General features: G+C 35.6%; 8 protein-coding genes and 1 long non-coding RNA gene across 16 annotated transcripts in view; 3 read left to right on the top strand and 6 right to left on the bottom strand.

Annotated features, from left to right (window-relative positions):
- LOC120772222 (glycogenin-1) overlaps positions 1-20,678 on the top strand; it is a 37,332-nt gene extending 16,654 nt beyond the window's left edge. The window contains exons 2-7 of one of the 5 annotated variants that reach the window (XM_040100703.1): positions 1,068-1,378; positions 1,460-1,749; positions 1,825-2,005; positions 8,511-9,380; positions 13,288-13,501; positions 19,007-20,678. In XM_040100703.1, coding sequence (XP_039956637.1) covers positions 1,068-1,378; positions 1,460-1,749; positions 1,825-2,005; positions 8,511-9,380; positions 13,288-13,501; positions 19,007-20,193 — 3,053 coding nt within the window. In that variant the 3' untranslated portion in view covers positions 20,194-20,678. Of the gene's footprint in view, positions 1-1,067; positions 1,379-1,459; positions 1,750-1,824; positions 2,006-2,289; positions 2,338-8,510; positions 9,381-13,287; positions 13,502-14,905; positions 16,384-18,946 lie in introns of those variants that run through there. The other 4 variants (XM_040100702.1, XM_040100704.1, XM_040100706.1 and 1 more) reach the window with 4 other exon arrangements.
- LOC120772223 overlaps positions 1-22,728 on the top strand; it is a 39,362-nt gene extending 16,634 nt beyond the window's left edge. The window contains exons 2-3 of the mRNA XM_040100707.1: positions 20,746-21,969; positions 22,033-22,728. Of these exons, the coding sequence (XP_039956641.1) occupies positions 20,746-21,969; positions 22,033-22,100 (1,292 nt within the window). The 3' untranslated portion in view covers positions 22,101-22,728. The remainder of the gene's footprint in view (positions 1-20,745; positions 21,970-22,032) is intronic.
- Positions 22,729-27,714: 4,986 nt separating this feature from the next.
- LOC120770982 (UDP-glycosyltransferase UGT5-like) lies at positions 27,715-34,749 on the bottom strand. Its single transcript, XM_040098724.1, has 6 exons — positions 34,581-34,749; positions 31,369-31,530; positions 31,177-31,273; positions 28,731-29,192; positions 28,462-28,665; positions 27,715-28,397 (listed from the first exon to the last, which is right to left on the bottom strand). The coding sequence occupies exons 1-6, from the start codon at positions 34,581-34,583 to the stop codon at positions 27,715-27,717; spliced, it is 1,611 nt and encodes a 536-aa protein (XP_039954658.1). The 5' UTR covers positions 34,584-34,749.
- A 3,295-nt stretch (positions 34,750-38,044) lies between these two features.
- LOC120770984 (UDP-glycosyltransferase UGT5-like) lies at positions 38,045-40,120 on the bottom strand. Its single transcript, XM_040098726.1, has 5 exons — positions 39,968-40,120; positions 39,710-39,806; positions 39,132-39,593; positions 38,536-39,014; positions 38,045-38,468 (listed from the first exon to the last, which is right to left on the bottom strand). Exons 1-5 carry the CDS (start codon positions 40,088-40,090, stop codon positions 38,076-38,078), a joined length of 1,554 nt encoding a protein of 517 aa, XP_039954660.1. The 5' UTR covers positions 40,091-40,120; the 3' UTR covers positions 38,045-38,075.
- A 5,220-nt stretch (positions 40,121-45,340) lies between these two features.
- Positions 45,341-52,068, bottom strand: LOC120770983 (UDP-glucosyltransferase 2-like). The gene is made up of 6 exons (XM_040098725.1): positions 52,036-52,068; positions 47,323-47,487; positions 47,070-47,166; positions 46,487-46,948; positions 45,879-46,357; positions 45,341-45,811 (listed from the first exon to the last, which is right to left on the bottom strand). The coding sequence occupies exons 1-6, from the start codon at positions 52,036-52,038 to the stop codon at positions 45,419-45,421; spliced, it is 1,599 nt and encodes a 532-aa protein (XP_039954659.1). The 5' UTR covers positions 52,039-52,068; the 3' UTR covers positions 45,341-45,418.
- A 2,903-nt stretch (positions 52,069-54,971) lies between these two features.
- LOC120771684 (UDP-glucosyltransferase 2-like) lies at positions 54,972-61,820 on the bottom strand. Its single transcript, XM_040099815.1, has 6 exons — positions 61,651-61,820; positions 56,843-57,004; positions 56,645-56,741; positions 56,110-56,568; positions 55,568-56,046; positions 54,972-55,501 (listed from the first exon to the last, which is right to left on the bottom strand). The coding sequence occupies exons 1-6, from the start codon at positions 61,651-61,653 to the stop codon at positions 55,109-55,111; spliced, it is 1,593 nt and encodes a 530-aa protein (XP_039955749.1). The 5' UTR covers positions 61,654-61,820; the 3' UTR covers positions 54,972-55,108.
- Positions 61,821-71,901: 10,081 nt separating this feature from the next.
- LOC120771034 (apoptosis-stimulating of p53 protein 1) lies at positions 71,902-195,851 on the bottom strand. Of its 2 annotated transcripts, none has more exons than XM_040098823.1 (8): positions 195,515-195,851; positions 158,083-158,144; positions 84,793-85,060; positions 77,358-77,578; positions 74,852-77,289; positions 74,563-74,780; positions 74,267-74,469; positions 71,902-72,160 (listed from the first exon to the last, which is right to left on the bottom strand). In XM_040098823.1, the coding sequence occupies exons 2-8, from the start codon at positions 158,113-158,115 to the stop codon at positions 72,116-72,118; spliced, it is 3,426 nt and encodes a 1,141-aa protein (XP_039954757.1). In that variant the 5' UTR covers positions 158,116-158,144; positions 195,515-195,851; the 3' UTR covers positions 71,902-72,115. The 2 variants fall into 2 exon arrangements, with proteins under 2 accessions (XP_039954757.1, XP_039954756.1); XM_040098822.1 differs by lacking the exons at positions 158,083-158,144; positions 195,515-195,851 and adding exons at positions 90,006-91,130; positions 146,158-146,746.
- A 202-nt stretch (positions 195,852-196,053) lies between these two features.
- On the bottom strand, positions 196,054-211,138 carry LOC120771035. The gene is made up of 3 exons (XR_005704948.1): positions 211,024-211,138; positions 198,363-198,675; positions 196,054-196,092 (listed from the first exon to the last, which is right to left on the bottom strand). It is a non-coding gene; the product is annotated as an uncharacterized LOC120771035 (long non-coding RNA).
- Positions 211,139-236,534: 25,396 nt separating this feature from the next.
- LOC120771560 (GTP-binding protein RAD) overlaps positions 236,535-264,019 on the top strand; it is a 159,965-nt gene continuing 132,480 nt past the window's right edge. For all 3 annotated transcript variants that reach the window (XM_040099623.1, XM_040099624.1, XM_040099622.1), the window contains exon 1: positions 236,535-237,217. The gene's annotated coding sequence lies outside the window, so the exon portion shown is untranslated. The remainder of the gene's footprint in view (positions 237,218-264,019) is intronic.

The following is a 264,019-nucleotide window of genomic DNA, read 5'->3' as shown; positions in this document are numbered from 1 at the left end:
GGCAAATTTAAATCATTCTCAATCAAACTATTTAATGCAAATGTATATTCTCAAAAAATGTGTCAGTGTTTAATGAAATTAATTTAAAATTCTCTGTCAAAAAAGTGATCTTTGTCAAATGGGCTCCTCAAGTGATTCAGTGTCTGAAACAAAACAGCCCTTCAGTCAGCCAAAATAACTCTTTTTTGGAAATTAAAATTATTTTTCTTTAAAAAATATTTTGTGGTCCATATATTTCTATAATATGAACTATCATAAATTGTTTTTGTGAAAGCAATATTTAAATAATTTTTTTATATATCTATATGTCTGCAATATATAATATGATATAATGTTTTATGGAAGAAATTAAAATGTATAATTTCACCACATTTTGTTAAGATAACAGAGAAATATTTATACGCTATATTTTAGTCGATACCGTTATTAAAAATACTGTACTGCTTTGCTTCAAAATATAACAAAAAAAAATTTAAAAATAAAATTTTTCAAAACATTTGACAAAACACTAGAAATGCATTTAATGCCAATATACGAGCAACTAATGGCGTTACGCCCACATGCTGAGCATATTTCACATAATAACATTAAAGAAAATTAAAATGCTAACAAAAAAGAAGAATTGTATTTTGAAATTAAAAATAAATCTAATAAATTGCGCTTGAAGCACGCAGCTGTCGCTTATGCTGTGTCCAACTGCTGCCGCCGCCGCCAACGCCACGCTGACCGCTACCACTACTACCACACTAGCAGCCACATACCAAAGCCCAACGCCGTCGCCAACCGCCAGCGGAAATGAACCGTCAAAAGAAAAAAATAATAATTTTTGTACATATGTATTTTCATATTATGCGCTCATAATTTCTTTTATGAGCCAAGAAATGGCTAGAAATTAAAACTCACTGAAGCTTGAAAGAACTATGAACATTTTGTTGATATTTTATTTGAAGAATTTTTATTAATTTAATTTTCTTATATTTTTCTGCCTAAAAACATAACTTTATAATGCGAATTTAGTCTAATATTTTTATTCTTGTTTTTTCTTTCAACTTTTCTGTTCGCTTTAGAATTTGCGTGGGTGACGCTAACAACGAATGACACGTACTCGCTGGGCGCTTTGGTGTTGGCGCACTCGCTACGCCGCACCGGCACCGCCCATCAGCTGGCCGTCTTGGTGACGCCTGCCGTGTCGGCGGCCATGCGCCAGCGCCTACAAGGTGTCTACAATGTCGTGCAGGAGGTGAATGTTTTGGACTCACAGGATGCCGCCAATTTGGCACTGCTCGCACGCCCCGAACTCGGTGTCACATTCACAAAACTGCACTGCTGGCGTCTCGTGCAATTCGAGAAGTGCGTCTTCCTCGATGCCGACACACTGGTGCGTATGAGCGCGCGATCACGCAGACGTCGTGTGATTTTCTATTAATTTCGTCTTTTTTCCTTTGTCTCCTTGCATTAGGTGCTGCAAAATAGCGATGAGCTGTTCGAGCGCGAGGAACTGTCGGCCGCACCCGATGTCAGCTGGCCCGACTGCTTCAACTCCGGTGTGTTCGTCTATCGTCCCAGCTTGGAGACGTTCGCCAAAATCACACAGTTCGCCATAGAGCATGGCAGCTTCGATGGCGGCGATCAGGGTTTGCTCAACTTGTACTTCGGCGATTGGGCGCAAAGCGACATTAAGAAGCATTTGCCATTTATCTACAATGTGGCCGCATTCGCTTCGTACTGCTACTTGCCCGCATTCAAACAGTGGGTGGCGTGTTCTTTTGCTAATGATTTTTTCAAGCATTTTTGATATTCACACATTTCGTTTTCGCTTTGTAGGTTCAGAGATAAGATTAAGATTTTGCATTTTGCGGGCAAATTGAAGCCATGGCTTATACAGTTCAATTCCGAGAACCGCACAGCACTGACGCCCACAGAGTATGCGCACGCCGCCGACTTGATACAGCTCTGGTGGAACATCTTCTGCGACAATGTGCACCAGCAGTTGACCGATGATATGGTGAGTGTTTTTCAAACAAAAAAATTGAAAAAAATACGTATTTTACAATTTTTATACATTATTTCCTCTTTATTTTTTAATTTTGAAATTATTTTTATTTATTTTTAACATTTTTTAAATTTATTTTTGCTAAACGCAAGCATAATTTCAATTGTTCTTGCTAGTTATCTACCGTTTTATTACACTAATTACTTAATAATATTAATTTCTTGAATTTTCGTGTTCGAATTTGTTCGATGAAACTAAATTGTTGCAAAATGCCTTTTTCCAAATTCCTTTACAAGTCTGCGCAAGGATTTAGTAGTGAATGTGAAGCTGTGGTGGTAAGATATGTAAGTCGAAGCGCTCTCTTAAACTACAACAATTATAACCTGCCCACATACATGCCTATTTAGTAAACTGTAGCAATTTCACAGTTCCGCTATGTTAACTGAATGTTGTACAGCATCAATATATATACATATACTTGCATACATATATATATGTATAAACACCTTTAAATACTCTAGAAAGCAAAGGTAGCGGGTATGCATTTTTTGTTGTAAATAATTGATTTCGAAGTCACCACTCATAAGCGTGTGTAAATATTTATATTTAGTGCGATGATAGATGTCTTTTAATACATATACATATACATATATGAAAAGTATGAAAAAATAGAGTTCTTAAATTTTTTTTATTGAAAAAAAATTCAGAAAATACATATTCAATTTAAAATTAAAAGTTTTGTTAATTTTCACTCTGATTTTCCTTAAAAACTGTATAACATACATATATTTTTTCTTTTTCTTTCTTTCAAATTCTGTCCTAACCTTACAATTTGTTCAGGAAACGTACATTAAACGTGGCGTTGGTTAATAACAGGGTTTAGGTTACTTTATTTGTGACGAGTTTTATAAAAATTTTGATTTTTTCTTACAGTTTTTTTCAAAGCAAGTTAGGTTGAAATAAGGTACTGATATGAATTATTTATGGTAAAGCTCAACACTGACTGGGAGACTTTCCATCGAAGAACGAAAACGGATTCCTCCATATTTTTAAACTATGGAGCATCAAAACATATATAAAGCTTTCAAAAAATACAATAGTATAATTCGATTTTTTTTCAAAATCCAGATCGATTTTTCGAACATTGACAACTTATTATTTCGAAAATTAATTTTTTTTGCTCTGAACTGAGGAACATAGGTAACACACAGTTTTTAAATGATATAATTTCATAAAGGTTCCTAATTGCTTCACTTCCAATATTCGATAAATGAAAAAATCGAGTTTCGAAAAATGTAAATTTCCAACTTTCTTTTCCAAATTTCAGTTAAACTAAATAAGGTTTTAAAAAATAGTAATAATGTAAATTCAAAAGAAAAAATGTCCGCTTGTTATACATCAATTTTTCGAAAAATTAAATATTCGAATATCGAAAAATTCAAATTTCGAACTTTTTTTCTCTCTTTTAGGTATTTAACTTAGAATGGTTTCAAATTGTAATAATAACATAAGTCAAAAAAAGGTTCCCGATTGTTCTAAATCCATTTTTCGAGAAATGAAATAATCGAGTTTCGAACTTTCTTTTCAAAATTTCTGGTACTAAACTAAATATGGTTTCAAATAATAATAATAGTATAAGTCCAAAAACAAGGTTTCTGATTGTACTAAAACATTTTTTTGAGAAATGAAAAAATCGAATATCGAAAAATTCAAATTTTGGTTTTAAATTATAATAATAATATAAATCGAAAAAAATGGTTGCATGGTAGAATATGCAGTATAGTAAATTTCGAATTACTCGAACTTTGTATATATTCGTAACTAGGGAACCTTAAATATTAAACAGTTGACATGAGAAATAAAACCATTTGGAGAATTTGTATAAATAGAAATTTTAAGCAGTAGACAATGAAAAAAATAAAAAAAATCTATTCCAAATTTTCGAACATTAAAAAAAAACGAAATTCGAAAAATCTAATAATTTTAATTATAAAACCTTATAAGTGCAAAAAAGTTTCTGACCACACTATATACAAATTTCGAGTAATGAAAATATCGAATTTCGAAAATACGAACATCACGCGCGTTTTTTTGATTGAGTTGTATAGATTTTAGATGGTGCAAATGCAAAAAAAGAAATAAAAAATTCTTTAGCATAATTTCGAAAACTCGAATTCATCAAAATCATTTGGGGAGTTTAAGCAAATAGAAATTTTAAACGGTAAACATTGAAACAATTAAAAAAATTCTATTTCGAATTTTCGAACAATTAGAATTTTTTAAATTCGAAAATGAGAAAAATTCGAATTAAGAGGTAAAAAGGAAATGCAAAGTGTAAAAAAATTTAAAATATTAATTAAATTATCACAATATTTAGGTACAAAGCAGAATTAAATATTTCGAACAAGCTTAAAGCTTTCAAAATCTTAATTAAAGCTAGATAGATAAGTACTTCTTTTCCCAAAAATTACACAGTTTTCAAACAATTAAAAAATTTCTAAAATGCTAGGCTGATATTTCTGTAAAGATACTTTCAATTAAACCATTTTACAAAACAGATTGGTGAGAAACATTGAAAGAACTAAAGGCTACCTCAAAAATTGAGTTTGAAAAGTCTATCGACGGTTAAAAGAAGCGCTGTCATATTTTGAAGGCGACAACATTAAGTAGACGAATGAATAATTGTTTTTTGTTTCAGTAAACAAAAATTCCCTTCACTTTCCAACACAACGCGTATGCAACTAATTAAGCTTAGCAAATAAATAGACGATAATCAACGCAAACATTTCAAAAACGCATTGCGTTTAAATAGCTTTCAACACTTAACGCATCGGCAAATATTTGTGTTTTCGTTGTAAGCGTGTCGTTCTAAAAATACACACATTTGCACACTTACACACACATGCACACACAATGAGGTCAAAAGCTTTGTGTACTTCGGCAATTAAAATATTTGTTTATTTACAGTTTTTGCTTATTTCGAAGTTTTTTCTTTCATCTGCAAACCATCTAGCGGTTGTCAATATTGTTTGGCAAATATTGTGAACTCATTTCTTATGTCTTCAAGCCGTATTTATTAGCACAACCCCCACTAGTTTGGCTATTTTTGGCAACCACTGTACAAACTGCCGCTGTTTGATAGATTAATGGATAAATAGTGCGGACTTTTGTGGCCAAAGTGTTTTGCTTAAATATCTGATTTCGAAATTTCAATAATAATTTTTTGCCACAAGCATGTCACTAGTTAGGTAAATAAGCCAAAATAGTGCTAAAATATGTAATGAAGAAACATTTTTGTATAATTTTTTTGAAATTCTTTTTTCCTTTTTTAATCCATTTTGCGCTAAGTTGTTGCTGCTTAGAGCATCTATAAGAAAAATACATATTTCGCGTTCAATTCGCTTATGAATATATAAACATATAAACACATACATATATGGACATATGTATATATACAAACATATACATATACATACATATAACTAATTTGGCGCATCTGCAGTTGACTTTTCGTTGCCAACAGCCTGAAATGAAGTCATGGCCGCCACACCCAAATCACTTTCCACGCATAATTGGCGCAATCGCCTCAGTTTCATTTCAAAATTTTCGATGAAATCTGCGCAAATTTTCTCACATACATATGTATATGCGTGCGTTTATGCTTAATTCATTGTTGTTCTGAAGTGTGATTAGCGCAGCAGCAAATTGGCATTTGGCCAGCGAGAGCGGCATAAACAAATTGTTCATAGTTTATTTATACAATGACAGCGAAAATAGATTAAGGATCTTTACTGTGTATAAATTTATTGCGTTTTGAAAAGAGATTTTAAATAAAATTTTGTTATTCTAAATATAATATTCAATTAAGCAAACTTGGATTATAAATAAAAAAATGTTTCGTTCATGAAAATTTTCAATTTAAGATAATACTCAATAAAACTAAATAGTTCTTCAGTGTAAAGAATATTGAATGCACTTATTTTTTAACCGGGATTCAATGCTCTCCCTTATTATTTCATCCAGCATTCATATTCTAGTCCCTTTTGAAGTAAACTTTTTTAATTTTTATACCTCGAAAAAAACGTGTTGGAACTTGTCTTGGTAAAAAGAATCTGATATTCTAATATTTTTGTCGTTTAAAAATAGTTTGAATATTTTTCATGCAAAATACGTCTTTTAGACCCCAAACATACTACAACATTCATTGAAGCTCAAGCCTTTATTTAAAATAATGCATTCCTGAAACTTCCCACATTAAAAAATTTACCGGGTGAATGGTTCTATTATAATATTTTTTTTTCTGCGAATTAAATATGGTTCAACATTGGTTATTACTTTTATCTTTTTATCATTACCTAACTTCACGAGAACTATTGGAATGACATAGCCTCTATTGACCTCTATTGAGATTAGATGAAGCTTCATGGAACCTACTAATTAAATTAAGCGCTGATAACATCAATAATACAAAATTTAATTAAAATATAATTTCAGAAGTAATTGTTGAAAAATTTACTTTTTCTGTAAAAATAATCCCATGTGTATATTGTGCTTTGGTCTCTTGTTTCAGTTTCAGGCATATTTTCATATTTTCACGCCTCCTTGTGGGAGCTATATAAAACATTAATCTTCAACAGCCTGAGTTATGAAATGAGCGACCAATGACTACCCATCATCTTTTAAGTAATTCGAAATGTATTTCACCATCGAGACTTGGAATCACGCTAGTTACGCATTCTATAGTATACAGAATAATCAGATTAACGCCGTGAACGGCTATCCCAAGTTTATTATGTTAAATGACTTGCAGCTTTGGTTTCCATATATGGAAATTCCCAAATATATAAAAGAAATGTCATATTTATAATAAATTGAAGCCGTAGGTATATTTTTGGAGTTACATAGGTTTGTATTTAAAGATGAGAACGCAGTGAGAGCTTATCTAGCTCGTCTCAACTTTGTATTCCGCCAAGAGTGATATGATTTCTTAAAAAAAAAAAAAACAACACACTAATTGTTAAGGAAATTCAAATATTTTTTATTAATATCAATTACAATCGATACAATTACATTCTGAATAACATCATTCAAATGGCCTCCACGATTTCTTTCGTAGTAACTAGTTCGATGAACCCGATTTTCGAGTATTATTCATATATATGTACATATCTCCATTTACAACGGTGTTACCAGCTTCTTTTCGATAAAAGTACAGACCAATGATTCCACTAGACTAAAAGCCATAACAAGTTTAAGTAAATTTAAGTAAAAATATTGGCCTTTCATGGATAATCATTTGGATTAAATTGGGTCTGATCGGAGACGATGATTTTCTTAAAAAAATCGTTATTTTCATGTTGTTCTAAGGCAAAATCAGCTAGCGTTGTTTATGGGGGCGCAATGGCTTCAGTTCTTGTGTGAGAATAATTTTCAAAGTATTCAAGCGCAAATTCTTTCACAAAATCCAGAGGGTTGTGATTTGAGATTTTGTCTCATTTCTTGAGAACATCTTGGAATCGACAAATTGCGGTAACAACAATTGCCTAAATGGCAGCATTAGTTTCATTACTTCGAATAGTTCTTTGTCTTATTGTCACTTGAATATTAAGTAAAGAAAATATGCGATCGGAATTTTGAACAATTCGACGAATAGCGAGCACAAGGTGACGATTATTACGACCATAAAATGGCTGAAGCGCACGCAAAGTTGAGAACGATTAATTTGATAATAGAATTGGTTAAATTTAAACTTTGTGCTTGCATATATTTTTCCATGATGAAATTGTAAACATTGCTGAATACAAATTCAAATTCTAGATCAAAAGTTATTAAAAATTACCGAAACGACACTTAGAAATCATATCATCCCTATTGGAAAACCCGATACCTGAAAAACATATGCCTTTTGTCGAAGTCTGACCTTTGACAGGCAGGTCAACATTACACAGAGTACTATTATCTTTTGTAAAATGTTAAAGCCAGATAATAACTCCACCTTCGTTTGAAACAAAAAAATACTATTATCGATCAAAGACCTTATACAAGTAAAACAGCTTCGAATTCAGTTTTTATTTACTCCTTAGCGCCAGTTCTTCAAATCGAAATAATTTATAGAAAACTTTAAGCATTTGAAGCATTTCTGCATGCTGTTACTAGTTCTAATAGCTATATATAACTACCGTTATGCATATATGATTTCTTATTTTACACCTATTATTACTAACAACTGCTAAAAGTTATATATTTTTATATTTCTCTAATACTTAACATGCCAAATGAAATAATAAAACCCAACTAAATTTTACAAAAAACCAAAATTCAAAAACAAAAATCATAATTTGTATTCGAAACGCATTTATGCCTTAACTCATATGAATGTGCTATCTCCAAATTATGCTAAAAACATACCAAAAACACTATTGGCCTGCTTTGTGATTGAAACGTAACGAAAACCGCTACAAAACCCGACAACAAATCGCTAAATTGTACGAAACGAACAAATGTGCTTGGCACGCAGTGTGGCGCCATTGTTCATTATTACTATCACTATCGACCCGAACCACCAGCACAACAACAACACGATCATTACTATCATCATTACGAACATGAGCAACACCATCATCATCAACAGCAGCAACACGAACATTCACCGTCGCCGAATTATTACGAGTTCGAAGAAATTAAAGAGTTTCGCGATCCTTGGGAAGATTACTATGAGAATTTAGCCAGAGAGCGTAGCAAGAGCATTAAAGCGAGTGAACAGCACCACGAACAACATTATGAAACCGAACAACACCACCACGAACAGCAACAGCACGAACAACATTATGCGCAAGAAGAACAACATCACGAACAGCATCAGCACGAAGAACATCACCAACACGAATGGCAACAGCCAGCCGCAGAGCCAACACACGAGTGGCAAAACAGAGAGCAAGAACAATCAAGACAAGCGCATAGTGAGGCTAATTATGAGCGAGAACAAGCTGCCGCTGTTGAAACCGCACAATCACAGCAGCAACAACAAGAGTACCATGAACAAAAAGACAAGCCAATAGAACAATATCAGGCACCTGCAACCCATGAAACCCATGGAACGCATGTTAGTCCTGTTAGCCATGAATCCCATGAGCAAAGTACAAAACCTTCAACAAGCAAAAGTGTTGAAGACACTACCACTGAGCAACGAGTTTATGAAGCCGAAATTCATAAAGAGAGCACTGCCCAAAAACAACGAGACTCCTCATCTGTAACGCAAAAATCACAAAGTACAGATGGGACAAAGAAAAAAACCGTTAGCACTAGGTCTAGTACAGATAAGCAAGCATTCCGTAGTGAAGATGTGAATGAAAGTGAAAACAAAAACAAAACTAATGAAAATAATGAGGTAAAGTGACATGCCACGATCATATGACACACTCATGACATAATCAAGTGCTAAATAGTTGAAATCCATTTATCTAGTATTATTTATAAAGCACTCCATACGAATTCGGGTATAGAAATGTATATTATTATGGGCCTAGTTGGTGTGGCATAGAGGCATATTTAGTAAAAAAAAATTATATGAAGTGAAATTGTCTGTAAATATTTGGGAGTTGCCAGATTTGTTGAAACTATCAGCTTTATATCATATATACTAGTTGTATTTGATGGTATTGCTAGCGCATGTCATTATTTTTGGCCAAGGCGGGCTTTTGTTATACTATTCGTGGTGCATATGCCATGTTTTCAATAAAATTTTTGTGGTCTTACGTTAAAACTTTGTTGGAAATTATAAAATTCACTGCCTTTTCAGCCACTGCTCATTACTTCATTAAATTTTCATTTGTAAACTTTAATACTTTTTCAATCATTTTGTCAATTGACTCGCCGTGTCAAAAGTCATGTCATGCTGTCGCTAGTTTTGTCAGCCATCTTGTGTCAAAGTAAAATTATATTAGCCATTCCATCGTTTCAAGTAAAGTATTTTCATGTCATTATGATCGTGTAAGTCATTACATTTATCATTTCTAATTTCATTAGTTTGCTTAGTTAGGCATGTAAAACGCTGTCATTTGTATTGTCAACAGTCATGTCATGAGTTATGCTAGTTGTCATGTCATGAGTTAAACTAGTTGTCATGTCATAAGTCTCATTGATAGTTTTGCTAAAAGTCACATTATGAGTCATGCCATCAAATCATGGTTCTAGTGTTGTATTAAGTCCCATGTGTCATCTGTCATATGTCATGAGTCACGTCAATTGTTTCGTCACTAGTAATAGCCCTATAATATTTAATTTTGAAATGTAGAATTGTCAAGTCAGCTGTCATTATAATATTTAATATGAATTGTAGAATTGTCAAGTCAATTGTCATTATACTACATAACTCATATATCGTCATATTTATATCTATTCATACCGTCTTTCGTCACAATTTTGCTGTCAGTTCGTGTGCTTGTCATTTTACTCATTCATTTGTTTATGTTTTCTAATAAAATATTCATTCATTCACCATCAACGCACACGAATTGCTTACTGCGATATCTTAATCATCTATAGTTTAGTGCCATACGAGTATATTTCAGGAATACATTAACAACAAAAAAATTGGCAAAAATTAAAATTAATAGGGAAAAGACCTATATTTGGTGTAAGGAAAAGGACCTCAAATATTCTTTTTTAAGTAATTTACTACACCATATTTAAAGGTTCGGTTCCCGGCCATTCCCATTTTATTGATTTTTATAACTATATTGGGGTTCTCAGAGATAAATTAGCTGTTAAGAGTGAGCAAATACTCTCTTTCTTATCAGGAATAAAATGTGAAAATAATGGCTAAATAGTGTTTAAGTTCTGACCTCTGTGAACAACAAATTTTATTTTCAATGACATATTCGTTTTATCTAACAAATTGTCTTTTGACTTGGGTCCAAGCATTTCTAGGTATCTCTTTTTCAAGATTCTTTCTTATCTCGTCAGTAATTTTTGGTTAATTTCTGGTTAACTTGTGATTAACTTTGGAAAGGCCTATCTTAAAATTGGAGTTTATTATATAATATTAGTTTATTTATAACAGAAAAGGCTTATTGATCTTAAAATATTTGTATACATATATGCATAAAATGCTCCGTGAAATAAAACTTTAGTCTTCATTATTGAGAGATGATCTCAAAGTTTCAGTTATTTTTAATTTATAGCAGAAAAATGTACATTTAGTAAAGGGTTCTTTGAAAATGTGTTGTTTAAGCTTTAAGCTTTCACGGTACTTATGTCTTAAATATTTTGATATGGTTACTTCTCGACATAGTTCTTCAAGTATATATGGATGTTATACTTCTAAAAATAAGTTAGGGTCAATGGCTGACTATCTTTTGGTCTACACTCATAATTTGCAGCAATAAGAACGACCGCCTCATTACATTTTTTCATACACTGCAAAATATCATAAGCATAATTTCATAAAAAAAAATCGAAATAATCTTTTGTAAAACAGAAATCATCTCATTGGAAAACTGAGTACAGTTGCGTGTAAACTCATCGCCATTTTTCTGTAAAAAATATTCATATAAAAAATATTCATATATCTCAAGTATCACTAAAGCCATATGAACTTGCACTACTTGACACGAACTGAAATTATTCTCAAAATAATCGCGCACTTTGGTAACCCTAGTAATCTTCCCGAAGGTGAATGAACGAATATTTTGGCGTTTGGTTGCTGCTTCATACTAACAAATGTAAAGTCTGGTTTAACAAAATTTCTATATTGAACATTTTTTATATATATACACATATTATGTAAATATATCACTTATATATAACATTTTAAGTCCAAAATTAAATGTTTTCTGTTATATAATAACAACTAATACAGCTTAAGTATCTGCTTTGGTATGCACAATGTTTTATGTTTTTACACATACACACACATATACATATATATTATGGTATTATTATCAAATATGGGTTTGGTTGAAAAATATTTGCTGACAAGGAAAATAACAAAATTTTTCAAAAAATATAATATAAAAAAAAAAGATTTAAAAAAATTTTCTAAACAAAATTTTGGTACAATTATTATAAAAAAGGCCAAATAACATATTTTTCGAAAAATATAGTAATTAAAAAAAAAAATTCAGAAAAGTTTTTCAAAAAAATTTTAAAATTGTTATAAAAAATTACAAAATTTGGAAAGCAATTTTAAAGTTGGGTTATTGAATGTTAAATTAAATGTGTATAGTTTCGCATATAATTTTAGTTCTAAGCTTTAAAGCTTTAAGTTGAATTTTAAAGGTATGCTTATTTTATAATCATGGGTGTACTCACTTAATTGAAAACAATTTTAAAGTTAATATTTTGAGTCAAATTCGGCTTTTTTCTACTCCAAAATATTTTTTTAAAGGGATTTTTACAATAAATAAAAGAAAATTAAAAAAAATATTAAAAATTATAAAAAAAATTGGAAAAAATTATTAAAAAAAAAATAAAAAAATTTTTGAAAAAAAATATTTTACAATCCATTGAAATAAAAATTTAATTATTACTATTTTTTAATACAAGGTCTTTTACAAAAATAAAAAAAAAATTAAAAAAAGTTTAGAAAAAAAATTAAAAAAAAAGTATTATACAATCTAATGAAATAAAGTTTAATTATCATAATTTTTTTTAATCTAATTTAATAAACTTTAATTATTACTAAATTGTAAAGTCATTATTAAGTATTGAGACACTATAAAGTTATGTTGAGTAAACCATTTGAGTGCCAAGACCTTTAAACAATGAAAAGCTTTACCTAACTTCATTAAAATAAAGGTCGTCTTCGATTAACCGTTCTTTAATTTTTTTAAGTCCGATCTATTTTCAAATACTTTTTTATATAAAAGCCACAACGAAGTCACTCAGTTGATATATTTCTCACAGAATTGGAATACCCTTTATAGCTTCCTACTTTTGCTGATTTACTCCAATTGCTTGTTCGATTCACCACTCGCTTAGACCTTGGTATCTTAAGTTGTTAGAGATTTTTTCATAGTTTCTTGAACTATTTGTGAATTCGTAAAATATGTATTAAAATCTGTAAATATTTTTAATAAGTTCTATCACTACAAGTTTAGACTTTAAAAAGAAATTATCAGACATTCCAATCCGCAAATATTTTTTGACCAATTTAAACACCAAAAATCTGTATATAAACACATTTCATGTAATTTCTATGTGGCTTACCATAAAAATTAATATTTTCAATGAAAACTTTCTAACTAAAAACATTTTTTCTTTACTCTCTTCCATTCCCGCACCCACCTACATAGGCTGGTTTGGCTGGCGCTTTGTCTCAGCTGCGTCTCGGCGAGCAACGCACACCCGAACAGGAGGCCTACGAACAGCTGATGCGTCGTCAATGCTGGGAGGCTGGACAAATCGATTACACGGGCCGAGATGCTTTCGATAATATTTGGAAGAAAATCACGCAAACCTTGGAATCGAAGCCCGGCGCCACGCCGCCACAGGAGGAGGATAAGTCTGGTACTTCATAAAAAAAAAAATGTTTTAATAAAAAGAAAACAAAAACTTCTTAACAAATATGAAGTGAAACATTTTCAAGCACATGAAAGAAAAGGGACGTCCTTCACAGTTATACCTACATAAATACTAAAAAAATATATATACAGCTATAAATAATGAAAAAATAATACAAAATTGCACAAAAAAAGTAGAAAATACTGCAACAAACATTTTACATTTACAATAAAGCGAAAAATGTTTGCTACAAACAACGCACAATGAACAAACTTTTTATATTACGCACACGAAAATACACACATACACAGGCACATATGCATATACACAAGTAGCCACAGTATGCGACAATAAAATAGGCACAAGTTGAAGGCACATTATTTGACTGACATTGGTCGACAATTTTTTTCTTCGAAATTTTTCTCGATTTTGAGTTAAAATTTTTTGCTCGATTTTGAGTCAAATTTTTTGCTCGATTTTGAGTCGAATTTTTGCTCGATTTTGAGTCGAAATTTTAGAATCGTGCCAAATGCCAAAAATTCTCACTTTTATTTTCGAAAACCGCAAATCACTTTTAGAAAATACTCATACTTGCCATATCACAGCACCCACTCCCATCATTGCAATTGTTAATTATCTACACTAATTTAATTAATTTTCGTTCAAACAATTCATTATTTAAGTAAGTCAGTTGCGCATTTCTTCTACAATTTGTTTCGAACATTTAGTTTTTGTAGTCATTTCGATAATATTTGTAAATTGTTGTTCACAAGAATCATAGTTTAAATTAAAAATTAAAAAAATTTTGAATATTTTGTAAGGCTCATTTTGTATTTAATAAACTTTTGCAAATTTCGTTCAATTTGTTTGTTTCGCATTCGTTGGATTTCGTGTGTGTTTAAGGCGTAAATATATTCCTCCCTTACTGACTTAAATATTAATAATGATAACCTGCATATCTTCAACTTACCCTCTTGTGTATTTTCAAATGGTAAATTATTAAAAACTTTTCGAAAAACAATAAATTAAAAAAATCATAAAAAAAGAAAAAAATAAATCAAAACCAAAAATAAATAAAAAATAAAAAAAAATTGAAAGCAGACAATTTTGCATTATTTCGAAGATGCAAAACACCGTTATATCAATAATAATATTTCATTAATAACAAATGTTATATATTTTTCGAATGAAACTTATTTGTACTACACAATAAAAAACAAAAATTATTGAACATAGTATTTGTATTTTTATTTCAATTTCCGTTCAATATTTTTAATGTTTTCCTTACAGCACTTTATATGTATGTATGGTATTTTATATATGTCTGTATGTATGTATGAATTAATGTTTGTATATTTATTAATTAATTTATTTATGTATTATTACTAATGAGTGAATTTTTATTTGCAGCCCATTCCGGTATTTTGTGGTTAATATCTGTATGATCTGGGTACAAAGAAAATTTTGTTGATAACCCTGTCTTCCTTTCGTATACTACATATAGTACTTCGTGCAACTCTGTGTTTTTTATTGACGAATTATTTGTGATTTGGAGCTCAAGAGTAGGAGTGATGACACGTATGTTTGGAGCTATCAAAAGTTTTACAATAAAATATTTAGGGGTTTCATATAGTCTCTTAAAGTTATAATGATCCGAAAACATAGAGTTGATATCAAAACTCATTTTTGTGTGTAATTCAACAAAAATTTTGATTTTACAAGTTCCCAAATTGCATGGGATAACTGTATAACTTCAAAGTATAAGCTTGATACCATCAGAGCGTTGTCCAATTTGTATATTTCAAACCAACAAAAACATAATGACAATGAAAAAATTAAGAGATTCTTATAATACCAATCTAACTTGGTCATGGTCTCCAAGCGAAAATTTGTTTTTCAAGTTTCAAAATGATGAAAAAGTTGTGTACTTGAAATGAAAACTTACAAAAAATATGAAAATAATTAATCCAACTACTAATAAAGTTCTCGACATGAGTATTTCAATGCCAGCTATCAAGTTTTTTAGTCTTACTACTGTAGGAAAAAATAGTAAGACTTTGTTCATAATTTTAAAATTCTTAATTTACTCATCTAATAATAAAGTAATCCCATTTCGCATCAATACACGGAAGAGCCTTCAATGCGCGTAGCGATTCACATTTAATGTCTTCAATTAACTCAATTCTTCAATTAACACAAAACGGTTTCCCCGGAGCGATTGTTGGAGTTTGCTGAATACCCAGAAGTCGCAGCTAGATCAAGCGAATACGATGGTAGCGGCACAATATTGTTTGGAAAGTGGGCGAAAAACTCACGAAGAATCAATGCAATATGCGACGGTTACCGTGGTGCAAAAAACAAGAGCTGTCCTCCCATAGTTCCGCCCTTTTTTGAAGAATATCTTCACGCAAACGACGCATGACACTCAAATAGTTCTACTTGTTGACAATTTGGCCGGTCGGAAGGTATTCAGAGTACACTACACCTCTATAATCGAAGAAAACTGTCAACATAACCTTGATTTTTGAACTGCTTTGACGCCGTTCTTTCGGTTTCGGCTCATCTTTGACGCGATATTTGGCCGATTCATGGTCTGTTTGCGGTTAAGCACAGATACAAGACTCATCTCCAGTAATAATACGTTTCATGACATCCTAGTAGGCGGATAGCATTGTTTCACGTGATGCTGTTTTTCGAAAAAATTTAGTGATTTTGGAACCAATCGAGCTTTCATTTTTCTTAAGCACAAATGATTTTTCAATATAGTTTTCACTGATCCTTCCGATATTCCAACGATGCCAGTAAGATCTCTGTCTATTAATCGTTGATTTTCAAGCACAGTTTCATTCATTTTGTTGACGTCTTGATCATCAGTTGATGTTGATGGTCATCCTTGATGTGGTTCGTCGTCAACGCGTTCTCGACCCTATTAAAAAGTATAAAATCGTCTGAACTGGGGCTGTAGGTCTCTGAGTCTTCTTCTCTAAGCTTGCATGATTTTTCTTGAAACAGAGAATATTTAATTGTCTGGTGTTTTATATAAAAAAATTGTAATTAAATTACACTGCATTTACTGTTTTTCTATTAAAAAGCACACTGATGAAAGATTTTTTATGAACAATAATAAGAATCGATAATTATCGACAACAGAAATTTTCAACCATTATGTAGTTATACTATAATGTTATGTTTATTTATAAAAATATTTCGAAAAATAAAATGAAAAACAGAACCTGATTTCGAAATCTGTTACGTTTCGAGTTCAAATTTTCGAACATCTTGGTGTACATAATGATTCACGATCTCCATAACACTTTCCCTAGAACAGGTGGTTTATACAATTATGAACAACCTCAAACTTGTAGTAAAGTTAGAATTCGTAATGCTTTCGGGTTTTACCATACTTTTAAATTCTTTATTTGTAACTCATCGAAATGAGTGACTTAATTACTTTTCATTTAGACTAGTCCAAATTGAACTATTTATAGCTACATAGTATAATGAACTTAATGAGTGTGTTTTTCTAACAAAGCCATACTAGATTATAGATGGATTAATACATATATTAAAAAATATCTAAACGTGTTTGTACGGCTATAGCGGTATTGAAAATAAAGCCATAATTAAAATCAAAATTAAAAGGGCAACATATTTCATTTTTTTTCGTACATCCAGGATGGCCGCTCATAAGCAGTAATCCGTCGAACGAAAAAGGTACTCATATAATCGCTTTCATAAATTTATACCGTTGAGAGTAGTATTTAAAAAAAATCGGTACTCAAAAATTCTAGAATATAATTATCATAAACATCAACTTATTGGAAATTTCCAACAAAAATTGATTTCGTAAAGCATCATATTCTCATTACAGATAAACAAACTTGACCATAACTTCGTAGAAATTCGCTTTTCTTTTATTTAAATACAAAATTAGAACCTCTTACAAAATTGCTGTTACAAACATTTTTGTTTCAAAAATTTAGCAAAACAGTATTGGAAACTAATGTTGATGTTTCTGAAGTTGTCACGGCAAAGTTAGTTGTTCCAAATAGTCCGATAACTCCACTGTCTTGTGGAATTTTCAAATATGTATATTTTTGAAGATCTGTTTTTACCTTCCCTGCAATATTTACGAAAGTTGCTTAGTCTCATTTAGCGCTGGACGCTGGATCGAAGTAATCCTTTTTTATAGATTTCCCAAGTTAAAAACTAATATTGATGTTGCTGAAGTGGTACGTAAGAATTTGTTGCTTCAAATAGTCCAATACCTCCACTGTTTTATGACATTTTCAACCAATTTAGTTTTCGAAAACTAAGTTTCAGATTTCTTGGCAATATTTACGTAAGTTTCTTTGTCTCATATAACGCTCGATCGAAGCAAACGTTTCTTATAGATTCTACAAGCCGTCTGAAAATATTTTTTCTTAGATTTTTTTCGCAATAAACATCTTGAAATAAAATATTCTTTTTCGGTTGAATAAGATCCTTTTATATAGAGGTGTTTTGTTGAGTTCAGCAGCAAAGAAAATTAGCTGGGCAACCGATATGATATAAAGCGAAATTCCTTCGCACGAAGTTCACCGTCAATTGTCGGTCTTCCAAAAAAGTTCAACTTTTCAGTAGAAGCGAGCTCTTTACCAACGCGTTAGTTTTTCAAGTGTGGAGGCAAAAAAAAATTGCTGGGGAGTATAGTGCAATAATGCAAAATAAACAAACTGATATTCTGCCGTTTCCAAAAGGCTCTACCTACCTTTTGGGGAAATTTTTTACGACCAGGTTGAGTTTTTTAAGTTTTCCTGCATCTCTGGTGTGTTATTAGTGGATCATATTAGGGTTGTAGTGGATATATTTTACGGCATTATTATGTAATACTGCCGCATACATCTTTAATAATTTGAAGAAGTAATTTTGAACAACTAAAATAGGAGAGTGACCCTGTGAAACCTTTCACAATAAGAGTTTGCAGATCTCTTGTTGTCTTAATTAGTGTTTTTTGTTGACCAATGTTCCATTATTTGTTATATATATGTATATTGGCCATAAGCTTGTAGAATCTACATTTTTTCTTGTTTTCTGTTTCATTGGCTCAAGTGGTTCCCTTTATGTTGCCCGATTGGTTAAAGTGTTATCTATATAATACTAACTTCTAATTTACAATTCTTAGTTCATCAAAAATGTGTTCATAAATTGGTTCTTACTTTGAGTTGTAGTTGAAAATTTTTAAAAATCTTCATTTTCGAAATTTGAAAAACTCGTTCTTCTTTGTTTTATCATCAATGATCATACCAACGCCATTCAGCAATCACTCCATCAATCATCGGTTCATCGGTAAAACGATCATCATTCGTCAAAAGAAATGCAACCAGAACAGAAAATATCTTTTGCAGCACTGAAAAAAATGGCACTTCTCAGTTTTAATACCGTTAGTTGTCATTTATTTCTTATTTGCAGCAGAACACCATTACATAGAAAATCCAATGCCTCCTAACGACTTTATCCCTTTACACATAGGTGGCATTGCGCCAGCGGTGGCTGCTGAAACGGAACGCTTAGAACGCATTAATCGCATGCTGCAAGAGAGCGCTGAGAAACTGGAAGAGCTGAAAGTGGAGGACGTGTTCACACGTCCGCTGCTGGCGGCGCCGACTAACACCGCTGCGACGCGCAGCCGATCGCCAGCGCGACAACAAAATACCAACACTAACAATAACAATACTAATCTTAAAATAAGTAATAATAATAACAACAACAACGATACTAATACACAACGAAGTCTGAAACGAACGGCCTCACCGAGACCGGCACAACAACAACACCTACAACAACAAAGACAAGTACAGACACAACAGCAGCTGCTACAGTTGCAAGAGCAACAGCAACAACAACAAGCCATACAACGACAACTACAACAACAACAAGAGTTGCAAAGACAATTGTTGCAACAACAGCAACAAGAGTTGAAAAGACAATTACAACAAGAAGAACATGAACGGGCGACACAAAGACAATTACAACAACAAGAACACGAACGGGCGATACAAAGGCAATTACAACAACAAGAACAGGAACGTGCGATACAAAGGCAATTGCAACAACAGCACCAAATAACAGTACAAAGACAAGTACAACAACAACAGCAGGTGACAGTACAAAAACAAGCACAACAGGTGACAGTGCAAAGACAAGTACAACAACAACAAGTGACGGTACAAAGTCAAGGACAACAACAACAGGTGACGGTACAGAGACAATTACAACAACAACAAGTAACCGTACAAAGACAAGCACAACAACAAGAGGTAACTGCACAAAGACACCTCCAACAACAACAGGTAACCATACAAAGGCACGCACAACAACAACAGGCTACAGCACTGAGAGAAGCGCCACAACCGGTGCCACTAAGTAGCAAAATACCACCACCATTGCTATCACCACCTATACAACAACAACCATTATTGCAGACGCAACAACTACTGTTACCACAACAACAACAAACGCTAGAACAACAACCACGTAAACAGACGCCATTGCAACCACAACAACAACAACCGACCACACAACAACCACAACGTCCGCCAAGGCAGAATCAGCATCATCAACAACAACAACAACTACCGCAGACATCACAACAAGCGCAGGCACAAGGCGCTGCCGCCAAGCAGCTTGCCAACAAATCCAACCGTAAATCCAAATAACAGTTACTGAAATTGGTGGCCCGCTACGGTTGCCTGTTGCCCACGTGCATTCTTGAGGAGCTCGCGGGCGCACGGCTACTGAACCCAGTACACGTATAAGTACAAAAGAAGACAGTTGAATCCACGAATTCGAAGTTGTTGTTGTAGTTGTAGTTGTTTTTCACAAAAGACCCAGGACATTGTACATACTTACTTATATACACACACAAACACATACAAGAATGTACACAAATTTTTATAAAGTAGAGAGCTTACTCTCAAAGTGATAACTCGTTTCAGGAGAGAGGGAAAGCTGCGCGCTGGCGTAGCGGTTAAGTGCTTTATTGAACGAAAATCAAGTTGAAGTTGTTAAAATTAGTTGCTTAAGATGCTTGAAACACTAAAAAAATATTAACCAAAACCAACAAACTAACACAAGAGCAAGCGATCCACCGAATATTACTTATTCACACACACACCTCTTTTCTTTATAAACAACAAAAAAAAACAATAAACGCACCACTCCACAAAACCAACGGCAACCCCACACCAACTCCGCACACACACATGCAGAACTCTTGACATCCGCTGACATCGAAGACGGTAAAGTCGAGGTTGACCCAGTCACCAAGGCTCGCACTGAATACAAAGTTATCGATGGCGGTTATGAGGTACGCACCATCACCCCCCAGCCGAATGGCACCTTGAAAACCTCCGTGCGCACTTTCTGGGATCCCAAGCCCGTCAGCGAAGAGGATGCAAAGCGTGAGGCGCAAAATAAGCTGGAGATCCGTAAGCGCTTCGGCAAGGAGGTACGCATCGACAAAAATACAACTATGCTGACACGCGAAATCGAAGGTGGTTACGAAGAAGTCTACACCACCATCAATGATGATGGCTCACGCAGCATGCGCACTAAGACTTTCTTCGATTCAGTGCCAGCTGAGTTGCCCGACGACTACAAGGTGCCTGCCGTCGACAAGAATAAGAAGAAGGCGGCTTTGGTGAAGAAATCTTCGGTGGACTCGACCGATTCAACTGAATCGCGTCGTATTGTACAACGTACCGACCAACAACAGGGTAACTTCAAGCAACACACCACTGTGGAGGAGTCACGTCGTTTCTCGCAGAGCACTGAGATCACCGAAAACAATCGTACTGTACGCAAGAACTCCGTACAAGAACAAAATATCAAACAAATTACCTCTTCGACTGGCAGTGCTGCTGATACTAAGGACAAGAAGAAGACCAAGAAGACCAAGTCTAACATACCACCACCACCACCAGATTTCATTGAGAATGATACCACCACTGTCAGCTCAAAGCGTGTGCCACATGGCGTTGAGTATACCTACTCTACTAAATTGGAATCGGGCAAAACTATCACCACTTCGAAGACGGTGTACGAAGAAGAAGAGGCCGAATTGACTGAAGAAGAGATACGCGCTTATAAAAAGACCTTAAAAGATGCTGAGAAGCACAAGAATGTTACGTCCACAAAGAAACTGCGATCTGAATCGGGTACCAAGAAGATTGTACCATCTGAGAATCCCGGTGATGTAACTACCGTTGAGACTATCAAGATTGAAGGTGGCACCGAATATCATTACACCACTGTCACCGCTGAGGGTATCGTCAAGAAGGCCGTCAAGACTGTTTACGATCCAGTGGCCAGCAATGGTGGCGAAGAGAGCGAGGAAGAGATCGTGGAGGAGTACGAAGAGGAGATCATTGAGCCCGGTGAGAAGAACGTGCGCACCATTGAGACCGTGAAGCAATTGCCAAAGAAGTTCGAAGGTTTGTAAAACATTTTTTTCTAGTGAGTCTCAACTGGTAAAATCTATCTATCTTTGTCCACAGAGGAGGTCACCGTTACCCATTCGAAGACCGAGAAAAAGGTAAAGAAGTCCATGATGATCAGCCACTAAACTGCTAAACGCTGTAGAGCTTCGCTGCAAGAGCGGATGAATGTGTGGAGCGCAAATTTGCTACATTATCAGTTTTAATAATACAGGGTGCCTAAACCATTTTTTTTATAAAAAGCAACAGCAACTCATTTTCAAATTACATAAAACACACATACAAACACACGCTCGCATTTCGACACCATACTCATGCACTTGTTTGCAACGGCACAATAATACAATTGCAATGCAAAAAAAAAAAAATAAAAAAAATAATAATTTTAAATGATGTTGAAAGGAAGTCAAAATCAGTTACATTTAAAATTAAGCAATTTTTCTAAAACAATTTTTGGTTTGATTCAAAATTATACGTTTCTCGCCTCACTTTTCCATTTCACATTTCAGAGTCCGGTTGTATCAATTGTTGCCGGTTTTATACCAATTTTCGTAAGCCTTGTTCTAAATTATTTCACTAGTTATCTCGTTCCTTAATCGAATTTGCTGAAAATGCACAAAATCATATATTTTGTACTGAATTAATAAAATATTATTGTAATTTTACTTTTACTTTTGTGAAACGCAGATAAATTCATTTGTATTAATAAAGAGTTATTGAATTTGAAGAAAAAGATAAAGAAATGTATAGAATATATCTTTTTTGACTTTGATATACAGGGTGAGTAGCATTAAGTGAGTGTATTGCATAAATAAAGTGGCACTCAGAGGCATGATGTCAGTTTACAGATGTCAATGCCTACCGGAAGAGAGCGCGCAATCTCGGTTATTTCAAAGAGATAAATATTTATTACTTAAGTTTCGGCGACTTTTATAAGTTTTAGTCATAGGGTAGAATAAGATAAATAGATGTGGATTGCATTGCGACCTTAAGTCTATTGTGCCTCATATTTTAAGTAAATAATATACATTAGATTATTACCCTTCATCAACAGATAACGTGGAGTTCAGAGAACGCAACAATAAGAAGAAGCAAAGTCACCTCAACAAGAGATAATTTACTTGAAATTAGTCGCCTGTAATAAGAAACATTCTACGATACTGAGCAATTTCTAGTTTCTACGAAATACCTCAGATTTTCGAAACCTCACAGAATTTAACTTAAATTCGGTCCCCAATATTATTCTCTCTTCTAAAGAAGATGTGGAAAGAGGCGAGGTGGACAGAGACACAGGGACAAGCTTATATGTATAAGCTTCACGGATTAGTCCAAACTAGATAATCAAGTGAAAGGTGCCGCCTTTCAGCAAAATAAGACACAAAATCCACTTTCATCAACTAAACTATTGTAGTGACTTCCAAACGGTGAAACGGAACCGTGAAAACCTTTTTGTTCTGAAAAGGCGTGTGCTCACAACGAGAAATATACTTACCTAATTATATACATATGTGTACAAATAGCCAAACAGCTTTAAAATCACTAAAACTCCACCAAACTCAGCTTTAGGCTACCTGACCGCTGTAGTGATTTTCAGACAGAAGTGGTTGCCATCATGGTGGCAGTAGACATACTGTTACGAAGTGCTCTCAGTGCGATCAATGCCAGCAAAGAAATGCGCGCTCTCATTAGAAATAGCATCAAACTACTACATCATCAAACTCATTTGGGTTCCCGGTCATAACGAAAGTACAAACAGTTATCCTGAGCAAATAAAGGTCTCAGAATCTGATGTTGAAGTTGAGTTAAAAAAATGATTGGACCACATTGCGTCACAAATGTAATTAATGAACGGAATGAGTCCTCTAATTACCTATTACCAACAGGAATATATGGCCTTAATGGCAATTCTGGTCAGAGCGAATATAAGCAGAAATTTGAAAATAATAATTTGGAAGACAATAATTTATTTGTCACGACATATGTCCCTGTACAACTGATAACAATATCGCAAAATGATAAAGAGCACAAACAATTTGGAAAAACTGTAGACCTTCGTCCACCCGCTATTACCGTCCTGTTGGAATTTAATTTCAAAAGGAATCAGTTTAATCAACCCTAAATGCATTAGATTTGCACTAGATCCTGCTAAGGAATTGACTTCAAAATATTCTTGGTATTAGCTTTTTTCGTCAGTATGTGGCGGAGTGGGAAACGAGAGAGGGAGGGAAGGCTTTGGCAAAAGTTTGATTTTAGATATACAGTGGAAGTATTTTTGGCCGCTGATTCCATAGAAGACCGACCACTGTGCGGCGTTTTAAGCTGTCCAAGTGAGATTCTTATTGGGATCGACCAAAACCTGTCCTAAAGTCCTTTAGAATCTCGCCAAAGATTGTGAAGGACTGCCTTGATCCTGCAAAGGGTTCCAGAACATGGTGATGTACCCGTCAACTGTGCAGCAGACGAACTAGCCAGGGCAGGAACTAATAGACTACGAAAAAGAGGATATTGATATGCCTCTGGCTACATATAAATATTTGATGAAGAATCTGACTCTCGGAGGAATTATTCTCTGACTTGACTTCACTTGACAGATTCAAGAAGAAAGCAAAGGTAGGATGAATGAACAAGAACTATAGTAGGGATGCTAACAGATCATTCTCGAATTGGCAGACATGACAACAGACTGGGAACACCATGTAATGACAAAAGTAGAAGCCTGACAGCTGGAAGAACAGGAGATATAGGGAAATAATCGCAATTATTGGTCGAGAGTTTCTTTCGGAGTTTGAGGAAATAAAACCCTTTGTACTGATGAATTTCATCAGAAGGAGGTGGTTAAGAGAGGATACAAAGAGTGACTAACTATTTTAGAATAGGTGCTACCTAAAGAGAGTAAATATAGCGCGCCTTGGAGATGGGTGAATTAGAAAAGGATCTGGGCATAGAAGAGATCATGGCTACTTCACTTGTCCTACAGGTGGTGGAGGTGGAGAAAGAACCCAGACAGCAGTCAAAAACAAAGAGCTGAAAAATCGCTTCTTCCGAGCATATTCCCAATTTAGAGAAGGGCAGCTTCGATGTGACTTTAGTCCAGAAACCATGTGGCAGCTGAAAAGTATATTTTCGCATATTGATTTTAATCTTTCCACAGATTATCTGACGGTTGTGGCTGTGAAGGGTGTCAAGGATGAGTCTCTACTTCTTGCATCCTGCTATATTCCACACGATTGCAAGGCGCCAACGCCAAGGAGAACTCCAAAGGCTGGCGGCTACATCCAGCAGACGGAAGTAGGCGTTGGTAGTGAGTGCTGATGATAATACCCATCATACGGTTTGGAACTGCTCCGACATTAATCAGTGAGATGAGCTATTCCTGGATATTTCTGGTGCGTTCAACAACGTCTCTATGGAGTCTATTCTGAATAGTGTAGCAACACTGAATCAGAAGTCTTTTGACATCTAAACGGTTAAGAACAGAATGGAACGATGCTAAAATGACCAAGGAAATCTGTAGAGGTACTCCTAGACTATTCGACAATTTTTCGGATTTTAATAGAACTTCAGGTTTACGCCACGACTGCGTCTTATGATGATAATTTTTCTCCAATTTTGCACCACTTTCTCAAGGAAAATGGACACATCTTATGAAATAACGTTCTCCAGGTCGATTTTAAAGTTGCCAGTCCCTTCCATTTACCAATATAAAATATTACCTGCACACAAATCTTATGGCCTACCGAGCCAATTTTTGCTAATTGTATTTGCCAAAGCTTGCAGAACAGAAATGTCAAATGCAAGTACTTACTTTGATAGCTCTTTTGACAGCTACGCCGCTAGCAAAATCTGTAACGATAAAAAAACTTAAAAAACACTTTATATTTTGAAAAAATTCAACGCTTTCGTTGTGTAAATTAAAAAACGAGTACATATGTATGCATGTGGTGTAAAAGTAAGTCAGAACTCGTGTTGTTATTTATGGAAGTGCACGGCGGAGTCAACACTGCATTGTGATTTACCTTTGACCCATTTCTGGTTTAATTCTCTTATTTTTTAAGCGCAATGGTAGTAAATTCTGAACTGCAACATATATGCACATACATACATATATGTAACATACGGTATATTCAGTTGAAATGAACCAACGTTTGTATGTATGTATGTGCATCACCGTAAACTGAATTTATTGCATTTTCCACGCCAATTTGCTTCGGAAACACTTTTGTGTCTTTGTGTTGCTAGTGTTGTAGCTGGTACTGTGAAGCAGTGCAAAAAAAGAGGTGCAAAACGAGTTGAAGGAGGATATGTGGATGAGTGGATTTTCAACCATATATACCTACATGCGTTCATTTGAGAAAATGGTAAAGTTTCTCATTGAAATTTGTTACCAATACTGCATGAAGTAGAGAAGAGGCAGTTTTTTCTTTTTATTCGGGGTGTTTTTACGTGGCGGGTTCCAAACCCAGCGCAAAACCCTAGGGAGGGACGTTTTGCCTTCTTACTTTAACTCAACTTCGGATTTTCTTTTGGCTACCCAGAGGATACTTGGTCTAAGACCGGAAGTCGTGAGCTGTGCTCAGATAACTTTCCTTACCTGCATGAATTTCTACACATGGCTTCAACCTCCAAAGGGGGGATCTCTGTCTGTCTGTTTTCTTCAGCAGCTGTTTTCTTCGTCGAGAAGATGCAATCACAATAGACAGTCGAACGATTTTCTACTAGACTTACACTTCTGTTCTCTAAGAGCAATCATTAATCGCTCGGTATAAGGGAACTGTGGGATGGCATTTCAAGCTCCTTACGTACGCTTGCAAACAAAAACATTGGTTTTTGAAAAAGCCAAAAGAACAGGTAGTACGATGAGGAGGGCCGTGGCGCATTGGAAAAAAAACTGACTGCCTATCTCACAACTTTACAATCGACTACAACACGTTTGGGATGGGAAAGATATGGAAAGCTGAAGATGGAATGAGTGAGCACGAAGAGCTTGACAAGCTGGCCGACAGGGGTAATGCTTGAAAATTCTACGAGAAGATGCGGCGACTACCAGAAGGTTTCAAGACCGGAGCATACTCTTATAAAACTCCCAGAGGTGATCTAGTGATTGATGCCAAGAGCTTGATTGACTGAAATTATGAAGCGAACACTTCTCCAGCCTACTGAATGGCAATGAAAGCTTAAAACCTGGTGAAGAAGATTGCGAAATAAGTACAATGACATAATATTTTTGAATATGAGGTTTTCTTTTTCGTAGAACTTCACATGCAGACGAAAAAAGAAGTCTGTAGAAAAGACCTTTCAAAATAATAGTTTTCATTAGTTTATTTGATTAACTTTGGCTGATCTTTGGTCGAAGTTCTAAGACACTAAATGATAGGAATATAATAAAATAATCCCTGAAAAAGTGAATTGAAAAAAATCACATTACAAATCTTCACTCAAAAGTCTATGAAGGTAACAATTTCCAATACCAATGGAGCTGAAGTAGTGAGAAAAAAGGTGAGTTTGCAGCAAATGTGGGACAGCCAAGAAGGAAACTTTGAGTTTATTCCACCTATTTACCATCCCGCCAATTCAAACAATAGGGTTCGACCAATATTTTGATCATTTAAAATCCATTAATACGGAAAATAACATAAGAGCAATAAAAATATAAGCGCAATAATAAAAGATTCAATGAGAAAAGAGTTTAATTCATTATTTTACCATGACTACAATAATATGTATATACATTTACGAGTAGATCTATTGCCTCTTCTGCTTCTTCACTTCCTTCTGCTTACTTCCCTTGCCAAGACGGCGTAAAATAAAGCGCACCAAACCCATTAATAACCATAGAGTTAGCACAATGCCAGCAAAAACAAAAGCAATGACGTCCAGTAAATAGAATTGATACCACTTCAAGTCGAGACCAGCAGCGCGCAGATGCTTAGCACCTTTGTGGCGTATCACATACTCGATCCAATAGACGGCGGTGTCACGCGCATTCAGCGGACGATCGTGGAAAATGCTCGAGATGCGTTTGATGTTGGCACGATAGCTGGGGTTTTCCAGCAACTCGGTGAGCGCATTCCTTAGTACGTCATGGGTGATGGATTGAAAGTGTAAACTGATGGCGTAACCGTAGAGTTCGGCCTTCTTCAAGTTCAAGTGCTGATCGCAGTAGAAGGGCATGCCGAGCATAGGCACCGCATGGTATACGCCCTCCTGTGTGCCCAGCAAACCGCCATGCGTGATGAATACGCGTACATTAGGGTGTGCCAGTATGTCACTTTGTGGCATCCACTTTTTCACCATGACATTCGGTGGCAAATTTGTGATGCTCTCATTTTCGAACTTCCACAGCACACGTTGCTTGATGCTGCGAAAAACGTCAAGGAAGATCTTCAAGTAAGCCGGCGGCATGTCCTTGCTCTCCACATTGCTGCCTGTTGCGGTGGAAATAAAGTTGCTTAACGACTATACATTGTTATTAAGGTGGGCGGTGCTTACCCAAACTGAAGTAGATGACGCCGTGTTCCGCCTCGTCCAAGAACTTTTGCATATCTGTCGGCAGTGCTTTGGGTGGATAAATGTGCATGCCACCTACGGGCACCATGCCGTCTATGGTGGGACGCGCGCTAGTCAAGGGTGCAAAACTGTTCAACAGCATGGCTGACAGATTCTTCTCCATCTCGGTTACTTTCGGGAAGCTAACTGTAAAGGAAGAGATTTCCATGTTTTTAAAACATTGAATTAATAAGCGACTCTCTTGCACTTACTTGGCAAATGTCCGAAATACTTCGCCACCAAGTCATCCATCAAGGGGAAATATACATACTCGCGATGTAGGTCCTCATAGAGTGAGTTGTAGGTGTTTTGTACACGCTCCCAGAAGCTCATGCGATCGGAGTAGGGCAGAAAACCATGTGGCACATAGGACCAGGGCGATACTATGCCAAACATTTGACTCATATGGTTCTCATAGCCCAATGTGCTACTACTCACTACCGGAATTTTATAAATATGACTGAGCGCCAGGAAGGCTTCTTGGTAGAACTGCTCGACCAGCAGCAAATCATAGACATTCTCAGTTTGCTTGGCATTGATGATGGCCTGTACTTTGGGCTGTTTGAGCGCGTGCTCGGTGGTGGCCACACCTAAAACTTGTAACATCTGTAGGAAACCCGCCATATCCATAGTGGTGAACTCGAAGATATTACGTGCGCCGGCATCTTCTTTGACTGAAATAAATGAGGTAATCATGAAGATTATTTTGAATTTAATAAACCGATAAAGAAGCATCTATAAATGTTATTACACTAGATCTATCTCTGTCTTTCTTAGTTGAGTAACTGAATAGAAGGGAATGAGAGAGTGGACGGATTGCCCATATTTGACCTAAATAGAGAGGTCGAGAGAGTTTTGGTATAATTTGCAATAATAATACATATATTCAAGGCTTTTACTTGCCCCAAACCGAGACGTCGAAAAATTTTGGGGCCATATTTTTTGATGGTATTACAAGTATGTTATTGCTGAACTGCAAAAAGCATAGTCACTTTATATAAGACTAATTTCCAGATTTCGAATGACATAAACCTTTGTGGGACAGTTTTTGATGCTGTTTTTGTAGTATTACTAAACTGGAAAGAACATATTCGTTTCATAGAAAGCATTTTTTCACAATTTCTTAGGCCACCAAACTTTTTGGGACATCTTGAACCTTTAGATATACATATATAATAGTTTTATCCGAATTTAATTTGAAATGTTTGTCCCAAAATATACGGCTGTTTTACTTTAAGTGGAAAGCAGGAATATTTTCCTTATAACTTAAATCCAAAGTATTTTTTGGGACAGATCCAAAACAGCTATTTTATGCCAGTAGCTTTAAGTTGTCTCTTCAAGTTATTTTTTAATTACATTTTCTAGTTCTTAGAAATCATATTTACAATTTGGGACAAATTTGGTGGGTTGAGAATTTTTGGGACAATTTAATTTCATTTGATTTCTATGGCAATACAATACTATAATGGAGAGATATTTTTACCGCGAAAGCATTTACACATTTTTGGGACAATTTGGGACAAAACTTAAACACGATGGTTACAACACTTTTTGATCTTCAAATCAAAATTATTTGGGCCACATTTGTTGATTGATAAAAGTAGATTATTGTTCAGTTTTTATTTTGGGACAACATATTTTCGAATAAGTTCTATGATACTATATTAATATAATGGACAAATTATATCGAAAGCATTCATAATGTTTTGGGACAAAAATTAAACTTTATGGTGACAACATCTTTGGATTTTCGAATTAAAATTATTTGGGCCACGTTTTTTGGACCACAAAAGTTTACTTTTGGTGAGCTAAAAATGTTTCCGGACAATATTTGTCGATCTTTAAGGCAATTAAAATTCTATCAGGAAGCGTAATATCAACAGCATCTAAATAGTTAACCTCAAATAATATTTAAAATTTAATCGGAGAGATAACAGAGGATCTCAACATCGCTATCGTCTCACTGAATTTTGCTCAATATGTTTTGTATGAGACGTGTCAGCACAAGATCCGTACAAGAAGAGCTAAATCCTTTGTAAAATCGATGTCGAGCAGAATAGTCCTAGTCATATTTGATGGCATATATTTACATAGCCAAATAAGGAAGTTTTGTATAGTACAGACTCTCTATTTGCAGTTCTGCTGTTTCGTGTTTTAAAAAGAAAAACTACTATTTTTGGACTCTTTCAGGGTTCCTTTATCAACTACTCTCGGACTATTTTTGTATACAAATGTGTTTTGTTTGTTAAAGCCTTATCTTTCTAAAAACGTGCGTTGCAAATATTTATTTATTTTTGCTAATCAGCTAAATATTTGAACGCTTGATTATGTTCAGGGCGTAAGTTAAGAGATAAGACACTGGCAATTATGCTAAAATAAAGAACCCCAACAGTGACGCTAGTGGTTCATATAATCATTACAGTTTTTCGGAAGCCTCAAATAAAAATAGAATGAATTAATTTAAACCAATTAAAACCTGGACAAAAAATGAAATTGTAGAAAATTTGTTAAATCTAAACCGAATCTTTGTTTGTATATGTATACTTGTATAACTGACTTTTACGAATTTAAATTTATTTTTTAATCAAATTAGAATTTTTTAGGACTATAAAATATAAATTTTTAAAAAATGTATTTCCGTAAATGCGTTTTACTCACCATCCTTCCAGAAATCATAGACGGGTTCTATGAGTATCTCTGTATAGTTGCTGCCCAAGTTGAGTGGCGCCAATGAAAAGGCTGTGATCAATGTGACCTGCGTCGTAGAGTCGGTTGGAAAAGATACAAGACATTGCAAATTCGGTTAGTGAAACTAATTTTCACAGTAATTTTTCGGGGAAGTCAACCTACCTGATGTCCATTCCTCACCAACTCTTTTATTATAGCTTTTTGCATCATGAAATGACTTTTGCCAGGAAACGAGTACACCGAGAGTATTCTAGCGCCATTTGAGGTGGGTGTGATAGCTGCCAGTATAGATAGTGACAATAGACCCAGAAATATTTTGTAATTCTAAAAAAAAAAAATTCAACAAAGTATATTATTGTTATATATACCGTATTATAGTATATGTGTTATAATCTTTGGTAATAGTATATTCATATTAATAGAAACAAGCTGGTTTGCAATGTTCTCTCAATAAATCCATTGTTCTCTCAATAAATGATTGAGGCGATGTGTGGGAAGTGGCGCCATCTTATTAAAACTAAATGTCGCCGAGATCACGAGCTTCTATTTCAGACATAAAATAGTTGGTTATCATGGCGTGATAACGATCGCCATTGACGTTTATGTTCTCAATGGCATCATTTTTTAAGTAGAAGAAGGGACCGAAGATTCCACCGGCTCATAAGCCATACAAAACAATTGTTTTTCCTGGATGAAATGGCAGCTTTTGAATCTCTTCAGATTGCTCTTCGTTTCAAATGCGGAAATTTTGCTTGTTTACATACCCATTGAAAACTTAGGTACTTCTTAGAACTTTTCAAGAGTCCATAGAGCGAAAAGGTGTCGCTTGGGAAGGTCTAGCGGCTTCAGTTCTTGCATTAGTTGTAAGATCTCACTTTCAATTTAAGTTGTTGAACAAAAATAATATGACAGCTTGACACTATTCTCGCGTGATTTGTCAAAAAAGGCTATTGAAAAAAGTATCTCTACTTTAATCACCCGTTATTACATTTGCATATGTAAATATATTATTAGCATATTCTGTCTGGCATCCATCACATTTATCACATACTACTTTCCTACATATAATTCTTCATGAATATCTCACATTAATTGGTTCTATAATTAATATTCGAGGAGATTATTTTATGTCATCGCTTAAAAGCACAAAAAACTTGTTTATCGACTGTTGTTTTTGTATATATATTAGGGTATTCGGTATTTCCCTAGTTAAAACGTTCTCTGCAGTTTTCAGGTGTGGTTGAAATTTTAAGGGTTTAATAGAATTATCCTCGGTTTTTGGCAAATCGTCCTATAGGAAAAAGTTGTATGACAAAGTTTTGGGTAATGAAATGAACTACAACTTTTGTAGATATAACATTTTCACATAACCTCACAAATTATGTGAAACATTCAAATAACCAAGTTTTAGGTTTTCGATTTTTATCATGTAAAAAGAAACACGGTATTTTGTAACAGAAACTTCAGGGAGCGTACGCAAACACAAAAAAAAAGATAATTCAATTTGATAAACAATGGACACCTTAATGCACATATTTATGTATATATTATCGCGTGCTATCTGAGTTTCCGTAAAGAAAATGAGCTGTCAGCTATTTTGTGAATACAAATTAAGAAGACATCACATGTAATTACAAAAAAAAAAAAACACTGAAACAAATAATGAATTAGTAGCGTATGAGCCCGCACATGCTGAGTATAAATATTCTGATTCTGCTGACATTAGCACCATTTTATTCAAATTATTGTTTATTACTTTATATAAGAAATTGCTTCGTAATAGTGTGCCCCCTGCACCACTTAGACAGCGTCAGCCCCTGCGGCGATTAAATAGGTTGTTATCAATTTTAGAGTTGTTGTAAACATATTAAGTAGTAGTATGTACGAGTAGTAGTGGAACAAGATATTTAAAGCTATTTTTAAACGTATGTATATGTGTTATAGCATTCACGAATTTGTTTTTATTTTTTTTTGCAAGTCATAGTCACGACTCTTCTTGTAGTTTTTCTTATTTTTGCTGAAACTGGATTTTGTACAATGTATCAAGTAGAAAATAAGGAAATTAGAATAAGAGTACCTTAAGCATAAATAAATATAAATAAAATTAGCTCTAAAATAATATTAAATTTAAATATTTATACTCTGTTTTGCCAAATATATATATAAATATATATGTATATATTCTTATATCAATGTGCTATAATTTGCCTCATTTAGGAAATTCTATTTTGTATATGTGAAAACACTTGCTTTTGCATTTTAATTAATTTTTGTTAAGCAAAACGTTGCTTTTTTTAAATTATATATGTATATCTAGAATGTGGCAACATCTCTTAAAAATATTTTCAATATTTATTTGACTCGCATAATCCGCTTTACGTTGGTATGTCTATGATAATGTTTAATTTATTTCACCGATTTTATTTAAAAAACAAAATAATTTTCAAAAAGGTGGCAACCTTGTTAAAAATAATTCTAAATTCTTAAATTTCTTCATTCTGATATAATTTTTGTAATATTTAATATTTTTCGCTAATTAATTTATTCAACATTTTTAAAAGGGTGGCAACTCTTTACAGAAAAAAAATTTTTTAAACCTTTTAGCCTTATAACACTTTATACGCTCAAACGGTTTGTAATCATAAATATTTATTAATTGAATAAAATGTTTCAAAAAGGTGGCAACCTTGTTAAATTTTTTTTCTAAACTTTTAAAGCTTTTTATGCTGTTAAAACTTTTGTAATATTTAATGTTTCTCTTTAATTTCATTTACTCAACACTTTTAAACAGGTGGCAACGCTTCACAATAAATAAAAATGTTTATAACCTGAAGAAATTTTCGTAACAAGTTTTTGCATGTTTCGCCGTTTTTAGTATGTTTATTACAATACTTAATTTTACCATTTCAAAAAATGCCAATAAATATTTAGAAAAGGTGGCAACTTTTTAAAATTATATTTTTAACTTTTAGCTTTTCTAAATCCCATTATTTTAAAATCCGTTTTAATATAAGCATTTATACTTTAACTTTTCCATCAGGTGGCAACCTCTGTGCTTATTTTGTTTAAAACCTTACGAATAAAACACTACAATCAAATAAAAATTATAATTTTTTCGTAAACATTTTGAAGCTGCTCTTTTTGCCATCAGTAGTAATATGGTTAAATTCACACTAGGAAAAATGTAAATATATTTTTTTATATTTTCTGAAGGCTGGTTTCAGTGTTTCCAATGAAAGTCTACAAATTAATTTTTATTAAATTTTGTAAATCGGTAAATTTAATATTTCATTCTTTAACACAGTTTTTTAATAAAATATATTTTGTTTTAATTAATGACTTGTCTTAAAACCTTTTCTTTTATTTTCAATTACCATATTCTTGCGTTTTCTTCTTTAAGACTTTAACAATTTTTTTATTTGCTTTAATAATAATTTGTTTCAACACTTTCTAAGTAACTTCTCACTGTCGAATTTAAGCGCCGGACGCCACACGGTTAACGATCTAGCTTCGCCGACGGACTCTCTCGCACTGGGCCACAAACCAAGTTCAAGCTGCGATCAATTTTAGTCTCTTCGTTTTATGCTGAGATTTCAATTCTTATATGTAATGCTATTCTCAATGTAACGCTTGGTGCTCGCAAATCTTCTCACCAAGTCAAAATCAAGTGCTTTAAAAATAACTAAATTACTTGTTCTGCACTTCGATTAAGTGTCCACTGTGCAAAGTGCGCCTGGTTGCATTGACTGACATGTCCATCAGATGAATACGGAAGAATTATTTAAATCTGAGATAAAAATTTGTATTTCGCTAAAATCTGTCTGTGTTCATCTGCTGTATCATTACGTCAATGACGTAAATATTGCAGAATGCTTGTGTTATGCTGGCAAATGGTGTTTTCGAATAAATCGTACGTTGCTCATACGTCGTGGCGCACGGAAATTGCCAGATATTAAGCATGAAGTAGCAAAGACTTTGATGTGTAATCTAACTCTCTAGGCATTCAGTAAGCCATTTTAAGATACAATAGCAGTAGTAAAGTATAGTAAATATCTGAGGCTGCATTTCGTTCCCTGGGTCTTTCATCAATGTTACCTTGGTTCAAAATAATTAGCGTCTAGTGCAGTGGTACCTTGGTTCAAAATAATTAGCGTCTAGTGGAAAAATTTGAATGCGCTGGCACAGTACAAAATGTTTCCGTGCGATCTCTGTCTCTCTTATTGGAGTGCTTGGGTAGAAGAGAATGAGAGACTGGACGGATTGCTCATACCTGACATAAATAAGACGTTGAGAGAGTTTAGACACAATCTTTTTTGATTGTGTTGTCATAATTTCAAAACGTTTGCAAAATTTCAAAACGATATCTTAAAAACTGAGAGACTAGTTCGTATATATACAGACGGACAGACCGACAGACGGACATGGATAAATCGACTCAGCTCAACATACTGATCATTATATATAATATGTTATAGGGTCTCCGACGCTTCCTTCTGGGTGTAACAAACATTGTGGCAAACTTAATATACCCTGTTCAGGGTATAAAAATACTTGAAACTAACAATAAATCCGAACCTACCTACAAATGTAGGCACGTGTCCGAAATGCCTGAATGAATATATATCTAAATATAAACTATTGCACATTAAGGTGTGCTTGAAATCTTCGAAATCTTTCAACTTGACATGAAAAATATGCGTAGGTAAAGTAGAATATATGTTTCTTCTTTTCAGTATACATTTTTGCAAAAATTTTATGCTGCCATATCTTAAAAACTAATTTTATATATTAAATTTTTGATTTTATAGAATCTATGGGATCGATTTCTGGTGGATTTTTATACTCTCGCAACCAGTTGCTACAGAGTATTACAGTTTTTTCACCTAACGGTTGTACCTATCAGCTGAAACTAAACGAGATAGATATAGAGTTATATACATATACAAATGATCAGGATTGAATCAAGTTGAATTCCTTGATACATTCAGTTTCCATTATACAAATCAAAAAGCAACTAATATAACGGGATAAGACTTTGCAAGAATAATGCCTTTAGAGTGCGCACCTTATGACCAAACATTTTTAAGTGCAATAAAAACTGTTCAAGCCCCTAGGTACAGAATATTTAGGCTCCGGTACCTACAGTTAACTTTTGATCGAAAATGTCGGTCAACGTATGATATACATATATGTATATATAACTGAAATTGAGGGTAATGGTATGTCTGTATGTCAAAAATGGGTTGAATCGGATCAATACTTCCCATAGCCCTTAATATAATTTCTTAATATAAAGATTTTCCAACTTCCAGGTGACTTTGTACCACATATATCGGCCAATAAGTGAGTTATCCCAATAAAAATAAGAGAAAATATTCGTAACAGTATATCGTTGTGAAATTTGAGCGAAAACTACATATATAACTAGTACCAGGATTTCCGAACATCCGGCTCACTTTACTCTATATGATTTGTTAGACATCTTAAGTATTTCCTTGCCTTTGATTGTGGCAAGTTGCAAGTGTATAACATGTTCGCTTGCACCCGAACTTAGCCCTTACTTGTTTTGAATTATATTTTTAAAGGATGTGGCAATAATTCTAAAAAATATGTTCAATATTTATTTCACTTGCTTAATCCTCTTTACGTTGGAATGACTTGGATGCGAGGGCGTCAGTTTTTTTTTTTTCATAAGTAATATAACTTTTTGTTTATTATTGTGTGAACCTAGTGTTTACAAAGATCTAAATATCAGCTTCCTTTTTTATATAATGTTAGCAAACAATTTGCGAAGGTTGTGAATACCCCTTCTCGAGTGCATCGTGCAACTTAAAAATATTTTGCATACTTGCAGGCAAATACTATTAAATTACCCTTCAGTTCTGGAGATGGTGATTGATCAAACGGTGAGTGCTTACCCAGCGGGTTACCATACTGTCCCTAGCGAACGCCAAACTAGCTATTAACCTGGCTACTTACTTGAGTGAAAGTAGATAAAATCGGTTGATAACACCTCTTACTCCCCAAATAACGGTACGGTTCAAAACTACTAAAGCGCAATAAATCAATAACTAAAGACGCCAGCGACGTTGAAATTTGCCTCCGAGATCGCTTAGGAAAGCTTTATGGGAGCCGGTGTGAAAATTGATCAGAGAGAGTGGCACCGCCCACTTTTTGGTGAAATCACATATGATTTCGACTAAGTTTCACATTCTTCTTATATCACCATGTCACAGTGCGAAAATAGGCAAAGTCGGACTACAACCACGCCTTCTCATATAATACAATTTTAAATTCCATTTGATTGTTTGATTTGTCAGTGTTCAAATCAGTTAGTAATTAATATAACGGGTTACAAATTTACAGAATTAATAGCATTAGAGTATGCCACCTTGCAGCCAAAAATTGCCCAAATCCAACCGAAACTGTTGAAGCCCTCAAATACCGAAAATGTGGACTACAGTAGCTGTAGCTGACATCTGACCGGAAATATCAGTCAGTGTTGTCAAATTTACGATCTTTCGGGTTACTTTGTACCGCATATATCGACCAATATTTGAGTAATCTCTATGAAAATGAGAGAGCGTGTTTGACTAATAACAGTGTATCTTTGTGCCTAAATCAAATAAAATTGAGCAAAAATTTGACATAACGCCAGAAAATTAAATTCAATATTTTATATGAAATTCTAATTTATTGACAAACAGTTATTCTAGCTCAACTTTATTTACAAAATTCTCTTAAGTGCTCTTTAAGTGAAATATACTTAATGCTAACAAAGCAATAAACAAAACAATTTTACACTCTATAAAAAGTCAATTATAAATAGTTACTAAAATTAAATACAAAACCTTACTAGACACACATTACTAAAGCAGTTTTTTCTTTTGTTGTTTACTACCAAGACCCCTTAGGGGACAACGCGCTGATAAAAATGCAATGCTCAGCAACAATAATGCCACAGCCAAACAGAGAGCAACCACGTCCAGCAAATAGAATTGATACCACTTCAAGTCCAAGCCGGCAGCGCGCAGATGCCGTGCGCCCTTGTGACGTACGACGTAATCGATCCAGTAGAGCGCAGTCTCACGTGCGCTCATTTTACGATCGTGGAAGATGTTTGATATCCTTCTAATGTTGTCACGATATGTGTTGTTGTGGAGCAATTGCTGCAGACCGGCCTGCAGAGACTCACGCGTGAGCGTGTGAAAGTCCAGTGTTACAGCGTAGCCGCCCAGCTCCGCCTTCTTCAAATTGAGGTGCTGCAGATGAGTCGAATATATATTTTTAAGTTCAGAAAAATTTATAAAATTATTATTTTTCAATTACCTGATCGAGGTAGAAGGGCATACCCAGCATAGGCACCGCGTAGTGCACACCCTCCTGTGTGCCCAGTAAGCCGCCATGCGTGATGAAGACACGCACATTAGGATGTGCCAGTATGTCACTCTGTGGCATCCACTTTTTCACCATAACATTCGGTGGCAAATTTGTGATGCTCTCATTCTCGAACTTCCACAGCACACGCTGTTGCAAGCTGCAGAAGACATCGAGGAAGAGACGCAATTTCTCAGCCGGCATATCCTTACTCTCCACTTGACTGCCCAAGCTGAAGTAGATGGCGCCATGCTCAGCTTCATCTAAAAAGCTCTGCAACTCAGCGGGTAGGGCTTTGGGTGGATAAATATGCATGCCACCCACATTGATCATATTGTCCATGGTTGGACTGGCAGTTGATAACGGTGTATAGTTGTTGATCAGTATGGCGCTGAGATTCTTATCCATGGCGGAGGCGCTGGGAAACTTAACTGAGAAAAACGTGGAGAGAATTAAAGATTTTTTTTTTATCAATCTTCGTTTATTGGTAGAAATAAGACATAATTCGACCATTCTACTTAACCCAACCTAACCAAACTTTTACTCACTTGGCAAATGTCCAAAGTACTTCGCGATCAACGCATCCACCATCGGGAAGTATTTAAACTCGCGACTGTAATCGGTATTCAATATGTGATAAGCATTCTGCAGACGCTGCCAGAAGCTCATGCGATCCGTGAGTGGCAGTGAGCCATGCGGCACATACGACCACGGCGTTACTACGCCAAACATTTGACTCATATAATGCTCCTTGGCGAAGGTGGCAGTGCTCACCACCGGCACATTGTAAATATGCGCCAAAGCGAGGAAGGCATCCTGATAGAACTGTGCGACCAGCAAGAGATCGTAGACATCGCGTGTTTGTTCGGCATTAATGATCGCTTGCACCTTCGGCTGTTTGAGTGCGTGTTCGGTGCTGCCCAAGCAAATCGCTTGCATCATATTCGTAAATTCCGTTATGTCATTTTTTGACATATCGAACATGGTGTTGCTACCCGTGTCAACGTTGCCTAAGTGATAAAAATTAAATTAAATTAAAGTAAATTAAATTAAATTAATTAAATTAAACTAAATTAAATTATATTAATTTAAATAAATAAATTTCATTGCTATCCACTGCACTCACCATCCTTTCGATAATCGTAAACCGGTTCGATGAGTATCTCTGTATAATTGCTGCCCAGACGTAGTGGCGCCAGCGTGTAAGCCGTTATCATGGTTACCTGTGAGCATACAGAAAAAGCGTATACTATATGAGCATACATACATACATATATAAAAATATATATGAAGAATTTTTTGCAAGGAAAAATAAATTAATTTTGCTTTATTTTATTTGTGTTTGAAAAAAGCAAGCGTTGATTGACTCCCGCCGTCAACCTACCTCATGGCCATGCTTCACCAACTCGCTTATCAGCACGCGATGCATCATAAAGTGACTTTTGCCCGGATATACATACACCGCTAGTATTTTGGCGGCATCAATTGCGGGCGCTAAGACAATCATTAGTGTTGTTAATATTACTAAGCTGTTGAGAACTTTGAGTTCCTGAAATAGTTAAAAAAAATTTATTTAATACCTTAGAATAGAATTGGACATGGTAGCATATTCGTTTTCTCTAAAAAATTCTATAATTTATTGAAGTATTGATACCGGTTGAAGTACGGTGAAGAGGAGAGTAGACTATAGATTACAGATCGCTGTGAAAATTTCAATTAACTTCGGTACCAAATTTGACCCGGCGTGTGTTAGACATGTTTTCGAGACCTAAAGTTTGCGTGGCGACTTTTACCAGGGAAAAACATTCAGACAATGTGTTTGCTTGATATATTGTATATTTCAATTTCTAAGGAATCGTTGTAAAGCTAACAGAAGTGTTTCGTATAGCTTACTTTATCACGAACATAAGTATCTGAGTGGCACAAAGCATTCAGTGAAGGTTGCGTAGTTATTAAAACTTGTCCCATGCGAGTCTACAATATCCACCTCAACTAATGGCGATAACTTCGAAAAAGTTAAGGAAACAGTGCTTGAAAATCATCGTTTTAGCATCAGAGACACATTTTGGATAATTTCATAAAAAGGATACTTGACAACGCAGCTGAGGCCCTACACAAATCAATACTAGCGACGAGACGTGGATTAATGAATATTTTCGAGCGATTTTTTACAGCTTTCGCCGTGTATTAACTCATCACAAATGCATAGATGAACTTAATTCTTGACGATGAAGCCTCTTCAAGTGCCAGTGTTTATCAATGGTATGGTGAATTCAAACGAGATCGTAGATCACTTCAAGATTCATTCCGTGAAGCTCGTCTAAAATCAGTTGTTGTTCTGGAAACTATTGATGTTGAATTTAACGTAAAGACCAGTCAACTGCATGTTTCAAGATCGACTCATCTTTCAACAAAAGTAGTCCGCGCGCGAAGCATTTACAAGCAAATGGTTGCCTGTTATTTTGGAACAATTGGATATATCGCAACCGTACCGCTAAAACAACAACGCAGAACAGTAAGTTCTGAGTGGTTGGCAGTTTTCTTTCAAAAAACCAGGAAAACCATTAGAATGGAGATATCTCAATCAGAATGGCAAACGGGTGTCAAGAATCGGTCAAACGCATGCAAAAGTATATAAACCTTAATGGAGAATATTTTGAAAAACAATAAAGTGATTTTTGATAATAAAAAATTGATTTTGTTCTCTCATCCCGAAACATAAGAGACAACCTGCGTAATATTCTTATTTTCCCAAAAATAATTTTTTTTTTGAAAATTTGAATAAAGGAGAGAATTTTATGAAGCCAGTTTTGGATTTGTTTTAAGCTAATTATCATCCAAAAATCTGTTAAATCCTCTTCATCTTTAATCCACTGGACACTGACATATAGTGAATATAAGTTGATATTTTAGTTTGGTAATGACGAAAGCAGTCCCAAAATTGAGGTCAAAGTCAGGTGGCCACTATTTTGGTACGCATCGTGGCAAATGAAAACAAGAACATTAGGAAAAATAATGTATCCTTAATCTTTATATACAACGTTGTTTGTCCGCGATGGACTCCTAAATTACTGAACCGATTTTAGTAAAATGTAGCACACTCTGTCCAGTTTGAACCAACTTAGAAGATAGGATAATAAAAACAACTCATAAATAAAAAATACAGTGAAAGCTCTATTAAATGTACGCCCTATTAAGTGGACACCTCTCCATTAACCCTGCAATTGGCCGTTCCCACAATTTGTTGACATTTATTAAGTACAATCTATTAAGCGGACAACTCTCTCTCTCCCTCTGTTAACTGGACAGAAAGGCTGGTAACCAGACATTAAGAAAGCAGCCTTAAATTCGTTAATTTTTCCAATGAAATTTATTTGCATGAACATATTCAAAATTGAACCTCAAGTATGTATGTACAATCTCTTGGATTCTTTTTCGTAAATAAAATTTTCACTCCATTAAATAGTTAATTATATGAATAATAGGAATTATAAAATATATACCACAGCAACGAGTGACCGGATCCACTAGTAATATATAAACATCAGAAACTAATCAGACTGCCTTAGTATATATAATCGGAAAGTTGTAATTTAAACTAGATTTCACGATGGTAAAATATTTATATGCATCGATATAGATATGTAAGAAAACCAGGTAAATCACGATCCCTATATTCGACGTATTGGAGCTATAAGTAGCCAGGAATCAAATGCATGCATTTCTGCCTCAAATCTCATTATAGGACACACTTCTTTAGTTAGATCTTTTTAATTGTATGACATGCTATTTATCTGGATTTTTATATAAAAAATGCTCTCACTTTTTAAAAGGATTTTTATTAAAGTGTGTAAAGCGACTAAACTGCTAAGTACTTGTTTGCAATATTTCAAAGCACAGTTATTTCATATAAACACTCATATAAATATATGCAAGATAATTAAATAAAATATTTTATTTTTTTATTATTATTACAGCAAATATTTTCACACAAATTACCATTTTTTATATACATATATACGCAATCCTTTTTAATAATTATTTATTTATTTAATTTTTTTTATTATTATTATTTTATTTTTTTTTTCAAATAATTCTTTATTTCATCACAAATTTTAAAATTATTTCATTTATTTTTTGAGAATTTCCGCAATTATCTACCGTAAAAATTTGCTGCCGAACACATTTAGTGTGGATTTTGTACTGAAATGCTAATATAAAGCTTTCCAATTTTTAAGCATTTTTAATGATTTTATTTCATTGATAACTACACACATAACTGCATTTATGCAACCGTCGTGCTATCAGCGCACTCTGTAATTCATCGAGATAACTCAAATATTGGCCGATAAAAAAAATCGCAAGTCTTTGTATTAGGTATATGGGGGCTCAGGGAAGTATTGACCCGATTCAACCCATTTTTGATACACAGAATTACTATTGTCAGGAAAGGATTCTCTCTGATTTTCTATTGTATATCCCATACATTGACCGATTTTTTCGATCCAAAGTCAACTAATGATACTGGGGTCCACATATTCGGTAGCTAGGGGCTTGAACAGTTTTTGTTGGACATATTTCAAAGACATTATTAATGCAAAATTGTATACCGTTACATTAATTACTTCTTCATTTGTGTACTGAAAAGTGAGCGAATAAAATGGAATAAAATTGTGCTACATGGGAAGTGGGCGTGGCGTAATTCGGCAAATAAAATTGGTACCACTTCAAGGCCAGCCGGCAGCGCGCAAATGACGCGCGCCCTTGTGATGTATTACGTAATCGAACCAGTAGAGCACAGTCTCATGTGGATCGAGTTGTCAAGTAAGGTCCAAAAAATAGTGATAAACTTTATGAGTCTGATAGAAATTATTTGGGAAGTCAATTGAGTGCCATAATTGAAGTAGTTTGGTAGATAAAGCACAGTTAGAACGCTTATTAGCAACAATTTGAAGTAGAAACAAAACTATAATCGAATTAATAACCGTTTATAAGTGTCTGGTATTAATTACCATAAATCAGATAAGAGTACTCAGTACACAAAAAAAGAACACTTAAAACCCAATATTGGTATATGCTTCTTGTTCCTAGATGCAATAAATGCAGTCTCTGAAATTGAACCAGTTGAGTACCAGTTAATGAAGGCGTTGCAGCTCCAGCGGAAATATAACTTTAAAATTGCAGCAACAACAAAAAAAATAGGCTTAAACAATTTTTGTAGAATAAGTTAAGAACAGCAATTAAACATTGAAAAACAAAGTAAATATTTTGTAGTCGAAAAAGTATTTTCGTATTTTGTCATTAGATGTCGTTCAAGTCGTATATCTCCAGTGCTGCCAAACACATTGTGTCATGCCATTTAGTGGTAGAAAGGTGAGATTACGAGCTTCATTTAACTAAAAAAAAAAAAAATAGATTCGTGGAAGTTGAAAAAAGTTACAGCTGTTCAAAAATGAGTGAAAATAATGAAAAAATTCGCTATATTTTGAAATTTTTGTATAAAAGAGGGAAGAATGCCATGGAAGCCACCAATGAAATTTGTGAAGTTTACGGAGACGGTAAAACGGTTTTGAACCATATTAAAAAGGCTGGTTACAAAAAAAAAACTCCATGCTTTGGTAACACATGAATTGCCTGTGAAAAATTTAATGGACCGAATTGACATCTGCGATTCTTTGCTGCAACGAAATGAAATCGAACCATTTCTGAAGCGAATGGTAACAGGAGACGAAAAGTGAATCAAATACGACAATAATGTGCAAAAAACGACAATAATGTGCGAAAAGAATCATGGTCCAAGCGTGGTGAAGCTCAACAAATGGTCGCAAAGCCAGGATCGACGCCTCGATTGGTTATGCTGAGTATTTGGTGGGATCGGCAAAGAGTCATCCACTATGAGCTGCTCCAGTCTGGACGAACGATTGATTCTACATTTTACTGTCAACAGCTGATGAGATTGAAGCAAGCAATCGACATAAAACGGCCGGAACTGATCAACAGAAAAGGCTTCGTCTTCCATCAGGACAAAGATAGACCACACACATTTTTGATGACTCGGCAAAAACTGGGAGAGCTTAGCTGGGAAGTTTTGATGCATCCACTATATAGCCCTGACCTTGCACCATCAAATCATTTGTTTGGGTCAATGAAGACTTCCCTTAATGGCGTAAAGTTGGTTTCAACAAAAGCTTGTGAAAATTACTTCTCGTAGTTGGAATAATGACTCTAGCGGAAAAATGGCAAAAGTTGCTGGACTAAAGTGGGACATATTTAGTTCATTATAAAAATAAAAAAAAATAAGTTAAAAAAATATGAAAAGACTTTTCCGACTACCAAAATACCCCAATTTCTGGTTTGGGTTATGGAAACATTTTCCCGAAGTTGCCACTGTCGGAAAAAAAGCACTTTTTGTATAACTTTTTTCACAGTTTCGAATTTTTTAAGAATAGCCAAAACTGAAATTTAGATATATGGATAGTTCGAGACATAGACAAGTCCAAATATAGACTTAAAATTTTAAAAATTTCAAGTTAGTTGGTACGGTAGCACCTCAGAAATCGTGGGAATCGCTATGAAAACCTCAGTTTCGAGAAAAACGCTTTTAAAGTTTAGCAAATTAGCCGAACACGTCTGGATGCCAGGAAAGCAAAACACTTATGTTCTCTGAAAATAATTTGAAGTTTTAAAAATCTTCTAGTTGATTCTTGTAATTAAGCTTCAAGTTTAATATACTTATTTCTGACAAAACTTATACTAAAACATTTTTACACTTTATAAAACTTATATTGTGAATATTTGCTGAAATTAAATACTAAACCTTACTAGGAACACATTACTAAAGCAGTTTTTGCTTTTGTTTTTTACTACCAAGACTCCTTAGGAACCAATGCACCAGCACAAATGCAATGCTCAGCAACAATAATGTGACAGCCAAACAGAGAGCAACCACGTCCAGCAAATAGAATTGATACCACTTCAAGTCCAAGCCGGCAGCGCGCAGATGCCGTGCGCCCTTGTGACGTATGACGTAATCGATCCAGTAGAGCGCAGTCTCACGTGCGCTCATTGGGCGATCGTGGAAGATGTTTGATATCCTTCTAATATTGTTACGATATGTGTTGTTGTGGAGCAATTGCTGCAGACCGGCCTGCAGAGACTCACGCGTGAGCGTGTGAAAGTCCAGTGTTACAGCGTAGCCGCCCAGTTCCGCCTTCTTCAAATTGAGGTGCTGCAGATGAGCCGAAGATATATTTTTAAGTTCAGAAAAATTTATAAAATTATTATTTTTCAATTACCTGATCGCAGTAGAAGGGCATGCCCAGCATAGGCACCGCGTAGTGCACACCCTCCTGTGTGCCCAGTAAGCCGCCATGCGTGATGAAGACACGCACATTAGGATGTGCCAGTATGTCACTCTGTGGCATCCACTTTTTCACCATAACATTCGGTGGCAAGTTTGTGATGCTCTCATTCTCGAACTTCCACAGCACACGCTGTTGCAAGCTGCAGAAGACATCGAGGAAGAGACGCAATTTCTCAGCCGGCATATCCTTACTCTCCACTTGACTGCCCAAGCTGAAGTAGATGGCGCCATGCTCAGCTTCGTCTAAAAAGCTCTGCAACTCAGCGGGTAGGGCTTTGGGTGGATAAATATGCATGCCGCCCACATTGATCATATTGTCCATAGTTGGACTGGCAGTTGATAACGGTGTATAGTTGTTGATCAGTATGGCGCTGAGATTCTTATCCATGGCGGAGGCGCTGGGGAATTTAACTGAGAAAAACGTGAGGAAAATCAGGAAATTGTTTTTTCTTTTTAATCAATCTTCGTTTATTGGTAGAATCAAGATATAATTCGACCATTCTACTTAACCTAACCTAACCTAACCAAACTTTTACTCACTTGGCAAATGTCCAAAATACTTCGCGATCAACGCATCCACCATCGGGAAGTATTTAAACTCGCGACTGTAGTCAGTATTCAGTATGTGGTAAGCATTCTGCAGACGCTGCCAGAAGCTCATGCGATCCGTGAGTGGCAGTGATCCATGCGGCACATACGACCACGGCGTTATTACACCGAACTTCTGACTCATATAATGCTCCTTGGCGAAGGTGGCAGTGCTCACCACCGGCACATTGTAAATATGCGCCAAAGCGAGGAAGGCGTCTTGATAGAACTGTTCGACCAGCAAGAGATCGTAGACATCGCGTGTTTGCTCGGCATTAATGATCGCTTGCACCTTCGGCTGTTTGAGCGCGTGTTCGGTGCTGCCCATACAAATCGCTTTCATCATATTCATAAAGTCCGTTATATCATTGTTTGACATATCGAATATTGTGTTGCTGCCGGTATCAACGTGGCCTAAGTGATAAAAATTTAATTAAATTAAATTAAATTAAATTAAGTTAAATTAATTAAATTAAACTAAATTAAATTATATTAATTTAACAAAATAAATTTCATTGCTATCCACTGCACTCACCATCCTTTCGATAATCGTAAACCGGTTCGATGAGTATCTCTGTATAATTGCTGCCCAGACGTAGCGGCGCCAGCGTGTAAGCCGTTATCATGGTTACCTGTGCGCATACAGAAAAAGCGTATACTATATGAGCATACATATGTACACATAGATATATACATATATGAAGTATTATTTTGCAACGAAAAGTAAATTTATTTTATTTTTGTGTGTGAAAAAAGTAAGCGATGATTGATTCTCGCCGTTAACCTACCTCATGGCCATGCTTCACCAACTCGCTTATCAGCACGCGATGCATCATAAAGTGACTTTTGCCCGGATATACATATACCGCTAGTATTTTGGCGGCTTCAATGGCGGGCGCTAAGACAATCATTAGTGTTGTTAGTATTACTAAGCTGTTGAGAACTTTGAGTTCCTGAAATAATTTACAAATTTTAATTAATACCGAGCAAACAGGTAACGAATTTTATAAACAACAAATAAGTAATATTCACGCATATTTACTATATACATTTCCTTTATATAAAAATGGTAAAAAAAAAATTTTGAAGATAAAGTGAAAGCAAGTTTAGTTCCAGTAGCTTCGAAGACAGTTTGATAACTCTGTGTTTGTTTTTTTTTATATCAAGCCTGTGGTGATTTGAAATAAAACACTGCAGTTTACAATAATAATTCTATGATATTTTGGTTTTTAAGCGAGTCCAAAGAGCTAAATGTCTTATTAGTAAGTTTACTACAATGAAAAAATATTAAGTAATATTAGTGAATTTACAATTGGGATTTTTTGACATTCCATTTCTAACTCCATCACAGAGTGTGATTCTTCAGAAAGAATCGATGGATCTGGCAAATGCATCAACTATGATACATACGCTGCTTGTAACGTTTCAAAATCAAAGACAATAAACTGAGAAACATTTTTGATCCATTTATTCAGACACGAAAAAAATGCGGAATTGAAAGTTGACGAAGAAAAAGAATCTCAGGCCGACAAACAAAGCGCTAGAATTTCTGCGTGAGAAGTTGCGTGAGTCTCAGTGAACATTCCACTGTTGTATACAATCGGCGAAGATTCGAAGGTGCACTTTTCTAGAGAAGTATTGGATGGATTTCAATTGAGTTTGCTGCTTCCAGAAGAAGTATGTACTTTGAAAACCGAAGAAATAGAAAATCTTATTGACTTGATAGATTCAAAGGCCTTTTGGATAATGACAACATGATGCGACGTTTAAAGCTCAAAGGTGAACTTGATCACTGACAGTGCCATTTGGAGCAGAACTAAAAGTCAAAAAACAACAAGTTACCGACTACTGCATTGGAAACATTGAAGAATAGCGTTGTAGACCTATACCACATAATTCATAGTTTCTTTCCCATATATGTATATGTGACGAAAGTGAAATTTGAACGTTCTTTTTCGACACTTTGTCGCATAAAACGTATCTGAAGACGAACATGCTTCGAGATCGATTCATCGGTCTGACGTTGCTGTGCACGCATCATGACATTGAAGTTACTGCAGAAGAAGTTCTCGAAATATTCTCAAAACTTGCCCCACATCGGTTTGTTTTGTGAAATTTTTCTATTCAATACATGAACTGATTACAGTATTATACATTGCAATAAAGTATGTCGCCCGCTTGTCTACGATTTATAATGTGTTTTTTTCTGTATAGCAGGATTCGATATTAGAAGCTCGATTTGAGATTTCTCCACCATAATATTAAACTGTATAAATACTACTATATTTAATATCTTCATGTTTCAAGTAAATTTTCATCTTGAGACCCATCATTCAATATTGCATAATATTCGACAGAATATATCACGTCCAGCACGCAGTGATGAACATATAGCAGCCGTAGCTGAGAGTATACACGAAAGTCGTGGAAAGTCGATTCGGTGCCTTTGGGGCAGATCGTAAATAGAAAGCGTACAAAATACACCTTTTGCAGGAACTGCAGCTGCCCGACGTTCCCAAGCGACATCACTTCGTTCTATGTGCTCTTGAAAAGTTCCAAGAAGATCCGACGCTTTCGAGCCAAATTTTGTTCAGCGATGAGACCCATTTCTGGCTCAATGGGTATGCAAATAAGTAAAATTGCCGCATTTGGGACGAAGAACAATCGGAAGAGTTTCAAGAGCTGTCATTTCATTCAGAAAAAACAATGGTTTGGTGTGGTTTGTTGGCCGGTGGAATCACCGGTCCATATTTCTTCAAAAATGATGCTGTTCTCATAACCATCAATGGAGGCCTTCATCGCTCCATGATAACCGACCATTTGATATCTGAAGACGGATGTGTGGTTTTACACTTATCGCAACAATCAATGGATTTAATGAGAAAACACTTTTGAGGGCAGATAGTTCCACGTAGTTGGTCGGTCGATTGACCACAAAGGTCGTTTAATATAACACCGTTAGACTTTTTTCGGTTGGGATGTGTGTTAAGCATAAAGTCTATGCCGACAATTCCGCTTCGATTCAGGCCTTGCAGTAAAATATCACGCATGTCATTCGGTATGTCAATTACCAGTCGAAATACTCAAACGACTCAAAGAAAATTGTAGTCAACGGATGGTTCATCTGAGACATGGCCGCGACCAACATTTGAAAGAGATCATTTTCAAAAAATAAATGCTAAAGAATATTCTTTCGAATGATGATAAAACTTCCCCATTAAATTTGAAGTTCCTGTGTTTTTTCTTGAAAAAAGTAGTGATCATCAAAATGGATCACCCTTTATTAATTATTTAAACTTTAGAAACTAAAAGTCTGTCCTGGTATTTATTAATAAATATGTACAAAAGTATTTTTGTTGAAAATTATTGAAACCGGTTTCGACAAACTAGCATTGCCATCGTCTAAGGTCAGTTGCTGTGACAAATGTTTCATAAATGCATTGTTGATAACCAAAGCTATAATTAAATCAAAATTTTTTATATTTTATGTGTGATTTTCATGTGTGTTGGTGCGCAATTATTGATTATTTCTTTGATTTTATAATGAGGCAAAGCTAATGTGCATCGTCTAGTCTAATCGTGCTGATTTACAAGCACATGTTGTAAGGTCCCCATAGAAATAGAGAGTGCGCATTAATAAAGCTTAAAATCACGAGTGTGTAGGTGTGTTTGTTTATTACGAAAATTGGCACATTAAATTAATCTTAAAGATTCAAGGGCAAAACCTTGACTATGTAACAATGGACCCAACGACAACGCAGTCGTGTGTGAGCGTGACGTCAATTTAATTTGTTTTATTTTAAAATTTGCGTAGAATTTTTTGCCTAGTATTAGAGTAGTGTATAGAACCATGCGGCTCAAGCCAAGCAGTTTTATGGGTATTGATGAGAGCGTCTTTCGCTCTCTCTTAAAACAAATACTTTTACTTTTCTCTCAAACTAATATCTTTGTTCGACGGTTGATCGCATATAAATGGTTTGTGCATTTATATTACCTGAACAATTTATAATCTTAAATGTTTTATGACGACCTGAATAGCCGAATAAGGTTAAATTGTTTGCTGTTAATTCCTTTTTATTCCTTATACAGCCGATGTACTAATAAGTTCTAAAAGATGCCATGATAATCGGTTCATATATTCGGAACGGAGGAAGATATGTAACTAGCCTTGAATGGGTAATGTGCATATTAAAGTGCTGAAACATAACATTGCTATACTTTTCAAAAATTATTGATGCTTTACCAAATCCACTGAGTTGCCTGGACAAGGCATTATTTGTTACCACTCGGGAGCACAAACGTCCTAAACATGGTCTAAGTACGGCCAACTGTGGTTTCGCGCTCCTGCAACGTTTTTTTCAACCGACCCACCACCCTTATGTTCAGAATGAATTAACTAAAATTACTTGGAAAAGCCCAACCCTTTGTTTATAAGGTTGGATCTTACATAGCAAGCATCTCTACATATAATGTTAAAAACCATCTAAGAATTTTTAAAAGCAGTGCAACAAATGTGGTTTTCCACCTAACCTGCTTGCAAATGTGGACACTAGGTATGAACATGAATCAAACTAGCTTTTTCGAATGAGTTTCACTGAATACAATTTTTAAAGATATCTATCTCCATTCCCGACAGTTGGATCTAAGTAACCCCAACGGACTGGATTTTTATCTACCAAAGACTGTCAACTTGGCACTATTCCTCGAAATCACTTCAAAAATATTTTATGCCGCTACAACAACAGCAAGAACAGGGATATCTAAGGCCAAACTACAGTTAAAACATCACATAACATGAAGGCTCGTTGAACGTAATCATCATGCTGTGGCCTTCTTATCCTTTCCTAAAATAATTAAAACTCTGTCTTCGAAACACAGCACTATAGAGCATGTATAATCAGTGCCAACCCAACAGGTCAGAATGTAAGATGTATCTTTGATGTAAGTCATACATTATTCTGCGATTCTGTCAGCTTGGTCACTTTCTACCAATGTCCGGCGACAAGAGGAGGTTAGGTGGCTTATGGCTTTTATAAGAACTAAGTGAGGGAAAAACGGAAAGTTGTAATTTAAACTAGATTTGATGATAGTAAAATGTTTACACTCGTCGATGTGGATATGTGAGAAAATCAGATGAATCACGACCCTTATATTCGGTATATTGGAACTAAAAGTAGTCAGAAATCAAATTCATGTATTTCTGCCTCAAATCTCATTATAGGACACACTTCTTTAGTCGATTCTTTTTAATTATCAGATGTGCTATTTGTCTCGATTTTTATTTCAAAAATGCTTTAACTTTAATTTTTAAAAAGATTTTTATGAAGGCGTGTTAAGCGCCTAAATTGCTAAATACTTGTTTGCAATAATTCTAAAGCACAGTTATTTCATATAAACACTCAAATATAAATAATATATGAAAGATAATAGATTTGAATATTTTATTTTTGTATTAATTATTTTTATTTAATTATTAATGCAAATATTTTCACATAAATTACCATTTTTTATAATAAACACAATTCGTTTTAATTATTATTGTTTTTAATTATATTTTAATTTTTTGTTTTTTACTTTTTTTTGTTAAATTTTTTTTTTTTAATAAAAATATATTTCTAGACAAATTTTAAAATAATTATTATTTTTTTATTTTTTTGTCAAATTTTTTTTTTATTTCATCACAAATTTTAAAAAATTTAAAATGTTTGCTCGTTTATTTTTTGAGAATTCGCGCTATCATCCACCGTAACAAATTGCTGCTGAACACATTTAGTGTGGATTTTGTACTGAAATGTCAATACAACGCTTGCCAATTTTTAAGATTTGAACTTCAACGATTTCAATTCATTGATATCTACACACATAACTGCAATTATATAGCCGAGTAAGCGAGTGCGACTACTATATTTTCCAACAAACAAACGAGTATTTACTTGCACTTGCTTAGAATGTGTTCTATGTTTTGGACGAGTGCATGCAGCGAGCGAGTCGTCTGTCGTGCTATCAGCGCGCCGAGCATATGTATGTGTATGTGATAGCACATATACACTTTTTGTGTAATTATGTTTGATTATACTTCTATTTACCGTTATTTATTTTTTTATTTGTTATTTTTACAAAAAATCAAGGTGAAGGTTGAGCATTTTGTCACAAAGCGATTTGTATGCCGAGTCGCTGAACTTATCTGGAGCTTAGTACCGGCTTTTTTAGAAATCACACGCTGATTTACTGATTTGTAAAATGTCACAACGGTCGTGTTTATAATAATGCACTTAATTAATTACCTAAACAAATATTAGAAGGTAACGTTGGAGACCCCATAAAAAATATATGCACAAATAACAAGTAAAGAAGGGCTAAGCTCGGGTGCAACCAAACTTTTTCGACTCTAGCAACTTGCAGGACTCAAAGCCAGGGAAACAATTTAAAGTTTAAAATGTGAACTAGAGTATCGGAATCCAAGAAATTTTACAAATTCGACTTATAACTCACATACTGAAACATATTCGGCAAAAGGTTTGTTGGTAAACCGAAAATCATTGTATATAGTAGAAGGAACCATGTGCCAAATCTTGGAAAAGACCTCTAAAATGAGGATCGTAACACACCACCACTTTGTCGATTTCAAAGCTGCCTCTGAGAGCATGAAAGGAAGCTGCCTTTATGCCGCGATGTCTGAATTTGGTATCTCCGCAAAACTAATACGGCTGTGTAAACTGACGTTGAGCAACACCAAAAGCTCCGTCAGGATCGGGAAGGATCTCTCCGAGCCGTTCGATACCAAACGAGGTTTCAGACAAGGTGACTCTCTTTCGTGTAACTTCTTCAATCAAATCCTGGAGAAAATAATTCGAGCTGAGGTCTCTGAGATGGAGAAGGCACAATCTTCTCTAAAATAGTACAACTCCTGACGTACACTGATGACATCGATATCATTGGCCATAACAACCGCATCGTTAGTTCTGGTTTCCCCAAGTTGGTCAAAGGAGCGAAGCAAATGGATCTGGTAGTGAACGAGGGCAAGACGAAATATCTTCTGTCATCAAACAAATAGTCATCGGAATCCAACGCAACTGAGTAGGCAACTGAGAAGTAAAGTTCTCTCTCGACGAACAAAGATCACACAAGATCATTGGCAACGGCGAATGCCGCAGACGATGAAACAATGAGTTGTACGAGTTATACGACGACATTGACATTGTTCAACTTACGAGATATGACAATTAAGTAATGAGACTGATTCCATAAAAACCGTATATTTGAAAATTATTCTACAACTCTGCCATCCCCTTCAAAGTAATCCCCTTGGGCAGCTATACAGCGATTTCAGTGCGTTTTCCATGCTTCTTAACATTTCTGGAACGCTTCGATTGGGCTGTCCACGAGTACCCTCGTCACGGCCGCCTGGATGTCCATACACGACTAAGAGCACTATCACCATACACTCTTACAATTTTATCGAACGTTTCCGAAGCTGTTTCGCCCAATCTGGCGCAAAATTTTATAGCGAAGCGTTGCTCTTGATTTCGTTTTTCCATTCTCGTGACGAGCACTACAAACACACGTCTACTCAACTTGACACAGCAGGCGAACTAAACAAGCTAGAGCGATGGTACTTATATCAATGGAGAGGAGAGGGATGCCGGAAAAAGGGAAAGGAAATTTCAAGGTCACAGGTTTACCACAAGCGCGGCAATAAAATCAGTCTCATTATTTAATTGTCAAACCTCGTATTAAGAGACAGTGGCTAGGTCATGCCGTCCGAATGGATGTAAATACTCCAGCTCAGAGAATATTCGACGCAGTACCATTCGGAGGAAGCAGATGAAAAAGAGGACCTCCACTTCGTTGGAAAGACCAGGCGGAGAAGAACCTGGCTTCGCTTGGAATCTCTTTCGCCACCTTACAAGGAGAAGAAACGATTGACACGCTGTTTTTAACTCGGTTATAACCTCGTAAGCGCTTTCTACGCCAATAAAGAAGAAGAAATTCTGGTTAATTGAACTTAACATCAAATCGAAAGCAATCGAAGTAAGAAGGGCGAAAGTAACATATACTAGAGAGTAGTGTTGCCCTGAGCGAACATAATTCTTCACCTATTGAGCTAAGCTAGCCGCTTCCAGGCGAGTTCTTTCTTGAGACACTCCGATTATTGACAGTAAATGTTCGAATTAAGAGTTCAGCCGCAGAGCCTCATAACAGCAATTCATAGTTGGTGATTCCTTGCCAATCTCACTAAGAACAGAGCAAAACTTTTTCGACTTTGCCTATAAATTAAATTCCAAAATAGTTTGGAGAAATGTATACAAGTTCGGACTTTAGATTTTGGTCCGTATTTGGAACGCTTCCGATTACGTAGATGCGATTATTATAGTCGCAAGCAATTACATAACAATTTTCTATAGGAATGATTCAAGTGAGTTAAAGTATTCATCAATTCAAAGAGATTTCCTAATATTTACTCTTTACAAATTTTAATTTAGCGCAAATTGAGCCTTACATACAAACATATTAAAGAACTAATCACACATAACCACATAATTTTTCAAAACAACAACAATTCATAGCATTATACTAATTCACTTTCTGCTTGATCTGTTCACCGCTGATTCGCCGCAAGATCCAGCGCACCAACAGAACAAGCACTCCAAGAGCAACAGCGACGGCGGCTACGACCAGAGCGATCACGTCCAGCAAATAGAATTGGTACCACTTCAAGTCCAAGCCGGCAGCGCGCAAATGACGCGCACCCTTATGGCGTATTACGTAATCGATCCAGTAGAGCGCAGTCTCACGTGGACCCATGGGACGATCGTGGAAAATGCTCGAGAAGCGTTTGATATTGTCGCGATATGTGTTGTTGTGCACCAATTGTTGGAGGCCATTCTTTAGCTGCTCACTGGTGAGTGTATGGAAGTCCAGCATGATGGCATAACCATTGTGCTCGGCTTTTTTCAAATTGAGGTGCTGCGGGAGAGAATGGAATAAACTGTTAATTTCTTTTTTTAGAACTTAGATTTTATTTTATCTTACTTGATCGCAGTAGAAGGGCATACCAAGTATGGGCACGGCATGGTAGACAGCTTCCTGTGAGCCAAAGAGACCGCCGTGCGAAATGAAAACACGCACATTAGGATGTGCCAAGATATCACTCTGCGGCAGCCATTTCTTCACCATAACATTCGAAGGTAAATCCGGAAGGCTATCGTTTTCAAATTTCCACAGCACACGCTGATTCAGCTGAGCGAATACGTTGAGGAACAAGCGTAACTTCTCCACAGGCATATCTTTGCTCTGTACTTGACTGCCCAAACTGAAGTAGATGGCGCCATGTTCGGCCTCATCCAGGAACTGCTGCAAATCGCTGGGCAATGCTTTTGGCGGATAGATATGCATGCCACCGACATTGATCATGTTGTCCGTCGTGGGTCCAGCTGACGCCAAAGGCGTATAGTTGTTGATCAATATGGCTGAGAGATTTCTATTCATTTCGGAGGTGCTGGGGAATTTTACTGTTAAGTAGAATAAAAGTTGGTAAGAATTGTAGCTTATTTCAAGGTTTATCCAACACTTACTTGGCAAGTGTCCGAAGTATTTCTGCACCAGTACGTCCATTTTCGGAAAATACCTAAACTCGCGGTCCAAGTCCGTGCGCAATGAGGTGTACGTGTTGTAGACGCGTTCGAAAAAGCTCATATGTTCCGTTAGCGGTAGATAGCCGTGGGGCACGTATGACCACGGTTGTATAATGCCAAACATTTCACTCATAAATGTTTGTTGTGCAAATGTGGCCACACTTATAACGGGTATATTGTAGACATGTGCCAAGGCCGAGAATGCATCCTGATAGAATTGTTCGACCAGCAGGAGATCATAGACACCCTGTGTTTCTTTGGCGTTGATGATCGCTTGTATTTTTGGCTGCTTGAGTGCATGCTCCGTCGTCGAGAGGCCGAGAAGTACAACCATATTCAGGAATATATCCAATTCATTGCGCATGTCATAGATCGTTTTGCCGCCGAATGTGTTGTGTACTGGAAGTCAAGTATTATTTTAGTGTTAGTTTTTGGTTGTTACTTTATATATTAAGGATGTGTGATTTTCACTTACTTTCCGTCCAAAAGTCATAAACCGGCTCTATGAGTATCTCCGTGTAATTGGCGCCCATTTTTTTTGGTTCCAGCGTGAGTGCCGTTATCATGGTGACCTGAGAAATCGATTTGAAAGATAAGTAACAGTTTTTCATTGAAATTTGATATAAAATATACATATATAGTTATATGGTATACCATATTTGTCTGTACATACCTCATGTCCGTGCTTCAATAGCTCGCTTATCAGCACACGGTGCATCATGTAGTGGCTCTTGCCCGGAAATGAGTAAACGGCGAGTATTTTGGCGCCATCGGTTGCCGGCGCTTGTGCCGCCAGCACTGCCAGTGCCAGTAGACCGCAGAGCACTTGTTTATGCTTAAAAAACATTTTAGATTATTATATCACACGAAACAATAAATTTTTTTTACTAATATATTCTAGCTCAATAATCGTTTCAAAACTCCTGCAAACACTTCGATTGTTTGTCACCAAGCAACTAACGAAATGTGATTTAAAACCCGACTTATATAATATGGGAGTGTCACTTTATACCTGCGCTCAGAGTTTGTTGAATCTAAATATCCTTTGCTGGAAGGTCAGCTACATAATCAGCAACAGAAACAGACATTATTACTTTTACGCACAAAATTTTTTTCGGAAAAAATAAATAATAAATGTCCTTAAGATTTATTTTACTAGGTATACAAATGAATGTACTGAATTGCGTAATAGCTCACGGCACATCTTGAAAATTGCGCGAGCTACCTGGCTTTGGTTTAGTTGTAAGGCAGGTAGCGACTTATGAATAGAACAGCCAGTGGGTAAGTTCATTGTGAGATAAGCGCTCAGCATAGGATGACATATTTCTCCATCGCGCATGTGTACATTGTTGTTGCTTTCTATTTAAAATTTATCTTGCTAGGAGAGAGGAGAGAAAAAATTTTGCAAAACATTTTTATATAAGTAAAAAAAAAAGATACCACTGGAGATTAAGTGAGATTAAGCTACATGGCTTGTGTGTGTATTTTTTTTTGAACAAACTGCCAGTCATTCTATTATGTTCTAGATTACATACTACTTAAGGGTATATGCATTAGGGTGGGTCAAAAAAAAATATAAAATTTTGCCCGTGACTATTAAATGCTTATACTTGGAGAGACTTTTTAGAGTTGTCTAAGAACCTATTTTTCAAAGTACCAAGTTATAAAACAGCTTTCGTTTTGTACACTAATTATGATTATTTCAAATATCCTTCCCATAAAAAAATACTCCGGTCTTATTTTCAGTACAGTGTTCAGAAAAATCTAGAACTCAGCGTCGCTTGATGGCAGATATCTATATCTCTGAGACAAGGCTTAATTTGTAGATCCACGAATAAAATAACTTGATGTATCTCGATCAAAGCATCACCTTTTGCTAATGTTTTTTTAGTATCAAAGAGTGCTTAGCGTTTTTTTAAAGACTCCGTTTTTACTAAACAAAATAAAAATGATCAACTAATGATCAACACGTCAATAAAATAAAAGAATTGGTGCTTGAGAATGGATGATTAACAGTAAGAGATTTTGCTGGCAAAGTTGGAATATAGGAATCAGTGAAAATCATTTTGAAAGACCCTTTTGGGTTAAGTAAAGTGAAATTAGTTCCAAAATCACTAAATTGTTTCAACAGCATCGCGTTAATGTGTGTAAAACAATGCTTTCCGACTACCAGGATGTGATAAAATATATTATTACGGGCTATGAATTTTGGATTTATTTATGCTTACGACACAAAAACAGACAATCCGTCGGCCGAATATCGTGGTAAAGGTGAGCCGAAGTCGATAAAACCACGTCAAATCTGGTCAAAATAGTAATGATTTTTCAGCTTCAGTTTTCTTCGATTATCGAGGTGTGGTGCACTCCGAATTTCTTCCGACCGGCCAAACTGGAATATGAGCCGACAACTCCTGGTTTTTGCACCACATTGATTCTTCGTTAGTATTCGCCTCAGCGAAACTCAAAAAAACACTCCGGGGAAACCGTTTTCAGGCAATTGAAGATATTAAACGTGTATCGTTACGCTCATTGAGGGCTATTCCGGAAATTGACGTTAGAAAATGTTTCGAGAATTAGAAAAGACGTTAGGGTTTTACTTTCAAGGGAACGACATAAATTTCGAAAACTAAATTAAAAATTTCAAAATTATGAGGAACGTCTTAAAATTTTTTTTGCTCATAGTGATACATATGTTTTTTTACATCGAAAACATACCACAAAAGTATTCTAGCGACAACTACAGTTTTTGTTAAATATGTGGATATGTATCTTTTATAACTCAGGGTAGTAATTTCTCGTCATTAATTTAATGGTGCTATTTAGACTATTTTAGATTTCCTTTGTGGGAATCGAAGTAAATTCTGAATTCTACATAAATGCTGTGCAATGCTATTAAGTTGGTCTAAACAGAAACCCAGACATATGTCAATTGTTATATCAATGATTTGGACCGAAACCAAAGGCTCCAGTAAGTGGGTGATGTTTTTGTTTGGCTCAATCCAAACGCATTACCACCTAGTCCAAACACACTGTTGAGTAACCAAACTTGTATTCGGCCAACAGACCCATGCTACATAGTACGAACTGACGCACATATGTAGGAGCATTTTCCTACAAAAGCCGGACAAAAGTGAAAATTACAAACTCCAGCGATGCTACTCAAAATTGATTTTTTTAGTACCTAAATAATCGTACTACAATAAACCGATTAAATTATTGCCCTTCAGTCCGCTATATTGCCACACAAGTAGTCGGAACCTAGATCAGTACGCACTTCCTTATTCGCGATACTCTCAATTGTTTTCGAAATTGCAAGTTATTTTTGTCTTGCGTGAAGTGAATTCTGGAAAATATATTTAATGGATTCTGGATAACATGGTATGTACATATTTAATATTAATAATATAAAGACTAATTGATTTAATGTATTATTTGGTTTTTTCGGGAAAACAATGAATCATCAAAAGCACTAAACGAATTTTTTGAATTTTTTAGAAATTAGTGTTTTTGTTATAGTATATAGTGTATATTCGCTTTACTAACCTACAAGGTTTCTACTTAACATATAAGCTTAAACATTTCCCCCCTATTATAGTATTTTTTTGTGAGTGAGAATCAAGGCGAGAGGTTCCATTAGTAAATTTCTTTAATGAAGACCCGCTATCAAGGGAAGTGGAGTGCAAGAATGCAAGCAAATTATTATTAGAGTTATAAAAATTACCTCGAAATCGATTTTTTCATACTTCGTTGAGTTATAGCTCTAGAAATAACGCACTATCAATCTCTCAAATCTATCCATCAATATTTCAAATATCTTTTGTGTTCAGCCTTCTAAGCTGCAGAGATCGCTCGAATAATATTTAATTAATTTATTTTTTCAAACTGTGTAACCTTAAAATAGGTAAAAATGTATCCTTAAATGCAGTAGTTTATTTTTCACTTCCAAAAATTACGTATTTTAGCATATCACACTAGAGGGCACCCCTACACACCTCTTAACAAATTTACTGGTCTTATCAGACTGCACTCGTAGTATTTGGTACGTTTGTTGAGTAGTTGCCATGCCAGTAGGTAGAAATGTTATGCGATTGAAGATTGATTAATATTTACTAAATACCCATTGATTTCTTTAATCTACATATTTACTTAGATATGGTGTAATGAGAAATTTATTTGTTCTGACACATTTAATAGGCCAGGCGCGTGGCTAATTTTTCATCGAGTGTCTAAGCTATTAAGAATAAATAATTTTTGCAAACAACTGATAAAGCGAATATTTATGTACTATATATTATTACATATATGTTACCATACACACAGACCTTCAGGCAAAATACAAAACTAGCTACGCAAATGTTTCGAAATCAACTAGTAATGGAAGCAGCCTGGAGCGAACAGCAAATTGCCATGCAAAAAATTTAAGTACACGCTTAGGTAGCAAATAACTTCAAGCACTTTAAATATTCCACAATTATACTGCCGTTATTAGCTGCAGTGAGATGTATTTGATAGCAAAGCCAAAGATCCAAAAGTACTGATAAATGGCATGAGTCTGCCAAAATTATTTGGGAAGTCAAGTGAACGCCATAACTGAAGTACTTTGGTAGACAAAGCGCAGTTAAAACCATTATTATTAGCAACAATTTGAAGTGCAAACAAAAAGATAACCAAAATAATAAATGTTTGCAAGTGCCTGGTATTAATAACCATAAATCAGATAAGAGTACCCAGTGCACCAAAATAAACACCTAAAACCCAATTTCGGTTTACGCATTTTTGAAGAGATATTATAAAAGGCTTCAGCGCTAATCACAAGGTCTTGCTGTTGCTTTGAGAGAATTTATCTTTTAATCACTCACAAAATATTATGTTTCGTATATCTTCAGTTTGTCGAAATGTTTAACCTTCATGCAGTAGACTATGTTACTTAGAGCAGATCACGCATTTCACGCATGCTTCGATGTGATTAGATGCGAGAAAGAGGCCGCTTAAAAAAAATGAGGTGCTGATTATAACGAAATCAGTTTTTTTAGCGTCTTAACTTTCTTTCATGTATTCGATATGAAGAAAGGTAATTAGGAAGCATAATAAATTTGTGCACGGTGATCTTTTAATTTTCAGTCGATGGATCTAATTTTGTAATGCTTGTTTTTTGTATCCCACAATTTTTCAGGCTTATTCACCAAGCGATTTTTTAACAAAAAATGCAGCAAAGAATTTTTTTTTTTTTCAAAAATAAAAAAAAATCTTAAAAAAATCATATATTTTTAAAGAAAACCATTATTACACTGCCATATTTTTTTAGTTAAAATTAAAATGACTTAATAACAGCATACACTCTTTGTACTGAAGGCGTCCTTAAAGCCACTTTTATTCTAAATCAGTTCAAAAACACTTTCTTGTCAACCACTGTAATTATTTTCCGTTAAAATTTTCTTTTCTTTCATTTCAAATCACACACTTTTTGCACACAGTGTTTACCATTTTAGCTTTCAAGTTCTAGTCTTCTAAATCCTTTGTCGCAATTATTTTCGTCTATTATTTGGTTCCGCTTCTGCTACTATTTATTCATCTACTATTTACTATTTCTTGGCACCGGGTATTGGTCAAGCACAAGGCCACCTATCGCTAACAGCGCACGCCTGTTACTAAAATGATAACGCTTCGTTTGTTGGCACTGAACTCATAAACGTCTAAATTAATTTGCAACATTGCAATTGATAAACTATTTTTTTTTGTTTTGAGTGGCGACGTATGTATATTCGAAGTGTCGTCTGCTAGTAAGTGACGCCACTTATCTCGCCAGAGGATTGCCAGATTGAGTTGAAGTCATAGGTTTGGATTTTCCGTAACTATTTGAAATGTGTTTCATCTTTATGATAAGTATAATATGCTGATCGTTCCAGTCTTTATTTAAATTAGAGTAAAAATATGCAAAAAGTTCTGTTTTCGCTTGAGAATAAAAAAATCCAATTTTTTTTTTTGAAGACGAAAATTTTTCCGAATTTGATTCGAATAGCGCTCAATTTCTAATGCATATTTATAAAGGGAAATCCATTACGAGGTTCAGTACTTTTTTTGGGAAAAAACACAGAAACTTCAAATCTAATGGGAAATGTTTATTAGCATTCGAAAGAACATTCTTTGGCATTTATTTTTCAAAAATTATCTCTTTCATATATTGGCCGCGGCTACGTCTTGAGTCCAATTTTGCTCCAAGACCTAAATAAAAGTATTATTGTCCACATAGACTTTAGACCTTATATATCCCCACAGGAAAAAGTCTAACGATGTGATATCACACGTTATTTGTGGCCAATGGACCGGCCCAAAATGTGAAATTATCTGCTTACCAAAATGTTCTCTCAATAAATCGACTGATTGATTGATGGGATGTGTGGGAAGTGGGGTCATTTTGTTGAAACCAAATGTGGCCGAGCTTCAATTTTAGGCGTCAGTTGAAAACGATCGCCACTGACGGCACACAAACCACACCAAACCATTGTTTTTTCTGGATGAAATGGCAGCTCTTGAATCTCTTCAGGTTTCAGGTTCAGAAATGGGCCTCATCGCTGAAAAAGATTTGCACAAACTGTTTTCGGTAAGCTTTCAATTTAAGATCTCGATGTAAAATGCGGCAAGTCGTTTCATACGTCAGTCGGAGTTGCTGAGAACGGCGTCGAATCGATTCTCCACGGTCTTCGTGTACACTCTCTGCTACCACTGCTTTTTTTCGTTACTCCGTACTGGACGTGGTATATTCGTTCGAATATTACCCAATAATGTTTGCTGGGTCTCAAGATGGGTGAAGCGTTCGAAAGACATGCTTTAAAAAACGTTAATTTCATAATAGCGTAAGTCTTTCCATAATGAAATACCAACAATACTGAACAAAAATAACAAGACAGCTGAAAATGAACAACAAAGGAAGCCTTGTGTGATCGTCGTCTAACTCTGCTTAAAGCATTACCCAATTTTATTAGTCTACCGGCTTCAATTACTTACTGTGTATGAAAACTGATCATTTTCAACTTCTGCGTTTTTCATAACAGTCATAACAGATGGTTTCACTTTACATTAGAACACAGTCGTGAGCTTCCAATGCTTTAAATAGTAATGCTAAAGAAGACATTGATTATAAAAATCATATATTTCTACAAATATATTTTATTTTTCGATACACACCTGTTTTAATGACAACGAGAATCATTAGTTATCTGATTTTAGTTTAAATAACATTATGCTCTGAGAACGACATTTGTTTTACTTATTCCAAATCATAAAGAACATACAAGTAGGAATAAATAATAGTTTATTTTTTTACTTGAATATCATTATTATTGTTGTTATCATAACTCAAAATTCTACCTTTCACTGTCGAAAACATTTAAATTGAAAGCTCAAGCCAAATTTCACAGTTTTTATTTAATAACCCGCCCAATGTCGATTTCATCGATTACCTTCCGGTAACTGGATGTCCAAGTTCTGACAGGCCAACTCGCGAAAACAACGGAAATCATCGAATTCAAGCTTAATATAAGCGCTGTTTCGATGGGTTAGAAGTTAAACACTGCACAAAAAACTGTTTGAAACCATTTAAGTAAGGCTGGATACAAAAAGCACCTTCAGATATGGGTGCCACACGAGTTAACGCAAGAAACTCTAATGGATCGTTTGTCCATCTGCTAATCTTTGCTGAAACGCAACAAAATCGAATCATTTCTGAAGCGAATTTAATGAAATGTGGATCACTTACGACAACGCCGGTCTTAGTTGGATCGCGGTGAGCGATGAAAACTGTGTCCAAACCACGACTGATGTTTAAGAAGGCTTCGCTATGTGTTTGGTGGGATTGGCAGGGAATTATTTACTATTAGCTGCTACTCTACGGCCAAACGCTTAACGCTTTGGACCTATACTGTCAACAAGTGGATCATATAAGTGAAAGAAATCGCCAAAAATGCAAAATTCTGGCTAATACGAGGTGAAATATTTTTCAATAGTATACCGTCAGGCCACAAAGATCGTATCACATCGCATACACCATATCGTGCTGATCTGTCAAAAAATCTTTTCCTTTCCTTGACGAATTGTTTTGCTGGTAAAAGAGGATTTTAAGTAGCTCGGATATCGGTGTAATACACATACACTCTTTCAAACTTCCATTTCAGTTTTTACCAAATTTTTCTGATATCATTTTATTACTTTATTTTTATTTACTGTTAGATTAGTGCCAAATAATATAAACAAGGTGAGAATTATGATTAAAAGAATGTAATTTATGGTAACTCTATTTTCTCTTACAATCACTCGTTACATGAAATCAACAATTACGTGAAAATATTGCGACACAATCGGAAAACTCTCACGTTCATGAAGATAATGCAATAAACTAAATCACGCACTAAAGAATTCGTTGCGAAAGACACTTCAACTAGCAAAACTATTTACAAAGCTAATCGCATAAGAACTATTGCAAGGTGCTCTGACAATGAAAAGCTTTGGCATCTCAGTGTTTTATAAATACTTTGTATTCTGTAGCAGATTACAACAACAACGGTGTCATTCTTTTATTTCTCAAATATATAACACATATAACAGTACTATATGTGAGATGAGCTGAGTATGTACAGATGTCTCAAAGGGCCTACATAGATTTTATGTTGTGAAATTGATTAAGTGGACCAGAGGAGAATTATCAGTTTGATTTATTATTAATTAATTTATTTATTTAGCATTTTTTGCTTATATGTTTTTGCAAGTCATTGTTATGAGCCTGTTAGACTGATTAGACAAAAACATAATTTGATTCGACATGTGACAACGCAATGACGCTCCGTTTTTTTTAATTTAGACGCGGATTTACGTTAATCGACATGTCAAACACCAGTGAAGCATAATTGACTTTGTAAATATATATTTTCAACTTATTCAGATTGCTTTAATCTTAGTTTTTAACATTTTAATCGGTCGGTGACTTTGGCACAACATGAAATTCGTCGCAGATTTCCTGGCCGTTTGACGCCTACTGGTGAAACACTGCGACGTTTAGCCGCTCGCCTCGAAGAGACTGGAACAACACGAGATGCTGCCAGGCGTGGCAGACCCCGAAGTAGCCGTTCTGCAGAGAATAGTGCTGCTGCTCGACGGTGTTTACAGCGAATTTTGGTAAAAGATTTGAAGATGTTTCCGTACAAAGTCCAGACGGTGCATCAGCCGTTAGCTGCTGAGCGCTACAGAGCAATGATAAACGAGTTCTTTTTGCCGCAACTTCATGTATTGGGATTGGAAAACATGTGGTTCCAACAGGACGGTGCAACGGCACACTCTGCAAATGCCACAACCGATATGCTGAAGGATGCATTTCTCGGGCATTGTGGGGCTTATTGAAGTCGCGGGTTTACGTCAACAAGCCTCAAACTCTTACAGCTCTTAAAGACAATATTCAAGAATGTGAGGACCTATCGCCGGAAGTTCTGTCCAAAGTGATGGAAAATGCCATAAAAAGGGCTCAAATGACAATCAACTGTGGCGGCGGCCATTTACATGATATCATATTCCCGACTTGATGTAAACAAGTTTAAAAGACCAAATAAAAATAATACACAACAAAATCAAAGTGATTTTTCGGAGGTCACTCTAAGACGATCTCTTATTAATAGGAGATATTTGATATTGCGCATTTGAACTGTGAATAATACAAAAAATGATTACCGGGCCCTGTAGCGTTAAGAAATAATTCTGACATAATATCTTCAATTTCTTGAGACGAAGATTTGCTGACCGAATATCATCAACAAATTGCTCGTCAATTTATGCCTAGATTATATACCTGAACACTGTGGTTTACGTTATCAAGAGTACACTAATTCAATTCTGTGCAGTTGGAAATCTTGCAGTCTTTATGTCTGTAAATTCTGTTGAAGGACTAAGCTCCATAAAATCGTTCAACTTCCAATTAAAGTGAAATAAAAGTCTCGTGATTCTAAAAGACAACCTATTTAAATGTCGTTTTTTATAGAAAATATTTGACAAATGGATATTCTTAATTCTTAACGCACGTCTATACCTTACAGTATCTGAAAAGACATACTGGTCCCTAATCGATTATTATTGACTAACCTCCATAACTTAAAATATATGGGCTTTTAAGAAAGCTGATAACGCCATATAAATAGTAAATTTTATTATAGGTTACATAACTGTTATGTGCTATTTTCCAAATATTTCATGAATCGAAAATATCAATGCAGTTAACCTTGATCTAAACTTGGAACATTAGACTACCGTTGATCAGGTTAGTAAAAGTTAAGTTCTTTGATTAGAATTCGATGTATTTTCTATTCTAAAATATCGCTAATTTAGTACTTTAGTGACCCGAAATATTTTCTAAAACAAAAAAAAAAAAAAACATACTATTGAATATACTCACGTATCGCCGGATTACCTCAGCGCCTAACACAGCGTTTTTTTTCGAATATTTGCGAGTTACGTGATTTTATTCAAATTCGTTCTGAGTTTTGTCGTTTTTGTTTTTTGTATTTCATTTACTATACTCTCGCAACAATGTTGCTGAGGAGAGTATTATAGTTTTGTACACATAACGGTTGTTTGTAAGTCCTGAAACTAAACGAGTCAGATATAGGGTTATATATACCAAAGTGATCAGGGTGATAAGTTGAGTTGAAATCCGGATGTCTGTCTGTCCGTCCGTCCGTCCGTCCGTGCAAGCTGTAACTTGAGTAAAAATTGAGATATCGTGATGAAACTTGGCACACGTATACAGCCAAGAATGGCTCCATAAGAAAGTTAAGTTCGAAGATGGGCAAAATCGGCCTGCTGTCACGCCCACAAAATGGCGGAAACCGAAAACCTATAAAGTGTCATAACTAAGCCATAAATAAAGATATTAAAGTAAAATTTGGCACAAAGGATCGCATTAGGTAGGGGCATATTTGGAGGTAATTTTTTTGGAAAAGTGGGCGTGGCCCCGCCCCCTACTAAGTTTTTTGTACCTATCTCGGAAACTACTATAGCTATGTCAACCAAACTCTATAAAGCCGTTTCCTTCAGGCATTTCCATATACAGTTCAAAAATGGAAGAAATCGGATAATAACCACGCCCACCTCCCATACAAAGGTTATGTCGAAAATCACTAAAAGTGCGTTAACCGACTAACAAAAACGCCAGAAACACTAAATTTTACGGAAGAAATGGCAGAAGGAAGCTGCACTCAGGCTTTTTTTTTAAATTGAAAATGGGCGTGTCGTCGCCCACTTATAGACCAAAAACCATATCTCAGGAACTACTAGACCGATTTCAATTCGGTATATAATATTTCCTTAACACCCTGATGACATGTACGAAATATGGGTGAAATCGGTTCACAACCACGCCTTCTGCCAATATAATGCTATTTTGAATCCCATCTGATGCCTTCTCTGTATAATATACTATACATTAAGAAATGAAAATACAATTCAATACTCAAAGTACACTAATTGATCTAATCTAATTAATTTTACAGCAAAATAAGAAATATGTAAATGACGGATAATGAAGTCTCGATTATCACTTTATCATGCGAGAGTATAAAATGTTCGGTGACACCCGAACTTAGCCCTTCCTTACTTGTTGTATTATATAGATTATATACTTGCGGGATGCTGAGATATAAGCTATTAGAAAAGCTTAAAGCATTAATTAGTCATGTTATTGTGGGATAAGGTTTATCATTAAAAAGTAGTTGTGTTTGTTTAGTGCACGCTTTTAGTCTTTGAAAGCGTCGCGCACTATATATCGATAGAAAAAGTTGAAGCCTCTGGATACAATTTCATCAGGTGTGTGAGTAAGCTAATGTGAGGGCACATACAGATATGTATATACAAATATTGCATAACAAATATTGCACAACAAATATTGCACAACAAATATTGCACAACAAAAGCTGCTGAGCAACATTGTTGAAAGGCAACAAATGCAACTGAGCAACATTGTTGATAAGCAACATTTCTTGCAGTAAAAGCAATTGAGTATTATTTATATAGTTTTCGAATGTGTACTTAACTCAATTAGTGTAAGTATAAATTATAAAAAAAAATCAAAAAAAGAAAAACAGAAAAGCAACAGCAAAAGAAGAAACTTCAAGCGCACACCTATTTTGCTACACAAAAAAAAAATTGATTTGTGGCAATTAAACCACTGTAACAATTATTTTAAAACTCGAAATTATTTTTAAATTATGAAAAAAAAAATACTTTTTTAATTTCTCAGTAGGTGTGCCTCTTACAGGTTACCCAGCAACCTAAATTTTCTACAACAACTGTGTGCTTTAACTTTTACCTCAGCTCTTTTTACTGCATTTTCTATAAATATTCGAACAGTTTTGTGTATTACGTGGGTATTCTAGTCTAGAAATTGAAAAAAAAATCGAATTCTCTTCTTAAATCGATATTTAGATACCCAAAAATATCACTAAATATATCTCAAAATTCACATTATTTCCAAAGTTATAGCTTTTTAGTTGTTGTTTTTGTAGTAGCAACAGTATTCTGCCGAATTGACAGTCCTTGAGCGTTTAGAAAATCTGGGTCCGTTAAAAGTTATAACCACTAGACCAGTATGAGTGTAGATTAAACGTGTTTTCCTCGCAACTATTTTTTCTCTCTGCAAAGAGACATAACTCAATGAAAAAAATTGTTTTTTTTCTAAGTTAATTTTGTGTACGCTTCCAATATAAACAAAATGATAAAAAAATAATAATGGAAAAATTTCAAACTTTTTTTTTAACAATTGACAGAAGATTGATCACCCAAGATGTTAAGAAATCATACTTACACTGCTTAATGCAGTCATTTCTGAAGACAGCTAAAAATCATGTACATATTTTAATAATACAAGTATCAAAACCAATACATATGCCAATACTAACAGCAGTACCAATACAAACACATATGCTAATATAAATACAAAGAGAAATGTGTCTTTATTTTAATTTCCGTTAATTCACCTGAATGTCGGACACTAAAGTTTCAAATCTTACTGCTTGAATCCCAATTGAACAGTGGCCAACTAGAACCATTGAAACATTACGATTTTCTTTGGGCAAGAAACACCTTACGATTGCATAGTTTCTGCAATTCTGCTCTGAGCAATCACTCAATACAGTCTAATAAGGAAGTAACTAATTGACAAAGATAAGGAGTCTAGACATCTCCTAACTATTATCGAGCGTATGCTCGACAAACTCAAGGTTAATAATCCTGTCCTCCCTTTAGAACGTGTTATCACTTACTGTCGTAGGTGAAAAACAACTTTACTTTAAACCTTGTTCAAATAATCTTTTAAAAAGTAGTTTACTAAAGGTCTGAGTCAGTTAATATCACGTTTTATCGAAATCGATTTCCATCTAAAGTTTCGTTGTGTTTGCGCACCAGTGATGCCTTCGTTTAAATAAGATCTGTATTTTTCCACGTTCAGTTTTGGTAAGAAGCGACATATGGTTAGAATTGAGGTTTCCAATATAGGTTTAGCCAACTCAATCGGCACACCACTATAAAAGATGGAGCATCCTTTACCTGGTGGTAAATATACTAGTAGATGAAAATTTTAAAAGCAGCAATTTCCCGCCTAAACGTAGGCAATAGTAACTGATAACACAGAAAATGGGTCTGGCAGTGAACGAGGGCAAGTATTCGACGCAGTACCCGCCGGGGGAAGCAGAGGAGAGGAAGACCTCCACTCCGTTGGAAGGACCAAGTGGTGAAGGACCTGGCTACGCTAGGAATATCCAATTGGCGCCATGTAGCGAAAAGGAGAAACGACTGGCGCGCTGTTGTTAACTCGGCTATAATCGCGTAAGCGGTGTCTACGCCAATTAAGAAGAAGAAGAAGAAGTAACTGATATTGAGGTTGCTTTAGTTTAAACGTAAAAATTCTAAGCCTTAACTGGCCGGCTGTCGAGCTACACATAGATCTAGTGGTGCTGGTCAGATGGAGGATCATTTTAATTAGAGCATTTGTCATACAAGACGTCAACACTTTGTTCGAACTTTAAGAGCGAATTGATATATAATTTTGATATTTCATCTAGTCTCTTGACGAATCGTGCTTAATTGGCTAAACCGATGACATTACAGCAGTAACTAAAGCACGAGACACAGAAGAAGTGTGAAGAAAGCTCAATCAGCTCATGATACGGACGCAATCATGGCTCGACTCATACAACCTTCAGTTCGCTATGAAAAAAACAGCGCTACAACTGGTAACAAATAAGCACATACTCCTGAAAATAAGCAAACAAGAAAAAGAGGATATTCCACACAAACAGCAATAAACTACCTAGACGTAAGACTGGACCCAGACTAACCTTCTTCAATTCTGGGTACAAACTCAGCACGACGCAGGAAAGGCAGCGAAAATCAACTCCCAATTTAGCAGACTAAAGACCAACATGGGAGTCTCCAGCCAAGGAAAGAGAAAACTCCTTATATCGTCGACAACCAGCGTCCTATTATATGCAGCTCAGATCTGGGCAGGCGTAATGGAAAAAATATATAGAAAAATACAATAACTACATGGCAACGAAGATGAGAGAATAAGATACGCGGCAGATGGACGGCTGGACTAATAAAATACCTAAACTTATGGACAAGCCGTAAATTCGAAGAAGTCGACTTTTACATAACTCAGCTGTTATTCGGTCACGGATAGTTTAAAAAGTACCTCCACAGAATGGGAAAAGTCGAAGAGCCGTCATGCATATGCGTTGTACGTTACAGAAAACGACGCTGAATCTACATTCTTTAAATGTGTGCGATGACAACGAGAACGCACCGCTGTAGAAGACCTGGTTGGCCCAATAAGCGCGGAAAAACACAGGAACTATTAAGAAATTCTCAGCAATTTTGCCACGTAGCGAAAAGCGAGACCTGCAAAACAAAAAATCTAACCTCTGGAACTGCAAAGCTTCTAGATTTCTGATACGATTTCTATATTAGCTTGGACAGAAGTTTAGGAGGTGTTTCAGCGTCTCTCTCATGCCTACTTCCCTGCACTTTCTGCATGGAAAAGCCGTGCTCTTGCCCGTCCGGTTCGCAAGTGATGCTAGTAGGTTGAGACCTGTCATTAGACCAACAGCCATGCTGCTGGTTTTCTTAGGTCTTTTGCACATGATCTTGGCGCTCCTTTCTGGAAATTTTTGGAAATCGCACGAAAATCATTTCTACGAAATTAAAAAGTTTGGAAGCGATATATAGTACATTACTGTTTCAAGTTTGCTGGTTTAAAATCGAGTAAATAAATAGTGCTTGTGTGTGCTTTTATTTATTACATGATGTTTTTATTGTAAGCTTTAACATTTTATTATTTATAAGTAGCTTATTGCATAGTATTAGTGAAATGTATATGAATTTGTTGTGTTTTACTAATTTTTTGCTTTTATTTTTAATTTTCTTATGTGCTTATGCATACATAGCATAGCATAATATGTACGATATATACAAATATATATATTATATGTATGTTCGTATGTAATCTATATACATATTTAGGACTTATGTAGAAAACCTTCGAAAACGCTTAAATATCAATGTTGCACATTCTATGGACACTTGCATGCGACAGCCAGGGAAACGCTGTCATAACATTAAATTAGAAACAGAACTTATGAAATTAATGCGTAAAATTAGCCAAAGTTAATATTAAATTTATAAAATAATAAGTAATCGTATTAAAAATAGTTTGTAAACTACTAACGACCGTTATGCGGCAGCGTGTGCATTATTTTGATTTGCATTCCACACCACAGGGCGCATGTGTGTTTGTAGTCTTCTTCTTCACATGATCTCCGTTATGTCTTGCCAACTATTACAAGTATTTGGAAATGTAGTGTTTTTGTATTAGACGACCCGATTTCTTTTTGCATATATAAAATCGTATTAACTGCTAATCGTTGAAGTTGGATGTCTGCGGTGGCACTCTGGGATAGAGCTGCAATTAAGAGAGAACAGAAAGCGGAAGGGAGTTTATTAGTATGTGGTATGTACTATATATATATGTATCTACTAGTTTTAGGCACGAAATTCTTTTCATAAAACTTTTTTATTATTATTATTAACATTTAATATTAACACTTGATAGAAAAGACTGTAGGAGCATGAGGGGAAAACTAACTGCTTACTGCCTGTTGGCGACTTAAGATGGGGCTGATGGATCGAGAAGTCTGCTGGAAATGCCTAGAGCAGGACACCAGGGAAACAATGGAGCATCTCCTGTGCACATGTTCTGCATTGGAAAGACCACGCTATAAGCATCTGGGGTTCCTACAGTGAGGTCACAGAGTCTCATAGATCTAGTGTGAAAATAATTGATTGGCATCACTGACGATCGATTTATAGTATCTCGAGTAAACGTACTGATTTAGCTAAAATAATGTATAATAACTCAACTTTAGTGTTGAGCAGTTTAATAGAAGAGCCGAAACCTATATCGTGCATTTCCTCTGACTCCGACTTCATCCTGTCGAAAAGATGAAGCACTTGCGCCTCATCCAGCATAGAAAGCTACCATGGAAGCCCAGCGTTGAGAAGAACGTAAGGAAGGCATTGGCCTTATGTTTTTGTGCTGGTGCTATTGGAAAGCGATGGGGTCTATCATCAAAAGTTGTACTTCGGCTTTACTAAATTGTAGTTAGCCCAACACTATTGCATGGTGTATAAGTCGGATGGAAAACGCTACAAAGCTAAAAGTTACACTTGCTAAGAAGCCTGAACATGACCAAAGAACGGCTCTCAACGACTCAGGTTTTCTGCGAAATACATCAAAAATATCCTGCCATTTTACACATGGCATCCGTAGACATTACAGTCAGGTGCATTGCTGCGAAGTGCGCTCCAAGGCACAGGGAAGCTGGGTATTATATGAAGAGTTCCGAATAAGAACACTCTGATACCTCTTTCAACTGCAGCCCTGACAACTTCAATTACTGCATTTTCTCTGCTCATATACGATGGGAGGAAAGAAGTCTGGCTGGAAACGAGGTGATATGAGCTTTTTCATGGATGGATCGAAGCTAGAAGAAAAGGTTGAAGAAGGAGTTTTCTGCAAGGAGCTCACCGTAAATCCCATCTTCACGATACTGAAACTTTGTAATATTTTTTCAGGAAGAAGTGAACAACATTGAAGTAACATTGAAGTTGAAGTGATAACATTGTTGTTGTTGGGGGTTTCAGGCAGAATTGACTATTTTTAAGAAAGAAGTAGATGAAGTCAGAGATACTCACTCCAAGAGCAAAGCGGCAATACCAGCGATGAACTCGCTAACTGTGCGCTCGAAGCTAGTTAAAGAGTGTATGTCCTCACTAGAAATAGCATCAAGCTACTTCTTGATCAGACTTGGTTGGAAGCTTTGATGGATTAAGAGTAAAAATCTTGCCGGACGGAAGAAGTCAAAGTTGTATGAAAGAATGTGAGGTGGAAACATCCAAGCTATTTCTCCTACGTTGTCCAGTTTTTGGAACACTGAGGTTGAAATATCACGGCAGCCTTAGCTTCGAGGAACCAGGAGTCTTAGCTCAAACTGACATTGGCGGTCTCGACACACTTTGCATAGGCTCAAGTACCTTTGTCGATTTATGAGAGTTTTATGATGAATTATATAGTAACTTTAGGTATCACAATGAACCTTCGCTGCAAGTGAGTTCCCTATTAGAACCGACCTCTTAATCTAACCTAGCCTACCCAATGTAAAGAAAAGAAGAAATAAAACAATCTTAAAAAAGTGACTGACTTTGAGAAACCTCTTTTTTTAAGGTTCAATATTCTAGATCTCAGGACTACAATAACTAAAACAGTTGCACTTTGGATCGCGCCTTTGACAGAAAAATTACGAAAAAGTCCCAACCAAACATCGAAATTTATGGCCAAAACTTTGAAACATGTGGTAAGTGAATTTACAATAGAAGCTTTTGCCACAAGAGTCTAACTTCGGATATATAGAAATGCTTTACAGCTCGTCTGACTCTCTACAAATCCGTAGGTCGCTATTAACTGTATTTTTAGGGGTTTTCTTATTTTGCAATAATGAATTTTACTCACCCCCAACAGATTTCTGGGCACATAACCCTCCTCATCGCTCGCATTCTTGGCCCACCACCATTCACTTTCGGCATCGTCGCCCTTACGCAGAATAATCAGACGATCGTTGACTTGAAATGTTAGTTCGTCGCTATTTTGAGCATCATACGAGAATACCGCATACACTTCGCCATTATGAAGTATACCGAGTTTCTCTTGAATACCTACGAGTGGGAGGAAGAGAGAAAGCGAGAGAATATATAAGTTAAATATAATATCTTACATATCGAGCACTCATCAGGCATTCCAGTACTTACTGTATAAATACTCAGAGCAGCCATCGAAACCCTCCTCATCTTCTTCGCATTTCTCCGCCGGTGTTTCATGATCCGACAGCGTCGAGGCGAATAGACAAGCGCCATTTTCGACCAAGAATTTCACCATAGATAAGTTGTTACAGCTGGCGGCGCAATGTAATGGCGTCCAGCCATCGGAATCTTGTGCGTTGACATCGCAGCCAAATTCAACGAGAAATCTGTGGAAGAAGAAAAAGAAAAAAAAAGTAAAAAACTAAGTTTCTACATCCTTCAGTCACTAGCTACTCACTTGACTATGTCGAAGTGACCCGCGCAGATGGCGTTGTGCAGTGCGGTGATGCCTTCATCATTGGCCGCGCTGGGATTCGCCACTTGCATTGCGGTCTTCTTCACCAGTTCCAGTTCACCCTCGAGACTCGCGTCCAGCAGTAAGGCGAGCGGATCGAAGCTCACACGACGCGCCAATTTTGGTTTGCCATTGCTGGTGGACGCAGATGATAGTGAAGAAGATGTTGGTGCGCTACCGGTGGATAAGGCGCGTCGCTTCAAACCATTTGCATCGGTGATAGATTCAATGCCGCTCACGCCCTCGCTGTGGTGCTCAATCTTATCCAGCTCGTCTAAGCTGGAGCTCGTCTGCGAATTGCTGTTTGGCGAATGCTGTGACTGTGTCGTTGGCGCACTGGTTGCTGGCGGCGGCACTTGTGGCAGCGAATACTGCGGCAGCTGTTCCGGCGACGAGGCGGCCGATGAAGTGATGCTGCCTGAGACAGTTGAGCGATTACCATTATTGTTGTTATTACTGTTATCTTGCGCATCTTTGCCGCGTTCGCCGCGTTGACTACCATCCGCGGGGTAGAGGAACGATGATGCGGCTGGCATATCCATTTTGCGCGCGGTTTGCAACGGTGGCTTGGGCACATTGCTGCTCAGCTTGAGGCGCGGTTGCTCGCACATGGGTTGCTTGCGTATTGTCAGCGGTTTCGCCTTGATCGGCAGATTATCATTTATATTGAGCGTTTGCAGGCCCTGCGTGGCTTGTTGCAATTCACTTGCCGCGGCTGTTGCTATTGACGCGGCGTGTACGGCGGGCTTTTTCAGCATTGATGTTGCTGGCGTTGTTGTAGCTTGCGCATTTGACGCAGCGCTTGCATTGTGTTCACTCGCGTGCTCTGTGGGCGACATTTTGCTTGGTTTTGGAGGCAGCGCCGGCCGATCTGGGTATGCGGCGTTTGCTGCTGCCGCCGCTGCACTTATTGTTGCAGTCGAGGTGGCTGCCACGACATTGGGCGCAACGCGATTCACCTTAGGACTAATGGGCACCATTTTCGGTATGGAGCTAGTCACCGATGTGGGCGCCACGCTGCTAATTGGCTTACGCGGCGGTATTGCCAGACCGCTGGCTGTATGCGCTTGCAGTGGTTTCGGCTTCGTATGCGCGCCTTCAGCACTTGCTGTGTTCGTTGTTGTTATAGACGTTGTTGCACTCGTGTGCGCCACAGCAGTGGCAAGCGACTTATTGGCAGCGCCCAGCGGCATGCTATGCACAGTCAACTGTTGCTGTTGCTGACTGTGTTTCTCGGTTAGTGCTTCGCTCGCCGCACCTTCGCATCTTCGTTCCAATTCGGTGCGCGCGTCCCTGGAGGCTGCAGTTGCGCTATTCAGTTTGCTAATCAAAACGGTCGCTGAGGTGGAGGAACTGATGCTTTTCGGTATTTTACTGCCGGTGGTTGTAATGGCAGTGGTGGTGGCGGCGCCATTTCCGCTTGTTGAAGCAATCGCTGCCGCTTCCGCAGCACGCGCGGCAGCTTCCGCCGCTTTGGCCGCCTCTGCTGCTTTCTGCAGATCCCGCTTCTTCGGACCCACCTCGGCGTAGATGTGCATCGATGTGTCCACCTCTACGGGTTTCGTTGGTTCCGCGGCCTTGGCGGCAGCCAAAGACGCTGTCAGTATTTTCTTCGCCAACTTTGATTCGTCGCTCTCGCCGCTGAAGAATGTTTGCGCGTTTGCGGCGTTTGTGCCATTGTGAGGCGCGCCGCCTTGTGGACTGTGCGTGGCGGCAGTTATGTTGTGCTTCATGTGTGTCAAATCCTGTATCAGCTGATTTTGCTGATTCGTATTGGCCGTTGCCGCGGCGTGCTTTAGTATATTACCCGCGCCCAAGTAGGCACCGCCAGCCGTCTTGTGCGGCGTGTGTATGTATGGCTCCACCGCGGCGACATTGCCGCGCGGTATGTTTCGATTCTGCTCGCGTGTGATGATATTCGGGAATTTCGAGGCGTTCTGCTGTTGCTGCGTTGTGGTCAACAGATTGTTCGCTTGCTTTTGCAGCAACTGCTGCTTGAGCGCTGCCACACCGCTTGGTTTGTGATGGTGCGCGCTCTGCTGCTGTTGGTTGTAGGCAACATTGGTGTGCGGTTTGCTGTATGTCTGCGTCGGCGATGGCTGTGACTGTTGCTGTGACGCGCTTTGTTGAAGCGGCTGATGTTTTTGTTGTTGCTGCTGTTGCTGGTGCTGCTGCTGTTGATGCAGCTCATGCGGTGGTATATGCAGTTGATTTTGATTTTGCGTGTTGTTTTGTATATTGGCGGCCTTCTTGCGTTGCAAGCGCGTCTGTAGCTCATAGATGCGCTGGTCAACGGAGCGAAGTTCAGCTTGTCGTTGTTGCAGCGCCTCGCGCTGTAGATGCAGGCGCGCATCCTGCTGCAGCGACAATTGATTGCGATACTGAAAGTGCATTAACATTTTAGTATTTTTGATATTTATTGTTTTATTAGTGCATGTCTTCTACTCACCACCAACTCTCGTCGCAGCTTTTCGAGTTCCCGTGATGCTTGTGGTGGCAGCGGTTGCGCGTTGCCATTATTATTGCCGTTTGATAGCAGGTTTATGGGGCAGCGTCGATCGCGTCGTAAATCTTCTAGCTGTCGTGTGAGCGCTTCCACTTTCGCCACCGCCAAACTAAGCTCTTTCTCCTTCTCGCTGAAGAGCGCACGAATTGAGTCCAGATCGTTGCCTGAAGTAGGAGAGAGTAGAGATTTTTTTATGTATTTTCATTATTTTAAATAAAAAGTGTAATTATTGTAAAAGATATTGCCACCCTATTCTGGCAGGAAAGTGGTGAGATTAGGGCCGAGTGGTTATGATTCAGAAATTTTCCGATCTTATGGAAAGAAAATTTGTTTGAAGAAATAAATTTTAAGTCTTTAACTAATTTTTCTCAGGTAGGAAAAAACCTAAAAATAGACACTCCATAAGTCTTCTTTTTAACATTTTGGTTAACTGTATTCCTTCATAAAATATTAAATTTTGGACTTTGCCTAGAAAATATATGTTATGGGATTGATTTAAAGACACTCTCCATATGAAGTTTAAGCGGGGATTATATCAAGTTGAGCAAATCTTCTTTGACTTCCAGAAGTGTATAACACTAGACGGCTTGTCGATCTCTAATATATCTAGAGTAGAAACTTCTAGCGAGACGGTATTATTTGAGCTTATTCTTCTTCTTCTTTAGCTGTACAAGTGCAGGTCGGTTTAGCATGAAAAAAAACAGCTTTGTCAGTTGCCTCTATTTTTTCTGAAGTCCCTCCGGTCGTACATTCCAAGTACAGACAAGTCCCCAGGAACTTGGCACTTCCTTTGGATGCGTAGGTGCATCCCGAATCCAAGGAGCTTTCATATCGTTGCATTTTTGTAACTGCATCCATGTAGTCATAGGGTTCGTGTAGTTTGTGATTCCCTCTTCTTCGATGTTGATTGCCCACGCAGACGGCTCCAAAAACCTTGTGGATACTAAATAGTTCTTTCGAATGCTGCAAGTCCTTTCACATCTTGGTTCGTCAAATGCCAAATACATAACTGCCAACTCTGACGTATTTCTTTATGTGTGTCCTCCAGATACTTTGTCTTGGCCTCGGTCACCACGAGACCAACTTCTTTCGTTTCTTCCACTAGGCTGCGCTGGCGGCTCTGTTGTTAAAGTATATGATGTCAATATCATCTGCGTAACCCTGTACGTTGTTGAAGTAGACAGTGCCACTAGGGAGATTTGAGATATTGAAGTTAAACAACAACATACAAGAGAACCGGCCGGTGCTTAAATATGTTGGACCAATATGGTCGCATGGGTGCAGTGAAATGCAGGAAGTTACAGACATTTCAAAACACTGGAGTCTGAAGTATTACGAGATGCCTCTTGATGTCATCGAACATCTGCACAGTGGGCCCGCTTGATCCCAGTTAAGGAGCATAATGAACTCCTCTCCAGGCAGTTCCTGCTGATGTGCTTTCGTAAAAATCATCCTTGCAGTCATCTGCTTGAAGCGGAACAGCATCGTAAGGGCATCAAGAGGTATTTCTTTAACTACATCGACGACATAAGACAATACGCCGGCCAGACTTCGGACGCAACTAATTTCAGACATGCACTGACTGTCATTCACAGTGGAGCCATAAATACTCCCTCTTACTGGATGGCATACTTGTAGTCAAACTACCACCGATTGTAGTCGAAGAGCTCGCGTTGTCTCGAGAAACGAGAGTGACTCTTGCGCAACTTCGTTCTGGATACTGTAGCAGGTTAAGCTCTTACTTATCCAGAATCGACCCCGACATACCAAACATATGTCCGGCATGCAACGAGTCCGCGCATTTTGCATGCCCAGCTAACCCTACTCATCTGACACTCCTCTCCCTATATTCAGTTCCCATCGAAACAACACGTTTCCTGCACCTGCCGTTGGATGACCCGATGAAAACTTATCTGAACTTTACCAGCCTAACGGAAACGGTTATCTACGTTACAACAATAATAACATTAACAAGATATTAAAGCTCAACCAAGTCAAAGCTAAAGCTAAATTTTCTATATTGGCTTTTAAGCTAACGACTCTTTAAAGTCTCATATAGATGGCAGATGGACAAACACCTTATTGCCACAATTCGACAATTGATAGGTATAAGAATTCTTCTACTGTTCGTTTAAAGCGTATAATTTCAAATCAATATCCCATAAATTGAGTGGTCTTGTACACTTGTAATCATCCTGTATTTATAAGTATGTTGGGTTAGGATAGTCTTATAGGCTAATGAGCCACGTGTAGACCAGTTTTGTCCCAGTTATAGCTCCATTATAAAGTGCATGAAGAGTAGTAAGGTTTAGGATGCCTGTGCTTAACGCGAAGTTCAACTCTGACTGACTTTGTGGCCTCATTAACAATATCTTTTCCAATATCTCATACCGTCAGCCCCCAATTGCTTAAAGCGTAGCCTTGCCAAAGTGGGACAAGTGCACAAGAGATGCTCCATTGTTTCCCTTGTGTCTTGCTGAACACATTTCCTGTAGTCTTTTCGTTCTGTTAGCTCCATTCATCAGGCGTGTGCCGCCAACAGACTGTGACCAGTGAGTATTCCAGGTATTTAAAAGTAATTTTGCAACAAGTTTTTAGTACCTTTTAATATTCATTTAAGACTTGTAAATAAACAGTCTAAAGTGTCAACCTTTCAATCAATTTTTTATCATAAATGGACTTTTAAAATATAACGGCTAAGCATTAAAAATTCAGCACTATTAAAATGATGCTACTCTCTTCCTCTCTTGTATGCAGATGAGTTAGTGAAACACTCAAACTTTTCGCAAAAGCACTTTGTTTCATAAAAGTGAGACTCACATACACATGCATGCATATTTATATATGTGTATATATATTTATATACATACATGAATATACTTCGAAATATACATATATACCTTTATATATAAGCATAGCCTTGCAATTAGAACTTAATGGGACGTATAATTTAATACTTTCAATTTCAACGCTTTCAAGTCACGAACCACAAAATCTAATCACTTTACACATATTCCGACAGCAACAACAATAGCAACAACAAAAGCAAAAATACATCACAACCGTCTAATTTACATGCGAAAACACGCAAATTTACATATGTGTGAGTGAACTGGCGCACTAGTGTCCACAGCTCGACCCAAGCGCTTACACTTTGTTGCCACACTTTTGATCTACACTTGTCGCTATTTGTGTGTGTGTATGTATGCGTGTACGAGCGTATTATTAATACTACAATATATTAGAAAAGTTTTAACCGTTATTCACTTTGAGCGCCGAACACTCGTCAACCGCCATTAACATTTTAATTAGTTAACAGCTTTAAAGGTATTACGAGCGGGGGGCTGGGGCTGGGACTGGCGCGAGGACGGATTCTGCCCAATTTGTGGCCGAGGCGGAACCCCATAATCCGCCAGCAACCCCATGCTGCTCTAGCATCCAGCTGGTTGAATGGCGCCCGTGCAGCTGCGATGTGGCGCGGCTATCATTGGCAGGATAAAGCTTTGCTTAAAATATGTACTCGCATACTCAAGCAAATGTCTTTCACTAATTTCGCTCAAAGTGAACAGACACACACACACGCGTATATAAGTACATTTTTTGCTAAGGCAAGCGCAGAGCTGACGCAAGCTGGTTAGCTGGCGAGCGGCGCAGCTGTGGAGCTGTGAATGTCGTGCCGGTTATAATCCGCTTAGCAGGGATTTCATGAACCTTAGGATCCCGTTGCTTACCGGTGATGAGGCGGCTGGCGAGGTTGATGAGGTTGACGTGTCCGCAGCAGCATGTCAGGACACATGCCACATGCTGCAGAGACTAAATACATTCTACATGTACTTGTGCTTGCAACACGGTCGACGTGGCATGATAAAATGTAAAATTTGACGAGTGGCGTGCTGTTAAGCTCTCAGTTCCGAGTTGAGAGTGTGATTGCGTGCGAGTGTAATAATAAGGCAGGCGCAAGACTAAAGTGGAAGCCTGAGTAGCTGCGCTTTTGCGTGTTTGTGTGTGTGTTCGGGAGGAAGCAGCGCGCGCCACTTACAAATCCAATTAGAGTCGCAGAACATGTTGTAAGTAGAACAATGCTTAAGAGTCAGCCAGTCTAATCCTGTGTAGCAAAAATAAAAGTAGTGCCAAGTAACCATGGGATGGGAAGGAAGAGCGAATGTTGATAGAAAGGTGCTTTGTATATACCGAGCACAAAGAAAGGCAGTTAGGAGGGCAAAGAACGGTGCGCGTGATAATTATGTAGAAAGAAATACAGGGTTTTTCAATGAGAGCGCTACCAAATTTTTTTTTTTTTTAAATACAACAAAAACGGTATTTCTGTGAAAGTACATTCGATGCCATTATATATGGAACTCGATTTCTTTTGCATGGCCACCACAAGTCCAGACCCTGAACCCAATTTCAGACGCTTTTCAAGCATAAATCGGCCGATACACTGCAGCATTTTCAGTTTGATATTCGTACGAAGTTCAACAACCGTCGCTGGCTTGTTGGCATAGACCATAGACTTGACGTAGTCCCACAGGAAACAGGCGGCCAATTGACTGGGCCATTTCGTGGGATAAAACGTTCAACGTTTTTCAATCAATCGAATTTGACTGTGTGGTTAATGGTGCCGTCCTGTTGAAACCACATATTGTCCAAGTCCATATCATCCAATTCGGGCCAAAACTATTCGGTTATCATTGAGCAGTAGAGATTCCAATTGAAAGTAAAGTGCCGGTCTTTATCATCACAGAAGAAGTAAGGCCCATTGACGCCACCGGCCCATAAACCGCACCAAACCCTAATTTTTTTATGCAATGGTGACTCATAGAGTACGTGTGGATCTTCAATTCACGAACATACGACGATTCTGGTGGTTAAGCGGCCTCAGTTCTTGCAACAATTTGATCTTGTAAGGATGTAGCCCAAGATCTTTTCGCAAAATTCACCACAACGACGTCGCAGAGATGCCCGACGATTGAGAACGACGTGTGAGAGACTGATTTGGGTCTTCCTAAATTGCTGGGCTTGCGTCAGCAATATTCTCGACAATGCGGGCAATTCTTTACCACACAGGCACGGGAACGTTTTGTACCGTGCCTGTGGATTTAAATTTTTCCATTAGACGCTCAATTGGAGATCTGAGCGGACGATTATGACGACCATAAATTGGACGTAACGCTCTTAAGGTTGAGGCCACTGACGCCGAATTTCGGTAGTAAATTTTAATAATTTCGACTCGTTGTTGGATCGTTTATCTTTCCATGATGAAATGGCTTAAGAAAAATGTTAAAGAAGCGGGGAAAATATGGCGTTGTTTGCTGTCCTTACAGGTATACTTTTGTAGCGTCTCTATTGAAAAACCCGTTATACGGTCAAGGAAAAGAGATCACATATTTTGACAATTAATTGACTAATTCTTAAAAATCTCCAGAGTAGGTGTGGTTACGCCCAACTTACGAGAGAAACAAAAAGTATCATCACTTATTTGCTTTATATGTCGGACTTAAGCCGTGGTTGTTGCAGTACAAGTGTTAGGTCTTTCCTTTCCAGGAGAGTGAATTCGATGTAACCAGATTTCTAATTGGCAAAAGGCCTTAGCAAGAGTTTTGAAATGGGTTGAATGGCTACAAAAATACCAAAAACAAATAGATGAAGTCTGTGTGCTCCCGATCCCAAGATATGCAACGGATATAATGAAAGCAACAACATTCTAAGCTTTAGTGGCAAAAAAGAATCCTAAAATAGTTTTGAGAAATGGTGCTGAGTTGAAATTTTTGGTCGGCTCCTCTCCAGAATCGTAGATCGAACTGTCTAAGGGTTTGGAAGACCTCCAGTGTTCATTCACATGATAATTCGTCTGAAAGCGCCACTACTGTTTTCATTGTAAACTGTGTCTTCGTAAATTTATTTGTTGCTGTTCTTCAGTAACTGAAATTTTTCGCATAAATCAAGTTTAGGAGTGTTATAGTAATAAGGTTTCATAGAGAAATATGCATCCAATTCAATAGAAGAGCTGCTATACAGGTCTTTGGCTCAAAGATGGTCAAGGAAAGCATAACCTCACCTCAGTTGTCATACTTTCTACAAACCTGGCGAAGATATTAGGCGCCTTGTAGATTTACGACGGACTTTGTAAGCCGTACTTAAAAGTTCTGGGCATTATAAGGGACAAGTGTCTCTAACAGTCCAGGTGGGATTTTTCGGAATTTTGGCAGGCCAGAAACAATCAAGCTTGGGTAGAATTCAACTTAAAGAAAGAAACGCCGCCATTTGGTCAATCTTTGAATTTTGCGGTTGTGGTTCAATGTGCGGAATATATTTTCCAGCAGGTCAGAATCACTTGCAGCAGTGGAGACCCTCCTTTTAGTGCCTTTGTAGCTCGGAAGCAAGTCGAAAAATATTTAAATTTTTTCTTCCGAAATTGTATGGCATATTCTCGATATTATCATTTATATGTGTATTAAAAATAAATCTTAAAAAAATTCTGAAAGTTTTAAAGTTCGTTTTTAGTACTCAAAAACATTCTTCTTTAGGCTGTCACACTAGGTTCGTCTCTTAAAGAGTTACAGTAAAATTTAGTTTAATAAAATTTCTGTTCAAGATATTAACCCTTGTTATATCAATGGGATGGAACACTTTAAACCTTGTTTGAGAGAATCTACAAAATTTAAAAGTTTTCGGTCTATTGAAGGTTCAGATGCTCTACAAAAATACACCTTCGAAAATATTAAAGAGTGTCGTCTGAAAGGCAAATTATTGCTCACTCACACAAAAATTCTGTCATAAATATGTTTTTCCTTTCGTAAAGCCATCCGTGGGTACAAAAGTAATCAAATTCAAAAGAATGAAATGGCCGGGTATAAAATTTTCATAACTTTGCAACATGCAAATTACGAAAATCTCACATTCCTTAGTATTTATATGAGCGCTCCATTTCACCAAAGCACTGCCAGGCAACAACTGACCAAAGCACTTTTGCGCGTCCAAATTGCCGAAAGCGCTTACACGGAGATTTTCGTGACGCTGCGACTGACATGACGACTCGTTGACGCTTTTAGCCGCTGGTGTTCACCGAAAATGGCTGACTGCTCGCGGCATATGGTTGCATGCCACACACAAGCACACAGTGCTTGTTGTTTGTTGTTGTTGTCGCACTCAACACATAAATGCCAGCCAAAGAGGCAGCGTAAAACAAAACAAGGCTACTTACAGCATGTAAATATGTTTATGACAGCGCAAAATAGCTGCCATTACACACACACGCGCGCACACACTGGCGTGCACTTACAACTGTAAATTCATATTTCATACACATAACATATTACACACACACACTACTATATAATGGCTGGCTCGACTTTTTCTTGCCTGCTTTAGTACTTACTCAGCGTAACATTGTAAGTCTTCTGTAAGTCCACTTGACCTCGCAGCGCTCTCAGTCGCCGCAATTTGGATTCCTGCGCCTCGACGCGCTCCCGCAAACGTCGCAGGCGCTCACCTTCGGCGCTGGCGACCGCATTCCGCACCTCCTGCGATTTGAGGAAACGCAAGCGCTGCTCCTTGGTGGCCAACAGCTGGTGTTGCGAGTCGATTTGCTGTTGTTGTCGCAATGCCATCGCCCGTAATTCGGCTGATGTCAGCCTGCCAGGCACCTACAACACCAAACCAACATACGCGCACAGGTGGTGTGTGTGAGTTTGTTAATTTCATCAGCAGCGTCGTTGGCGCGGCGGGTGGGGGCCGGTGGCGTTGACGAAGCGCGAATGCGTGAATTCAATTTGAATTTTATTGATGTTGATAGTGATAGTAATGGTGGTGTGGTCGGTGGTAAAGTCGGTGTTGCCGTTGACGTTGTTGTTGTTGACGTTGTTAAGCCCAGATTGGTGCATACACATACAAGTATATGAGAGTGTGTATGTGGAATGCCGAGATAGAGCCATCCATAAAGGCAGCGTTGATGCGTTTCAGGTGAAATGAAAAGAGAGAAGAGCAGAAAATAAATTTGATGAGTTTGCTGTGTGGTAAAATCAAGCACGGCTGGTCGTCTGCCATACAATAAGCTGAGCTGTAATAATAAGCATAAACAGTACGTTTGCTCGCAAGACTCGTAAGCTGCGAGTTAATCAATCACAAGCAATAAATCATAAAAGTAATAAACAGCGGCGTTGAAATTAAGGAAAGAGGCGCAATAAAAGCTTTCGGTGCGCACAAAATGCTGACATCTGGGACAGGTTAACTTAAGTGCAACTAAAATTATGCTTAATGTGACAATGGTACAGCGTGTGGACATAATAATGGAAACGTTAATCAAAATTTAAAAAAAAAATGTGTTTTTTTTTAAATCATAGCTCTGTAAAATAATATTAAAAATATACATTTAGTAATGTATGGTAGTGTCAACATGACAGGTTACGGGCAAAATATTGGAAACGTTAAAGGACTTAAATATGACAAATTTTTTGTTATGATGAAGAAAATATTTGGTTTCTTTATTATAATATAAAATTAAAACGATTTTAAAAATTTCCAAAATACAGGGTGCCGACAAAATACTAAAATCACTGAAAATATTTTTATAATATAAAAATTATGTTTTTTCGCATATTGGAATTAAATTTTTTTTTAACAAAAACAAAAACAAAAAAAAAACAACGAAATTTTAACTTCGGTTCGGTGGCACGGTTACATAAGATTGTATAGAAGAATTTGAATGTGATCAGTCAGTTTGTATGGCTTATATATGCTATAGACATCCTATCCTAAAAGTTTCCGATATGAAAAATTCCTTCAAAAATTGTAGCGATACCTCTGGCAAAAATCGATATAGATTTTTAAAGATATTTCGTCAAATAAAAAGTGGAATTTGAAAATTTCGAAAATACAGGGTGCCGACAAAATATTAAAAGCACTGAAAATATGTTAATATGAAAATTATGTTTTCTCGCATATTAGAGTTATATATTTTACATTATATATATCAACTCAGTTCGTCGTATATATATTTTATAAGGTGCCCGGCAAACTTAATATCCTTGCAAATTAATATGAATAAATTTTTTTCTATTCTGATTTGAAAAGATACTTAAAGAAAGAGGTTATATTTTTTTGACATTTTCTCTTACATATGAATAAGTAGTGCGAAATTCTGAAATACTCAAAGTATTGAAAAAATATGAAAAGTGAAAACACAACCACTCAAACCAATAATAAGAGTTCAATAACAATAATATTGGCCACTCATTACTGCCGTTGTTGTTATGGTTTGAAGTGCAGTTTGCAGTGAAATATTTACGTTTGCAGCACTTTTAAGTGCTTAAGTGGAGTTGCACAGAAATATTGCGCTCATACAGATACGAAATTTTAAGCTATTCGCTGAGGAGCTTATGAAGTGGCACTCCCACCTTAAATGAGAAATCCTGCTCAATTAAGTAATGAAAGGTGTTAGCCAAATGATAAATTAATTTTTCGGTTGAATGGAATGAGAGATTTATGAATGATCTTCCATTAACTTAAATCAATGAAATTACTCTGAAAGCATTTTTTCTCAAATATTGACTCTAAAGCGGAGAATAAAGATGCCTTTCAAACATTCTCTGATTTAAAATGGCTTATATGAAGTTTGGAAAATGTAGATACTTTCGGATTTTGATTACATATAATTGAAAAAATAAACAAAGCAAAAATATTTTGATTTAAACATTCTAACTTATGATGCTGAACTAATTATAACAAGAAACACAACTATGTAATAGATTTTATTAAAAAAAGTGCTTCAAGATAAATGTCAAGAAAATTTAATCAGCTGAAATACTTTAAAATAATAACTATTTGCATTAATTATAGATGAAAGCATTAAAATTTTCCTAGTTAATTAATTAATTTATTTTAAGAATTGCTATATTTTCATTGCTTTATGTCTATTTATCATTATAATATTCCAGAATTCCGTTGCGCGACTCAAACAGGAAAAAATAACCGACGTAAAGTCCTACAAAAAGTGTATCGCACTCACTATTCGGAAGTCCAACAGGAAACATTATGAATTAGATTACGTATATTATACGACGCAGATGTTATCCGACGAAAAAAGGAACGCCGAAGAAATGCGAAAGTGATCTCAAAGTGAGCGAAGATTTTCTAGAGGAGAGTGTTGTAGTGCATTGCAAAACACCCATACCATTGATGATGCGGAAAGCATTTTTTTCAACCTCCGCCGAAAATAAAAATATACCAGATTTTTTGTTTTGAAAAATTTAATTCTTTTAAAGATTAGTACATAGTTAAAAAATTGAAGAACTTAAAGCTTTCGATTTATTTTTGAGCTGATTAAATTAAAATCTTTGCTTACATATAATGTGGGCTTCATAAACTATCCCCTTATAACAACACATGTATTGTACACCGTGACGTATGAGTAATTTCATTTAATGCAAACAGAAATTCACGAACGAATATTAAAAGTGTATAATGATTGTTCACCTGCAATTAGGACAGTAGAAAGATGGGTTGCTGAATTTAAACGTGGTTGTACAAGCCTTGAAGACGATCCACGTGAAGAACGTCTAAAAAGCACATCAACACCAGAAATCATAGCCAAAATACATGATATGGTTTTGGAAGGTCGTTGATTGACTGAGAGAGATTTAGTAGAGGCTCTATATATCTCATTAGGCAGTGTGAGTCATATTTGAAGTGAAATTTTGGGTTTTAGAAAGCTGTGTGCACAATGGGTGCCGCAACAATGGAACAAAAACACATTCGAATGCGACTTTCTTTGCAACATTTGGAGCGTTTTAAGAAGAATAAAGTGGATTTTGTGCGTCGATTCAACGCTTTGGATGAGATTTGCGTCTATCACCATGATTCCGAATCAAAACAAGAGGCAAACAAGTGGTGTGAACCTGGTTGTTAGGCTTCGAAACGAGCTCGTGTCCGGAAATCGGCCAAGAAGGTTATGGCATCAGTTTTTTGGGATGCGAGAGGAATTATGTTTTTGGATTACTTGCAAACTGGTCAAACAATTAATTCTGAACATTATTGCAACCTTTTGGACTAGTTGAAGGAAAAAATTCGTTGAAAAAGACACGGTTTGAAGAAGAAAAAAATCCCTTTTCATCAGGACAATGCACCATGTCACAAGAGCACTCTGACAATGGCTAAAATCCATGAATTAAAGTTCGAATTGTTGGACCATCCACTGTATTCTCAAGATTTGGGCCCCAGCAACTTCTATTTGTTTCCAGAACTCAGAATATTTATGCGTGGCAAGCGTTTTTCATCAAATGAAGAGGTCATAACGGCTGTTAAAGCATATTTTGCAGACCTTCTGGATTCGACTTCAGGGATGGGATCCACAGATTGGAGGATCGTTGGCGCAAGTGTACTAATGTTCAGGGAGATTATACTGAATAATAAAGTGTATTTTGAATCATAAAATTGTGTCTTTCTTATCAAACGTCTAAACTTATTGAACAACCTGGTATTCTAAATAAATGCCTATCGATTTATAGGCAGGCATGGCTCAAATCTGATTTCTAATTATTCAAATAATTGTTGGGATATATAACTACGATTTGCTAATCATAGAATACGAAATTTAATATTTTTTAACAATAGATAGACAACAAATTTTTTAACAAATGACAGTCGAAATTTTAAAGAATCAAGAAACATATCAATAACTCAAATCTGAATCCGAAAAGTTAGAAGTTCTTATTCTTTCTAAGTATTATACATACACAAAAACCAATTATTAAACAACAAAAAATTTTAATTAATCTTTTCATATTAGGGAAAATATACCACAAAATAATTTTTTTTTGATTTTTATTTATATTCGTTCACAAATTTTATTCTCACTGAACATTGTAGAGCCGCATCTTTATAATTATTGGAAGCAATAATCCTGTTCAGTACAATTTATTATATATTTATTTATTTTTTCTTCTATTTAATGATTATTTTCAGTTTTAATGCCATCAGCCATATTCATAAATATTTCGCGTGACAACGGTACATTAATACAACACCGTTAAACTAATGCTGCCATTTATAAGTAATGATTACAGTTGATTTGCTTTTAACATACGAAGCGGCATTACGCCGATTCCGGCCATCAAATAAACTACAACAATAAAGTAGAATAAGGCGAGGGGATAAACGAAAGTGAATGCTAAAAAATCACTTGCACATGCATAATAAATAAGGATCAACCGAAGAATTGTGGCGAAGCAAAGCGAAAGCTTACAAACTACTTATGACTATTATCACTTTTCATTTGAGCCAAGCGACTGGCGGCGACAGCGCCGCAGACGGAAGTTGAGTGCGCGCAAAAGAAAAAAGGAAAAACACTTCACACACACATACATTTGTATGTATGAGTTACAACATTCACTTAATGGATACTTTTGTAGGAACTGAAACTTCAGCGCGGTTGCACTGCAAATTAGCTACGCGGTCAATGCTGACGCGCCCCGCGGAGTGACAAGGCCAACCACGCGCACTGACAGGGGCGCCAAGTCACGTTTCGCAGCTTGGAAGAGATATACATATATATAAATGTGTGCATGTATTTGCATGCACAACTTAGAGACTTACGTTCATTTTGGGTTCCGCTGTCACCACCACAGTGGGCGTCACACCCAGGCCGGTAATGGCGATGGCGTTGCGTGGCGGCTTCGGTGCGGGCATCATTGTCGGTGGCATTTTCGGCAAATTACCGGAGACGGGACGACACACGCAGGTTAGCATTGTTTTGAGCACTTGATGAGCGCTGCCACACCTACTTTGGATTGTGAATGTGCGTGTGTGGGGTTGCGGTAATGCGTTGCGGTTGCCGTTGACGCACACGCGGTACTCTAATGCCGGACGTTGCGGCTGCAAATGACTGACGCACGCATGCACGCGCTCACACACAGTCGTCGCACAGAGACACGGCGGACACGTTGCGGTCGTGGCGCGCACAGATATAACGTGAAATTATACGAAAGTGTTTTTGTTGTTAAAAGCACAACGGCGGTAGTGGTTACAGTGACGCGCACGCACCAGCGCGCATACGAAATCGAAAGCACAATACAAGCGCGCGTGATATTTTTGTAAACGTGTGTGTGTGTGAGTGTTTGAGCGAGCGTGCGCTTGTGTGTGTGCGCACACGTGCTGCTGATGTGCTTATAATGATGTGTCAGGCGCTGACCGCCACAAGCTGTGCGCCATTGCCTCCGCAGCAAGCTAGCTGCGCCGTGCTGTGCAATTTGTTACTGTTGTTGTTGTGCCGCTTAACAGTCACTTAACCAACTTGATGTACCCGCACTGCTTGAGATGTGGCAACACCTTTTTCACACCAACCGAATTTATTTTCGTTTTTTTTTATATTTTTTTATTCGACACTGCTGATTCTTCGTTTCGTTAGTTGTTATGCTTTTGCTGTTATTGTATTTTTTCTTGTATTTACGCTTTCGGCTAATGTTCTCGCACTCTGCACATGTACTATGTGCGCCTAATGGGCTTTTAGGCGCACACCTATTCACTTAATGCGCTGCTGCTGCCGCTGCTTGCCCTCTTCGCTTCGTTTCTCTAATAATTCTTATTTTTCTTGCGCACAATGAACACTTTTACAGTTAACTGCTGCCACTGCGCTTGACTTGCACTTCAATATAATTCACTCCGTTAACTGTTTTGTCGTCGCTCACTTGTCTGTCTGCTTTTGTCGCACTTGAAATTCCACTGAAGATATATGAAGCCATTTTCATGGTTATTTCTTTGACTATCAGTGTATGTGAGTGTTTGTAATTGTATTTAAGTGCACTTGTAGTTTTGTGTGTGTGCGTGTGTGTATGTTGTTTGCTGCTTTTTTGTAGGTAATTGTTTTGGTTACTTGCACTAGTCTATTGTTGCCTGTGGCAACTACCATGTATGCCCTGTGTACTTGTTGTGCCAGACACAACAGTTAAGCACAATGGCAGCCACAAAAACAACAACAACAACACTAGTAATAATCACTTTGATGTAAGAATTGAGTATGGCCGCCGAAACAACAATAATAGCAGCTCAGTATGGCAACAACAACAGTGCCAAACTATAATTGCAACAACAACAATAACCGAAAGTTATACCCAGTGAGCAAAATAAACTGCTTTTGAGGCAATATGAAAATTTTATAAAATTTATATTTAATTTTTTATTTTTATTTATCTTTATTTTTTTTTTTTTTTTATTTTTTTTTTTTTTTTTTTTTTTTTATTTTATTTTTTTTAATTTTTATTATTAATTTTTATTAATTTTTATTTTTTTATTTATTATTTGATTATACATACAAGTATTTTAGTGTTGATTAATACAATAACTATATTGAATTTTCTTTTCCATGTATAGTGTAAAGCATTTCAAACTTTATATATATATTCTATATAATTTTACAGAGAAATATAAAATATTTGTGCGAAAAAATCAACAATTTTGCTTGTTGGGTATACGAGCGGAAACGGTTATAAAAATACCAAACAAACTCACAAACCGACTTACACATATATTAGGGTGTACGTTATTATTGTATTGCTACCTTGAAGGAAACTTCGAAAACCCTGTAAAATATATATATCGTCACCTAAAATGCAAAGCCACGTATTATCAAAAGTCGGAATTGACCTTTTTATTGCTTACAATTCACTACATCATGTTACATTTATGTTAGATAAAGTTTTCAGCTTCCGCTGTCAGATATAACCAATATATAACCACTACATAACCATTATATAACCAATATATAACCATTACAGAACCATTATATAACCATTTTATAACCAAAACTAAAATTTTCTTTTGAGTGGTTTCTATTACAACGTTTTTTCTTTGCCTGTCAACTTATGAAAAATGATGTTAAGTTATGTTGCATTTTAGGTGACGATATGTATAAATGATCAGCATGACGAGCTGAGTCGATATAGACTGGACTCTCTGTGTATTAATCTTTTCGTCCGTCTGTATATATGCGAACTAGTCCTTTAGTTAAAGAGATATCGATCTGGAATTTAGTTTCCATTCTTTCCTCAACAAGTAGCTACTCTTTTGTCGCATGTCCGATATCGGGCATTTATTGCATATAGTTGCCATACAAACTGAACGATCGGAATCAAGTCTTTGTAAGGAAAACTTTTTTATTTTATGAGCTGTCTTTGCAAAATTCGGCATGAGTTATTGTCCAAGGCAATGGTACAATCTCGAGAGAAATTGTTCGGATCGAGTCACTTTAGGATATAGTTGCCATACAAACTGACCGACCAATGTAAGTTCTTTTGTATATGTGAGGGAATTTTAGCTTTTTTTGCAGACGTCTAGGAAAAATTTGGTCTAGAAATAGTAATGAATGGTAAATAAGATCTTTCCTTTCCACATTCTGCCTAGAATGTTTCTTTTCCCATCTATATCACATCAGGTTTCTTATATTTACGCTATATTTATTTAGCAAGTAAACTTGAAAAAGGCAATTCTAATAATAAATTTTTCATTCTAAAAAAATTTTGAGATAATTTTTTCTATAAAAACATTCCAGTAAAAGTTATAAGCAGTTAAAATTTAGCATTATATGCAGTACTGTACTCGTATTCATACAGTACACCATGTCGTATGAGCAACATATAATTTATAAGGCAGCTGTACGAATACTCACTACATTTGATGCATCATCCCTACTAACTCATTGAAATAGTATAATAATTTATTGAAAATAAAGAACATTTTTATGTTGGACCATTTTGTTTGGGACAAAAGCTGAAAGTTGATGAAGTATACCGGAAGAAAATAACTTGGTAAATTAACAAACACCCTCATACATAGGGTGTACATAGATATATACATATGTACGTTCATTTGCTCTCCCAGTAATTTAAGGACAAATTCTGCTAACAATGACTGCACAATTTTCGGCCCAATATATCCGCCCACTGTTCTGTTCTCACTCCACTATAAGTGAGGTTACCCCCAGCAGACGATACTAAGTGTCGAAGCAGCCGTCAAACATATGCTTGCGTGTAAGAGATTGCGAAAAATGTTTAGTAAATGTTGTTTTTTATATATATGCTGCTATATGTATCATGAACCATATAATCATATAAATGTATACGACCATTAAATAAAAAAAAACTAAATTTTATACACATATTTATGTATACGCCCTTAAATATTAAAGGTTTAAAAATTTTAAAAGCTTTTCGGCAAATATATGTATTCAAATGTTTGCAGAGAAGAAATACTTATTCAGGCATTGAGCTTACTTTAGTAAATGAACTCTAACTTAACTTCTAATAGCTCGTACATACAATTCCACTGAGTTAATACGATTAAACATCCATTCAGTTATGCCTTCTAATTGCGCTTATGAAAATTACATACTATACACATAAAATATATGAGTCGACCATTTTCATTAATATTCAAATACTAGGAATTACATTTTCTGAATTCAAATTGATTTTCCGCCTTAAGGCGATAATTATTGACTTAACTAATGAGAGTTTAATACTTTCACAGTAAACTTTGTGTTACATAATTATGGCAAATTGCAAATCAAATAAAATTATTTGTTTTGCTTGTTGTGGAGTATTGTAGTTATTTTCTTTTTGATATTGTGTACTCATAACACTTATTTTTAGTCTTAGAAATGAATGGTTTCTGTGTAATAAGTCATAGTTCTGCAGTAATCATTACTGGCCGAGAGGTTTAAAGTAAGCAATAACTATCCAAGTAAATGACAAGATAAATAGTTTTAGCACTATGTTACCGAAGTTTAAAGGGTGAGAGTAATTATATTCATTTACTCTCTATAAAATTATGAAAACATCCAACAATGTAATAAATGTATGCCGCCGAAAAAATATTACCTAAAAGCTTAGTCAATATGTTTATGATCTTACGGTAGATAAATCGTACGTGAACTATAATGTGCAGTCTTTTATGAAACCATAAAAATGGAACAACTGAATCCAATCTTGTAAGTTGATAAACCACCAGTGGCCTATCCATTTTTTCTCAAGCTGAAAGCATTTGCTCCCAAGTGTTTAAGTTTTGATTTCGCAAAGGCGGCGCAGATTTTTCCAACTCATCTTCTTTCATACAGTTTCTGCTATTTTTTAAAGTCACAACGTAGATGCCTATAGAGCAACGGCTTGTTAAAACCCCACGACTAGGGAGTGATTAACCTTATTGGGGATAAAGAGCTTACTGAATCTCTTACGATCGATCTTGGGCCACATCGAACTTGCGACAATGAACCAGCCTGGCATTGAGCGTCAGCTCTTGCAAAGCTCAACTATCCAGGTAGAATAAATGAAGAAAGTAGACCACCGACCCGTTCCTATTCTTGTGAGAGTTGGCTAAGTAGCCTTTCCTTTCCGTCCTGTCGTCAGCTTCACAGTTAATTGCGATTCCTCTGTGGCCTGGCACCCAAACTAGTCTTATCACAAGGAGACTAGATGTCATTGATGACGATGTTAGGCATTCTTTATCAAACCCTGAACGCAAGGTGACTGTGCTCAAGCCTATATCACCGTTCTGCTATAAGAGGGATTAGTCACTTTTCTGAAAGAGTCTGCAGTATGGCGCAGTAAATCTTCGGCTTAAAAAACACTACAAAAGTCAGTACATGGTGTTCCAATGACTTCCACGCATTTCCTTTAAAATAAGAAAATAAATATTTTATGAAAAGTACTGACACTGGCTTTACCTCTCACTTATGGCCATCGTGATTCTTACGACGCCCTAAATTTACTCTCGTCAATAGAAACCTAACTTTGTCGCCACTCACGTACTGTTATTTTCTGTTCATCTGCATAAGAAAGGTGAACTGAACCAAAATCTAACATTACTTTCTTTGAAGCTAGCATTTCACTTAGCTTAACACAAAACGGAAAAGCAAAGCAGAAATTATAAAGATTATGGAAAAATGTGAACTAGCCTTAATGGCTTTTACGTAGCCATCTTGAAGTTTTCCTTGCCATAACACAAATTACAAAGTTAGTTGGCATGAAATTGAATTAAAATTTTCTTTTATGATTAGCCCCATTACATTGTGCCAAATTATGCACATAAATTTTCTGCTGACTTGCATGCTTTAGAAGTCTGGAAAAAATCATATTTATGGTACCGTTATGTTTGTTATGCTTATAAGAAGCGAGTGCGCTGAAAGAATGCTGATGTTTGTGACCAACTTTACCTGCTGGCCAAAAGCCGACACACAGGCGCACGCTTTTAAGCTTGCAATCTATTTGTTAGTGGAAAACTGAGGGCGTTGCACACACACACGCTCATTGACGAAAGGCGAAAGGACACTTTGAGCGTCTAAATGGAAATCAAAAATGGCAGCAACTTCAGTTGGAAAAGCAAGACTTTGCGTGCAAATTGAAAGTCGGTAATGAACTATTGGAACACTAGCACAACAACACATACACACATATCTATGTATATACACATACGCATAGCCTCGACCAAATGTTGCTTGCCAAAGTGCCAACAAATGTCGGAAAAACCACACAACAATAGCAGCAATATAACAGTTGTTTACACGCATACACACATACACCCTTAAATACACACACATATACATACATCCATTCACACATACATTTATGTGAAGCCAGCGGCAATGACTTTAACATGCAGTCGACCGACACCACCAACACTTCCTGTCATTGATGTCAACCGGTGTTTTTACTTATTGTCCCTCAAACTGCTGCCAAGTAAGTAAATATGTGCGTGTGCGTGCGCTGTGTTGCGTGCATGCGGTTGCTCGGTTATTGTTCCGTTGTTGCTGCCTTCCTCCACCAGTTATTGTAGTGGAAAATGTGTTTTGTTGTTTTTACGATTATTATTATTATTATTGTCGACGTAGTGATTCATTATATTGCTTGTTGTTGTTGCTGGTGCCCTTTTTGTTGTTGTTGATTTTGTTATTGTTGCTGCTGCTGGTTTTTTTTGCTTCTCTCGTGCGGCGCAACAAGCTTTTTATTGATTTTACCCTTTAAATGTCGCTTGGGCCAAGTCCGTACTACCCACGCACGCCTAACAGCAACAACAACAACAATAATGACAAGAACAACAATGTAGTTAATATAGCAAAAAAGTGCTGTGTAAAATAAGCGAAACACGCAAAAAATTTTGGTATATGCCATGTCTATATACATATATTGACATACAACTATATGGAATATATATTTAGAGGCTTACAAATATCCTGTAGGACACCCAATGTAACATGTAAATAATTTCAACTCAAATTTAGTTCGATAAAAAAAAAATTTAGAAAATAATTTCAATTCAAATTTAGTTCGAAAAAATAAAAATTTTCGAAAATAATTTCAATACAAATTTATTTCGAAAAAATAAAGATTTTCGAAAATAATTTCAATTCAAATTTAGTTCGAAAAATAGAAATTTTCGAAAATTATTTTAATTCAAATTTAGTTCGCAAAATAAAAATTTTCGAAAATAGTTTCAAAAAATAAAAATTTTTGTGAATAATTTCAATTCTAGTTTAGTTCGAAAAAATAAAAATTTTCGAAAATAATTTCAATTAAAATTTAGTTCGAAAAAATAAAAATTTTCGAAAATAATTTCAATTTAAATTTAGTTCGAAAAAATAAAAATTTTCGAAAATAATTTCAATACAAATTTAGTTCGAAAAAATAAAGATTTTCGAAAATAATTTCAATTCAAATTTAGTTTGAAAAATTGAAATTTTCGAAAATTATTTTAATTCAAATTTAGTTCGCAAAATAAAAATTTTCGAAAATAGTTTCAAAAAATATAAATTTTCGTGAATAATTTCAATTCTAGTTTAGTTCGAAAAAACAAAAAATTTCGAAAATAATTTCAATTCAAATTAAGTTCGACAAAATAAAAAATTTCGTGAATCATTTCAATTCTAGTTCAGTTCGAAAAAATAAAAATTTTCGAAAATAATTTCAATTCAAATTTAGTTCGTTAAGCTCAGTGTATTTATTGGTCGGCAAGCTTGTCTTTAAAATATATACGCACACTGTCTACAGCATAATCTTAAGATATATTAGTGGGGAAAGCTATTTTACTCTCTCCAGGTTGGGTTTAGAAAATCATTTTTTTCTTTGAAAATGTTTAGCATAAAACACAAATCACCTTCGGAAGAAGTTTGAAAATTTGTACACAAAAACTGAGTGTTGCCGAAAAGGATAATTAATGATCACTGATAATCTCTACGTCAAGTAAGTAGTACGTTCCCACGACAGTGGGATCTACGTAACTGGAAAAGACTCGGATTTTTATTCGAGGAAAACTGGATAAAAGTGAAGAATTACATAGAAAACGTTTTACAGCAACAAAAATAGGACCTTCGTTCCGGCGTAATGATATGTAAGTCTCAAGACCAGAAATATGTAACAGCATCCATGTATTCGCATATACATACATACATATATTATATATGAGAATATTCTCCAAAAAGTTTAAGTTAACTCGACAGGTAGTTAGGAGATAAGAGTATGTTTGAAAAAAAATATTATCACGCCATTCTCGGATGTCTCTTTACTGAGTCAATGCTGCTAATGAACGAAAGAATGAGATTTTTGTAAAATTTTTCATTTTTTAAGCCATTCTGAAGTGGACATTTTTAAACAAAAACTATTTTTTGGGAAGACGCCATTTTGTCAGTACTCAAAATTTTAACTATCATTACCTGTAATAATAAACCTTTTTTGCTTTGTGGATTCAAGATAAATTTAATCAGAAAATTTTTCTTCATGGTCATATACTCTTTTTCGCAAGTGGAAGTCATATACTAAATCAAGAGATTGCCACATTTTTAAAATCAATAGCCGATTATTAAATTACAATTGAAATCTCTAAGTGAACATTATTTTTACTTTTTGATTACAGAAAATCACAGAAAACGTGATTTTTCTGACTTGCGAGTGGACATAAGCCCTTAGAACCATATAATTATCCCGATTATACCTTCAAACTTTACTCTTTCGACTTCATAAAAGAGATGACAAACTTTCTTTGATGATTTGTAAAAAAATTTATTTTTTTCTTGCCATTTTCCGTAATTATATCATCGGCAGCTGTTATGATTATATTAAGGTTAAAGTTTTTTTTCACGGCGCCGAAATGTAGGCAACACTTTTTATATTATTCTTCTCTTTTAGGTAAAACATAAATTTAGATTATAAAATGTAGTACTATAAATAATATTATATAAAGATAATAACAATTTGCAAGTAATGCGGATATTAGGATAGGAGTGAAAATAAATATATTCAAATAGAATCTTCAATAAACAAGTGATTTATCTACACGTGACGGTACGGAAGATTATAAGGAGATGATACATTTCTTTGGCCTTTTTATAGAAACTATATATCGTTTAAGCTACCGCATATCATATGAAAATTAACGCTTTTAACTTTGTTCTTCGTAATCTTTCGCGAAGATCAGTAAAATTATTGATTTTAAAGTCTGATATAGGCAAGGAACTAGAATCCAGAGATATTTTGTACTTCTCTGACAATGCAAGTATTTTATGAAAGAGTTTTTGAGTTGAAAATAGTAAAAAGAAGAAATTGGTTCTAATAGTTCTTAAGAATATTGTATTTTTCAACCTATGTTTTTTGTACACAGGAGATGCACTGATACACATATTGTTATCAGTAATCGAATTCACTAAAACATTGTAAAAAGTCTTCGACAGTCTTCGAGTCAGCTTAAGTGGCTTAATATAAAGCCATAAATAATTACGGCATACATTAATTGGAGAAGAATTTGAGCTAGTTGAAGAGGTCAACCGATTTTGACGTTAGAAAAAAGCAGTTACCAAAAATTGAACTATTGTTAGTGAGACACCCGAAAACAACACTATAAAAGATTACAACAACATAGCCACCAGAATCACAAAAAAATACTTCAACTCAAAGCTATATTTCTACTCACTAACAACAAAGTAATGTTTGCCAAAGCCTAGTGAATCTGAGCCACTGTCAGTTTCGAGTGAGACACCACGTACCCCCGGCGCAAGCCAACTTGCTTATTGTATTAACTTTGCGTATTGTTCTTAAAACGGTGTGAAGTGAGCTATGGCGGGAGCATATCTACTAGAAAAGTAAATGAGATTTACACCGCGACCTACGGTCTATTGTGCCTTACCTACTAGCAAATTTGGCTATAGAACCTCCTTGCTAATATGTACATCGTCGACTTTGCTTTCTTTCAAGCTGTAATGCTTGGATACTCAGCACAGTTTCATTTAACCTCTAAAATGTTAAATAAGTACGTTTGGCAAATGATTATTTGGGCTTACTGAAGGGGACGGAAAGGTAAGGTCACAAATTGCCTTGAACAAAATCTTTCGATTTATTTATAAGAACTCAGAAAATTTGTAACAAGTTTGCTGCACTAGTTTTTTGGAAATCGTGACCACCGACCGTGATAAAGATGTTACGAGAAAAACACGATGAAAGAATGAGGCCGCCTTTCTGGTTCATCTTCTACACTTTCATTGCGGTTATCTTGGAACTTTTGAAAAATCTTTTAGACACATCATAGTTGAAAACAATTTTTTCTGAAATTCCAAAACCCACAACCCCTTAAAACTAGCCGTGAACAAGAAAATGTTGCTCAGTCGGGAAATCCTACTTTGATTCTTTTTTGTATGTATTTTGAGTGAGAGAGGATGAGGCGAAGTGGCAAAATGTTCAGCACTTCCATGAATTATAAAAAAACTCTCGAAGGAAATCATACGACCATTTGAAGTATCTACCTTATCATAATTTTCGAGAGAAAGGCGAGAAAATTGTAGAAAAATCACATAGTTACAATTTGAAGTCCATTTTTTGTAAATATATACATATATCTACAGTATAAGCTCGCACCATTTGAAATTAACAAAAAGAAATTCAACTTCATTAAGAGATCTCCAGCGGTTTTCCCAAGAGGGCACAATTGCTTTCATGCGTGTGTGCACCCATACACACACACACACAAATACACAGTATTGAAGGGTCACACATCCGTTAAACTACAAGCGATGATATAATAGCTACGCAATTTATTTATTTGTGTGAATTTGCGAGCGAGCGTTTGAACGTATGCATGTGGGTGTGTGTGTGTGCGCCGGATATGTGTCGTCTGCGTATGCCGAAGCATATCAAGTTCAACGTTGATCCTTGGAGACTACTTTGTTTTCCATTATCATGAAAAGTTGCACGCTACAAGCACACATGCGCTCAATGCTAAATAGTGGCAAGGTGACAGGCGCACTCACATGTACGCGTGTGTGTGTGTGGGAAAACACTCATGCGTACTGATGGATGGCCTTTTGCTTGACTCGACTGCGTGCTGTGCTGTGCTGGGTGCGGGCGAAGGCAAGGCCGCTTGTAAAGTTGGACGCACGCAAGCTTTACGCATTTAACGCACGATAGCAACTCACAACTAGAACAACAACAACAGCAACAACAACTGCTGGAGCGTTAGTGTAGGCATGTCGGTGACACTTTTGCCTCGTTGCGCTGAACTCACACAGCGCAGGCGACACGCAGCGAGGCAAATGGCAAAATTATAAGTATATGTGCATGTGTTTGTATATACATAAGTATGTATGTATATTTAAGCAACTATGTTGCTATGCGCTGAATATAAATAGTTGTATGTTTGCGTTTTGGCTTCGCAAATTTGTGGGTGGGTGCTGCAAATGATGAAAATGAGGCATTAGCCGAGTAAAGTAACAGTTAAGTGGCTGAGGTGGTGTGGCAGCCAAGCAGAAGCATGCCACATATAACGGTTCGTTTGTTTGCTCTTACCAGAGGAGTCAGTCAGCGCGCAGTACTTGCCAAATGTACGACCAAAAGCAGTAGCAAGGAATGTAACAACAGCAATAACAATGAGCATAACAACTGATAATAACAACAACAATAAGGAAAAAAGTAAACGTTGGCATTGAAGCTATAATACCCTTTACACGTGCATTTCTTATAGCAAAAAAATGTACAAAAAATTTTTCTTTTGATTTTGATCGGTCAGTTTGTATGGCAGCTATATGCTAAAATTATTCGATCTGAATAATATGTTTAGAGATTGTAGCATTGGCTAGGACAATCATTTATGTCACATTTCATGAAGATATCTTGTCAAATAAAAGAGTTTTTCATATAAGGATGTAATTTTGATCGATCAGTTTGTATGGTAGCTATATGCTAGAGTAATGGGATCGCAACGATTTCTTCAGAGATTATACCGTTAACTTGGTAAACTATTCATGCAAAAATTTGTGAAGAAATCTCATCAAATATAAAAGTTTTCCATACAAGGGCTGAATTTTTATTGATCAGTTTGTATTGCAGCTATACCCTATTATAACTCGAACTGAACAATTTCTTTCGAGATTGAATAATTGCCTTGGAAAATGACTTGTGTTATGTTTTGTGAAGATATCTCAAAAAATAAAAAAGTTTTTCATACAAAGACTTGATTCTGATCGTTCAGTTTGTATGGCAGCTATATGCCATAGTGGTCCGATATCGGCGATTTCTACAAATGAGTAGCTTCTTGTGCAGAAAAGAACGTTTGCAAAATTTCGGATTGATATCTCAAAAAGTGTTGGGCTAAATCGCGTATATAAAGACAAACTGACAGGAAGGGCTAAATCTGCTCAGCTCGTCGCGCCATAAATTTTTCTGGGTGTTACGAGCTTCATTGCAAACCTAAAACACCTCGTTCAGGGTATAACAACAACACAAAAGCAAAAATCTTGCTTGCAAGACCATCTACAGTTACTTTGTTGTACGTTGTGAGTCATATTAAGCCATTTATTTATTTACTTTTCTGGTTGTTTGTTTGGATTTGAGTTTAGTTGCTTTGCGGGTTCGCACTACACGCCTGATTGGCCGTGACTGTTGGCCGCCCAGCTGGTTGAGTGACGTCTGCCGGTTGTCGGCTGCCGTCTCCCGGTCGGTCCGCTATCATTGCTACACTGCTGCTTGCTGTCGCTTCGCATTCGAGCAAATAGCTTCTCAGCTGCTGATGGCTCTTTGCTATTACACTGATTAGCTAAACTACGAGTAGCCCCTGTGCAAGCAAACAAACTAAAAAATAATAAGAGATAAGCAAACAGAATACACTTGGGTTTCTTTCCACTTTTTTTCCTTCTTTTTTTTTGTGATTTTTGTGAAACACTCAGCTGATCAAAATCAAATTGAAAAAGTTTGCAAATAACTTTGCCAGCGAATGAGTTGTTGTTGTTGTACACAAATAAACAACAAAATAAATGTTTAAAAACCCTTTAGTTATTGGATTCTTCTCAAATTAGGCGTGATTTAATTGGATTTTATGCTTAATACCGGGTGCTTTATCTGAATATGTTTATCAATATTCCAAACTTTGGTTGACATATGGAAGAATAAGTAGTATTTTGAGTTGTAATTTGAAATTTATGTTCAAAGGAAAATTTGTAAAGCTTCTTGGTGTTGCTAAGCAATTGATTCTGACTAAGCTAAGACTTTTTCGTCAGGAAATGTACACGTAAGCACCTACGGTTATAATAGTGAACTTAGGGGCAAAACAAGAAATTTCAACTAAATTAACTTCCCTCAACTAGCCAAAAGTAACTAGTGTACTAACTAGTTGAATTTGGATGGTATTTGTAATAGTGTATGTATTTTTTTAATGACAATTAGCTCTAGGTTTATATAAAAAGAAATATAAAAAGTATATTCGAAGTTGGCCATAGTGACATTGCTACCTAGTCAATTAAGGTACAGGCTTAACACCTGGGAGCTGAAAATATTTTTGACTAACCGTTGATATAATCCTTATAATGATTTATAGCTGCAAATGAATCTAGGGACCCTTTCCTTTTGATCCATAAACTCGAGTTTAATGGTCTTTAAAATATTGAGCAAGACAAATAATTAAATAAAATGTTGAAGAATCAGGAGTTTCTTCCACAAGCTGCAAGTGTTTCAACAATGTTTCTGGTGTTGACAACTTTTCAGCCGAAATATGCCTCCTATTCAAGACCAAACATAACCTAATTTCAGGTGATCAAGACCACAAACGCTTCAAACTCGAGTTTTTGAAGCAAGGTAAATTAAGATTAAGGATTTTTTTGTTAAGGATAACAAAAGAGTAATGTAAAAAAAATATATGTATCACAATTTCGAAAAGTCAATAGCAGTAATGAAGTATTTTTGTCGATAAACGAGACTAATGGCCTTGAAAACCATGATGGTCCTCCTGAAATAGGCACTCATTTTTACATAAACATTTTCTGTTAACGTCAAAGGTCTTGAGCTCCAAGATCGTCAATAAAAGTTGAATAGAAATATTCTGTATACAAAGCCACCAAAGAGATCGTTGAACCTCTTCAACTGATGAAAATATTAAAAAAGTGAATAGTATGGTGCTTGAAAGTCATCAGTCAAGTGTTAGAGAGATGAAAAAAGAGCTTGACATCTCTCGCGAGTCCGTTCGAATAATTCTGGTGAATATTTTGGATATGAAACGTGTTCTTGTTCAACACGTCCCGATAAAGCTGAAAGTTTTCAAAAGAGTACTGTAAACAGATCTCTTTGGACATGCTTGATTGTGCGAATTCCGATCCCACATTCATAGCGAGCATTACAACTGCCGATGAGACATGGGTTTATGAGTTTGACATGCAAGCAAGTTTACAATCGTCGAAATGGAGGGAAAAAACGAACCGAAAAAAAGCAAAGACGCTCAAAAAACAGGTTGATGCTCATTGTTTTTTTCGATATTCGTTGTTTGGTGCATCATTAATTTGTTTCGGAGAAACAAACGATCAAGAAAATGTTCTAATTAGCCGTATTGAGGCGTTTACGTGGAAACATCCGTCGAAAACGGTCGGAATTGTGGAAGAACAATCAAAGATTTTACAAGGCGATAATGCACCATCGCATCGACCCACGATTGTGACCGAATTTAAAGCCAAAAATGCATTCACCAGATTTGGCGCCGTGTGATTTTTTCTTGTTCCCCAAACTAAAATTGTCGCTATGTGTAATCCATTTTCAGTCGATCGAAGAGATAAAGCTAAATGTGATGAATCAGCTGAAGGCCACTTCAAAAAATGCTTTTAAAAGTGTTTTGAGAACTGAACTAAGCCAACAAGTGAATTACATCTGGTAAGGGATTACTTTGAAGGCGACAAAATAAATAATGTTTGATAAGTAAATATTTTGCGTTTTATTAACAATTTTTGAGTACCTTTCTGTCATAATGTAAATTATGTGATGAAGTAATAACCATTTTCTATCTCGATTTGAAGATATTTTTATATAATATAATGGAAATCATCGTATGGTAGTCGAAAAAGTCTTTTCGTACTTTGTCAAAAAAAACCAAATCTGGATAAAAGTTATCGACCAAAATGGTATATATTTGTTTATTTATGTACTATTATATATATAAAAAAACTTGAAATTTGAGTAGAAATACGAAAAGACTTTTTCGACTACACAATATAGCCATTATGCGCTCAACCGAATTTGATAAATTGTTGGCTTTTTGCTATCAAAACCTCTCTGGAACTGAATTTACTTATAGTTATATGAATTTTACTTTGTAATTTTAATTTTTTTTCGGCGCTCATTCAAAGTTAATATAAAACACAGCGGCATTTGAGATGTCAACGTTTGAGATATAGCTAAAGTACTATGACAACAGAATCCTTTAAAATGAAATTTCAAAAACTTTTTTATTGAAATTTTTAAATTTATACAATGCGTGTAAAATTATTAACCAAAAAGTGGTATCAGCGAAAAAGTTGGGAAGGTCAAACTTTGTGTCATAAAATTATTATAAAGAATTTTATTAGACAAAATTGTATTGAAAACCAAAAAAAAAATATTTTTTTAAATTTTAAAAATGTGTTTATTTTTATTTGAATATATTTTAATATTTTTTTATATTTTTGATTTTGATTTATTATCATTACGACTATGGTATCAGTTATGAAAGAAGTTAGTAGAAGAACAATATCAGCAATAAATTCTCCATCCTCTTTCGTTCTAAATTAAAATCAATAATTTCAATCATACTTAATGAATAATATATTTTGTTAAATGATATACTTTTTAAACACTTTGAACCACCCTTATGCAGCTGCACTGTTGTACTATATAATGAAGCAATAAAAATTGGCTCCCATCCATGGAGGTAACTATATCCTGCTACAGAAGCACATATGACCACTTCTTCAAAAACTTGTGTAGTGGCTAGTTGGAGCCAACACACATACAAATTTGGTACAAATGAGAGTAAATTGCACTGACACACATACATATGCACATAGAATGCTTGTGCGTGTTGCCAGATATAATATTTGCATTTGACTTGCAGCATTTGTGGCATTTGATATGTTAATTAATTTGCACTTTCACTGCTGCTGCACAACACACAGACACACACACAGCCATACAATATTAAAGCGCACATATATACCTTACATGTTCGTACATATGTATGTATACCCCACAAGCGATGAGTGTGCCGACCATAGTGCGCTTTATCATTGCAACACCAAGCGTTGCCAACGGGGGCCAACCAAAAATATTTGCACGAGCAAAACAAAAATTGACTAAAGTACAACAACAGCAACTACAATAAATATTAAAAGTTTTAGTTGTCGCATTGCATACACTTCGAGTGTATGTGTATGTGTGTTGAAGTCAAGTTGTGGCGCGTGTGGCACTGTCGCTGTTGAGGCAGGCAATGAAAAGTTGTTGTTGTTTCTCCTGATGTTGTTGTTATTTTTGTTGCCGCTGTTGCTGTTGATCAGCCGTTCAACTTTTGAAAAGTTCGTAAGCAAATACTGCGGCTTTCATGAGTTGCACACTCGACCGCTACCTACCGCTGTACCGTTATACTACCTCGGCAGCACATGTACACGCTCATACACATACACGAGCTTGTAATGTATGTATATAAGTTTGTTTGCTTGCCAGCCGGTGTTAGTTGCTGGCAATTGGATAAACACCACTGCCAGCTGCGTCTCTAATGTCGCTGCAACTTGGCAGCGTTCGCTGCTCACGCTTGAAATTGGAAATGGAAAAGTAATTTCCCATTTACATGCTAAATGGCAAGAAAATACAATAAAGTTGCTCCGGCAAAACTCTTTTGCTGCCGCAAATGTTGTTCTTGCTGTTTTGTTGTTGTTGCTTTTATTTTTGTTGTTACTTTTATTTTTGTTGTTGTTGTTACTCTCTTAGTTTTTGCTTTTGCTGCTATTCTTGTTGTTGGATTGTTGTTGTTTTTGTAGTTAATGTTGTTGTTGTTTTGGTTACTTATGTTTTTTTTGTTGTTGACATTACAGCCTTTATTGCTTTTCATTGCCAGTTGCTGTTGTTATGATTGCTTTGTTGTTGCTAGCGTCACAGCAACAGCAACAAACAATTGCAAGCTGGTGAGTGTTGTGTGTCGGCGTTGTTGAGCAGTAATGGAAAAAAAGCCGGAAGAAGCGTGCACGATTAGGTACAATATGTAAGTACAAATGCTGGTTTATGTGCAGCAGCGCCGCTGTTGCTCTAGGCCACAAATGCGGCGAAAGTATGGAAGCAGGCCAAGTGCAAAATAGAAGTGAAGTGAGCACACAGACACAACTACATAACAGTGGTATGTGTATAACTATGATGTATGGGATGTATGTATGTGTGTGTCTCATCTGCACTCAATGCGGCAGGCTGTAGCGAGTCCTTGCACTGTAGGCCGCATTCACCACAGTCACACCTACATAAATATATACACACACACGTGCAGTGGCGCATTTGCACTTTTCAACTTTTCTACTTTTCCACTCGTCGATTTTCCCACTCGTGCTGTTCTTACAAATTACAATGCGCAGAAGAAGCCAATAAAGCAATTCGTTTGCGTATTACTTTTCGCATAGCATGCACATGTGACCGTTATATTGCGGTTCAGTGGAGTGCAGGGTGTAGCTATTTCTCGCTAAAATACTCTCCAGGGCAGCTGCTCGCCGCTAATGAGTAATGAATATCAATGAATTGAACGCCTTACTTAAACTCAATGGCACACGCACACCAACTTAGGTATATTCATACATACACACATACACTCATGTATAAATGCAGCCCTATTTCTTATTATATAATCGCAATGTAATTGATTATTCGCCATTGGATTGGCAATCAAGTCAGCTTAGTGTGCGAAATTTAATTTATTTATGCTGATTTGAATGCTTTATCTGTCAATGCATTATTGTGCGATGCTAAATGCTGCGCTATGATTACAGTTAGAAGTGATTGGAGTATTTTGTTTATTTTTTGAATTATTTTTAAAGAAATTTTAATCTTCTCACCCTATTGCAAATAATGAGTTATGGCAAAGTGATCTGAATATTATGCACTTTAAGTGCAGAAATTTCGATTTTCCAAAAAACATATACAAACAAAAATAAATAAAAATTTAAAAATTAAAAAAAAAAATAACAACAAAATTATAACTGTAATTGGTTCGAAGCCATAATACAAACAAGAAAGTTTTTCATACAAGTACATCATTTCAGTCGCTCAGTTTGTATGGCAGCTATATGTTATAGTAGTCCGATCTCAGAAATTTCTTCAGTTATTAAAGCCTTGCTTTAGATAATAGTTCTCGACAAATTTTTTGAAGATATATTCTAAGAAAATAAAGCTTTTCATACAAGAACTTAATTTTGATCGTTCCGTTTGTGTGGCAGCTATATGATATAGTGGTCCGATCTGAATATTTTATTTTCAAATTGTAGCTATTTAGTGGGTAATAATCCATGCCAAATTTCATAAAGATATCTCGTCAAATAAAGAAGCTTTTCTTACAAGAACTTGTTTTCGATCGGTCAATTTGTACAGCAGCTATCTGCTTTGGTGGTTCGATCTGAACCGTTTCTTCGCAAATTATAGCGTTTTCTTTAGCAATAATCCCTGCCGGATTTCTTAAAGATATTTTGACGTATAAAAAGTCATACAAGGTCTGGACTTTTATCGTTCAGTTTGTTTGGATCTACAGGTATATTGGTTCGATTTCAGTCGTTCGGACAAATGATCAGCTTCTTGGTAAGAGAAAGCTTTATGAAAATTTTCAGGTCGATATTTTGAAAAAGGAGTGACGAGATAGCGTATGTATTGATGGACGGATGGTCATAGCAAAGTCGGATTAGTAAATCACGCTGATCATTTTTATTGGTAGTCTAAAAAGTCCTTTCGTATTTATAATCAAACTTTAACATATTTTTTTCTATATTTATAATGAACTTTACTGAAACAAATATTGTATGTATATATTAAAGGTTATCCGACATTGCTTTCTGGCAAGTTTACTATATCCTATTCATAGTATAAAAAACAACAACATGGACAACTTTTTTTATAAACAAAATATATCAACTTTTTTCACTTCCAACAATCACCAGTTCAAATTTCGAGTGAGTTCCTGCATTTAGTGTGTGTTCAACTGCTTTTTACTTATGAAGCAAGAAGTTGAATTGACATTTTTATTTAGAACAACAAAAAATATACATATTGCTTGCAATTTATGCTTCTAAATGCCATCAAATTTCGTCAGGAAATCATTGAAATGTTGCTTTGTGTGCTGCCCTCAAATTGTTGCAACAGTGCAGAGCGAGAGCAGAGTCTCTCAGATTGTGGATCGATTCAAATAAAAACTGTAAGCACTTTGCAGAAATTGAAAGGTTTTTTAGTGCGCACGAAAAAGTGGCTCGCCAACGAGACACAAACAAAAATCATAACTAAAAAACTTCTGTTGGGGAATGGGAATCTTGATGTACTATTAATTCAAAATTCAAGTATACGCTCCGTAGTACTAATAGTTTGTACTACAATTGACGCAAAACAAGAGATTCTCTGATGAAACTAAAAGTCTGTCACTTGATAAATACTAGATATGGCAAGTAGACATGCTTATATTGTCTCTAACCCTTATATGTAACAAAATTCGAGTTTTGGTTATAAAATGGTTATACATTGGTTATAAAATGATTATTCATTGGTTATAAAATGGTTATAAAATGGTTATATATTGGTTATATCTGATCGCGCAAGCTGAATGCTACATAAATGTAATATGTTATATGTAGTGATTCGTACGCAATAAAAAATTCAATTTCAATTTTTTTTATGATACGTTGTTTAGCATTTTAGGTGACGACATGTACTTTCATAATGGATCTTGTTAGGAAGTAAGCACATCGTTTTTCTTCGCAAATAAAGAAAAATGGACAAAAGAATCTGTGATCAAAAGGTCCGAAAGTAAAAGCTTTAAACATACAAAGAGATCCAACAGTGAATCAGAAACTCAATCAGGATTATTCTAGAGCATTGCAGACATAGATGATAGCTTCAAAATAAAGACTACAATTTGGCCTTTCGACTGAAATTTTTGGCATCACATATATACCGGGAAATCGATTAAATTTCTGGTGTTTAGCCAAGCAGAAATTAAAGCTATTCGCAGCGCCGATACTAAGTTCACTGCATTAGTTCCGGCAAGCAAGCAATCACTAGGCTTTCAGTGGAAATCAAGAAAAAAATAAAAATCGACTGAGTAGCCAGTCATGTTGGAATAGAAGGAAATGAAAATGTAGACGAGGTCGGCTAAGGTGCCTTTAGAAGTTGCTTGAAGCAATGTACTCTAGCATGACACCTCAGGTTCTTGAACAGTAGTAACACACTGCATACCACAGAAGTATTTTGGAGTATAGCTGATGGTAAAGAGAGGAAAATGTTTCTACTTTGAGGTAAAGGGAAATTAAGTTACATTGTGGAGGACAATATACCTCTAAGATCTCTTTTTCAGTAACTTGGGAAAGTGGAGGTGCAGACCATGCGTGAAACAAGATGACACCCTTGAACATTAACTATGCGTATGCCCAACCTTCAGTCGGGTGAAACAGGATATCTTTCATCGCTGACAATGTTCGAACAGGATAGTATTTAATTGGTTACCACTTGCGAACAATCCTAATGATTGAGTTAAAACCTCTTTCAATCAACCAATCGAAATCTATCGTATAAAAATATATAATTAATAGTACTAGATTAAATAAATTAACCTTGAAAACTACCGTCGACTCTGTGCAACCACTATGAACTTAGCGGGCAGGTCGTTCTTGTTCGACAGGCACCCAGTATTTGATATACTTTTGCAAATGCCAAATATTTGAAAGTTTTTTGTTACGCCTTCAATTTTTCATATTTTTTTTTTATTTTTTATAAAATACATATTCACAAAAAAAGGAACCTCAGCAGAATAAAAAAAGTCTCACGCAATCAACAAACAAAACGAAGGCATTTATTTATACAATGTGCGTACAATTCCCAATCAATTCCGCAAGTAAATAAGCGCAAGCAAATAAACAGCTGAAATGAATTTAAAAGTCAACACACACACAAGTATTCACACACATGCGAACATACATAAGTGAGTGCAAATTTGTGCAAGTGTTAAACACAGTTTGATGTGTGTGTGTGTGTGGCAGCTCCGGCAAAGCTGTTAGCAATTATTTATGCATTTAGCTTTTCTTGCCGTGAAGTACAAGGTTACACGAGAGCAATTACTCAAATTAAAATTTACAATGCTGTTAGTGTGCGCTCAAGCTCAGAGCAAGTGTGAGACACAATAAGTTACTTTTGACATATTGAGTATGGCAAATAAAACCGTGCTCAGCGCCTTTGTGCAGTCAAATTGACGCTTTTATCCTTTTTCCAACGTCGATGGAAGAAGCCAATTTGACTTATTGAGGCAACTTAAATACAGACACGCGCGAAAACAAGCACATACTATACTGTAAGTAGCGATGAAACCCAGTTGTTAGCTTTGAAGGTGTAATTTTTGGAGTTTGAGTGCATTACAAGTAATGCATAAGAAGTCAATGAGTGAAAAAGTCCAAAATTATTATTTAATAAATCAATTATAGTAATCAATTCATTATTATCTATGAGCAAACAGTGGAAATTACATTACGCATTACCGGTAATGCAAAAAGTAATTAAGTACAATTTCAATGAAAAGTTTTTAAATAAAATAGATTCTTATATGTACTTTGTACTAAACAAATTACAATAATCATTACAAGTAATGCAAAAAGCAGTTAAGTACAATTTAAATGAAAAGTCGTTTTGAACATTTTTTTTAAATAAAATTCGTTCTAATATGTACTTTCCGATAAACAAATTAAAATATTCATTACCAGTAATGCAAAAGGTAATCATGTACAATTTTACTGAGAAATTTATTTTTTTTATATAAACTAATTCTAATACGTATTTTAGTACTTTTTCATATAATAAGAAAGTATTACAATATGCATTACCAGTAATGCAAAAAATAATCAATTACAATCGTATTAAAAAATTCGTTTAAACATGTTTTTCAAGCAAAACTTATTTTAATCTGTACTTAAGTATTTGCTCTTGAAATAATAAAACATTACAATATACATTACCAGTAATGCATAAAGTAATCAATTAAAATTTCATTGAAATTTTTTTAACAAGATTTAATCTAATACGTACTTTACTATTTACTTTAATATTTTTTCAATAATAAGAACACATTACAATTTGCATTACCAGTAATGCAGAAAGTAATCATTTGCAATTTTAATGAAAAATTCACATTAAATATATTTTTTTAAACAAATTAATTTGCTATTTTTTACTTACTATAAGTATGCATTACAATTTGCATTACCAGTAATGCGAAAAGTAATCATTGCAATTTAAATGTAAAAGTGACCTTAAATTAATTTTTTTAAACAAAGTGCTTTATAGTAAATACTTTATCATTTTCATGTAATTAAAACACACTACAATACGCATTACCTGTAATGCAAAAAGTAATCAATTCCAAAATTGAATTTTTCGTTGTAGTACCATCAAAACTACATCTCTACTGCCGAAATTTATCTTGGGTGCAACTTATGTGCCACTTTACACGTAAATATATAAACATACATATGTACATATATTCATAAATATATGTGTGAAAATATGTAATATATAAGCATGAGTTCCACAACGCTTTCTTGCCATGCACAGGGCACGTTCAAGTGGAAGTTCTTACGATTGTTGTCAGCAAAGTGCTTGTTGCTGTTCAAGACATGTGTAGGAACACATCGCCATGCATACATACATAGAGTTACATATGTAAATAGAAGCACACGTTGAAGCTCAGTGCTTTCGGCGACAGTGACAGGTGCAGTCAGCAATGAAGCACAACACTAAAATTTCACGTGTGTGGCTGTAAGGTCACAGGGAGTAGAAAAGTAGCAAGAATAAAGCGCAAGTGACACAAGTATGCTTTTGACAACACACACACACACATCCATGCAAGCATGCCTACACACATACTCGTATATAAGCGAGCACTCGCAAACACCGGGCTTTGCAAGCGTACAAGCGTAGTCTTACCAAATGGATTTACGGCCTCTAAGCGAATTAATTTGAGTGCGTGATTTTCCTGCTTTACACACACGCTTGCACCGTGCTCATTGTGTTTGCGTTGCCGCTTGTGTGTGTGTGTGTGTTTGCTGTTCGCTGCTTGTATGAGTAATTGTATGGCTGTGACATGAAATGTTGATCAATTTTAATTTAAAATTTATTGCAATTGTAATTTGTCAGACACTTATGTTAACTTTGGCACCCGCAGATATGCATTTGTATGCGCATAACTGTAAATACAGACATACAGGTACGCACACGGACATAAGTTAGTTTACACGTGCACTAGCAGCCACTATATTGAAGCACATACAGGCACATAAAAGCGCATTTTCACACTTATACTCTCATAAAATACACACACACACATACATATATACACCAATACACTTCCACGCTTTAATCGAGCAACCGTAAACGTCCCGCGGGTGCTGTCAACTGCTAAATTTCGCAAAACTTTGCCTTTTTTCAACTCGTTTGTGCAAGTTCGCCTTCCTTTCTCCATACGTACATACATACATATATAGTTGTGCTTGTGTGTGTGTGAATTTTTTATATGGCTGTATGTATGCGTAATGCGTGCGGTTGAACACACTTAAAGCTTGTTACGATTGTTAAATGAAATCTAGAGTGTGGCGCAATGCCAAACGCAGCCGCACATCATTTCCCAGCGTGCAACCAAAACAAGCGAAAAGTTGGCAAAAGCAAATAATAAAAGCGTATATATATGTATATATACATAAGTAATATCGCAGTAAAAATTAAAAACCTCACTCATTATGCCACACCAACACTCTGCGGCACGTTTGTCGGCGCAACAGTCGAGTAGCGGCAATTTTCCGGCCTGTCAAAGTAGTGCAATCAAGCGCGCAGGCGACTGCTGCTGGCACACAGTGGGCGAGTATTACATAATATAATAGATATGCCAGCAAGTTTTTACAAGTTTGTGCACAAAAGTGTATACAAGGAAAGTGGGTGTTTGAAAAACTAATATGGACTTATGTACAAGGTCTGTCGTAAAAGAAACAGGACTGTTAAAAAAAACAAAAAAAAATAATATTTTCAAAGTTGTTTCCTTGTGCTTCGACACAGCGCTTAACCCGGTCAATTAGCATTTCAAATGAGTGTTTAAGGCCATTTTTCGGAATGCTCTTGAGAATATCGGTCGTCGCCCTTTGGATAGCTGAAATGTGTTGAAACCGGTGTCCTTTCATGGGCAAATGAAGCTTTCCAAATAGGTAAAAATCACAGAGTACCAGATCAGGTGAGTAGGGTGAGTGATCAATGGTTAATATGGAGTTTTTTGTCAAAAAATCAGTGACAAGCGTCGACCGATGACACGGCGCATTATCGTGCAACAGGCGCCAGAACCCTGTCTCACGGTATTGTGGTCGAGCACGACGAATGCGTGACAAAAGACGCTTCATAACACCAGGGTAAAACACAGCATTAATCGTTTGGCCAGGTGGGATGAACTCTCGGTGTGCAATACCCTCGGAATCGTGGAAACAAATCAGCATTGTCTTTATTTTTGACTTCTGAAGACGATCGACTTCTGATCGTCACAGAGGTCCTCACGACCTTCCTCTTAAACCACTCATGCACATTACTACGGGATAGTCACTGATCATCATTTGAAATGTTTCAGTAAACGTTTTCCCAAGTTTAAAACAAAATTTAATATTTGCTCTTTGCATTTTACGAACGACGACCAAAAGCTGCTGTCACTTTTTGATCGATAACATCGATTGTAATTATCCAATTGTCTTAAAATTTTTACGAAATGTCAAAAAGAGATCAAACTTTTTATTTCATATACCCACCAATAGGGGGCGCAGCCAGAAGCAGCTGTATTTAAAAAGTTCTGTTTCTTTTGCGACAGACCTTGTATGTCTAAAATTTTTCGTTTTAGAACATTAATTAATTTTTATGAAAAAATTAAATAGTTTAGTAGTTCTCAAATTTTAGCTAAAGCACTACTTGATATTTCAAAAACTGGAAATGAAATTTCAAGAATTTTTTTGGCCTCAGTTTAAAAAATTTCATATCAAAATTATTTTCTGTACAAATTCTTGCTGATTTTCTGAAACTGTTATATTATTATATAACAACATAATGTGAACTAAAACATTACAAACCTTTTAATTGGTTTTTTTTTTTTTGATGTTATATTTTCGTTTTATCCTTACTTTAAACAACTTTTTAGTGGAGTCAATTATTATGTTTTCCTATACAAACTGTTATATGAAATATGCTAAATGATCAATTAAGAAACTGTTAACATATATTGTGGCATGACATAATTTGTTTAATTAAGTCAATTAGCAATTTACCTAATTACATAATAATTGTCTCAATTAAGCGAATTTTCGAAATTCCTGCTAAAAAAGAACAGTTAAGAAAAATATATGTTAAAGAAGCCATATCAGACATTTTTTTTATTAATTGAGGCATATGCTAGTATATAAAATATATATTTATATAGTTATAAATTATCTGAGATGGTTTCTATGACACATAATAAAGCGGCTGATCGAAATTCCTGGTAATAGGGAATGTTGCTTAATTGACTTAATACACTTTACCTTTTCATACAGATGGATGCATACTATTATAAAAATTTGCTAATTGACTCGATTACAAAAACAATATCTGAAATGATTTCTATGATAAATATGTTTTTAATTGCATAAATTTTCTTGATTCATTTATGAGCCAATTGACTCAATTAAGCGGCTGTTTAAAATTCTTTGTATGAGACATTGTTTGTTAATTGAATTAATTATCACATTGAAATAATTATACATGATAGAAAATAAAATTTGCGAATTGACCCAATTAAAAAACAACAACTGAAATGATTACTATGATACATAAGTTTCCTAATTAAGTCAATTAGCTATTTATCCATTTACATACCATTTGACTCAATAGATTGACTAAATTGTACGGTTTTTGTAATGCTTAGTAAAATAAATACATAATTTTTGTTTAATTGAGTGAATTAGCAATTTTCATTTAATTGAAAAAATTAATATGCAAACTTTTTTAATTGAGTCCATTAAGAATTTCTGTATTTATATTTTAATTGACTCAATTAGATATTTGCCCGTGAACATATTAATTGACTAAACTAAGCGAATGTTCGAAACGTCCACATAATTTTTTAATTCACTCAATTAACAATTTGTGCATTTATAATTTAATTGACTCAATTAGATTATTGTTCGTGACCATATTAATTAACTAAATTAAGCCGATTTTTGAAACCCTTACTGTAGCGCATATTTATTTTAAATGAGTAAATTAGCAATTTAAACATTCATTGACTACATTAAGCGACTCTTTAAAAGAGTTACTGCGATATATTATTTTGTTAATTGAGACAATATGCCTTATAGTTTATATATTTGTTTATAAATTTGCTATTTGACCCTATAAGAAAAGTATGTCCTAAATGCTTACTGTGGAACTGATTGTTGACAATTTTAAAGGTTTTACTTAAGTTGTTACTTTTCAGTTAGTTTCACCAGATAATGGTTTTAGCGAACATATGCCAAATAAGTTAAATTTTACTGAGTTAAAATGAACTTACTTTTTGTGAATCATTATTTTGAAGAAAAACTGTTTAATGCTGTAATTTACATGGTATTTTTTATCATTAATGGTCATATTTTAAATCCATATCAGAACCAGTTAAATAAGAAATTATATATATTGTAGCTTACATAGTAAAATATGATTTATTATTCTACCATTGGGGAGTAAGAACACAATTTGTTACAGTCGTTGCCTTCATATTCAAAATTAAAGAATTGTAATTCGATATTACTACCCATAGCTAGGCGAACTGTTTTCAACTAATATTCTCGCTCAATAATTCAAAAGTTTCTCAGTTTTACTAGGTATTCTGTACTACCAATCTTTTAAAGATATTCTGTCAAATTCTTTATTCTCAAACTCAGTGGTTTGGTTTTCAGAATTAGATTAATTATAATCAGAATGTTCTAAGGTCGATAACTAGCATTAGAACACCATCTTTGGAAAGTTGCAATATTACAACTCAAGACTCACGATCGTTGACATTTTTTTGCGTTCATAAAAAAATGTAATATATATGTAACTGATATTCGGTGAATTTTCGTATTATTTTATATTTATTTGTAGATGGGTGGTAGATGGTATAATGCGTCTATAGAGCATAGTTTAACTTGTTAGTTAATATTTTGGTATATAGTATTATAAGTTAATATCGATATTGCCTTCCCTAATAAATAAGATCTGGTTTTTCACAGACCAGAAGAATCATAAATTAAACATCTTGAAATTGGCTAACTAATATTTCTATGATTTCTCAGAAGTTTTTAAACTTTTTGGAGTTCATGAACAATTTTTGAAAGGATGAGTGTTGATATAGGAAGAAATTGGCAACTTATTTGCCAACAAAATATTATTTTCTTATTTCCAACTAGAAATTATATCTCCCAAAGTAGTATTGAAATTTTGAATATATTTATTGTTATTTTATATTTCAAAAATTATCCAAGCTCAAGCACTACATATTAAACTCTATTGTCAGCTATTTAGATTGTGAATAGCATGACAATAGGCCCAAAAATACAGTTTACATGTAACGAAAAAATAAAAATAAGTAAAAATATATAAAATGTGCTACCCATACCCAAAAGTAATTTAATACCCTTCTTAGTGTTAGAACTAAATGGAACATTACGACAAGTAATTCCGATCAATTTATTTTTATTCACACTGCCTCTTTAACAAATGAAATGTGTGCGCTGGCGACCAAAGGTGGCGCACTGAGTGCGATAAAAGGCTTACACACGCGTAACTATTTAAGGCCGTCGCATGACCACATGGCCAACGAGTTCCCAAACCTACGAAGTATAATTTATTTTTGGCATACTTATTACCACAAGCTTTATTACGCATACACACACACATATACATAAAAATATGTGAGTTTAGTTAGTTTATTTGTTTTTGTTGTTGCCACATCCGGCATGCTCGAGTTGAGCAAAGTAGATTTTGCCACTTTATTGAACACGCAAAGATAAAAGTGCACTTGACACTTGGCAAATTTCCGCAAAAACGCGCACACACACGCGCACACACGCCAGAATGCTTAAATTACATTAACACGGGCTGGCATATATACACATTTGCACACTGGCACTTGCAAAACGCAGCGCACAATTCACAATCCTTTGTACGCCATGAATATTCACGCTGTGACACGGTGCGCCATGGCGTATACGCAACACTCAAGCGCTCGCCAGCCACGCCAAGCAAAATAATAGAAATTCAAAATCGAATTGTGGGCGGCAAAACGATGCTTGGTCATTTCGTATGCATTGCACAAACACATATATGTATATGTAAGTAAACACACATATACATATATACGCAATTGCACCTATATACTCATATCTAAGCTAGCACGTAGCAACCATAGATTGGTTATTTAGTCAGTAGTAGCGAGTGTGGGCGCAATTTATTTTCGATTTCTACAACTTTGCACGCTCTAGTTTTTTTCCTTGCCCATTCTTCTTCTTCTTTTTCTTTTGCGTCCATTGCAATTGTCGAACACATTTGATATGTTGTAGATATGCTGAAGATAGCAACAAATGGGAAATGGAATTTGTTAGACTCAATAAGTGGCCACGTTTCACTTGGCACAGGCGAAAAGCAGGTCGTTTGTTGTTGCTGTTGTTCTTGTAGCGCAAAGTGCATACACAGAGCACAGAGGGCAGAGTGCAAAATAGTTGCCAGCGCTTAGTGCAGGGCGCTGATAACGAAGCCACTGTCATTCTACCATTCTTCTATTTTGCCCCTTTCACTTTGTTCATTTGTTGTTGCAGCTGCTGGTATGTGGCATGTGGCATGTGGCATTGACAGTGCAAGAAAAGACCAAACCATGCAGAATTTTATTTTATCTTTTATATTTGAGTTCTATTCCACATTTTGTTTACTTTTCCATTACAATTGCAGCCACAGTCCGCTTTTCTTATTATCTTGCATGAACATTTTACAGCGCGCGCGCTTGTTAGTTGTTGGCGTTGTAGTAATCATATATTATTGACATTTGTCATGTGACTTTGTTGTATTAAGTTATGACATGAAATGTCAGGGACTTACAAAATGGTGAATGCCAGCGCCAACTCGCACACACAGACACAGCTGCATTTGAAGCGAAGAAAAGGATTATGCTTGTATGGGTGTGCCTGTGTGAATGTTGAGCGCTGCACGCTATGCTGATTTGCAGTGTTTATACAAACACACACACACACAACAGTGCTTTTCTAATGCCATGTCAGTGTTAGTATATATATATGTATATATATATATATATATACATACACAAATTTATATGTACAAGTATATATACTCCTGCCGTTAGCACTGCGTTCTTTGCTGCTTTCAATGTGTCCTTCAACTTTTATTTCTATTCGATTTTGTCCGCCTTAGTCTGCTTTTCATGCGGGAAGGTCATGAGAATGTGACAAGTGAGGCACGTAAGTGATTAGTGGTGAGATTTATGAAACACTAATTACTCAAAGCAACTGAAGAATGGTAAGCCTACTCTTTCAAAATACAGGCCAAGCAACAAGGACAACGAAGCTTTTGTTGTGAGTAGTAAATATTGAAAGTAGAGAGATGTTTTTGAGGTTAGTTGCGCACATATTTTATATAATAATGCACACCGATTTGAATATTCAATTCAGTTATGAATAATAATGACTCACATATATATAAGTGTACAAGAAATAAAATATTTTACACTTAATTTTAATGAGATTATGCAAGAAGAGTGTGAAATATAATTATTTCAGTGATAGATGGTGCAATCTTTTGAACTACCATTAAAAAAATATCTCGGCAAGGCATATTTAGTTTCAGTATATTCTTCAGCAATCGCCAGAAATGCGATACTGGACTATAACATGCAAATCGTGGAAGAACAGCAAGGGATAAATTTACTAGAATGGCAACAAGAGGCTACTTAGCAATAAGCGAAAATAGAGGTAATATTATAAATGTTCAAGTGCTAACTGCAGAAGTGGAGAAATTCGTAAAGATTTTAAACACCTTTTTCAACAAATCCTCAACTTTAATTGTTCGGAAGAAACAAAACTTCCCTCCTGCGTGGAACAACCAACTTAGGAGCATAAGAACTCAACTAAGAAAAGCCGCCAATGAAAGTTATGGGAACAAAAACACAAGCTTAGGCGAGTTATGACAGGATTTGTGCTTTTTAATAGAAAGTTGAAAAGAAACTTCCAAACTGAGCAAAATGCTGTCGAAGAAGACAGAAGGAAGTGCATGAATCTGCTCTGCTGGAGAAATCGCTTCTAATGAGCCCTGGTATTCAGCAAACCACGACAACGGATGTTCAACCAGAACAGCAGCAGAACAAGCAGCGAGTACAGTAGACGAATTTGATCTCATAAGATAAATTGATGAGGATTGCACCGCGGTCTCAAGTCTCATATTCAACAGGCAGAAAATTGAATATTTTATTACAGCTAATAGCCATTTAAAGCGGCGGTTCCAGATGCGAATACTGCCATAATGTTGTAGAAGCTAAAGAAACCTAGTTCTAAGGCTTGAAAGAATCTATAAGGTTTGCAACCAAAAAGATAGAAAATAATAATAAAAATAATAATAATAATAATAATAATAATAAGGCTTTTGCCATCAAAACATGAAAGAAGAACATACCATAATGCTAGAGACTTTGAACCCATAAGCCTCACCTCCATCATGTTGAAGAAACTTGAGAGGCTAATTATAATCCTTAGATCAAATATAGTGAATAACTTAGCGACTGCATAACATACATAGATATGGGGTTGATCAACAGAAACTGCACTATACGCGGTGGTTAATGTATTAGAGAAGTCAGCACACTTCAAACAATATTCAATGGCTGCCTTTCTCGACATCTAAGGATCGTTTTAACAAACAATAACGATCATTGAGTCTCTGGCATATGACACCATCGACGACTTGGTGTGAAAATAGATTTACTAAATGGTTATAAACAAAATTATTATACCATAGCAGCATACGGCTCAGCGACACGCACAAGTTATGTAAACATTGGGACTTCTCAAGGCGGTTTCCGCTTCTCTGGGTAGTAGCTACGAACAGTATATTTCTATCGAAAATCTTAATATATCTTTACCTTTCGGTCTACCAAACTCACCTGGCATCTTCCAAGCGAAAGTGCCAAGCATAGAGAAGGCCTGTGGGGTTTTATTGAACAACTATGGGAGGATTTCGCCAAAGATCAACAACAGGTTTATTGATAGCTGATCAAAGATCGCACGTGGACTACTATATGTAGTCCTTTGGAAAGGAGCCAGCTTAGTCAAAAAATGTGTTAAAAAAGTGAGCAGAATTTGTTTATAATTTTATATTCTTCTAAATGAATATTATTCCCTTCAAAGTAATCTCTGTCGATGAAACCGATCGGAATAAACTTTTCCTTTCATTGGGTTCAAGAGCTTCATCTATTCGCTTTCTGACTCCTCAGTTGTGACAGGACCTCCTGCAGACATATGCATTTTGAGTTTGTTGAATATACAGAAGGCGCACAAAGTCAAGTCAGGCGAATATTATAATTGAGGTTTGACATAACGCTTTAACGTGCTAAAGGAACCAAGTGTTGTTTGTGCATAATTCTGCCCGTTTCAGATGAATAGCTTGACGTAAGCGACGCATAACATGCAAATAATATTATTCGTTGATAGTTTAGCCCCGCGAAGGGAGTTCGTTGTGCAACACACCCAGATAATAACCTCACCTTACATTTTGTTTCAGTAGTAGTTATGTAGTATAAGTATACAATATATCATCAAACACGGTTTTTATAAATCATATATCATAGTCATTCTCCATAAATCAAAAAAAATGCTATGCCTTTAATTTCATTGTAAATTGAACTGTTTCATTTCGCGACACAGCGCTGACGTGCGTGAAAACCCCATAACCTTGACCTTGTCAATAATGACAACGTCACAGCGCGCCGCATATGCCTTCGTTACAAATCAAGTGTATCGAATGTGTGACGTTGAAATAAAAATTGTAGTAAACTATATGTAAATATAGTTATATAAATCACTCAAGCCATGCATTTTTAAAGATTTTCGCTGAAAGTGGATTGCAATGAAACGCGCTTACCAGCTCAGTTATCAATACAAGTACTATAAGCAGATAATTACGAAATTCATTCTTAAGTTCCAGCTGCTGCCGTGGATCGTAGGCCCGCGGTACTCACTCAATGCAAAAACCAGGATTTTGTAAACTAACAGACTGTATCAAATGACGCCAGCCCTCGATTGAAAAACAGTCGAATGCATTTCTTTCAGCTTTCTATGATAGCCAGTTTATATGTGGAGACAACGAAGAACTTGTAGTTGCCTGGACTTGTTAAAACATAACAGCAAGGCGCTTACTACAAAGTAGTAAAATCTATACCTGGTATGTAACTGGTACTTAACAGGTGATTTTATGTATATATGGCCATAACAGTTTCAAATATTGCAGAACTTTGATTTTTCAGCGAACTTTTGATAATTAAAGTTCAGCGCCCAAATGTATGCTATGCATTTTTTGCAAATATTTCATTGGCTTGGAAAATGTTGGTATATGGTTAGGTGTTAAAAAAAGAAAGTTTCGGGTAATGTAGTGCCACAATTTTTTTGGTGAAATTTTGATAAAATTACATTTCAGCGCCTAAATGTATGCTTTGATTTTTTCCAATATATCGTACTTCTACAAAAGCTTTGTATATGGTTAGAAGATAGGTATTAAAAAAAGTAGTACACAGCTATTTAGGGCAATCAGTGCTTCGACCATTATCAGCGCCTAAATGTAGGCTTTGATTTTTCCAATATTTCAAATTCTTAGGAATTTGTGGGTGCCACATAGTGTACACGACGTTTTGTATAATCGTTTTTCGATTAATAAAATTTTATGAGAATAATTAATGAAGAGTCCTATTTTCCACAAAAGTTTCATGGAAAAATTTATATATACATACAGAAAAAACAAGGAAATTATTAAATTTTGGAACTTACTTTCAATTAAATTTAGTAACAAATACAACAAATATTGCTTCTAATTATTTGGTTTTTTTTTTAGCTTGAAAACTTTTAAGTACAATAAATATTAATTATCACACTTTTTGGCAAGACAGAACATGAAGACAGCTCTGATAAAAGCTAACATTTCTCAAACTTTTCAAAAATCATATATCTTAAATTAAAACCCTGCCAAGCATCTTCAGCAATATCATTTATACCAGCGCTAAAACAACAGCACTCCATTCCCTACCGTAGCTTTATCCTTTGGCTTCATTACAACAGTCCTTAGTTGGTGTACCCTTCCATTATTTTCGCATTTTTTCGGTCTTAGTTACGACAATTTGCAAATGCTACAAAAGTTTTCATAAATTACATGTATTACTGCCAAACTTGGCCGAAAGTTAAACGAAGTAAGTTTCGAAATAAGTTCGAAATGCAACTCTGCCACAAAAGAGTTAAGCACAACACAAAGTTTTAAGCAAATTCAACGAATTTGGTATTTCAATATTTCAGAGATAATTTCTGTGGTGGATAATTAAATGTTGAGCGCAAAGTTACTGGAAATTCCATAGCACTTCAAAAGTAAAACAACAACAATAAAAGCGCATATCTACCTGCGATGGGCGGACAGCTATGTACTATGAGTGTGCCGGTTGTAGGGATAGGCAAGCTGGGACATATATTGTCAACAACAATGTTGCGTCTTTGTTTCTGAACACAATGCGGCAACTGTGTGTTGAATTTGGTGCAAAAATTATTGTTATGCGCGATTATTGCTGTTTAAGATGTGGAACGCTTTTGGTGATTTTAGCTCAAAAAATGGGAAAATTTTTTACGAAAAACTGAAGAAATAAAATTATAAAAAAAAATAAAAATTTTCACTTAAACACGTTTTTATATCGGTATCCTTTGAAATAAGTTCAAAAAATGAAAAGGAGAGCTATCAGGTACTTCAATAATCTGCGCTAGCGTATAGAATTAGTTCTAAATTTTTAGTAACTAAATCAAAAGGTTATATCACAATGTCTTTAATTGGTTTTGGGAGCTATGAGAAGCCAATTAGGATACAAAATGACAAACTTCATTTCGGTTTTTTCACTATTGTACTTCCCATCATTTCATTATGTCCTTAGCCTTACTCAGAAAATTTTGAAAATTTTAAATTTCTAAGTAAACTAATATATTTGTATTGAAAGTAGAATTTCTTTACACTTTTTTTTAGTAATTTTCTTGATAATGTGTTATAGAAACTCCTGTCTCCTTCTTTACAGATAGTGCACCCCTAAATGTAGGCAACAATATTTCTATATTTTTTTATCTGGTCCTCTCCTGAATGTAGGCAACATTTTTTCTATATTCTTTTTATCTGGTCCTCTCCTGAATGTAGGCAACAATTTTTGTTTATTTTTCATACAAATTTTATAACAGTTCCTGCATATAATTTTCATATCTAAAGCGCTCTCAAAAGTAGGCAAAAATGCCAGTTCATCATTTTCATATTTGATGCGCTCCTGAATGTAGGCAATAATTTTTTCTATTGTTTGTATAGTGTGAAAATTTCTTGTGCAACATTTTATGCACAAAATCTATATAATTTAATTTATTATTTCATATTTTAATTATCGCAGCCGTTAGATACGTTTTCTTCTGGTTATAAGCTGGTGGCAGTCAACATAAAAACAAAAAAATTCAAAGAAATTTCTTTAATAACATTAATTAACCATACTGAAGCGACATAAAACTCTTGCGGTTCCAAATTTATTGGACAACAACAACACGAAAACGAGAACAAAGAGAGATAACGAGAGAGAACCAGCTCATTCAGGCATCTGATATGGCTAAAGGCTTTATACATTTAAATATTTAAACACATTGACTCAGAAAAAAATAAAATATTTCTTTATACAATACACTTTCATATGCTTGACATTAAATTGTAGTATTTTTTCATATTTCAACCTTTAAACCAATCCAGAGTTTCCAACGTATATTGAAGGCAAACAAATATGAATGCAACAATAATGAATGCTTTCTTGTATTTTAATAATGTATTGCTACTGCAAAAGCAATTATTAATCCATTTCACAATTTAAGCCTCTACCCAAGCTCAAACATATTTCTTTAACACATGCCAGCGCCTATATGTATGCTAGGCATTTCGAATGACCATTCAATTGAACAGCCAAGCAAATCGTGCCAGCATTTCAATTAATATTTAAAAATAGCAGCAGCAATAACTGTAGAATTCGAAAAAAAATGCGCCGTTAACATGAAAAGTTTCCAGGAAAGAATGTGTTCAATGCTCGTTGCGCTCTGCTGATTATCGACAGCAGTCGGCACTAACACACGCAAAGCACTTAGCCATAAAGCATTTGTGATTTCAATTTAAATTCGGTTTTTTTGCAATTTTCCGGGAATACTATTTCTAATTTCCGGCGTGACGGCCTTGAAATTACCAAAACGATAACGGTGCTCAATCGGCTATGCAATTTTCGGGGAAAAAAACAACAAAAATAAATCCCGCTGCTTGCTGAATTACTTTTACCAACATTTTGAATGATTACATTTTCTCGCTCTTTTTCTCTTCCTATCTCTCTCGCTCTTGCTTTCCGTATGCTGTCGAATTTCACAGTTGCTAGGTGGGTGTCAGCAATTTATTGTGCTTTACGACTCTAAGCGCCTACTTAAACGCATCCGTACATACATATGTGCTGCTCCGCTTCTGCTTTAGTGTTTGCATGCTAAATCAAAAATCAGCAATTCGGCATGTAAGGTGTGTACATATATACCCACACATATGTTTTTGTAGACAAGTTGTTGTTTGTTTTGGTTTACAATCATATTTATTTGCGCCCGCTTTAGTCAAACAAAATAAGACCAGAAATAGCCCAATATTTGCTTAACTCAGAATCTTTGTTGTTTCTGCTTCACTTGCAAATTGCACTGTGTGTATTTCTGCGTATGTGTGTGTGTGCCTAGATATGTTTTTACTTAATCGCAAGCACATATTCATGCTTGTGCCTACATGTTTGTATGTATTTGCACTTAAAGTGTGTCTCTCTGTGGCTCTGTGTCTGTCTGGGCGATTTGCATTGGCATCGCCAGACAGGCGTGAACTTTTCTATTAACAATCCCAGTGGCATTGTGTGGCTCTGCTGCATTTGAAATATCAATTTCCGTAATGGAAAGTGTATTTTGCTGACTCACTGCTTCGCTCCTTTTGTGTGCAGCATTTTGTTTACGACGAAAAAACATGAAAGAAACCTAAAGCTAGCGAACTGAATTGTAGTTGGTGAGTCAAGGAAATGTTGCATGCAGTGCTTACTAATTTGTTGTGAATCTCAAATATATTTATTTCATAGAATTTTTCATCTACAAATAAAGTAAAATAAAATGTTGAAAAAAATCAATAAAAGCGTGTACAAATTCAGGTTTGGAGTGCGGTTCGACAATGGGCTTAGGTTTGAGATGAGTTTAAGCGAGTTTAAGTTGAGCTTAAGGTTCAGATCGTAGTTGAGCTTGGCACACTGGTTCAGATTTGGTATAAAAAAACAAGTTCAGAAAAATCCAGGCTCAAGTTTAAGCTTAGTTTCGGACTCAGTTTCACTGTAAGATTCAAGCTTAGACAGCGTTAAAGTTCAATTTCAGATTAAAGTTATATTTTAGGTATTTAAACTATTATTTCGGTAGACATTTCAGTTTACGGCTGGTTACAAATTCAAGTTCAAGCTCTGTTTTGTTTAAGTTTCAGGTTCATGTTCGCGTTAAGATGCAAGCTCAGACATAGATTTTGATTAAATTTTAGTTTAAAGCTTAAGCTCAAATTGAAATATAATTTCGGTACGGTTACCATTTAGTTTCATGACGGAGAAACTTAAGTTTGGTTTGAAGTTCAAGTTGCGGCTCAGAAATAGTTAAAATTCGTTTTATGGAAGAGTCAAGCCTCAAGTTCAGTTGGAAGTTCAGCATCAGTTTCTGGAACCTGTTTAGACTCAGTTACGCTTTGAGATTGAAACTCAGATGTTGGTTAAAATTCGATCTCAGCTTTCCAGTACAAACTCGGTTCATTTAAAAGCGCATATCAATTAGTTTATGGTTTGAGGTAGTATCAGGTTAAAGTGCTTGCTCTCAAATTCATATTCAAACGCAAATTCGGTTATGGTTTCAGATAGTACCGGGATAATTTAAATGCGAATATAAATTCGGGAATGGACTACTTAGGATAATGCGAATGCGGATATCAATTCGGTTATAGTTTCAGGTATTATCAGAATAAAGTCCAGGCTCAAGTTAATATTCAAGCACAAACTCGGTTACTGCTGAGAATTGAGACTCTTCTTCTTCTTCATTATTGGATAGTTGAGACTCAGATTCAGAAAAAGACAAGCTCAAGTTCAAATTCAAGTTTAGGTTTACGAACATATTTAGTTGAACTTCCTATGAAAGCATTAATTGGAATTCAATTGTATGTATACTTGAGAGCAGTATACTCCTCTTATAAGGGATATGGCTTTTTTGATACTTGTATAATGATTTTGTATAACTCTCAAACTTTAATCACACAAATGCCACTAAAGCAGCAACGAGCACAGCCTAGCTTTGTTTTCTAAGCAATGCCTTTCAAAAAAAAATTGTCTTAAAAAAATTTAGGATCCATTTACAAAAGGCCTGATTAGATCACTAATCTTAATGGCTTAATGCGAAATTCTACATTTTCTACTCAGGAAAGTTCCACGACTATTTAAGGAAATTTCTGGGTAAATAAAGTTTAAAATTACAGAACTCAGACGCACTGACAGGAAAATCTTATCGAAATTTTATATACGGGTGCCATTGGGAACCATTTCTGGAAACAAAAAAAAAATTGCAAAACTATGCTGTTAACAAATTTTAATTTTTTTTTAAGAAATTTAATTATTTTTTATATACCAGAGCAGCAAAATATTATCACCTTAAATGCCTAAATCTAAGATCTGTAGAAAATATGTATAATTCCTACACTATAAAAGCTTTATTTACAAGGTTTGCACCCAAATAATTTATAGTAGTCACAGTATTCATTAACTCACACTCTGTCTTAGAGTGCCGCCATGGCGTATGAGCAACCTCATGAAAAGGTTGTTTACACTTGAAGCATGAAGGAGAACAAGAACAAAGAAGCACAGAATAAGCATGAAGAAACACGAAGAAGCATGAAAAACAACCGAACGAATAAAAAGTATTTCCTAAATAAATTTCAACGCTTCCGCCAGCCGAATTTATCTTTTATATATTCCTTATGTCCACACACATTTTAACATCTTTCCACAGCGAAGGGATATTAAGTCGCCGAAAATGGCTAATTACAGACAGCTCGTTCAGCGCTGTATGTGTGTGTGCGTTGTGCGGATGTTATGTTAACTCAATAATGAAGTTGGCACATTAATTTTATTGTGTAATTAAATTTTACGTTGGTCAATTTCGGCATGCCATAAGCCAAAGGCGCCATATACCAGTAAGCGCACACAGCCAAACTTATATGCCGCAGCTGCATAAGCAAGCACACATATACAAATACATGCATGAGGATGGCCCATGAGGAGGATATTCCATTTTGGGCAATAAAGTAACGATAAATTAATAATTAAAAATTGTAAAATGCTTTAGAACGTTGCTGCCACCGACGCCTGGCCGGGCACTAGCGCAGGCATAGTCTCAATGAGTGAGTGTTTGTGTGTAAGTGTGAGTATGTGTATGCTAGTTAATAAAATGTAAAGTAGCAAAGGAAGTGGTAATTGTAGTTAAAATTTGAAAGCAAACTATGCTAGTGCGGTTGGCGCTTGGCTGAAGGATGTTCTCTCTATTCATTTGCTTGTTATACCTTGAACAGAGTAAATATATGGAGTTTGTCATGAAGTTTGCAAGACCTAGAAAGCAACGTAGGAGACGCTATAAAGTATACATACAAAAAAATATATACATATGTATATGAATAGCGTGCTGAGCTGAGCTGATTCAGTTATGACAGCCTGTTTGTATATACGCGAACTAGTCCTTTAGATTTTGAGATATCTATATGAAATTTTGCACACGTCCTTTAGTGTACGAAAAACTGCTTATTCTTCGAAACCATCGATATTGGATCACTATAGCATATGGCTGCCATACAAACTGATCAGTCAAAACCGAGTCCCTGTATGGGAAGTTTTTTTATTTCACAAGATATTTTTACGAAATTTGGTATGGATTATTTTCTAAGCGAAAAGTATAATCTCCGAACAAATTGTTCAAATTGGATGACTATAGCATATAGCTGTCATACAAACTGATCAGTCAAAATCGAGCCCTTGCAAGGGAAACTCTTTTTATTTTACAAGATATCTTCAAAAGATTTGGCGTGGTTTATTGTCCAAGACAACGATACAATCTCCGAACAAATTGTTCAGATCGGACCAATATAGCATATAGCTACCATACACACTGTCCGATCAAAACCGAGTCCTTGTGTGGGAAACTTTTTTATTTCACAAGATATTTTCAAAATATTTGACATAGAATATTGTCTATGACAGCGATTTAATTTTTGAAGAAATTACTCAAATCGAATAGCTATAGCATACAGCTGCCATACAAACGGATCCATCAAAATCCAGACCTTATAAGGAAAACTTTTTTATTTAACTAGCTATCTTCACCAAATTTGGTACAGATTATTTCAAAAACTAACGGTGCAATTTTCCAAAAAATTGTACAGAACGAACAACTATAACATACAGCTGCCATACAAATTGACCAATCAAAATCAAGTTCTTCTATGGAAGCTTTTCTATTTGTGGACGGTGTTACAGCTTCAGCGCAACCGAAGTTTAAGATTTTTCTAGTTGCAATTGTATGTTTAAGTGTATGTATTTTTATGTACTTATATACATGTAGGTATATATATTTGTATATGTATGTATATATTTAACATCATTGCATTCATTACCAGCGCTTTATGCCCATCATTCAGGCCAAAAGTGCTGCATTAAAGCCAACAAAGCCGCACTGAGCACTGAATGAGGCAGGCATAAGAAAAAGTACAAAAACAACAACAACAAAAAGAAGCAGAAGCAACAACGCGCAGAGTAGCTTGAGTTGAGCAAGCTAAGTTAACGACAGACAACCAATATATGAATAAAGTAAATGAAGTGTATAACACTTTCCTTATTGATGTGCATTGCATTTTCGTTTTCTGTGGAAATTGCAATGTAACTGCAACTAAATGATGATGAGCAGCAAATGAGATGAAAGGCATTGCGCAAAAAATGCCTGAATGAATGAACGAATGAATGAGTGATTGAGTGGGTAAGTGAGTTGAAGTGCATGTGGCAGAGAGCTGACTTTGTTGTTGTTGTAGTTTTGAAGTGAAGTTGGCTGCGGCTGCATAAATGAAAATTCCGCTATTTTTACGGCATTTAATAAGTGCACTGTTATAAAAAATACATATATGCAAATTTATATGTAATGATATACATATATATAAACAAATATATACAAAAATTTAAATATATATTTATGTGCGACACTTTTCTGCTCACTTCTTCAACTGCTTCTTACGCTTTTTGTGCATTTCCACTAGAGGAGAGCCAACGCAGCGCAAATTTACTATCATTTATTTAAGCAGAAAATCTGCACTAATCCCCCCTCCTTGCCAAGCAGGCAATTCAAGCATGCTTGCGGTGCTTTTTTTTGCATAACTGTTTTTGCTGTTTTTCCCGACTACTTCTTCTTCTTCCTGCTTCGCTTCTTTCTCCTCTTCTTCCTCCTCTTTCACCTCTTCTTGCTCATCATCTTCTGCTTGAATAGCTGCACAAGCTTGAAATGCATATTTTGTAATCGCAAAAAATGTCACATTGTTGTTTTTGTATTTGCATTCCTATTTATTTTTCCATTGCTTGCAAGTATACGTGTGTGTGTGTGTGTACGTTTGCGAAGACTTGAGCGCGTTTTTAATTTACTTCAAGTAAGCCATCTTCAATGAAATTAGTTTTGTAAGCTCCTTTCAAGCAACTTGTGTGGTCAATGGCGCTGTTCTTCTGTGCGCTGCTGCTGCTGCTTAGCAATCACTTAATTATGTCTATCATAGCGATGTATGTATTGCTGAGTAGTGGTAATTTCACAGAAATATTGATTCAATATTTTTCTATTTATCGCAATTGATTTGGTTAGTGCTTGGAATGAAGGAGTTGTTGTGCTGTCTTGTTGCTTCTACTTCGCCATTTTGATTGCAGAATTTTCTTCACTATTACTTGTACTCGATAGCTCTTCTACAAAATTTTTAAATTCATATATTGATTTCATTTTCTATTTAATTTTTATTATGCAAAAGTATAAAATTTCCCTCATAATGCATCCAAATTCATCTAAAATCCCAGAGGGGAAGAATCGCAGAATATAAAAATTGTATATTGAAAACACACTCATAGAAATCGAAATGAAATAAAAGCTAAGTAATTGAAGTAAAGGCTAATTAATGGCACATGGACCACACAGAGTAGTTGGTAAAATACAACAGTGCGTGCACATTCACACACATTTGTGTTATATCCGAGCATATTCAATAGCGGCTAACTGAACTATTGGTAAACATTCATTATAATGTTTTCCCAATGATTTCGAAATTTGTTTGACTTTTATGAGCTCCTACTAAAATTTATATAACCATGAAGGGTGTGCTTTTACAGTATTGGAATAAAATTGGGCGAACTTGAGCTCTTGGTTTTGATTCTGGCAAGTTGCAAGAGTTTAAAATATTTCGTTCTTCCAGAACTCAGCTTTTCTTTTCTTGTTTAATTTGTTTTTTGAAAATATTCTATATTATTTTTGGTTTTTTTTTTGTTGATTTTTGATGATTAATATCTCTAAAACGCTTAACTTAAGCGAAAAAGTATATATGTAGACCATTTTTGTAGACCTACAAGACTATGAGCGTTGCAAATCAAAATTATGTTTTTTCGTTGTGTTATAAAATTCAAAAGAAAAAAAAAACAAATTTGTCTTAAAAAAGCCTCTTTTCAACCGTTAATATCTTCGAAAGTTTACGAAAAATTTGTGGGACAGCATTTTATAGAGCATTTAATTTTCCATAAAATCTATGAATAACAATATTTTTTCAGGTAGTTGGAAGCGACATACAAGCCTTTCCATCATATAATAAGAAAATAATAGAAACTTGTTGAGCGCAAGACCTTTTCGTTACAATTAAGAGCTCATACTTAGAGCGCCATTCTTAGAGGTGTCTATCAACCAAATTTTTCAGAGTATTAAGCGAATAAAACATTATCTTCGTTTGATCCACTTTAGCTTACATGCATATACATATTCTCTATATGCCATAAGCTCCAGTTTTTGTGTCTATATTTCTGAGCATCTCAAAAGAAAGTGTTTTCACTTCTACCAAAGACCAAAGACTGTTCCAGAACTTAAAAGCTGGAGCTTTTCTTCTATATGAAAAATTAATAGTTTACTGTAAAAATAATACCTTAACGTAATATGGTATTATACTTTTGTGAGGTTAAAACTCTTAGCGGTCATTTAGTTCGACTCAAAATAAGTACTTTAATCGTAAGGCTTTTAAATTGAACTCGAAATTTTGAGCTCAGAATTGCTTGCGTTGTGATGAATCCTGTGAAGTAGATATTTGAGTACTTTGAGCGCTGACGAAAATAATGTCTAAAATCAGGGTGGAAGCCAATGTAAGGGTAGTTTTCATTTCAGCTGTTTACAGCCGCCCAGTTTTGAATATTATATTATATGTAGATATCACACGGAAAATTTCAGGAAACGCTGATAAAATAGGATTATATAGGGTTACCCTGCCTATAGAACTTTAAGAGCAAACTTTATGAAAATTTCCTTCACATTTTGATAGGTAATACCTTTAGAAATAACATACTAAAATTTTAAATCGATAGCCCAAAGTTATAGCCTTTGGCCGTGGGTGCTTTAGAAGCTACATATACAAAAACGTCATGACTTTATTCCATATTGTCCGACGTGTACAGAGTACATAGAAGATTCTAAACACGTACTTTATCATTGCCCTCGATTTTCAAGTAAAAGGAAAAAACTGAAAACCATACTATGAGGTAATCTTCTTATGTGCGAGTCCTCTGAAAAATGTTAAGCTGTTAGCGAAGCGGCAGCTCTAATTATGACAAGGACATTTACAAGAGAATATGTGTCAGTTAGTCCGTACAATAAAGGTGACTTAAATATCTATTTCCTCCCATGAAGTAATAGTTTATCCAGCAGTCCAATGGGGGAGACATGAGATGGGAGTAGGTTAAGTTTAGTGGATTAAAGTCCCACACTCAGGCTTTCGATGCTTCCTCCTTCTATAAAAACGCCGTGTGAAGTGTAGCCGCTGAACTCAATCAGCTCCATCAGTTTACCTTTTAACGCATTTTCTCAAAACTACATAGACTATTCCAGTTAGTATGAGATCTTCCAAGTCGGCATCCACTATAGGCAGACTTTTTTGCAAACTTCAACAATAAATTTGCGTAGTGAATGTCCTAGCCAGCCAAATCGTTTACGTTTGTTGGTTAGCTCTAAGTAGTAGTTGGGTAGTTAGATGACTGATTACTTGGAGGCAAATGATCTTAGCGCTATCAACTTTTTCGGCATGCTCTGTATATACATATGTACATATATAAATAGTTCTTCATACAATGACATAACCGTGTTCTTGTTTTTCTCCAAAAATCGCCTTTTTTAGTTTTCACAATAGATGCGCAACTTAAAAAAAGAATAAGAAGAGCTAAAATAAAATTAAATTATGAAAGCAACAAGGAACGGTGGGGAGTTTTACTGGGAGTTCTTCAGGAATATCTTAGTAATCTAGGCAAAGCTTTACTTGTTTTCTTTTGTAACTTTTCAACTAAACCTATAAATATAGAATCAAGAATTGTTGTCATCCTTAGAATCACATTTGGAAGAAGGAGTCATGTGTAAAAGATCACACAACTGAGAAAAGCTCTCTGGGAATGCCAGTAACGATTATATTACATAAAACTCAAGCAGTTCACGATTCCGGTCTTAGACCAAGTACCCTCTGGGTAGTCAAAAAATCTCCAATTGAAGGTGTCTACCTGATTTCTCACCTGAATCTGCATTTTCCATGAAAATTCTGTGTTAATTACATAATTTTCATTTAACATTTAGCAAAGCTAGAAAATAATGACGATCACATGCAGCTCTAAATACTTTTATAGGTAATTACGCACTTAAATGCTTTACTTATGTGTATGTTTATATATATGTATAAGTATATATACTCATATAATGTATATACATTTGACCCATACGCCTTTTTTACTAGTGGATTTTGTGATGTAATTCATTAATGCATTTGCTTGTCTCTTTACGGCTCTCAAGGTAATGCCCTTACAACAACCCATGCACACATGCATAAAAACAAGCATTAATGCACGAGGTGACACCCAAAAGTGTGAAGTACAAAGCTGATTACATGCATGCACATACATACATATATATATACAAATGCAAACATATTTTTCACTTCTATTTCCACGCCTGTCATAATATTGTCATTAAACATTTTCTGGCAGCAAACGCGAAAGGGTACACGGCAGCAACAACAAAAACAGCAATAAGCAGCCTAAGAGCTGAGAGCGCTTGATTACAAATCCCAAATTACGAATTAAAACAGTCAACAAGCTGCTGAAAGCGCACAAAAAGGTTTCAAAATAAAAAAGCACAAAAACAAGCTGAGAATTTGACCTTACATACAGTGTTGGGCATTAAAAAAATATAAAAAAAAAGTTTGCGAAATTGTGCTAGAACAGAAAAAACGGTAAAGAAGCGTTAGAAAAAACGTACAGAAGAATAAACAAGAAAAAAATTAAAAACAAAGAACGTTAACGTTAACTGCGGCTGCGGCTGCAGCGATGCTATAATACCTTGCACACAGAAAAAAACTTCCATGCAGGTGCTTGCTTTTGAGTGAACAGTTTGTATGGCTACAGTCATCCGATCTGAACAATATATTAGGAGACAGTGTAATTGCCTTGAATAATAATCTAAGCCAAATTTCGTGCAGATATATCGTCAAATAAAACAGCTTTTCATATAATAAATTGATTTTTCTCGATCAGTTTGTATGACAGCTATATGCTATAGTAGTCCGATCCAAGCAATTTTTTCGGAGATTATATAACTGTCATAGGCAACAATATATGCCAAATTGCATGCAGATATCTCATTAAATAGAAAAGTTCTTCATGTAAGGACTTGCTTTTGGCGGACCACTTTGTATGGCAGCTATATGCTATAGTCGTTCGACCTTAGCAATTTTTTCGGAGATTATATTATTGTCATAAGCAATCACACATGCCAAATTTCAGAAAGATAACTCGTTAAATAAAAGAGTTCTTCATACAAAGACTTGATATTGAGCCACCAAATGGTATGACAACTATATGTTATAGACGTTCGATCTAAACCAATTTTTGAAATATTGTAGCGTTACCTTAAGAAATTCTCTCTTTTAAATTTCGTGAAGATATCTTGTTAAATAAAAATGTTCTCCATACAAGGACTTGATTTTGATAGGTCAGTTTATATGACAGCTATATGTTATAAGCAACCGATATTGACGAAACTGGAAAATAGGAAGCCTTCTGCAGAAAAAAAGAAGTTGGTCAAATTTCGGTTCAATATCTCAAAAGCTGAAACCAGTTTGCGTAGTTTATAAGTCTCCGACACTTCCTTCTGGCGTTCTTAATTTCTGGGTATTATTAATTTCGATGTAAACTTAACAGAACACTGTTAAGGGCATAATGAAGCAACGCAGAGCAGCGAAAAAAATATAAAAAAAAAACAGTAAACAAGAAAAAAGTGCGCCGCTTCGTCTGCCCGCTGCAAGCGCTGTAAAGCTGCGAGGCAACCACGACATGACGACATAATTTACAAAAGTTTACAAAGAAATCCACTCAGAACGGCAAAAGTGGCGCTGTTTAGGTGAGTTACAAACTTGTATGCGTTGCTTTTTTGTTTTTGTTTTTAACAAATTTTTCCGCTATTACTCTTTTTATGAATTGTAACATATTTGCTGCGCTTTTTATTGCCACTTTTAATTTTTTCCGCGCTTCTTTCACTTTTAGCTGTTAACTGTTGTTTGTTGCGTATAGAATCACGCGCCAAATGACAACAACAAAACCGCTCACGCACGAAATACACAACACAGCACGATTGCGCACAAAAAACACGCACAAACAGTACAACAAAAACAACAACGTTAAAAAAAAATTACGAAAATCATCAAAAAACAATTACTCGTTTGTGAGCACCCTGTATGTGGCCATTTGTCGACTTAAAACAGCGTGAATGTTTATGAAAATCTGCTCTTTCGCAATGTTGCATCTTCATTAAAAATTTAAAAAGCGTAAATGCCTACAACGCGGCCGCTACCACGCCTCCCCGCCATCGCCACAGACGCTGCTGGCTGCTGGCCACGTCATAGCTCTATTTACCGTTAGTGGCTTGACACTGTGTGCAGCTGTGCAGCGCCGTCGCGGAATTGCCGGCATCGTTGTTGCCATTCATACTGGCAACGTCCGCCTCCGCATGCCGCCGCACGAGCGCATGTTGCATGCATTTAAATGAAGAAACAAAAACAAACAGAGAAAAAAAGAAATGCAAACCTTGTTGGCATCTAACCTCGCTCGCTTACCTGAACTGCTGAGAGTCAATGGAGAACAAACAAGCCATCACACACACACACATGCATACCTGAGTACCGTTTGAGGTTGCACAGCAGCCTCGTTGCATGTAACTGGAAAGCTATGCGCCTCAAAGCTCTTTAGCTTGAATCAGACTGAAAGGAAGTGCCTGTGAAGCACGTTGGTTTGGGCGCGGTGGAGGGGCGTACAAGCAAGCAAAGGCAATGCCATTCAACAGTCATCGAGCACACACAACAAGCCAACCATTCAGTCGGTCCGTTAGGCGGGGCAAGCGCGCGCGAAGCAAATGCCACCTCCGGAGGGTGGCGCGGGTGGCAGACAGGCTTGCTGTTACGTCGTTACCGAGGCAACCATCCGCGCAGGCCAACAGGCAAGCCGCGAATTTGTGAATTAGCGCTTATACTCTATAAGGCCGGCTGCAGGCGCGACTGTGGGTTCTCCATCCTCCCACCGAGTCGTGCCGCCTGTGCTCCAGTTGCTGTGGTCGTAGTGTGGCGCAATGACAGTCGCAGTGTCGGAGTAATCATAATCACCGCTATGTAAATATGTGCAGAGGCTTTTGCGTTGACTTTAGCTATGAGTCACTGTTGCTCCATCTATGCGCCGATAAGCACACGAATTTTAGTCAAGTATGCAAATGTGGCGGGGACCATGCAAAGGTTCGACTTTTGGGTGATTTTCTGTTGGCGGGTGTTACCAGTTAAACTCGGTGCGAAGTATATAACACTTTTAATATAAGGAAATTTATGAGTCATAGTCAAAGAGCTACAAATTTCTTAAGCTGTTAATAGTGGCAAGATTAAATCTTAAATCTCGTCTGATTTTTGGAATAAGATTCTGTCTAACATCGCTAGATAGCCACCAATGATACGGACCACTGTTGCTGTAGTATGTAACCAAGTCCTGTTTGGAGGAAAGCGCAAAAATTAACGTAAGCGACGTGACGTAACGTTAGGTACAGCAAATTGGATGTTTCCACAGAGTCAGACTGTAGGAAAAACGATTTGTTGGGAATGAAAAGAGCTGTTTAATATTATGCGGGAACGAAGACGCTATTCACTGGGAGAGAGTCAGAGAGGCGTTAGCTGGGCCTGCAAAGGAGTGGTTAGTGTCATGCGAAAACTCGTTGCACGCTGGACAAATATTTAATATATTGGAGTCAATTCTTGATGCAAAAGTCACTCTCGATTCTCACGTCAACTCGAGCTCGTCGTCTGAAATGGGTGGTGTTTTGACTCCAAGTACGCCATTTACTGAGAGGGAGTCGGTTAAGATGTTTATGGCTCCACTGTAAATGGTGGTCGGTTCATGTCTGAAGTTAGTTGCGTTCGAAATTTGGTCGGCGTATTGTCTTATGTGCTTGAGGAAGGACCCTGCTGCTCCTAGGAGGCGATTCAGCTTCAGGCAATCGATGACATATGCTCAAAAGTAAACGGTCTATCCGACCTTTCTCGCCTCCTTGCCTTTTACGGAACCTAACACTCTCGTTCACTAAATTCACATTCTGTAATAGCCCGAGGTGCTGCATAGTGATATGTCCGAGTCGCCTTAACTGCGGCACGCTGCAATCCAGCAACAATATTAAATGTGGATAATATATAAACAGCCAGGTGATTGCCTTATAAAAATAATGAATACAAAATTAAAAGAGTATTGTTAATATGAAAGAGTCTGGTTTGAAAAACCATTACATCCTCGAAAAGTTATCGTTTAGTGTGTTTTACAGGCAGAGCGAATCATTACATCAAGTTCTTGAAAAAATAAAGCCGGCAAAGATCTCGCAGTGAATGGAGAACGCTAGAGAACCACCATTTAGAACTTTTTGGTGCCTGAGTTTGTAGGATATGGATGTGCGCGACCTTTGGATTCCACAATTCTTGGTGGGATGAAGTCGTTTATCTAAGCAGGTAAGTCCGAGACGATTGACGTCTTGGAGGAAAATAGCAATATTTTTTTTCCTAAATATAATATTTTGTGAATAAAATAAAAAATGTCCATATATTTCGGGATGCCCGTATCGTAAAACTCGTTATCGATTATAAGCGGCATTTTAGTTTTAGGTGGACGAGACATAACTTATTTAGATTTACTGAAAAACTAAATAAAAATTATGAACAAAGTAAACAATGCAAAATCTGTATTGGTAATCGATAGGAAAGACTATAGGAACATGATGGGAATACAAACTGGTAACTGTCTGGTGGCGACAAACACCTGCAGGATGGGGCTCGTTCTCTCAGACTGTCAGAAGACTGCAGGAAATGTCTAATCAGGGCACCAGGGAAACAATAAAGTATCTTTTGTACACTTGTCCCGCTTTGGCAAGATTACGCTGTAAGCAACTGTGGTCTTCACGGTATGATACACTGGAGAAGGTATCGATAGTGAGGCCGCAGAGTCTGTTAAAATTCGCGTCAAGCGGAGGAATCCTAAAGAATGACTACACCGCTTGGACCTAGAAACTGAGCTCCATCTGTGTGCTATGACACACCCTGTATATTTCAAATAACGCTCGCTGAAATCCTTCAACTTTCAATTTAATTACCCAAGTTATTGTTGCCTGTTTAATAACTCAATTTTCATACATCATTAGACGAAATATTTCAATAAAAGACGAACTTTTTTCGCGCCGCTCTCGCGTTTTCATTTACAAATACACGAAGCCGAGCGACTTTGTCCAAAATAACTGTACTGACTGTGCGCGCGAGATATGCCCACACACAGTCGCCGACAAACTCCGCAATTATTCTGCCGCGTTACACACGCCGCGCCGGCACTCCCCTCCCCTCCCGTCCAGTCAGCGCCATCTTCAGCACGCTTAGCGTAAGCGCTGCGCCTGTTGTCTGCTAAATGTGTTTGTTGCTTTGACTTGTTTCGACTGAAATGTGAATGTTTTGACGGCAACATTGCCGAGGTTGTTGGAAGGGACGCGTCGCATAGAATCGCGTAATTGTATCTCACAAATTGCACTCATTAAACAGACACACACACAAATATATACACATATACACAGCAATTGAAGTTGTTTAGCCGGCGGAGTGGCAGATATTAATACAAAGCAACAGCAGTTGAAAGTCATAGAGAAGACCTAAATAGCAAAGCCAGACAGACATCAATAGAGCGCATGGCTTCGCATAGCAGCGCATAGCAACGCGGCGCCCAGCATAGTATAGCTTAGCATGGGAAGGCATAGCAGCGCATAGCCGGCATACAGTGTGACAAATAGGCATTCGTTTGGACTTACGACCATTTTGGCTTGATATCTTCTTCAGCTCCAGGAAATTTAGTACACATTCGGTATATGCAGGCATTCTCACGATTGCTGCAACACACGCCGCATCGCATGTCCGTTGCGCCAACCGACGTTTAATCGACATAATCACTGCAAGGCGCATCTTCTTCTAGCAGCGCCTCTTCTTCTAGCACTGCGCCTAGCACGGCACAGCGCAAATTTCGTTGCTGCCTCTTCGCCTGTAACTCTATTTTACTGTAATTTACTGTAGCGCACCCCCCGCACCTCTGGCGCACATTTCACCTCTGACTTCCTTTTGTCGCTTCGAAATTGCTCCGGCCATTAGCGCACACAGCTGCCCGGCCTCATCAGCGTTCCTAATGAACAGTGTGTGCTATTAGCTAACACACATATGTGGAATTTTATGAAATTTATTGGCGAGCGTTGCCACCTGTGTGTGCATTATCGAGCATGCAATATTGATTTCAATGTGGTGCACATAAGAAATCCGCTGATATTTCTGGTAATAAACAAAACGCAAATTGGAAAACAGTAACACGCACATAACGGCAATTAGACACACATACACACAGTCACCAATGCATATTCACACTCATACTGATGCAAATAACTTGAAGTGCTTTCATATCGCCGACGCAGCCATTTGCAATAAAGGCGACGCAGCAAAACACTTACGACACACACACCGCCCCTTCGGCACTTGCCGCCGCGTCTACGTACGCGTGCTTATGCAATGCTCATAAGCCTCTAAATGGCTTTCTTGATATTTCAATTGCTATCGGTGGCGTTGGTGTTGGTGTTGTTGTGGTGCTATCACATGCAATAAGGCAATTTGTGACAGATGTGACAGCTGCTTTGAATGTTTGCTGCTCGTTGGCAGTTGAAATCGTCAAGCAAAATTGCTGCAAGTGTTGTTGCAGTTATTACTTAGTCCATTTAAATTTATTTGTCTTGATTTGTTTTGCCCACAACGCAGAGTACTAACGTCGGTGTTGCTTAGCAAATGATATGCTTATGTTCACATTGCGCCTTAATTTCTGGGTTGGAGGGGGTAAACGTGGTCTCCATGGCGTGTAATTATGGTAGTTCAAGGCTGGAAGGCTAAGCTGTCGGTTTTTGATACTCTGCAGCATAGACGCCTCTAGTACTTTGTGCACCGTCGGTCGGATGGTAAGCCAGGTTTTGTGTTCGAAAAATTCGACAAGAAGGCAAAATTTTGCTAGACAATGAAACCGAGACATCTTTAGTAGCATGAGGCGCGAAAACCATGAGGAGGTGCCGCGAACTCAGTCAAAAAGAATTTTTAGTCGACTGAAGTATAGGTAAAAGTTAGTTGTTTCTTCTTCCTTACTGAATTTTGTTTTTTTTTTTTTTATTGGAATTTTCGTGAAAGATCAAAGCAACCCTGTTTGTAATGTGATAAATTTAGGCGCATGAATAAATATCTTTTTTCAACAAAAAACCAAAATTCAAAATTTGTTCTTCTATACTCTCCAACACTAAAAAAATGCGCTACTTAACGCACAAAAATAGTCAGAATTTCTCTGCGAGAAAAAAACTTAGCAAAAATGGCTTAAAACGCATAAAAACCAATTTGCGAAACGAACATACAAAGCAAGCGATAAGATCGACTCGATAAGTTATATCAACGTTTAAAAGGGTTACAGGGGCAACCTAAAGGATACAGTGATGCTGAGGGTATTATTAATTTTGGTTTATAATTTTTTGGTGGCTTGTCTGATGAGATAAACGGGCGAACAGTAAGGTATCCGTTACGCGTATGCTGTCACTTTAGTTATACTCTTAATACTGCGTTCTCAAAAATTGAAGTTCATGAAGAATGAATATACTTTTTGTATTCAGATTTGAAGGACTACATATTTAGATATCAAAACTAAACAAAATATATGTATTTACAAGTACTTTACTCAAATAGGAGGACTTAAATTTGAGAATCTTAAGTTTACGTGTGATCTCTCATTGACTTCCTCGCATTCGCCTGTCATATTTTAGGGCAGCAGAGTTGCCATCGCTTATAGAGTACTGATTTAATTAAGCTGAGTGAGTGCCGATCCAAAAAAGCGTTCAAAATTCTGTCCTTGAAGATACCACTATATTTTATGAACTATCTTTTAGAGTATTGGGCTTTCTGTACATAAATAAAGACTATCTCGTATATGTTTTGTAATAAGAACTTTTCACGCATTCCATATTTTTGAAGGTGGCTGTAAACTTCGTTTTTTAATGAGCTTACAGATGAAAGCCTAAAAAAATAGCACATGTTCAAGCAACCAACTGAAGAGAAGCACGATGTGATTCGAAGTCACTAAGCGAATTTAGTGCGTTATTGTCATAGAATAGTTGCCAGAAAATAGAAATTAAAAAAAAAATAGAAAATATAACTGAAAATAGCTCAATATCCATTGCCAGGCATTCTGAAAGCTCTCAATGATGCTTTGAGACTGTATTAAAATATCAATCGTTTCAGCGAGAAGATCAAAAACAAATTTCTTTAACTTTTGTGAGTCTAAATAATGTCGAAAACAAGTCTTAGTGTCCTTCGCTTTACGTAGATGATGCAAATTGTAAGGAGACAATTCGCCTATCATAGATCCTCTTACAGTTCTATACTTAAACTTTAAAGCTATTAACTTTCTCCACTGATTTTAATCTCTCACTTTTAGTTTCTAGTAGAAAAGAAGCCTCCGAAATATTAATCAAAATCTCATTTTCTTAAAAAAAAAAATTGTTACTAGAAAGCGGATCTCATGAATTGATAAAACCAAGCATAGTCAGCATAACAAGATAAGATTGTATGGAAAACTTTTTTATTTGACAAGCTACATTGGGACAAAAATTAAAAGAACCCGAAAATTATCATTAAATTCTCCGAGTAAATGATATTTCAAAAAAATATTATTTTCTAAGTTGAAAAAGGCTTACGTTTCAGGTTTATCAAAAACACAACCTTTAAAAACGGTCGAGAGATCGTGAAGACATGCCTTGTTCGACGTCTTCAACTGATGAAAATATCAAAAAAGAGAGTGATGCGGTGCTTGAAAATCGTCAGGCAAGTGTTAGAGAGTTGGTAAGAGAGCTCGATATCTCTCAAGAGTCCGTCTGAAAGATTTTGGTGGATTTTTTAGGTATTAAACGCGTTCGTTCTCGACTCCTCCCAATAGACGTGAATTTTTTCATAAAGAGTACCGGAAGCAGGTCTCTTTGAAGATGCTTAATCGTGCGAGTTCCGATTATGACTTTAAGATGCAAAAAAGTCAACAATAATCGGTATAGAGGAAAAAACGAGCCGAAACCAAAAAGAACCAGGTCAAAACCGCTCAAAAATCAAGGTGAAGCTCATTATTTTTTTCGACATCCGATTTCTTTCGAAAACGGCCGAGATTGCGGTAAAACAATTAATAGATTTTACACGATGATAACGCCCAATCACATATATCCACAATTGTGACCAAATTGAAAGCCAAAAATGCAATGATTGCCATCGATCAACCACCGTATTCACCAGATTTGGCTTCGTGCAATTTTTTGTTGTTCCCCAAACTGAAATTGCCACTACCTGTAACCCGTTTTCAGTCGATCAAAGAGATAAAACAAAGTTCGCAGAATGAGCTGAAGGCCATGCCAAAAAAGTGCTTATGAAAAGTGTTTCGAGGATGGGAAAAATCATTGGCATAACCGCATTACCTATGGTGGGGATTACTTTGAAGACGGCAAAATAAAAATTGATGAATAAGTAAATATTTCGCGTTTTATTTACAATTACCGGGTATACAATGTATATGCACGAAATTTGGTATAAATTATTGTCCTTGAGGTAGCATTGTCATCATCATCTTCGAATATATTATTGGTTTGGACATCTGTAGCATATAGCTATCATTCAAATTGAGCCATGAAAATGGAAATTAAGATATTTTTTATACTATTTTTAATGCTATAAGAAATTCATTTGTGAAAGGTGTTATTTTTTGTGTTTCTTTTTCGAACAACATCAAAAGGTGCTCAAAAAATATGCGCAAAAATGCTGCTCTTCTTGCTAGCAAAGCTGTCAGCATCAATTACGGTTATTAATATAATCCTTTGCTACATTTTACAGTCCATATTTTCTATCATCATTGCAATAATTCATGCTTGCGCTTGTCAACTGCTCTCTCTCTCTCTCTCTCTCTCTAACACCTACTCTCCTTTACCTCACCAATCATAATCTCGACTAATTCCTTGCGCACAACTGCACACATATTTCATAAGAGTGGACCATACTCTCAACACCCGCAACCCCGCATAAATTTATCTTGTCAGCGCGCTTTCTGTGCTTGCTTTGCTTGCTGCAATGCTGCTCTGCTCGCTTGCACGACACCCATTTATATTAATGATCTTTTAGGATACTCTTGCGCTCATGCACGTCAGCCGCACTATAACTATATAACTGTATAAAGCAGTAGTCTGCTGCTCATTGTTGTACGTGTACGAACAGCTGTCACAGCTGCTGCTTGCATTCATCATGCTAATCATCTTTGCATTTGACTAACACCGGAGATTCCCTGAAATGTCATTTGCAATGCTCAGTTTCCTGCGAAAGTTTTGCTTTTTCGCTATTTTTTTTTTTTGTTTTTTCCTTTCGTGCCACCGCCCACTAGATGGTGAGGTGCTGCCTCATTTTTAACAGCTGTCATGTGTCGGCGTTGGCATTTGTCTTTAACTCCAACTAATGTGTAAGCAAATTGCTGGAAGCTTTGCTTGCTTGCAACACGCTGTCAGCAGTACGCCTTTCTTTGCCTTTTGTCTCAAACTGCTTTCGAATTTTCCTTACCATTGACCACCCGACCACGTGGCGTATGCTACGTGGCACACTCGAGTTAATATTTCATTTAATCTATTTGCTACGCCCAACCCTTCAGCGTTGTCTTAAGCCATTTCACTGCTTTGTTAAACTTCCACCCACCTCCTCTTAACCCAACTACCAGCACCAACACCAACAACTTTTCATATGCTTTTTCTCACTCATTCGCTTTATCGTGTCCAATCCGTTGCAGCGTCCATCAAGCACACTTAAATCGCTTTTTGTGCTTGTAATTGCATTGGTATGTGTATTGTGTGTGTGTTTCAGCGTCTGGCCCTGACCGATCCTTCGGTTCGTTTTAACGACTTTTTTGTTTAGTGTAACAACTGTCACTGTTCCTTGCAGGTTCATAATTTTTCACCTTAATGACCGACCGCCCATACACATACATATACACTTACACACACATACATTCTTGCATACGTGATTGAATTGGCCACCAGCTGAGCCAGTCGGCCGAACAGTTGACCAACACATGACTCGCCCATTCATTTAAACTCGTCCGCAGCTACACGAACTGGACAACACATAGGCTTAACTGCCAATGTATGGGTAGCGTGACACACACACACACATATATATAGGTATAGTACACACATACATATGAAAAGTTCACACATACATAAAAAAGTACACACATACATATAAGGTGCACACACATACAAAATATACACACATTCATTTCTAATATACACATACACACATACTACAGTCACAGCTGTCATTGTGGCTGGCTCACGTATGCATTTAGTGTCCTCCATTCATGCCTTCATTCCGCTACCCAAACCCTGCTAGCCAATTTCAGCCCAATGACAGCTCCTTGCATGCCTTCGTATTTACCGTTAACCGTCATCAAGTCGGTTTTTATTGTTTTGCGGCTGCCACATGCCTCCATATCTCCACTTATACTTCCCATATACGCTCTTGCTTACTTTCTTTTCTTTAAGACTCTACAAGGGCTTGTAGTTGCTGTGGCTCGTGTCACGTGAGGAAGAAGTTGTCATTCGTCTGTCGCAAATTGCAAGCGCAGATAATCGCTTTATTGCCAATATTTTGCATATGCTTACGATGTATCTTTTTTTATCGCATTTTAATGACCTTTCTACCTCCACGACCTCCTCACCCAACCTCTGCTCGCATTATTAGCTACCAGAGCGCAAAGCGGAAGGCATACGTGCCACTGGAAGTTCAAGAAAAGGTCGTTGTGCTGCCGGAAGAAGTTTGCGTCGCAAGCGCGTTTATGTGTGTGTGTGTGAGTGTGTGTGTTTGTGTTGATGACTTATAATTGAATTGTGTTAAGACAGCAAATTTACCGTAAAAGTCAGTACATATACAGATTGTTGTTGTTGTTGTTGCCACAAACATAAATAATTTGGGGAAGCTTTTTCGCACGCAACAACTTACTTGCCGCTTACAAACTAAATTGTTGTTGTTTGTACATCACTAATGAATTAATGCTACAAAATAGTTGTAAAATTTTGCTTTTTGTTCTTGTTGTAGTCGGATTCACTTTTTATGGTTTTACACACAGCACGCGAATTCGTTGTATTTTTTTGCCTATTTTACTTTATTTTTACATTCGTCGGTTTGCTGTTGTTGTAAAATTTTTTTGAATCTTTTCTAAATTTCTTATTAAATCCACTGACATGAAAACTTTTGCTGTGGCGCACGCACAATATACCCTTTTGTTGTCGTTACCACTAGAGAATACAACAACAACAACTGCTAAACACATTCGTTTTCATTTATTTCCATTTATTTTCACCAACGCTCCTCTAACTCATATACATATGTATGTGTGCATGTAAGTTGGTTTGTCATCGCTATTGCACGAATACGCACGAAAAGTCAACGAGTTAGAAGCACAAAGCCTCAAAGTTCACCTTTACCGTTAGCGTTTGGCACGCGTGACCGCAATGTGCTAAGTCGAAAATTCAACTAAACTCGTTGGCCGAAATGTTTGAATGCGTTGCCAAAAGCCAAAAGTGCATAGAAAGCAGTCGCAGCAGTCGCGAAGGAGGCACGCCGTGTTCGGCTAAAACGCAAGCGAGCAAACGAGTGAAGTAACGGTGCACGAAGTGAGTAAGACTAACAACCGAGCGCTTGTCGAGCAAGCGAAAGGGCTGTTGAGCGCGTTGGGTGGGAGTGTGTGATGTGGTGGGTGGTGTGGACTCCACTGCGGACACTATGGAGTAACCGTGTGGTGTAGTGTTGGGTGTGTAAGTGGCTCTGCGGCTTGCTTGTGTTTGTGTACATTTGTTTTGAGTGTTTTCTGCGCCGTGTGAGTAGAATGTAGTGTCATAGCTTCAGCACACGGCTGCCAACTTGTTGAGTGTGTTCGTTTGGTGCTGAGCGTGTTTGATCGAACCATTACGTAGGCATATCCATACACAGCAGTAGGTGTGATTCCAGCGAATGTTGGTTCTGTGAGGATGTATTATTTGTATATACGACAGTACATGTATTAAGGACAGTGTTGGCATTTTTGCCGAAACTGTGCCCAAAGTCCAATGAAAGTGTAAATTTAGTTGGTAAGATAATTTTTTTCAGTGTCACAGCAAAAATTTTACAAGAAAAAAAATGGAAGTTACTCTTTAAAGTCTGTGTGAAGATATACTCAATGGTATTTTATCACAAAATTTATAGAAAACACAGTAAGATAGCGAGCAACATTGCTTTACTTGGTTTAAACCGAATCAACGAATCCGTAAAAGATCAGAGATCTAACAGGTTCAACCAACTCACTTACAATTCCGAGAAGGAAATATCCAAGTTCAACTATCCTCAGATTTAGCTCGAACTGAGCTGCGTATATCGATAACCATGTAACAATGCCCAGATAGTATGGAACTAGAACTCACATCTTTATACTACTAAAATATCCCTCGGGAAAGACATATTTCGCTTTCCAATGATTTAACTCAGCTTCAGACTGTTCAGCATCAGCTCCAGGAGTGAAACATGAACCCCAGCAATCATACAAACTACCAGATCTATGTAGCTTATAAGATGGAAACGGACCCCTTTAATTTGTATAGTCTACAGTATATTGAAGTATCGTTGAGTCGGACATATTCAGATTTCTTAATGGATGAACTGAATATGAAAGAAAATAGTATAGAACCCCAAGGCTGACGAACTGAACATTGTAAGGAAATAAAGGTGTTTCTTAGTAATCTAGTATAAAAACTATTGAAGTATCAATTCATCAGACGCTTTCAGTTTACATATTGCATGTATCAAATATGGAAGGAAAATACAAGGAACGCTTTGAGCGAAACTTGAATCCCAGTAGTACAGTATGTAAAAAAAAATGGACTTTATAGCCAGAATCAAATATACCTCGACAAAAACGTATTCCATTTTCCAATGGATAAACCCAGCTTGAAAGAACAGGTATTTTGGAACCAAAACACGAACGTCAGCAATAATATAAAACACAAAATAGAGATCTTACATACAAATGAAAGCGGACACTCTTTATCAGTCAGTACGTACAATAGAGGAGACTTTAATGTCTACTTCTCTCCCATGAAGTCTTAGGCCAGTGGACCCATGGGAGAGACATAAGTTAGGAGTAGGTTAGATTTATCGGATAAAGTGCCGCAGTCCGGCTTTCGATACTTCCACCTATGGATGAACCGAATATGAAAGAAATGAGAAAGGAATCGCCATACTCTGAACAAAACACGAATACCAGTTGCACAGAGCATTAGAAGGAATGGATTTAATGCCTGGCATCAATGCACGATGTCCAATGGATAAACTGATATGCTGATTTGATATGCTGATTTGTTATGCAACTGAAAATTCGCCACTGGGCTGTAACAGAGGAACTGTCGCATAAATTTTTATACACTTAAAACTAGGTTAAACCGTGTAATGTCGCGGCTTTGGAAGAGCTCCGAAACATCTTTGGTACTAAAGGTCTGTAGGAAGAAGAAAGCGAGTTATTTCGGCCCTTCTTTCACTCTCTGAACTCTCTGAAATTAAAAAAATCCAGTCAATATAAAGAACAACTTTTCTTGGGACGTTCCAATCAGTTTAAAGGTTTCATTTCATGACTAATTCACTGCTTTTCTTCGTTCACTGGAAATATCTCTACCGCTAATAGAAACTTTATACAACGGTACAATTTGACTCAATTGTCCAACACTGGCACATTGTTTGAACAGATTGTTGCATTAACACTGAAGTGCCAGTTTAAAAGGCTAGGCAAGGGGCGCGGATTAAAAGCAACGCTGACATGACCGACCCCAATAATGACGCTTACTTTGAGTTAATACTAAATGGAGTCAATATGCAAGTACATACAACGTGTATGCATGCGCCTGTGTGTGTATGTGAAGGGATATGTGTAAGGATGCCAGTTAGAAGCGCTGAAAAAAACGAAAAAGGAAGAGATAGTATGAAAGAATGCAAAGAAATGGATAAAAGTAAAGCTGAAGAAGCGCAGACAGGGCTCATGAAGAGGGTCCAACGGAATGTGGGCAGTGAGGGCACTGTGGAGCGACAAGTGCTGCGTAGTAGATAACTAAGCGTGGGGGTGTGTTGCAAGGCTATAAGTCGTAAGTAAATTGTTGCACGAAACGAGCGCACAATGCCTGAGGCGATTGCTGCAACATCAGCGCTACAAACAATGCGCCGCGCGTAGGCAGCATTACAGGGTCACCCATACACACATACACATATAGACTCATGGACATTTACACACACATAGATGTAGGAGTAGAAACACTTGACTTTTTCTGCTTGCAGCGCTGTGGCACTTCTTCGCAGCTGTGCGCCATGTTGCCTGATGCTAACAATCGCAAGACAAACACACACACACACATATATTTTTTGTGCGCGAATGGAGAAACAACAGTTATAAGAAATGACTTCACCTTCCGGCTGGGCTGTCAGCGTTTTGTTTGAATTATTGATGGAAATTAAAATTTCGCGCAATGTGGCGCGCGCGATTGGTGCAACCAGCCAGCAACAACAAGAAGCATCAGAAAAAGTAACGCTGCAGAAGATAATCTCAAGAGGGTGCAGAAGTGAAGCAGCTGCGCGGGTTAAGCTGCCGCAACGGATGTTAACTAAAACACTTGTTTCGCGGACAATTGCAAGTGGCAGCCACAAGCACACACATTCAACGATGCAATTTGTTTTTTTTTTTTGTTCTTTTTTTGGAATTGCGTCATGCAACGTGTAGCGCTCGCATGGAGTGTCGAGTGAGTTGATGAAAGATTGTCCAAGGCGCGGCCACGCCAACTGCTCACATACACATACATGTGCATGTACGTGCCACAAGGCGTTGCAGCCACGAAGCGCATGCAGAAGAACGTGCCCGCGGTGGCGTTTGGCTTCTGCGAAAGTGACCACCCGTTGTTGACGAAGAGCGAAGCGTTAGCTTAAGGCGCCGCGTGTGGCGTGCAACGCGCTTGGGGCGGAAGCTGAGGCAACCGTTGTGACAGCTGTCGTTGTCATTGTTAAACAGCGGCTCATGCAAAAATATAACACACTTAAAATATGGCCACAAATACAACTGTTGTATTGCCAGCAATTTCCTTTCTTTCACTCGTTGGCTATTCCACTCGCTGCGGGTGTGGGTGCGTCTGTGTGTGGTAGACATCACTCATGCTGTCTTTTAATGACGTTCGAGTTCAAGGAGTTCGCCCACATGGAAATGTAAGTGCCACTTGCTGCACATTCCGTTATTCACTGACATTTTCAGTTGGGTTTAATTTTGAAATGTGGTTCTTCGGAATTAGTTGGCATAAAGGGTCACATTTGAAGAATTGTTGGTAAAATTTTGAAATTTATTTGAAGATTGGACGTGAATTGGCTAAACAAGTTGGAATCAGGTAAGTCTATACTTTGAACGTCTTTTTGGGATCATAAAAGAAAGCAGGATTCAAAAGTTTTCAGTTTGTGGTATTTTGGTCTAGGCCGACCTTAAAAGCCAAGGGAGGTCACTTTGTTCTTTATAATAGTAACAAAGTTCAACAAGGGACTGAGAAGACAGTATAAGGTCATAATATATCAAGCAAAGCTTTCCATAATTGTAATGAGCTTGATAAAAGAGAGAGAGAGAGAGAGAGAGAAAAGAGATAGAGTTCGAGGCAAATAAATATTACAGAGGTACAATATTGCACAACTTGCTCTATAGACCCCCTGTCTATGAATGTATATGTCATTCTTTGAGGCTCCAGATATTGAAAGAAAACGTACAAGCACCTGTTGTAGAGTTTAAAAATATACCATTAACCATCCAACATTTAAGTTTTTGATGCGAGGAGCTTTAGATCCACGTCTGAAAGTTTTCGGCATCACAAAAATCTAGTACTCCAACTATTCAAGAAAGATAACTCAAAAAGAGTTCGTCTTCTGGAGATTTTGACCATTTTATGCTAGTTGGGTCACAAAGACAATTACTAATAAATGTTCCAAATTTTGTTCAATTCGATAGAGGATTTCACCTTGTACAGACTTCGATCATAGATTGACTGGGAGACGACTACCTTCATTTGCAGTTTTCTCGATTATACTTCACTTTATGATCATCACTGTCACCTATGGCTTAAAACTAATTAACTTGTATACAACGCTCATATTCTGAATAATGAGAACTATCGTGAGAACCAACAAGAATAAGTATATATTTTGTATACCTGCAGGTTTCCAAAGCCATACGATAAATTTTTAACTAATTCCAGTTTCCCGGACTGTTAAAACACCAGTCTTTTATTATGCCAAAAATTTTCAGATGTGGATCCAAAGCTCTTTCTGTATCGACGTACTACTATAAGTCTATTTTAAATGTGTTGAGGAGACTAATGTCGATATCATTCAACTTTTATTCAGTTCACTGAAGATATTACCTCCAACATATAGTATATTTAGCTCAGTCTAATGAAAGTTCGACAGTTGAGAAGATTGCCTTCAAACAACTTTGACATATGTGCAAAGTGGACAGTAGCCGATGAAAGAGCCTATAATTGCCATAAGAAAAACCTTATTGACAGCAAGAAGTTCAGAGATTCGCTGGAGTTGTACCACAGGCCAATAGGACATCAGCAGTTTACAAAAGATTCCCAACATGTCTTCAGATCATTAAAAGACATACATATGTAATGGTTCCTTTATATGTAAAAGCTTAAAGTGATGATGTTTATACCTTAAAAGTTAAAAAACCCTTCTCACAAACACCATAGCTGACAGTGACCACACTGAAATAGCTACGAAGTCTGCCAAAAAGAGAAGAAATTACGATTTTATGGGACAAAATAACTTATATTTCATAGCAGTATTACTGTAAAAGAGAAGCGTTTTAACAAATATTTAAAAACATATTTTTTTCGAACGCGGAGCGCTTGTTCGAGTTTGGAAATCAATTGCTTGTAATAACGGTGATTTGCAGAGCGAAAAAATCATAGAAATTGTAATCGTTTAGTAGCAGTAATAGTTGTAAAATAAACTGCATCGCTTAAAACCGTAAAATTTATGTAGTCATCTCATAGTCAGCCTATGATCGAAAACCATGCAAAGCGAACCCCTCGATCAAAATGAACAAAAATCGGTACATATGTTAAAACAACTAAAAATAAAATAATTAAAAACATATTTTCTTTACTTCGTACGAGGAGCTCTTGTTCGAGAACGATAAAACATAAGCTAGGAATAACGGCGTTTTAAGAGCGAAGAAATCATAAAAATTAGAATATTTTAGTGGTAAGTATTTGTATTGTGAATTATATACGAGTAAAAGTGGGTAATGCAAGCATTCATCTTATGGTCAGCCTATGGTCGAATATTATGCAAAGCGAACCTCTCGATCAAACTGAACGAAATTCGTTACAGATGTTAGTTGAGGTACGTATAATTTAAACAGCAAAAAAAACTTATAAAATAAAATAAATAAAATAATTAAGTCACGTAATGCTTATTTTTTTTCCTTTTTTATAACAGTTCTTGAGTTATTATACCTATTGGTCTTGACATTTTTATGACAGTCTTTAGTTAAATAAAATCCAGGTCTATTCCAGAAACGTTTTCAGAAACGTAGAACCGGCTGTGGTGGAAATTATTGGTGCCTCTTATCTGCCATCATTCTTCTCCATACAATATTTCATCAGCAAATTTTCTCTCGTTTTCGTATATTTTTCAGCACTTGTCTGCTGTTTACAATTTTCAACCCTTTAACGGTCGCTCAGTTCATTTTATTATAATCCTTATCATTGTTATTATTACTATTATTATTTTTATGTGTGTGTTTATGACAGCTGTAAGCATTCTGGTATTTCGCGCTGCTAGCTTAACTAAAGTTTTGACTTGTGGGCGATTGTCTGTCCTTATTTTCATGCCCTCACTTTTCTGTCCATGACTTCTCACATGCCCAACAGCTATTTACTCCTCCAGTCCTTCAGCTGGCTTGCTGGCTTGCTGGCTGGTTGTGGCACGTCAACTGCACAATATGTTTGTTTATTTCGCTACAACATTGTTATTATTTTTAATGCACTCACACACACACACATACACACACCAACTGTTTTTCACTCCTTTGCTCAGTTCGCTTTCTTTTTCGCATTTTCGTATTTTATTTTGTTACGAGTATTTGCTTTGTTTTCGCTTGCCACGACTTTTGCCAGCTCCCACCTTCTGTTTACACATTCGCTGTTGTGTCATCCTTGTGCCTGCCGGCCTCCAGCTGCTCGCTTGCCAACTCGCTCGTCTCAAATTAATTTACTTATAAATACAATTTGACATTGAGCGCAACAAAATGTAAACATTGCATGCTCAAATGAATTAAAAATGCAAAACAACACAGCACACAATGAAGATAATGTATATGCATGTAGATGTAAATCTATACAAACGTATACATGTATATGCATGTATGTGTGGAGTATACAGTGGCACACTAGCGGCGAGCTTGCCTTAAATCGCCGTTTGGATTAAGTGTGGGTTAAGCCTGGCGATAGAAAGTGTCACTGCGGGCTGTTGTTGTTGTGAATATTTTTGTTGTTGTTCTACGTAACGCATTGTAGTTGCATTCAAGTTAAATTTATTTAGCGAAAACCAATTTAGCCGCTGGTGGTCGTCTAATTTTCTATGGTTTTGTTTAATTGCTAAAATAAATATTTTCGAAAGGATTCGAATTTGAATAGCAATAAAAATAAAAGTTTTTTAAATTGTAAATAAAAACATAGTTCGCACTATTTTTTAACACAACAGCGTTTTATATTAGTTTTTTGGGGCCTCGAGTGGAAAGCAATGACTTTTATGTGATTGTTGGCCTTCAATTTGAAACTGGTCCGAGGATCGCTCTGCTTTTCTCTTTTTAACCCCACAAACAAGAGATCAAGGAACTCAAATCCGAAGATGTGGATGGGCAGCCAATGTCATCGCTTTTTAAGCTCTGACGAACCGGTGTGTATTTTTTTCTGCAAAGATTTGTTAGTCTGACTCGCAGAGTGCCTCGGTTGAAGCCAGTAAATTTCAAACAAATTTCATGTATATATATTATTTACAAACTTCAGGAGCTAACAACTACCGATATGTGACTTGTGGATCTACATTCAAGAACTCAAGAATTATTGAACTATGAATCTGTTTTCTATAGTCACATTTCTCATAACTGTAAGTAAAATGTGTATCTACGGTAGATTTGAAAGCGAAGAAGGAAAACAAGCAGCATTACCACGGGAGTTAGCTCAAAATATTTTATACTGCTGCAAACATAACAACTTGAAGCACAAAAGAAAGTCTAAAGACATCTATCTTCGAAACAGATAAAAATATTTCCCAATTATTGCGTTAGAACAGCAACAATTTTTAAATCGCAACCACAAAAGGCCTACCACGAAAGGCAAATCTGTTTTCAGAACTTTTTTAAAACAATCCTTTAGCTTTACTAAGATTGAAAACCCACCGCTGAGAAAGCAATATGAGAAAGTTAAAAGCTGACTCTTATGAAACACTAAAAAGAGGTTTATCATAATCTAAGGAACACAAAACAAAATTAATTTTACGTTAAAAAACGATACAAAGGAACATAATATCCCAGAATCTACTTAACTGAGGTTAGATGTGGTATTAATTTCGGTTAGGTTAGGTTATGTTAGTCCGGCAGGCCAATGAGCCACGCATAGACCACGCATACCTTTGCGATACCAGATGGAGTTCAGCTACTAGGTCCTTAAATAGTAGTCATCCTTTAGGATCGATGAGTAGTAGTCATCCTAGGTTCATTTAGTTTAAAGCAGTTATATAGATGTAAAAAATAGTGCGATTTTTAGATTTAAATTTCGCGCGAAAACCCATTCTTCGAAATATTTTTTTTTCCTAGGTGAGTATGAGTTTCACCGACTTCTGTGTCAAATGTTACGTCAAAATAATCACCAGTCTTTAGTACACGCTTGAAATTATTCAACAAAGAAGTTCCATTCTATTTCGTGTGTGGAATTCAATTTCTGGTGCCGAAACGTTCAGAATGTTGGAAAAGGGCTTCGGGGATAATTGTTCGTTGCGAGTAAGTGTTTTTGATTGGTACAAATTATTCAAAGATGGTCGAGAACGCGTCCAGGACGGACATCAATATCTACTGATGATCAAGATGTCAATAAAATATAAAATATTGGTGATGAAAAATCGACGGTTACCAGTCGGAGATCTTACTAGTATCGGTGGATTATCAAAAGGATCAGTATAGGTATATCAAGGTTATGTTGACAGTTTTCTTCAATTATCAAGGTGTAGTGTACTCCGAATTCCTTCTGACCGGTCAAACCGGTCAACAAGGAATACTATTTGAGTGTCATGCGTCGTTTGCGTTAAGCTATTTGTAAATAGAGGCCGGAATTATGGGCTTTTGCCCCACGATAATGCACCGTCGGATGCTTCATTGATTTTCAACTAATGTCGTGTCGCAACTACTATATTTGCCTGATTTAGCTCCGTCTGACTTCTGGTTATTCGGCAAACTCAAATGACTGCTCTGGGGAAACCGTCTTGAAGGCTATTCCGAAAATTTACTTTAACAACTGTTTCGATGACTGGAAAAAACTTTGACACAAGTGTATTGTGGCCAAGAGGGACTTTGGGGGGGACGATTTTGAGGAACAAATTAAGAATTTTAATATTGTGATCAAAGCTTTACTATTTTTTGCTCATAGTAGTATTTGTTAGAATTTGGTGAATCAGTGTAATTGGCTTTCCAAATGTCTCGAAACTCGCTTTTAGAGTCCATGGAAAAAATATCGCCAAAACGGCTTGATCGATATGCTTGATATGCCCACGACTTTCCTACACACATTTTTCAAACAACGATTGAAGGAATAAGAGTGTTCATGATAATTTCGAATAAGCCACTCTGAAATGCAAATTTCTTCACAAAAACCGAGTTTTGTTTGGAAAGCTGCTATCTTGTCAAAAATATACATTTTTAATTAATCTTTCGATTATTACCTGTACTCATCGATAGTTAAAATAAATACTTTTGTCTTTTGATATGAGATATTCCTAAACAGAAAACGGAATGAAGCCTTAGATACTCATCCAAGCTATCTTCGAATTTCCTCCCGAGAATCATAACACAGATAGAAAACTACGTCAAGCTGAAAAAACGACAAAGGCCAGTTTATGCACCCTCGTAAAGATAAATTGAATTGACTGAAGCATTTCTACACCCGTTCTTTTTAGTATATGTAAGGGCATTCCTAGATAAAAAAAAGTATGTTCTAAGCCATGTAGAATGTCAAAGCTTTTAAAGTGAGTTTATTTATGATAAACTTTTTACATAAATACTAAATGTAAAATAATTATGGTTCCTGTACATATTTCATAGTCAGAATATAATAATATATATTTCGTACCTTCGCCCTAAAACTAGTAATTACTGCAAATATTTCATGCAATTAAGTAATAGTTTCGCTACTATCACTTACTACAACAATACAGCTACAAAGCACATGCAAACCATGAACCCACATGCAATAGCGCCCTAGAGTATGCTACAGCAAGTACATTCAACCGCAACCGCGCCTTTGCAAAGTAACCGCCAACAACAGAGTGAGCCTCGAAGGAATTGTGCCCATTGCGACTTGCGGACGTTTGCATAACACAATTTTAGCTATGACTAGCTTTAGCATGTTGGTAGTGGGTTAACCTAGGCTATGGTTGCCCAACTTGCTGACTGCGAGTCCGCATGGCGTGCGCCGCGCGCGACTGACTGATTGCTGAGAAGCTGCTGAGTTGTGCCCTTTGAGGCGAGCGCCAGCACCCACAACGACTTTGCTAGCTGTCAGCAGCGCTAACGGTACACATACATACTATATATATGCCTGTGTGTGTGTGTCGCCGAGTTGAGACATTGGAATTATTGTCATCTGCATGCCGGGGCACGGCGCGTCGCCGTAACGGTGCTCATTTCTCAAAAATGCCAAGTTCGAGTAGAATTTTCAAACGCTTTTGCGACAAAACATTTTTCATACAAATATTTGTTTTCCTTTCTTCTGCTTCTACTTACTTTTCTGCCAGCGTTTTGTGTGTGCGGGTCTGCCTGCTACTTTGCTGAAATGCTAGCGCGAGCGCCTGGCCGATTGATGCATACATACACACACACATCCACGTAGGCGCACATATATAAATTGGAATTTATGTGATCTCCAGTGTGAGCGCGCGTGTGTGTATGCATGCGCTGGCCTGCAGCGCGAGGCCACATCAAGTCAAGCCAAACTAAAACAAAGCGCAGCGCCTAGCAGTCTTTCAAAGCTCAAGCGCGCCTCGCCTGGCCATTTCATTACATTCTATTTTATTATTTTATGGCATTTGCTTTTATTTAATTTTGCCAAGCGCGCTCTGGCGCCCCCGAACCCTCGCTCTCTCAACGACGCTTATTCAAGTTTCAACTTGATCCTGCCCCAATTCAATTGTTCTAATGCTTCCACCACCGCGCGCGCTCCTTTTTTGTGTACGTTTTTTTTTTTTTTTGTTGGGAAATTTTCGCTTTTGTTTTTGCTAAGCATTGTTGATGAAAAAGTATTGTAAGCGCGCGAGTGCTGCTTATGCATACAGGGTGCGGCAAGCGCGCTCATTTACGACATATTGCTTGTGTGCTTGTCGCGCCGCTTTCGTCTAGGATTGTGATGATGATTTCAACCCAACTAAAGCTATAAGTGTGCATATATATTTCTATGAGACTTGAGGCAGGCTCGTTAGCATATTTATATGTTGTTGTTGTTGTGCGTACTTACAATATCGTCCAAGTTGTTCGTCGGCTCCTTCATACCATCTCGTAGATGCGCAGCACAGCAATCTGCAAATTAAATGGAGAACAAAAGAAAAGTTAAATACAACAAAGTAAAAATTAATGCACACACACACACACAGCGACATAAACGCACACATACATAAACACAATTTAGTAAATATAAATACAAAATGCGGGTTTGCGTGCCGCCATAACATGGCATTAGCTAAATGGCCGGGTAGCGTGCGCACCACAGCACAGCCGGCGAAATTAAGAGCAAAGAGAGAGAGAGGGGGAGATAGAACGTCATTTCAATTGCTGCTACTTTTACGAGTTATTTGCATTTAAATGTCGTTTGCTGATAACAATTAAAATGAATGTCTGTCCGCGCGCGCACACATTCGCTTGGCCACGTGGCGCGGCATGAGCGGCGCTGTGTGCTTCACTTTCAAAACTTTCCAAATATTTTCACAGCAACGATATGGTTGTTGATGCGGCTTGGTTCGGCTTCAATTGAATTGGATCGGCTTGAATGGCATTGGTTTGGCTTGACTTGGATTGTCATGCTTGAGTGAATTTGAGCAGCGTTGCGCAGAAGGAACGCCGCCGCTACGCGTTCCACCGCATGACAGACCGTCCGGCTGACATGCCACATTGGTTTGGCTGTCGCCGATGGATTGGGTTGGCTGTCGCCAGCGCCACCATCAATGCTTTCATTGCTAATGTCATGGATAAAGCTGCTTGCGCTCGCGTCTCTCTTCCGCCTGCTTGAATCTTGTGGCCGCCCCGCGTCCACGGCGTATAATTGCCGGTGATTTAATCTTACGCATTTCCGCTATTTAAACAACACTTAAAACATCGTTTTGGTATTTTCTTTTTCATTTCGGTTTGCTCCTAATTTGGGTGGGAGTTTGGCTCATCACATTTTGCGCACAAATTAATGCCGCTCATTAAGCGAGGCGAGTCAAACATATGTACACTATTAGTGGCGCACACATATTTTCGTAACTAAACGACTGTGACTGTGGGTCGGGTAAGGTTCGATGACTGATTCGGAGTCGCACTTGAACTAAGTACTTTACGCAGTCCGTTGTGAAGCCATTAGAACAGAGCTCGTACATTCGATCTTAGAAGCCAGCAAAGCGACTTGTGCCCAAAACAAATTTGCTCGGGCGTTTAATATCTACATATTCCCACCTGCTCCCGTGCGATATCTGCAGGTGTGAGCTTCCAAGAGTCAACTCAAAGTTTTAACCATGAAAACGCGGAAAAACCAAGGAGTAAGTTTTGGGGTTTTTTCACCTCGTCTTCTTCCATGCAGCTTCTGCAGCTTTCGATAAGACGATAGAGTAATGGCCAGTTAGAATTCAAACAACTAGGGAAAGGCTGGCCTCCCAAAGGGCTGACTGGATCCGTCAAGATTGATCTTGAGTCAAAAGGAACTAGCGACAGTGTATGACCGGTTGGTAGCCCAGCGAGGGCAAAACTCTCATGAAACTCAGATATTCAGTAGTAGAACACAGGAGGAGAGTGGAGTCCAACCAGTTCCCATTCTATTGAAAGCGGAAATAGGGTACCTTTCCTTGCTAGCTTATCAGCATTACAATTACCTACGATTCCGCTGTGACCTAACACACATACTAGTCTTATCACCAAGTGAGTCGATGTCATTGATAATTCCTTAACCAGCACTGAACGCATGGTCACTGAACTCAAGGCTAGTATCGCTGCCCTGGTATCAGAGTGAATAGTCATTTCGCAACTTTCATGTAAAAGCCCAAAATCACAGAACAATATTGTTAATTTCACATTGCTATTGAAACTTAGTTAATGGATTACTTTATCAGAGCTATTCTTTACAATTAAGCTGCTCTTAGCATTAATTGAACAGGTTACTGGACCATTAAAATTAATGAAACGATAATAAATCAGAAAAATGATGCATATTCATGTATTATTTTCATTCACTAGATATTTGTCCGAGCTTTGCTTTCGATTTGTCGTACGTTAATTGTAGTTATTTGACGTGAAGTGGAGCGACCTACAAGCTCTTAACTGACTTCCAAGAGGTGAAGTGGTTTTACGAAGAACTTACTTTGGGCTTTCAGAAAACAACTGCTTTTTTTGGCGAAGAAGGAGTACTTCCTTTCAACCAAAGAATATAACAAATAAGATGCCAAGAAGACTACACTTAAGAATTAACATATCAATTGAACAATACAAGTTATCAGAACCGTCTATAGGAGCCAAAAGAGAGAGTCAAAAGCCTAACAATATGGCAGCAGCGGTGGCAAACCTCACTCAAAGAACGGTAAACCCACAGACTGCTACCGGACATCAATTTACAGATAGACAGACGATATGGGGCGTGGATTTCCACCTAACCCAAATACTAAGTGGACATGCTTGCTTTAGAAGTAAGCTTTACAGATTTCAGCTCGATATTAATCAGAATCCTCCGACGTGTTCAGATTGCTTTGAAGACTCTGAGCATGTATTTTTTATTGCCGTCACTTTTTAAGTACAAGGGAAACTGAAAATTAGAACACTCGGTGGTACTTTTACGATGGAAAAATTGACGATACTCATGTGTCAGTCCACTGAGAACTGGAAAGCAGTCAGGGAGGCGACAACCTTAATTATGACAAAACTGAGACATATAGAGTAGATTAGGCGTCCGCCAGCCCAACCCTAGAGGAGACTTAAATTGGTTTTCACTACCACGACGTAATACTTGGTTCCGTCGGAGAGAGTCAGGAGTTCGAAGTATGTTAGGTTTAGCGGCTTCAAGTTCTGCACTCCAGCTTTTGACACTTCGCCCTACTTAAAAAAAGCTTAATTGAAAAGTCTCCGGTTTACCACAATAAAACAGATTCTTTTGCCAGATTCGTGGTTGATACACTGATTATAGTGACTCTCCAACTTTCCGACACCATTTTTTTTATAGTATGATTCGTGTTTTGTTTCAAAATATGCCTCAGTTTCGGCGATCAGCTCTTCATTGGGCGAGAAATTCTTCTCAGTGACCATTCTTTTGAGAACAAGAAATATTCGCTGGGGGCCAAAACTGGAGAAAAGATCTCAAAAGGACTTAGATTTCGTTTTATCTACTAAATAATTTTTCTAATTTTTGTTTTTTTTTGTGCACCACCCTAGTAGCAAGTCAACTTCGTTTGCTCGGAAAATTTTTTAAATTTTATCAACAACAATAAAAACATACACTGCCATATACAATATTGTGTTTAATGAGCATTTCATACTGTTAAGATTGCGTGCCACACGTGCTTCATGAAATGGCATAAACGCTTGAAGGGGTAATAAGGCGCTAGTTGGCCAAGCGCTTGTGGAGTTGGAAATCGAAAAGAGTAGGAGTGACATATGGACATTTGCAGATAAAACTTAATGAGACAATTATTATTGCGGTGGACTTAAATGTAGGTATGTAACACAGTTTGATGGCCATGTGTCAAAACTCAAAGATATAAAAGACATAAATTATACATAACGAGTGTAAATATGTACATATAAGCGTATGCATGCACATGTGGGTATGTAATGCAAGTCGGCATTAGAGCTTTGCACAAGTAATTAATTCAAACAGAAAATTAAACGACAGCAGACATGCAAGTGTATGAATAAATATGTGCGTATGTATATATGTTTATGTGGGTTTATATGTACATATGTCCATATATGAGTACATGAGTTCATATGAGAGTACATATGTTAGCATGCCAATAAAAATTAACAACAAATAGCGTCAGTTGCCATTTGCAGCTGTGCAATTGCAGCAGCCACAAAACAAATATGAGCACATGCAGCCATATGCAAGCTTATAAATACATACATACATATATGCACATATGTACTGCCATATAACTAGTATGCAATTGTTGCTGCCGGTTTGCTGCTGCATTTAAAACCAGCTTCCAATTTAATTTTCCGATCATTGTGTATGGCCGCCGCATATATATGCACATACATTCACATATACATATGTATATACATACATTTGTATATACAATCACATACACATATATACATACATTTGTAATTACATTGTTTGTCACATATTCATCATGGCTTGCGCTGCGCCATGGCAATATTGTGGACAACAGCAGCAGCAGCAGCTTTGGCGTTCTCCGACGTGTCTGCAGCAATTAAGCTTCAGTTTAATGGTAAGTACATATGTATTAAACATTTGCTTCTCTGCATGTCCCCACATATATGTGTGTGTATTTGTATGCGTTGTAGTGAAAACCATTGGCAGTAAGAAGTTGTTGATTGCTTTGGAAATTGCGCAAGGAAGTGAATTTGAAAATTTCATGTGTCGAAGCAAAATTTTTGTTTGATAATTACTTCGTGCGCTTTCTACGTGCCAAGCTTCGGAAATGTCTGCCAACGTTTCAAACTGGTATTTAAGTAAGTTTTTTTGTTGTTGCTATTGTTGTTTTTGGGAAAAGTCCAAAAACTTTCTTTTCAATAAATGGCCTTTCAAATGTCAATGACTGACGGCGTTGTTGTTGCGTTGGGAAATTGTGTGGATTGGAAATGCTTTTCTATATACATATGTAGATATATAAGTACATACATATGTATGAGCATACAAGTGTGTAAATTCAGTTATGTACAAACATATCGTCACTTAAAATGCAAAATAACGTAACATCACTTTTCATAAGTTTACAGGCGAAGGAAAAACGATATAGTGGAGACCACACATATTGAAACAAAATTTGAGTTTTGGTTATAAAATGGTTATATATTGCTAATATATTGGTTACGTATTGGATATATATTGGTTATATATTTGATATATATTCCTTATATATTGGTTATATATTTGATATATATTCCTTATGTATTGGTTATATCTGACAGTGGAAGCTAAATTTTTTTGCTACATTTATATAATAGGATGTAGTGAATCGTAAGCATTAAAAACCTCAATTTCGATTCCTTTGATGAAACGTTGTTTTGCATTTTAGGCGGCGATATATATTTATTGTTGATATTTGTGTAAAATCGGCTTTTCAGGAATTGCTTGAAATATGTGATAAGGAGCTGGCGATTATTGTCGCCACAAATAGTCACTTACATGAATTAATTACTGGTTGTTGATGTATAGAGAAATATTTTGTAGACAGATATTCTTAGTAACAACAGTCAGAGTCACAAAATATTGCTATAGTAACCTCAAGAATAATGAAATGTCGTTCATTGAAACTGTTATAGAGTAGATGCTCTAACATATCAGTTAGCTTAACGGATATTTTTTCGAATAGCAAAGTGTAATATCAGTTAGTTTAACCGGTGTTTTTTCGGATAGCGAAGTGTAATATCAGTTAGTTTAACCGATATTTTTCGGATAGGAAAATGTAATAATATTTTTCAGTTAAGCTGTGTCACCAACGGTATTTCTCTTTACAATTATTTTTGAAAGAATACTCATATAACAAAAAATCAATCTGAAATGATAAGCTGACGAAGCACAACATAAAATGGAAAAACAGATAACATAACAGACCATAGTACAATATAGTATTGCATAATATAACATAGCATAACATAAGGTAGCATATCATTCTATAGTTTAGTTTAAACATAAATTGTTGTGCACATTCCACGGCAATAAAATTAATTAAAAATAGCATATAACAGCTGGACGCCAGCAAACGATAAGATAACGAAACGTAATGTATAACAGTAGAAAAAAGAAAAAATAGCATGGCATAAACGAAAACTGAATCTTCGGAAACCCTACAAAGTATATATGGGAATGATTATATACACAACTTATCTCAAAAATCGTATGTATACTCTAAGTACTCGTATACTCATCTGGATGTCGGGGCATAAAGGAATTGCCGGCAATTGACTAGCTGACAAAATCAACGGCAATCCTGTGGCTTATAAGATGGTGGTACCAGTACACTGTACAACCTTACAAAGTTTAAAAAACATGTAAAACCTCCTTACAAAGAATTTTCATCAACCAATCGCATTCTAAGCTGGGCACTTTAGGTTAAAGAAGCACTTGTCCAACATAGACATGGCCAGTTGTGCCAACTGTCGGATTTGCGACATGGAACTCGAAGCTCTTGGGCACTTGATTGTAGATTGCACATTAATCTATAGATGCAGGCTTAAGACTTTACATTTATTGATCTCAATATAGATCACATCACGTCAAAAGCGGCCAGCATGTTCTTGGAACTTAACAGAGTGCTCGGACTTTTTGGATAAATATGATGGAAGTGAGTGCGCAATAGACCTTAGGTCGTGATGCAAACCTCAATTAAATTTTATTATCTTCTATTAATTAAAAAATGCACCTGTAAAAAATATTATAGCTTTGGTGCAGTCGAAGTGTAGATTTTTTTCAAAAGTACATTTTTCTAAAAGGTTGAACAGCGAATTTTTGAAATTTTTTGTTTTCATTGGAATCACAATTAAGAAATTGTTTGATATTTTTCAGAAGTGTTTTGAGGGCTATTGCATTCTATTTCTTTTTGCGTATCACAAATCATTCAATGAAGGTTGTAAAGATCTCGCAAGCTTGCCTCGTCCATATTATTCTGTTAATGACGATAACATTAAAACTATGAAAGCAACAGTACTTAAAAATCACAGAGTAGTTAACAAAGAGGAAAGCAGAGGATCACATCACTTATGCACCGACTCAACACATTTTAGTTAATGTTTTGGGTATGAAACTGTCAATGCTAGACTTGTACCAAAAAGACTGGAATCTTTTTCAAAATTTCAAACGGATTACATAAAAAACAGACACAAAAGAGTTGCTTCACAACGTATTTGAGGACTCTACGTTCATTAAGCGCATCGTTGCTGGTGATGAGACGTTGGTTTTTGAATAAGTCATTGAAACGACAGTGTATGAAAAATTTTACTACGCGAAGGCATGCTGGTATTATATCAAAAAAGTATACTATTGGGTAGTCGAAAAAGTATTTTCACATTTTGTCAATATATAAGTATGTAGTATATCGTTGCATAAGCATATCTCTCAAAAGTGGTTGACCAAAATGGTACATATATGTTTATTCATTTATTAGTATAAATACAAAAAAAATAAGTTGAGGTTTGTTTAGTAATACGAAAAGACTTTTTCGACTACCCATTATTAGAGCGAATATTTATTGGTTATAATAAATCTAAACTTTTTCGCAGTCCGGGTCAATTCAATTAGACTAGTTTTTGCAGTTAAACAAATAGAAATGGAAATTTGCAGAAAAATATGGACTTACTGAAACCTCTATGCTAAAATTCTGTCTGTTAAGCATCGAAAATGATCTGTCATAGAACTGATCTTACTATTATCTTACTCGCTTGATTATAACATATTAAATGACAAATGCAAAGACAATAGTCGATCTTAAACACTTTTCAAATTTACTGACATTAATAAAATCTCAACAATGCTACAGAAATTCCCTCAATTTATGAGCTATTTACAGCATAATAATACTCTTAACGAACTTCACTCAATTTTATTACCGCTCAGTTGTAACTCAAGCCTCATAAAAGTCAGTCGATAATAAAAAATAAAAACAATTTCAATGCAGTCCTAACGGTTTAACCAAACGCAAATCACTTATTTGATTTTTATTTACATTTTATCTGACTGCTTCATTAAACTCCACCTGCTTAGTGCCTCACTCAAGCCGCCAGGTGGCAGTTTAAGGTAGTTAAGCATTAGTTATGCCTTGGGTTGCATCATTTATCACTGTCAGTTGTCATTGTTATTTGATATGTATGTATGTGTGTCATAACTGTATACTTCCTCAAAACAACTGCTTTGCTTATGAGCGTGTGTGTGTGTGGGTGTAAGTGCAAGTGAGATTATGAATGAATGCGTATTTCATAAAATTATTTTGTGTTCCAACTGTGCACTTTTTCTGTTTTCTTCAATTTTTCATTTCTCTCTCTCGATTTCTCTTATCTTCGATACTTTTATGACGCCCACAAATGCAGCACGTGTGTGGCAGCTTATCAGTTGCTCAGACTCAGACAGGCACACATAAGTATTTGTTGCTGTTAGCTGCAACGTGCGTGGGTTGAGAAATTTAATTTTGTGAGGATGTGAAATTCAAAGGAATTTTCAGCTATTAAGTAACGTTATGCAGTTATAATGTGTAAATGTCAGGCGTATGGGTGGTTAGGTTTTAATTCATTCTAGGGATTCAGACATTTAAGCGGCTTAATTTCGATAACAACAGCTTCAATATGCATTTGTATTGAGTTTGCTTAAAGTCTGAATTATTTTGAAAAGGAAATTAAATGCATATATGTACATATTTCCAAAATATATGACTAGCCGATTGTGTCTTCCTCTTCAAACCACAAATTAAGCAACTTAAGTCTTTGGCTAATAAATGTTTAATTGAAAGCCGCTTAACTCTCTAATTCAATGGCTGCTGCACTTCACACATACACACACACACTTAAGCTCATTTTGAGAAAGGAAATTGAAATTCGAATTTTCACTAGCTTTTAATTAATATTTGCATCAATTTTGTGGCAGCAATTTATCACTTTTTGAGCACACGAGTGTATATAACTTCAAAAGAAACACTTTCCAACATTTACGTGGGGGAACAATGAGTTTTTGAAATCCTTGAGAATTGATGTGAAAATGAAGATTGCTCTTACAGGCTTGTGTCTATTTGAAAAGTTAAGAAAATACGTTAACTTCGGCTTCATCGGGATTATTACGAGTAAACTATGCACAAATAAAAAAGTTCTCCGTAAAAAGATTTAGTGTTGACAGGCCAGTTTGTATGACAACCATATATGAAAAGCACTATAAACTTATCGCGTTGAGTTCGTATATGAGAGTATATGTACATATGGATACCTAATTGAATTGGTATAATCGCTTGTGATTTCATTTCTATTTTATTATATTAGACTAAGTAAGCTAAAACTGCACTGTTTGCCAATATTCACTGTCTTTTGAAGTAAACATAATTTTTTATTAATTATACCATTTTATGTGATTTATACCAATTATTTTCTCAATTGATTAATCTCCATAAGCTGTCGAATCGATAGTTTTTTGTTATACCAGTTTATATATTTATACCAGTTTATGTAATTTATGTAGTTATCTGCCGACAATAACAATTCGGTTACGAGAGTATATATGGATATCTAATTGAAGTGGTATAAACGCTTGTGACTCCATTTCTATTTTATTATGTTAATATAAGTAATTTAAATCAACTTTTTGCATGGTTTGCCAATATTCACTATCCTCAAGTTAGCAAAAATTCTTATTGATACTTTATGCGAGTTATATTTTCAATTGGATAATCTTCCAACCTGTTAAATCGATAGTGTTTTCGTTCTACTGGATTGCACATTTATACCAGTTTACACTATTTATCTAGTTATTTATCCATATCTGCAATTCACCAAACAGAATAAAACTATTTATACCAGTTTTATATTATTTGTTTATATTTATACCAGTTATATTTTCAATTGACTAATCTCCATAATCTGTCGAATTGATTGTTTTTGGTTATACCTGTTGATATATTTATACCAGTTTACGTTATTTATATATTTATATGTCAATATCCGCAATTCTTCAAACAGAAAAAAATTATTTATACCAGTTTTTATACGAACTTTTTATGTAATTATACCAGTTTGAATGATTTATGCCAGTTTTTTAAAGATATTCTGTCATATAAAAGATGTTTCATACATCAACTTGAGTTTGATCAGTTAGTTTGTATGTCAGCTCTATGACGTAGCTTATCGACCATCGATCTAAACAGTTTCTTTAAAAATTCTAGCGATGCCTTGCATAATAACCTATGCCAAATTTCGTAAAAAATATAAAAGTTTTCCATACAAGATCATGATTTTGATTCAGTTCGTATGACAGCTATATAATATAGTGTTCCGGTATCGCTTCGATTCCAAAAAATTAGCAGCTTCTTTGATAGCAAAGCACAATTCGCAGATACATATATACTCGTACAATAGGCTAAATCAACTCAACTCATCACACTGATAATTTAGAGTTATGTTTTATGAGATCTCCGTTGTTGCTTTTTGGTTCTTAAAAACTTTGTGGCGAGTTTAATGCCTAAGGATATACATACATATATAATTAATATAGTATGTATGTATATAAATATATTTTTGACTCCTAAATTTACCATACTCTCTTCAAAATTTCATAATTCACACCATAAATCATAAATCTTGCAAATTAAGCTTTGACCTTTGTAATTATAATTAACAGCTTCATTGACTAGTTATAAATTTAAAGCATGATTAATTCACACAAGCATACACACATGCATTTCATCAATGATTAAATTTTGGCATAAAGTATCTCTAAACCTACATATACAAGCAACCATAACTTTCAATTTAGTCTAAAGAGGCACCTACAACTCACTGCGCTCTACAGAAACACTCATGCCCCTTCGAGTGTAAGCAGCTCGATATAAAAATTACCTCAAACAGTTATTTTTACAGTCATAAAATGGCTATCCTAATAACTTGTACCCAATTTTAGGGCAGCAATTAATCTAAAGCATCAGCTAAAACCTAATGTGGCTAGGTCCATAATGGAATCGGTGTTATTATGCATTCTTGCGCGTAATTACGAAATTCTATGTTATGCTCCAAAAAGGGAAATTTCTCAATTAAGTGTGAAATTAGATTTGGCCAAACACAATCTAGATAATGTCGCTAAGAAATCTAAATATCAAATTTCTATGTTTAAATTGCGGTTGCCATTATGTTGGCTGACCTTTGCTCTAATTAACTCAAGCCAGCTGATGAAGTGGTGGGAAATTACACACAAAGGAAATAACATTGGCGACACAAATTTGATTGTATAAGGTTATTTAGAAGGTATAAGATTTATGATGTTTATGTATGCGTATGTATATATGAAAGTATTTATGCATTAGAGATTATTGTGTGTGCCTTTTGAGGTAGATTTATACTTTTGATTATATTCCGAGAGTATGCCAGTTATGTAATGGTCGAAATATTTATTGTGAAGAAGTGTTAGTGATGGCTTACGGGCATTAAAGGGTTTCTAAAATTCCACTAGCAATAAATTATGTCCATAAAAATTTAGGAAATAAAGGCAAATTATCTCAATAGCACTTCACAAATATTTCTAACAAAAATTTCTTGAGCTATATATTGTATTATCTAGCTGACTAACTCAGATTCTTTTTCTATTTATATCCAGCGCCTTGACTTTAAGCGCATACATTGATGGCTCTACATGTTTAAAACCACCTACGAGCCACAGATTATTCATATGGTAAACTTTTCCATGAAAATAGCATACTAAGGAGACTATAACTTGTTGATAAAAAAAAGATCTCAGTACACAAATTGCTGTTGCTCAGTAGCTGGCGGGGAGCCAAAGTCTTGTGAGGAGGTATTTTACTGAAAGCCGCTTACTCTTGCTTTTCTCTTTATTTATACTTATTATACAAGCGTCTAATAAATATTGAAAAGATTTTAAGGTTGGTGTTGAAATAAACCTAGGCCAAGCTTAACTCATAAAAAAATTAAAAAATAAAACCTCAATTCAAATGGAGTTTATTCTTAAGAGCTGAACTCTGAGAGGATCAATATTATGACGCTGTAAGTATGATCATGATGTGGTATCATTAGTTGAATTCGAAGACGATTTTTTCGAAATTAAAATGTGAAATTGTTTAACTCTATAGTAGCTGGTTTGAAAAACAAACTTCATAATTTTATAAAACAAGTTCCAAGTTCAGAATAATCTTTTTAACCACATGGAGAATAGTATAAGTAAAGAAGACATAAAAAGAGATTATAAAAAAACATCCATATATTATCCTTACTTTGTTGTTGCTACACCTGTGAACTCAAAGAAAACGAGCAGAGTAGTGGTGAATCGAATACAACTAATACTAGATCAAGTAAAAATACATTCGGTATTTTTTCAAAAGTTGGATTTAATAAACTGTATCTCGTGTTACGTATAAGTACGGATGCATCAGAAATATGGAGTTTGAGAGCTAAGATTTCTAATGAAAATACTATCAGACAGTTTTCCGATTGCTCACTTCACTATTTCTTGAACACGCGTCAAAGATGAACTTCAGCGAAGAGAAAATATGTCAAATTTGTCTTCAGTTAAGATGAAAACGCAAGCCAAGAGGCTGAAAATATGAATAGCGTTTATGGTTCTGATACTATAACAACCTGATAAAATAATGAAAATTGTAGGGTCCTGCCCTCGGGTAAGCACTGTTTCGAATGCTCAGGAGCTCGGATGACACAAAAACCGTTTGGTACAAGCTTTCATCTGCGAGTCGTTGCTAAATCGCAACAAATCCGATCCTCTTCTAAGGCGATTGATCACTGGGGGGTAAAGGTGGGTCACTGCTACTAACTCAAGCAAAAACGGTCATGGTCTAGTTACAGTGAGCCGGCGCAAACGATGGCCAAACCAGTAGTAGTCAATCAATCAGGAATGGTATGCTGTATGTTTGGTGGGATTAGCAGGAAATCATCTACTTTTAGTTCATGCCCTAAAACCAAACTCCTAACTTAGTTCTGTACTGTCAGAAATTGTCGCCTAAAGTAAGCAAACACCACAAGATGAATATATGTAAGTATATGTTAAACTCAGTGTTTATGAGTATTTTTGAGTTGCAATGTGTATGCGAATGTTAAAATCCGTATTTATGAGTAAGGTCTAATGCTAATACCAACAAAAAAGGCCAGTAAACTGGAGTTTAAGCCATAAAGTCTATGTCTATGTTAAACTCGGTAATTAGGAATAGTGTTTAGGTGTTCAACTGCACATAGGTCACTAAACTCGACTTTGAGTTTGAGTAAGCAAACGTCCAGACCTGACCAGCTTTTACCAATAGCAGAGAAATTATGTTTCAGCAGGCCACATAGACCGATAGTGGCTCGACAAAAGCTCCTGAAACTTGGTTGGGAATTTTTTGTGTCTTATAGTTTGGGCCTGTGCCTTATAGTTTGGACCTGCCATCAAGTGATTATTCTCTGCTTCTGACTAAGGCGAATGACTTTGCTGGTAAAAAAAAATGCTTCATAAATTGCTTATGAAGCCGACTGGTATAATTTTTTGTCATTAAGTATAAAAGTCTCTTTAACAAGTTATCGAACAAATCGATGCATATTTCACCTAAATCGGACAATTCTAACTCTATGTTGAAAAAAACCTTCAATCTAATGTAAAAATAATGTGTTTCTTTCATTAAGCCTTATTTGTGGTACATACAACCGTGAGGATTATTATTTCAAATAAAAAGAGCAAATTATGTAATTGATTTTCTTGTAACAGAGAATGAGAAATTTATGGCGTTACGGTAATTGCTATGAAACTCTCTGACATGAATAGTAGTTGCGCTGCGTATTCCGGTATTCCGCTAGGATTTCATACACTAAATTTTCATGCATATTTTACAAACAACTCTATGAGAGTATGCGTTGGAGTGTGCAATTTATAGATAGCTAAGAACATACATAGATGTGAATTTGTATGTACATTTAGACATATATATTCAGAGGCAGTAGGTCGTAAGCATTATGCTTTTAGTTATGCTATTTAACCAGTGTTTATGCCTAACATTTATGCGAAGTGCAAATGCCGATCAGCTGCATGCGCACCCACCGACGCTGAATGCGGGCAAGTAAACACAGCAATTTGCATGCAAACATACAGACACACATATTGATAGAGATTTATTTATACGTACATGTGTGTGTTGGCGGCTGAAAGCATTGAAATTCCACAAATGCATTGTGCGAGTACAAAGTGCGCATCCAGAGTTATGTAAGCACGGGTAATTCACGTGCCTCCCTCAGTAATTTCATACAAATATTACGCCGTATGCATGTGCATGTGTGCTTGTATGAGTGTAATTACATCGGCGGATTTCTCGTTTCGCTGGCGATAATCAAATCATGTATGCCGGTAAACAAATGTGCGAATACGCCTGCGCCCGCACCCGCGTCTGCTTCTGTTGGCGCGTTAATTTGCGTAAACACAACCGCACATTTGCAAACAAACACATATGTATGTGTGTGTGCGGATGTGAATATTTGAAAAAACAATTTTCATTTGATTTATTCACTGCACTCATTGATGCATCAAATATCGTATAAATAAATTATTTGTGCGGTAATTGAATCGCATATCGCTGAAAAATGGCATTACGATGAAGCTGATATATATGCGAGCTGTGGCATATATGTACATACATACATACCATATTTGACCGGCGGAATATTAAAAACGCAAATAAAAGAAATATTGAGTGAATGTATTTGTGGTTGCAGGCTTATAGTAGGGAGGTCCTTAAAAGTAAACAGAAAATATCAAATTTTGTACCCTGTGATCGTTTTGGTTGAAGAAATTTGGCCTGTTCGATTCGCTATGGCAATTGAAGCTATAAAAGCACAAAAATCTTCTTTAAAAATGCAGACAAGAAAGTAACTATAAAGTTATCACGCTGAGTACGCATGTATGTATATGAGAGTATTAGTGGTCTAACTGAAGTGGTATAGTTGCTTGTGACTCCATTTATATTTCTTAAACTAACATATCCAAGTATTTCAAATCAGTTATTTGCTCGGTTTGCCAATATTTACTGTCTTCTGAACCAAACACAACTTTTAATTGATTATACCAGTTTATATGAATTATACCAGTTATTTTTTCAATTGGTCAATATGCGCAAACTGTCGAAACTTTAGATTTTTTTCTTTGACCAGTTTATGTATTTATACCAGTTTATTTTATTTATCTAGTTATCTGCAATACCCATAATTCATTAAACCGAAAAACTTTAATTTTAATGTATCAGTTTTATAAATTATTATACCAGTTTACATGATTTATGCCAGTTTTTTATCCAACTTATTCTACCCACTACCGATTTAGAATGAGTTTATAATTACTAGTCTGAGTAATTTAAATCAATTACTTGCACGGTTGCTAATAATCGTAGTATTCTGAAGTAAACACAACTTCTAATTGATTATAGCAGTTTATGTGACTTATACCAAATATTTTTTCGACTTACCAATGTGCACAAGCTGTCAAATCTACAGTTATTTTCATTTTACCAGTTTATGTTATTTTTATAGCTTTCTGCCCATCTCTTCAACTTATTAAACTGAAGGCATTTTATATACTATTATACCAGTTTTATATATGATTATAACAGGTTGTAGAAGTATGCCAGTGTTTTATTCAATTTCTCCTACCTCCTGCTAATTTGAAACGAGTTTACACTTAAATTTATTATTTAATGCGACTCCAAGACAGCTTATATATCAATATACCAGTTTAAGATATTTATACCAGTTGTGAAAGCGTTCCAGAATCAACCTATTTGAAGAGAATTTATATTCATTATATCACGAATTATTATTTATACTAGCTAATGTTCGATTTGCCGGTCTCTAACCAGAGTTTTTACTTCTTTATACTAGTTTATAAGATTTATTACAATTGTGTATTCATTTTACCACTATTTAAAATCTACTATATCGCACATAGTTTTTATTCATCCAGTCTCTGTGGGAATGTACACAATCTACTGAAACGAAGACAGTTAATCTCATTGTAGCTGTTTATGTAATTTATACCAGTTATTTGTTCAACTCGCCTATCCACACCTTTGCAGAATCGACAGTTTTAATATTGTTATACCAGTTTTGGTTATTTATACCAATTATTTGTGCGACTTTTCTATCTATAATCTGCAACAATAATATCAATTTAATTGTATCAGTTCGCGTGATTTATACCAGCTACACATTTGATGTGCCATTCTTTAAATATTTCAGAATTGAGGACAGTTTCTGAAGAATCGGCAGCTTTTATTTATTTACACCAGTGTAAGTGATTTATACCAATTTTTTGTACGAAGCATTGATCAGCAAAGCTTTTTCAAATTAATTCTAGTTAAGTTTGGAGACGTTTCGAGTATAGAACTACATACCTTTTGAGACACATCTCAACAAGTTTTGAGAAGCACCACGCTCTGTACGTGCTACATACATACATAATACAGTCATGGCGATTAGGACCGTTAATCTTTACAAATTTTTAAAATTGTACTCTAAGGACCACCCCAATTCGAAAAATTTTAAATACTTCTATAACTCTAAATCCAAGCTAAATAAATCCACAAAGCCACAAATGCTTGTTTACACTGAGCTTCAACCGCAGAAAAAGCGAATTGGCGAAATAATTTAAAAAATAACACAAATATCCTAAATAAATTATAATTTGAAATATACGTTTAATGCAATTACCGACTCAATCAGTCGAATTGGTTTATCTAATCTGGTTGATTTCTTTTTTCATATAAATGTAGAAATTTATATTACTATTCATTAAGAGTACACTAAAAAGCCAACCGCAATTCTCAATTGCGCAATTAATGTTATGATTATGATCACAATTATTGTTGTTGCTGTTGTAGTGCAATTATAAAATGATATTCTAGGTTTGTAATTATTTTCGCGTTAAAAATTTACAATTGAAGCTCAGCAAATAACCGCACACAATCCACACATTTACTCATCACTAATGAGTTCACATAGCGAATAACCTCACAAAAGCTGCAGGAGCCGGCTAAACTTTAAGGCGGTTGAATTAGCTGAGTCTATGAATGACAACTGGATCGCTAACCGGTCATGTGTAACCAGTTAAAGGCTAACGTGCGAAGAACTTGGAATTTTAGAGTAAAAACTTGTGAAAATTTTCGGAAGTCGTTGATGAAAGAGCAAAATAGTTGTTGAAGGAATAATCCTGTCTTTATGTACGACAAAATATTATCAACGGAGAAGCGATTCTCATACCATACCAATCAGATAATGTTTAAGATTCATGTCATTTAGATTCCAGCGAACAGTAGTCTCTGAGAATTCGTTAGAAAGTTTCAGTTTTAATAAGTAGAAAGTTCATTGGAAAGTTTCAGTTTTAATAAGTAGAAAGTTCATTGGAAAGTTTCAGTCTTAATAAGCCGTTTTAATCCAGCTGCGTTGCTAGGTTCTGATTTCAAATATTATCAGCACTATTTCTACATACAGTTGAATTACAAAAACTCGAGTTAAAGGCTTAGTTCTTGTCAAAAACTGACCAGTATTCTGAAATTTAAGAAAACTGCGAGTTATTGATGACAAATTTTTCAAACGTGCTGGCAAAATATTAGCGAACAAGCTTATGGCTCTTAAATCCTAAGCAGGTGGTGCTCAAGGTGAGCTGAAAGCATAAGTTGTGTGTATTAAAAACTGTGTGGTGTTTAACGTTTAATGCCAAAAATAATATTGAACACCAAAAAGACCAGTAAACTCGAGTTTAAGCCACAACGTGAATGTGTATATTAAACTACGTGTTTATGAGTAGTGTTTAGTGTTTAACACCAAAAATAACAGTAAACTCGAGTTGGAGCCATAACGTATATGTATATGTTAAACTCCGTGTTTATGAGTAGCGTTTAGTGTTTAACACTAAAAAGGCCAGTAATCCCGATTTTAAGCCATAACGTAAATATATATGTTAAACTCAGTGTTTATGAGTAGTGTTTAATGTTTCACACCAAAAAGAACAGTAAACTCGAGTTTAAGCCACAAGGGGAATGTATATATTAAACTCAGTTTTTAAGAGTAGTGTTTAATGTTTAACACCAAATAGGTCAATAAACTCGAGTTTGAGATATAACGTCTATGTGTATGTTAAATACTGTGTTTATGAGTAGTGTCTAATATTTTGCTCAACACAAAAAAAAAAAACAGTGAAATCGAGTTTAAGCCACAACGTGGATGTATATGTTAAACCCAGTGTTTATTAGTAGTGTTTAGTGTTTAACACCAAAAAGACCAGTAAACTCGAGTTTAAGCCGGAACGTGGAAATACTTGCTGAACTCCTTTCTTTCCAAATTTTTTTTCCTTTTTCCAAATTTTTATGCAAATATGGAACAAATTTAAATTTTTTTTTTCTAATATACTATATGGAATCCTATAAATTTACTGTCTAAATTTGATTTGACAGCTTTAAGTCTCAAACTAGAAAAAGCCAACATTTATCGAATAATAAATTTAATGCATTTATGTCCTTAATATTAACGGATAATGCGTCAAAAAAAATGATATTTAACTCGATAATTTGCATTAAAAAAATTAATGCCATCATTCAATTAAAGTTTGTCACCTAAAATAATTGCTGCGAACGCATATAAAATACCCCCAACCAAGCAAATTAATGGCTTTATCAAAATGTATTAAACTAAATGGCGAAAAACAATGCGAACTCAATTATGCCAGCAAAAATTATAACACTGCACATAAAAAAGGATGTCTATGTGTATGCAGGTATTGTGAAATACAGTTATTTGCCGCAAATAAACTAAAAAAAACTGAAGTTTTATGGTCATGCCAACCTTTATTATAAATTCCGACGCGTTAATTGTTATTGCAAAAATGCCTGACGCCGCTTTTAAAAATTCAATTTCAAATAATTTTTCTGCATTTTTTCAGAGCAGCGCCAAAGAGCATTGATAAAATATCGATATATGCAATTTGTAAAATAAAAGTGATCAAAAATGACAAAGAAAAATTGAAATTAATAGATTTTAACAAAAGCGGGAAAAACACCGTGAAATAAGCGGACTATAAAGGCTATGGAAGACAAAAAAGACGGCACACAAAGCGTAACATGTACTTATGATACGGTTCAATACTTTTTGTCAGCACTGTGCGCGGGAACTGCCAAAAACACGTGGATCGAAGAAAAAACAGTGTTCGACAATTAAGCTGTAAAAAATCAGTGAAAAGCCCAGTGAATAAACACACTAAGGCTTACACATAGCGCGATTTTGAACGCAACATGCTTTTTATATGTAACGGTTGCTGCAACTAGCCCTGCAGGCAAAAAGTAGGTCTATGCTGATCTATTTTTATCAAAAAGTAGATTTTGTATTGCGCCAAATTTCCAAATCAAATGAAAAGGAACTGATTTTTTGCCACTTAGTCTGAATTTGAGATCCCCCCAAAACTAATACGGACGTTGAGCAATACCAAAAGCTCCGTTAGGATCGGGAAGGTCCTCTCCGAGCTGAGGTTTCAGGCTAAGCGACCTCAACAACCACGACGTTATGCTTTTTCAGAATTGATAAGGAACCAGTATTAACACCACCAACAATGTCAGGCTTGAAATTCAACGCAGAACAACTCTTGCCAACGTACATGCCATGCTACTTCGGACTTCGGGTAATTGAGAAGTAAAGTCCTCTCTCGACGGACAAAGTCCGATCTTTATAAGTCACTCATCATCTCCGTCCTGGTATATGGTGCAGAAGAATGGACGATGACAACATCTGATGAGTCCTCGTTACGAGTTTTCGAGAGAAAGGTTCCTTGGAAGATTTATAGTTTTTTGCGAATTGGCACCGCGAATGCCGCAGTTGTATCCGACGACATTGACATCGTTCAGCGAATTAAGAGGCACCGGCTACGCTGACTAGGTCATGTCGTCCGAATGGATTGTTTCCGACTCTGATAGTATTCAAAGCAGTATCCGCCGTGAAGCAGAGAAAGAGGAAGGCCGCCAATCCCCTGGGAAAATCCAGATGCAGAAGGACCTGGCAACACTTGGAATCTGCAATTGGCGCCAAACAGCGAAAAAGAAGAACCTTTGGCGCGCTGTTGTAAACTCGGCTATAACCGCGAAAGCGGTATCTACGTAAATAAAGAAGAAGAAGACAACTAAGCACTTTTGGATTATCACTTGAAAGTGGTCTATAGGTGATATGATAGGTAGAGAAAAGGCTCTGCTAAATTCGTTAAATGATGGAAGCACCACATACATGAACACTTCCTGGAGATTAGCATGTACTGAATTCCAAAATTTTTCTAGTTTTAAGGTTATTTGCTTTCAGCAACAAATTTTAAGTGCTTCCGAATCAACGTAACATGGAAATAAAGCTAAGCCATCTCTTGAAGGCTGAATATAGCTTTGGGAGTTTAAAACCGTTATAGCAATCGATAGCAGAGGATAAATCTATATCTAATAAATCTTTGATAGCAATTATTGCAGTCAGTATATTGCAAAAGCTCGTGAAAAGGAAAGGAAATGAGGTGTCTATTCTTATCGTTTTCAGGTTCTTAGTTTCCAGTTGGAGCCTTCACCTCTCAGCCTTAGAATGCCAAGGCAACAGCTCATCTCAAAGCTTTAACGACAATGGATAGACAACTTCGCTTAACAATGAAGAAAATAGATGTTTTATGACAACATGGATGGGAATTAATAACTGTAGTTTAGATAAAGGGGATGCCTTAGTCCAAAATCGATTTTAGAAAGCGGTGCGCGATGATAGCAGAAGTAGAAAAATGCATATAACCCGCATTGAAGGTATAAGTTAGGGAACGATTTGGCAAGAAATGTCTTCCCACGTGTCCCACGCGGACCACTGATTTCATTAACCGTTATTTAGTTTTCATTGTTACTTGTGTTGCTATTATTCTCTCTGTTGTTTTGGCAAAAAGTTTTCTCGTCTCACCGCAAACTCAGTCGCGCCGACACCGCGCCGTTTGGCGGTAACATGCTTTTCCGCTTGTCAAAGTGTTTACTTTCGCGCTTTTTATTTCCTTTGTAAGCCACACGCACACGCACAAGACTCTGACACATGCATAGAGTCGAACTTGTACGGCCTCAGACACGTACTGTCGTCTGCATTGTGGTGAAAATGAAAGGAAAACTGTTGAAAGTCCTCATGCCGATGATTGCCATAACGGCGTGTGAGGCGTTGTCTGCGCATGCATACGAAACAACAACAACAACAGTGTGACAAACTATAACTACGCGCGAAGTAAGAGCTTTGTCTGTCGGCAAAAAAAGACAAAACAAAGAGATCGGCGCCGTTACGCGTTTTTCTACACAAACGCCAGTCGCTTTTTGCCAGCGTTGACAATGAAACTCATTCGCCATCATTCATGACTTTTTTTTAATCCTCTGCATTTTCAATTTTTAACTGTTTTTGCTGCCACCATTCCCGTTACTTTTTTTCCTGGTGAAAAAGTTCGCTGCGTATTATGTTTTCGCGTGAAATTATGCTCATCTGTGAGTACTTTACACCATATCCTATGTGGGTATATGTGAGAGTTTCAGAATAGCAGGTGTTTTAAAAGCGGAGTTTTACATTGAGCTGATTCGATTGAGTCACAATGCTGCTTGGGAAAATTAAAAAAGCTGGTGGGGCCATGAAGATATAGAGCAGGATCTATATCGTTCAGGATCGTTCTTTCAGTGCCTGAAATGTCGAGTTTTCGGAAAAATACAGTTACTTTTTATTGACTGAGATCATTGCCAAGCTTTGAAGATGCTTTTTGTGGAAGAAGCTTTGTGGCACATATTCAGTTTTGGATACATTTTTCCACCCCTTCACCTTCTTCAATTCGTGGTTACTAAGAACGTTAAGTCTTTTTCACTCCTCCGATCTTTCCACCAACAAAAAAAGCCCCATTGCTATACATATAGTAGTTTCTGGGGAGCGTAAGACTTCTTAAGCTTTCACAAATACCCTTACTGAGAACGCTAGTTATAACTGGAACCAAGTTTTAAATTTCACTCTCTTTGAGCTGGCATCTGAAGAATTTGATAACATGATTGGTTTTTAGAGAGTTAAACTAATTAAACTCCTAAACTTGGCAGAGATCTGGATTAGCCCAACATGAATCCCAAAAATCAAAAATGGTTGACTGGCATTTATATAAAAGAAGTTTCGATGAAACCATCAGCTTTCCAAAAATTACGCTGGCATTTTCTTCCTCTTTTGCCTCAACATGCCCTCATTGTAAAACCCTTTACATTTCGTTTATTATGTTAAAGAGTTCGAGTGCAGTTTCTGGGGTAATTTTTTACAAATTAGGTGGCATAAAAAATAGATTGCTCTTCAGGCAATTTTTTTATGGAAAGGGTTCTTGTACAACTTATTTGCATAAATTGCATTCAATATTTAAATCATTGTACTGCTTTGTTATGCTCCATAGAAGGAACAATTAATTATTGGCGTTTATCTGAGCGACACTCAAAATTCATAAAGTTATGAATAGATTGGTAGCTTCGAAATAACTTATTACTTTCGAAGTTTGTGAGAAGGAGCAGACATAAAATTTAAGGGCTTCCGAATCAAAATGACTTCAAGGTAAATCTAAGCGATCTCTTGGCTTGATATTGTTTTGGGAACTCAGTATCATTTTGGGCGAAAAAGACAGTCCGTAGTGATGGATAATTCCATAAGTAATTTTTCTATGATCACAAATGCCCGACCGTGCCATCAAAGAGGTGACATAAAAGCTTTTGACGTCCCTTATATGTATGCATGTACGAAGACCTTACGAATACCCTGTGACTATTACGTCCTTTCGACTATAACCGCATAAGCGGTTTCTGCGCTTATAGAGAAGACGAAGATGTACCGATACCCACTGTTTAATATCTCGCATTAGTCAAGGAGCATTGTCATACTCTACAAATACTAGATAAGGACGCGGACTTGAACATTAATTATATATATTTTTGAATTTTTGCACTCCTCAAAGCTTTGTACTTAAACTTAATAGTTTATAACGGGTGTTTTTTTAGACGTTTGGTTTTCAATATGGCAATAACTTTATCCGGGTTGGTCTTTTTCACAGCTTTTACTTGATTTATACTCATTTTGGTTTGTCATTTCATAATCAACAGACTTATCCGGGAACAACGTTTACTTTCGTTCGGTAAATGGGCCCAAAATGACATGGACACCGATTACGATTTTCACAAGAAAATTTGTTTCCGATTTTTTGGTTAATACTCAAAAGCTAATAAAGAAAGTTGACACATTTGGAGTGATGATAATCCACAAGCTTTTATTAAGACAACATTACATCCTAAAAAGCTCTATGGACAGTGGAAATCATTGGTCCATATTTCTTTAAAAATGAAGCTGGCCATAATTTCATACTCAATGGAAACGGTATATAACTATGATTAATGAGTTATTCGTGTCTGAATAGGAGTATGCTGATGTGGACAAACTTTGGTTCCAACAAGACGGCGCTACATGCCATACATTCAACAAAATAATAGATTTATATACTGAAACTTTTAGTGAGTGCATTATCTAACGTTGGTGACCTGTGAAATGGTCTCCAAGATCGTGCGATTTAACATAGCTGAATAGTGAACCAGAGCATATTTGTCGCATTATTGCTGGCATATGGCGCCAGTTGCTACAAAAGTGGCCGAAAATTAGACCTCTCGGCTGCAATTTATTCGTTTGTTTATTTTTAAAACAAAGCGGCAAGTCTTTTCTTTATAAGATATCTAAACTATTGACTATAATATTAAACTTTATGCCTTTTATACCCTTTTGAAAACCATATGCTTAAAACAAACACCCTTTACGTGTTGTATTTGACAATAAGTTAACACAGCTCCGGTTGTTTTCAGCAATTTCATAAGCTGCTGGTGTGAGTTTTAGTACAGCATAGTTTTTTTATAAAACCCGCTTGAATTTGACATTTTACTTCCGTGAGTCGACCCCACTATCATCTGCCACTATCTTTCGAACAATAACTATAATTTTTTTCATTAATTTAATTTTTTGTCGGCTTGTAGTCCACATGTTTTAGGGCTGCTGTACCCTCTGATCAAAGTTGACCCGGACTGGTCTATTTAAACTGCCCACGATAAAGGAATCAATAGAAATTTTATTTCTTTTAAAAACTCTTTTTCATCTGACATTTAAATCTTGTTCTATGGCTGAGCTCTCTTATGCTCTTTTCAAGTTAAAATTTTTTGAAATTTTTGAGCAAATGGCCAGCAAATTTAATAAAGTTATTCACAAAGATAGTGATTGAAAATAACTAAAATCTTCTTTCTCCAAGTGTTTTCTTATTAAGACAGGCACTGATGGAGTGACCCGTTGTGGCGACTGCTTTCTACGTACAAATAGTATTGAGTAGTTGATAGATTCGCGATCGTGAAATTGTCAGAGGAGTCGTAAGAAATGCGTCGGCTTTACTTTGTCGACAATACTACTTGTACGAGTATATGTATAATTGGTTTTCATGGTCATTTTTGGAGTATGCCCTCAACGTTGATACAACTTATAGTACTGCTACTATTTTCTCATAATCGACATTTAATTGAGTTTGAAATTTCAGATTCTGCAGAACTGTGAAACTTATTTAAAAAAACCTACGCATACTCAAGTACTATAAAGAATAAATGAAAAGCTTCAATTTGGGCTAAGAGTCAAGCTATTTACTATAGACAATCTCTTTCATATCTCTCAAGGTGCGAGTATTTATGGCCTAAATTTTGAGGCAGAGAATCCATTATCAACAATATCAGCTTCCACAGCAGAAGTCTGATTGCCAACTTGATTTAAGCCGCTCAATTTTATAAGCAACGCGCTCACACTTCATTTCAGCGCAAGTTTTCGGCAATTAAGCGAGTGTAACCTTGTACAGTGAACTTTCAACTCGCAATTTATTCTAACAAATTTTGCCTAATTATATTCGCAATTAGCCACTGCCGTCAGTGCGGCTAAGACTTCCGCTTCCAATTTCGAAGCATTGTTAATTTATTATAGTCGTGATAGTAATAAGAGCACATAACTCAACGCCTTTACAACTAGCTGTACAGACAATATTAATATATTTATTTTGCTGACTCAAGTCAAAAGTTTTGCTAGCCACACATATACTTAAAAACATATGTATGTAATTATGTGTTTGTGTCTGCAATAAAATGCCAACTATAATTATGTGTGAAAACAAACCCCATTACATTAGCAGCCACCAAAGTTAAAACGTTAAAAAAGTTTTTTTTTTAACCCAAAACTAAAGTGATAAATTTTAAGTGGGAATATGGGAAGAAATGAAAACATGAGCTTTCTGCTGGCCAAAAATGGTAGGCAACGGAATGTACGCCCCCTACAAACAGCGCAAACAGCAGCGGAAAGCGTTTTTTATTGAAATACACAACTGCATTTGTTCGGTGTATATGCGTGTGTGTGGGTATAATAGCTGCTATCAGACAAATGAAATGTAGTGAGGGTCACGCGTGTGATTGTGGGAATTGTGTGCGGTGAGCGCGAATTGCAGTGTGGGGCGAGTGAGGCTCCGCGCATCTGCCGATTTCCGAGGCGAGTGAATTGCAGCTGCCAACTTTTTTTCGTTTCTGTTTTTTGACACCGTTTTGTGAAACAAGCATTTTAAATGTGCGCAAAGCATATGCTTTTTATTTCAAAATATTTAAGTATATATTTACTATATATACCATATACATATATATATTTATACATATATTCATTTATTTATATATATATATATTATAAGTAGTTATATTTATACACATAACCCACATCTTATATTCATTTGCCGGTAATATGAGCGCTGCTCGGTTTTTAGCCTGTCAGCAGTACGGCTTTGGCAGTCAGACTGATGAAGTGTCTGCGGTTTATCGCCACAGACTGGGTCAATTGCGTACCACTAAGTCATTGTAATCGTCGCCGCAACAGCCATCAGTCAGTCAGTCACTTAGTCAATTTAACCACGCTAAGAACAATTGAAAAGTTGAAAGACTTCTTCGGGCTCATTGAAAGCTTTATTGGCTTTTGCAGTAATTTTACTTTAATTGCCGGGGATTGAGCAAACGTTTGTGTTGTTCTTTCATTATTATTATCTGCTTTCTAGTTTTTATGCGCAGCGCACAATTATTTTAGTTTTAGAAGTATTCTCAGCGTCATATACACTGGCATGATGCTTTTATAGATATGTTATATAATAGAAAATAATATTAAACTAAAATCATGGTTTCTCAGATCCTGAATCTTTGAAACTGAATATCTAACTTCCGAGATATCCAAAAGCATCTACAGACTTTTCAGGAGAAGTTTCAAGTTAGCACATAGCTAGTCAAAAGGTGCATGCCTTCACTAGATGTAGCTTCAAGTTTATTCCATAGCCAAACCACAGCGGAATCACCGGAAGCTGTAAAGCCAATGAGCTCACAAGAAAGGACACAAACATTTCATCAACATGAGAGGGAGCAAGCACTCCCTTATTTTCGTGCACTCGGGCGACGGTTCTATGGCTCTCGTGCGAGATCAGTAAGCATTGATCAGCAACCAGCATTTGTGGAGCGTAAAAGGTCCATATAACTACTAGCTTTTAGTCTCTAGTTACACATGGCCGCAATGATAGTGGTCATTGGCATTCACACGGTAAGACTAAAGATTTCAGAAGACGCAATTTATCAAAGTCGTAGGAAGGAAGATGTTGTGGAAACATCTAGACACTTTCTCGTACACTGTCCGGGTTTCGCCAGTCTAATTTTGAAGCAGCTTGGTTGTCATAATTTTAACGAACCCGGTATATTGACTGGAGTAGATATCAGATATATTTTCGGTTGACTCTAGATGCTTTGTAGATATGCGACGGTCTTTATAATCCGTACTTAGAAGTAGTGGGTATTATAACGGACAAGCGTTTCAAGCTACCCAAGTGGGATTATTCGTGGGTTCACGAAAAACCAACATATTTACCTAACCTAACCTAACTTAACCTAACCTAACTTAACCTAACTATAAATGAAATTAAAAAGCATTAACAGCTCTACAAGCTGTCAGCATTCCCTGGTCAATATCCACTACTATCAAAACTTTAAATTTTAACATATTACAGTCGAAACTTGACCACAGTAACTTCAGCGGTCCGGTGCGATTTCGAAAAATAATAATTTCATTTACTTTAAACCGACTTTGCTGGCTTTTAGACTAGTAGTTATATATTTGTGAGACGATATACCATTGACCCGGACTGATCCATGTAAATTCGAATGAATAAAAAAAACTTTTTTTCTACATACTTAGGTAAAGTACATTTTTGTGTTGGTTACAAGTTTGGTATCCATAAGTGTGTTTGGAAGTTGTGTTTTACGGCTCAAGAAGTTCGTCTAGCGATTTTAACCATACAGAAAATGATGAGTTTGCTTGATTTTTTTTGTGCCGGAAAAGCAATCGGGCTTTAAAATCGTTGAAAATATTGGAAGCCGGTGTAACTTTCGTTCAGTTGAAGGAAGTAAAATAATATACTTCGAGATTTGTAGAAGTACATTTTTGGACTGATATAAATATTTATTTTCATATTCAGAAAAATGTTGCTATAATTGTTTCCCAAGTTTTTTTAGGGTGATTCCTAACTTAAATTTTTTGGGCCTGCCTGACAGAGTCAAAGTGTGTATATGTTATATTGAATGTCGTATGACTATTATTGTAAATGACGCAAAGTAAAATTTACCACTATTTATGTGGTGAAGAGTTGACAACCCTTAAAAATAGACAAATAGACAGCTGACAGCTTAGGCTTGGTAAAAAATGGCCGATAGAGCAACGTCTACTTTATTGAACAAGTCGTAGGAATGAGAATACCGAAGCAGTGCGTTAAGTGTCGGTGACAAACTAGGAACCTCAATTCGGCGTCATGGGCAAGAATTGCAATTTCAAGAAGCTCTCAATAGATTCTTTAAATTTCTGCAAGATCTTGTTTTCATGTACCAGAATCTTTAGAATTTCCAGCATTTTCTTATTAATATTTTTTGCCCTCCAAAGACCTTTAGTGGCACTGAAATATTTTTACTGAAAGTAGGGCCTCACTGAGCACCAGACACTCAGAGGACAAGGAATATTACCAAAAAATCTGGGCGCTTACTTCAAAGCAATTTACACTCAAGCAGTTCAGCCATTGGGTACAAAAATCATTTCCGCTTATTTTGTCTTCAAATCACTGCAATTTTTGCTGTTGAAATTTTTCTCATTTTTTTTTTGTCCCAACTTTATGCGAACTCTCTTTGCTTGTCCATTGTGCTTAAGTGGCCAAAAATTCACTCGCAATTTCCGCAATGCGAAGTTGGCGCAACACAACACGAAAAACAGTTACTTATGCATATACATACATATACAAAAAGATGTAAATAGAAGCAAAATGTCAGCTGGTGACCCCAAAAGTCGGGTTAATCAGCGTACGCCAGTCGAAAATTTCAACGCAACAACTTTTATTGTCGCCTCGTGTGGGCACAGCATTGTCTATGCCGTTTCTGCGGTAGTTTTTGTTGTTTGCCTGGCTGCCAGGCTGCCCTAATGCCCGCTCTCCCCTGCGTAGTGTTTCATATTTGATTTTCTACACCTAATTTGCATAATTCGCAGCGATTTTTTCCATTTTTTTTGTTCTTTCGTGCATTTTATGCTCTGAACCCTGGCGCACACTCGTATTTGGGGAGGCAAAAAAGTGGCGCTGTTGCTTGCGCTGGCTTATAATATTTTTATTTGCCTAAATACGCAAATTTCCCTGCTGTTTTTGATTCCACTTATTTACTTTTTATTTAGATCGTGCTTTTTTTGCTCCTTTTTGCTGGCAAATTTACGCTGGCGCTGATGAAATTTTTCATGAATGCAAATTCAGTGGAAAATCCCTCCGGCTTGGTGGCCAGCAGTTAAAGCTGGAAACGCGAGTAACTCAAGTCTAAGCACACGGCCACAAATACATACATATATATATATTCATACAAACGTGTACTAGACAAAAGCACAGCGGTGCACGGAGCGCACACAGCTGGTCAAATCAACGCAAACAGCCAGCTTTTGCCCCAACTCGATTGCACAGCTGTGCGGCCGGCAGTCAGCCGCTTGGCGGTCGCGTAGTTTCGGCAGTTTCGCAGTTTACCAGCAAAGTATGTACCGGAGTTGGCAATGGTGCTCTAAAGATTTGCTGAAAGCCCCTGACATCAATTGAGTGCTGGTTGGCGGTGCGTGGGCACCACTCACTCACTCACGCGCTCAGTTCATTCATGTGCCGGCCTATAGCAGTGAGATATGTAGTATGAAAAGGCGTCCTGACTCACTTATGTTGCAGCATATAAATATATGTATTTATATATATACTCTTAAACAACATATATATGTATATATGTAAGTGTTTGGTTGTGCGGCAAACTTTTGTCTGCATGCTGATATGATCAGCTCGGATAAGCGCGTTAGCGTCGCAGCTGTATGCATATCAGACTGGAGCGTAGTGAAACCCGTTAATAAATTCAATAGCCGCTACCCACAAACACGGCAAACTCCCTTTTTACAAAACAAATTTCAGAAAAAATAGTACGCACACCCACAATATGCAAAGCAGCCGAGGGAAATATGCCCATTTCGAGCATAAAATGTGAAGTCATCGCTTTCGATTAGTTTTGAGAGATTTTTTATATAATTTAGAAGAGATTTTAAGGCAGAAATGTGTTTTGAAGAGGAAAAAATATTCTTTGTACTGAATTTAGTAGATAATTTAAAGATGAAATATAATTTGAGATAAAAGAAATAGTGCATTTTAAATCACTACTTTCAAGTAAGAAGAACCGATACCACTTATTGCCACTAGCTACAAGTATTTAGTGCAGTTTTTGGATGAGTGCTCACGTGAAAAGGTGTGTGTCCTAGCTAACTGAATTACATTTTAGCACAAAGGTATACTTTCTGTATAAAAGAGGTTATTGGTAGAATTATTGTTTACTCATGACAACTTTATTTGGAGCGTGCCGTGTCCGCTCTCGAAGGAACTGTTGGCATGTAGTAAATCCAAGCAAATTCAATACTATTGGAAAAGAACAAAACATAAAGTATTGTACTTTCCTTGAACTTGACTGCAAAAGTCATGTGCAAAACGGTAGATCGGAAGTACACTGCATTCCTACTGACAGGCATGAAGAACCTAAAGAGGAAAGTCGTTAGTGAATTTTATTATTTACGTTTTTCGAATTTCAATGATCTTAACAGAACACCAAATCAATCTAACGTTCCTTAAGCAAAAATCACCTATTAAATTAACTAACAATATTTAATAGATGTTCGCTAGACACAAGCTCTTTTGAAAATTGGATTTTAGTAGACTCAACCAAGATTACGATTAAGTAGTTATTTACAACAAGATGAATAAAGGTTCCTGTATTTTTGGTAGATTGAATTTTCTATAAACAAGAGGAATTATAGAACCTGTTTATAAGAGCTTTGAAGCATATCTTTAGGCTACCTGAATTCAAATTTATGCCATCCGCAGTGTACTTAATGGTTTAATTGGATGGATTATTTTTTAAATTGTCTCGAAAACTGCAAAGATTTACCAGAACTAATTATAGGCTTAATAGTATTAGACTAAAAAATTAATAAAAATATGAAGAAAACATGGTATTCATCAAGAATTGAGGACTGGATATATAACAAACTAGTTTATTCTTGAACCATTTGAATCTTGCGCATAAAAGTATGTTAAAAAACTTTTAACATTTAAAAGTGTAGAATAATTATATTATTCTCACTTTCTGTAAGGGGTTATAATCACTAGCAAGTCAGAAAACAATTTTTTTTGGTAATCTTTCTTGAAATGGTATTTTATGAAATAAAAATATAAAAGTAATGTATATTTATAGAATTAAATGTATTAAAATTTATTTTGATCGTATCCGATCTCCAGAAAAAAAGGTGTCTGACGGCGAGGTCGATTTTTATGGTTAAAATTAAATGAAATTCTAAAATCAAAAAAGAAACATTGCTTACAATAAATGTTCCCAGATTAAATTCTAAATATTAATCAAAATATTGCAATTCTGTCAAAATTATAGCTTCCCAAGGACAACTCTATTTTGTGAAAGAATTTACAACTCAGAATTATTATAAAATTGGATAATTACCAAACAAATTATTTAAGAAGGTCTTGTGGAAATTTCGAATCGAAAAAACTCAATCGAAAAATTTTCCTCACCAACTCTGATATCAAAGTTTTGAGCGAAATGACTTTAAAGCTTTAGAAGCCAACCAAGTATACATTGTTTTACTTGTACCCTCACATCTCTGAAACTATTTGCCGGATTAACTAAAAATTGTCGAATTGAATCGGAGGATATTCTCAAATATATGTAAATTCAATATAAAGGGTGATCCATTTCGAGATTCCCTAATATTTAAATGGGCAATGTTTATTATTTTATAAGAATATTTTTTGAAGATTTCCTTTTTCACATGTGGACCGAAGCTACGTTGACGGCCTGACACGAATCAAGCGGGATCTGACAAAAAAGGGTATTGAAATAAGTACCTCTACTTGGACAACCCGTTATATGTAAATTAACAAATTTGGTTTTTTGCCATTCACAAATGGATATAACCACATAAAGCTATGTAGTATAGTACAAAACATTCCTATGAGGCCCTATGTTTCACCTAGAAACTACGGGAAAATATATATATATTTACATAGCTCTTCTCACTTCCATCGAACACTGATCCAATCACACTCATTATACTAATGTATTTACGTATTTGCATGTATCAATTTCGTCACAAACATGATTTATGTTAACCGCTATAATCTGACGTAAATATGCCAATTACAAATGCAGATTTCGCGATTGACTTACAATTTGAATAATTGAACAGTTGAATCTACATTTCCCCAAGGAAAGCAGAGGGAAATATTAAATTTCCAAAAATCCACAGAGAAGCTTAAATATTTAAGCATGGACGCACACCAACCAGTTACATGCATTAATATTTGCATACTTTTGTGCGCGCACTGATCGAATGTCACGCCGGTCGTTCGATATTTGCTGCATTTCGCAGCTGCAATTTGTCAGAGGCTCAATTAAAATTTACTAACGAAATTTGCCAATTCCATTTGGGGAATTTTACTACACACACACACTCACACGTAAATAAATATATTCAAACCTACAAATGTCATGAGATTTTATGTAGAGCACACAGCAGTAGCTGAAACGGGTGAGGCACCCACACAAGAGAAAGTGAATTTCATAGGGTTACCGAACGCGGGAGCGCAAGCGTGACATATGCCTCGCAAAAGCGGCAAAAACAAGAAATAATATTTAATTGTAAATGGGAGCGTTGCCAATAGGATCCTGCCCTACACGTATGCCCACACACGCACACACACTAACACATGCTCATGCATAGATAACTATCTGGCGGCAATGTTCGACAGTCGGATGCCACAGTGAGTCAACAATTAAATATTCAACGCACACGAACACAGACATATGTATATGCAAGTACGAACGTGTGTGTGTGTGTTAAAGTGTTGTTGTAGATCTGTTCAATTGCACTTACTGCGCGTATGAATATTTGTAGGTAAACAGAAAAGTGTACATTTTATTTGTGCGACTACTTGTGAGTAAACACGCCCGCATGCGAACGCGAATATGTGCATGTGTGTGTGTGTTTAGGTAAACAGCGGCTCATGCCGTTGCTGTGGCCTCTAGGAAATTGATACAGTGGAATGAGAAATCAAGAGATTGGAGTAAAATATCATCGATGGGTCATTGGGGTTAACAACTGACAGAGAGATTATTTGAAGAATATATGGTAATAATTTTGTTAAAATATATTTCAACGGTATATACGGTACATATCTCTTCTACTAACGATTATTTAAGTTTTTTATTTTACGGCTTAATGCCTTCAATTAAAATGTATAATTAAATTTAAAGAGCACGCAATTTGTCTAGTTTTCCGGTCTAGCCGATTCCGACAAAAATTCAGTAGAATTTCAAAATGCACCTACATATTAAATTTCATTCCGATATCTCAAAAACTGACCAAGAAATTTTTAAAGTCCCTAAAAATCAAACTTCACCTAAAAAGTCGCTGGCTCTCGCATACGCGAATATTCCGTCTTTTGGCTCCCTGTAAATCAAACCGCTGTAATATGTGTACTCCCAACGGTTGATTCAAATAGAGCTACTTTTTTCAATGCCCATTTATTGACAGATCACGCCTAAGCCGTGTTAAGCTGTCATGTTATTTTTGTTCAATATTTGTTGGGATTTCATCATGGAAAGACTTACTTAAATTTCATTACGAAAATTAACGTTCTTTAAAGAATGTGTTTCGCTCGCTTCACTCAACTTATGGTCAAGATAGTCGGCCCACTTAGGGTACTACCTATCTAGAGACACAGCATTCATGATTAGATAATATTCGACTGAACAGACCACGTCTAGCATGCAGTGAAGAAAACCGCAGCTGAGATTGTATACGAAAATCGTGGAGAGTCGATTCGGCGCCGTTGGCAGCAGCTCGAACTGACGTAGGGAACGACTTTTACGTGGAGATCTTAAATTATAAGCTTATATTGAAGCCTCGCGACATTCCCAAGCGACATCGCTTGGTACTGTGGGCTCTTGAAAAGTTCGAAGTCGAGTCGACGCTTTCGAGCAAAATTTTGTTAAGCGCTGAGTAACTGAAATTGAAGCTCATGATCTCGGCGACATTTGGTTTCAACAAGACGGCACCACTTTCGACACATCACATCAGTCAATGGATTTATTGAGAGCAAATAATTTCAAGTTTGGCCACCGAGATCGTGTGATATCCCACCGTTGGACTTATTCTTGTGGGGATATGTAAAATCTAAAGTCAATGCGGACAATCCCGCTACGATTCAAGCCTTGGAGCAAAACAGCACATGGGTCATTCGCCAGTTACCAGTCGAAATGCTCGAAAAAGTCATCGAAAATTGGACTAAACGGATGGATCATCTGAAACGAAGACCGACATTTGAAAGAGAAAATCTTCAAAAATTCAATGCCAAAGAATTTTTTTTTGAATGATAATAAACATTCCTAATTAGTTTTGAAGTTTCTAAGTATTTATGGCCCATGGTTGCTAAGATTTTTTGGACCTTCATACAACTTCAAAATATAGAGCATTTAGCGCTTTTTACTCTAAAATAAAACATTTAGATGAGGACCAACACCAAGCAATCGGCTTCTGAATACTAAATAATGAAAATGAACAATTTGAACAAAATTTTTAAATTTTTTCAACTAAAGAAATAAAATAACACTTATTTGGTCTAGATATTTTCGAACTCTACGAGCTGACGTTGACAAGTGTTTTCAAAAAACACATTAATATCGGAGGTCGGCAATTTATATATTTGTTAATGTTCAACTTTTTTTTTGTTTTTAATAAAACAATAAAATTATCGCACCTTCATCAGAAAGTTTTAAATCTGGCTTTTTGATTCCAGAAAAGTAAATGTTTAGTCAGTTAGTCATTGAGAGCCTTTTGGCATATGTGTTTATATATCTCTATGCAGTGTTAGAATATTAATTAATAATATAAACTTGCATCTGTCGTTATTATTTTTTTCAAAATATTGAAGATTTCATTAGTGTTATTTATACATTTTTTAAGAATATCAGAACCATAATGTTGGACACCATTTGCAATTTCGAAGAATGGAAACATCAACTTCTGCAACTTACTTACACAAATTAACTGGAAAATCACTTAACATTTGGATGTCTACACTTAAGACACTGTATTTAATATACAATTTATTATGAAGCTTAAACTCAGTGTACTCACATTTTTCCTGCAGGGTCATACAAATGTAAGTGTATGCAGAAAAGTTCATTGCAAATTGAGTATGGTTTATTTTTTGCAAACAAGTACCGTGAAAAGATTACATTTAAAACTTTGTCAACTTCGCTGTGCGCATTTAAGTATTAAAAAACCGTGTGTCTGTGTGTGTAGTGAACTCGTCCAAATTTATAGTGATTTACTGCATAAAAGCAATTTTTGATCACACCTACAGCTGAACGGTTTCAGCAGCAGTGTATTTTCGTGAAAAAATCATAATAAAGAAAAACTATGGAATAAAGAAGCTTTGATAATTAAAACTTCAATGGTGTGAGGCAATGACTGCAGGACAACTAACGGTTAAATTACTGATTAACTAACCAAAAGCATTACCAGAAATAGCTGTTATAGTTTTTTTTTGAGATTTTTAAGGCGTTTTTGACAAATTTAAAGGAAAATCCTGTGTACGTGTTCAACCCTTTCTAACGCAAAGAGACTGGCAAACCATTTAATAGAAAATATAAACGTTATAGCCCAAAAAAAGCTGAGTAGAATTTCAGTAACCTATAATATGGTTACTGAAACAAGAACTTTTCGAATCGATTGATCTTTGCAATTTTTTATTGTAAAAATCTTGTGTTCATTTATCATAATTTCTTCTTCTTCTTTCATGCTTATGCTTTTTTGACCACGAATAGGACATCTCTTTAAAGGAATTTTATAGCAATGTCCAGAAATATTATATTTGGGTTTCGAATTAACGGCAATTACATCCGGTATTCTCATTGACACAACTATTTAATGCCCATTTGGAAATTTACCTGTAAATAACATTTGAAAACACCGCCCTTATCACTTACAAATGAATCGATAATTCTATTTGGTCAATATTTTTTTGGTATTTATGGAGAAACAAGTAAATTTTGTAACAAAATATGATCGCTGTTGTGAAAAAGTCCTTGGAATACTTTCTAACTCGATTTTCATTAAGACAAACGCGAGTTTTAGATGAAAAGTAAATACACAGCTAGTGAATGGGTAACGGAAAACAACACAAGATTCAAAAATAAATGTTGAACACAGAACTTTAAGAGGGGATTCATTCTGAAAAGTTATGGATGCTATTGATTCCGTAGCTGATCTCCAGGTGGATCTCCGAAAAAATATCTCCATGAGGACCTCCGAAACAGATGTCTTAATGTGTAGAACTTTAAAAGGCGATTCATTCTGAAAATTTCTGGATTCTATAGATCCCATACTTGATATCTAAGAAGACCTCCGAAACAAGATTTTTGGCGGTGAGGACGTTTTTCTGCTTAGAATTTTCACAGATCAGAAAATCAAAAATATATATTATTGGAATAGGTGAATACAGGTAATGACCGAAAGATTAGACTTCCCAAACAAAATTTGATTTTTGTGAAAAAAATTTCAAAAAAAAGTCGATTTTTGTCAATTTTAAATTAGAGATAAAGGCTTTGATGTTAAAGAATTCATACAAATACACTCATAACTCTAAAATTATTTGCCGATACAACTTCAAGTTTAGGAGAATTTTTTGAAATATATTTACATTCTATCTACTATATATTCAAAGACATTGCTTTTTTGAAATTCACAAGTGCATATAACGCTTTAAGTTTCTTATCAGTAATTTTTCAATGGATTTAGCAAAACTACAAAAAATCGTTGCCTACATTTAGGGGCAGCTAAGATAATTTATCAAAGTCGCACACCCAAAAGCGAGTAGTTTTGTAATAAGAACAACATTTTTTTGTGGTTATTTTAAAAAATAAATTTTGTTGCGAGTACATGCTTTCAACTTCTAAAATTAGTTTTTAATTTCATACACTCTCAAAAATATTTTGCTATTTTTTGCCACTTCAACACACTGTGCACCAGCGCGCACGCTTCATTGCGGCCAAAAGCGCGACATATGTGAGTATTGAATTGAAAACGCTGGCTGCGGCACAAGCGGCAACACTCATTGCCATATGCGCCGCCGTTGGACCACTTAAGGTCCCATGAGATGGCAAACGCGGCGCACGCGGACACAGCGCGCCAAATCGAAGCGCATTGGGGCGTGTACCAGAAGCCCACATGGCGAATGCGAATAAAGGGCAATGCATACTGCGAATTTATGTACACTCATGTAGGGCTGTGTGTTTGTGTGTGTGCCTTGAATATTTAAAAACAAAATCACATAAAAACTTCCAATCAAAAATCAAAGGCAAAAAAGTTATAAAATTAAAATTGCGAAAAATGCGCGCATAAAGTGAGTCAAAGTAATTGCAGAGCACACTCACACACACACACAAACATGCATATGTAGACTCACATGCGAATTGGCGCTGGCTGACGAGTGGAGCAAGCGTTGAACCAGAAATGGCGCGGCTGCTCGTGCGCTGTTGATATTTCGAAATTGGAATTCGGATTGAAAGCGAAATTTCAAATCAGCGCGCAAATAAAGAACAAACAAATAAGGAAAATTGAAAATAAAATAAAGAAAATAACAACGGCACAACAACGACGTCGCGCAATTGAGTAACGCGCTGGCGACGCATGGCCTGCAGATGGTTGCACACATGTGACCATAGCAAGCAGCCGACATCACACATATCTATTTCGGGTCGCATACTTATATGTATGTATGTATGCTTGTGTAGCGCAAATGATTTGTGGGTGTGGATGCCGGAGTCAAAGGCAGTGCCCAACTATGGTTTATCTGCCTTCAACGTATATGGACACAAGCGCTCGCGCGCCGTCCAACCACATACCTACATACATGTATGGTATATGTACATATGTATATATGTATGTATGATGTTTGCATGCAAGTTTTTACTACTAAATATCTACGTTGTATGTGTGTGTGTTTCTGTGTTTTATGAGGTAAACAAACGTGACTTGTAGTCGGTGGTGTTACTGACCTCAGTTGATGCGCCGTTGCAGGTTCAACGATTGCCAAATAAACTAGCTGCTGCTGCTGTTTGTTGTTGTTGTTTTTGCTATTGTTGCCTACTATCTGCTATCCGCGTGTGTGTTTGCTCGAGTGTGCAACTGTATGCGTGCGGTAGGTCGGTCACACGGTGCTAACGCTTGCTGTTGTTGTTGTTGCTTCACTGGCTGCACTCGCGCTGTTGAATTTGGTGGGCGAATTGAAAAATTGCTGAGTTGATGGATTGCCGGTAGTGTTTGTTGTTGTTGTTATTATTTTTTTCGGTCGTTTTTCCTTTTAGCTATAATTTTTTCGGTTTTTCTTTTGTTTTTTCGCTGTTGATTTTGAATTTTCCTTTTTTAGTTATTTCGTACGAATTTCAATTGTTTTTTTGTTGTTGTGCGGTATTGTTGACTTGACACGCTGCTGATTGCTTGTCAGCAGCCAAGCTTTGTAGTGCCACCGACGCTTTTGTAAAATAATTTTGGAAAATATTTTAGACGCACTTTTTTATTTGATTGTGTTTAAAATTTTTGTTTAAAACAAAATATTTTTTTGTGTGTGCTATTTCTACAAAAAAATCATATGTTAATATTATTTATAATTTTCATAATTTTTTATAATTTTTTTTATTTAATACCATTTTTTTTTCTTAAACTTTTTTTAAAATTTTTTTGTTAATGTTTATATATGTATGTACAACATTTTTTTATACAAAATTTGTTTTTAATTTTTTTTGTATAAAAAAAATTTAATACCCACAATTTTTGCCCTAACTTTTTAATTTTTAGTTTTTTTAAGACATTTTCATATTTTTGTTTTGAGTTTGCAAAATTTATTTAATCTTGCTACTGCTTATTTAAAAAAAAAATATTCTTTTATATGTGCAATTTATTCAAAAGAATTATATGTTAATACTTTGTATTTATTTCATAAATTTTTATAAGAAATTTTTTTATTTAAAACTATTTTTCTCTTAAACTTGAAATTTTGTTTTTTTTAAATATTTATATATGTATAATAATTTTTTTGTATAAATTTTTGTTTTTAAATTTTTTTCATTTTTTATATAAAAAAAATTTACTTTTTTATATAAAAGAACAGTAGTAAAAAATTGAATTAGTTAAAGCACTTCCGCTCCAATGTCCCACATTGTTTGCCTTAAATTTTTAGTTTTTAGTTCTTTTGATAAAAATAAATTTTAATATTTTTTATTTGTTTCCTGCATTTTTGATAATTTTTTGAAAGTTTGGCAATGCTTATTTTAAAAAAATTTCTTTGCCTAAAAATAATAAAAAAATATATTTAAATCGTAAAAATTTAAATATTTCGTTTCTCACATTTCGTGCATTAAATTTCTAATGTTCTTCTAGTACATTAAGTTTAATAATTGATATTTGTTTTTTTTTTTTTATATATTTTCCATAGCATATATTTTAGTTTCTCATATTATTTGTGTTATTTTTTTGTTTTTTATTTATATTTGTTTTCAATATTTTTGTTTATTTTATATATATATATTTTTTTTAATTTTGCTTTTGTTTTAACCACTTTTAGTTATATTTTTGTGTATTTTGATACATTTTTATTGTAATACTTTTTTTGTTGTTGTTTTTTATTTATTTTCATATTATTCATAAAAAAATAAATGCAAAATATGTTGTTGTTGTATCACTATACAAAGCATGTTCTCACAATTATTATCTTTAACACTTTTTTATTTTTTTTAATATTTTTTTCAACTTTTATTTTTAGTATTAATTTTAGATACTTTTTTGATATTTTTTAACAATTTTTCTTATTAATGTTTGTTATGATATTTTTATGACATTTAAAAAAATTTTTTTGTGAATAATATTATTTAGAGTCACTTATGCGCATTTCATTTATTTTTTAATTAATAATTGTTTTTAATAGTTTTTCTTATTAATGTTTATTATAATATTTTTATGATTTTTTTCTCATTTTTTTAACTTTTTTTAAGCATAATATTTCTGAAAGACACTAATACGCTTTTTATTTATTTTTTAATTAATCTTTTTTTTTAATAATTTTTCTTATTAATGTTTATTGTAATATTTTTGAAACTTGGATAATAATATTTTTAAAAGCTATCATACGCTTTTCCTTTTTCTCATTAATATTTTTTAAGTATGTTTTCTTCTTAAAGTTTATTACATTATTTTTATAATTTTTTTTTATTTTTTTCGATTTTTTTAAGTAATTTTTTATGAACAAAGACAATTTAAAGACACTTAATCGCTTTTCACTTAATTTTTTTATTGATCTGATAGTTTTTTTAATAATTATTCTCGTTAATGTTTATTATTATATTTTTATATATTTTTTTTTGCATTGTTTTTTAGTGATACAGAAATTTTTATGTATTTATTTATGTGGAATATTTTTTAATTACATAAAATAATTTTTTAACGCCTTAACATTTTTTCTTTAAGTACAAACATTAATATTTGAGCGACATTTGCTGTTTTTAATTTTCGTAAAAAATATAAATTAATATTTATAGCAATAATTTATTATTGTTAAATTATTCTTGAAAAAAATAGTATTTATAACAATAAGTTATTATTAATCTTTAGTAATTATATTTTTTTAATTTTATTTTATAGTCATTCTTTTTTAATTTTGACTTATACTTTTAAACATTTTTTGTAATACATACATATGTAAAATGATATTTTTGCAACAATTTATTATTATTTAAAATTTTTGAAACAATTTCCTGTTAATTTTTATATACTGAACCTAATCATTTAATTTTTAATATTTTTTCCTTTTATTAAACTTTTCCAACCCACTAATTCACCATTTTTGCTCACCTCTATTTGCGCTTTCAACAATTTTCAATCAATTTCGAACGCTGTCAACACTTTGGCCGCACATTTTAGCACAAGATTTCTTCTAACGCACTTATTTGTTGTTGTTTTCACTATTTCACTACCAAAACACGCTTCATTCCGCTTTTAACACACTTCATTAGTTCGTTTATTTTGTCGTGCTGCGTTAATATTTCGGCTCGCTGTTAGTATTTCGAATTTTCACTTTGTTAGTTTTGGTTTTGTTGTTGTTGTTTTACACCTTTGAAGACCTGTAGTCGTCTAGCTGCTGGCTGTTACTACGCTCATATGCTAACTGTAAGGAAACAAAACAAAACAGAAGATGAAAATATAAATAACACACATTTCTAGACAGACAAAAATATTTCACATTTCTCCAGCGGCGGCAGAAGCGTAGAAAACCGGTAACCGATAAGTAAATGCGTTTAATATAGAAATTTGTGTTACTAATTTAAGCGTGGAATTTGTGTTGCGGCGGCAGCTAATTGCCTAAAGCACGCATTTTTACAGTTCATTATGGATTTGGATGGTTTTTTTTTCACTTTTCTCACAGAGACACACAATATTTTTCAATAATAAATTATAAATATATATATACATATGTATATATATAATAATAGATATATAACTATATACATATATGTATATAGATATATTTACCTAAGTCATTAACATTTACTTCATCACTTTTCTTTTTTGGCTTTTGTTGTGCCACAATTTTAGTATCTTTAAGATCGCAGAAACGCTGACGCCGCACCAACCGTTTACAACTCAACTAAGCAACTGACGATCGCCACGATCGCCACGATCATCGGCAAATCACAAACTCTTGTCTCTGTGCAATGAAAGCAACTGTGCTGTCTCGAGTCAGCACTGCGCTCACGTTCGTCGTAATTGTTTGACTGACTCTGGAAATGTTTATTTTTTCATTCATGCTCATAAACTCAGGCTCGACTTGTCTAAATGCGTTCGGCGGTTTTCTTTTATTTTTATCGTTTTTATTTTATCTATTTTTGAGCTCCTTTTGTAGGCGTCAATGTACAAATGCAAAGTAGAGTGGAAAATCCAATAAGATCTTTGGCATCCACCCCCGCTTCAATATAAGCAAGCCTGTGACTGATTGAACGCCGGAGAGCAGGACAGGAAGTGAGAGAGTGATCGAGAGCGGCTCATTAAGTGTTTTGTATATTCCGGGAATCAGATGTCACAACATGCACAAGCAAAACTACGAGTTAAATAGATACAAACACAGGATACAAATTGTGAGATTTTTAATACATTTAAGCCGATGGAATGCGGATCAATAAATCAAGCGGGAAGGTAATGCATACCTAAGTATATAAGAGCAAATGTTAAGTAATATGATGTAATGTGAAAATTTTTTTACTTTCACTGGATTTATTGGAGCTTTTATGAGAGTTGTATGACTATTATACAAAATTTCTTTACTATTTGCTATAAAAATATGAGGGAAATATAGAAATCAATCTCTAGCCATTCGGTATGAAGTATCTTTCAAGTAAAAATTAAATTGGGAGCATATTGAAGATTTTTGAGATTTTCTCAGGTGGAAGTAACAGCATGACAAAATATAGCAGAATACTATCTCAGAACCATCTTCATAGCAACGAGTTTTCAAGAGGCAAGTTTTGCTGAAGACCGTAATTTGTCGATTCCAAGACGTTTTTATGAATGGCGATTGTCTCAAACCATAATCTGGTGGATTTTGAAAAAGAATTTGGGCTTGAATTCGTTAAGAATTGTTCTCACTCAAGAACTGAAGCCATTGGACCACCGTAAACATCGTGAATTTGCTGACTTTGCCTTGGAATAACTTGAAAACAATAACAGTATTTTTAAGAAAATCAACTTCTCGGATGAGGTTCACTTTTATCTGAGTGATGCGGTAAATAAACCAAACTGTTGATTCTGGTGCGAAGAAAATCCACAAATTATTCCTGAACAACCATTGTATTCACCTAAATTGACAGTTTGGTGTGGTTTTTGGTCTGGTGGGATCATCGGTTTGTACTTCTTTCAAAATGAAGCTGGTGACACCGTTAATGTCAATGGAGAGCGGTATAAAAGCAATATATTGGCATAATCCAATAGAGATAAAATCGTGAGCGTTTATATTAGCTTAAAGAGATACACACCCATATGAGGATTTTAACTATGTAATCTTGGTGCTGCTTTCCCATGTAAATTGTTAGACATGATTAGAACTAAGTCCTATCGAATGGAGAAGTACCGACTCGAAAACAGCTAATATGTATCTCCATTCCGAAAAAAGAGGGTGAAGTTGTGAGTAATACGCCTTTCGATAAACTAGAATTTTTAACATAAATAAGTGTAGGCAGCATAAGGCAGTCAATGAAAAGCAGAAATGCAGTATAATGCATCTTATAGGGTGGCGCAATAATCGCGTCGAAGAAATCCGTGAAATCATATTTTCTAATATGATTTTGTTAAAAACCGACAATCATAAAGCTGGAATCAGTTATATAAGGTATGGTAAAGAGAAACACATTATTTTAGCATAAATGTGAAGTTTCTTTAGCAAAGTTAGAATAGTCCGATTTCGGTCAAATATGCACCGCTTGGTTCCACAATCTCAATACCATTTGCAGGTAAACTCATAATTGCACTGTCATTGGTCTTGGTAAAAATCTAGGCGATTGGACTCCCAAGCTTTCTAGAGATGAAGTTTTCACCAGAAATAAATTCGTCATATACAGGCACAATTTATAATCAAGTGGGGACAAGTTCGAACTATAAGGTGTTTAAAGTGGAAGCATTAAAATCAAGTTCCTGAAACATTACTGGAGTTTCTGGCGAGTAACTATCGACGTGTATCGTATAGCCTTGTCTTCATGAAACACAATTCCTCTAATATTGGGCAATGTGACCGCTTCTGAGTGATTTCTTCCCTCAGACAGTCCAATCGTTGATAGCATAGGACTGATTTAAAGCTTTGGCCGCTGTGGAGACACTCATAGTAGAAAATTTTTTCTCAACCTCATCCAAAGTAGTCTAATGTAACATATTTGTATAACTTAAGCCGATAGGGAGATAGAGATTACTAAAGCCATCTGTTGAAAAATACTGGATTTTTCTTTTTCTAGACCTTAAGTTATTTAGTTCCCAACTACCTACTGAATCATTATTGGGATTGTTTTTTGTGATTTATTTTATATTTTTTTAGGAATTTTTTTATGCACATTACAGTGCAGTAAAATTTTAAATTTTAAAGAAGTTCCAATACGAATACTAGACTAGACTTCTACTCAATTTAGTCGTCGTTGAATAATTTCAATCTAAATGGAATCGCTTAATAATTGAGGCTCAACTGTTTCTTTCATCTAACAGCCAGTTTTCTGTAGCTTCTTTTATGATATCTGAAAAGTCTATAGACTTCTGAACTTAATATTTGGTAGCCAGGACTTATGAATCATGTCAACAAGCCGCCTAGAAACTAATCTAGTGTCATGAAGACCTCGTTTTATACCCAAAGAGCTGGGAACTACAAAACATCGACTCTAGTCTTCATTCGCATGTATCATTGTATGAAAGCAATGAAACGAAAACACGGTTAACCTCAAAATGAAGACGTAGAGTGTCGCAGTTGCGGTACAACCGGTATTATTCATTACTGCCACTTTGTTTTCGTTGTTTGTTGCAAGACCGCAAGCCGGTAATGCTCAGCTTAGTATTACCACTGTGTGCGATTGTTGTTGTAGACAGAGTTGCTAGTAACTCCAACTAAAACACAATGAGTCATCGCACAGCGTTTGGGGAGAGCTTAAAAATGGCAAGAAAGTAAGTTGCAGCAACAGCGAAATGAACGCCATAATAAAGAAGTAAATAAAATATCACAACAATTAATTTAGCAACAAAGGGAGGAAGTTCGCGGTTTGTTTCCTACACTCCGCTTAGCGGTCTTTGACGGTTTTGTGTGCCATAATTCCCATTGTACACATAAAGCGACTACATAAAAGCTTATGTACATATGCTGTTGTTGTTGTTTGTGATTTCTTTGACTTTTTGTTTTGTGTGTCTTATTCTTTTTTTTTTTGCTTTGGCTTTGCGGTTGTTTTGTTTCCCATAGTTGGCATTTGATATATACGTCAACATATATATGTATGTGGGTTTGTGTGTATTTATTGCATTGCCGTCTTTCGTGCCATTGTTCACCAAGCATTTCTTGCTGATTTTATATTTATTGTTGTTGTCGCAATGCTGCCTACGTCTGTCACAATGTCGGTACTTTACTGCTTCCTTCTTATTTGTTTCCCCCTACAATGCAATAGCAACAACAACAACAGCAGCAAAGTAACGTCTGTCACTCGCTTGCCTTACAATTGAGTTTGGTTGCCACAAATCAGCCGCGCTGTACACAGCGCCTGCGCCGCTCCATAAGCTCCGCACCCACAAACAATTGAAAAATCACATTCACAATGAATGCTGGCTGTTGTTGTTGTTATTTTTTACAGTTTCTGTTTTTCTTGTTTTTATTGTATTTTTCTTCTGCGCTTACGCTGTGGCCTACGCTTCACTTGGAGCACGACGCGGCGACCACAGCGCGGCACAACGCGGCCCAGCGCGGCGCAACGAGGCAAGCGCTCGCCGGTGATTGTTGGCGGCGTGGAGTCAGACTAATTTTTTTGTTATTTTTGTTGCTGTTATTCGGTTAATGTTTGTGATAGTTGTAGTTTTTACGCTAGCCTCTTAGCTGCATGGCTTGCGGCTGTTAGCCGCGCGTAGCGCGAAATCTCTGAACGCTGGAGCTGTGGAGAGTAAAACTCAGACCAAAAAATACAAAAAAAAAGCTAAACAATGAAAGAAAACCAGTAGAAAACACTGAGCGCTACGAATCCGCGCAGCAAACAGCACGGCGGCAGCAACAAAAACCGGTATGTGGCGCGGCGGTGAGAAGCAACAATTGGGAGAGCACGCGTGGGGAAGCTGCGCTGCTTGTTAAAGAGTACTGGAGAGCGCAGCGCACAGTCGAACTGTATAAAACAACAGCAATAACAACGTCGTGCTAGCGCTGACGGCGCATTCCAAAGCGTGCGTCAACTGTGACAGCGACTGCGCGGCGACAGATTACAACAACATATTGTAGAGCAGGCGTCGACATCGACACAAAAATCAGCGCTTAGTTTTTTCTGCTGTTGTAATTGTTGTTGTGATGCTTATTTTTATTGCTGCCATTTGAAGCGTTAGTGTGGCAGTGTAGGTGTGTTTGTACCGCCACCGCGTCGCTTGGCCTCCTTCCGCGTGCGCGCCTGCGCCTGCCAGCGCTCCACACGTTCGCTCATAACGTCAGGGAAATGGAGTGGAACGCGCGCTGTTTAGACGAAATCACTACACATGCGCGCGCGCACACACACACATATCCACCGCGGCACACACTCACTCATGTCGCGCTTAGGCGTTCGATCTAGTTGAAACCCGAGTCAACTATTACAAAAACAACCGCTGTCGTTGTAAATGCGATATTTTGCAAAATAAAAATTGCGCAGCGACAGCAGTTTGGCGACTTTTCTTCGCGCACAGCCAGTTTTCGAATGTCGTCGTCATAGCATCACCGTATGCAATTCAAGATCGGTCATCGATATCACATCGTCAATGCTGATGGTGAAGTTAATCACTCAAGCGGCAGCTGTCAAGCAATCAACCATAAATAGTCACACACATACAGACATACGGCTATCGATGTACATACATATGTATATCGGATCAAGGCAACCGGCATACTTGATATATAACCGGACCGGACTCGGCGATGGCATTTCAACACGCGAAACAGCGCTGCAGTGGCTCGAGCGAAGGCTTTCCATACGGCAATTGAAGCGGTGCACAACACCGGCTCGCTATTAGTCAATCGGCGCAATCGATCCAATCACACATTTATCCCACTTTCAGTGCAGCCATTCACCGCGGTAAGCGTAATATGGACAGCGGAGCTTTCTAAGCAGCAAAGCTGCAAGGCATGCAGCCTTCCGTTCGATCAACCGGCCAACCGGCAATCCATATAAGCATCAGAACATTTAGTGCAACTGGTATATGAATGCAGAAAATTATATATATGAACATTTCTAAATTATTAGGGGCGTCCTTAAATGTGTTCACAATACACTATAATGACTTATGAAGTTCCGAAATGTATATTTATGTGATATCATTCCCTAAAACTGAGACAATATATATTAAGTAACAGAGAAAGAAAAACACTAAGTTTTTGACCTATTTACGGGATCGGAAAATTTACCTTTGTACGACGCACCCTAATGATAATATGAATAATATAAAATTGATAGAGTTTTAGCATAATCGACAATCCATCATTGTATGTATGCAGTTCAAATGATATTTGAATGAAATTATCAATTATTAGGGTTGTCCTCAAATGTCAGCGATACAGTTTTAGACAAAAATTTATTTTATTTTTAATCGTTATATCAGTACTTTAATTGCTAAGGATGACACATGCAAAATTTTCTAATTTTTCAGAGTATACGGAGTTTGGACCTAGGGATGACAAACACCAAAAATTTTCAATCGGCACGATATTTTGAATGAATACATCTAGCCGTGCAAAATTCACATTAATACAACTGGAAAACTATCACTAATTTGGTTTTTCAAGGACCACCCTAATGTTTTTTTTATTTATACACTTTTGTTTATACATATTTATATAAAACTGTCCGTTAAAGCAAGTTATCAGACATTTTTTTATTTTTTTTAAATGACCACAATTTTGACCACAAACCCTAATGTTAATGAAAGTCTACCAAATTTTATATTTTATAGATATCTATACTGTGATATTAATAGCTACACAATTTAAACAGTAAGATATCGTTCAATTGTTTTTTTTAAGAACCACCCTAATACATAAGTTTATAAATCTACTACCATATTTATATTTATCGGCATGTTCGACCAATTTATCAAGAAAAACTATCATGTCTTCAAAAATTTTATATTTTTTAAGGATTATCGAAAATTGAAACTCACTTCGACACACCCTAATGTGCTTTAATCGCCACAAATTTTTTACTGTTAATGTTTCTGACCTTAGTATTATTGATTCAAAGTAGTGAAGCCGAAAACTCTTATATTTGGTTTTAAGAACCACCCTATTGCACATTTTTATATAACTACTCCTATATTTACCTATATTTATATTTATATAAGTCTGATCATTCAACGAAGCACAACGAGATTCTCACTGTGCTCCAGCAAACCACCAATGTACCACACCAGCGGTAATTTAGTCCGGCAGTCAGCCCACTTACAAGCATAGATCATGGTTACCCACGTGTGTATGTGTGTTCCTATTGTGGTCCAATAACTAAATGAATCGGTTGGTGAATGTGTCGCCGCTAATCAATAGTCAATAGACAAGTTGTGGCCAACCGCCATTAATACGCGTATACAAGTCATTTGTGCGTTTGAATGACCGGATGAATAACGGATGGGCGGATGAACAAATAGCCAGTTGGCGGCCGGTGGATGGTGGATGGCGGCTAGCGGTTGACGGTTGGTGGTCGGTGGTTACCTGTTGAACGGACGGATGCTTGTACAATGAAATTGTACATTTACTGAAGTGGGCAAGTGACGAGGCGTCTAAACTGTTTAACTGGGAGAGAAAATTACACAGGAGACAACTCGTGGCCAGACCTTTGATGGCTCAATAAAAATAGTTTCCCCAAGTACAAAAGTGCTGGTAATTGTGTGACGAAACGGTGTGCTGAGCAACGATATGTGTGGTTGAGGTGTGAAGTGGGAATTGAAGATAGTAAGACTAGCTTTGAAAATGATGAACGGGTCGCAGCAGTGGATCAGAGAATTTGGACTTAGCTGAGAAATTCATTACTTATAAAAGTTGCCACTTCGCAAACTCAACAACAATACTTTTGATAGGGCCCTCCAAAAATGGTTTATGTTACGCATATGACTTAAGACCACTATTCTTCAACTCATACATTTATACTATTAGTATTAGTATTAGTTGGTTGGCTTCCAAAAAATCTGAAAGTTGATCAAACTAAGTTCAACTAATATTTTAAGATGTAGGACTAGGAATTACTATACAAAAATAAATACACCCATATGAGTAAGGTTAGGTTAGGTCCAATAACTGATCCTTAAGATGGGGATCACACATGAACCGTTGAATATGGTCCTTTGTGTAGCTGATCTTCTAAACGGCAAAACGCTGACCGCAAGTCGATTAATTTCTATTCCCAGTTGGTTAGGCCACCAAGTGATTAAGCTTTGATATCGCAAAGTGAAAATCAGGCAGGACGTGTTGAGAGCAGCGACTAGTTAGAACCCCCAAACTCGGGAGAGGCTGGTCTTACTGAGGCCAAAGAGCTCTCAGAATGTCTAGCGATCTACCTTGGGCCTAAAGGATCATGTCATTCGAGCCATAATGAATTCTTGCCATGTTTTGATGCACGAATTTCAAAAAAAAGGGAAAAGTTCTATAAGGTTACTGTATAAGGTAATTGAAAATTGATTAATTAACAGCGAAATATTTGCAGAAGCTACAGATGATTAACTCAATGAAGTTGCAACGTTCCCAAGAACAGCAAAAAACCATTATGATTGTGTGAGATTAAGTAGCTACGATTCGTCAAAACTGGGATAGTGGTGAGTCAAATTCTGTTACCAAGTTTACAATGCAAGGAAAATGCGAAGAGATAATGACATCCGCAGAATAACTCTTGCCAACTGATGCTACTTCAGACTGAGTAGGCAATTGAGAAGTAAGATCCTTTGTCGACGAACAAAGACCAAATTCTACAAGTCACTCATCGTCCCCATCCTGTTATATGGTGCAGAGGCATGGACGATGACAACATCTGATGAGTCGGCGTTACGAGAGAAAGGTTCTGCGGAACATTTATGGTCTTTTCTATAGGTTGACAACGGCGAGTACTGCAGTCCATGGATGAGCGGCTAAGCTGGCTAGATCATCTCGTCCGGATGGATGAAAACACTCTAGCTTTGAAAGTATTCGACGTAGTACCCGATAGAGGAAGCAGAAAAAGAGGAAGACCTCCACTCCGTTGGAAAGACCAGTTGGAGATGCTTTAGGTTGCTTTTGTAATCCCCAATTGGCACCAAACAGTGAAAAGGAAGAACGACTGGCGCGCTGTTTTAAATTCGTCTTTAACCACGTAAGCGGTGTCTACTCCAATAAAACAGAAAAAGATTGAAGCAAAAATGGCCATGAAAATATCCATTTTGATAAATGAAAAAATTTTTAATATTGAAAATGTTTTTAATAAAAAACAATCACAAAATCTGCGCAAAACTTTCACAGTTAAGGAATGTTAATTCAAGGCTTTAACAAAGCCACCCTCCAACTGCTGTAATAGTTCGGTTGGAAGTCTTCTATTCACTTCTGTGAAAAAGTGGTAAAACAGGGGCAAAAGTGTGAACAAATAAGCAAAACTTTTTCAACAGAGAGCAGTGACCTTAAGAACTTATCTATAGGTATGAAAACTTTAACTTCTGAAACCGAGTGTTTTAACCCGGAACTGGTATAATGTTTAACTAAAAAAATTTAATTGCACTAAGAGTAGAGAAAGTTCATTATTTGTAGATTCCTAATATTCATATTAATCCCTATTGACCTACGAATGATTTGTCATAAGAATCTGTAATCGGAGCCAATATCAGAGACTTTATTTAGTTTTAAACGAAATATTAGATAGTTTCGGGATCTCTAAGGAGTGCATATGAGGCAGTTGTTATGGTCTATACAATTGTGTGTTTTCTGTTGAATAGAGACGTATTGCAATCGTTTGATTCTCTTATGATTTCTAGTCAGTTTACTAAACTTAATTCATCCCTAAATACCTGACCAACTCAGAGAAACGCTAACATATTCTCTCGCACTTTTTCTGATTTTTCGGGGTTGTGCATACAACTACTTGAATTTGTTGGAAAGTTTGATTTAAAGTAAATTTGTTACTGCAAAACTTATCCATATTTCTGGCATAATAGAATATTACTTAAAGGCTTGATATTTTCTATTGTGTTTTCCTCACCAAAGCGGTGTAGAGTTTTTCCAAACTAGTAACTTCAGATTAAACTTTATTAAACGGTAGGTTTAACAATACACTGTATTCCAAAATCTAAACTTAATTATAAAACAGTCTTTAACTTCACCAAAAATACCGTTCTTGTGATCAAATGCGATCTTCGATCGTCCGAAAATACGATAGTCGGCCAACATCAAGTGATTGAATTAAATAAAGAGAAACAAACACTCGGCACATAAACTTAACATCAGCTGATGGGCTGACGTGATGAATGGAGCAATATTGTCATTGAATGGATATTAGTATGGAAACGCCACAACCCGCAATCACACCACAGCAATCAGCAGACGCGCATTGAAATTCATTAATAAATAAAGCAAATACAACAATAAATTATTGAAATCACAGAAGAAGAATTTTTCTGCGAACATCACCGGACAGCATCAGAGAAAACAAAGTAGCTCCGGCTGGACGGTCACTCAGTCAGCCACAACAGCCGCAACGTTGAGAAACTTAATACCAGTAATGGCAGGAAAAAAATTAAACAAGCGACCGCACCGCGCTTCGCCGCTGGCATTGCGACATACAAGTAAAACAAGCGGATAGGAAACCGCGCAATCAAGCGCGCATACAGACATACACAAACAAACAGAGAAGCATTGACGATGGCGGCGCGCAATGATTTCCAGTTCGTTTCAGAGCGCGCGGCTTGCGGTGAACAGCGCGCGTTTCGCAAACGAACAAAAAAAAAAAAGGAACCAATAAAAAAACAAAAACAAAACGGCAAAAAATCACGTTTATACCGTTTTCATAGCCGCGGCGGTATGTGTGTGGATTTTTCAAGAGCAAATCTCTGTTTGTAACGCAATGCGATGCGCAGCGCTGCGCGGTAGAGCGATGTGGTGCGCTGCGCTCTAGTGCGGTGCGGTGCGGTGTGGTGCGCTGTCAAGTGTGGTGTGCTGGTACATCAAGAGTACTTATACATGAAGTGAGCGCAGGTCTGCCAAGGCGAGTGGGGGAGTTTGGGATGCTGCGCGCGCGTTGGACGCGGCTTGGAGTAGGTGAGTTGGCGCAAAATGTAGAGTGAAGTGTAGTGAAGTGAAGCGCTCGATTGATGGCCGCACAGAATGCTGAAATACAATATACACTTGCATGCACACACATTTATACAAACACATTTCGATATACATATATGTATGTGTGCTTAAGCGCTTGTGGTGACTAGCTTTTGGAAGTTTTCGGCGAGCGCTGCGCTATGTTGGGCGCCAGCTACCGCGGCTACTCGCTGGTGCGCGCGCTGGCAATGAAGTTGTAACTTTGTAAATTTTTTATTGTTGTTGCGTTTTATTTTTATTTTTTGCATTGTATTTGCTTGCGCTTGAATTTAAATGCTGCTGTGGCGTATTTCACGCGGACGGTTGTAGGAAGTAAGCGATTTTGTTGGGTGCGAAATAATTTATTTTGTTGTTGTTTTTAGGAGGATTTTTGCAGAAGTGTTGATATTTACGCATTAAGCAAAAATTTAAGTTTCTTTAATATTTTTAGTTTTATTTTGAGTTTTCTAAAATTATTTTTTTAATTTTTTACTTAAATATTTTTTTAAGATCGGATTATTAATTTTTTTATTTTTAATTAATTTTATTATTTATTTTTTTATAATAATTTTTTTTAATTTTATCAATTTTTTTTATTTTAATTTTTTTTTTGATTTTTATTATATTTAGTTTTTATTAATTTAATTTTTCCAATTTTCTCTTCCGATCTTTTTATTATTTTTATTTATAAATACATAAGTATATATGTATATAAATATATACATACGTATATGTGTGCATATATTTTTTGAATGTTATTTTTAGGCTTCGGCGACGTCACTTATAGGCGCGTTGGTAACTGCCATAGCAACCAATACACAGGCGCGGCTCAAGCGCACACACACTACCGCACTGTTTGCCTGTGTATTGGTGTGTATTTACAGTGAAGAATGCACGTTTGTCAATTGCACTCAGGAATTTCTTGTATTTTTCGGCTTTTTATCTAATTTTTTCAGATTTTTTGTGGCTTGAAAAATCTAGTAATTACAGTGATGCGCAAAATTGTGCTAGTTAATGAACTTTTGCTAATATTTTCAACTTTTGCCAGGCACTTGTATATTATTTACGGTATTTTTCCACAACTAAGTACTTATATATTTATAAATATGTATATAGCGCTGCATACGAAAGCGGCATATTTGTATAATTGCACTGCGTAATTAAGAAACCGCTACGTTATAGACGTAAACGTTAATTTTTTTGTAATTAATATACATATACATAAGTACTAACGATCGTTGCGGCGTAAAAGCGTTGTACTCTGTTAATTCTTTCTAGTAATTTTTCGCTTCTTTCATCTCGAGCCACATCTTTTCGTGATATTTTCTTCAATTAAGTGCGCGGCGTCGTCTCGCGTCCGCATAGCGCTTTGCTTCACCAAGTAAGCAACAAACACAGACACAATTTTTATACACACAACACACACGCACACACCTATACATCAAGATAAACATATACAAATATAAACACACAAGCGCGCACCTTCAAGTGTAGACGGCAAGCAAGCGGGCCTGCCTCAAAAACAACAAATTAGTAACGCGCGCACACGCTCTAGCCTCGTTGCACGTAAAACACCGAAAAACACGTCCGCAAACAGGTAAATGCGCTGGCAAACTATTTGAGCCGCACTTCGATTTTAGCGAGCGCACCGCCAGCAAGCCGCTACCAACTAACAGCTCCGACGCGCAGTTGCTCACTCAGCGCGTTGGCTGTTTGTATATGTGCGCGCATGCGGCAAGAGCGCGCCGCCTTGCAGCGCAGTGGCATTTTCTTTGAAGAAAGCCATAAGCTATGCGCCAACTTATAATAGAAATTCCTTGCAACAGCCACTTGCAACAATGTCTCCGCCTAATGTGTTGCAAATTATAAGCATATTTTACTCGCTGGCAACCGCTTTCGTGCATCTGTCAAGCGCACTTGCTGGCATTGGCACTCTTTCCCACGCAAAGAGCGTGCTCATCATTCATTAGTGCTGCGCGGTGTGCTCGCGCAGTCACTTTTTCCCACGTCCACTACTAATACACACACATTTCCTAAAACACACATGCATTACGTCTCATTCGAACATCCAGCGAATCGGTAAATGTCAATAACAGTCAGCTACTCTCGGCCGTTTTTGTTCGTTAAGTGTTTGTTGCCTCCACACTGGCACTCGTATTATTGGCACTTCGTACCTGTTCGCTTCGAGCTGATTCATTCGTGCGCTTGGTCGATCGTTGGTATTTCGAATTTTTTCTGGTTAACAACCTTTTCTCATTCGCTGCATTGTATTTGTGTTGCGTGCTCTCCAACTCTCACACTCTCTGCTGCTTATCTTGCTTTTACCTATTTGTGTGCTCTCTCACCTGTATGTGTGCTGTCACTTGTATGTGTGCCCGCACTTGTATGTGTGCTCTCACCTGTATGTGTCTGGAACTCACCTGTATCTGTGTGTCGGCGTAGTGAGTAACAATTTACCTGTTTTGTTGTGTTCTATTCGCTACGTTGGCATCAGTTAGAGAGCGTTTTAATGTTTAGATACGTTCAGCAATACAAATACACTTAGTCAGGTAATATGGGCCGTTATTATTGGTTTGTCTCTTTCCACTTACTGTTTAGATAATTTGGCCGCATTGCCAACTATTTCTTGAATTATAGAAACTTGTTTGTGTATTGTTTGGGTACAGTTTTTGAAAATCTACGTGGAGTAACGGAAATTTCAAAGAGAAGAAGCAGGATACAATTTTAAAGATTTTCATGTCCGAACTCAAAAGATTATAATTTCTCTCTCCTTGTCAACTGCTTTGTAAAATATTCTGATTATTTCTGTTTTTGTTTTGGTCAAAGTTTTATCTTGAAATTCCGGAAATTAAGTGAGATCATAGTAGAACTTAAAAGATCTAAAGCAACTAATTTCATTCTGAAAATTCCTTGATTCCAAAATATGAAAGTTTTTTCCTAAATGAATCGAGCTTCGATGAAAACAATTTTTCCGCGTTGCCAACTATTTACAGAATTTTTTAAATTTTATTTGTTTTCTTTGGGAACACTTTTTAAAAATGTACCTAAAGTAACGGAAATTTTAAAGAGAAGAAATACCATAAAATTTTAATGATTGAAAAATTATGCTTGAAAGGTCCGACCCTTAATAAAAGGACCCCTTCTAGATCCGACAGCTGTTTAGAATACGCTTATTCTTTTAGTTTTTTTCACGATCCAAGTCTTAAGCCAAAATTCACAGAATACCAATAAATTAAGTGAGGTCATAAGAGTGCCTAAAATATATAAAGGAACTGTTTTATTTCTGTAAACTCCTTTATTGATTCAAAAAAGTGGAAGTTTTTTTGTTTCTTCAACTAAAATTAATTATTAAATTTTTTTTTTTAAGAAATCGTTCATTGGGGCGGAGCTAGATGTTATACTGGCAATTATGCCGAAATTCATTTTCGAGTGAAATGACAACTTGTGAAACTTACTCCTTAAAATGTTTGTTAATTTTTTAGTCCCAATAATTCAAAAGACCAAATTACTAACCTAAACTGCCTGAATTTTGTTGTGGTGGAATTTTCTATCAGCGTCCAAACACCAAGCAACAGTTTGAGAGCCAATGATGGTAAGTTGGTTCTCAAACAAATAATTAGCAGAGACACGAACCATATCCAACACACGTTACCATACTTCCGGGTGTATTGAGAGTGTGCGTTGCCGTAGTTTCCATAGTTTATTATTTTTGCAAAAAAACTTAATAATTACCAAGCATCACATCATGACAACGAACAGAGCTACATGCATATATACATACACACTTAAATTTACAATACCTCTCAAGTAATAGGAATAACAGTGGATATGGACTACAATAACTTCCAGTACTAAAAACACTCATTGATCAAATTCTTAAGTAAGAATGAAAGCTGTCACAGATGAGCGAATAAAAGCCAATATTTTATATTTGATATACAAACATACATACATGTATTATTGTGATATAATAAATCGGTGTTCCCATATATGTACATATGTATGTATATGCCTAGGTGACATGTAGGACCTCAGTTTATATAGAGAAACACAAGCAGCTAAGTATGCCTTTATAAATATAAACACGTAGATATATATTCTATATGATTCAATACATCACAGTCGATTATTTATTACACGTGAGCTATAAGAGCCACAATAAAAGCGCCCTCAATGCTAATAGCACGCCTGTTAGGGTCATAATGCCAACAATAATATGTTTAATCATAAATAATAAGAAATATACATTCACAAACTCCGCATTAATGCACCTATAAAATGTATGCCTGTTCTGTAAATAAATCAAATACATAGACTTAAATGGAAAGGAGGATATTTAAAATAAGGGAAATGGGCGTAAGTAACATTTTCACTTTGCTTTCTACAATGGAGTAAATATAATTAAGATTGCTAAATAGTCGATTCTTATTTGTATATATACATTGTGACAAAAAAGTAACCAGAACTGGTGAGTAAAACGCAAAATATTTAATTATTCAGCAATATTTATTTTGTCGCCTTCAAAGTAATCCTCACCACTTGAAATACACTTATGCCATTTTTTCAGTCCTCGAAATACTTTTCATAAGCACTTCTTAGGATAGCCTTCAGCTCCTTCGTCGAATTTTGTTGTATTGCTTCGATCGACTGAAAGCGGTTTGCATGGAGCTGTATTTTCTGTTAGGGGAACAAGAAAAAATCACGCGGAATCAAATCTGGTGAACATGGTGGATGATCGTTGATATTTATTGCGTTTTTGGCTTTAAATTCTGTCAGAATCGTGGCTCGATGTGATGGTGCTTTAACATCGTGTAAAACCCATGAATAGTTTTTCAGAATTTTTTTTGAGCGGCATTGGTGTTGTTTTTTTCGATATCGGCTCGTTTTCTTCCTCCGTTCCGATGATTGTTCACTTATTTGCGTGTCAAACTCATAAACCCATGTCTTATTGGCAGTTATATTGCTCTCCATGAATGTGGAATGGGAATCCGCACGATCAAGCATGTCCAAAGACACGTTTACAGTACTCTTTTTGAAAAAAAAATCACCTTTATTGAGACGAGTCGAGCAAGAACGCGTTTCATACCCAAAATATCCACCAAAATCAATCGAACTGGTTCGCTAGAGAAAGGCTCTCTTGCCATCTCTGTTACACTTGTCTGACGATTTTCAAGCGCCATATCTTTATATTCTTTTGATATTTTGATCAGTTGATCTCTTGTTGAAATCGACCAAATTGGACGACTATCTCCGATACAACCGGTTATTCGGATTTTTTAAATATATTTTGCATATATGTATATGAGCCCACAGTTCATGAAACTATTAATGATTTTTTAGATATTCTCTCATTTTCTTTTAAATCTTTACTTTACAAAAATCAAAATTCTAAAACAAAATAAATGAAATTTTTTTAGTATTACATTTTAACTGTAATTTGGCATCCTCTGACAATACTGTCAACATTGATTCCTATATTTCATCACTTTAAATCCATATTTCTTACACTGAACAGTAGAATCCATAGTCGTTTGTAATAAAAACGATCGATATCAGTTCAGCAAGATTTTTTACTCAGCATACCAATAATATTAAAGCAATCTACAATATGAACCGTACAAGTCATCTAAACCAAATAAGGTATGTAAATGATTACCGCGACGAGCTGATTCGATTTAGCCATGTCAATCTGTCTGTATATATACGAACTTGTCTCTTTTTGAGATATTGATTTGAAGTTTTCACACGTTCTTTTCTCTCAAAGAAGCTGCTCATTTCTTAGCATGGCAGATATCGGACCCAAGTTCTTATATCGAAATATTTTCAATTGATAAGGTTTCCTCATAAAATTTGACATATAATAATATCCAAAGCATTGGTATAATTTCGGAAGAAACGGTTCAAATCGGAGCACTATAGCATAAAGCTTCCATACAAACTGCACGATCAAAATCCTATAACTGTAAGGAAATTTTCTTTTAGTTTGAAAAGCTATCTCCACGAAATTTTGTGTAGATTATTGTGCAAAGCAACGCTGCAATGCCCGTAAAAATCGAAATCGTACACTATATGTACTAAGTATAACTACTCATTGACCGATCAAAATCTAGTTAAAGACATTTTTGTACACTTTTATGCTATAAAAAATCCTATTGTGAATGATATTATAGCTTCGGCGTAGTCTAAGTTAATGGGGTTTCTTGCTTTTTTAACAATTTATGTAGCTGCCCTCAATTGCAAAAAGTAATTTTCTTTCAAATAAACTGTTGTTTAGCTAAAAAGTTTGGGCTACTCCTTTGACGCCCTTACTTTTCCTTTATATTTTTTATATACTTCCCTAAGTACGAGACGACCTTTATTCCTTTATTGTTTTACTTTTGAGCTTTTTTAATGGCAAACGCCCAGCACGTAATCGCATAAATGTTTAAGAGTTGCGTAAGCGGAAACGGAAGTCAAACACATATGAGCAGCAAAGTCATAAGCAACCGCAGTTTATAACAGTTACATACGCAGGACGCAAGCACATAACCATAAATTCAATAAATACATATTTTTTTCTTATACGCTCCGATATGTAAATATGTTTTACTCGGAGGGTAGCGATAAAAGTAAGTATTTCGCAGACATTGAAATCAAGTTGCTTCCAGATTTATATCTATATACATATATGCATGGGGATGTAAATAAATCGTTAAAGGTCATAAAGAGCGCTTAGTGATGAGGAGTGGAGGCACATGCGAGGAGTCAGTAGCTTACTACAAACACACACACACACACAAATCTGAAATAAGTCACAGCAATTAAATATTGCTTTGGTGAGGATCTCGTGCGCTTAACGAGAAGTGCTGCAATAAGTAGTCCTTTGAGGCCATAAAATGTGAAAGCGTTTCACGGATTTGGATTCAAATTTTATTCAATCAGCGCAACCGTCACAGGCGTAAGCAAACAGTTACCATAACATTCGTGGCAGTCAGAGATAACTACCTTCAACTCACATATACACGTACATACACATTCATATAAAAAATATATATACACATAACTATATGCACACGAAAAGCAACACCACACAGCTGAAAGCGCGTGAAACGCAGCTTCGGTCGTAAAAACCTGTTGATTTAATTTACTCACATTTACAGCTGTGTCTTGTGCTTTTCTCCAACAATGTATGTGTACATATGCGTTTGAAGCAACAACAACAGCAACGCGAAAGCTCATAAAAACTGGGTGTCAGTGATAAAACTTTCCGCTGAAAACTTCTTCGCATTCTATTTGACGACTACTTTAACACTCGCGCCTGCCTCGTGGCTCAGCCGTGCCGTGCTTTGCCGTGCTTGCCGTACTCTGCGTGGCTATGTGTTCTGCGACAGGCTTCGACGCGAAATTATGAACTCATAAAAAAGTTTGGTGAATTTCGCTACTCTTCTTCGCAGTTTATTGTTGTCTGGCATTAAAGGCTTTAAAGTTTACTGTTTTGGCGCTTGTTGTTTTTGTTAAGAGTTGTTAGCCTAAATTGTGCGCAAGATAAAGGTAATAGTGTGAAGGAAGTACATATGGCTCTCGCGCTCTTTATATTTATATTTTTGTATTTTTATGGTGAAAATTTTAAATACTTTCTCAATAATTTTTATACTCGAGATTTTTGATGGAGAAATTCAAACGTTCTTCCATGAAACTTAATTTTCTACAGCTCATTGTGATTGTACCTTCAGGAACCACTTACAACTATACCAATAAAAAGGCACACATTTTCCAAAAAAATTCCTAGAACATTTAACCTTTGGCTGGTACACTGTATTGGTAGGTTTGGGTAAGTTATGTTAAAAAGTCGATCTTAAGAAGAATCTCACTTAAACAGTTTAAAACGCTGGTCCGTTGTGAGGCCTTTAAACATCTATATAATAGATCATAAAACCCTTACATATAGACAATTCGAGATACCAAGCGCAGCCAAATCCTTCTTCACTTGATCTCTTCAAAGAAAGTGGAGGTCTTGCTCTTTCTCTGCTTCCTCCGGCGGATATTGCGTCGAATACTCTCAGGAGTATTTTCATCGTTCGGAGGACAAGACCTAACCGCTGTCTTTTAAGTCGCTGAACTATGCCAATAACTCGTACAGCTCATCGTTCCATCGAATGCGATATTCACCTTGGCCAACTCGCAAAGAACCATAAATCTTTTGCAGAACCTTTCTCTCGAAAGCTCATAACGGCGACTCATCAGATGTTGTCATCGTCCATGCCTCTGTACCATACAGCAGGACGAGAATAATGAGTGACTTATAGAGTTTGACCTTAGTTCAGGAGGCTGGAGCCATGCGTAGAAGTTCATGCATGTCAGGAAAGTTCTCTGATCACCATTCACGTGGGAGCGGCCAGAAACGATTTTTTTTGGCTGAAGCAGCTCTTGACTTCCGGCCTTAGACCAAGTATCCTCAGGATGGGCAAAAAATATCCTTTTGAAGACGAGCCACAGTGAGAAGGCGAAGCATCCCCTCCCAAAGGAATGTGTTCGGTTTGGAATCCTACCAGTGAAAAGAAAACTTGTTCAGACAGTAATATCAGCTTTAGCTATGTTTTCTGGTTCGCCGAGGGTAAGATTCGTTAGCTCATCATTGTAGTGTGTCCAGGCAGCCTACCGAGTCTGATGATGAAGTAGCTTCACGCTATTTCCAATGAGGACAGACACTCCTCGACTAACTTTGAACGTTCAGTTAGCGGTAATATTAACCTTTTCTTCGAGAAATCTCGGAAAAGTGAAACCGTGTTCGATTTTTTGTTACTGATTTAAAATATTTATGTTGAAAACTATTTTATTTCATAAAAAAGTTAACTATATCCTATGAAGTTTCTATACAATTTTTTCTATGAAATTTTTGGAAAAAATGAGAAATTTTAATTGAAAACGAAACAATGGCCACAACACTACAGAAGTAAGTTTCATAAAGGATTGAAATGGTGGATGGGCTTAGTTTTAGACCTATATCCACTATTCAGGGAGAGCTGCATTTGCAATGAGTGAAAAACTAACTATTCTAAGGTCTGCTTATAACTTTCTTGATCTTCATATGTGTTTAATTCGAAGCAAGGAAAGACAGCTCAAAGATGTAATAGAAATTATATCCTTAGAGATCTTGGTTGTCACTAAAACCATGATAAATATCAAGAAGGAGGGAAAGAAGTAAATATCACCGGTTAGTAAAAATTAAAATTTTAACCTTAAAGCAGAACTTTTCGGTAGAAAATACTTCCAAATCTGTTTTTTCTTTCATAAATAAGGGCCGTTTTAGTAAATTTTAATTCAAAATAACTTCAAAGAGAATGATTTTTGTACACATGTCTTCGAAAATTTTTACTAGGCAAGACTATCTAATATAAAGTAAAATCCAATCAGAAAGCAACATTACCATAAAAGTTTAGACTCCTGAAAATTGGCAACAATGCAGTGTACCCACTTTTTCCTTTAATTTATTAGACAATTTCTACTCGTAGAAAACTAGTCCTCGAACTACAAATTTTCAGTTTTCAAACATGAAGGATTTACCTACCTTAGCATTACTACAATTATACCCTGTATACACAATTTTGTAATATAATTATTAATACAATCCACTAACAACAACAACATATCGCGAAAAAGCGAATTGGAAAGGCAGTAGGCGTGAAGCAGAACCAACAATTAAATCACACCTTGAGGTGGAATAATTTAACATAACTTCATTGCAGACAATATAATATAATGGAACCTAGCACCTAGACTACCAAACAAGAACGCCCATGCAACATCTAAACGAAATCTAAGAATTAAATCAGTTTGTCAGTGAGCCTAAATGCGACGAAATTAGAAGAAATGGCAAATGGAAGTTTCGGAAGCGAATGCTAAGGGTGTAGCTTCTTCGCAAGGAATGCAGATGCTAACTGAATTATGGTATATATAGTATGTCTGGAGTGTGTATATGAAAGTATACAGGTGTGACCTTGCTTCAAAGTGGGTATATCTGACCCCTGTAGGAAAAGCTTACCAACAGAATTGATTATACCAACTTTTGTACTTTTTAGCGGCGGACTTAACTGAGTTTAAAATGGTTTGCGACTAAGCGTTGTGGGCCTAATTCCTCATCGAGGTTAACTAAAGCCTTTCTATGGTCATCATAAATATTCATAAAAGTTTCGGATAAAGATTGCATATTCCTTTTTAAGCTTTGTATTATTGTATATAAACTAAACAAAAGCTAAGTGAAATAAGTTATTTAAGAAATTGTAATTAATCGTTACCGTTATAAAATATTCTCAACCTTTATAAAATCTCAAAACTAATTCTGCGAAATTGTTATACTTTAGACCTCAAACTCAACCACATCTCCGAAGCAAACAATATTCTATGATTTTATTCTACGACTACTGCTAAGGTTTGTCATCTGAGATATACGGCAGAATATAGAGATTCTAGGCTTATTTAAAGATTTTGAAGATGTAACATTAAGCTTATAGAAATGTAAGATCCCGAAGCTATATACGTATATATATTTATGTATTCATAGCAGGCTTGGAGAGGATTTTAAAAATTCCAGATAAAGAAAATTTTTTGGACAAGTACATAGTATAAGCAACCAGTTACTTTCTCTCCATTTTCCAGCCTTTTCAAGACTAAGACTGCAATATCTCGGTAGTCTTACTCTCGGCGAACCAGAAGACATAACTGAAACTGGTCGTCTCAACACATTTGTAACAGGCTCAAAGCGTTTTGTCGATATATGTAGATACTATGGTCACATCCAAAAATTTTTATATACAGTGTGGTATTACCTAGTGTTTTTTAATGAAAATTGGGGTACCAATGGAACCTGATTCAAGCCAACCTACGCCAAAAAAAAGTAAACGGATGTTGCTAAAATTTCTTACCAGGAATATCGCGTTGTCAGTTGGTTTCTAACTGCCTTTTCGTTTGCTTCTGTGGCTGACACTCATACACCCTAACTAAATGGAAATCACACAGAACAAACGGTACTGCTTTTCAGAAGCGAAAGCAGCAGCAAAGTAAATGAAAACGAATGGAATGTGTCTGTGACATTATGAAACGACACCTGTCTGAAATTTTTTGCATATATTTTTGGTTTTGTAAGTAGTAATGCTATGGGAGTCTTTACGCGAAACTGTGTCACTACAACAACAAAACAGAGATTTACTTAATAGATGTATGTATATGTATGTTATTATGTATTCATAAAAATGTGCACATCTTGCGACAGCTTCTGCAGCGGCTTTATGGTCTAGCTATCAGCTACCATTAGGCGCTGCTAGTTCATTTCATAAGGATGTGAACATAGTGGAGTGAATTTGTGATGAAGAGAGTGTGATGAGAGTAGAGATCAAAGCAAGGAAAAGAGATGATTGATTGTCAAATACAATTAGTTAAAAAAAGGCTAATAGCTTTTTAGTGCTTGCTTTTGATTGGAAGATTGGATTATAATCTACGCCAATTATTGTTAAGATAATGGGTAGTCGAAATAGTCTTTTCGTATTTTGTCAATAGATGTCGTTGCAGTCGTATATCTCCAGTACTACCAATCACATTGTGTCATACCATATTGTGTTGGAAAGGTGAGATTTCATGTTTCATAAAAAAATTAAATTCGGGGAAGTTGAAAAAAAGTTACAGCGGTTCAAAAATGTATGAAAATAATGAAGAAATTCGTTATATTTTGAAATTTTTTATAAAAAAGGGAATAGTGTCACGCAAGCCACCAATGAAATTTGTGAAGTTTACGGAGACGATCAGTTGTATCAGTTCGTGTTCGTGTATGGAAAAGATTGAGCAGGACCATCACATAAGCAGCTATGATACTTAAACTTAACACTCATCATCAAACGGTTTTCTATCATTAAAAACATTCTCGATGTTTGGATACCACATGAGTTGTCTGTGAAAAATTTAATGGACCGAATTAACATCTGCGATTATTTGCTGAAACAACGTGAAATTGAATCATTTCTGTAGCGAATGGAAACATGTGACGAAAAGTGGATCAAATACCAATAATAATGTGCGCAAAAGGTCATGGTCCAAGCGTGGTGAAGCTCAACAAATGGTCGCAAAGCCAGGATTGACGCCTCGATTGGTTAGGCAGAGTTTTTGGTGGGATTGGAAAGGAATTATGCACTATGAACTAATCCAGCCTGGTTGAACGATTGGTTCTACATTTTACTGCCAACAACTGATGAGATTAAAGCAAACAATCGAAAAAAGTGGTCAGAACTGATAAACAGAAAAGGCTTTGTCTTCCATCAGGACAACGCTAGACCAAGTATATATTTGATAACTTGGCAAAAACTGGGAGAGCTTGGCTGGGAAGTTTTGATGCATCCACCGTATAGCGCTAATCTTCCATCATCGGACCACCATTTGTTTCGGTCAATGTAGAATTCTCTTAATGGAGTAAAATTGGCTTCAAGAGCAGCCTATGAAAATTACTTGTCGCAATTTTTCGCCGAGAAACGATAAAAGTGTTACACTGATGGAATAATATCTCTAGCGGAAAAAAATGTGGTCGACCATAACGGTACATATTTGGTTCATTAAAGTTCATTATAGATAAATACAATAAAAAAAATAGTTGAAGTTTGATTAGAAATACGACAAAACTATTTCGACTACCCTATAATATTTTTATTTAATGAAAGCACTCGCAATTATCAAAAACATGGCCAAAGCCTGAAAAATATATATGAACTTGTGAAACAGGAAATTTGGTTTTCTCCGCTTGTCTTTGTTTCACTGTGTGCATAGCCTTATGTTATCGCCGTCTTTTTCTTGTTACTTGCTTTCTATCTGCTCTTAACTCAATTCATTTTACAATATTATTTTTATTTGCATATTGTCTTAAAACTTGCCTACTTTTTCGCATAAATTATGCAGGATTAAGGTGCACCCAAGTTGGCAGTTGAGCCGATGAGTGTGACAAAGAGTGGTTTTAATTGAATTTTCATTGTGCAAGAAATACAAACGTGCCACAAATTAAATAATTTAAATATAATAAATATTTAGCATAACCTAATTCTTTTAATGCTAATAGGTCTAGCTAAATTTAGGCACTTTTGGATTATATTTTTTCTAGAAGTTTTCTAGCGGATTTTCAGGCTTAAATTTACTTATTTTATTTGAAGAGAGAAACAGCGAAAGAGAGAGCAAATTCTAGAAGATTAGTGGCGATGTTCGTGCCTAAGTGGGCACAAAAGACTTAGGTCGCGATGCAATCCTCATCTATTTATCTTATCCTACCTAAGTCTCCAAGCAACACTGCCGCTGTGCCGTTATTTACGCTTATTTAGGTCTTGAACGTCTTAACAAAAATTCAAAGATATTCGTTTCATTTAAGCAAAAATATATAGTAATTAATTAAACTAATTCTCCAGTTGCATAAAAAATTTAGGAAAATTAATTTCGCTTAAATTCAACCGCTTTCAATTTTAATAATTAAACAATTCTTATCAGACCATCTTGAGTTGTCTTTAAAGTCAAAAGTTTGCATGCAAACAAACTTAAGCAAAAGGGTCTTTTTGTTTGTGCAAACTTTCACCTGTCTAACTTGGCAAAAACCAGCAATTCACTTTCTTCGCCAACTTACAGTATAGTATATATAGATATATTCTATTTCCGTTGAGAGTCCGCTTGGCAATTTCAATATTTTCTTTATCGATTTATAGCGCACAACTACAAATATATACAAGCTTGTATTGTAATTAGTAAACTTGAAGCGGAAGCAAGTAAATATAGTATACTTGTATATAGGTAAACATACCAAGTGCATATCGGGTATATACCAGTGTCTTCTGTCGCATCTTTTGAAGTTTAAAGACTTAGAGGACTTAGAGGTGAGTTGCTGCTCTACAGACACATACGTACTATACATATAGTTAGTACATATATACACTCTTATAAGGGTAAGGAAACATACCGGAAGCGCAAAAAAAGACCCACAACTCAATATTGAAATGTCTCAATGGCAAAGAAAGCCGCAATCTTGTAGCTATTTGCTTGAATATAGCATTAAGACTTATACACTTTCAACATAAAATTGTGTTGTTTTGAAAGCGAAGACAGCTCTTTCGTGTCGAATGCCAATTGAAATCAGTGAGCAGTCAACTTTATAAACATTTTTGAAATTCTTAATGAATGACTTCAGCACTTCGTGGGTAATTTCTTATTGTGGCAGTGGAAAGTTTAACACGGTTGTATAATATTCGTCCTTATTTTCTATAAAGTAATCAATTTCCTTAATGGAGCGAAACTGAAATGAATCCTTAATTGCATAATAGATGAGAGCAATTAGTATTATTTTCATCAAAATTTTGGATGGGGAATTTATGGGTGACAAAAACAAAGCAACCCCTCAATGTCCGTATTTAAGTAAAATTAATTTATAAACAAGTAAGAAAGGGCTAAGTTCGAGTGCAAAAGAACATTTTATATAATTGCAAATTTGCAAGGATCAAAGCCGGGGAAATAATTTTCAGTTTGTGAAATTTTTGTATTAAACAAATAAAGTTGACTTTAGCTGCAGTAAACTATAAGGCCCTTCACAGATGCATTTTTTATATTTTAATGGGTATTATATCATATTTCCCTTTATTGTGATCAGTCAGTTTGAATGGCAGCATAAGTTAGATAATAATATATGCCAAATCTCGTGAAGATACCTTGACAAATAAAAGAGTTTTCCATACAAGGACTTACGTGTGATCGTTCAGTTCGTATACACGTATATATTAGGTTGGATCAAAAACAAAACGAATATTTTTTTTTGCTTGGTACTCTTAAACGCAGATATTTGAACACACCTAAGAAAGCCTCTCCAAGTATGCTCTTAAGGGGTACATGGGATTACGGGTTTCAAAAATTTATTTATTTTCATTGTCTTATTAAAGTATACAACACCTTTGGAATATTGTCCTAAATTTTCAAGTTGAACCCACTAATAGTTTCGGAGATACGGCCTTGAAAACTTTTGCGCTCGAGGCTAGCTAGGTTAAGTGCGCCTTCTTTAAACGCGTTTTTCTCAAAACTGTGGAAAGTGGCTTAACAAGTTTTCTCGAGAACTACTCAACCGATCTTCATGAAATTTTACACAGGTCTTTGAGATACAATTCTTAAGGGGTCAGTAGGGTAATCTTTTTTCAAAATTTTTCTTTTTTTTTGCATTTTATTGCTTTATACCCTTAGAATTAATGTAGAAACCCACCTTACCATTGCAAGATTTCGAAAAAGGCCCAAAAATAATAATACCCCTCGACGGTTTTTTCAACGTTTATGTACATATTTGTATGCTTTTTCAGCACCTCAAACTTTAAACGCGATTTTCTCAAACACACACTTTTTTAAACTTGCAGACATGATTTCGGTCGAACTACTCAACTGATTTGCTTAATTTTTTTAATATCACAAAACGCCTGGCTAACGTCCCTACTAGATTAATAATTTTTTATAATTTATTGACAATGTTATGACAAGTTATGATAAAATTTATGTAAAAAAACATGGGGAAAAATTAAAAAAAAACATTAATTACTTTTTTATTTATCGACATTTTCATGATTCTGGTAAGGACGATAAATATTCACGTACTTTTTAAGAATAAATTGAGTTTTTGTGTTTCAGATGATCGAAACATGAGAAATCGTGTCCGCCAGTGAAAAAACGCATCTCATTCACCCAGCCATTTCTCCGACAGATGTCATCAAAAGATTCCGAAAAAATTTGTTTACACACTCCACGATATACCTCATAATATGTGAAAAAAGTTCTATTGTAGAATAAAAATTTTTATGAAAAAAAAATTTCAAAACAATCAGATTACCCTACTGCTCCCTTAAAGACTTGAACGAAAGATTTTTTTGGATTATAACTATTAAAAAAAAATCGCGAAAATTTTGCTGAATTTTAAATTTTTTTATACAAATGTCTGCCAAAAATTCCACTTTCAGTTTTTACCTTCCTTCACCTCAGTTAAGTTCAAGTTTACAGTTTTTTTCCTTCGTCCAAGTGCTATGTTTTGATTTTAACTATAAAACGTATTGTTTGACTTTAAATGATCATGTAAAGCGTTATCTTGCCAATGCGCATCTTTTTTACGAGATGCTACTGGAAATGGCGTCACAATGGCCGAGTTTAAAATATTTTTCCAAAAATTTCATAATTTCCTTGCTAATACTCGTAAATAGTGTATGTTTGTAACAATAAACAATTCTAATAAAATATTTAAGTTTTTATATGAGAAAAAAAATTGTTGAAAAAATACTGTTTTTTACCCGAGAAAACCCACGTAACCCCTTAATTGTAACGGCAAGGTCCTCCGCCTTAGAAAAACTCAAATCTCACTTCCAATTACTTGAAAATATGTAGTTTCATAGATTTTGTAGGATATTTAATACTCTAAAAATAGATCTCGTACGATTTTTTCCTAAAATCAGTAATTTTATTAATACACGTGTATACATGCACATACCACAAATTGATCGACTAAGTCTGACATGGACATATATCAGAAAATGTACGTTAAAGTTTTAAGATACTTCAAGCTAGCCATTTCAAAAACATTCTAATTCGAAGCAATTTTGTCGAGCACAGATAATTTTAGGTCCACAATTACACACCCATCGTGTTTCGAAAGTCAGTACCTTATGAAACAAAAATCGAAGGCAAATTCTTTTCATATCAACTATGCAAAGTTGACGAATATAACCTTGAACCCGCCCAACTGATAAAACTAAAATTGACTGAAGGCACGGAATATCCCCTCGGTTTGGTAGGGATAGGGTATGGAAAACTGGATTAAACGCTGGTACGGTCAAAGGAAGCGTATTTTGAAGGCAATAATACAGATTTGTATTAAAATAAGTGAAAATTTTATTTTATGGTCACTCCGGGTCGATTTTGATCAGAGGGTATGTAGCTTGTTATATCCAGAAAAGAGTATAGTCAATTTGCCACGAAGTTTGTAACACCCAAATGAAAACGTCAGAGACCCTACTAAGTATATATTCATATCATATAAGTGTAATTGATCAGCGTGATGAGCTCAGTCACGCACATCACGCTTGAGACGTAAAATGCGGAAATAGATCTGAGGCAATGCTATGGAATATTGAAATTATTCCAAACATACATACATTCTATACATATATGTATAACATGTATAAGGACAATAAATACCTTCAGTAAATACCTTCATACCACACTCGATTATGAAGTGATTGAAGGCGTAGTAGTAATGAACCAGATTCATAAGATGATATGGGGTCAACAAATTTTAAGGAACGGAGGACAAATTTAAGAAAAATCTTTTGAACACGTTCAACCCTATTGATTGAGGATGGACAATATGGTCTGCAGATGAACACAGCATACTCCAAGGTAGAAAGAAAAAAATATGTAAACAATAATTTTAACGTATAGGTTCGGAAAATTCATAAGCATTTCAACGGACAAAACCAAACGCAGAATACGATTTGGAAGTGATACAATTGATGTACTTATTGAAAGAAAATCTATTGTGAATGATAACCTCAAGATCTTTAAGAACATTTACCTAAATTTAGAGAAAGCTGTTTCGGAAATCACCAGTCATAAAAATTATCAATATCCCACTGAAGTTTAATTACAGAGCACTAAAAATGTTGGAAATGGTAGAGAGTTTAGAAATAAGCCTGTAATTGAGGACTACATGCTTTCAGCCACCTTTAAGAATAGGGGTTACGATTTTCACCCCGAAATTAAGCTACAAGATGATAGAGACTTATTGAAGAGAAGCTTGAGAAGACGAATTGAACGAAGTAGGCATGAGCTTTTGTTAAAGAGAATTTTCTGTATTGTTTATTTTTAAGATTTTTCAACCCTTTGAGGTCTTTAGTATACCAAGGAAACTTATATGGCTGTATATTTTTAACAATTATATCATAATGAAAAAAATCTTGGATGGATTTCTGTAAAATGGAAACACTATTAACTGTATCTAATCCAGAAAATAAGTGATAATAATTAAACTAATGGAAAAGATCGTTGAGTTTTGTAAAACAAAAAAACACTATGTAAAATTAAAACCTAAACCGTTAATAGCTTTGAAAGGAGCGAAAAGATAAGTAATATGCTCAAACGTAAAAGGAGAATGATGAATTGCAGCTGAAGTAACTGAAAAAAACCTTCAAGGCGCCTAAAGTTCAAATTATCGCTGAGAAAGACAAAGTCAAGAAATCGATGAAAAATATTTGAATAAGCGTTAATTTGAATCATATTGAGACTAAGCAGGCTATCAATGAGGTAAAACTCGTGAGAAGACGACACATTCATTCAACACTTAAAAAACCTCAATCACTGCTGGTCAATGAAGCTATTTCTGTATCGAAATGTGCTTCACACATTTTATGACTTATTTCAAATATATTTACGTAGCGAAGCAGTCACACGCCGACCACATAACAATGGCCGAAAATGGGTCAGTTATTTTTAAATGAATTATTCATAATAATAAGGCGCAGACAAAGAGTGACCCGGAAAATCACCCTTCATACGCACATGCAACATGTCGAATACAGAAAATAGTACATGTGTGTGTGTATATATATTACATGTTTTTTTTTTTACTTTTCGCCGAACATTTTTCCAGTTCATTCCCAAAACGTGCACCCCTACGTGACAACAATGAATCATTTTGAGGGTAAATTTAGGCCAAGTTAAGCAAGTAGAACACCGTAGCGGCTTTGTTTTGGTACAGTGCGGGGCAAGCAACAACAAAATATGGCAATAATAATAATAACAATAAATTTTGTGAAGCGCAGGCAAGAGGGGTTGAAAATAACGGAAAAATATTACAAGAGAAACGCGAAAATTTATGGAAAGAAAAGCGAAAAAAGAGGAAAGGTGAGGGGAATGACCAAAGGTGAAATTATGGCCACTTTTTTGTTATTTTTTTTTTACTTTTTCCCCATTGCAAGTTGTTTACATGTGTATGTGTGCTTGTGTGTGTGTGGCTGGGTATATAAAGACCTATTATGTCAACTTGTTGTGCTGACACGAGACACGCCGGCCGACAGGCAGTCAATGACTGATGTTTTGGAATTGAAAAGCATAATAAATAATAATGTGTAAACAAAGCGAAAAATTAGACAAACAATATTCATACTTACAGAGATACATATATGTATGTGAGTGTGTGTCAGCTTTTTGGACGATTGCGGCAATTCATTAATTTTTGAGCACACCCACTCGCTTAACTTGTGTTAATGTGTGTGTGTCACTCAGCTTGTTTTGGTTCACAGCGGTGCAAGCGCCCAAATGTTGGTGAACATTTTTGGATTAATTTATGTGCGGAATGTGAACGTACGCTGGCTCTGTATATAAAGCGGCTGTTAACCCTATGCTTTATGTTGTTGCTTTTTTGGGGTGATTTAGAAAACGTTAACACAGGCGTCGCACGCTTTACGGCAATTTGGTTATTATTGCAATAATTTATTTTATTTTTTTTTGGTGGCAGCACTTTCTACGAGGCGTTGAGGTGTAGACACGGAACCACGTGTCCATGTTAACTGCAAAGAATGTTCAGAAAAGTATTGTAAATCCTTATGTAAATTACTGTATATATGTATGTTTGTGTGCAAATTGGTGAGTGATAACAATAAATCTTTTCGCTTAGAGATTAACCGTCTAATTGTGACATTTACCACAGTCGCATGTTAACAACGCATCAAGTATATATGTAAGTGAAGAATGAATGCGTTAATAAGTCTTGAACTTCAAGCAGGGGTTAATTAAATGCATAATAATGGTATTATTGGGAATAAAAAGTAAAATATATTCACTTTGGTTGCACAGAAGCTATAATACCCATCACAAATAACACAGTTTCAATGCAAGAACTCGACTTTGTTCGATTAGTTTGTATGGTAGCTATATGTTATCGTAGTCCGATCCGAACAAATTCCTAGAAGATTTTACTGTTATAGTAGAAAATAATATGTGCGAAATTTCATGCGGATATCTCTTTAAACAAGAAAGTTTCCATACAAGAATTGAATTTTAGTCGATCAGTTTGTATGGCAGCTATATGCTATAGTAGTCCAATATAAAGGATTTTTTCGGAGATTATATACCTGCTTTGAACCACAATTTTTGCCACATTTTAGTAAAATATCTTTCAAAATAAAAAAGTTTTCCATACAAAAGCTTAATTTTTGCCCTTCACTTTGTATGACAGCTACATATATGCTGTAGTTGTACGTTCCAAACAATTTGTTTAGGAATAAAAGCATTATCTTAGGCAATAATGCATGCCGATTTCCGTGGAGATATCTTGCAAAATAAAAAAGTTTTCAATACAAGATCTTTTTTAACCGATCAGTTTGTATGGCAGCTATATGCTATAGTGATCCGATCTGAACAATCTGTTCGGAGATTATACCATTGCTTTCAATAATAATTTCTACCAAATTTCAGTAAAATATCTCATCAATTAAAAAAGTTTTCCATACAAAACCTTAATTTTTGCTCATCAGTTTGTTTGGCAACCATATGGTATAGTGGTCCGATTTGAATAATTTGTTCAGAGATAATAGTATTTTTTTGAATTATAATGTGTTCAAATTTTCGTGCAGATATCTTGACGATTAAATAAGTTTTTCATACAACAACTTGATTCCGAACGTTAAGTTTGTATGACAGCTATAGCCAATAGTGGTCCAATATCGGCAATTCCGACAACTGAGCAGCTGCTTAGAGAAAAAATGGTGTATGCAAAATTTCAACGCAATAACTCGAAAACTGAGGGACTAGCGCACGTAACAGAGGGTCGAAACCATATAAATAACCGCCTCAAACTTAACATGCCTTCCTTAGGGTATAAAAATAATTAAATCGAGAAATTATAAATTTAAGAAAAAAAGTTGAAATAAATTTAAAATGAATTAGCTAACTCAAAAACCGTACATTTCAGCCAAAATAAAAGCACTCGACGCATAGACGACCACGTTGCCTGTTGCTATTTTTATTAGCAATTCAACGATGCCGTCAGCAGTCACACCCATTTAGACAGCGCACAGTATAAGTATGTGTGTATAAATATGCTTGGCATTAGAGATAAAAAAGATTTTGAAATAAGCAGAAATTAAGGCAATATATACGTCTTTATACATTTCTACACAAAAATTTATATTTACACACATGTAATATACACATACAATATATATTTATATGTATGTATATACAGTCGCATATAAAAATATGTATCTGTGAATTCTTGTCGAAAAAATAGAACATCTAACAAATAGCGCAACAACAATAACAACGTTTTTGTTGTTGAATTATGAAAATTTCAAAAAAGTTTTCGAAATACGCTGGCAGCTAGCGGCTCGTCGCGTTACGTGAGGTCAAGCAAACGAAGCATGTGATTGAGAATTGAGAAAAGGCAGAAATACAAAAATGTGAAGCTCTACATACATACATAGGTACATATAATATAAATATGGTACTACAAATAAATATATGTTCAACTAGACATATTCCTCAAATTGAATTAACATCTTATTCGTGATAATTTTAAATCTTAAGGAGGGCACAGCTAATACCTGCAAGCTATTAAAAAGGTAATACCCAAATGAGTTTTATTTTTTATTTTGTCTATTAAAAATTTTTACATAAACGTTCTTTTTTATAACCAAAGCACAAGAAAGGTTCAATGTTAATAAAATTATTCTAGGAAATATGCGATTAAATCCTCTTCATATGCAGTGCTCGATTCGGCAAAACGTGAAGACTGACGAATCGAATAAACAGCTGGTTTAAATCTTATACTGCTATGGGCAAAAAATAGTAAGATTTTGTTCACAATAAATTTATATTAAAATTCGTAATTTCTTTTACATAATCTATGTTCTCTCTCTCAAAGTAGTCACCCTCAGTCCACTTATGTCAACGTTTTTTCAAATCCTCTGAAAAGTTGTTAAAGTCAATTTCGGGAATAGCTTTCAATGCTGGTGGCAATTCACTTTTATTAACTTCAATTGACTCAAAACGGTTTCCCCAGAGCGGTCGGTTAAGTTTCCTGAAAAGCCCGAGGCCACACGAAATGAAATCAGGCGAGTACGATGGTTTCGGGACGATATTGGTTAAAAATTTGGCGAGAAACTCACGGAGAATCAATGCAGTATGCGACGGAGCATTATCGTGGTGCAAAAACAAGGAGTTGGCGACCTATAATTCCGGCCTCTTTTAACGAATAGCTTTGCGCAAATCAAATAGTATTCCGCTTTGACCGTTTGGCCGGTGGAAAGGAATTCGGAGTGCGATAATCGAAGAAAACTGTCAACATAACCTTGATTTTTGACCTGGTTTGACGTGGTTTTTTCGGCTTCGGGTCGACTTCGCCACAACATTCGGCCGATTGAGTTTACGCTTCACAGACGTTAACGTAACGCTGCTTTTCGAAAAAATTGTGTGATTTTGAAATCAATCGTACCTTCACTTTTTTTTAGACCCAAAGGACTTTTCAAAATGGGTTTCACTGATCCTTCTAATATTACAACGGGGCCAGTAAGATCTCTGACTGTTAATCAGCGTTTCTCAAGCACTAATTCCTTATCTTATTGACGTGCTGATCATCAGTTGATGTTCATGGCCGTCCCGTACGTGGTTCATCGTCACGGGTTCTCGACCCTCTTTGCATAATTTGTACCAATCAAAAACATTTGCTCGCGACAAACAACTTCCACCGAAGGCCTTTTTTTAACATTTTGAACGTTTTGGCAAACGAATTTCATTTCAAAGGGCATTTTTGTAAGTTTCCCCACCATCTTCTTACTCACTGTTTTAAATTGAAATCCGTGATTAGCCAAAAATCTGCGAGAGCTCACGAATAAAAGTCATTAAAATTTGCCCACTACCGTAAATGAAATTTATTTTCTTATCAAAAGCAATATCTCCTTTCATATTTCGGTTTCGCAAACCTTGAGTGTCTTATCCTTAAAGATTTGCACGAACTTAAAACCAAGCAAACGTCATAAAATTCAATAAAAATACCAAAAATGCTGAGGTAAGGGCTCACATTGTGCGCAGAGGCAAGGCAATAACCACATATACTTGCAATATAAAACATTAAAACACACATACAATGACAGCGAAAAACAGTTGCAAGTGCAAAACTGACAAAAGGCCTTCGAGTGGCAAAACGTCACCGATGCGATGCCGTCGACAAAGCAAGGCGAGCGCGCGCATGAACGACGACAAACTGACAAGGGCTAGGACATAGAAACATACAGACATACGGACATACATACTTAGAAATGTATGCTTGCATATACATATGTATGTGTATGTGTGTGACGCTGACAATTGAAATAAAGCCGGCGATAAAAAAGTCAAACGAAAACAAGTAATGACGTCATTATTTTATGAAATACATACACATATATACAGACACACACTTATATTTAGATGCAAACATGTGTTTATAGCAACATTAAGAGGTTGCACAAGCGAGCAGCGGGAAATTTTCAAATCAGCGCCAACAAATGCAACAACATGAAAGAAGACCAAAGCGAAAATTACGCAAACATAAAAGAACCTTCAACTGCCGCCATACATTCATATATGTATGGTGTCCTAACAGCGGCATAACATGTGATAGTGTATATGAAATATACACATACATATGTACAACATATATGTAAGTGTGTTTAAAAATATAAATTTATGTGCCTATGAAAGAGCATGTTCTTATAAATATCTGAATGTGTGTTTCTACAAGTGCATTCCTCAACCCTTATATGTTGATACATATGTATGTATTGCACTATATATAACATAATCTACAAGCCGTTCGGCAATTCAACGTAGCTTTTTTGTGACGTCACTTCGAAAAATGCAGAGAGCGCCACGAGCGAGTATGTGAAGCTGAGAGCGCGGCAACTTCAAACTTACTACGAAGAGCAGTTATTTTATTTACTGCCATTTGTATGACCTGATTTCGGCAAGCTTACAGAGTTGTGTAGAAATTCGGAAAATACGAATGTGTAAAAGGTAAATATTGGACAATGGAGGGAGAGTGAGAGTACGCAATTATAGCACACGGCCGGTTTAGAGCACATTTAACTACTAAGAAAGCAGAATTAGCATACAGGACGATGAGTTGTATTGTATGAATATAAGCTGTATAGAATAATTAATTAATTTAAATAATAATTAATTAATTAAATTTTTTTTTAAGATTATAAATGGACAGGTAAATTTTCTATACTCTGCGTAACCGTTTATAATAAAAAAGCATAACATTTTATTTATTTATTTATTTAAATGTGACCTGCAAATAAATTTACAGACAGACTAGGAAACTAAGGGAACTGGCTGCTTAAAATATTTGCCTCACATTATATTAAATAAATCAGTTGAGAGCCTTGTCGGTAACATAAAAATTAAAAAAGTAAAATAAAAAAATATTAATTTTTAATGACAAAAATTTAATAAAAGATAAAATGCCAACACTGCTGAAACATATTTCGATGCTGTAAGCTTAATTATATCAAAATCCAGAAAAAAAATCCAACAAATAGCTTTTTTGCATTATCTTTAACATATGCTGGGGAACTTTCCTCTTATACTAGAATAAGGTGGCAACTCTATTAATCGTTAATTTTAAAATTTGTTTGCAGGTATTGTTTTTTACAATAAAATTACTATATCTTTGAAAAATTTTGTTTTATATTTTCAAAAAATTAGGTGGCAACTCTGAAACATATTTTGTTGCTGTACGCTTGATTATATTAAAATCTAGAAAATATTCCAAACAAATAGTTTTTTTTGCATTACCATTAACATATTCTGGGATTTTTTTTTATTTTTTTAAAAGAACAAAGTGGCAACTCTATCAACCGTTAATTTAATAAAATTTTAATTGAAGGTATTATTTTTTACAAAAAAATTACTATAACTTTGAAAAATTTGTTTTTTATTTTCAAAAAGTTAGGTGGCAACCCTTCAACATATTTCTTTGCTGTAGGCTTAATTATATCAAAATCCAGAAAATATTCCAGCAAATAGTTTTTTTTGCATTAAAATGACTATGTCCAGGGAAGTTTTCATTTTTTCTATGAACAAGGTGGCAACTCTATTTTTCGATTTTATAATTTTTCTGCAGTTATTGGTTTTTTACATTTAAATTAGTATAACTTATGAAAATTTCGTTTTTTTCAACAATTAGGTGGCAACTCTATTTTTCGATTTTTGAATTTATTTTGCAGTTATTGTTTTTTATACTAAATTACTTATTTTCAAATTGGAAAACACTTTGGAAATTTGCTTTGCTGAATTAGGTGGCAACTCTATTTTTGATTTTAAAATTTCTGCAGTTATTGCTTCTTACATTCAAATTACTTATTTTCAAATTACAAAACACGTTGTAAAAAATTGTAACAGATGGCAATATTACGAAAAATATCTGTAACAAAAAACTTTCTTTAACTGTTTAGCTTGATGCCATTGATCTAGTATTTCAAGTTTCTGAAAAATTCAGTAAGTTATTATTTTTCAAACAGGTGGTAACCCTCCACAAAAAGTTCGTAACTGCAAAGCTTTGTATTGCTAGAATCATTTTGTATGAAATATAACTCACTAAACTTATCAAATTTGTTAAAGTGAAAATTTGAAATAGATGGCAACTCTACAAAAATATTTTTCACTGTAAACTTGCTTAAACCTCACAGTTATGTTAATATTTTAAGTTGTCTTTGTATATTATTTGATTTTTTTAAATTAAAATTTTCAGTAAGCTGGCAACAGACTAATTCATTTCCAAAAAAATAATTATTCTGAGTTCCTTCTTATTTTACCTTTGATTAATTTCTCTTAGAATCTTATAATTAGCTAATATTTCGTGACAAATGATTACCCAAAATTTCACTTTATAATATGACAAACTTTCTTTGTGCAACCTACCCTCTTCATAACCGAAAGTTCACCATTCGATTATAATCTATTGTTTGGTGATCCATTTATTTATATTTAAAGTTTAATCATACGAATTATCTTGGTTACATCTTCTAGTTTAAACCCTTACCATCAGAATTATCATATCTTCTCTACCATCGAACTTAGTTATTCATTTTTTCTGTAATTTCAATCTCATTTTATTTTTTTTCCTGATAGTAGTTATTTTAGTTAATTTTCTATGAAATTCTACCATAATATTTTGAGTGAGTAATAATATCCTCTTTTAATACTCACTCAAATATTAGTTCTTCTATCAATTCGGCGTTTCACAAAATTCACTGCAATTCCCCGGCCCAATACCCGCAACGCACGATTCGCTTACAAAAGCTCTCACGCAGAGAGTCGGCAAATAAGTATATTGGCACTTCGCATAAGAAAGTTGCTGACGAAGCTATGAGTACGAGGTATACTTCTGCTTACGAGAAGGAACTCGTATCGTGCGGGCATTGGCCTCGTGAGCGTGCTGCCAACGTCGCTGTCGCTGCGAAAGGCAAATGCAGCCTACAAACGCTTACAAGGTGCAGTGAAAAAGGAAAACAAAGGCAAAATAAAAGTGTAATACAAAAACAAGTGGAAGAGAGTCGGGAAGGAAATTGCGGTGTATTATATTTATAAAGATTGCTGAGAAAGAGAGTGTTGGGAGAAGGGAATTGAATACAACCGCGAAAAGCACAGCCGACTGGCCATGCCGGAAGCGCGCCTCCAATGGGAATGCATTTGCGGGATTTGATTTTTGATGGCGTCATTGCAGTCGAGTGCACAAATTCCGAGCCAAAAGGTACACACATACTCATACAAAACCAAAATGCCGGCTATGCGTCGCTGCTGCTGGCATTCACAAAGCCAGCTGCAACAGCGACTGCGGCAGCGCGTCGACGACCGACAGCAGGAGGAAAAGACCACAAGTAGCTGCTTTCAACTAGCGGAACATTCATTTCGGAAAATTCAGTTCATAGCCGACACACAACGCGTGCAGACGACGATCGAAGCTAACGGCAAATATAAAAATATAATTATATTTTTTTTTTTTGGTGAAAAGGCAAATTGCCGCAGAGTGTCTAAATATATGAATGTGTGTGTGCGCACATGTATAAGCGTTATTCTAAATATAATATGTGAATATTGAGCAAGGCAAGGCGTAAAAAAAAATTAAAAAAAAAAAATACAACAACAGCAACAAAAAATTAGAGCACCGGTGTCTATTTTCGAAGCAATAATTTCACAAATTTAAGCGAAAAATAATAAAGGAAAAGTAAAATAGAAAATTCACGCACTAGAAAAGCAACAACATCAGGCAGACGAGCACGCAAAAACGATTATTGAAACATTGTAACGGTAAGCGGAAATTGCACGGCACTCAACGGACGTTTGTTTTGGCCGTTAACGGTTTATATTTTGCGAACGTGAGTTTGGTCGCTGGAAAGCGCATTCGCCGGCGCCGCGATTGTGGTTTATGTGCAGTGAATTTAGTGGCAAGAACACACACCGGCAAATACACCGCTAAATAGTTGAAAAAAAAATATACAAAACAACGCCAAAAACCAGTTTTTGTTGTTGTTGTGGAAGGTGGCAAGCATTTCAAATTTAATTTTTTTTCAATTTTGCGCGTAAAATCGTGAGCACTCGCAGCTGCGTGTACGTGATTCGAAAAGTAAGTGTTTGTTTGCTGCAGCATTAAAGAATAATGTGGCAACCCTGTAATTGAAATTGATTATTTTTTAGTAGAGATTCGACAAAGAATTGCAAAAGTACCTCTGTGGCGTAAAATACAGTGCACTAATGGCACACTGTGGCCAACAAAAAATAATTAAGCGCCGTTACTAAACGGCAATAAATTGCAGCAATGAAAAGCGCTTTACAAAATTGCTGCAAGAATATCATAAAAGTTTGTCATTTTTAAATTCAATAAAAGATCAAAAAATCGGTTGTTTTCAACACGTTTTTTCTGAGTATAAAAGAAATGTATTGAGAAATAATAATACACAATATTTGTTTTAATATTTACTTTAAACATTATAACAAAAATAAAATCTATCTAAAAATAAAATATAAAAGACTTCAGAATCTTTTGAAAAATATTATTATTTAGACACGATAACTGTGAATATTCGAAAATAAAATAAATATTTTTAACTGCTATTTCATTACAAGCAAATTTATGAAAACATTGCCTTTAAATCAACGTTTCAAAACCATGAAACTAAGAAATAAAAATTATCAAAAATCTGTTTCGCAACAGTTATCGTCAGTTGGTAGGCAATATTAAGCCCCAAAGTGTGTTTTTGTCATTAAAATGTAATTGACTGGTATCTCTACTTTATATCCTATTCAACAAAAATTGTGAAACTATACTTTAAAGTATTACGCTATACGAAAACAACAAATTTTTTTCAGACTATTGAAGCAAACCATTTTTTTAACACAGATTGAGTCACAAGTAAATAAACTAAATTTCCCTGTTTTTTTAAGTTAATCTTCAAAGTCGACATATTCGCCTACAAAATTCGAGCTTATTTAAAACGCCATTATTAATTATAATCTGTAAATGATTCAAAATTCAAATATATCACTATGATCAAAAAATAGTAAGACTTTGTTCATAATTTGAAAATTCATACCTAATTTATTTTTCAAAATCTATGTCGGTCTTTCAAAGTTATCCCCTTTGTCGCAAATGCACTTGTGCCACTGTTTTTTTCAATCCTCGAAACAGTTGTTAAAGTCAATCTCCGGAAAAGCCTTCAATTCTGGTAGCGATTCACGTTTAATGTCTTCAATTGACTCAAAACGATTTCATCTGAGCGGTCATTTGAGTTTGCTAAACAGCCAGAAGTCACACGAAGCTAAATCATGCGAATACGGCGGTGCTGGTTGAAAACTTCGCTAAAACTCATACTTCCAGCTTCTTTTTTTCGAACAGCTTCATGTAAGCGACACATAACACATAAATATTACTCTTTGTTGACTGTTTGGACAATCGCATCTCCATAATCGAAGAAAACTGTCAACATAATTTTCAATTTTGGCCTTCTTCGGCTTCGGCTCATATTTACCAAATATATGACCGATTGATGAGCTGTTCTGGGGCTTTTATACGTATCATGAAATTCTGGAATTCGAAAAGCATTGTTTCACAAACGTTAACGCGTCGTTGTATTTGGAAAAATTTTGAGATTTTGGAAGAGCCAATCGTTCTTTCACCAAATGATCTTTCAAAATGCTTTTCACTGATCTTTCTGATATTCCAACGTCGACAGTAAGATCTTAGTCTTAGTCGTCGATCCTCAAGCACCAATTTTCTAATTTTATTGACGTGTTGATCACCAGTTGATGCTGTTGGCACTCCTCGACGTGGTTCGATTTTAAGGCGTTCTCACCCCTCTTTGAATAATTTTTACCAATCAAAAACAAAAGGCAAAGTCCTTTTCTGACATTCTTAAAGATTCGGCACCAGAAACTTGATTACGCATACGAAATTTAATAGAAATTCTCTGTATACAATCGTATACTAAACACTAATTATTGTTTTAATGTGACATTTGGCACTGACAGCCATGCAAACCTAAAAAAAATAAATTTCGACTAAGGAGATAAATACAGATTTAATACAATCTTATTGGATAAATCTTTCTTTTCAAGGATTTCGAGTTTTGAAAGTCTTTCATCACTATTCTGAAACTAAGAAACAATTATTTATGAAGCAAATATATCTGTACGAATATTAATATATGTATAATACTTACGGAAACTTAAACAAATATGGCTGACACACAGTAAATCAGTCATATGATTACTTCTTCTGGGTTTTACAAATTTTAAGTATTTGATTTTGAAAAACATGGAAAATAAAAGAAATTAAAACAAAATTTTAAATTTACACAAAATAATTAAGAAAAGATGTGTCAAGAGTGTTTTGTTAGACATGTGGTTTTCAATATAAAATAAATAATAATTTTATGTTTTATCTTATATTATGTCTTGAAAATGATTTCGAGCAAATGAGCGCCGTGATAGTTTCGAAAAAATTCCAGCCGAGAGGCCTAATTTTCTGGCACTTTTCGCAGCAATTGAGCCGTAATTCAACAATAATGCGCCGAATATTCTTTTCCTAGGTGTCAATATGTTTCCAGCTTATCTATGTGGACAAGCGATTTCAAATAACTATACATAAAATAGTCCAGTGGTCTTAAATTACACTATCTTGGAGGTCACGCCACAGTCCCACGACGCGATATAATGCTCTCACCAATAAGTTGTTTCAATAAATTGTTTTTTTTCGTTGGCTGCCACACAGTAGCGTCGTCTTGTTGAAACCAGAGATCGTTCAAATCAACATTCTCCTATTCAAGCACGAAAAAATCATTGAAATATAATAGTAAATTAAAAAAAATGGACCAATGTTTCACTTAGTCCATAGAGCAGCCCAAAGCACACATTAAGTTTTGAGTATTAACAAAAAGTGACTTTATAAAGATAAAATAAAAATAACAAATAAGATATTTAAAAGTAGCTTAAACGCTGAATGAAAATTTCTAATAAAAATCAGAATCCGTGGCCGTCTCAATTTTGGCTCATTCATAGAACGAGCGACGTGCTTAATGGTTTTCGGGTTCAACTCACGGGTTGAACATTGAAAGCCCAAAGACCAAGAAAATTTCGCAAAATCTTCCATAAAGCGGATGTACACAGTTTAAATTGTTACTTGAGATCATCTCGTCCACGTCTTTTTTGATACACTGCTCCACAGCAGAAAACAATCGATAGATAGTAAGCACAAAAATTTAGGATTATGGTAATACCAAGAGGAAGAGGTACATTTGAGGATTATTTAATTTGTTTTGTTTTTTTTTTAATTTTTTTTAAGCAAAGCCTTTTTAATATCTTCAAAAAAAATGATGTAAGGGTTTAGTTGCCTTATTGAGCTTCGAGACTCTCATATTATCCAACTTTGATGATGTTTTACATTTTTCTGTAGTTCCAATAATATGTTATATGAAAATATGTTCAAAAGGCATAGTTTTAGTGCACATAAAACAAAATTTTTTGCCAGCTTGTGTAAATCATAGTTTTTCAAGACCATATCGTCAACCAAAAGCAAAAACACGTTTCATCAAAAAAAATCGAAATTGAGACTTTCATTGCTTATGATTCACTACATATATGTAGCATAACATATAGAGCTTGCACTGTCAGATATAACCGGTATATAACCAATAAATAACCAACATATAACCATCTTATAACCAAAACTCAAATTTTGTTTCAATATGAGTGGTTTCTATTATAGCCTTTTTTCTTCGCCTTTAAACTAATGAAAAGTGCTGTTACGTTATGTTGCAATTAGGTACCGATATATAGCTTGGTGTAAACAAATTTGTAGAATTTTGTGTTATTTCAAAAAAAATAAAATAAAAATTTAGTTGTTACAAACAAACGGATAGAAAAGAACTCCTTTCCTTTTCTTTCTTGAAATTTACTCGAAACAAAAATTTATTGCAAATCAAAAATATTTCTGTTTAACTGCGTTCGTCTCTGGCCTACCTATACTTGCATTAATTTAGAAATTATTTGAGAGAAATTTGTGATTTTCCAAAAATTTTATCAAACATGTGTTGTATTTACCTCATTTTAAAATTAAATCAATCAGCTAGGAGCTATCTTTCTTTGTTTAATTATGCACAAGACTCATGTTTATGTGTTTTACATACACGAATCACTCCATTGGAATTATAAACACTGAGAATACAGTTTAACTGCCAACAAATATTCTAACGGGCTTCAACACAGCTTTCAATTAGCCATAAATGCAGAATTTCAATGCAAAATAGTTTCGAATTGGCATTGTTGTATTTGGTTATAATCAAGCAAGTTTGAATATGCAGGCAAAGCTTCACCACAAATACATATGCACACTTGTATGTGAGTTGAACGAATTGAACTCAAAATTGGAGCGCATGCAACAATTGGTTTCACACACGCACACATACAACATACTACTATACATACTTGCAGACATATTTTCACATTTTCATACATATTCACTGCTCAACGCGCTGGGTTGCGCTCAAAAGCAGACTACACAAAACAAAGCCATATGAAAACACACATTACGTATACGCAGCGCACAACCGCAAATACAATATTACCATAAACTACAAATATTCTTACTATTGTAAAAGTTTCACTGTCCTCTTTTTTATTATTTTTATTCATTTTCATTTTTGCTCCGAAAAGTTCATTGCGCCAGAGCCACAAGTCGGCGCTGCGCACATAAATGTGGTTGAACCGCAAGCAATTAGCACGCACATGTGAAAATAAACAAGCTAGAAAAACACAATTAAAGGGTGTCACACGAGTTCCATAAGCTGTAAGAATGTATAAAATAACTCAATGGCTTTCGTGTGCGAGGATAATTATGTTGTTAGTCAACAACTTTTTGTGGCTTCGGCAGTCTGTCAAGCGACGCAATAACAACAAATGAATAACAATAACTGTGTGTGGCAACAAAAAACTTACAAAAACAATAACAAAGCACTACGCAGCTTTTATTGTAACACCAAAGGCAGGCATGTTGCCGTCATAAAAGGTTTGTGGCCCCACCAATTCTGTTATATGCGTGTGCCTGTGTATGTACAACACACACACATACATAAGCGCCAGTGTTCCAATTCATTAAGCACGTTAATTGCAATATTCGCTTTTATCTGCGTGGCGTACGGCCACTTCACTTTCAGTTTGCCTTGCTTTTGTTTGCGTTCAGTGACTTCTCAAGCTTCTGCGGTGGCGTTTTCGGCGAATAGTGCGGCATTCAAGTGTTGTCTGTCGCATCGCCTTGGTGATGACTCTTCCTTGTGCTAACTTGTGGCTTCAGCAGAGATTTTTATTGTTGTCTTTATGCATGCTCTAAGTGGAATGCAAAGAATTCACTAATTTCCGAAAATATTATTTTTGCTCAATTTCCACTCGACTGCATTTCAAACATCTTCACGAATAATTAAGCACATCGAGACTTTGCTGGGGTGCCAAATGGCTGTAAAGGTATTTAGTAGTATTTTATTGACTGTAGTGTGGTAATAGAGCGGGGAATAAGCTTAAAGGTTATTTCAAGTAGTAAATTCGCACTGAAAAATTTAACCTTTTATGGACAATACAAGAAAAAATTTTTCTTTTCTGTATGACAGCTATATGCTTTAATGCTCCGATCTGCACAATATCTTTGCAGGTTATATCAATGCTTTGGCAAATATTATACTCGAAATTTCATGCGAATATCTCGTCAAATGAAAAAGTTTGCCATACAAGCGATCAATTTCGAGCGTTCAATTTATATGGAAACTATATGCTATAGTGGTTCGCTTTAAACAAATTCATCGGAGATTGTAGCTTTGACTTATACAATAATTTATGTGATGTTTCGTAAAGATGACTTGTAAAATAAAAAAGTTTTTCATACAAGAACTTCATTTTGTTCGATCAGTTTGTATGACAGCTATGTGCTAAAGTGCTCCGATCCGAAAAACATTTTAGGCACGTATAGCGCTGAATTTTATAATAATTAGTGCCGAATTTGGTTAAACTAGCTTGTCATATAACACGTTTTTTTATACAAGAACTTGATTTTTATCGTGCAATTTGTATGGCAGCTATATGCTATAGTGGTGCGATATCAGCGATTTCGAACAATGAGCAGCTTCTTGGAGAGAAAAGAACGTGTGCAAAATTTCAGATCGATATCTTGTTTACTGAGGGACTCAGGTACATATGAACAAACAGGAGGTTACACCGACGTATGTGGCTAAGCTTCGTGACAAACTTAACATATTTTGTTCAGACTGTAAAAGCTTCTCATTGGATAGTAGAAGATGATATAGGAAATAGTTTACTACTTTTCATATTTAGAGTAGCGTTAATGTTCACCAGATCTCTGCCTCTCTCTATAATAGAAAAATCCTTGCCATTAAAATATGCGTAACCTGCCATCTTGGTCGAAACTGCTTTTATATAGCCTAACGCCGATATAATCTTGACTCTTTAAGAGGACAGTTCGATTGCTAATTTCGACGCCTTCTATTGAAAAATAAATCGCTGCTTATATCTATATAACTTTTCAATCGATTTTAGCTGCTTCGAGGCTTCAGTATACGTCGCTCTTCTTCCACTTCTTAGTACTGAAAATCCAAATATGTTTGTAATTCTGTAAGAAGTTTCCTATAAAACTTATATTTATAAACAGAGATTACAGAGACTTAAATTTTAAAGAAAGTTACTCATACGCCATGGGGCATTAATATCTTTACTAAGTTTTGTGCTAATAAAAATTACTCTTCTTCATTTGTATTGATTATTTTCGACAAGTTTCAGTGTTTGGAAAAATCTCATATTCAATATACAAATCTCCAATAAAACACTCAATCTTTGAGGCACAGGTCACAGAGACTTAAGCGGGGAGCCTGCTTTAGAAGCTTCAAAAAATCGATTTTTTTTTTTGCTTAAATCTATTTAAAAATAATCTAAGAATAAGTCCCCAAAGTTATAGATGGGAATTCGAAATATTTTCGAAGCTAGAAGGGAAATAGTGACCGAGCCTCTAACAGATGTATTAGCGTTTGGACAGAAAGCGAAAACTTTGACGCGCGATTTCTCGGTTTTTCACTTTTACGATTTTTTTTAATTGGCGGGCAGGATAGAGAAAAAACTAAATATCGTATGGAATTGGGTCTAATTTTATTACCTTTGGCATTAAATTATCGTCTATTTTAACTAAAGAGTCAAGTTTGAACATATTTTTAAACAACATATTTATTTTTGGTCAAAAACCACTTTTTTTCAATTTTTCATTTTTTTTTTTTTAAATTTTACACTTTCTTTACAATTTTTTTAGTTTAGCGAGAAAATAAATTATTATAAAAAAATATGAATCTGTTTGAATGTTTTGTTTCCGATAGAAATTGCGACCTGCATCCTGCCCGCCGTTCGGCAAAGGCAATTGCTTCCCAGAGGCAGAATATCAGAGATTTCGTATACAAAAAATTTGTGAATGATGTTTAAATATATAACTATAAGCCCTAGAAATTTCGCATTAATCAATTATTTTTTTCCCTTCCAAAAAAAATCCTCAAAAAATCAATTTTTTTAAGCCTCTAAAGCAGTTAACATTTTTTGTTTATTCCAGGGCGCAATAAACAAAAAATGTTACTCATACGCTAGGTTGTTCAAATAACTTTAATGAGGTTAGTACCAATAAAAGTTAATCTTCTTCATTTGTATCGATTATTGTTGACAAATTTCCCTTATGAGAATAATCTTATGCTCGATATACAAAGCCAAAACAGATCGAAACTCGTCTAAAATATATTTTATCTAAGGCCCATACTCAAAGTTCATATATGAAGCCGTTCCTGTTCATTTTTTCTATATTAATTAAACTTATTTGCTCCCTTCTTTACTTCTGAAGTCAAATCATTGATAAATATCTTTCAAAAAATATCCCAAAATAACTTTAAAAATATTTTATAATAACAAAAATCATTTGAAAACTGAGAAAAACTATCTTCATCCGAAGCAATGCGTACATATAAATTGTTTACATTATTTTATTATTTTTTTTCTTTTTGTCAACGTCAGCATTTCAATTAAATTTATTCATGAATTTAAAAAACATTCTATATAATTCTTAAAATATTTCACGACAATGAAAAAAATTCAAAACAATTTACATTCAAAAAAAAAAATATTTCGCCATAAATCACTTGAAATTCAACAAATTTAATTTTACATACAAATATACTCTTTCTTTTCTGCCAAATATGCTAACTTGGCCTCTAACACAGCAGTCAACGCGCTGCACAACAAATTCCAATGAGTGCACATTTCTCAACGTTGTTGTTATTGTTTGTGCAAACGCATTATTACTCATAACACTACTCATAGTTATCTATGCAGCAAAGTGGAATGCCGAGGCTTTCAAGAATTTCTTCTGTGATAAATGCACAAAATCGCCTACACACCATGCAACACAATGCCGTTATGGCTTTTGATTCATAGTTGCAACTACTCGGAGATGCGCTGCGGCAAAGTAGGCCATTTCTGAGGCATAGATTTATTTATAAACACACAAAAAATAGATAGGCATGTTTATAGTTAAGTCTGAGTGTGTGTAGGTGTGTTGGGAGAAGGTGAAAGTGTTGTTTGTTATATGGATGACACATCTTGGGATGTGGGTGTGAGGTAGGCGCAGGTGAAAATTGTGAAATTGTGCTACGAGGCCTTTCAAAGCATGTGCTATGATATGTTTTCTGGGAAGTTCTATTATCATTTAATAGACATTTTTAGAAACATGCACAGCTTAGTCTTTGTTGTATAAAATAGAATATTGTACAGCGCGCTGAAATGTATGCTATAAAATTTTATTTTTAATTTTTATAATCTTTTCTCAATCCATGCAAAATTATAAACATACCATATTTACAAAATTTTTTTTTAATAAATTAAAAATATTTATAATTTTCCACATAAATTTGCCTCACTCTCTGCTCCCTGTATATTTTCATTTCGATGCGTTTGAAGGCCATATTTGCACAGAAAATTTCCGAAATATTTCACTTGAGAGCGTCCGTTCACTCAACCACTACTCCAAGGCTCCGCTCTTTTCCACATTTTTGGCAAATATTTGGTGAAAATAACTGCTAGTTAGATCTGCAGAATGCCACTGCCAATTGCAATGCTGCAATGCGAAGAATGGTGCGCTTGCAGCTACTTGGCGCCGGACGCCCAAGAATGTGCAACAAAATGTCAATGACCAGTTGCAAGATAAATGAATACAATGAAATGGACGAGATGTGGAAATGTGAAAAGGAAAAACTAAAATTGAAGCTCCGTTAAATGTGCTGACAAACACACCCAAGAATATATAGCAATGTGTATATATGTATGTGTTTATGACAGAAGCGCTTACTTTATACTCTAATGCAATAGTTTTACAAAAGAGCAGCACTTTATTGCATAGCAAATGCAATTTATTATATTAGTGGTCATTGATGGCAATAAAATTGAAATATTTGTCCAGCAAAATGCGAAATTTTGATATTATGCGACCGCAACGCAGTGGTGGCCAACAATATTGTCAGAGATTTATTGTGATTGGCACAGTGTAGCATTTTTCAAGACGCTATGGTACGTTTCTTACAGAAAATAAGCTATAAAATTAAAAATAAAAATAAAATTTAAAAAAATTAAATAAATGCTACAAACATAATGTAAATAAAATAGAATTATGCATTAAAATGAAAAATTAAATAAGTTACTAGTAACATAAAATTAATCTAATTAATTATAAATAAAAATTATAATTAAAGAAACTAACTATAATTATTAATTATAAAAAATTAAAAATTTAAATAAGTAATAATTAAACAAAATTTAATAAAACTGAATCGAACTTAAAAATCAAAATAAATTAAAGAAAAATTAAAATAAAATTAAAATATAAAATAAAAATAAAATTAAATAAAATAATAATAATTAAAATAAAATAAAATATTAATAAGAAAATATTAAATTTAGTATAAAATAAACTGAATAAAATAAATTTTAATTAAAACAAGAAAAAACGGACCTGCAGCGCCGATCCGTTGAGATACCTGTTAGGTTCGCCCTCTTAACCTAACATAACCCAACCTAAATAAAACGTTAGCTTCAATTACAACGAAGATCTAATACACTTACAGATGCATATTTTATAGCATAAAAGCACATCATGATTTGTTGATCTGTATGGCTATGGCTTGTTATAGTAGTCCGATCTGTAAAAATTTTTTCGGAGATTCTAGAAAGGCAACGCTACAACAATATTTCGCGCAGATGAGTATGCATATCTTCAAATTTACAAGTTATACATACAAGCATATGGCAGCTATATGCTGCAGTGCTCCGATATCAACGGTTCCGACGAATGAACTGTAAAATTTCAGATCGGTTAGTCAAACTGAGGGAATAGTTCGCATAACGGACGAATGTAGCTAAATGAATCATGTTGATAGTTTGGCATAACGTAAAAAAATAGGGAGAAATATAGTGTTTCTTCAGCATTAGCAATTTAAAGAGGTACTAAAAGAGCGGTAACTCTTTGTGGCACATCGTCAGATATATACAATTCAAGTAAAGTATATTATATATATCACATAGGGATTCTTTTCGAACTAATATTGAGTAAATTCCAGCCATCTTTTGCACGCTATAAAACCTATTCGTCTCAGTAAGACCCTCCGAAAAATCACTGAATTTCGAGAATTTTTTTATGATGTTGAAATCAACTAACCAACTAATAAATTGTTGCTATGACACGCATAAACAAAAGTTCCTATACGTTGTATACGATTGCGTCCGCAATTTTTATCTAAAGCAAAAATTTCAAAAATATTATAAATTTGTAGGAAAGTCACTTTCGCGATATGAAGAGCTTTTCTTCAAAAACAGAAATATAAGCTTCCATAGCGCGATAGCGAATGACGTTAAAAGTGTTCTCAGCAAATTGGAGCTAGATATCTTCAAAACTCTAGCTTTGAAAGTGGAAAGATTGCAGTCGAAATGTTCCCCACCTTGTTCCCTTTCTACAAGAAACGCTGTAGCGGCTTTAGAGAGATTAGCAAAACAAAAGAGAGGCGCATTGAAGCCTTTAATGTTTTCACATTTCCCTAAAGATTCATCGATTTATAAGTTGACTAGATGCTTAAGAGGTTAGGTCGATGTAGATTTTTAAAGCAAATCGATTTGTTTTGGCTTAAAGTACACTTTAGGGTTATTTGAATCTGCGGTGCACTCAAAACTAAATCAAATATGGCACTCAATGCCACTCTGCAAGTAGATCCTATGGACATAGAAGGTAGGTGCTGCGGCAATTGCAAATAAGACGCAGAAAAACTGGATATCACATCAGCAATACTCTAGATTTTTTCAGAACGGTTTGACAACTTTATCGATATCCCAGTACTCCGTCATAGCGAAATCGATGAAAACGGCAAACCCGTAGAGATTGCTATAGAGAGTGTACCCTTACCCCTGTTCCATCAGAGTCAATGGATCTATCATTAATTTGGCCATCGCTGGTCAAAAACCAAAACTTTTGTGACTGTGAGACTCTGCTGGTTTAAAGTGGAACGCAAGAGGTCCGCTGAACTTCTTGCTCTTAGCAAAGTTTATCTCGCTGCCATGGCAACCATTCTAACTGGGCACTGTCCAATAGTCCTATCTTATCGCTGTATAGGAAAAGCCGAGAGTGGAATCATCTCAACATTTTCTTCTTTACTGTAAAGCGGCTACCAGACTGAGGTTGAAACATCTCGGTAGAAACAATTTCGGTAAATCTGATGAACTTGCTAGGATTGATGTTAGCTGGCTTTACAAATTTCTGAAAGGCTTTAAGCGCTTCGTCGTCCAATGAAAGTCTGGTGATCTATGTCTAGGAGTTTTGGTAGACACTAGCAATCAGTGTTTGCAGCTGTTAAGCGTAATCCTGAATCACCTTCCTTTGGAACCAGGATCAGCTCTACGGCCTAACCTCACCTAAGACTTTAAAGTCCTAAAAATAAAAGAATATAAATTTCGATGTTCCCAATTCTCTTAAAGAAAAAGCACAGAAACTTCAAATTGAATGAAGAATGTCTATTATATAGTAATTCGAAAGAACGTTTTTTGGCATTTATTTTTTGAAGATCATTTCTCTCAAACGACTTATATTGTCCATCCGTTGAGTTCAATTTTCGCTGACTCGTTCGAGCATTTTGAATGGTAACTGGCGAATGACACGCGTGATGTTTTACTTCAAGGCCGGAATCGAAGCGGGATTGTCCGCTTTTATATATCCGCACAGAAAAAAGTCCAACGATGTGATATCACACGATCTTGGTGGTCAATAGAACGGCCCAAAACGTGAAATTATCTGCTCATCGAAGGGTTCTTTCAATAAACTCAACAATTGATGTGTTGTTGGGCAGTGGCGCCGCCTTGTTGAAACCAAATGTCGGACCGTTGATTCCATGGGCCTACAAAACACACTAAACCGCTATAATTTCTGGATGAAATGGCAGCTCTTGAATCTCTTCAGATTGCTATTCGTCCCAAATGTGACAATTTTTCTTCTTCACTTACCCATTGAGCCAAAAAATGGGCTTCATCGCTGAACAAAATTTGGCTCGAAAATGTCGGATCTTCTTGGAACTTTTCAGGAGCCCTTAGAGCGAAGCGATATCGTTTGGGTCGAACTTTCAATTTAAGATTTCGACGTAAAATGCGTCAAGTCGTTGAGTGCGTAAGTCAGTCTGAGTTGCTGCGAACGTCGCCGAATCGACTACCCGCGGTCTTCATGTTTACTTTCAGCTGATAGTACGCTCAGTAGGCCGTTTGTATTAACCATAAGTTGAACGAAGAATTTTCAGAATTTTTCTCTTAAATTGAGTAAACCAAACTTTTTATCAGATGCAAATTATTAAAGATAACTTTATTAAAATTTCATCTAATATCGAAACTAAATGTGAAAATGCCAAAGCCTTCAAAAAATCAGTTTAAAACATTCAGCATATTCACTTTATGCCGCTTCAATGACTTTCATTGCAAATCATTTTGCACATCAAAGGGTGCTCGCATGCATCACGTGGCTACATGAAACTAATGCAAAATATAAATTGAATTAATTAACCGTTAAATTTCGTCGAAAAACGTTCAATTAATGCGAAATTTCAAAAGCCAGCGCAGCAGCTACCTTCCGATAAGAGCAAATTAGACTTGCAAACTAGATTAGGAGCAGTCAAATGTGTGCAACAACAACAAAAACTTAGGCGGCGATTGCATAGCGTTACGCATGCGCCAACAACGCTGCAACTGACTGGCTCGAAAATTTTAATTGAATTATGATTAAAAATGCTTCTACGTCAGTGGAGCACAGACGAGTGACTATGCAAATCAGGAGCAGAGTACAACAACAACAATAGTTAAAGTTGTTGCAATTTCCCATGCAAAGCCATATTTGGCCGGCAGTGAGTGCGTGCGCTTTGTTGCTTTTGTTGGCTTCGAATGACAGCGCCAGTCTGGCGCCGGGCATGCGAGTTTATTCACACACACACATTCAAGGCATACGCACTGTCAATGGCAAGGACGCTGGTAGCTGCAACGCTGTGACAATAACGGTAAAACTATACTGCCGCAAGTGCATATGCTTGTTGTTGCACTTTTGTTATTATTGTTGGCTCTGTTACCGTTATTATTGCTTGTAGCGACTTTGTGTCGTGTTTTTCGAAAAGACATGCATGCCTTGCCCTTTTTGGCACCTAAACAAATGCCACGAACGACAAGCACACGCAAAGCAATCTCACATAACGGCACTTGTATGTTGGTAAATATGTATATATGTATTGGTACGTGCCACAGCATATGCACAGGCACGTAAAAGTTTCCAAAAGTTGTTGCAGAATTTTTTGAATTTTTTTTCTTCCTTTTTCTTAGTTTTTTCCGCTCAGACGAAAAGTTATGGCTAAGCATATTCCGTGGTTCCATTGTGTGCCGGCATTATTTTCATACTCTCGTCATTGTGTGGCATAATTCACTTCGCCAACAACAGCTGAGGCGGTCTTTTGTCTCCGGTGTGCGTTTATTCCGCACACAGCCATGAGAATGTTGCACGTTGCTGCAAGCGCAGCGGCACTCAGGCGAACTTTTGTGTGCTACAACAATAACAAAATCAAGTATTAACATGTGTGCCCTATAAATACATATTTACACATATGTATTTTACAGCAGACTTTGGCTTGTTAAGCATTTGCTTTTCGTTGCAACAGCATTGGCGCTCAGAAGTTATGAAGTGACATTTGAGCTGTGTCTCGGATTATATGTACTATATACAGTATATTAGTATAAATATATACTAATACATATATATATATATGTATATATAATGTGACAACCCTTTAAATTTTATATATATTCATGTCGCTAAAAAATCAAGAGTTAGAAGCTGCATTCTGTGCACTTGAATGGACGAAACTTTGTTAATTTCCTGTCATGTTTTCGATCTAAAAAAGTAAAACTGATTGAATGCTTCTTCTTTTTCAGCATTTCCCTTTCACTTTTTTCGAACAAACGACGCAATTAAATGAACCTTTGTATTCAACTAACTGAAAATTGATAGAAATGGAAATAATTTTACAAAAATGCAAAAAAAAATATAAAACGTGGCAACCCTTAAAATTGTAAATGTATAGTATTTTTTCAACAAAGCCAGAATGTATGTAAATGCAATGTAAATTAGAAATAGTTTTATAAATATGAAAAAAATAATTTTATACTATGTGGCATCCCTTAAAATGTTAAACGTATAGAAGTTTTTTAGCAAAGCAGGAAAATAGTAAGAAAAAAATATAAATTATAAATAATTTTATAAAAATACACTAATATTTTTTTAAAATGTGGCAACCTTTTAAATTGCAATTGCATAGTTTTTTTCCAACAAAGCAAGAAGTTATGTAACTACAATATAAATTAGAAATAATTTTATAAAAATGCAAATAAAAAAAGTGGCAACCCTGTAAAATTTTTTAAGTTGTGTAGTATTTTTCGGCAAAGCCAGAAAATATCCAAATACGATATAAACTAGAAATAAATTTCTAAACATGCAAAAACAAATTTATAACGCTTGGCAACCTTTTTAATTGTAATTATGTAGTATTTTTTCAGCAAAATAGGAAAATATCTAAATTTATCATAAATTAGAAATAATTTTGTAAACATGCAAAAAATAATTTTATAAAATGTGGCAACCCTTTAAATTTTAACTGTATAGTATTTTTGCAGCAAAGCCGATTTATGGTTGAAAACAGTCGAAAATTTAGTTCAGCGTTTGTACTTCTGCGCGGCTGTGAAATCGGGTTCCTTACATAATGACATCGAATGTGCTTTCACAGAAATAAAGAATTTCATTGATATCCCAAACCGCTTTCGTTTTATTTAAAAAAAAAAAAACTTTGTAGCACTCTTATTGAAAACCCCGTTACAACATAAATTAGCTAACAAACGCAAAGTACTTGGAAAATATTTGTCACATTTTTTAATGGGGTTGCCATTTACAGCTAAAGATTAAACATAATATTAAATGCAAACTATAAAACATACTACGAAGAGTTTACCAAAAATGTTCAATATATATTCACATACATACTATTGACAGGTTGCCATTCATCAAAAAATTAATAAATATCAAAAACATATTCACCAAATATTCTCGTTATAATTTCAAAATATTTTTTGGAGTAGGGTTAACATCTATCCAGAAATAAAACTGAAGCTAATTTGACCACTTTAGTACTAAACGTAAAAAAAAAGCAGAGAACTTGAGGTACAGAAAAACAAGATATCAGCTGCTCGCCTAATATAATAATTTTACTGCTGAAGTGTTGCTGATTGCCGTCAGCAGCCACTATTTTGGAAAAAAACGCTCTTATGTTAACCTGTAACCAGAATCAAACTGGATCCTTTATTTAAATAGTATACATGATTAGTTGCACGTGCCCACATATGTTTGCCTAAGCTTTACTCGGTCCGATTCAAATCTATTTTTTCTATTTTCTTCTACATTCAGAAAACTTAAAACTGGTGAGAAGTCTTCAAAATGTACTAGCTAAAAAAGGTGGTGCTAATATGATTACACTTTTTAACGGAGCTTCGGAGTTCAATATTAATCACAATTTGATTGGTCAAACACTTTCAAGAATTAAATTTTAATTTTTTCTCTTAAAATGCACACCTCGTGTATCAGTCTAAAAAAACCTCGATTTTTGAAAAATTAAAATAAAATTATGTTTCTAAAAGACATAATGAAATTAAAAAATAAAAATTAAATATTTCTTGAGTTAAATGAGATCTCAGACGTTTCTAAAAATAAGGTTCTCCAATTACCACAGTGATTCCAGTCTGCTCCATAGATTAAACCAAAAAATATCTAATTTTAACTATAAAATAGTCTACATATAAACCAAATCCGATAAAAAAAATTAAAATTCGTTGTTATGGTAGCGTTCAAAAAAGTGTTGAATTTTAGCCAAAATTTTGGTCGTTTTTGGCCTGCCAATCGATCGAAAAAATTATATACAGAACAGGAGGAAAAATTTTCACAAATCGTTCACGATCGAATGATTTGTCTTCGAGTTATCACTAAAGCCAATTTGAACAAGTGAAGGGCTAAGTTCGATTGAAACCACATATATCATACTCTTGCAACTTGCAGAAATCAATGCCGGCGAAATTTATTCAAGTGCTGGCAAAACTTTATATTTAAAATTTTTAAACTCTCGCAACAATGTTGCTAAGGAGAGTATTATAGTTTTGTTCACATAACGGTTGTTTGTAAGTCCTAAAACTAAAAGAGTCAGATATAGGGTTATGTATACCAAAGTGATCAGGGTGACGAGTAGAGTCGAAATCCGGATGTCTGTCTGTCCGTCCGTCCGTCTGTCCGTCCGTCCGTCCGTGCAAGCTGTAACTTGAGTAAAAATTGATATATCATGAAGAAACTTGGTACACGTATTCCTTGGCTCCATAAGAAGGTTAACTTCGAAGATGGGAAAAATCGGCTTACTGCCACGCCCACAAAATGGCGGAAACCGAAAACCTATAAAGTGTCATAACTAAGCCATAAATAAAGATATTAAAGTGAAATTTGGCACAAGGGATCGCATTAGGGAGGGGCATATTTGGACATAATTTTTTTGGAAAAGTGGGCGTGGCCCCGCCCCCTACTAAGTTTTTTGTATATACCTCGGAAACTACTATAGCTATGTCAACCAAACTCTACAGAGTCGTTTCCTTCAGGCATTTTCCATATACAGTTCAAAAAAATCGGATAATAACCACGCCCACCTCCCATACAAAGGTTATGTTGAAAATTACTAAAACTGCGTTAACGGACTAACAAAAAACGTCAGAAACACTAAATTTTACGGAAGAAATTGCAGAACGAAGCTGCACCCAGGCTTTTTTTTTAAATTGAAAATGGGCGTGGCGCCGCCCACTTATGGACCAAAAACCAAATCTCAGGAACTACTAGACCGATTTCAATGAAATTCGGTATATAATATTTTCTTAACACCCTGATGACATGCCTTCTCTGTATAATACGAGTATAGACATTAGGAACCAATGATGATAGCGGAATAAAACTTTACAAAAATACGGTATTTGAAAAATATGTAAATGACGTATAATGAAATCTCGATTATCACTTTATCATGCGAGAGTATAAAATGTTCGGTGACACCCGAACTTAGCCCTTCCTTTCTTGTTTTTATTATTTTACAATTTTACCTAGTATATTAAGATAAAATGCTAACAAACAATTATATTCTAATTAATTAGGAAAAATACTTAAGTGCTTAATGTTAGGAAATACATTTGCTGCTACTATTCTCTTACTAGATCGGAAGGCTTCTTGTGTTTCAAACGAGTTTCTCGCATAGCAGTTTCGATGAATATGGAAACCTCTTCATTAGCGTGCTGTCTTAGCCTCAGTTCGTGAGAATTTGCAATTTTTAAGATTTCATTTGCCACTGAATTCACGCCTAAATCAAGATGCAGGTCAGCAGATCTAACTTACCAAAGAGCATTAACTGAAGTCCTTAGTACCTTATTTTGAAAGTGCTGAATGCTGGCAATACAGCTTTGAATTGAGCAAACCCATAATTGGGCTCTGTAGGCCCAAACTGGCTTTAGGACTTGATTATATAATAACTGTTTGTTTTGTATTGATAACATGAATTTCCTGCCAACTGGTAAAGTTTAGCAAATTTAATAACAAGCTCACCCCTTTTTTGACATAGTAAAATAAACCCTTAAACAGGCATTAATCGTTGAAATTGTGAATAAATTACAAATATAATTTGGTATCTTTTGACTAATATTGAAACTTAGATTTAGTTGTAGTACTTTGTTTTAGTTGGCGTCAGTCAAATTATATCGAAAATCCCTTCAAATGAGATATGTGTGATATGTGATATAAATACAAACGAGACGTTACATTTAATATATTGAGAAGGTAATGTCAACCAGAGAATAGCAATTCATTTGATCAGAGATATGAGGCATATAACAAAAAAAGTGTCCATTTATTCTCATTAAAATATCACCCATTTTGACAAATCTGAACGGTTTACGACAGATGGATAGACGAAACTCATTATATTGGCTGCATAGGGGACAGAAAAAGGGACGGGCTGATTTCATTAATATTGATATGGCTCAGGTACAGTCGTGAACATAACTTGAGATAATTTTATGTATAAATCATACTCACTGACCGAAATATTCGGCACAAAACTAGTTTGAATATCAAAATTTATTATAAGTTGTACATAGGAGTCCACCTCTCGGCTCGATTTTTTATATTTTAATCCTGCGTACATACAACTAACTTACCTCAGGCTTAAAAAAATGCTCCTAAGGTTTCATTAAGTTCCCTCACTTACAACTGTCATTCATATGAAGTAACGTCAGCCGGATGTTCGACTATCCTGTTATTAGTTACATCGGCGCTATGTCAAGTTTTCGCTCGATTTTATCTTTTTTAGGCACAAATATTTATACACCGTTATAAAATTCGTTCAATCAATTTTACTAAGATATCTAACATATTGGCCAATATATGCGGTAAAAATATTTATATTCGGTATATCGGGATTAAAGGAAGAATTTGTATGATTCAACCCATTATTAACAGACAGACATATTATTATCACGAAAGTATCCTGTCTGAATTTCGATTACATATCGCAAACATTGCCTGATATTTGCGGTAAAAAGTCAACTGTAGATAGTGGGGTCCACATATTCGGTACCTAGGGGCTTCAACAGTTTTGGTTTAATTTGGACAATTTTTGTTCACAAGATGACATACTTTAAGTACGCTATACGTGCGAAGTTTTATCCTGATATATTAATGCTACATTATTTGTATACTGGTAAGTGAAAAAATCAAAAGAAATTTAAAATTGTCATATATGAGAAATAGACAAGGATATGTAGATTTTTGGCACTAGAAGTATACGTCTGCAACGATATCAATTGACAAAATACGAAAAGACTTCTTCGACTTCCCGATATTAGCTAATAGTTTAAGCACAAGGGTTCTTTCCTTCTCCCTCACTCCCTCTTAAACTATATATTGCGGAATAGCCTGATACGGTAAATTTCAATATTACTACAGAAGGATCTCTCCAAGACATCAGCCAGCATATTTCCAATGTTTTTAAATTGTTAATTTTATCTTTTGGTCTTCTGTACAACTACGACTAGTATGTAAAGGCAGTTACTTTCACACTTTATCTTAGGCATATTGAAAAGCAAAAATTTCATAAATTTTAGAATTCATCATAATCCACCCGATGGCAACTAAAAATAGCTGATTATTAACACCTCATTGAATAAATAATTTTGCTATGCAAATACTTGCCTCCACCGAAATTGCTGTTTATTCTCTCTATTTAGCTCATAAGCGCTTTGCATATTTAATCAGCCAAATATAAATAATATTTTCTTATGAAAAGTTAAGCAGCAAACTCTAACACAAAGAAAGTCAATGCTTCCTTCGCTGCCGACTTCTTAGTTATTATTTATCAGCAGCCGCTGCCTTCTTAAAATAAGCCCTTCATTGTTAACTAAAAATTTGGTAAATTTTAATTTCACTTTCACTGCGCGCACCCTTCTCTATGTTTTCCCAACGGTGGCCTTCAGTTTGATTTGGCTACCGTTATGCTGACGACTACGTAGACTAAGTTTTCGTTTGAAATCACCCTTCCACTTTGACTTTGTTTGCGTAATTCGCGTTCAACTCCTGTCACAATTCCTTCAGTTTCTGTTATGTACACGCCGCATTGGGCTGCCGCACCTTTTAACTCCCGCTCCTTACCTTGTGTCAATGTCTGCTATCTTTGGCTATGCTATGCTATGTTATGCTATGCCGTGCGCTAATGGGCCCTTCAGTAACTCTTGCTAATATTCTTGTTAGTGACTAAATTAAAGTCATATCAGCGCTACATTTACTGCCTACAAACACGTTCACTGTATGTACAAACACTTCCACGCTGTTATGCATTTACACACATAAACATACATTTATATATATACTATTCGTATATGAAATCTATTTGTATATATTTGCAGTAATTTCCCCCAATTGCCATTCAATTTGCTTTCCACCTTGTCTTTAGGAAAGCCCTCAAACTTTTTTGTCACCAATTTATTATGTATTTTATTTTTTCCTTCTCTCTTTCGTGTTGTTGTTCTATCATTAGTCGCCCTTAAGTTAATATACTTGACAAAGTCTTCCACATTAATAATGCAGCCAAATTAGCAAATTATCTTTTATTACATGCATTTATTTCATTTTATGTCTCAATAAGTATGTGAGTGGATTGCTCGAGAGTGGACTAGTCTGTTTCGGTGGGGTACTAGGCCAATTGGGAACTTACAGAAATATATACATTTTTTTCCAGGTTAACAATTTTTTACAAAAAGTACTATCAAAATAATCAGATATAAGTAGGGTTTCTTTATTAAAAAAGAATTAAAAAAGAATTATAAAAAAAGAACTAAAAGAACTCAGTTAAACATAATCAGTTCTAATTTTTTCAACAAAAAAGTATTAAAAATTATTATACAAAACTAAAAATATATTATTAATATTTTTAATTAATTTTTTTTTTCGTTTTTTGTGTTCTTTTTTTGTGAAAATTGTTTGTTTTAAAATAAAACTTATAAAGAAATTTCTAAGTAATCAGGAATTCCAAATTTACTTTTTAGAAAATCTCTGAAGCTTTGCCAAAAAATTTGGTTTCAAGGTAATATACCCTTCACAGGTGCATTTCTTTTAGTAACTATGTGCGCAGTTTGTATGAAAGCTGTACCCTATAGTAATCCAATCTGATCAATTTTTTTTCGAGATTAAATTAATATCTTAAGCAGTAATCCGTGTCGAATTTCATGAATATATCCTGTCAAATGCGAAAGTTTTCCATACAAGCCCTTGATTCCAATCATTCAATTTGAATCTGAACAATTTCTTCGGAGATTACATTGTTATCTCATTGTGAAATGTGAAAGTATTCCATACAAGAATTTGATTCCGATCGTTCAGTTTGTATGGCAGCTATATGACTTGGTCAAATCGACTCCCCATATAACGGTTTAGTTAAAATTACCCAAAGTGCGCAAGGTATGTATGTACATAAAAATTCTACCCCTGAGATATCAACAGGACGTTAATAATGTTCGTCGAGAGATTGCCTTACTTCTCAATTGCCTGCTCAGTCCTAAGTAGCACCAGTAGACAAGAGTTATTCTGCGTTGGATTGCGAGGATGACATTGTTGTTGGTGTTGATACTGGTTTCAAGATAGACGAAATTATCTACGACGTGGGAGCCAAGTCCCGAGTGCGACGATTGTTTGTTTGGAGACAGGAGATATTTCGTCTGGCTCTTGTTCACTACGAAACCCATTTGATTGGCTTCCTTGTCCAGTATGGAAAAAGTCGAACTATTGGCGGGGATGTTGAGGCACTCTCATAAAAGATTGTGTCCTCTCATTCAGCTCGGCAGCTTGAATTATTTTTTTCAGCAGCCGTTTGAGGAAGTCTCACGATAGAGGGTCGCCTTGTCTGAAATCTCGTTAGGCATCGAACGGCTCGGTTTAGTATTATTAGTATTATTATTTGGGGGTTTGCCAAATTCAGACATAGCGGCATAAAGGCAGTTCCTTTTCGTGCAATCAAAAGCAGCTTTAAAATTGACAAAGAGGTGGTGTGTGTCGATTCTCTCTTCTAGGATATTTTCAAAGATTTGTCACATGGTGAATATCTGATGAGTTGTTAATTTTCCAGGTGTAAAGCCACGCTGATAAGGTCCAATCAGTTTGTTGGCTTCAGTCTTTCACACAATACCCTCGATAAGACGTTATATGCGTTGTTGAGGAGGCTTATCCCATAATAGTTGGCTTAGCCGAGACTGTCCCAAGCCTACCGCACAATCCTCGAGAGGGATATTTCACCTCACTTTAGCTCGCCTTCAAACGGCTGCTTTTTGGGCTACCCAGGGGATACTTGGTCTAATAGCGGAAGTCGTGAGCTGCTTGAACCATATGTAAGAGAATCATTTCTGGCCACTCCTAAATGAATGGCGCTTAGAGAACTTTCCTCACTTATGTGAAGTCCTACACTAAACGCTGTTTTCAGAGTCGATGAAGAAACTTTGTCCGAAATGGCCAGATTGATCTATTTGAAATTTTAACGCGACTACATTACACTTAAAAAAATTAACGAAGGAATTTTTTGTTATATTTAGCGATTTCGAGTTTTTGAGCCACTTTGAAGCCAAAGTTTTACATAAAAAACTTGTATTTTTTGTAGTCTAAATTTTGTCGAAAATCTAAAAGTTTTACTAGTCCTTCGATGATTACATGAGTTTACAATGTTTGTATTTTAAATACTTTCGAATATAGAAATCTTTTTCCCCGCCAGTCAACTCTTTTGGAGAGCATCCTGAAGATTGGCACTGTATCAAGGAAATTTAAAATTGCTTAAAATTATTAACGAATTATTATAATGCATTAAATTTTGTAAATGTACGTTAGTTTTATTTATTTATTAAAAAATGTTTCTTCGAGAAATAAATTCACGAAAGAAAGCGATTTCTGTAGCAAGCAAGTTTATATACACAGTAACTTAGCGAAAATTGAATTCGTGCTTAGCCAACTTTATTTATTCCTAATCCTTACTTATAAAGGAAACATAGAGCTACCGTATTAAAAATTCAAATACGTCATCTTAAATCTTAATTTTTTTCTGATCAAGTGATTGAAAATGCTTAACCACAAGTTTCAAAACAAAGCTGGATTCTTAAAGTTTAGCGAAAGATTGCTCAAATTATTGTTTTTTCGTCAGAACACCACGCATTTTTAATAAAAATTCGCTAAGAGTTTTTAACCAGCAGGAAAGACTGCAAAAGTGGCACTAAGAAGAGGTCAAAGCAAATGCGATATATTATGAAAAAAAAATTAATTGTGTTTAAGCTAATAAAGCCAAAAGAAACAGAAACAGCATATGTCTACTTAATAAAGTCTCAATTGTGCAATAAAAAGCAAGCAAATATGCTGAAGTATTCTACTTACTTATGAATATTAAAATACAGAGCCACTCACTCACTCAACGATGCCCGAAAATGCGCTAAAGCTCTCAAGCATTTTATTTGCATCGCCCTGTGAGAAGGGTAACATTTGTTTACGTATTTTTATGGCAAATAAAAATAAAGCAGAGAATGAATTTAAAATATAAGCGGAGCAAGGAAGTAGTCGCCGGCGCAGTGGCAAGTTATGGAAGGTAGTAGAAGAGGCATAGGAAGCAGAATAATAAAAGAGTGTAGACTAAAAATAACTCAAGCGAATGTTTTGCTTGAGTAAAGGGTGATATTTTGAGTGCAGAGAGTTGTTGAAGAAAAAAGAATATATGAGAAGTAAAAGAAAATACATTTATTAATCATTTATGAATCAAATAAATAGGAAAATTCCCAGAAAATCCCCAAAAAATGCAAATTTATTTATATTATTTTTAACTCTTGACCACTCAAATATGTCTACTTGTTTTAAAATATTCGCACATTAGCCCCTAGCTGTTTTATTTTGTTTTGTTTTGAAGCACCCTAATATATAAATTATACATTAAATGACAAATGTTTATGGGTTGGGATTTCCACGCGCCAGCTACATATACTCCCACATACTTCAACAAATTTCAATAAATTTTACTCATCAGTCCGGATTGAGTTATCTACGCATTAGCCAATGATGCCAGTTGATAAATATATCTAAGTGTTAAAAAAATGTTTGTCACTTTTTCACTAATTTTTTATAATTTAACTTTTGTATATATTTTTTCGCAAAAACATTTGAAATATTTTCGAGGTGAATAATCAATGAAATTTATTTTTGTTGTTATTTTCGCTCACACAATTTTTTTTAATCGATTTTTTCATTAAATTTATTTTATTTATATTTTTTTATCACATGTCTGCTTTTATCATATATTTGCTTCTTTCACAATTTCACGAAATTTTCGCTCATTTCATATTATTTCACGATATTTTTTTGCGAGCTTACGCTGTTTTTTTCGTGGCCGTTTTCGCGCTTTGTTTTTGCCATGTTGTTATTTCAGTAGACGTCAAGGCAAATTAGCGCAGCAAAAAATGGAAAAATCTAAAATATTTTTGACATGGCAGAATGTGACAGAAAAATGTCAAGAACTAGCTGTAGTTGTTTAAATGTGCTGATAATCATATTATATATGTATAACATATTTATTCTTATAACTCAGACAACAGGTCGCTGAAAGAGCTCATTACTTAACCTCTCCAAATACGTATTTATTACTTTTTTAAATATTTTTCATATTATATTTTTATGTTTCATTTCTATACTTTTCTATACTTTTTTCGGTATTCAGTAGCCTAGAAGCGCGTATTTGTATGACAGTCACATATACCCACTGAGTAGAATTAGTGCCAACAAATATAGGACAAGGCGATTTATATTTAAACTTTTGAAAAAAACTCGCACTTAATTTTGAAATGCTCCGGCATTATTGGTGTGATGCAAAATCTCTGAATGAATCTTTTTTTTGAGGTAACGCGACAGCTTTTTATTCATTTAGAAACATTTTTTAAAAAATTCATGCATTATTTTTCATCCTAAAAACAAGTCATTATATAAAAAAGTGGGGGATCGTGGCAAATATATTACTAATACAATTATTGATGAAAAGAAATAAATAATAATTAATCAGAAATAAAATTAAATAATTTGTTATTAAATAAATATTAATTTTATAAAATAAAATAAAAAGCTTATTTATTCTGTCCTTAAACAAAACAGACTTTTTATTTTTTATAATTTTAATAATTTTAATGAATTTAATAAAACGATAAAATTGTTTTTAGAGAAAAATCAAAATAAAGAACTTGTTTATTTAATTAGAAAATTTAAAAAAGTATAATAAAATATTTTATTTAATTAAAATAATAAAAAATTAATTAATTTTAATGATAAAATATAATGCAAAATTTATTTATTTAATTAAATAACAAAAAAATAGTAAAATGCTTTAATTAATTGAAATATTAAATAATTAATTTTAATTAAACAAGTAAGGAAGGGCTAAGTTCGGGTGTCACCGAACATTTTATACTCTCGCATGATAAAGTGATAATCGAGATTTCATTATACGTCATTTACATATTTTTCAAATACCGTATTTTTGTAAAGTTTTATTCCGCTATCATCATTGGTTCCTAATGTACTATATATTATACAGAGAAGGCATCACATGGAATTCAAAATAGCGTTATATTGGAAGAAGGCGTGGTTGTGAACCGATTTCACCCATATTTCGTACATGTCATCAGGGTGTTAAGAAAATATTATATACCAAATTTCGTTCAAATCGGTTTAGTAGTTCCTGAGATATGGTTTTTGGTCCATAAGTAGGCGAGGCCGCGCCCATTTTCAATTTTTAAAAAAAGCCTGGGTGCAGCTTCCTTCTGCAATTTCTTCCGTAAAATTTAGTGTTTCTGACGTTTTTTGTTAGTCGGTTAACGCACTTTTAGTGATTTTCAACATAACCTTTGTATGGGAGGTGGGCGTGGTTAATATCCGATTTCTTCCATTTTTGAGCTGTATATGGAAATGCCTGAAGAAAACGACTCTGTAGAGTTTGGTTGACATAGCTGTAGTAGTTTCCGAGATACGTACAAAAAACTTAGTAGGGGGCGGGGCCACGCCCACTTTTCCAAAAAAATTACGTCCAAATATGCCCCTCCCTAATGCGATCCTTTGTGCCAAATTTCACTTTAATATCTTTTTTTATGGCTTAGTTATGAGACTTTATAGGTTTTCGGTTTCCGCCATTTTGTGGGCGTGGCAGTGGGCCGATTTTGCCCATCTTCGAACTTAATCTTCTTATAGAGCCAAGGAAGACGTGTACCAAGTTTCATCATGATATCTCAATTTTTACTCAAGTTACAGCTTGCACGGACGGACAGACGGACGGACGGACAGACAGACATCCGGATTTTGACTCTACTCGTCACCCTGATCACTTTGGTATATATAACCCTATATCTGACTCTTTTAGTTTTAGGACTTACAAACAACCGTTATGTGAACAAAACTATAATACTCTCCTTAGCAACATTGTTGCGAGAGTATAAAAATGCTCTATTATTAAACAAAAATATATATAATATTTTTTGGCATTTTTTATTTGAGAATAAAAGAAAAGAACTTATTATAAAAATTTGAAAATTAATTATTGATTATTTTTTTTAAATAATTTTAATTAAATAAATAAGTTTTTTATTTTATGCTCAAATGAAAAAA

Source organism: Bactrocera tryoni, chromosome 3 (assembly GCF_016617805.1).
Source record: "Bactrocera tryoni isolate S06 chromosome 3, CSIRO_BtryS06_freeze2, whole genome shotgun sequence".
In the NCBI taxonomy this organism is placed as follows: Eukaryota; Metazoa; Arthropoda; class Insecta; order Diptera; family Tephritidae; genus Bactrocera; species Bactrocera tryoni.
The sequence above is the reverse complement of the archived record's forward strand: the minus strand, read 5'-3'. Positions and strand labels throughout refer to the sequence as shown.

Bases quoted from the DNA above. Each gene is read 5' to 3' on its own strand.
- LOC120770982 (XM_040098724.1), bottom strand. The intron at 29,193-31,176 runs GTGAGTAAAACG...CATTTATTTCAG, and splicing joins CTATGATTTCTGGAAGGATG to TCAAAGAAGATGCCGGCGCA. The intron at 28,666-28,730 runs GTAAGTGCAAGA...CTTCCTTTACAG, and splicing joins GTATTTCGGACATTTGCCAA to TTAGCTTCCCGAAAGTAACC.
- LOC120770984 (XM_040098726.1), bottom strand. From the start codon at position 40,090: ATGATTGTCTTAGCGCCCGCAATTGATGCCGCCAAAATACTAGCGGTG. The intron at 39,594-39,709 runs GTGAGTGCAGTG...TTTATCACTTAG, and splicing joins TTACGATTATCGAAAGGATG to GCAACGTTGACACGGGTAGC. The intron at 39,015-39,131 runs GTGAGTAAAAGT...CGTTTTTCTCAG, and splicing joins GTACTTTGGACATTTGCCAA to TTAAGTTTCCCAGCGCCTCC.
- LOC120770983 (XM_040098725.1), bottom strand. The intron at 47,167-47,322 runs GTAGGTTAACGG...GTATGCGCACAG, and splicing joins TGGTGAAGCATGGCCATGAG to GTAACCATGATAACGGCTTA. The intron at 46,949-47,069 runs GTGAGTGCAGTG...TTTATCACTTAG, and splicing joins TTACGATTATCGAAAGGATG to GCCACGTTGATACCGGCAGC.
- LOC120771684 (XM_040099815.1), bottom strand. The intron at 56,569-56,644 runs GTAAGTGAAAAT...CTTGACTTCCAG, and splicing joins TTATGACTTTTGGACGGAAA to TACACAACACATTCGGCGGC. The intron at 55,502-55,567 runs GTAAGATAAAAT...TCTCTCCCGCAG, and splicing joins TGCCCTTCTACTGCGATCAA to CACCTCAATTTGAAAAAAGC.
- LOC120771034 (XM_040098822.1), bottom strand. From the start codon at position 90,158: ATGCTAACCTGCGTGTGTCGTCCCGTCTCCGGTAATTTGCCGAAAATG. The intron at 85,061-90,005 runs GTAAGTCTCTAA...TTGGTGTTGTAG, and splicing joins CAGCGGAACCCAAAATGAAC to GTGCCTGGCAGGCTGACATC. The intron at 77,579-84,792 runs GTAAGTACTAAA...CTCCTACTTCAG, and splicing joins GACTTACAATGTTACGCTGA to GCAACGATCTGGACTCAATT.